At 37.9% G+C, this 288,358-nt stretch overlaps 1 protein-coding gene across 4 annotated transcripts; it reads left to right on the forward strand.

Annotated features, from left to right (window-relative positions):
* Nucleotides 1-23,978: 23,978 nt before the first annotated feature.
* On the forward strand, nt 23,979-197,076 carry RIT2 (Ras like without CAAX 2). Of its 4 annotated transcripts, XM_051803754.1 has the most exons (6): nt 23,979-24,307; nt 68,838-68,894; nt 89,297-89,370; nt 107,788-107,979; nt 166,980-167,028; nt 195,582-195,698. In XM_051803754.1, the coding sequence occupies exons 1-6, from the start codon at nt 24,007-24,009 to the stop codon at nt 195,590-195,592; spliced, it is 684 nt and encodes a 227-aa protein (XP_051659714.1). In that variant the 5' UTR covers nt 23,979-24,006; the 3' UTR covers nt 195,593-195,698. The 4 variants fall into 4 exon arrangements, with proteins under 4 accessions (XP_051659714.1, XP_051659712.1, XP_051659715.1 ...); XM_051803752.1 differs by lacking the exon at nt 166,980-167,028 and having other exon boundaries at nt 195,582-197,076; XM_051803755.1 differs by lacking the exons at nt 166,980-167,028; nt 195,582-195,698 and adding an exon at nt 176,011-176,058.
* Nucleotides 197,077-288,358: the final 91,282 nt, after the last annotated feature.

Raw genomic sequence — 288,358 nt, forward strand, 5'->3', positions numbered from 1 at the left:
ACCATAAGAAGGAAGAGATTAATCTGTGTTTAAGAGAAAAACCTGATAAGTGGAGGGAGTAGCATTTCGGTGTAAAGAAAGGTAGACATCCCATGATTTGCTATGAACCTCTGTACAGCAGATTAATCTATGTCCATCTCTCAGGAAGACTGATGGTGCTCTGCTCCTTGTTAACATCAAATCCTTTTTCATCCGGAGAGTTGTCTTTGTAATCCGTGTTTTATGGCTCTACAACTTTCCAAGGTTACTGTATTTATGATAGTTAATAATTTGCTAATTCTGCTCCTGTTGCTCAAAGTAACAGTCTTTCTACCCTAAAACTGCAAATTAATGTCTATCAATATCTACCAGGGGTACTTCAAACTCGTAGAAATAGACTAGCAGAAATAGAATTAGGAGCAGGGGGTTCTTCCAAAGGTAACCTTAATTTGGTAATTTGGTAGCAGTGGGATCTCATCCAGCTGACAAACACAAATGCGAAAAATATGCTTATCAGAGAAACAATTTCCAAATGATTGCAGAAGTTAGATGGAAAAATGAAAACAAAAACATGCCTCACAAAAATCAAGCCTTGCTTCCCCTCATTACTTTATTTAGCCTTGTGTGACAATGTGGTCTGTATCTTTGTCAGTGACCAGCTGCATCACATGTTGTAGCTAAATCTGGTTTCGACAACTGTGTGACCACGAGCCACTGAAGTCAGCAAGAAATTGTTCATTAACCTCATCCGTTTTCCAAGGTGGAAAGACTACATAGAAGACTAGAAGATAAAAGAGGCTAATGTTTATGTCTCAAACACCAATAGCCAGATAGCTGTGGAGGCAACTGTAGATTATTGGTAATAAAACTGCATCAGAAAGAACAGGATATGGCTGGAGAAGGGGCCATACAGAGGTAGGACATCACTTTTCTGGGACAAACATCCTTGTTCTGGCTCCTGGAGATAAGCACAACTCAGCACAGTGCCAGTGCAGGAATGAGATCAAGAAGTGGGCATGGACTGTAGGGATCAAGACCAGCAAAGATCCCCCAAACCCTCTGACCCATTTCTAGAAAACTCCGAGGAATGGACTGCACATGACAAAAAATTTTCATAGAAAGTGAGAAAATGATCTTCAGGACAGGCAAAACTTATCTATGAAAGATGCCCCCACTAAGCCCTGGTGCCCTGTGTGCCCTGGGACTCTGGATACCACATCAGCTGGAGCCAGGGCTAGTGATCTCTTCTCTCTGTCACCCCTCTTTAATCCATCCCCCTCTCTTTCCCCTTTCACTCTACCCCATTATCCAAAACTTACTTGAAGGGATTAACATACCGATTTCCATGCCAACTGTGGAATTTACTAATAAAACTTTGTAAGTTTTTGTGGACCCTCTGGCTTTTGTCATTCCTTTCAACCAAAAGCATCTACAAATCTTGGCTGCTTCATTCTGCTTAAGGGAGAGACACCAGAGATTATAAAGTCATCTGAATAAGTCAAAGTTTATAGTTGTCCTTCTCTGTTTCTGGGGTTCAACCTTACTTAATTCATGAAACACCACTTTGCATTTTAGAAGGCAGCAAATCTCACAAGTAGTCCAACTCCAACTTTTTGCTTTATAACTACCCAGTTAGATTTGTTTTCCCCAAGATTATTTTATCTATTTATTTATTTACAGTGATGCTGTGCCAGAACCCCTCACACAGTTCACCTACAGTGTGAAATACTTTAAAGTAGTTCAGCATTCAAGTTATTTTTTTTTTAATCCAAATTATGATAACTGTATTTTGGGTACAAGTAGTGCCAGTGACTTTTGTTCATCTCATTATGAGAGGATTTTGAGTCTAGGACAAAATTATTTTACGACTAGGGCTCTTATTTGCAAGATTAATATCCAGAGATTGCTTTTTCTAGCAAATTTTAAATAGCATATTACTAAAAAAACTCTTCCAAGTAGTAATTTTGTATAGGACATTAAGAAATTCTGTTCTGTAAATGTCCCACTTGCCATAAAAAATCTTTTTATATAAGTCTTAAGAGCAGAATGTAAATACCAGCTGACTTGTGAACCAGAACTTCTCTTTTGGAAGGGGAGGGGTAGGTGCTTGATTATCTAAGTTCAATCAGTATAACATAATTTTCTAATTATAAAACATTGCACAAAAATATTGGATACTTGAAGCAATGTTATTAAAGTTAATACCTAAGTTTTTATCCACTAAAGTAAAATAAGACTCTTTCCCCCCCAATACCAACCAGTAGGATCATTTAGGTTTTGATATGCAGCATGCTTTGAATTGATTCTTTATTTCCTTTTTATTTTTTTCCAAAAAAAGTCAAACCTGAAAAAAACACACAGAACTTTGGAATAAACAAATACTTGAGCACAAGGTAAGCAATAGAAGATAAGCAAATCATTGGTTTGGGCACTTATTCTTTCCACAGTTTTCCCTTTTCTGTTTGTTTGGTTGGTTGGTTTGTTTTGGTTTTTTGTTTAGTTGGTTTTTTGTATAGTTTTGAAATAAACTGAAAACACTTCACAAACTGTGATTTGTCCACTCTGTTACACTTAGAATATATTTATATATAAATTCTGTTTGTCAATGTTATCAGTGATGCACTTCAACACTTTGTAAGGATTTTTCTTCTATAACCAGCAGACACCCAAAACAACCCACATTTAAGTTTTATCAAAGTGTATTTTAAAGCAAAACTTAATGATGACCTCCCTAACAAAAAGCTAAACAAAAAACAACAAAAATTAAATCCATAACACCAGCTCCACTGATAATGGGATGAAGTCTTATAAGGTTATTGTAAAGATGTTAATTAAGGCTGAATACGTGACTTTGGGATGTATTTTGCCTCTGGTTGCCTAATAATGTTCATGACCGTGCCATTTATCATGGAAAAAAAATTAGTTGAAAACAGTCTGAAGATAGTTATGGTTCCAGACAGAATTCAGCTGTTCTTACATGAGTACTATTTTAAAAATGGTACAATTCTTGTGTTTTGATCACCAAACTAAAAAAAAAAAAAAAAAACCAAAAACCCACAACAATTATTTATGTGGACCTGCTTTCCAATGAATACTGCTGAGAGGTAGATGTTGTAACCTAAGGAAGCGCTGAAATTCCATATAGACTTTTCCTAATTTATTTTTTGTTTCTGGTAGTTTTATATTGAGAATAAATTTTACTGTGAATGAAACATAGCTTTCGTTCGGTGCCACAGCTTTCCATGTTGTAATTTTTGGGATGAATGGACCATGCTTCCTTTGCAGCATCCACTGCTGCTACACTTCAGTTTCTTCTGTGTTATTCATGTATGAGATTACTCTCCTGACAGTTTACATCATTATCAACATCTCTGTGAAGAACATACCTGTCCAACAGGGATCCTTCAAATATGACAATTATTCTGAATTCAAAATCTCCCAGATTTCAGAATTTTTAATGAACTGAATACAGGGGAAATTAGATCTTTTTTGTTATACTGTAGCCTATCTAGAGAAACAGTAAAAAAAAAAAATAATACTGAAATGATTTATTATTTCAAACTATAATAATTCTTACACAGTTGAAAAGAAATAGAATGTTTTCTCTCTGCTGTCCAGAACAACATAAAACTTGGGATTTCCTAAGTGCAGTTTACAGATGACTCTGGACTGAGGTTCAGCAAATACAGGTGCTTTGTCTGTGCAAAGGTTATCTTGCCTGAGTTCATTTCTTTGGAGCAAAGGAGGTTGTTGACATTTTTAAGAAAATCTATAGCAAGCTGAAGTCCATGAGGGAATCATAGCTTTAATTTGAAGCAACTAGGTAGCCTGAAAAAAATCTATTTGATTTAAGAAAACCAGAAAAATATGCTAATGCTAAGGCGTAAGCCTGGACATGGGGTGCTGAAATCCTACAGCAGTTTATAAACCAAGCCTGCTGCAAAAAAATCAATATCTTAGCCCTAAGTGTTCAAATCAGTGTATATGGGTATTAGTCATATGAATCTTAGCAGTCAATAAGATTTCCAAATATCTCCAAACCATGCTTTGAAAATACACTTCTTATCCCGAGCTATCTGAAACTGAAGGGGGAGAAGAAAATTCCTCTTGATTTCACTTTGCAGTGAATAGGCTATTTGTTAAGAGTGTATCCTTTCTAGTCAACATCCCTAAAAATACATTGTAGGACAGCCACTCAGATATTTTAGTAAGGAAGGGAAGATTAGAGAGTTTAAAAGTGTTGAGACAGGTGCTTTCCCATGACATACAGGGAAGAGTTTTGTAAGTGAAACTGTGTTCCTAGGCCAATACTAAAGTCATAATGAGTAACAAATGCAGTTCATAAGGCAAACTAATCATTACACATAAGGCAAACTAATCATTACAGATTAATTACTAGGTCATAAGAAACTTCCTATTTTATTGTACATCAAGAAAGGGAACTAATGATTTCCATTTATAACAACGTGGAATTCCTTTATGAAAGGGGATCTCTGCTTTGGCAAATGGAATACTGCGGTTTGTTTGTTTGTTTGTTTATTTTTTATTTCTATTGTTATTCTAGGAAAACAAACACCCATAAGTTCCTTAAAAAAAACAACAACAAAACACAAAAAAACCCCCCAAACAAACAACAAAACAAAACACACAGAAAGCTGACCTAAAACAAACAAACAATAACAACAAAAACCAAAAACAGCCACCCCCAGAAAACCAAACCAAACCAACCAAACAAAAAGAAAGAAAGAAAGAAACAAACAAAAAACCAAAAACCACAACTCCCCCCAAAACTTACGTGGAAACACTCTGCTCTTGCAGAGTTTAATGACTTTTGATTCTGTTTACACTACTGCAGTTGTTTCAAGGGATGATTTCTTGGGAGAGTTAGTAGGAAGGTAGTGTGAAGGATGTCTCTGTAAATATTGTTCAGAGAAGCTCACAAAACAGTAGATTTGCCAGATTTATGTGCTTGTCCTGTGTGCATCATGATTGCATCCAACCCCAGTTCTGTAAATTTGTGATGTGTAAGTCAATGTTCAAAAACAAAAATAAAAATCAACTGCCTCATCACTAAACACCTGAACACATAATTTAACAAATCTGGTTGATGTATTTTTCATTGATCAATTATTTCTCTGCTAAATGTCACCGGGGTTGTTTGACAAATTGAATACAACATCATCACTATATACTTTACAGTTTTCTCCCTTGTAGATTTATTCTTTCTGACGAAGCTGGCTACAGACTCCACTAAAATAGCAAAAAGCAATTTGAAAGTTAGGGACATTCCCAGTGAGTGCCTGTGGTTAACACCGATTAAATTCTCAAATCAGATTAAGAATTAACCACTACAGATATGTCGGGCTCCGTCTGGAAAAGTTGCATTTGCAGTCTCTGGGAAAACAAAAAATGACTGAGAATCTTAAAATAAGGCATAAGGATGCATTTTCTTTTTATTAACTGTTAATATCTATAGCAGTTATTTTCCTGATCTCCTTTTATAATCTAGAATAAGGTAAGAGTATTCATGCCTTGTGTTCTTAAAATCGTGTTTCAGGGCACTACCACCCATTTGACAACCAACTCTGGATTCTGTTGTAGCAAATAGTACAGAAGTGCCAAGTAGCTGCATGTCCTCTATTACTTCTCACCCTTGTTTTGTCTGCTTTGTCTCTTCTGGAAAGAAAGGCCATGAAACTGTCTCACCTCCAAATGAAATTAGACCTCTAAATCTGTGCTGTTATTGTTTATAATGGAAGCTGCTGTAAAGAAAATCAGTGTGTTTGTCAGGGGTTGAAAGATGCTGCTATGATAGTTTACAAGTCTGAACTCAAGATTCTGCTGGGCTTTTAGTTTGTGTTAATTAGGGATAAAGATTTACGGGAGAAAGTAAAGATCCATTTCCACTAACATTTAGTACCAGTCATGTCTCTTGGGCAATAACAGTCATTACTAGCTTTATGCACATATTGTTGTTCTTTGCCATGTAACATTTTTCTTCATCTGTCGCTTTGAAGCTAATTCTCTCCACAATTCCCATGGTAAACTGTCAACTTTCCACCTATGCAAGGAACAATGTTTTATTCTTGTCTTGCAAAAGACAAGAATGAAACATACATTCTTTATGCATTCCACACGTTTCCTCTAGATGTACTTCTCCAAGGAAATTAATCAAGTGTGAGTCGAATGTAACAATAGTAAGCACCCTCCTATAGGTCCTACAAAGTATTTTGTCTTCCATTTCTGCTGTTTAGATTTTTGGGTGGATAATCTAAAGGTTTTAAAATACCTGTGTTGTACTAAACTGGTAATTTTGCAATGATAACTTCCCTACATTCATTCTTTACTCTTTACAATTCTCTAAACATAATGTTAAAGCTAAAAAGAGATCTATGTTTTGAAGGATTGAGGAAGGGAAACATGTATACCCGTGCATCCTTATTAGAGTTTTATGGGTTATTTGTATCTCACTTTAAGGCAGAGTGGAATGAACATGTGTGGAATGAACACGCATGGAATAAGAAGAAAAAGGTATGACAAGAGCATGCAGGTGGATCTGGGAAGACAAAGACAGGAGCTACTCATCCTGTAAGTCTTCCTGCAGATAGTTTAGGTTGTGGTAATTGTGTTGTGTGGACATCCAGGCGAGAATCTGCTATACTGATATACTAACTCATGGCAGAGTAGATATGAGTAGGAGATGGAAGAAAAGCCTATTATGTTATTGACTCTGTTATTTGTCCAGAGCTGTAGTAAGAATTTACTGCTTAAGTATCTGCTGAACTGCATATTGTCTTGTTGTCTTGTTGTTTTAGATTCACACTACTAAAAATGATACATAGAGAACTGTAAGTCACAAGAGTGAATACTCACCCAGACATCAGTAGATATGAACAATTTGGGATGTTATGATTTTTTATGTTTTTAGTCTGAACTGAAAAATGAGTTTCTGAAAATCTTTCTGTACCGAAACCACAGACTCTCAGATGAGGGACAGTAAGCCATGGAGTATTCACTTTTTATTTCACAGAATCATAGAATGGGTTGAAAGGGACATTAAAGTTCATCCATTTCCAACTCCCATGCCATGGGAAGGGACACCTTCCACTAGACCAAGTTGCTCCAAAGCCCCATACAACCTGGCCAAAAACATGATTTATTCAGAAAAGAAGGAATGAAATTTTTTTGGGAACTAATTTTCTTAAGTAACTGCAGAGATTCAATAATCCTTGAAAAACCTGTTTCCTTCACGAGGGGGGAAATGCTCTCCCTCAGCTGGTTAAGTGCAATCCATTTATTCTGCTTGAATGCCAATCACTGAACAATTTTTGTGTCGATTTTTGTGCCTTCTATCATCACGTTATTTAATGTACATTATCTACACAAGGAAATGATGCCGAACATGATGTCCAGCTTATCACATCAGTATCATTCTTATCCATGCTACCAGTGATAATAAAAATCTAAACTTCCTGACAACTGTATGCTATCTCAGGAAAATAGGCAATGAGGAGCAGGATACCAGTATACACAGAGGATTTAAGAAGTGCAGTATCATTATGCTTATCTGAAATGGCTACAGTGAGCGTAAATGTGCTTTTTGATGCAATGCAGGTGGAAAGGCACAAATCTGTAGCTAGAGCTATGTAAACCCAGTGGAATAGTGTGTCAGGAGTGGTGATTATTTCTACAGAAGTTAATGGAAATATCCCATATGAGTGGGACATGATTATTGGGTGAAGTTTTGGAGGTTTGCTTGAATGAGAATGAATATACATGCTGCCAAGGTTAGAGGGCAGATGGGTGAAGTATTATTCAATTTAAGAAACATTCTCTCTCTGTTTTTGCCAGTTCATGGTAAAATACTTTAATGTCTAATATTACTAACATGAATTTTTGAGAAACCATCAGCTGGAGTCCAGGACTCGTCCTTAGCTGAAAGATGCAACAAGTTGAAGCTGTATTGCTTAACAATTCTGTTCTATTAATCCTGTTTGTCTACATAGTGGCAAAGTCACAGCAGGGCGAATGGAGCCCATCCTGGCAACCACTACTCAATGTTTTAAAATATTCTACAGCAAGATGTGAGTTACATGATTACATTCATGAATTCTTTAAAGAGAGCTGTGGAGCTGGAATAACACTCCTGGATTTTTTTTTCCTCCTGCATTTTTGATTGTATTGAATGTTGGCACCATAAGTGGAAGTGTCTCTCTGTTAACATGAATTGTATTTGGACTGAAAGTAAAAGGCTTCTTCTATGGCACAGTAAATGTGATTTCAGGAAGGTTCAGAATTGTAATGGGGGAAAAAAAAGGGGTTTTAGATAAAATGAGCTGTAACTGTGGTGACATTTTTCACTCTTTCTTGTGTTACAGGCCCGCTTTAAGTACGCAGATTATATGGAGAAACTGAAGAGAAATTCCTGGAGAGAAACAAATATGTGGAGGTTTCACAGTGCCTGGTTGTTCATACCACAGCATTTCTGGGCTTGAAAAGCAACACAGGAAACTTCTGGGCAGGCCATGGCAACAATTACTTTCCAGTTGCCCAGGGAAAGGTAGTGTTGGGTACCAGTGTTCAGTCATATATGCAACTGTGGCATTTAGATAATCTGGATTTTTAGCTAGGAAGGATCTGAATCAACCCTATCTTCATCCTACTCCCTGTATTTTTCTGTCTTTCCGTCCTTCTTTACTTTTTCTTCCTTTCTTCTTTGCTCCTTTTCTCTCTCTTACTTTCTTCTGTCTTCACCTATGTCTTTTCCTTAGTAAACCAAACCACCTATTCTGTCATGTAGAGCAGGAACTGTGTTGTTTCTGCTGCACTATTTAGAGAGATTTTTACCATTCATACTGCAGCAAGTTTGGAAATACAGTATTAATTCTAATATAACTTTACCATGGTGTTTCTACGGCAAGTAGCTCCCAAATTCCATTGCAAATTCTGTTTATTAGCACTACGGTTGTGTTGATTAAGACACATAAAAATAGACTTTTATGCCCAACCAGAGCACCAGTGAAACATTATAGGAGTGTTGCTATAAGGCCCTCTTTTCAGCCCTCAAGAGATGTTATTTTAAATCAGGGCTTGTCATACATTATGTTAGGCCATATGCTCTGACTGCTCTGTGGATACTGCTCAGCACTGGTGTATAGCCTCCAGTGTCAGAGGTAAAGTGGAACTCCAGTTTGAAATTTATACCTGTCATGTTCTCATATTTTTGGGTCCCTGAGCACTTCAGGTAATTCCAGAGACACCTGTTTGCCAGAAACCCTTAAAAACTCTTTCAGACTTTGAAGGGACTACATAAGCATATGATCTATGGGCTTGTCTGACTCTTGTCTTTATTAGAAGTTGTTAATTACCTGATGTAAACGTGTTGTAAATTTGGAACTGTGTGTGGACACTGAGGCATTTTTTTGTAAGACGAATCTGGCTGTGAAATGTTAATATTTTTTGCTTGTAATGGTCAATGGCTTGTATTGGCTTGTCTGGTCTTATTCCAGAACAAGATGAAAGGGTAAAAGAGTTTTTATGCTAACTCAAGAGTTAGAATTCTCAGAGCTTTTCTGTCTGGTTTCCTGAAGTAGGTTTCTACCGTGTGACAGTTTTACTAAAATACAAATACTTCCCAAAGACTTCTGACACAAGGTTGTAGAGCCGTGAATCAAAGAGAGAGTTAAGAAAACCTACATGATTTTTCCTCTCCTAGAAGCAAAATGACCACAGGTATTACTACAGGACTTACTAGCAATTTCTTGGTAAAATTTCATTGGTAAAACATTTCCCACTGGGTTGATTTTTGGCATTTGAGCAGCTTTGAATGAGCTATCCAGATATAAAAGCTGTGTTACAGGTTTAGTCTTTAAGCACATAACAAATGCTGTTACTGAAATAGGCCATGTGATATTTTTGTGAAGTGGAAAGAGTCTTTCATTTTGCACTCAACAAGGAACATGGGAAACCTGGTGTTAAAGCTTTAACTGGGGGCAAGAAGTAAGGGAATTTTTATTTTTTTTTTTTATTTTGCATTTGGTAGCATCAGATATCTCGCAGCTCTCTGTCCTTCTTCTTTCAGGAAGAATTTTCTTCTTAAAACTCCATATTTTAAACTAATATTACAGAAAGTATTTTTCCAATTCCTGTAGTTTTCCTTGATTTTTTCAAAGAATATTAAAGCCTTCTTTTTATGGACATAGAACTATACCCTTATCAACACTTTATAAAGCACTGACAAAGCTGTTGTACCCAAAATTGACATCTCTACACACAGAGTCAGTTTTATCTTATCACTTTTTCCAGTTTTGTTCCATATTTGGTAGTTCTTTGAAATTTATGGAGGCAGATAATCTGAAATTTGCAGTGAGGAAAAAAAAACAAAAACCAAACCAACAACAACAACAAAGCACAAACTTCCAATTATTAATTACTTTCAGAAAAGTCATTACACTTCCCTGACCTTCTCTACTCTTTGTTTCTCAGCAGTTAGAAGTGACACTAGGTAGTAACATTGCTAGTCAGTGTGTGTCCCTGAAGAGTGGATCTGTAGAGTGATCAGTGCTCTGGACCAAATACCCTCAGTAAATACACCCTTGCAGCCAGTCAAATAATTTTATTATATTAAAAAACATACTCCTAGTCCAGCCTAAAATGCTAATCTTGACTGACCTTTAAAGACTTCAGAATAGACTATTTCAGTTGAAAGGAACTTACAGAGATCACCTAGTCCAACTGCCTGACCAATTCAGGGCTTATCAAAAGTTAAAGCACGTTGTTAAAGGCATTGTTCAAACGCCCCTAAAACACTGACATTATTGGCACATTGAGCACCTCTCTGGGCAGCCTGTTCCAGGGTTTGATCACCATTTCGGTGAAGAAATCTTTTTCCTTATTCCCAGTTTGAATCATCCCTGGTGCAGCTTTAAGCTCTTGCCATGTATTGTGTCACTGGATACCAGGAAGAGGAGCTCAGCACCTCCCCCTCAGTTTCCCCTTCTCAGAAAGGTTGTAGGGAGCAAGCAGGTCACCCCTCATCCTCCTTTCCTCCTAATTAGACAAGCCCAGAGTCCTCAGCCGCTCCCCTCGCAGGACATTCCTTCCAGACCTTTCACCAGCTTTGTTGCCCTCCTTCTTCTCTTCATTCCAGCAATAGTTGCAAAGGGAAAAATAACAGAAATTCAGAGCAGTAGGATGCTTGTTATAAGGTGTCATTCAAACCAGACCATTACAGGCATAGAAGAATTTCAGTTTAAATAAAAATAAACATTCAGAGAAATTACGATTCTCAAAAGTACAGCACCTTTTCAGAAAACCTCTATTTAGCTTAAGTAAATACCTTGAGGACCCCCTCTCATCATTTCCCACACTAGGGATACATGCATGAACACGCTGGCACAAGCACACACACATCTCACATTGTAATGTTGTTATTGAAGGGTATATTGGAATAACATCAATGGAAAAGTCTCCTGTGAGTCTGAATGATTTTGAGGAGGCAATGTGATTGTTCTGAAACCTATTAATTCATCAGACATCTCTCTTTCATTATTCATCAATTTGAGCAAATGTAGGTAGATGGGAAAAGCCTGCATGGCTTGAAGAACTGCACAACTCGGACTTTAATCTGGTTTTACCTCACATAAACCAAATCCAAAGTCCAAGAAAAAGTAAGAAATTATTGACTTTTATAATTGAAATCTAATTGACCAACAAATCCTGCCAAGGATTTGAGAAAGTAACAAGCAACAGGCAAATTATCAGGTATTCTTCTACTACAAGTTTCAGCAAATCATGTGTAAACAAATAACAGGGTAGTAGGATAAATGAAGTTGTAATTTCAGTCATGAAATGTTACATATGTTATCTACATAAAGTATATTAGAAAAAGAAAATATTAATAGTTGAAACATTGCACATGAATGAAAAGAATAAGTCATAATGAACTACTCATATTGCCAGTGGGATAGGAAAGAAAATGAAAGCCCACCTTAAAAATAAAATGCAGCAAGAAAAATATCTATTTGACATTATAGTATTTGGTACAGCAGGATGTGGGGAAATCACTGTCTTGTATAGTGCATTGGTAAACAAATTGTGATTAATTGGACAGTTCTTGATGGTATCAGTCTTAATTGACTGCCTTTAATTTGAGGTTTCCAAAGATTCAAAACTCTAAAAAATCAAATCCCCTTAAGTTCCAGTGGGCTGTCAATTAAATTTGACTGATTATACTCACCATTATCCTATAAAAATGATCCACAATTAATTGCTGCAGTGTGCAAATTGCAGCAGGACAAGAATAGTTTACAGGCTTAGGGAAATGTATGGTAATGTACACCCATGCTCTCCAGACACCTGAATCTCAATTTTAATATTCCCAATGTCCTTCCAATGTCAGACTTAGTGATTTTTATGGGACTCATTATAGTGCATTTCTGCTGCAATTGGAAAATTCTTTTACATGGTTCATGGCCCATACCTGCCAGATGAATCACTATTACATATACATGAGAAGAAAAAGAAATTCAGGTTGGCAAATTCAGTATTCCAGAATTGCTTTGGGAATGTTTTCTTCAGGATTCTGCAGGCTCAGGGCAAGAACTTTCTCCGGAGGCCTTTCTGAATTCTGTATGCAAACTTGGCCATTAAAACTTTCTTTTCTTAGAATAAAGTTGTGTAACACCGTTTTTTATGAACAGGATTTTTAGGGAGATTTAAATGAGATAATCCTGTCAATTTTTTTCAGAGAAATGAATGCTGACATTGAGTAAAAATCATAATAATAAAAAAAACCTGGTGAACATTCAGCACTCAGTAGCTGTGACATTCTGCAATAGTAGTGCTGGAGAAAGTTCCACTGGAGGTAGCTGCAGATTCTAAGAAATGGGTCAGAGAAGTTTTCTTCTTCATGAAAAAGTTGGGAGAGCAAAGATGGTTAAAAAATTAGGACCAAATTTGTGGTGACAATTTTCTTGCTTAATGAAATTTGTGTTGAGAAAATTTTAGTGATGCTTCTTCATTACTGTGCGTTGAGATTAACAAAATATAAAAATAATCATCAAACATACTTTGACTCATTATTGTGTTTGATAATACAGCTATTGTCAGTGACACGTTCTACATGACTAAATAGATTTGTGTTACTAATAGCCAAATGAAAAAGATGTTCAAAGATAATTAAGAAATTGTTAAGCTATGCCACTAGTGATGTAGCAATAACCATAACTGTAGAGAAATAACGTCTTTCTTACTTACCTGAAAGTGTGTTTACAGTACCTGAAATCCATTTTACAGTCAATGAATCCTTATTATGGTCTTTTGCTTTCCTTTTCTATTTAGTTTTTGCTAACTTGTAGCATTTTTCCAAGTCAGTATTTCACAAAGAAATATCACTTAATACATGGAAGAATTTAACTGTATTTAATGAGGTGCATGATAAATCTAGATACCATTTACTTCAGGCAAACTTGGAACTAGGCTGCCTTCTGAAGGAATAGAAGATCTATTTCTTTATGTAAAAAAAGTAAGACATAACTGTGGTCTTTATCTCAAAAAAGGAGCTGATTTAATAAAGAATGTGAGAATAGGCTCTTCAGGGCAGAGTATAATCTGTTTTCAGGATAATCAGAGTGGTGTGTCATGAAAGAAGTTGCCTTTTTTACTGCTCTGTAAAAAAAAAAAAAAGGCACAAAAATGGGAAAAGAAGCAAACCTCTCATTTTAAATTTACATAATTGTGCAGAGTCTCCTATTAAAACCAATATATATCACAATCTTTCTGGAGCATGAGGGGCTGAAGTGCCATGAAGGATATTGACAGCTGTCAGGGACCAGATGCATGAAAGCAATAGTCTGCTGCTCGTCTGGTAGTTAAGGTGCCGAGAGAGATTTTTTGGCAACATTGATTCGATAATGGGTCTTTAGATGAGAGAAAGAGTGTACCGAGGTGTATATGCTCGTCTTGTGTTTGCATGACCGGATTTTGGCAGCAGGGGGGCTACAGGGGTGGCTTCTGTGAGAAGCTGCTGCAAAGTTCCCCTGTGTCCTGAAGAGCCAATTCCAGCCAACTCCAGGATGGACCCAGCGCTGGCCAAGGCTGAGACAATCAGGAATGATAATAATGCCTCTGTGACAGCATATTTAAGAAGAATTAAAAAAATGTTATCGTGCAAAGGTATTTGCAGCCAAAGGAGAGTGGAGTGAGAACATATGAACAACTCTGCAGACACCCAGGTCAGTGTAGAAGGAGGGGCAGGAGGAGCTCCAGGTGCTGGAGCAGAGATTCCCCTGCAGCCCGAGGTGCAGCCCACAGTGGGGCAGCTGTGCCCCTGCAGCCCATGGAAGTCCATCGGGGAGCAGAGATCCACCTGCACCCGTGGAGGAGCCCACACAGGAGCAGAATGCGAGGAAGAGTTTACATGAAAGGATGCAGGATGCATGAAAGAGGTTGTGACCCCATGAGAGGCCCATGCTTGAGTAGGGTTCTGGCAGGCATCTGTGCCCCTGTGGAGAGAGGAGCTTACACTGAAGCAGGTTTGTTGGCAGGATTTGTGACCCTACGGGGTCCCACGTTGGAGCAGCCTGTGCCTGAAGAACTGATCCCTGTGGAAGAGAGACTCACGCTGCAGCAGTTCGTGAAGAACTATTGCCCAAGGAATGGACTCACATTGGAGAAGTTCTTAGAGGACTGTATCCTGTGGGAGGGGCCTCACACTGGAGCAGGGGAAGGACTCTGACTCCTTTTCCTATGCAGCGGCAGAAACAATGTGTGATGAACTGACCACAATCCCCATTCTCTGTCTCCCTACTGGGAGGAGAAGAAAGAGCTGGGAAGGAGGTAGGGGTGGGAGGAAGGTGTTTTTAAGATTTATTTTACTTCTCATTATTCTGTTCTTCTTTTTTCAATAATGAATTCAATTAATGTCCCCAAATTGAGTCTGTTTTGCCCGTGATGGTATTTGGTGAGTGATCTCTTCCACTTCTTATCTAAAACCATTAACCTTTTCTCTTCTCTGTCCTGTTTTGAAGAGGAGTGATACAACAGCTTTGGTGGGTGCCTGCCATCCAGTCAGGGGTAACCTGCTAAGTGCTCTACTAAAACCTTAGGTAATATAATTATGTAAAAGAAAAAGCAATTTTTCAAGGAAAAAGAAAATCTCAGTATGCTTTTGAGGAACTTTCAGAAGAAAGGAAGGCATGTTGCAATGCAGAAAGAGAAGGCCCTTTCCGCACATGGTGGTGGAAACAGGCAGTTAATTCTAATACCATTAAAATGTAAGAATTTTAAAATCATTTAAGTGTGAATGAAGTTAAAACTTGAGGAGCTGAAAGATCTTTCCATAGGGAAAAAAAAAAAAGGTTTGATTTGAAATAGATCCAAAACTCTAATTAAAACCACATGGAAGTAAAAGGATGCCTTGAAAAACAGTGAAAGTGAGAATTAGGGTTTGATTTTCAAATCAAATTTTGTACACTTTTTGTCGCAAAGATTGGAGGATAATTATAAAAGACAGAAACACAATGAGGATATTACGAGGTCTGTCCTGAGATGGTGCTCAGCTAATAAAGGGCCCCTGAAATCCACTCAAGGTCCTGGAAGACCTGCATCTTTTATTAGATGTGTATCAGGGGCTTGGCTGGTTGCCAGTATTCATGACTTCTTTACAGTTTGTAGTTAATAGGAAGAACATAATTCATTTGATCTCTTTGTTGGCCTCTGTCTAACATGGTACTTGTGTACTCCTTCCCATTAAAGATCCATTATTGTCTCAGCCTTTTCCTTTTGTTATATTGTCAAGGTCCATCTATAGCAAGCAGCTACAGCAAAACTAAGAATAAATTCTGCAGTCTAGCTGTATTCATGTGCTTATGTCTTGCAGGTACATTGGTATCCACAGACAGCAAAAGTATCAAAAACTGTATTATAGCCACATACAAAATTATGTTTCTCTCCAAACTTCGGTCTAACACAGGTGTTCTGATCCTCAGGGCTTTTTGTGTCAGAACTCTGAACCTGATCTTAAGGAAGGAAAAAGTGTCTGGGACCTGAGATCCTACTAGACATGTCTACAGCTCAAGTTTGTGGTTTTAGGGTTTTTCTGTTTGCGTGGGGTTTTTTTGTTTTGGTTTTGTTTGGTTTTTTTGTTTGTTTTGGGTTGTTTTGTTTTTGTTTTGTTTTGTTTTTTCCCCCTTTTAAGAAGGAAATCATAAGATTTTCATAAGAAAGTTTGTTTTTCACTTTTTTTTTTTTCTTTTTTTTCTTGCAGGCAGCAAATTTATGCTTAAGGATAAGCATAAATTCTCATTCTCACCTCCAGGAGCCCTGGAATAACACAGTCTGTAAAAAATGAAAAAAAAGGCTTGTTTTAAAATGTGCTATTTATTTTGATATGTGTGTTATAATTTATGGGCTTACATATGTATGTATGCATACATTTGGTTTCAAATTTAAAGAACACCAGAAGTAAAATCTCTTAGCAGAGATCTGTGGACATAATAGAGTGATATTTGAGAGGTGGATGTATTTGTTAGCATTTTAATTGCACTTGTCATCAGAATTAGTACAGAAGTTACATTTATTTTGGACAGAGACATATGATTTTAATCTCAAAACTCTGAGCTTAAAAGAATTTTGGAGTTTCATTTCTTTTTAGAACAATGAATATCATACCTGATATGAAAACCAATATTGAAGCAAGGAAATACAAGATTACTCCATTGTAAAATATTGTCTCAAATGATTATCTAACAAATTTGACTCCAGTAAGGGATATTAAGCATTTCCAATGCAGGGAACCAGGATTCTGATTTTACACAATTTTCCTGAATGTTTTTGGTTTTTACTTTCTTTTTTTCCTTTTTTTTTTTTTTTTTTTTTTTTTCTTTTTCTAAAGCTGAGTTTGTTATAATCAAAGGGTTAGTGGTACAAAAAAAGCCACAGCAACGGATTTTTTCAGACATGCTTAACTATCAACATTATAAAATGACTGCACTGCTTTGCTTTTCATGTTATACATAGGTTAGATTAACACTTTTCCTAACACATAAGACTATTGATCTTACAATATTTTGTAAGAATAGCATCTTTAAACTGATTAACAGACTAACAAGTGACAGACTGCAGTGTCTAGTGTCTTTGGTAGAAGCAGATCTCAAATCGATTGCAGTAGGAGTCACAAGTGGGATATTTGTAATCTTTTGCAATACAGCTCTGTAAAAACTATCCAAATAAATGCACGTACATACTTACCTAGCTCATGATCCACTTCATAGGGTTTAAATGAGAGGGTTTATTTCAGATTTGTAAGACTTGGTGATATCTTTTATGCAGGTTTCCCAGTGTTTCCAGTGCTGTTTTTACATGTGAAACTGGTTACTTTAAACATATTGGAAGCTGTCAAAATAGGTAGGTTGATCAGAAATCAAGCACAGATATCCACAGAATGACAGCAGAAGCTTTTAGTCAAGTAGGGGTTGCACTACTGCTCTGAAAACAGCAGTATATATATTAATTTTTGCTTGGTTCTTGTAAGCCATTATTCAGCCCATTAGGTAGCTGTGTCCAAGCCTCTGTTACTCCAACATTGCTAAATGTTCCTCTGTTCAACGTGGGAAACAACATGTTCAGTGGGAGATTTAGCTAGCCCAAAGCCTAAATTTTCTTGAAGAACAATTTTACTGACAATTTTAACGGAACTGACTTTGTTTTTCTTACCATTGATACAGTTGTTGAGCTCAATTATGCACTGAGTTCTGATTACTGTTGATTGCAATGGATTTAAGAACTGCAAAAGTATTCACTTCTGTTAAACCAACAGAGTGTACCAATAAGCAATTTGATTTGTAGAAAAAATGTTTTTATCACAGTAAGAAAGTCTACGTCAGAGAAATTCAGATTTACTCTGTTTGGTGTTTCCCTGATGAAGCTGAAGTTATCTCCTCAGCTTTACTCAATATAGACAGTGAAGTGGAAAGCATTTAAATGACTGTAGACAGATGGAATTCAAGAGTCTGTCTACAGTTGTTGTTGGTGGGTTTTTTTTGTTTTGTTTTGTTTGGGGTTTGTTTGGTTGTTTGGTTGTTTGGGGTTTTTTTACTGATACACTATTTGACATAGTTCAGACTGAAAATTCACGTTCCTGAAGTGAAGTTTGGGAAACCGTTTTCAAGTGCAAGGACTTTGGGGATGTAGGCATTACCATCTTCTCTAAAATCTTTCAAGTTAACAGCCAAAATGAGAAAATTTTATTGCGGTTTGTTTTTTTTTTTCAGTCAAAACTGAAATTGAAATAATCAGCTTTTTCCAGAAATGACAAGGATGTCTTGTCATCCAGTATGACAAAAATGACTTGAAAAAGAACAGAATGGCAGAACCTTAAAAGTCAGAAACTCTCACCATCCCAGTAGGTTCTCCCTGAGGGCATTCAAACATGAATTAGAAAATAAAAGACAGAAATGTTTCTGCTATTGATGATTGACTGTGTTTATTGTAGCTATATTAAGTTTGACACACAGTGGTAGTAGGTGTAAATATATATTGTATGAAGTCTTGAAACGATGATGTGGCCAGATTTGGGAACAACACTTCAGGACAAGGAGTGGAGGGTCTTTGGCAACACAAGAAGCAGGTTAATAAATGACCTATGAAGCAGGATTGACAGAGTAACCTTTCTGGTGAAAAACAGGGAGTGTGAAAGAAGGAGGCAGGAATGCTGACAAGAACAACATTCTCCACATTTACAATGTTCATTTGATTTACTAGCCCACTATTTTAATATGTATTTGGTACGTTCACTATGCCTTTTCATAACTGCTGCAGCAGATAGAATGAAAAGTGATAATATTAGTGTGTAATAAAAGACATTTGGGTTTCAAAGACATTTCTAATGGGATAGTGAGGCAATTTATTTCAGAAACTGAGTAATTTCTCACTCTGGAAGACATTAATGCAAGGTTAAGCAAATATTGTTCAATTTACTTACATGTATTTGTGGCACGGGGTAGGGATGAAAAGGATGACCTCTTCAGAGCTCTTCTAGTGCTATTTATATGGTATTTCATATTATATTCATGCTTATAATTTTCCTTGCTAGCAAAAGCACTGGAAGGTGAATTAATTTAGAATAAACATACATTCATTCTCACAGAGAACATGTTCATGTGGTGTAACGCTTTAGGATCTCTAAGATTTTAATTTTCTGAATATCAGTGTTGCATTTGAAAGTGTAGAAATCTTATCTGTGGATGTAATTAAAATTCAACAGAAATCCATAAATGGCCCAGAATCATTAGTATTTCTTGACAGCAAGATCATAAATCATTTGTGAAACTTTACTGGAAACCAGAGAAAATGGCTTTTCTCTTTAACACAGGCTAGGACATGACCTTCAGTGTTTCTGTCTATAAGAAGTTAGAGTAGTCACTTGTAAGAATTTTAAAGTTAATATTATTTGAGTGTTCTCAAGAATGTGACAAACTGTCCCTATTTCTCAAACCTTTGTACAGTAGGTACAGTGTTAGTTGTGCTATTTGACCTCAGGGATAATCACAGGGAAGTTGTGGCTCATGACAAATCTTTCTTTGACAAGAAACCACAATGCTGCTTTACTCTATGGAATCTCAAGTTGTTTCACATTTTTTCTAAATAGTCAGGCTTGCATCTTTTCTCCTTCCATTAGCTTTTGCCACTTGACATGCTGATAAGGCTTAGTTTAAAATGCATTTCAGCGGAGGCAGGGGACATTGTGTTGTCTGACACCAGGAACAGCAACAAGAGCTTTAGAACAAAAAGCATATATTTAACAGCTGAGGAGCCAGTTTCAAGGTGTGAGGTTGTCAAGTGCCCAATCACCTACAGTATGTGTGACACATCAAGTCATCCTACAGACAACTAATTTGGAGAATAGAAAAAGGATGAGGATTATAGAAAGGAGTCAAGGTGCCTGTGGCAAGTGGGTGATTGAACCACTGGGTATTTATAGCTGGAATCTGAATTCCAAAAACACAGAGATGCTTCTGTAGTGTGTTGGAGGTCCCTTAGCAATGTGATTCAGAGGTGTTCAGCATATTTTGACTGAATATTTTAAATCCGCTAATGTAAAATTGAAGTCTGGAATTTTTTTGAAGTCCCCTAGCAATTGCTTTATTATGCTATCTTTACTCAGAATTGATCAAGTTAAGTTGGTGTGCCAAATGTATTTTTTCTCAGGAGCACATTCTCTGGTGCTGTGCAATGATTTCTGCATTAGCACTCTTGTCTTGTCACAGCAGCAATTCAGCAAGCTGGCCCTATATGCCTTTTTATGAAGATACTTTTTCACATTTCCCCTCTCTGTTGTGCCTAATATGTAAACATGAGGGACGAAAGATTGGTCAGTGTTTCCATAATGGCATGGACCCCAGAGGACTCATGCATATTCACTTATTATTAAATAGTTCATATGCCTTTAACCCATCACCAAATGAGTCAAGATTTGCATTTTGCTTGCTATTCAAGTTTTCAAACTCATGAGCTCCCTGCCTAATGAGAATAATATTTATCCAGGTTAATTGATAAAATCTCCTCAACATAAAGTGCTCTAGGAAACAATTTCAGAACACTTACATGTTATATTAACATCTAATTATTTTATTCAACAACCCCAGAGGAAGTGGGGAGGTAGGATGAATGAAATGTGTTTTCTATTGCATTTTCTCTAGAAAAGCTCATCTACTTCTCTTCTAACATATCTGTATGTTGTCTTTTGCTTAAGACCTAAACATCCTTAAGGATATGATCATAAAGCGATTTCAGTCTTAATCAAAAAAATAAGAATTCAAGCAAAACAGTTGCTAGATTTTGAATAATGAATAGTTTTGAATTGATTGCTGTATTCTACTGTGAGTTTGAATAAAAAAAATTTAAAAAATAGCAGAAAAAAATTAAGAGAACTGCCATAAATTCATAAGCAAGATGTAAACAGAAATAAAACCAAATTTCTTAAATAAATGATTCATTACAATCCAGTACTTCAAGCTTTTTTCCCCACCTTTGGAGTTACTCTTTTCTTTTTTTTTTACCTAAGGACAGCTTTCTATGAATTTACATCATGATAAATGTGTCCTTTAGGCAGAGAAGCAGAGATAAAACAGAGGGTTGAAATTTGTTATGGAATGTCACACACTGTAAAAATTCCAGTATTTCAGGTTCATTGTGTTTTGCACTGTTGCTTTCTGTTATCCGTAAAACGTTTACATTGGTGACTTTTTTCCCCCCATTAACACGTTTGAAGCTGAATAATTTCAAATCATCTCATTGTTCATTTTATTGACAGCAGACTGAAAGCAAACCTTTGTATTTTGCTGCTCAGGTGGGAGAAGGAAGTCTAGTTGATGTTATCGTAAATGGGAATAAATCTAAATGTTCTCCCCCACTACTGAATTGAATGAATTTAAGGTAGAGTAGGCTGCTTGTCAACAGGAAGTTATGATGAAAACCAATTAAAACAAGTCCTAGGTTGAATGGGAATGCAGTATTGTCTTTTCAAGCTGTGGACAAATCTCTGTGAAATTTAGGGGAATATGTTTGTCGAAGATGTTAGTTTATGTAATGTAATAAAACTCACTAAACTGCTGAGGTTAAATAAACATAAATCTGTCTTTAAAGCAGGTATTTTAAGTGATTAATCCTCAAACAACAGACATTTAATTCTGCTCTTTCAGCAAAAAAATGCTGTTTTGTTTTTTCTAGTTTTTGTTAATAGATGAGGAAGGGGCTTTCTATTTGGTTCTTACTCGTCTTCCTGTTCTAGCATAATTCCCTTTTGTAGCCTTTTCCATTTCATAAATTCCTTCCTTATGTTCCAGCTCTAAAGAAAAGAAAAAACACACTTGCCACTTTTCTCTGACAAACACTAACAGCTGGAAAAAAAAATCTGACTCATTCTTATCTATTATGCATGCATAATATTCACTAATATTTTTATATATAAATCTATTTTGCTAAGGTTGCCTTTTTGCTCCCAACCATTCGCTTTCCTGACATTTTAATGTCAGCCAAATGCTGCTGCTAGGTATGGGGATAAAAACTCCTCAGGAGAAGGTTGCTGCTTTGATGGGAGATTACCAGAAAAACCCAGCTGTTCTAAGCACTGGTTTTGATATCTTTATTAGCTGTATATAATGTGTCAATAACGAGCGCATGGGAATGATTTTAACGTGAATGGAATTCTAATTACAACAGGGATTAACCGACCTACCTGTCCCTTCCTGTTGAAGTTCAATATTTAGACACCACATTGCTACATTCAGATTTCCTGTTTAAGTCCTGCTTTATGCTCTGACGACCAAAGCCTTCCGAGGCTTCCATCCAGGCATCAATAGAGCCACCCAGCCCTGGCACTACAGAGCTTCTCACAGTGGGGTTAGCACAGAAATCCCTTAGGACAGCTGTAGCAGATCTTTGGAGGAGTTTCTCAGAACACAGTGGCTCTACCTCTGCTCTCTTTTTCTGTGTGGTTGAAAATGTACCATCAAACTTGGATTTTTCAGTGTTTTCCCAAGATCTCTTGGTGTGAAATGTAGGTCCTCCTTAAGCAGGAGATTTTAATAGTCCACAATGGATTTTACATTACTTTGTATTTCAGTTCTCATTCATTGCAAGTTTGTTTGTGCTGCCCAAAAATTCAAGTGTTAAAAGTTGTCCTAAATTAATCAAAATGTTTCTAAGTACTTTGCTTCTAAACTGGGTTACTTTCTGTTTCTTCTGCTGTTTCCTAATTTTTTATTAGGAGAGAAAATGAGTATTCACGTTCTGCTCACCTTCTCTATTCTAATAATTACTATCATATCTATGTATCTCTTTAATCCTATATTTTCCTAGACTATCAAACTATCTTTTATATACGTGCCCTTTGATACCCTTTCATGGCCTTCTTAATTTTCTTTAAATCATGTCCTTCACCAGTCTATAACTTTTTTTTCTTTTTCCTTCAACTTTTAATTCTCTATTCCTGTGTAATACTATATGCTTGCTCTCTGTGAAATAATCAGAAGAGTTGACAGACAAAGGTGTCTGGCTTCCAAGATTATTAGTTGCTTCTGCTGCTTCCATTTCCCTGTCTCCTTAACAGTTCCATCTGTCATGAAAGTCCAGCACTTTTCAAAGTTTTTTCTTTCCAGCCCTTTTGCAGTAGACTTTTTTTGGTCCTCAAAACCACTCTTATAACAGTTGAAACGGGGCAAGCATCTTACTACTGATTACATTCTTTAGATTGACTAGGTATGTTAAGAACAAAATGAGAAATCAATGAAGAGCTGTAGTGTTTTGCTGTAAGTTTTCAATGAATAATTCTAATGAGAGATTTTGCACACTGAATGTCATTCACCAGCTTTTTGCTTTATGGTTTTCTTATTTATTGGGGCTGATCTTCTTTGTAAGATAAATCACTTGATATTAAATACTTACAACAAGTTGTGTTTATTCTCACCCTGCCCCTTCAGTCCCCGTCTCCTGAAATTATGTGTGGGGAAAAAAGAGAAAACAAAAAGCAGAGCTTTTTTACTTTTTCCCCCCAAAATATCTGGTTTATTTTTACGAATAATTGATGTAAACTGTACTGAGAATTGATCTGGGGATGAACTCAGCCTTAGAAATCTTCTATGTTTGCAGTAAGCTTCATGAAGAATAAAGACTCTTGAAAGTTATTATTTCACCTCTAATAGCATTATGTGTGAATCTAGCAAACTTGATGATCATAGGATGAATATTTAACTCCAAGGTGATAAGAAGGTTGTCTGGTCTGTTTTATGATTAGGATTCGAGCAAGTGCTACATAGTATAACAAACATCATGATTAAGAAATTTGATCCTTTTTCTTTTTCTGGAAGCTCTTATCTATTTGATTTCAATGACACAGCAACCCCAGAGGTAACAGGGCTCTGGAGCCTCACAAAACTGCTGCTGTCCAGGAAGAGACACACAGAGAACGATACAGAGCTGGGAGGGGGCAGAGAGAGATTTTTATTGGAAGCTGTTAAAGTGGTTGCTATGAGACCTTCTCCAGCGAACACAGGCACAGCAGTGAGTGTGAGGCTGATAAATCACACCTCTTGCATTATACCTTTCCTTTCTGCTTTTTTTTTTTTTTTTTTCCCTAGCACAGCTTTTATAGTTGTTCAAGATCAGGGAAAGCACCTGCCAGTTGCTTTTTTCTTCGTTTTGCTCCCTTCTTCTGCCTCGTGCAAGATGGAGCTAGAAAACGAAATGATCAGCTCCTCCAGCAATTCTTCAGCAGGCTCCAGAGAGTACAAGGTGGTGATGCTGGGAGCAGGGGGAGTTGGCAAAAGCGGTAAGTTTCAGCAACAACATTTCTGGGGAGAAGGGGTGCATTGGGAGCGTAAAGTTCCCAGGACAAGGACGCTGTTTACCGACAGGTTTCTTGCACATGGCTTGGATAAAAGACTGTAGTTTGTGTCTGGGGTGATGAGTCAGCTGGATTTGTTGCAGGCTGAAGTGTTACAGGCATTTTAGTTCGGTGTTTGTGTAAAGCTGACCTTGGTTCTGCTGTGTCTGAGGGGAGAGCAGTCAGATTGCTGCTGTTGGTTTAACACCAAGTGGCACTTGGCGAGGGATGATGGTCTGCTGGACAGCGTGGATGTAACTTGTTGGCCTGACAGTCCCTGTGCTCAGACAGAAATGAAACTAACTGCAAAGTCAGCTGTAGGAGGATGCCTACAGTGACTCAATTTTCCTCCTCACATTTTTTTTTTTTCCTTTTTGTGTTGATTGTCATTGTGGTTCAGCTGCTGTGAGTCTCCTCTCCTGTCCGGACAGGTACAGAATGCCTGCCTGAGTCTCACTCCAGGTGATAAGGCAGATTTGCAGCATATTTTAATATCACTGTCCAGAGCTGGTAAGATATGCTGGTGTCTGACAATGATATCTCTTCAGAGGAGTCATTATTTTCCCCTGACATTGTTTTCTTTTTCCCAGATATTATCACTTTTGATTTATTCTCACTGAAACTAGCATTCTCTGTTCTTACAAAGACTTTGCTGAACATGCAGAGTTTGTCTAAGAAGTCAGTGTATTGAGCTGGCCACACAACAAGCATTTGATTACATCTTATGGAAATTTGAAAGAAAAACAGAAAGAGAAAAGAAAAAACAAAAAAGCAGAATAATAGAATATATCCAGGCTAGATTCCAAGGAAATTTCAGGATAAGTAAACTGTAACACCAAACTGTAATAATTGTGTAGGTCAAACAAGTTTTATTTATACTCAAACAATAAAATGAGGCATGGGTGCAAAAAAACTGAATATTGGGAGTAGATGTAATTTTGTCTCTCTATCCATAATTTTGTATTCTTGTTATGTTTGGCTTCAGCTTCAGTGGCACATCTTTCAGTGAAAGCTATTTCCCCATCAGTATTGCTTAACCAAGCAAACAATTCTTGCACAGATGTTACTCTATAATCACCACATAAAATGTCGAAGAAGAAAATATTGGTTGTCTCAGAGTAAGTTTTTGTAATTTCAAATTATCTTTTCCATGGTAAAACAGGTATCCAGCTGGAACTTTTAGTAAAATGTCACTTCTTGCTTTTTCTTTTTTTCCTTTTTTTTTTTTTTTCTGAGTGCATCCAAAAGATGGCAGTAAGTTTTGGGTTTTTTTTCCCAAACATATCTTTGTAAGAACAATGTAATTTTGAAAACTTATTTAACAAAAGATATTACAAACCATACTAAATTCTTAGTATGACTGAATCTTAACAGTCAAACTTTGTATATATATATTGAGGAAATTTCGGAGTTCACATTCACTATTAGATAAGAGTTTAAATGACAAAATTCGTTTATTGGATTCTCCTTATTTAGAAGACATTAGCTGTTAATATCATGAGAATAAAGCCTTCAAATCTGTGGATTGCACAAAACAATGATACATCTCCAAAGCTGAGAACCACATAATTAACAATTAGAATTGTGTGTCTGCATGGTCTAGAGAAATAAAGATAGCATTAAGTGGATAGTTATGACTGTTCATTGGGATAAATGAAAACTTTCCATTGTTTTCACAAAAGTTAAACTTTTAGGCGAAAAAAAAAGCCAAAACAAAACAACAACTGAGGATTATTAAGATAGGAGGTGGGTAGTCAACATTTACTGGCTTTGAAATGGACATAAAATATTTCAGTGGAATCCTGAGAGAGAATCCAAGTGATAGAATTCTCATAGAGATAAGGAAAAATTGTTGGTATTCCATAAGTCATTAATTCATTCTGACTGTTACATAAACAGGATTAATTTACACTGGATTACAAGCAGAAAAAGGCCTAAATGACTACTTTAATTCTACAAGATGAGCTCTTTACCCTAGTGACCTAGATTCATTTTGTTAAGGATGTTATGAGTTTAACCATAAAAATGGATCAGGGTTGCATAAAGATGAAAGACTAAAAAAGAAAAAAGAAAAAACAACAACAAAACAAACCCAAAAAATTCAGTTCCCAGTTTTGATTTTGACAAATAAGTGATATATGATTAGATGTACTGATAATATCCTGGCTTTTTTTTTTTTCCTTCTTTTTTCTCCCTCTTACTTTGCTTTTAAGTCATGATAAAAACAGTAACAGCTGGGGTTGAGTTATTGAGTGGGAAACAAGAGGAAACCTCTTTTGGATGAAAGACTTTTTCATTCCTCAATACGTTAAGTATTAAATAATTCAGGTTTTGAATGAATTTTCCACTGGAACCAAGATGCAGAAATGTTAGATTTCTTTTTACTTTAGATGTAGTTCACTTCTAGAGACCCCCTGGGAATTTTGATCTGCTGTTTCCCACTCTCTTACTGTGCCACTTCATCCTGTGTGTGTGGAGGTCTCTGCATTGAAAACTGCCTGCTCCTTGTGAGGGGCTGAGGGTTGTGATTGTGTTTGTTCACAGGGAGGAATTAGGAAGAGGAGACCAGCACCGGATGTCCTTTGGCATTGGTGTTTATAGAATATTTGCTTTGGGTTGTCAGGCTTGTCTCTTCAGTTGTTTACTCCAAGATGATGGACAGCCCAGGAGGACAGTCAGTGTCCTGTTATTTAAGCTATTCTGTTTGGTAGAAATTTCAAAGGAATTGGTAAAAAGAAGATAAAGCTCAGCACATCCAAGTCTGATACCCATCACATCCAGAGTAATGATGTGCAAACTGCAAATGATTTAAGAATTGTTACTTAACGGTCCTCACATTTCAAAATCAGTGCCACGATTTTGTAGGAGGAAAAAAAAAATCCACCCCAAACCCAGAGGAATAGTTGTGTTTAATTGAAATGTACAAAATTCTATGTAAATTTTCACAGGAGTTGATTTCTGTACTGTAATTATGGACTACAGATGCCCAAGAATAAGTTACCCTTTCTAAGACTTCTGAAAACAAAGCTGTTTTTGTTTTCAGAGCAACATGTTAATTTATTACTTTGCATAGGTTGTGTTTGTCGTCAAGAACATCAAGTACAGTCTGATGCAATTTCAGACCAAAATTTGGTTAGAACCAGGAATTAGACAGAAATTAAACTGAAATGAAGTAAAGTGAATTTTCTACTGACTCTCATTCAAGTATAGTCCATGCCAAAATTTCATATTTCCAATTATATGTAAGTTTCAATTAAAAAAGAGAACTTGACACTTGATCTTCTCAGACACCTCAGTATCGTTTAAACATACATTAAATTTCTTGACACGGGGTTTAAACCCTAAGCATCTTGGTGCTTTTGAAACCCATTTTCCTGAGAAATACCTTCAGAGATCAGTGAACAAGTTACTCTCATGGTCCCTGTCTGATGCAGCTCAGACCTCTGCGTTTATCTCTGTTTTTCAGTGTTCCAAGAAACACACACGAAAGAGCCTTTACATCCTGTGACCATCTACTGCTGGCTCATATTTAGCAAACCAATTACACTAATAACAATAATTGACTGCAGCACATTCTGCAAAACATTAGCAATGATTAACCTGGGGGTTGAACAGTGGCTAACAAAATCAACAAATTGATGTACCCTGTGCCACCAAACAAAATAAAAAACCTCTGCTAATGAAAAATTGTTACTACCTAAGCATTCTTCAAGTGCTGATCAGATTGTGCCATGACCTAACTTTTTGTGTATCTTCCTGACTGAATGAAAATGTTGTTCTGGTTTGTTTGTCTGTTCATTTTTCCCTAATGCTAGTTAACAGTGATATATTTAAAGCTGAAGATATTCTACAGTTATTCCAGGTAAATAGAATTGCATGTTTATGCATAGAATAAGTGCATCATAGACAAAAAGTTTCATACTAACTATCTTATGAAAGTTGTACTTCAGATGAGTACAGGAATTCTTAAAAAAGAAAAACAAAAACCTAATAAATATTTGTTGCAAATTAGTTAGATTTTTATTTAGGAGAAAGTTTACATTTTTCAATATTTATTTCTCAGACTGATTGCCAGTTGATTTGTTACCACTTTAAGAAATTTGTAGGGATTTAAAGTAGTTGCCCCAAGATATTTTGCAAAATTAATATATTTTTTAGTTTTATTATACATGGGAAAATATTTAGATATGTATTTTCAGGCTTCAACCTTAGAAAGAATAAAAAAGAGGAAGCAAAGAAATCAAGAAGGTATTATCTTAGGGTCGTTGCAGGAATAGTGTGAGGGAAGATATTTCTCAGCCTGATCTGGTTAGAGGTGGTATGCTTACCCCATTGATTTCCTTGCTTTTTTTTTTTTTTATGTTGCATAAAGACTGTGTTTCTACAGATGCAGGTGATTAATCCAATTAATTTCAAGATCATGCATACAGAATAAGTTCCAAAATGTGTGAAAACAATAATTTTTTTTTTGTGATATGGGAATTTCAGCACGAGGAATTAGATTAAACCTGCAAACTTCTTTTATTTATGTGATAAACTGCCCTTTTATTTTTTTGACCAGTTTTACCTCTTATTCTGTCCAGATAAAGCAAATTCTCTGTCTATTAATTTCAACTGTGTCCCCATAACAAGAGCCCCAGCAAGCAGAGGTAGCCATACAGAGTGTGTACTGGAGAACTGTCCCACTCCAGCTGTTTGTTAACTCTCTGGAGATAAATTAATACATGATCAAGTCTACACTGAAAAAGATGAAGGGCACAGATGGAGATTCCATCTGTATAAGAAGTCCTGAGCTTGAAAAGCACCATTTGGATCTGCTGGTGACGCTCTTACACGATCACAGGGCTCAATATCACACACCACAGTTCAGGCATTGATCAAACAACCTTCTCAGTAGGTGGGGTTTTTTTTGGAAGGGGTTTTGGTTTTGATTTGGTTTCTTATTTTCCCCAAGAGTGTTCTCAAAAACAGCTGTTCTTCCCTAAATGCCTGGTAAACCAATGAAGTGAAAGAGTCTGGCCTTCCATCATGTCCCGAGGCAAGGCAGTCACCAGGGTGAAGGTGTAGGATTAAGTTACTGCTCAGTATGAGTCAAGGTGAAAAAAAGTTCCCTTTCAAGTTCTTGGGTATGCTATGGATTGCAGTTAAGGTAAATCAAGTTGCTTTTTTTTCCCATGAAAGTCAATATAAGTATAGCTTTTGGTGTCTTAATTTGGATCTGCTTCTCCTGTGACTCCATTATTTTTTTAACTGGAGAAGAAATTGAGATAAGTAATTAAGAAAGACACATGTCTACTTGCCTCTGAAAAGAATTGTTTGTCCCTTCATCATTCTCTGTCTGAAAAAAAAAAAAGTAAAAGGTAATTTGGAATTTTAATTCCCTGGTAATTTCAGGGAAATGATTATACTCATTCAAATTAAAAAAAAAAAAAAGGAAGGAAGAAAGGTGAAAGAATATCTATTTGCTGACTATTTATTTTATTGGTCTTCCTTTATTGGTAACAGTTCTGAAAACATAAGGGTAATACTTCTTGAAAATTATGTATCCATGGAAAAAAAATTCTGACCAAACACTGTGAACCACCAGTTATGTTTGTTGCGTCTGGGATTCTGCAAACTGAACTGCAGTAATAGGTCTGATGAAGAATTACAAATGTTACTTGCAAATTGATGGTGGTCTCCTTGAAAAAGAAAACAAACACATTGTAGGGAAGGCCCACTGATGCCAGAGCACCTTGGCTATGGGTAACTTCCAGTCAGTTTTGCCATTAACCAGATTAAGCACTGGAGAATTTATAAATGCAGAGTTCTGATATATTTGTGATCTTTGTTAACAAAACTACTCGTACATTTCAGTTACCTTCACAGGTAGGTTACTGAATTAGTTTCAAGATTGATTTTGTATAATTCCAACTTCTAAGACATTTTATCTTATCTCTTTCTTAACATCTTTTAAAAAAATCCCTGTTTTCTTACTATCCTACCTCTTAATACCTGCAGACAATTAGTTCACACCATGATCTTCTATCTCTTCAATACACTGAGTATCTGAAACTTGTAGAACTCTTTTTTCCTGAACATCTTGTTCAGAACATCTTGTATCTTTAATTTAAGTGCCCTAATATTTCTACATTTTTTTTCTGAAGTCTCCAAATTCACATGCTATTTTATTAGTGGCCTTACCAGAAGAAAGATTGCCTGCTGGTTTCCTCTGGACAGTCATTTTTTGTTCCTCTGAGAATAATGAATTCTTTTGTCCAGCTGTAATTCACAAAGGTCACACACAGAGAAATACCTTCAGTAACCCTCAAGCTGCTTACTCTTTCCCCAGGATAGTCAGTTACCTGTGCTATCACATCTCTAGTGATGACCTAAATCCTGCATTTATTTATGTGTTATCTTATTTTAGACCATTGAAGTTGAGGATTCAGATAATTCTGGACCCCTTTCCAATATTCTTCATTTATCTTTAGTGCACACATTGTCCACTTAAAAGGATTAAGCACATTCCCTATTCATCACTTTTCTTGACTATGGGCAGACCCTTTTGGGCAGAATTATTTGCCTCAGGGAAATGAGTTAAAGATGTTTTCATTATTTTTCCAGTTTACACAATTTAATGGCTGGAGGGGTGGAGGATCCAATTATACCTTCCATGTTTGACAGGGGGGTTTCTGCATGTGAGATACCAATTTGCTACTGAGAAAGCTGTGTGGAGTTCTGGTTTCTTCAATACTAAGAGCTGTCTGATAAATAGGACAGAGTTCAAAGAAGATCAACAGAGATGATAAAAGTGGTGGCACAATATGATTTATGATGAAAAATTACTATGGCTATACTCAAATAGTTCTGTCAGACAGTAATCCATGATTCTTTATTATGCAATCTGCATATGTATACAGTGATTTAATGTGAGTGGGACTGGATGCAGCTCTAATTGTGAATGGGTTGATCTACCCAGGTTCTCCCATTAAAACATCCAGGTGATGAATACCCACTTGGATAAGGCTAGCAAGTGAGAGCTGGTCACTGTCCATGCCAGTTTGGAACAGGGAATGGAGAATTCATAATATTTGAAAGCAAAAATAACAAGAAAAGAATACACGTTTTCCAAAATTTGAAGAGGAAAGGGACCAGAATTGCTTAATGCAGAGTAACAAGTGAAGTGATAACTGGAATTAAATCACGTATAAGTAGTCATGTACGACATCTTCGGGCCTGTCTTCCTTTGGTCTACAAGAGTGTCACATAGCCTTAATGATTTGCTTAAAAGTAAGATGGAGCAGATTGTGGAATAGGCTTTAAAAGGAAGAGGTTTGTGAAAGTTGTGTGTCTAATTGGTTTGTGGTAATTTAAGGCAGAATACATTAAAGAGACTGAGCATTAAGGCACAAATATACCTGAATGGAAAACCTGTTTACAGTCTCCAAACATTCTTATAGAAGAGAAGGAACAGTTTTCATCCTTAAAATTTCATGATGTGTTAAAAGTCATCAGGACTTTTGGCTGATGTGGTGTTACTAATATAGATAGCCAACAGTTTTCTTTGTGTTCAGTCTGCTAAACAGAGATCTTTAGGCAGGTCTCAAGAGTTAGCCTCTTCCAATTCAGGATACTCTATGATTCTAAGCGATTAGAACTCACAGAAAATTATGTTAATGAACTTACTTTTCATGATGTGATTTGTTAAAAGAGTAATTTGCACTTACTGAAGATTTCAGTGAGTTGTGTTCTGCTCAGCTTTTCCCATTCATCCTGCTGGCTATAAAGAGGCAGAAAACAGGAATTGAACTATCAAGGACTCTCCTAGTTTCAACCACACACAGATCTGCCATTTGAAATGCCCAGACTGAAGACTCAAACAAGGGAACAAGCACTGTTTCATGACAATGACTGGGCACTGTCGGTATCTTTGCTGTAAACAATCTGTTGAGGCAGCCACAGGAACTGTTTGCCTTCCAAGCCATCCCTGCTGCTGAGCTGTGCCATCTGCAGCATTTTTGGCACATGCTATCTGCTACAATTTGGATGAGATGAATTCCATTTGGGACACTCTTGAAAGCACAATAAAGAAAGGTGTTTTTTTTTTTCCTTCTGTTTCTGCTTTCATCTCTTTTCTTTCCATACTTTCCATTTTATTTCCTTTCATTCCTCTGGTAATCCTTTTCAACTTTTAATTTCTTAATTGACTTTAATTAGCCTCCCTTTATGCCTGCAAGCCTGTCTTAATTTTCTTTCTTGGGAGCTAGAAGTCTCATCACCCTCACACAACTCCATTGACAGGAATTGTATGTCACCAGACAGGGTCCCAGTTTCAGAGGGAGAAGTGTCTTGGGAAACCACTTTGCTGCAAGATCAAGCACTAACCAGAGACCAGTGGAGATACTGGTTGAAATCACTTTGTTTCAGGTTGGGTGGTGAATATCCAAAAGAACAGCGTGTGCATGTGTGAATAAAAGACCATCTCAGGAGTTGCCAAGTTGGACTATCATGTATTTGGCCTCAAAAAGAGGTACATTTTTAACTCAGTTGCCTGTTGTAGTCAGTGTTTTATCTTTTCATTTGGATAAAACCCAAGAACCCAACTAGTTATTTCAGGGGACCCGAAGACAGGCTCAGAAATGGTTGTAAGTTTTAAAAATAAGTTCCATAAGCTTTTTCAAAGTAAAAACTGTAATCAGCTGAGAGACTGATACATATAGCTTTTCTTTAGCTTACACTGACTAGTTAAAGAGCTGCTGTGTAATTTCTTTCCTTAAAATCTCATTGAAGTGCTAATGTAATTTTGTAATTCTTGTGCATTTTTATATGCCCAAAATAAAGAAGCCCTAGCTGAAATTCATATTTTCTGTCAGATCTTGTGATTCCTTTAGTAACTTTACTAGCCCACTACCTGCATGACAGCTTGTTGTATTATACTGAACTTTTCACTGCTGAACAGCTTCTGCAGTATCTTTATAGAAATGTCTCTGGCAGCTTGCAAATTGTGTACTGTTGTTTCAAATTTTTATTCAGAATGTTCAAAACCAAACCAAAGCATTGTCAAATTGTCTATCATTTCAAATAAATAGCTTCTTAAACCATGCAGAATGCCTGGTGGGCTATAATATTTCCCCTTCTCTAAAATTTGTCTGGACTTTCTTAAATGGAAATTATGTTCCTTTCTCAATTGGATTAAAAAGTAATCATTAGACATTTCTCCACAGAAAATAATTTTACTTGGGTTGCCTGGTGACATGGTCATCTCATCACTCATCACACACAGTGTACCAGTGTATCTGCCACTGGGTACAGCCAAAGAATGTGTTCTTGGGCCTCTTGAGGTCCCCATTTGTTTATAGAAACTCTTTATTTCTCTCCTTGGAGTAGAGGAGAAGAAAGAACCATCTATTGCAGTAATCGAATAGCCCCCCAGGAGCTCCAGAAACCAGGTTCCTGTGCCTTTTTTTTAATTTACAATAGTTTCAAAGGTTTTCCCAATGTCTATGAAAAATGTGAATTTGCATTGGAGACTCTCACTCAGTGGGTGCTCTCTTTACTGGTCTGTTCTTATAAAATTGAAAGTCAAAAGATCCATTTTTCAAATCTTTCCCAAGATACTTAAAAGTTATTAAATGCCTGACATACCAAGGAGTAAATCACATAACCTTCTACTTTTTTTTTTTTTTTTTCAGGTAACATTCTCAAAATGACAATTGACTGTGATATTTGAAGGCAAGGAAGGGGTTAGGAAGAAGGCAAAATAGAAGACACAAAAGAAACAAATGAAGCAGTGGGAGGGGTGGAATGTAATAGAGGTGAACAAAAATAGAGACATAGGAAAAAGATTGAGAAAACAGAAAACTAGGCACAGATTAGTAAAGCAATGATAAGGGAATAAAGGGATAGAAGGAAAGGGTAGTTGTTTGTACTTCAAAGAGCATTGATTTCATTGTCATTATCCCAATAGATGCTAGTAGTCTGTGGCTGTATCCCAACATCTGCAGGTACTGGTGGCCAAAAAGTACGTGGAGGTCACGTTAGGGAGTCTTTCTCCTGCCTCTGTGACTTCTTATCCCATGTTTCTCACTCACTGGTCTTCTAGAATAGAAAGCTGGAGAGGGAGCAGCACAAAGTTGGCAGATGGGGGTCAATTCTTCTCCCAGGTAAGAAGCAACAGGACAAGAGAAAAAGGCCTCAAGTTGCTCCAGGGTTTAGATTTGATATGAGGAAACATTTTTACAATGAAAGGATGCTCAGACATTAGAAAAGGCTGTCCAGGGCCATGGTGGATTCACCATCCCTGGAAGTATTCAAAAACATTGTGCATGTGGAGCTTAGTTTAGTGGTAAACCTGTTGGTGCTGGGTTAATATCTGAACCTGATGGTCTGAGAGGTCTTTCCAAAACTTAATTTTTCTTTGATTCTAAATCTTCTTGGCATAGCCCTTTTTTGCTTTCCTCAGCCATGGACTAGGCTGGGTAAATCTAACATTAATATACATTTATGGGGTGCTAGGCAAAGTGATGCTTCTCCAGTGTGGTGTTCTGACAACCACCCAGAACAGAGAGGAGTCTGCGGGCCCCAGCCTTAGCAATACCTAACACATAGTGAAATCAGTGGGAGGCTCAGCATTTGTCAGACTCCTCTGTGTTCTTTGGAGAACTACATTCATCCACACATAAAAATCTTAAACAAAATAATGAGTCACAGTGCTGCTGTAAAATAAATACAAAGAAATAAAATTAAGTTTTGTTTTCCTCCAATCTGGGAAAAAATGACAAGATATAAACCAAATGTATATGCATTTCTATATGTTTTCTCTTATTCTTTGTGACTGAGCTGTTACCTTTTCTCTCATTCCCCAGCTTTTACTGTTTTTAATAATATTAACAAAACAGTACCTCACTATAACAACATTTGAACAAGTGGTGGTAGGAGGAAAAATCAAAACAAAATGCCAGTGACTATAAACAGATTTAAATACATGTATCGTTGAAACATGCTCATGTGAGATTTGTTTCAGTGCAAAGTAAAGTGTAAAAGCATTTTCACTCTTTAAGGAAAACAGTTGTTAGTGCCAATGTGTTATTCAAAGAATTTTATAGAAAGCTGTGCAAAACCCACTAAGATAACCACTTCTGCTCATTGACAGTGATGACATATCTGAAGAATAGGATTATTTGGTGACTGAAAACCTTTATTCCTCAATATCATTTACCTAAAAATAACTATGGATCAAACTGCTTTGTTAAGTTGCATCACATGTTTCTAAAGCATTGCTGCACATACTGGATGACTATTAGTATATTGAGTTTCAAGTAATATTCAAACCAATTTTGTGTGTTTGGATACTTTTGGGTGGTGGAGTTCAAATACATTTTTAAGCTTGTGAATAAGATGTATTTCTGGTTGGCAGAAAAAATGCAGAAATTAGAATTTTTATTCCAAGAAATTGCTAACTGTTCCCTTTCTGACTCTGAGTATCTCAAATGAAGTTGATAAAAATTGTAGACAGTGAACGCTTTACAAGGTTGGAACTCTTGGGAATATCTTTGGCACCACTGATGTTAATTTAGTCCCCAAAAAAAGCAGGATGTGGATTGGGAACAGATGAGATAGGCTGCAGTAGACGTGATTGCTCAGGAAATGACCTAGGTAGACAGAATACCAGTTTGTACTATGATGAAAGTTCCTGAGGGAATCAAATGTTTCCCTGGCTCACAGTCAAAGTTCAATGGCATAGACAAATACCATGAATAATTCTTTCCAGGTTTAGGGCATAACAAGCTGCTAAAAAATCATTAGGAGGTTGGTAATAGAATTACTTGCCTCTGAGTTCTAATTCCTTCCATCCACTTTTATCTCTTTTTTTCTTGCAGACTTTCCCTTTAAGCATATGGTAGAATTTATGAGGGATGTGGGAAATGTGAAATACCACCTGTTTATGTTAGTAAAGTGTGTGGAGACCATGCTATCTTTCAAAATTCTTTTTATCTTTCTCATAAAATTACTGCAAGTGTATTTTCTGCTAATAAAACATTTTACCAGAAATATGACAGTGTTGAAGGGCTTACATTGGTAATCTGCTGTGAAATAGTTTTTCTATTTCCATTTTATTTTTTTTTAAATTTCTAATCTATTTCTTTATCTATATTAATCTCAGGATGCTTAACATATGATGAATTTCCCACAACGGTACAGTGTTAAAAAATTACCTATCTTCAGAACCATCTCCAGCTAAACTGACAACCAAACACATATTTGTTACCTTACTGAAAAATCAAGATAGGATGGGCCTTATTTGTTCTGTCAGTGTCTTCTGTGTCATATCTGTTCAGCTCAGTGATTACTGTCAGTGTTGTGGCATTTAAAAGAAGAACTGAAGAGAGTGGAAACGCAATTTGTGTTCTGTGCTGCCTCACGTATCACAAAGAAAACTGGCAGTTTGACCTTAGCAGTAGAGCAGAAAGAATACAGCTCTTTTTTTTTTTTTTTTTTTTGTATACTGAGAGTTCCACCCAAATGAATGCATCTTAATGGGGAAGTCACTCACTCCAGAGTAGGTGGTGATGGGAGGGAAACAGGAAAATGCTGTGCAGCTGAAGAAAAAAATGTATATTTGTTCCTGACTATCTCTTTGAAATTACCAAAAAATGCCTTGACCCCAATTTTCTTCCCTACCCACTGAAATATCTGTATTAAAATGCTTAAAGCAGTGTATGGTTAAGTGGGGTGGAGCAGAGAGAGGGGAAGATGCAGGAATTGATGCCGTAATTTCTGCAGGTTTGGGGACAAGTATGAAGTAGTATTGTGACCAGCTAATATTAAAGCACAATTTATAACAGAATTCGAAGGACAATGAACCTGAGGAGTGGTTTTGTGTTTGGTACATTATAGAAGAGAATAGCTAACAGGACTAATATTTCTGGGCTAGAGAAAAGATAGATGTGAAAAAAAATTAAAATAAATTCTGTAAAGATGTTGCAACTAGACACAATGGCTCAAGGTAAAAGCATCTATCATGCACTTTGGTAAATTAATTAATCAGTGTAATCAGTATGTGTCTCTTCAAACGGAACAAGAACTGTGAATACTGTACACAGGTTTAGATTCGCTATTAGGAAGAAATTCTTTTCTGTGAGGGTGGTGAGGCTCTGGTACAGATTTTCCAGAGAGGTTGTGGGCTCCCCATCCCTGGAACTGTTCAAGGCCATGTTGGATGGGGCTTGGAGCAATGTGGTCTAGTGGAAGTTGTCCCTGCCCATGGTAGAGGGTTGGGAATTTCTAACTCAAACTATTCTGTCATTTTATTATAATATTTACTTGCTACAACTACTGGATTATTGAGCAAGTGTGGAGGCACAACCAGCTTCTTATTGTCTATGTTTTAGGCAGGACCCAGTATTATTCCTCTTCCCTAAGATTTGCTCCCAAACTGAAAACCCAGGAGATAAACCCCTGATGGACTTAAACGTGGCACACATAACTAGGTGTTCAAGATTCAGGTAGTTCTGAGATTTGCCAGAAAAAAAGCATTCAGGAAAATCTGTGGGAAGAAATGTAGGTGCTAATGCTAATTAATGTAGATAACTAATGCTGAAAATGTTATCTGAGTCTAGATTTGTAGGTATTCTCTGTAGTTCATGGAGTGAGGTGCACAGTATTAGATACTTGATGCTTTCCATTGTTTGAGAGAAACCTGGATGAGTAAGCAACTGGGATGAATAGTTGCCAAAGGGTAGGTGGGAATAACTATGACTAAAATGTTGGTAAATGTGATGTAATTGGTGTGGAGAACAAATTGTAACATTCAAGTTCTTATTGCAGAATTTATCGGTGTTTCCTCTTATATAAGATGCATATGATGGCTTCCCTCAAGTTTGTTTTGAAAATATTTTGCTTCTATGAAAACCACCTCAAATTTTGGTGGTAATAATGTCCTTATTTAAATTGAAAATTTATAGTGTGCTGCTCAGTGTAGTGTGTATCTTCCTCAGACCTTTATCCATTTAGTATGTGAGATTTTTTCAGTCCCCAATCTGAAGAGCTTGTTTCTTTTAGCTCCTGCAGTCTGATGAACTTATCTTTGGAGTTCCCTAAGCCTTCGACGTGCCCAAAGGTGAAGCTTCCAGTTGCATTTAACTTTTATTAAAACAAGTTGGATTTATGCTTTTTTTTTTTATTTTCAGTGAGGCAAACAGCAAGCACTTGCTGTCCTACAATCTTATTTTCATCCATTTTTCATCTGAAACAACTTAGCTTCTACACTGGACAAATCTGTGAACCAGTTATTATTTAAAGAACGTTAATTTTGTCTGCAGTATGTACCTTAGATTTTTGTAGATAGTTTTTGAAATGTATGTTATTACAAATCCCTTAAGGAAGAAGTATCATCACAGAGTACATCTTTGTTAGGAATATTTTCAATAATACAGTAGCTAAGTTTTCCAGGAATACAGGATTGAAGGTAGCTGACAGGTTGCAAGGCTTTGCTTTGCTGTCATTCAGGCAGACGGTTCTTACTGGATAGTTACTTGATATTCATAGTTTCACTGAAGCAAGTTAAGTCAACAGTTTCAAAATGGTATCACCATATTTAGAGTTTGGTGAAAAATGAGTCAGTGCTTTGTGGAGCAGACATGTCTTCTGACATCGATATCACTTTGTCTGCTGTGCTTCTCACTTTCACTGGCACTTGTTCTTGATTGATCTCTTGTTCTGCACCACTTGATTCATCACGGTCAGCGATCCACAGGCATGAAAAATTCATCCCAAGACAACAAATACTTTGTAGCTTATGATATTTCTTTCCCTTTGGGTTCAAGACAATTAATTCCTCCAGAGAGCAGAAAACTTACGGATAATAGAAATTCTGGCATTTCTGTGGTGAGAGCAAGTTCAATTGTGTGTCTCCATTCTCTCACACAAGAATAAAGATAATGTGTTACAAAGCTGAATTGTCTAAATAATCACAAAAATTAATTCATCTAGTGGATTGTGCAAAGGAATTTATTTCTGCCTTGATGCTAAGTACCACTTGTGTACTTAGCATGTGTTAGATTTCCAGAAAGATGTATAGATCTATATCAACAACAATTTTCTTTTCCAGGAAAGTTACCATTTTAAGCTACTTATCTTACTCAGATAAATAAATTCCATCATGTCTTGGTGTTGCTGTACCTTTGTTTATTATACCTACTCTTCTATGTTAAATTTGATCTTCCACAAGCATAATGGCCCTGCAATGTGTACTTCTCTCTAAACTTGCAGTTGAGATCCAGATTTTTCACCACTTTCCAACTAAAAGAACTGGGATGATGGTATGACTACAGATACTTTGAAGAATCTGAAATGAAAACTAAAAAAATCAGCCATTATTAGGTTCAAGAGATGAATATAGAGCTCTCAAGTCACAAAGTAGAATCTTGTCCCTGAGATTACCTTTCCTCTTTCAGAATAGGAGTCCAATTTACACATCATCAGACATAGAAAATATGATATTTGATAAATGCTGTCTAATGCCTTTTATGTTATCTCCTGTAAGACAAAGTGGCATCTAAAACAATCGAAGGGACAAATTAGGTGAGAACCTTGCATAAGAGACAGATGATATGTAATGTAAACTGTATAGTGACTGATGACAGTAATTGAGTTGAACAAATTACTTTCCTGGAAACAAGTGGTGGAGTCATTGGGTGCAATATGGGTAAATAGGTAGTGCAAATGTGACAGAGCTGAACATGAAGTGCATAACTGAAGTGATGGAGCCCAAAAAATCAAGCCCTTGCTTATGCCTAGGCTCACATAACTTCACATCCCTGTTCCTGATTCTCCCTGCCTCAATATGTTCAGGTTAAACAGATACCTCGTGTCATATTTTTTTCCTATTGTGCAAAGAAGAATAGGGATTTTCTCTTTACATTTCAAAAGCTATGTCATATCATGGTGTCTGTGCCACTGCAATATAGGACATCCCTTCTTATGTTCTTTTGCCTCATACTTTTTGCCTCCTACTACAGTACTAATACTTTCTGAGAACTAACACTGTCTGCTTATTTTCTTCATGTACATGTTCATGCAGACCTGACTGTGTTTTTAATTCACAAACACCAAAGTTACAATAAGTCTTATGAGAGTCACTTATTGGAAAATTATCTTTACATTTGCTTTGTGTGTGTTCAGGGACTCAGCAGTTCCCTTAGTGACAATACAGGTCAACTCAAGTTCGCCCTAATCAGGGTGGTGATTGTAATGAGCAGTATCCCACCAAAATTTCACAGACTTTGACAGACTTCTGCAGGGAGATAAGTTTAGATGTAACTGGATACTTAGAGGATTTTCAAAAGCAGGATAATATGATGTCATACCTGTCACTTTCTTATATATGGGAGCATCTATAAAAGGAATATCATGACAGCAAAATGGGTCATATAGATTCAGGTTTCTATTGAATGACCTATATTGGAAAATCTGCCTGTATCTGAACATACTCTTTGTCTGTTTGAGTTCTATCTCTATTAAATCGCTATTTAATACATTAATACTTTCAATTAAATTCAGACACTGTTTGATGCACCCCTGGACACAGTTTGTCCTCTTGGCTCCCGGGTCACACTGCAGGTTCATGTTGAGCCTGTTGTCAACCAGCACCCCAAATTCCCTTTCTGCTTGGCTACTTCCTGGCCACTCCTCCTCCAGTTTATACTTGTGGCCAGCATTACTCTGTCCCAGAAGCAGAATCTGGCATTTTTTCTCGTTAAATTCCATGGCAGTGATGTTTGCCCAGTGCACCAATCTATCTAGATCCCTCTGCAAGGCCTCTCATCTCCTAAGAAACTCAGCCAAGAGGGATCTTCTTATTGTGTGAACAATTCAGTCTCTATTGCTCCACTGGTCCCCATCTTAAAAGTAAATTATAAAAACTAAATGGATTTGAGTAGCAATTTACTGAATATCCTGCTCTCTATCAGCCATTGGGACCAATCACAGGGATTTTCTTGAGCTGTTTTCTATATCTATTCCTGACCAACCGCATCAGACCTCAACATCCAGTTCATAGCCAGACCTCAGGGATAAACAAGGAAGAGCTGAGGCCCTATAAAATGAAAATAATATTGAGAAAAGTATCAACAGCTTTTCTTGACCCTTGACACCAAGTAAAGCTACTTGGCAAAAACATGGCTGGAAGGAGGTCAGGGGTGTGTGTGTGTGTGCGTGTGTTCATCAGATTGATTTCATGGGCTCCAGAGAAGAGAAATGCAAACCACTGGGCCTTTGTCAGATTCAGAGGAGATGAAGCTTCCTCCAAGTCACATTTAGAGCTGCAAATCCCATTGATACAGCTACAAAGCTTGTGGAGAAGATTACAATGAAGAAAGTCCCTTTATGAGACGGAGATTACTCTTGTCAAGTCTCTTGAAATGTATAAAAATAAGCTAAAGCCCAGTTTCTGATAAATATTGTTTCAAAACTGATGCACAGTTGCTCCAAAATGAGCTTTTTACAAAAATCAATTCAGTAATTGCAAAATGCATAAAAACACACTGTGCACCTGCTTAGTCATTATCCACTTGAGAAATACAGTTTTTTCAAAGGAAGGTAAAAAAACCCCAAATTCTGGGAGTAATTTTATCCAATAATAGTCTAAAGAATCAATAATATGATACTCATTGTTAAAAAATAAATTGAAAAAGGTGACTCTGGTCTTCTGGATATTCTGAGTGCCTAGATCAGTCTGACTGAATGTTTGGTTGACTTTCCTTTCTATTGCACAAACTTGTGGTTAATATGTTGGTCTTCCAAAGCCAGCTGAAGAGAGTAACAAGGTTTATTTTGACTTCCCCATGTCGTGAAGAGAGATGTAATGCTCCCCTTTTCTGTATTTAACTGCACCAGAGGTTTTACTGTATATTTGTATACACAACTACTCTTAATTTTCCTCAGTTCTCAAGAGTTTTTCCCATACACTGATAAATACACTGCCAAAATATTACAGAATTTTGTTACTGTCCTTTCTACACTGACACCAGATAGAAAATGACTTTCATGTTTATGTGAAATTTAGTGATCTTCAAAAGACTTATTCCTATTTTCTTTCTTCATGAGTTATACAAAAATGTAGAAGAATCTCAGATTGGTAGAAGTACTTGGAAGCAATAAGAGTAAAATGTGTCCAGCCTGAGAAATACAACAAGACTGTAAAGTGACAATTCAGCCCCTGAGAATTAATTTTGGTTAATGTGATGGGAATGTGATATTGGGAATGGATGTTTCTCTGGGGAAGTCAGAGAGGGTTGTAATTTGGGGCACAACAGAAGTGACATTCAGGTCTAAATTTTCTGAAAATTAAGGTGATGCTTAAGTTTATGCCTAATGAGTACTTTATGGGAATAAAGACAGGAACCTTTGTGCTCTTCTAGAACCATTCCCTCCATGTTCCTACACAGCTTGTATATACACTGAGAACTAATAATCAGACCAAGGACTCAAAAAAGTACTCTAAAATAATAAATGATTTATAACACTTTTGATCTGCTGCTCGAAGAATAAATGGAGGTGATTCCACAGACTTTGTGGAGCACATGAATATGGAGTAGATCCTAAATTAGTGAAGGGCTTCAAACAGGGAAGACATAATTTAAAAGGATGAGATTGGTGAAATTTCCTCTGTTAAATCAGCTAAACACCTAAACTGAGAAAAAATGGAACTCTGTTTAAATATAGTGATAATCGCCCAAGCACATATGTCAGAAAGTAAACAGGTACCTTCTATAAATCATTCAGCTCAATAAATGGAAGTAAAATCAAACAAAAAAAACTTTTGCTTTGCTGGATGATAATCTCTTTTTCAGACTATTCCATGGAGTATTTGGCAGCTAATTTTGACTTTAATATTTTGCCTTTACATTGCAAGGTAATCACTGATACATTTAGCAGGTATTTATTAAAAAAATTGAATAATATTTCTATAAATTAAATGGTCAGTATTAGCTATTACTATGCTCAAGAACAGCTCATCTTTCTTATAAAATGAGACAGCTGCTTGTGAGCCAGGAGCAACCACTATTTTCAGCTGATTTTAAGCCTTTGTTAGAGAGAGAGAGACCTTTCAACAATCTATAGAGACTTAGCAGGAGAGAAGGCTTTAATTAACAATTAAAACTACAGCTAAACTCAAACTACATTAATTGACAGTGACCAACCTTTGAAACTTAGACAAAACAGTAATTTCTTTTCTTATGACTTACTCAAACTTTTCTTTCTAGACAGTTATGCCATGGTCACATTCTCTTCCTTTGATTCAGGTTTATCAGAGTTGCAAATGACTCCTGTAAAAATCAGGGATTGGCTAATTGCCTTTCCACAATGCCTTTTCTTTTTGACAAACATTTTAATAGTATGACAGAAGCTCAGACCCACTGTAAAACTTAGATTTTTCATTATGGAAGTGAAAACATTTTGGCTTTTTTTTTTTTTTTTCTTTTGGGAGCAAAGAGGGTGATATTGCACTTCCACTTGTTATTTTATCTTCTCATTGATAATTTAGCTTGCTGACAGGAATGTATTATCTTTTGGCACAAATAACTGGCACAGAGCTCATTAACCCTGTGACTGGTATCTGGGACCCTTTGGCCCAGACCATAACTGTGGACAGCTGGAAGCTCCTGGTGCCTGAAAGCAGCTTTACAGACTGTGTTCTTTGTTGCTGAAGGTTTCACTGATGTGTTTTCAGTGTACAGATCTATTGAAACAGTGCCTGAGCAGCATCTGTTGTCTTCAGGCGCCTAAATTATTTATATGTCTTTTTAATTACACTTTTTTTTTGAAATGTTCTAACTTTATGTATTGGGATGTAGATGTATACAGTAGTGATTATCTTTAATTGGAAACATTTAAATATTACTTTTGCTTTTCCAAAATCATTGCTTATCCAACTTTGTTTTCAACTATACCCTGTGTAACTGCAAATTAATTGTAACAGGAATTATCACAATAATTGTTAAAGGGACTCATCTATAAGAACAATGCTTGGGAACTAGACTGCATCATTTGTAATCAATTATCTATAAAATGAGCATAATTGTACAATGTCAGTGTTTTGAGCAGTATATTGAACTTTGCTTCTTTCTGAGACATCTTCCAAACAGAATGATTATGTGAATTCATAATTCCTAATATTCCCTGGATACGAACTACAGACAACATATCTAATATACCATGTCCAAAAATTGCCAATGAAACTTCTGGAATTGAGTTTTTCTTATCCAGTAGGTTTATGTTTAGATGATCCTAAAATCATAGAATCACAGAATGGTTTTGGTTGGAAGGGACCTTAAAGATCATCTAGTTCCAACCCCCTTGACGTGGTAAAGGACATCTACTAGACCAGGATGCTCTCTTTAGATATGCTTCTTAATATTCATAAAAAAACAAAAAACAAAACAAAACCAAACCAAAACAAAAAAAAAAAGTTACCTTGTTTGGGAGAAAGTAAAATGGATGTACAAAAACTTGTCTGTTGGTACAATACTTACTTATTTCAAATAAAATGTAGCTTATGTGAATTTTCTTAGTGGACTTATTTTTTGGAAGACATCTACATGGTTAAAATTTTCTGAAGTTGCAGATAAGTCAAAATCTCTATTTTCAATCATTTAACCTGTCACACTCATAATCAGGAATTTCTTTATTTATATTCTAGAAACTGGTCTTTCTTTGGCTTGTTATGGTGGTTTTAGCTGTCTTGTGAGGTGTATAGAGGTATCTAGTCTCATTTTCAAGTCTTGACTGCCTACAACTCTGCAATTATCCTCATCTTGTGTAGCTCAGTGGGCCTGAAGATTTTACATCTTTTGTGTCACATAGCTTGCCTTGTAATAAAAATGGTCATGTAGTTTCCAATAACATTGCATTTTGCAATAACAACATCGAAACCTAGAAGAATCAGGCAGGAATAATTTTGTAACATTGTTGTTCTCTGGGCTCATGAATCACTGACACTATTTTCTTCTTTATGAGATATTCCGAAGGAACATCGCTGAGCTAGACTAATAACGAGCTAAGACAGGGGCAAATTATAATTACACAGAAAATGTAAAGTAAATCAGCTAACAGAGAGTAGAGTTACTCTCTGAGCATAGAAGAAATGTATGTGTTTTGTTTACTCACAAAGGGGAAATGAATCCGTTCTTGAGGGAGAGGGAGGAAAGAAACCCCAGCTATGTTCAGCACACTGATCGGTGCAGTTATTCCCAAGCCCAATGCAGATTCCTCATCTAACAGCCAACAACGTTGTCTTGTAACCTTTCCCAAGCAGATAGCTGATCATCAGGAACAGTAACCATTATATATGCTGGTGTGCATTTGGACTGCATAACTCTTATTTCCTCATTTACTTCTTGCACTTCACTGCTTATGCTGCGAGAACTCCAGAGTGGCTTATTTTCAGCTTCGGCATTTATCCAAGACACATGCCATCCATCTTCGCATATGTTCAGCTGCTGATACACAGGGAAAGTATTTCCTTAGTTTGTTTCCTTAATTACTTTATTTTTTCAGTTTTTGTCTTCTCCGCCAAGTGTAGCACACTGAGTTCACTGTAATTCAGATAGCCACGGAATTCAATCACAGACAGCACACACAATGAAACTGACAGTCAGACAAATGCTGACCCATCAAACACAGCGTGGTCACTGTTACTATATAATGCCAATCAATGGGATCAATGTGAAATGGTTCTATATATCTTTTTTTCCTCCATTGACTGATGTGTTACATTATGACAGAGTAATGATAGAGGGTAAAATGAATCGGCATTGGCATATGTCATCTTGTAGTGCTGGTTTAAATATTGGGTATATTCATCAAAAGTCATGCCCTGTTGTCATACATTTTGTCATTTATTTATCACAGATGTTCTTAAAGACAAATCTGAGATTAGAACGCAATTTTCACAATGAGGTTTATGTCCCCAAGATCTTACATGAACTTTGATACAAAAAAAAACCAGGGACGCCCAGTTCCTGATGTATGATATAATATTGTTGACTTTAAAATTATGTTATTTCCTTATTATTTTTACCCTAAATCCAGCTTATTTCTTACAGTTCTCTCTATTTTATTTTATTATGGGTAATAGGCTCCTTGAAGAAGAAAGCAGGATTTTTGTTCTTTGTTTTTAAAATTCTAGTTAAAAGTAGTCATCGGAAAGATTTAGAGTTACCTTACTCCTTTCCTGGACAGAAAATGTTCTTAATAAAGAAGGATCATATAAATAATATGCACATTTTCGCATATGCACAACCATGAAATCAACAGGCAACGAAAAATATATATCCCACTGTACTGTTTGAGGAGCCCCCTGAAAAGATATCACTGGTGTCTGTATTGGCAGAATCATATGTATGTCTGTTCTGCATATGACCAGCTTTTAAAGATCCTCATATGTTTCTTGAATTGTGAGCAAACACCAGTCCAGCCATTCTATTGAAATGCTTAACTGCTGGGTGGTATTGAATAGTTAAATCATAACATTGGCAGAGATCTGTGTGCTTTGGAGTTTATTTCCTGCTAATATTAAGCCAACCCTCCAAGTTTACTGCTTGATCAAGTGGCCAGTAAACCAACAACATGTCTGTATTTTTCTTTACCTGTGAATTTGTAAACCTAATATTTCTGAAGATATTTTACTATGAAAATTATTACATACATGTAAAATATTAGTCTTATAAACATCCATGATTATGTTAGAAATAAAAACCTAATAGCATGTAGAAATACAATTTCTTAGTTCAGTGAGTTCTTTATTTTGAAATGTGATTCAGTGTTGAAGAGAGCATAAATAAACTGAAGTAGGAAAAGCAATCACTCCAAGGATCATGCACCCATCTTCTGTAAATGCTTCAAGAGGTACAGCGCTATCAGATCTGATGATGCCAAGTATGCTTTCTGAAATTATATCTTGTTATTTAATTTGTATGTCATGCTGAGTAAAATGGCATCATTTAGTAATGGGAGTTAAGGAAAGATTTATCTACAAAATAAGTGGATGTTGACTGAAAATGCTGCAGCAATGAAAGAGAATAATGTTTACCAGAAAAAAAACATTTTGAATACCAGATTCACCTGAAAAGAATGGATTATAATCTTCAAATTTTGTCCAGTCCTGTGTTCAGTACTTGAAAATAATGACCTTAAAATGAAAAGTGTGTTATGGTCTTTTCAGTGATTTAGAACTGTCTTGTAAATTTTCTTATGGGATGGAATCTCCATGACTCGGAGCAGAATCTCCAAAATACGTAAATGCACCATCAACTATAAGTGTATGTTTGAATCCTACTGAAAACAATTTCTTAAATACATGCTTGAACATTTTCATTAAAAAAATATTTAGCAGTTTTGCCGAATAACCTCTATAACAAGATTCTTAGTAGGATTAGTTCTTGCCAAGATGAAGAATTATTCCAAAATTCAGGAAATTTTAAATTTGTGCCACAGGTTTATGCCAGCTTTGCTAAGGTCTGATGTCTAGAGAACAAGTCATTTAAATCTTTCAACAAGAATTTGAAAGAAAATCATCTAATTTGTTTCCCAAAGTTTTGGTTTTGTGTTGACAGCTTTTAACTCATTTTCTCCGCCAAGGTTTTCTTCAGTTTTAACTGGTTTTCTCCTTTCCAGCTTGAACAGCTCCATTGATACTGCCAACAGTTGTAACTCTGTTTTGCAGAAAACAATTTGATAGAGTTAAAATGCTGTCTTGTTTCAATTGTATGAGCTCTAAAGCCTCCATCATAATGTATGACCCAGATACTTCTTATAAATTCATATTGATACTTGCATATATATATATATTTGTTTCTCCTTTTCCAATTTCCACTGACAAGAAATTATTTTAATGTATTTTAATGTATTTTACTGCAGCAGTAATTCATAGACATTCACACTCATGCTAGAGTCATTAAAAGCAGAAAATAAATAAAATAAATAAATAAAGAAAATAAATAAATTATATTTAGGAACAAGAGAGTTTTTGTTATCATCCCCAGCATTAATGTATATCTGCCAAAACAACTGTGTCAGAAAATGGAGCAAGAACCAAGCTGGAGATTATAGTCCAAAAAACATACAACAGCCTTTTTCATCTAGTTTATTCTCTTCCAGGTAACGTTTTGGTAAGCTGCTGTATATGGTAAATCAGAAACTTTTGTCTCCTCTAAGTCTGAGAAAATCTCTTCTGCCCGTCAGTCTTGTGTTATAAACTCACCAGAGATTTCCATAATGCTTCCTAGTTATTACTGATTAACCAAGGGGCTGGAGCATCTTGTGCTGTGGAGTCAGGCTGAGAGCTGGGGTTCTTCAGCCTGAAGAAGACAAGTCTCTGGGGAGGTCTTGAGGCCCTTCAGGGCCTCAAGGGATTTATAAGAAAGATGAAGAGAGAATTTTGACCAAGTCTGTCACAATAAGACAAGGACTAAACATTTTAAACTGAAATAACTGATTCATATTAGTTCTATCAAATAATTCTTTTATGATGAAGATGGTGAGGCCCTGGCACAGGTTGCCCAGAGAAGCTGTGGTGCCCCATCCCTGGAAGTGTCCAAGGCCAGGTTGGATGGAGCTTGGAGCAACCTGGGATAGTGGAAGGTGTTCCTGACCGTGGCAGGGGGGTGGAACAAGATGATCTTTAAGGTCTTTTCCAATCCAAACCATTCTGTGACACTATTATCCTGTGTAACCTAATGGTGCACAAACTGTGAAATCACTTCACAAGCTTCATTGTTCATAGCAGTTACTACCTTAACATATCACTCCAAGAAAATAAATCATGTTGACTTTAAAGCTCCGTATTATTAACTAGTAACACTGGCAAGCCCTGTAATTTCAGACTCAAAAAATGTACCTTATTCTTTGGTTGCCAGTTATGTTGGTGTGACTGTAATGACCATCAAAATAAAGCAGAATTAGAGATAATTTACCTGCACTGTGCCTGGGGCTGAAATATAACTTATACACCAGTTTTTCCAGGTCAGTAAAATATTAAAAATATGTCTAATTTAAAAACAAAATGTAGCTGTCTTGAAGTCTTTTCAATTATTTTCGTGAAGGACTCATGAAATAAGACTTCAAAGCATCTCTTGCATGAACAAATGGCAGTCTGTGGATTGTGCAGAAGATATTTCATGTCAGTAGATGATATTTGAACTACAAATTTGCATCCTTGTGTATCGCATGAAATTTTTGTGTTAATCCATATAATGTTCCAAACACAAGAAGCTTGAAGTAGATCTAGTTCGCCACATTATCAGGTTATATATTAGACTTTCCACTAGTCAGAGTGTTTCCCATATAAGTACTACCAGAGGTAAAAATGTAAATTTTGCATCTTCACAGTTGATCAGATAAAGTAGCATATTCCTATTTAATTTATCATGAAATGTAACTTCATTATCCCTGAATTTTTTCCTAATATTTTTTCCTCAAACCATGCCTTTTTCTATCAAGAATGGTAATAAGTAAATTAAAGCAATTACATGTGAGATGCATGCTGCCCTCTTAAGAGAAAAAGGTGGTGGTGTGCAGACTACAATGGGCTTCCTGGTTGGTTGCTTTTAGTTTACAATCTGTCCAAGTTCTACAGAATCCTAAAGGAAGATGTGTTTGTTTTACCTATAGTGTCCCATAAATTGTATTTTAGGTACACAGTATGGAGTTTCGTAGTAGTACTACCTTGAAGAAAGACAAGTTTGTTGGTTTTTTTCTGATTGTGCACTAAAATATTCTCATTTTATCCCTTTGATCCAGCCTGAATGCCTCAAGTTTCAGGAGGTTTTAAGTAGTTGGTAGTTCAAACAAAGCATTATGGTAGAATAGAAATAAATTATCTGTAGCTTCAGAATGTAAATTTATACATGTGTGTGAGTGTATGTGTATATATAACCTGTGCCTCTGTGTTATGTGCATGATTATGTATATATTTCAACCATACAAAAGTTTGTAAATCTGAGGAAACAAAGACAACACAAACCCATGCTAAGTATGTTAAATTCACCATATAGTTCATATGTCAAGATTAACAAGCCACAGTTGTCAATTCCAGAGCAAAAAGAAATGTGCAAGTACATGTGTCTGGATGTGCAAGTAGATCTACATATATACATATATATATATATGTATGTATGTATGTATGTATTTGTTTTCTCAATTACCTTTTGGACCACACGGTCTTTTCACTGCTACTTTTACAAGGTGACCAGAGCATAGAATTAAATTGTTATTTATCATAAGGATAATTTTTCACCCTGTGGTAAACTCCTCTTTATGAAATGGAAAATTGGGCAGGTAGAAGTATGATTTATTGTTGGATGATGCCACTAGCTACTTATTCAGTATTTATCATTTTAGATTTTTGCAGCATCCAGTGCAAATTCAACCACAAGATTAATGCTAAAGAAGAACATCAGATAACAAATGGAAAGCTTAGTTTTATCTGCATTTCTCAAATACACAAAAAGAATACACACAAGAGAAACAGTACTTCTTCTCTTTGAGTTACTAATATATAATGTTCCGCTCACATAATTGTTTTAGCAATAGTTATTTTAACAATGGTTAAAGTAAGTGACATTTTTTCATTTGATACCAGGAGAAACTCACACCCTCATTGCATAAAGTTCCATGGCAACTTCTAGGAAGTATGGAACTGTGGTAAGGGGTAAGAAATCAGAGCTCTCTGCTGCTTGTAATCTTCCTCACGTGTCTAATTAGATATTTTATATGCCTTGACAATTATATTGGTAAAATTGAAAAAAAATAGCTCTTCTGAATTGTGAGATAGTATTTATTCCTAGGTAAGTGTTTGAAATCCAGCTCCTTGTTGGTGCCTAGGACGAAGTTCATTTACAATTTCTTTAAGGCATTAAAGAAATCTTAAGCAATGTTCACACAAGGGAATGTTGTTAAACTGAAAGAGAATTGTGCTGAGATCGTTGAATAAAATGAGCTATAAAATTCTGAATTAAACTTTATCCATAGGAGAAGCTTGAACAGAATTTTGAGCAATTAGTTTGGTTTAAGGTGAGGATTAGCGTAGGATTAGTGGTTTAATGGTTTTGCAACCCCTGAGTCAGTGCACCTTCAGCATAAGTCTATTATAATGAGAGACATGAAGTTTATTAGTTGAGCTCAATCTGTAAATTGTTTCTTCACAGAAATGGCCCAGCCATTGGTTCTGGGCCAGATGATGATTCTCAGTTACTGGAAGTGCTCTGAGCTTCAGGGGGGCTGCTGTAATGTTTGTTGCACTCAGAGGTCTCATGCAACTAAATTCTGAATACTGGGTGTAAACTACTGCATCTGTTCTAAAGGTGAAATTACCTGTTGCAGATTCTCCAGTCAAAACCTGGTAGCTGGAAGGTATTTGGGATGTTCATTCTGCTCAACTTAGGAACAAACATCTACCGTCTTAAGCATGTGCACTTGAGCTGCCAGAATGAATGTTCACTTTAGGGCAGTGGGTATAACCCAATTATCACTTAAATTGATTTATTGACTTTAGTGAACATCAGATAGAAACCAGAAGACAGAAAGCAAAGTTAAAAGTCATTCAGCTCTAGGACTAAACATAGACATCTTTGTGAAGACAAAGGCTAGAATTGCAGAGTCTTTCCCTGGTATAAACATGAATTTCATCAGGGTCATAAATATTAAAAAAAAAGGATCATAAAGAACTCATAGAACTGTTCCAACTTACCCACTGAAATGTTTATATTCTTATTTGATAGATTCATATTGTCACACATCATTATGATGGTTTTGAATTGTTTTATGCAACCGGACCTCAAAAATCATCTGACATTTCCCCCTTAACAAAAAGAAATGTCAGCTTCAAACTTCTGTGCTGTGCATATTTGGCTGTACTGCATATATGGTTTGGTTCATTTTGCTGTTATTTACAGCTATTAATCAACTCAAGTTGTAATTTAAAAAGCAGGTAGGATGGCAGCAGAGATACACCCACCTACATAAATCCCCAGCTGGAGCTTGGAATACAATTGCTTCAGTATCCCAATGGCTTAAAAGTATTTAGGTAAGTGTTTAGTCAGATCCTATCCTCCAAAATTCAGGAGTTCTATCATTAATGCCAAAGAGTGCAGAATCCGAATCTCCCTTTAAAAGAAATAACTCCAAAATTCCTGATGGTTATTGTCTACCCTGCTGTTTATTAAGGAAACATGCCTTAGCTTGCTGCCCCGAAATGATTTTCTATCTGACTAATAGCACCTTCAGCATTTTAGAAAAAAAATTACTGCAGATGATAACAGAAAGTGTGTAGGTCTATTAGGAAGGAAAATCCTGGAGGTAAAGGTGACAGCTTTATGACATCAGTCCTTGCCTTATTTACAGTAACTCATTTTGTATCTAGTGTTTCATACTGGTGAAGCCAAGGGCTAGAGCTGTTTGTTATTTACGCCTGTCCATGAGGGGGATGGTAGTATCTAAGGGGGCAGAAAATAGGTCTGTTGATTAGAACAGTAAATTAGAGGAAGCCAGAAAGACAGAGAGGAATAACTGGGTTCCACAGACATGCATAAACATTTCATGTTGTTTGCTACTTGTTACTTGGCTTCCCCATAAACTCTGCTGCAGAAGTCTTTAAACTAATAATAAAGCTTTCCTCCTCATCCCACTCCTTGGATTATTTATCTCTTTGGTTAGTCAGACCTTCTGTTTGTCTGACCTCTGTTACTGTTAAAAAATAAGCAGTTGTTTAGTTTAAGACTGTTGAAATTGCCAAGAAGGCAAAACTATCCTCTGTGAAGCTGCACAAGTGCTTGATTTTGACATATGTGAAAAGGAACCCCATATGTGGGAGGTAGGTTTGTCTTTTCCTTCTATCATACTGGATTTAGCTCTTCAAATAGTGCCCTGAAGGTCCACTGGCCTCCATGTACCAGTTCAGAGACCATAATACAGGCATCTTCCTGAGCTGTAAGTTCTCATCTCGACAGGAGATTTTACGAAATTCAGTTTTCTTTCATGATATATTTTATCCAGGTTGCTTCAGTTACCATGAAAAAACAGTTAAAAAAAACCTACCACAATATTAGCCACTTATCAAGGTGATAAACAAGATTTGTAGCATATTCAGTTTCTTTAAAAGTTTAGATTCTCTAAATATTTGTATATTTCATATATAAATATTTTAAGATGCATAAGTATATTGCATAGATTTTACTACTTAATTTCTAAATACTAATTTTTTAGAACAATTTTTTCTAAGTATCTAAGTATTGGAATAACTCCAGAATGGTTTCTGGCTTGGTTTGATTTAATTTTCAACCATGTGCATTTCTGCTTATTCAAAGTAACAGTAGGAGAACTCACTGAGGATTGCTAAATTTTGCAAATTAGCAAATTACACTCAATTTTGGCAATTCACGTGAACATAATTTTATCTTTAAACATACAAAGACCCTCATTGCCTTTAAAGTAAATCAAGTGCTCCACTTTTGACTTCAAAAGCATATATGATTAGAGGTAGCAATGAACATGCATTATAAAATTATACATTGTGATATACAGATGATAACTAAAATTTTAATTCACTTCTACTATTTGTTCTTTTTGCATTATTTCTGCTTTCCCAAGTTTGTATCTTTTCCATACGTATTTGTCAACTCTAGAAGCATTTAAAGGTCTTAAATGAACTTATTGTTGTATCAGAGTAAGGAGAAAACTGTTACCAAATGCTTCTGACAAGGTAAGTTTATCAAATAGAAAATAAGATCCATTCACATTCATGGCCACTGGCTTTAGCGAGAGGACTCTATCCATCATAATTTCTATAAACACAAATTCAGACAAGCTGTATGAAATAAAAAAAAATAACAATATGGATTTCTTTTTCTGTAAAATTTAGTTTTTATAAAGTTATTTCTACCATGAAGCACAAAAGCCAGATTGCAAAAAAGACCAGTGCCACTGTGTTCATTTTATACTCAAGAAAAATACAGACTACAGAGTGGAAGTGATAAACCTAGAGTCAGTCATAAGACCAGCAGTCTCCTTGGCTCCAATATGGTGAGGCATCTAACAGATTAGATCACTGATGGAAACTGGAAAGTGAAGCCACTTTGTAGATTTCTTTCCCCCAGAAAATATTGGTATACATATATATATATATATATATATAAATAACCCCTTACTGTTAGAGAACTTCTGAAAAAAAAATACAATCTACTGAATAAAATAACTTAGCTGAGCACAAGGGCCTCCTGGCAGCTCTTGTTCTGTTTAGTCATTAAGTGAAATCAGTCAATTTGCAGTTCCAGCAAATATTTTTAGCATGGGCTATATACCCCATATTTGCTTGAGTTACACCTATGCACAGATTTGAAGAGCCTATATAATTGTCACTCTTTTTTTATGTCTTGGCTGAATGAATCTCTCATAGCCTAATTCACTGTTATCCTCATGCAGGATAGACAGCTGGGACAAAGAAACTTCCAGATGGAAATCTATAGCTCAGGTGTGGAATTTGAGTACAACGCTTTGGGCCAGGAGGGATTTGGGCTAGTTAAGAAGTGCACAAATCACTGAATAGTAGCAGCAGAAAAGTATGTACTGGGAATGATTACTTCATGCCTGCTGAGTTTCTTATACTCTCCTGCTTACCTTTTGCCAGAGATAAGGTGGTGCACCAAACAGACCTTTGGACTGAACCCACAGATTGAGATGTGGGTGGGTGGCAATATTCAAAAAGGATTTAAAATCCTATAACAAAAGACATTATTATATTTAGATTATATTTAGATTTTACACTATCTCTCCACAATTCATACAAAATTTGAATCCTTTCAATAACTCAGTTTCCCAGAGACAGCTGAGTTCTAGACCTGAGTGTTCATAAAATGTTCTTTCCTTTCAAGCAAAGATATTTTCCCATAAAAAATTATATTCATATTTTATTTGGTTTTTTATTAAAAATACAAAAAGAAGTTGAACTTTGTATTTCTATTGTTTTTCCCTTTAGAAAATAATCAGAATTTTGAGTTATGAAATTATATTTGCACCAAAGCAAAGCCATACATAATGAGTGTATTCACTTACACAAAGTAAGGGCAAATATTCACAGTCATACATTGATATAGGAGAAATTCCAACTGAGATAGAAAGAAAGGTTTGTCACTCATTTCAGAGGAGTCATAGTTCCACCCATTATAATTTCTTTTGAGTGGTATTTAAATACTCCTACTCAAGTACATTTTTCAAGTAAAACCTTAGTGAAACCCCTACTAATATGGAAAAGTTCTGGTTGATTTCTTTGTATCTTGGTTTGTGTCCTTCAAAAGTTTGAGGAAAGAATGTCTCAAAGGAACAGATTCCAAGCCCTATCATGCATGCCATGTAAAACTGAAGTAAAACCTCTGGTAAAATACTACAGAACAAAGAAATATTTTCACAAGGAAATGGATAGGGATGGTCCACTCAGGTGAATCCTGCAGAAAACCTATATTCTCTGAATAAGGAACAGATGGAAATACAAAACCCACATTGTACAGTGGGTTGGACTTGGACAGATAATGGTATTAAAATGGTGTTCAGGGTTATGGATGTAATGACCTCATAGCTGGATGTTAAAAAAACAGAGTTAACATCCAGACCTTTTTCTGCTTACTTCATTTTGAGTGCCTGCTTTTATTATCCAGTTATAAATACTTGCCATTGAGCCAAAGACTTTGCTGACTAAAATGCTGATGACAGATGAGTCATTCTGTCACATCTATATCATTGCAAGCACCTTCAAAAAAAACCTGATTCTCCTCTTTTCTGGTAACTGAGCTGACTCATTTCTGAATCAGCACAGCACAGTGTCAGCACAGTGTTGGCATGTGGAATACTTCAATATCGTCTTCCTCACTGAGCCCCTAAAAGTCCTCCTAAGTCCTTTTTTATATACACGAGGAAACACCTCCTGTTGTTATAACCTAAAAGTGTGTGTTTCTTTGTGTTTTAGGTAGTCATAAGCTTATTAGAGTCTTAAAATATTTCATCTGCTGTTTCCAGCTCCCAAATCCTTAGCTTTAGGGAGCTCAGTTATGATGGCATTTAACCACTAAGACAAAATTTCATTGTTATAATTACTGTACAGATTGGGAAAATATAAATCCTAGTCCTATGATGGAGGAGTAGAAGTAAATCTCCTGACCTTGGGGCAAAACTTTGTATTGTAAGGAGATCTGATTGTAGAACAAGTTTCTATAGTACCTAGGAAAAAAAACAGAAATGGCTATATATGTGCATGTCTTTTATGGGATTTTATGAATAAGTTCATTTTCATTCTAAGGATTTTTTTTCAGAGAACGGTTTTTATTCATCAGTCTTACTCCAATGTATTGTGTTATTAATTAAACTTCAGAAATCCCAAGACAAATTTAGAGGAAGATTTTGTGACTCATATAAGTACTTTGCGTAGTATTTCCTTACTTGTTTGGGGGATGAGGGATAGTTTTGGAAGATTGTGGGTTTTTTTGGTTTAGTTGATTGGGGTTTTTACCTGCTGCTGTTTTTTGGTGGAAAGGTCTAGGAAAGGTCTAGGGTCACCAACTATGGCTTCTGTCAGCCATCAAACTGAGGTGATACATAGCAGCATAAACCCCTGAGACAGCTGAGTTCACACCAGAATAAATGGCAAGTACATCAAGGGCAGAGAGTGCATTATGAAATACATGAAAGTAAGTTTCCCTCAGAAGAATGAAAGACTGAAACTCACCCTGTTCTGGGGGCCTAAGTGTTCCTGGGTCATGAGTCATCTCCTTCCAGCTGTAGGAAAAATGAAAAACAACCTTGTCAACTCTTTCCATGTTGGTAGCATTGAGAGCTTTAACATTTCATATTCACACTGAAGGTGCAAGCCTGAATAGGCTAATGCAGGTTTTCTCTGTGAAAATACAATCAGCCCTCTAGAACTTTCGTATGTGTTTTGTAGCTTTCTGACCTTTTCAGTGGTGCACTAATGCTATAATAAATCACTTCCTTTAGTGCCTGAAGTGCTACCTTTCACCCCCAAACATGTCTGGTAACTGTGCCCGCTGTCAATATATCACCATAACGTAGCGTGTACATGTGTCAAGCAATATGAATGTGCTTTTGGCAGATGTGAACTTCCAGTCAGGTTTGTACTGTGAGAGCAGGAAGGGGATGAGAGGACATGTAGCTATTTCACTTTATCCTCCTTGTACTTTGCAGTCTTTTCTTCTGCCCTCTATCAGTAACTCGTATGTCTTGTGAAGATGCTTGATCTCATGTCTTCTGCCTCCTCTCATCCAGATAACTTCACGGTGAAGCTATTTGTCGAGTCTCTTAAAAAAAATTTCATGCTTTTAGCAACTTGGTTTTAGGTGAACAGTAAATGAATGTATTCACAGCCAGTTCTTACACAGCAATCCTGTGAATCTCAGAGCTCTAGGTCCATGTTGCTGATTTGCCTTGGTTTTTCTTGCAGGTTTGGAAACTGAGGCAAAAAAAGATGTCAGTGAAAAATCAAAAGATAAAGTCCTGATAGCAGTCAAAAGCTAAAAACATTTCTCCCTAGAATGACACAATCACATAAGCCTTCTTCTTAGTTTTACAGTGATTACTGTCTATATAAAGTAAAAGTGACAAAAAGCATAGGGCCAATACTGTCCCCTGAGATAAGTCATTGTTCCCCATTGTTTTGTTTCCAAATCACATGTTGTTTTCTTGTTCTAGAATCTTTCTTCTTCTCAATTAACTCCATCTTCTGAAATATTTAGGTGCTAAGGTTATATAGAACTGTAGGATATCTATTCCAGGGTGTCTAAAATTTCTGGGCCAGGTTGGATGGGACTTGGAGCAACCTGGTCTGATGTTCTTGCCCATGGTGGGCATTGGAAAGAGATGGTATTTAAGGTCCCTTTAAACCCAAACCATTTTCTAATTCTATGAATATAACCATGTTTTAAATGGTGCTGAAGAACTTCTTCATCCAGAAGACCTTGTTTTCCCCAGTTCCAGGCTTTCTCAAAGGTTTGATTTGCTGTTTGGGTAACAGTTCATAAATAACAAGGCTTTTTGATTTGTATGTGTTCATGTGTGTGTGCAAAGAGAGTACACAGCCCCACCAACCAAAAAGCCTCAGCCTTTTCTAATCTTACAGAAATACTTTTAGTATAGCAGCAAAGACATTAAGAACCCATGTTGGTGTAAGAGATAACGTGGCAGATTTGACTTCATTGTGAAGTGTTGCCTAATTAGCAGAGAGAGAAAACGTCTCTGAGATATGACAAGGAAAATATGTTTAGTTCAAAGTCACATCAGTGGTGAAGAACACTTTTCAACTCATATAATGCAAATGATGTGGTATTTAGCTCCACTGGGATAAATAAATCCACTAAGATAAAAATAAATTTAAATATATGAGTAGGAAATAAATTGTTGAGGAAAGCATTCTGGGAACGATCAAATGTCTTTGATTAATTCAAATATTTTTTTTTATTTTAGCAACATTCCGGTGTGAGTTTTCTTCAGAAATGTTACATCCTTTCTTAGTCTGCTTCCTTTAAATATGATTTGAACGCCATTTTTATTACTGGAAAAAATATGTCAGATATTAAAAAAATGAATGAGGGAATTTCAGAGCAAAATACAATATTTTAGATTTTGTTTGGATTTTACATTGAAGTGGAAAACCAGAGTATTAAGCTACTTTAATGAATAGAAACTTAAAAAAAAAAAGTGATGAAAAATTACCTATAAGTGGTATAATCTATAGTAGAAATGAAAATATATGTTATTTATTATAAAATATTTAACAGTAATATTAGTAAATCAGTTTCATACTTAGAATAATTTTAAAACCATCAATCTAAACCAGTAAATTCACTCTTATTTGGTTTGGTATCCTCTCTTTAATTTCATCCTTACCAATTTTTTCTCGAATTATTTTCATTTCAATGAAAGTTCATTCAGCAGCAGGAAACAAGATCATTACTTTAGTCATCAACAATAATCATCAGTCTCTCCACAACCACCTGAAAGGAAGCTGTGGCTGGGTGTGTTTCAGTCTCTTCTTACAGGTAACAAGTTACAGGCTAGGAAGAAACAGCCTCATGTTGTGCTGGGGAAGATTTACAGTCATAGAATCATAGAATCAGCCAGGTTGGAAGGGACCTCTGAGATCATCAAGTCCAACCCTTGATCCACTACTGCCGTGGTTACTAGACCATGGCACTAAGTGCCACATCCAGTCTCATCTTAAAAACCTCCAGTGACGGTAAATCCACCACTTCCCTGGGCAGCCCATTCCAATGCCTGATTACCCTCTCTGTAAAGAATTTCTTCCTAATATCCAACCTAGACCTCCCCTGGCACAGCTTAAGACCATGCCCTCTTGTCTTACTGAGAGCTGCCTGGGAGAAGAGACCAACCCCCACCTGGCACAACCTCCTGTCAGGGAGTTGTAGAGAGTGATGAGGTCTCCCCTGAGCCTCCTCTTCTCCAGGCTGAACAACCCCAGCTCCCTCAGCCTCTCCTCACAGGACTCGTGCTCAAGTCCCTTCACCAGCCTTGTTGCTCTTCTCTGGCCCTGCTCCAGCCCCTCAATGTCCTTCCTGACCTGAGGGGCCCAGAACTGGACACAGCACTGCAGGTGTGGCCTCACCAGTGCTGAGTACAGGGGAAGAATCACTTCCCTGAACCTGCTGGCCACACTGTTCCTGATCCAGGCCAGGATCCATTGGCCTTCTTGGCCACCTGGGCACACTCTGGCTCATGTTCAGCTTCCTGTCCATCCAGACTCCCAGGTCCCTTCCTGCCTGGCTGCTCTCCAGCCACTCTGTCCCCAGCCTGTAGTGCTGTAGGGGGTTGTTGTGGCCAAAGTGCAGGACCTGGCACTTGACCTTGTTGAACCTCATCCTGTTGGAATCAGCCCAACTCTTCAGCCTGTCCAGGTCCCTCTGCAGAGCCCTCCTGCCTGCCAGCTGATTGATGCTTCCCCCCAGCTTGGTGTCATCTGCAAATTTGCTGATGATGGACTCAATCTCCTCATCTAAACCACCAATAAAGATATTAAAGAGAACTGGGCCCAACATTGATCCCTGGGGGACACCACTAGTGACTGGCAGCCAACTGGGTGCAGCACCATTCACCACCACTCTCTGGGCCCAGCACTCCAGTTGGTTCTTAGATTGGATATCAGGAAAAAATTCTTCACTGAAAGGGTTGTCCAGCCCTGGCACAGACTGCCTGGGGCAGTGGTGGAGTCACCATCTCTGGAGGAATTTGAAGGCACTTGGAGACACGGGTTAGTGGTGACCTTGGCAGTGAGGGGGAACAGATGGAGTCAATGAAGTAAGGTGGCTTTTCCAACTTAAATGACTACATGATTCTACAAAATTTCAAAAAGACATACGATTTTTTGAGAGAGAGACAAAAGGTTGTTGTTCAGATGAGCACAGACAGATAAGCACTTAAATCCTGTTTAGTGGAAGGGAACTGGGTGCCAACAGCATCTGTGAATCTGGATGTATCCTCTTTTCAGTGTAACTGACGTATTGAGAAAATGTAGCAGTGATAAGGCAAGAATAAATGAAAACTGGGCTCTATTTTAACCCTGAATAAGACTTCTGTGGGTGATTAAATGGAAGAGTTGTATCCTCCTCTTTTGATGTGTCATCAATTTTCCAGACCACAGGTTTGATGTACAGAAAGTTGGTACCACATTACAGAACAGCAACTATTCTCCCACTCACAAGAAAATACAGATGCTGTCACTGCCAATTCATCACTGCTTGATGTATGGGGTGTAATTTAACATGGAAGGTATCACAGGAGCTAACCACTAGTTTATGTTAGGAAACCCACAAACAATGTCAATTTACCACTACCTGAAACAGCAGTAAACCACATCTGAGCCTCTCAAGTTATCATTACATGGAAACATGTCAGCAGTTAAAAAAAGGGAGAGAAATAAATGTGGTTTCTGAGAGTTTTTTTTCCCATCGAACGAAACGACTTTATCCTTTCTTGAAAGTCTTTTTCTCAGTGAGCTAATGATACTTGAGGCTGGTAGCTGCAAGCCAGGGCCCACTTGTATTAAGAACTACCCTATATTTCTCTCCTGTTTGCTGTACTCCCTTTGTAAAATGAGGAGATTTATCCATTGACTTTAATTGAAACGTGCCTATTTGCAATGCTTCAAGATTGGCTCTATTCTTCTCCGCAATAATATGTGAAAATTGAATCTTTCTAGCTTTATTTAATGCATTCTGGTTTAAAATTCACATTATCTTGGAGCCTGGTTTAAAACCTTTTTATGTCATTACATTTTGGATTGCTCACTAATGGAAGGCTGAAGTTGCCATTGGATTTTCTAACTGAAGAGCCATAGAAGATACATTAAGTTTTCTCTCTGATTTTAACTTGATGGAAGAAACACAGTGGGTAAATGCACTAATGGCAGCATTTACCAGCAGTCATTTCTGTTTATTAATGCATCTTGTCATGGCACATAAGCTAAGAAGGATAGGGAATGTTCAGTATTTTTGTGGGAGATTTTCGGGAAGGGATCAGGGGTATACTACAGAAGAAATGATTCGTAAGTGGTAGCAATCTACCTTGTCATTATTGTTAATTTGTATCACATTATGATGATGTCTCTTATATGGGAAATAAATGCAACTCTCATCTACTTCCCTATTTCCTTAAATACCAAACGGATTTTTTAGCATAAATTTTACAACACACTCTGTTCTGCCTTCCAGTAGTGCACCAGGAGCTGAGTTTGGATGTAGATATTAATGGTAGACAGAAGTTTTTAGTACAGCCATTTTTCACTAGAACATGCTGATTCAGAATGAGTGAAACTTTTCTGCAGTGGGAGTACTTTTGCTGAACTAAGTTTTTCCTGAAAGTTTCTCAAGTCTAGGATGAATTTTTGCACAGTTTGTCTGTTCAAACTTCAGTCTATGCTGGAAAGATGTAACCAGTACCTACTAAATGCCCTTGTTTCACTAATGACTCCTTGAAGGGAAATAGTGAGAACTCATATCTTTACATCTAACACTTGTAAGAAAGAGCAGGTTGAGAGATTCTCTAAGATTAGTGATTTTTATTTGTTCATTCAAGATGAGTATTAAAACAAAAGATTTTCTTTTCTATCTTTTCTTTCTGAGGCTTTTATTCTACTCGTCTGCTTTTTTTTTACTCTTGGGGCACATATTGCCTCAACATATAGATTTCTGCATCAAGTCCTTTGTTTCATTCTGATGCAAGAAGAGGAATTATAAAACTGTGAATATTCCCCAAAGAAAGCTGTTTTCTGCTTTGCTCTGTCACCACTAACTCCACTTCAACCCATTTTGGTTACATTCTGCTCTTACTTTACAGTGATAAACATCACAAAATTATGTTAACAAGCCTTTCTCTAGTTCCAGAGTATGAAGAACAAAACTAGCTCCCTTATTTCAATTACTATAAATGTTAATATTTGGCTTAGCTTTGCTTTGTTTTTCTCTTGATACTTACATTAATATGTTTCCCCTGTGTTTTTATGTGCTATGCTTTTTAACAAGAAAATGAGAGATATGTTTGGGACTCTGGATGGAAAGACAGACTGTGCCCTTCCTGGCAAACAAGTGTGGATTCCCAGTGAGGAAATGGAATGTAAGACAGGGAAAGCCAGAACTAACAAAAGCAAATAGAAGATGGGTAGGCCTTGGAGGTGAAGGAAATAATTTTTCATGGAACCATGGAAGCCTGAGCAGTGCTTTCACATCATTATGGAAATACAAAATGGTTTGGGTTGGATGCAACCACAGTGTTCCATGTGGTGTCTCAGATGACCACAGTAGAGTGGGAGAATTCTCTCCTTTGCCCTGCTGGTCACACTGCTTTTGATACAGCTATGACCAAGTCAACCCAACCTAGTGGATGGATCCATTTGTAGTGATTCAGTGGACAAGGAAGAGTTTCCTGTTTCTGTTCTGGTTGTCCTAATAACTTGAGGGGTTTTTTTCTGGTTAAAATTTATATGTATTGGGGGTTTGTGTGTTGATTTTTGTTCTGGTCTTTGTTGTGGTCTTCAGCTTCAATAGATGAAAAAAACACCCACCACTATAGCAAAAAAAGTGGGTAAAAACTGTCCCAAACTATGCAGGAGATTGTGTTACAGAACATGTTTTGCTATTACAAGTTCTATTGGTAAAGATTCCGTGGGCAGAAGAATGATTGCAAATAACTTTTTATTTGAGGAGTCAATCTAAAAATTCAGAGTTAGTTATAAGGGTATTTGTAATTTTTTCCAAGCTAATGAAATAGAAATTTTTTTCCAAGCTAATGAAGCAGAAGTCAACATTCCAGTCTTCAGGTGTGAGCTTTTGAAAAGATCACGTTTTAGAAGATGGTACCTAAGATCTTGTGGGTATGAAACCATCGGAAAGACAAGAACTGTTCAAATGGTCCAGAATTTCAGAGATTAAACAGTAGCAATGTAATGCTTGTCTGGTTGCTGAAATAGATTATTATATCATAACATTTTTACATATTTAGTGGTATACAAACACTTCATGAAAATAATAAAATCAGCTATGTTCAACATGCCCTGACCACATTTTTAGAAAGTTTTATAAATAGATAGATAAAGGCAAGGTTACCTCTTAAATTTTTAAATAAAACATATTTATCCCTTCTTTTTCCATGCCAGTGCCTCTGGTTCATACTTTGTCAATAGGATCTACTCTTCTGTTTTAGTCTCTGTACTTTCTTTGCCACCTTCTTTATGCTAATAATACCTATATGCTCATGAATTTCAGGAACTAAACCTCAAAAACTTAATGAGCTATATGATCATGAACTTCATGATCAAATCTACTGACCTTACCATATTATATTTTTTTTTAAACCCATCTTCTCTGCCAGTCTCATTAAAACCCCAATATTTGCAAAAACACAAGTCAAAAATTCATTGGAAGAATGGATCTAAATTAAAATAGTATGAATCAACCATATGGAATCACTGACCCATGAGTTGCAGCTACAATGATAATTTTGTTAGACTATTTCAAGTGTAGGATTTTGTGATGGTGGTAAAGATTCTTTCGGAAATGGGTTTGTTATAGTATTGCAGCAGCACCCATAAGAACATGGATATGTGGAAGTTCTTGGGTCAGTAAAGAGGGATAAGAAGGTCAGGATGAGATATTCACATCAGGGATACAATTACCATAAAGAATATTGTGTAAGCTTGCAACATACTCTCCAACCTTGAAAAATAAGTATAGGATTGCTTTTAAAGTTGTTGGTATAAATCAAACTTAGAACAAATTAGAAGGACGTTGGGATTCTATTGTCTCTGCTCTCGCAGCTGCAGGAGTTTCAAAGCACTTTTGCTATTGTCTTGTGAGCCCACTCAAGCATATGTATTCTTCAAAGTTAGTACCTTCTTTACACAAAATTTAGTATTTTTGCACTGATCAAAAGCATGTTTCAGAATAAATAATACAGCATCAGCCTTTTTTTAAGCATGGCATTTCCTACTCAGGGGTAAATAAAATATTATTAGGAAGGATTTAGGAATTATATTGAAACTAGAAGACAAGACTAAGTTTATTATTCATAGAAAATACATATATTTCAGTGCCAACATAGGTATCATGTATACCTTTCAAGATAGTTAATGAACATTAGATAAGCAAGTATGGAAACAATAAAAATTGAATGCAGGACATGAATCCATTTCTTGTTTTAAAAACACAAGAGAACTTTAAAGTTGCATAGTTACTCATGCATATGAGGCTTATATTTATTCAGATGAGACAACCTGCACTTGCTTAGCCACAGATGGATATAAAGAAGACACTGTTCATCTGAAACAATGATCCTTTTACTTATCATAGCTGCTGTGTGATGTACATGTCCCATTTAAATGAAATGATTTTCACACTGTCATAAAATATTCATTAAAAATTTTCAGGCAACTTGCAATTCAAAATGTGTCACAATATCTGCTATGGATTAAAAGGGTTTGGTTTTTTTAACCATTTCTTACCTTACTTTGCTTTTACATTTATATACATTTATTCAAATATCAGTCTTATCAATTTATGCTGTTTTCATATCCTGCTTTAAAGACACATTTTGATACAGTGCTTTGTGTGTGGCATAAATTAGAGTTAAGAGTCCCTAATTTATAGGTCTGTACGAATTTGTTGCAGTATTATTTAGATTTTCAGAGGAAAATGGTCACAAAAATATCCAAATGGCAGCTTGGCTTTGTTCTGTGTGAGTGTTAATTTACATGGAAAAGAAGATGAGGAAAACCCAAGGAACCAAGGAGAGTGTTTTTATCAAGCACCATGAAATACTGATACCATTTTTGTATTAGTTTTCAAAATTAATTCACTCTGGAAAATTAATTTGGAGCTGATGTTAGTACCAGTGAAGAAACCAGCATATTCCAGCTGAGGCAGCTCTCCTGCTGGACAGCCCAGATAGGGCAGCTTATAAGCAGGTCTAATTCCCAAGGCTCCAGCTGAGCTGTGTGGTTTCATGCCAGTGGTGATTGAATGTTCTTTTCCTCTGGGAAGCATTCCACGAACTTCTGACCCTCACCCGGGACTAATTTCTGCCCATCCAGCAGCCAAGTCTGTGGAATACTAGGTACAACTGGACTCAACTGGTTTTGTACAACGGACCTGATGTTTTGAGACTTCTTTGTCCTCCATTCTCGTGGAATAAAGGGTTTGTTTGTAGCCAAAAACCAGTTGTTCTTTCCCTTAGAGGAGGTGTCCAGCTACAGCTCTCTGAAAATACTTGCTGCACTCTTATGCAGTAGGGTTTAACAGAAAATGCAAAGTTTTATTTTAAAGACTTTTGTGTGTTCTTATTTTAAAGAACACACAAGGGAAGATGGGTTGTAATTCCCACCGCTTATACCCCAGTTTCCTTATTTTACATTGTAATTAAATGATTGAAAAAAAAAAATCGGTGTCCCTCAATTCCTTCTGAATCCTTTTTCTGGGAAAGGGCGTTAAATCCCTGTGCAAGAGGTGATAAGGACTGAAGAGGCCAAAGAACTTCCTTTGGTTAGGAGGAGCCTTTGACAAAGGACTGTTGTGGAAGAAGTTGAGGGACAAAAGGTATGGAAAAGGAAGTTTTATTCACCATTGTCCTGGCCAGATGACTGTGAGGAGTTCTCATTTCATTACTTAGAATACTTTCCTGAAAACCTTTCTCAAATTCTATGCCTCTTCAGATTAAATTTATGTATAATCATAGAATCATAGAGCCATTTAGATTGGCAAGATCTCTAAGACCAAGTCCAACTATTAACCCAGCACTGCCAAGGCCTCCACTAAACCATGTCCCCAGGTGTCACATCCACATACCTTTTGAACTCTTCCACTTTTGCACATTGCAGTAGAAAATTTAGTGTTTAATACAATATCATGCTTTCAAATTATTTCAGTCCTCTCAGTTCCTGTGGATTTGATGAGGATATAAATGACATATTGATTTGGGGCTGCCTCAGGAGAGAGGAAAAATGTTTACTCTGAGTTCTGGCTTTCCTCTGTTTCAGTGGTAACAACAGATTTTGTGACACAGACACAGCTCCAAAAGAAAAGAGAAAGAGATTAGATATAGAGTAGTTTGGGGTTTTGTGTTGGTTTGTTGGTTTTTTTTTTGTTTTTTTTTTAAAAAAAAGAATGCTTGGCAAGAAAAAGCAGCTGGTAGTGAAACAAATTGAATTCATCTGTGGTACATGGCCTCAGAAAGCTGGAAAAGTGTAGGCATGAACCATATGAAGAGCATTTCTGCTAGCTGCCTCAGCTTCTAAGAGCAAAGTAGGCAGATTACATTAGACATAAATTTATTCTTCATGAACCACTAGCAGTAATCAGATGGAGGCGCCTAAAAATCTGTCATGACTAAAAAAAAAAAACAGGTGTCCTGGAAATAAAAGTGTCCAAACATGCACAGTACTTAAAAGTAATGCATCTGACAACAGATAATATAGAAGACATGAGTGTCACTGCACATAGATTTATTCCCCTATAATATGTATAGACTGAATGAGCTTTTTCTTACGCAGTTACCCTCTCTGGGTAACTATGAATTTATAATGCTACTTCTTAGCATTTATATTTGTCTACACTAAAGATGTAATAATTTATTAACATGGTAATAAATGTTTAATACTCCTTGTCTGTATCATTGCACAAAACTATCTCCTTAAGCCCTGTTTCTTAAAAATATGAGGAAGGCAAACATTAAAATAAAACAACACTGTCCAAAAAATGGGTGTATTTATGCACAGATTTTTTAAAATGTCTCATCTCTTGTTCAAAACTTCTGCTGTTGAAAGTAACTGAGATGGTCAAAGCGAAAGGCCAAATCTCATGTTGGATTTGATGTGTTTTGACTAATAATTATCTTTCAGGTGGAGCACTTTTTTAAGCTAATATCCATTTAGTAGCTATAGAGAAATTGTAATGTTGGTATAAAAAAAAAAAAGGAAAAAGAAAAGAATTGGCTTAAAAATCAAGCAATATTTTTAAAATTCTGTTTAACCCTTCCTATCCCCACATTTAATTAGAATTCACTGATTTCAATTTTGGAAATGTTTTATTCCCAGTTTTCTGTGTTTGGTAGATATATTTCTTTTTCCAATGGCCTGAAATTTAAACTCCTGAGAAAAAAAACAAAGATAACATAACCTCTCAGGTTGTTCTGATTACTGATGATATTACCGTGGTCACTGAGTACCCAAATTTCCTTTCATGGTTATTCAAAATCAATGAACTTCTAATGTCACGTTGTACAGGATATGGTGGAAAGGACATGATGAACAGGATATGAAAGTTTCTGTCTTTCTACATAAATTGGAACTTCACTTTCACCATGTCACCTTTTCAAAATGATAGAATGCAGTTTTCCTGAAGTCTCATGTAACTTTACTAAAATTTCTGAGAGCAGGTAATATTCAGGAATAAAAAATCTCTTCAGAAAAAAGGTGTTAAAAGAAGCCTTCATCTGTTGCATCAAGTGTAATGAATTCCTAAATAGAGCAGAAATGAAATGAGGCACTACAGTGAGTAGCATTTTGTAGCACTATGAAAAGTTTATAAATCAGCTTTGTAAATAATATTTTAGGGTTTCGTAATGGCAATTTTCATACATATGCAATATCCAATTATCAGTATTTACCAAGTACTGATAAGATTAAACATTTTAATACATAAACTGATATAATGAAGTTTAAAAAGGAAGAAATTAAGACAAATAAAAAAGTTTGATTCATATTTTTCTCCATTTATTAGTTCTCTGTCATCACTGTAATGCAGAAGTAGACATAAAACAAACTTTGGACTCACTTTCTGAGCTGATACTTGGATGAGTGAATTATCTGCTTGTTCATTCCCCTGTATCTATCTAAATATATCATTCTTTTTTCTTCCCTCTGTCTTTCTCTCTCCAGCAATGACAATGCAGTTCATAAGCCATCGGTTCCCTGACTATCATGACCCAACTATAGGTGAGTAGAGATGATTCTCTCCTTCACCCCTTTCAATCTCCCTGCCTATTTGAGATTGTCAGACAGTGAGAGGCTGCTCTTAAATAGCCCTTAGATAGAAACAAGATTTGCAAACTTTAGACTACAGATTAATTTTTTGATGACAATTAAACTGTGTCATGGTATTATCATAGGTATTTTGTACAAAATCTTTCAACAAGAGAGTTGTGGATTCATGTGCTGTAACTATTATTGTGTTACTTGTGCTACTGTAATCACAGAATATGAAAAAAAACACAGTAAGATAGAAAACAAACTTTCAAAATACTAAAATAATGTGAAAACCCCGGTCTGGAGGGCTTTGGTTTTTTAAGTTTTGTTATTTTAGTACTATTTTCCACAATAAAGTCTTAGTTGGACTTCTCTAGAGACATCAAGTGAGTACTCAATTCAACACACTACAGTTGTGCTCTGGGATTACATCCTCAGCTAAACTTCATTGAGTCTACCTATTTTATAAACTTTGGTAATAAAAATTATTCACATTAATCTATAATACACTGAAATATACTTTAAATGCTGACCAATTGTCAGAACTGCATGTTTATTCATTTAAATGTCTTTATTACTTAGCTTTACTTATAATAAAAAAGTCCTTGTATTTATGGGGACTATCCATGTGTAATATTTAGTTATAACAGGAAGAAGATGGCAAGAGTCTGGGCTCAATATGTGGGAAAGTCACTAAAAAACATCAGCATTTACAAAAATTGCATAAGGAAAAAAAAATAAAAATCTTCCAACCCTGTCATCCAAAACAAATTTTTATTTTCTTTGAACTTTTCAAATATTTCAAACTCAGATTTAACCCCTACAATATTACTGTGTTGCTAAGCAGATCATCTAATGGCAGTATTTATTTTTATTTTAACATCCGTTTTCCTGGATGTTAATTTTTATAGTGATCAAAAATGTATAAACTCTTCATGCCACCAGTAATTTTAAAACTGTCCAAAAAATTGTAAAATATGACGTTGTCAACTCTAAAGAAGGCAAAACTACTATAGAATTTCTTCAAATTCATTTACTTCACTCAGGAAAAAAATAATAATCATTAAATCTAATTGGAAAAGAAGAACATTATTAGTTACTGGCACCATTAAGCTACGTACTTACACCCATCTTTATTATATGACCTATCCACCTGCCATCAGTATTTATCCATATATTGTATCTTGTCATAATCTCAATTTATTGGTCTCTAGACACCACCACAATATGAATAATAGATAATCATAAAGAGAAGGAAAGCTTGTGATGCATTGTAAGTACCTACTGCGGGAATGCCTTGAGGACCTAATCAGGATGAAGGTCTCCTTGAGCAAGAGAGAGCTGCTACTCGGTAAAACCAACACTCTAAACAGGAGAAGAGAGGGAAATAGAGAACAGAGAAATGCAATGATGAATTCAAACTCACCCGGCTGGCTAGAGGCAGAACCAGAAGTGCAACTTTTTATCTGTTTGGCACTTCTGTCTCTCAGAACATGCTGAGGACATTCTGAGAAAGGCTTATTAATTTTCATGCTCTAAAACGTAGTAAACAGAAGAGTATAATCTTGGGCCAAGTATGTGTGTTTCATCTTGGATAAATTTGTGGTATGACTCCTCAAAATTGGACGCAAAATCAAAAAAATGAAAATAGAAGGTGTCATTTGTTATCACACCTGTAATAAAAAATTAGTAGATTTTAAAAAGTCAATATACTAAAAAAAATTATACTGTTGAGATTTTTTTTACTACTTTTGAGTCCCTGGTCTCAACAAACAGAATTAATCTCATGGGTTTTTGTACATCCAATGGTAGGCATATTTTTACTATTTAGACCATCTTGCTAAAAAAAAATAAGGTGGTCTGAAATGAGCACAGCCAGGGGGAAAACTATGCTGATGGCAGGAGTAACCAGAGGAAATGTTGTTCCTTGAAAGCCATGAGGAGCTAGGCACAAACAGATGCTTTGTGTCATGGGGAAGTTATCATCTTAGAGCAGAACAGTGATCTATTTAGTCAGAATTTTGTTTCTCACAGTAAACACAGCAGTAGATGGTGCAGAAAGAATGAAAAAAAAAAACCACCAGTCTACATATGAAATGTGCATTCATACTGGCTGAGTGGCAAAGCAGAAAATTAAACATAGCTTTTCAGCTCGGTCTGAGGTCACTGATCTCTCTGGATATCAATTTATTGCCTTTCCTTTGTGCCATACATTTTGGGCCACTTTCATTCCTCAGCAATTTGTATCTTGTTTATGGAACTCATGGACTGTCCTGAACATCAGTGGGCACACTGGTGCCACATTTTTCTGTTCTTCTTTGGAAATAACTGCTTCTGCCTACCTGTAGATTTATTTGTCTTTAGGCATCTTAAATCAATGAGGGTTTCTGTAGAAATCACTGAGAGGGTAATATTGTCTGGAAATAACAAAAAAAAAAAAGTTCCATGGTGTATTTAAATGGTAATCCACAGATTTCCAATGTTAACCAATCTACTGAGTTTACCGTTCTCCAGCTGAGCTTTAAGACAAGGTCTATTATTTCTTTTGTTTCATGTGGACATAATAATCTAATAAATACCTACCTATTTTTTTCTGATATTCCTGCACTACTTAGTCTATTCTCTATGTTTTTTATAGTGTGAAATTGTGGTGGCAGTGACTGTGATACTTAACTGTGCCAATTTACCCAAGTTATAAGAAGGTAGTGTTGACAGAATTAATGCTGTATCTCCTTGCCTTTGATGGAGCTTTTTCTAAAAGCTCTCCTAATACAAATGGATAGGGTGGGGGTTGTGAAATGGAGGGGTCTTTGCAAATAGCATCATTGTCTTTGTAATCCCAGAAGCCCATCACTTTCAGTATTATGGACAAGATGACAATGACCCAGGGGCTACCAAAATATTTATAATCTTTTTAACTTTTCGTTGCCCATTTTAAGCATAGGTATGGGAGTAGAATAATAATTTCAGCTGTTTTTCATTTCTGTAGATTCCTGTAAAATAGTTTTGTATCTATGTAAATATAGGGGGCAATAAACCATTTCCAAAGCACATAACCCTAACACCGATATAATCTACTTGATATTCTAGTTGAAAAGCAGAACCAAAAAAAATATTCAGCCCATGCAAAAGATCCATGAAACTGTCTTGTATAATCAGTTAGGAACACATAAAAAGCCTGAAACAAGGAATCTACAAAAGTTTTTTCTTTGATTTAAACAGATGGATGCCAATTGGGTTTCATATTTTATTTCATAAAAGCTCAAATCCTCTCAATCCTAAAAAATGTTCTGAATTTTGATTCTTTTTGTATAATAAATAAATTTTATGTCCTGACCTACACCATGCTTTATGGTTGCATATCCACAGACAGTTGGCTTCTTAATGTTTTTAGATGGTTTTGTTCTTCCTCCTTATTTTATTTGCATTTTATACTTCGTCCATAAACTGATAAGACATTGAGCTTTACAAAGGGATTAGAATAATTTGTTTGGTTGTTTGAGGGGTTTTTTTACTGTCTAATGTACCACGAGGCTATGGTAAAAAATGCTTAATGTTACTGACCAGAGAGTGTAGAGGAGTCCTTTCACTTTAACATGCTACCAAATGTGCTTCCCCTTCCAAATTCTACTTCTCCAAACACACCACTAGGGATTTCACCTAAACCTTCTGCAGTAATAATCATGTGGCTTTACAGATGCAGAGCATTATTTTTTACCTTTTTTGTGATAGTCCTCAGGAACATGGATTCACCCTATCATCCTTCTCCACTGTGTTTCAACCATTGTGTTACTTAAGCTTTAGAGTTTTCTTTTTCTACAGTGATTTGGATCTCTAAGTAATATAGTAGAAATATACAAAAAGGAATATAATGGCTCTTTGTACTTGTAACTTTTTTTTTTTCTGTTATCCACTGATATTTCTGAAATATTACAGAGGATCTTGATCAGAAGAAGCTGCTGTTACTGTGAGCTGATGCAGAATTTTTTGCTAAAAGGACATTTCAGTTTCTGCATTATGGGATACATATGCTTACTGGTTTTTATTTCATACATACGTACACTTCAAATGTGTTAATTTTGATTCTAAAAGAGATATATAAATAGATTTAGAATTATTTACACATTTTTCTTTCTGTATTTATAGTTTATAAAAGTACTTCCACTTTTGAAGAACTTACTGGATGTTGTGATGTCACAAAAGTGCAAGATTTTTAAAGATTACTATGGATTTATTTGAGGGATGTAGTTGGTTTTTGTTCTATAAAGGGTTTTTTGTGCCTTTATTTTTGCTTTGGTTTGGTTTTGTACGTACATAGGGCATTTTTGTTCTAGTAAGTGTCTATTCAGAGAAATCCTCTGTACAGTGTGGATCAGACATAAGGTATCCAGATAAATTATCATAATAAATGTTCCCTTCTAATGTAGGAAACGTTTTTTATTTTAGCTGTTTGTCTTAGTTTGGAAAAGCTGATAATATCTTGAGAAACTCAGACTGCAGACAATATATATAGACAGAAGTAAATGTGGATACACAAAAATACAGAAATAAGTGTATCAGTATTCATTTAAAATACAGATTAAACACTGACTAAAAAGTTAAATACTACCTGAAGTGCTAATTTTAATGCTGTCACTTTGAGTTTAACATTCCTTCAGGGTAATGTGGGAATAATGGCCATATTTTGGCTTGCTACAGACATTGCGGTTCAAAATTTTGAGACAGAAACATATTATTTTTGTAAGTAAATGAGGAGAGGAAGGACAAAATTAGTATTAGACTGTATGTGTGAAAATTTCAGAGGTTAGCACTTCATGAAAATGAAATTATTTCAGCACACATTTAATATTTAATTGTAGTCAACAATGGCAATAGATTCCAAGTGGCAGTGGATATGATAATTTTCTGGAACAAACGGCTAAGAGCAATTTGCACTCTGCACAGTCTTTGGCAATATCACAGAGAGTTAATGCAAGTAGAGTGTCAGGAAAAGAAGCATGACATAGTGCAGCAAACTGGACAGGCTCCAAGATGCTCATTAACCATGTGACTAATCTTAAAATGAATACATAATGCAAACGAGATGCGAAAGCAGCTTCCTGTTTTGGTGAGATATCACTGCATGAGACTGTGTCAAATGAGCAGTTGAGGGCATTAAGGCTGTGTCAATGTCAAACTCTAATTGAAATGGGTGTGGGATGGGAGGTACTCTAGCATTAAGCACATGAATTTCCATGAGGTTTCCTAACAAAGTAATGCATTCACCAATGCATCAAATAAAATACGTTTACTCATCTCTAATAAGATGCTGGAAACGTGTGGGTGAATTTCAGGAAAAAAAAAATAAAATGGGACTGAAAATATTCTGCAGTTATATAAGGAATAACAAAAAATGTTAGTGTTATAAAGAATTTTATGTCTGTTCTCAAGGTACAATAATGAAAAAGGATAAAACGAGGGAAATACAAACACATAAGAAAAGAAAGAAGACAAAGGGGGAACAAATCTACTAGATCAGAGAAGGGGCATCTTGGCACAAAAGTACTATTCATATTTTTATTTAGAGCACAAAAAGTTTCAAGAACATTTCTACTGTTACCTAAAACATGCATATACATATATTCCATCTTTAAATTAATTCTCATTCTCTTTTTTGTGTAGAAGATCAGATGTTCGTATTGGACTGAACAAGTCACAACTGGATTTGAGCCCCAAAATTGTTTTGGTTTTTTATTTGTTTGTTTGGATTTTTTCTGGTTTAATTCATCTAACCAATACCTAAATAGTTACAACCACCTTTCATTCATCATTCTCCACACATTTGTTAGCCTTATCTGAGATGGGATAAACAATTCACATAAAATAATCATTTTGCCTCAAAAATCTCTCTCACACTGATTGTGTAGACATAGTGAAATTGCCTGTGTTTGTGCTTCATATTCATCATTATTTAAAATGAGAAAAGGAGAATATATAAAAATACTGGTGTATGCATTTGAACCGTGTTCTTCAACCTGTGTTTTATTATTAGCTTTGGTTTTCCTGTCTGTTGATATTATTTGCATTATACATCACATTAAGAGATTAATAGTCACTTTTGGTACAAAGCATTTTGACTTACATATGTGAAGAAGAGTGGAGATTATGGTTACTTTTTAGGACTAAGGCTAACATTTAAACACATAAATTAAAATATGTGCACATGAATTACCACAGAACGGTCCAGTTCTGTGGGACTCGGGCAGGTTTAGGAGTGGAGATTTAGGTCTTTACTCAGTTCCTTTATCAAGAGTTGCAAGAGCCATTTCAGATGCTCTGGAACTTGTCCAGAGAAGGGCAACGGAGCTGGGGAAGGGTCTGGAGCACAAGTCTGATGAGGAGCAGCTGAGGGAGCTGAGGGGGCTCAGCCTGGATGAAAGGAGGTTCAGGAGGCACCTTCTTGCTCTCTACAACTCCTGAAAGGAGGCAGTAGCCAGGTGAGGGTCGGTATTTTCTTCCAAGTAACAAGTAACAGAACAAAAGGAAATGGACACAACTTGTTCCAGGGGAGGTTTAGATTGGATGTTAGGGAAAATTTCTTTCCTGAAAGGGTTGTTAAGAACAGGAACAAGTTGCCCAGGGAAATGGTGGAGTCTTCATCTCTGGAGGGATTTAAAACCTACATAGATGTGGCACTTAAGGACATGGTTAGTGGTTGGTTTGACAGTGCTGGGTTAACAGTTGGACTTGATGATATTAAGGGTCTTTTTCAAACTAAATTATTCTGTGAGTGATTCTGCATCTAACAGTATCCTGTTTTTGTTAGGATCATGATCCAGGAGGTTGTAGATCTTCCACAGGTCACGTGTTGTTGACATCTGTCACCCTGTGGGAGTGACATAGGACCTGTGGATCACCAGAGCCCTTCTAGTCCAGTAAATGAAAGCCAGACAAGGTACCCAAGAGCATATTAAACATCAAGACTTACGTACGGGTAACTGAATAGCGTCTGCTCTTCCTTTAAGTGTAAGAAAATTTTAACTACCTACCTTGCATGTAGACATGCATTTTGTAGCTTTCTAAATGTGGGTGCCTGAAGCTGAATTGTGGTGCCTCCCCTGACAGCTTGTCAGAATAAGGGCCTTCACAAATCATCAGGATACCACTCAGAGTATCTGGGGAGAAGTTCTGCAGTGAAGAGAGGAATAGGCAGAGTGAGACTGGTGGTTAAAGAAAGGAGAACATTGTCATGTGTCTGGTAGTGTGGGTTCCCCCACAGTAAAATAAGCCATGAATAGAAAAAGAGGGAGTAGTCCTAAGAAATTAAGAGTGTCGAAACTGCTCAGTTAGTTTAGATTTCAATGAGGCAAAAAAATACCTTTTGCTTAGTGTTGTTATTTTATCCTGCCATGAAAGGAAATAGAAATTGTTTGAAGCGACAGAGAAGATGGCACAGCAGATCTTTCCCTCTCTGATGGAAACAATTTGACTGAAAAAAGAATCCCATTTTTCTTTGAAATATTTTTTAAGAGGTGATATTTTTCCCTCTAATGAACACATTAATGATAGCTGGAAAATCTTTCAGTATTCCAGTCTGAGCTATTTCTTCTAACTTGGATGAAGTCTCAGATCATTATGAGCTTTGATTTTTCACTATTTTCCTTATTACTGAAATAAACTGGTCCTATTCTAAACATGCTTTGTTACTCAGATACATGATATTTACTCTATTGTTAAACTTTCTTTCTTTGGACTTTGCTTTTGTGAGAAAATTACTCAGTCCTAAATAATTTGCAGGCTTCATTTAAGAAATTACCAAAGTAAGCACTTGCATTTTCCTGTCTGTGCTCAAGATGAATCACCCTTAAAATCCTGGACATACACTTAATGTCAGCTACTGATTTGTCACATTCAGGTCTTCTCAAAAATTGCTCATATGCAATTATTTGAACGCTGTTTATATCAGGGGAAGCCTCTTTGTCACTTAGCATTTTCAAAAACTCAGGAAATAGTGCTTAATCTAGTAATTTTCCTTTACTAGTATCTCTGATATAAACAATAACAGAGAAGCAAATGCAGTCAATGTCTTTCGAGGGAGTAGATGGCCCAGAGTGATGTTATTCTAGTTCTCATTATCTCCCCTATCAAGTCACCAAACACCTGCTCAAAGGTTGGAGGTTGATCAGAGCATTTTGAGCTCCTCCTTGAGGAGCATTTTGACTGGTAGTTTAGTCTTGGCAATATTGTGTTTTTTCCATGTCCATCTCACATGCCCTTGGAAAACTTACCACAGCAGTAGATTCACTTCAGGCTGAGAAATACCAGACAGTAGGCACAGTTGTGAGTGTCTGCACTGTGCTGTGAGGTCTCAGAGGAGGAAGTAATGTATAAAGACCCAGTGTAGAGCTATCTGTCTAGAGCTATAAATATCTATTAATGTTATATTAATATACATAGATATTAATATCCTTACATAGCTATTAATACCTAGAGCTATTCTTTACCCTAAATCATGAACAAGGAATGATACATGAGCTATCACCTGCTAGGAACAGACACTGGGGGCTCTAAAATAGCCTGTAGTTTTGTGAGATTAGATGAACCAAATATAACAACTCATTCTGTGCTGACACTCTTCATCTCTGCCCTTTTCCCAGCCTCAATGGCTCTCTGGCATTCATCACACAGATTTTCAAGATAATTGAACAGTATTCCAGAAGAAAACCAAGTCACTCCAATGCATAATAATTGTCTACCAGGTTAGGGAATTTAATAACTTTGATAAAAACATTCCTCCAGGTTGAAAAAGTGGTAAAAGGTATATGGTAGAAACATGTATGGGGAAATGGAGGTATAAGAGGGAATGAAGGAGAAGGATAGAGATGATTTTACTTCTTGGACAGGTGATATATGAAAACTAAGTCAACCATCTTATGCAGAGTCTCTCTCAGGCACCAGCCCACGAGCTGAAATTCCTTTGGAAGTCTATCTCTGTTGTCAAAACTAATAGTGATAATTCCCTGTGCCATAGTGTGGGATTCCTTGGGCTATTGGTCAATCCCCAAAAAAGGAAAACAGATTCGACAGATTTTTTATTTTCTATAGTTCTCCTCTTTATATTCCCTTTTGGAGCATTTATCTAATCAGAATGACCTTATATCATAATTTGTCCAGTGATCTGACTTCCCTTTCTCCATTGTTCTAGGAAGTGAGAAAACAGATGAATGACTCTGTTTATTAGAGATAAGAGACTGGCAGATGGATGGGCCCAAAGAGTGGTGGTGAAGGACCTAAATCCAGTTGGCATCCGGCTATGAGTAGTGTTACAATTCTCTGAATCTATTTCTCAGACATCCCTGCCCAACAGCTGCTTACCATGTCTGGAAGAGAGAAAAGTGTTTCTCCCATGTGTTGTCGTCAGAGATCTATGCTTGCTTCATGTTCTCATGCAAAAGAAGTATCAATGTCCCTCAACTGTAAATACTTCATATTTGTTATTTCCTGTCCTCCATTAACTTTCTTTTTGTTAGAAGTAAGATGTATTCCTGCCTTGGCCATCTTGTCTTCTTTACTGGGTAAAGGGTCAATGGAACATCAGTCATATTTTACCATTCTATTTCTTCTAGAAACCTCTGAAGTTACCTGTGTGTCTGCTAAATATAGAGACAAGAAAAATAACCAAAACGTATATAGAAGTGTGACCTTTTGGTTGCTCTTCTTAAGCACTGATTAATCAGATTAACACTGAACAAGGAAGAAAAAAGACTTTTCTTATTAATGTGACAATATGATGTAATATTTTTTAATAATAGTAATAGTAACAATAATGATAATAATGAAACAGTTTTATTAAAATTATTTCATAATTATACCTACCACACGTAGGATGTAGATAGAGTCAGCCCAGAATAGAAACCATTGTTAAAATACTTTTGTCTGTTCTACACAAAATAGCCTATTTCTTTCTTCATATCAGTTTCATACAGGCAGAATACCTCTAGCTCAGCAATGGCTGGTTTTGGTTTGACTTCATCCCACAGTCTTCACTTCCCCCAGTGTTGATCCACCACATCTCTGACTTATCCATCTAATAGACAAAAGCATCAAAAGTGGTTGAAAGGTGTTTCTTCTGGCAGAAGAGTTTATTCTCAGGGCTGAGCTCTTCAATTCTCCTTTCAGGCCTCCAGGGACACCCTAACATTGACCCAACACAGAAAACTGAGACATTTCCGTCTTAGGTTCTTCTCTGCTCTCTTGTAGTAGAGTTTCATTGACACACTTTCATTGGGTTGAGCCTCTCATATAATCCGGGGAACTCATCTCCCAGTCTGTAGACCCTGACTCCTTTTGTGCATGAGTAGTGTTCACCTGGCTGGCAATGTTAAGAAAGGGAAGTTTATATGTTTAGCAAGAACTATAAACCACTGTGAAGTCACATGTACGTTGTGGTTTCTAATTCGTGACATAAGTGTACAAAGTTCTAGGGCACGATTATTCAACTCTAATATCTGCATCTCACATTAGTTAGATGAATAACACTCACAAATGTTCTTAGGGCTAAAGTGGTTATGTTATGTGGCAGCTGAGGAGATACAAAGGTCCTGGGAATTACATGACTGAAGGTGGAGTAAACAGCTAAGTCACTCGGTGGGCTTGGCCCAGTGGTTCTGCTATAAGTTTCAAAACCCACGTACAGTGATTATAATTATGATTAGAGACATGAACTATGAAGGAACTGAAGTGAGAGTTGAAGCTCATAAATAGGAAAAACCTGCTTACCTATACCTTGTGTATCATGATTAGTAAAAATATTCAATAAATGGGTTTTGAAATTGAAAGAGACACCCATGCCATGGTTTTCTAGAGGTGGATGATTTATCACACTCAATTCAAAATTCTTTGTCACAGGACAAATGTTTCCATTAACCTTTCTTTCATGGAAGCCGGCAGCCATCTACACCTTACTAAATCCAAGGCACCATCCAAGCTAATAGCCAAGTGGATGTAGTCAACTCGCTAATTACTTCCCCTGAAATGACAAGAAGTGAATTTGTAGCTGTCAGATCCTCCCACTCAGTAGCACAATCACGGACTTGAAAGAGTAGTGAAATTGCTACCTGCTATTCTTGTTCCCCAAGATAAGGGTACTTGGACTCCTGTTAATTATCATGTTTTGATTAAACAGGAGTACTTTGTTCGCTTTGTTCGTGTACAGCTTTGAATAAAATGACATTTTTCTGGAAGCAGAGAAAGTAATGATATGCCTTTATTAAATATTTAGTAGCATTATCTATATTGCAAGTGGTTTGCAACAGCAAGTGCAAAGGTTTGCCTGAATTATCTTTAGCCTTGACTTGCAAAACTGCCAACTTTTGTAGAGAAATTATAATTTCTCTGTAATAGCTGGTTCTGAGAAAAATAGTCTTATTCACATGGGTGGGGCACTTTACAAACAAAATTTAGCCTTTGTGAAGAATTGCACTACAAGGTCTGATGACGAGCTGATGGAGTTTTCTGGGAAACAAGTTATATCCTATATAGTAATTTATACAAATTTAGTCATATATCTGCTTATTTTCAGGTTAAAATAATGAATGAGAGCTTTGTTGGTAACAGCATTGGCATTGGGACCCATAACTGTTGCACAGGGACAAATTATTGAGATAAAATGTGTCAGTCGTTCATCCAAATCCCTGCTGTATCCCCGCCTTTAAGCCGTAGCCCATTATTTAAAGGATGTGACCTATACTACATCCAGAAGAATCTTATGTGATATGAGATTAGGCTATGAGAATGACCATCTCCATCCATATATTTACAGAAAAGAAGGGAGAGGGGTGCATTGTTTTCTAGACTTCATTTTGGTTTTACAAATTGTAATTTGACCTTGATCAGAATTTGTAACCGTTCTGCTTTTCATGGGGCCTTGTGAATATTTATTTTTCTTTAACTAATAAAAATTGTATTTTAAAGAGGGAAAATTCTTATCTGCAACTAGAAAATAAAATTTTGCAAACAGTAAAAATAAAATAAAAATATTTAGTGTAGAGTTATAAAAATAGCCTGAGTTTCTATAGCAGAAGATATTTGTGTTGGTGGTTTTTCATGTTTAATTTTCAATCTGTTTCTGATCCTAATATATTTTGCAGGACTAGATAAGCAGTTTTAGACATCATAGCTAATTGACATAGGAATTAATTTATGATACTCTCAGCCTTTAATGTCTCTCTGTGTTTGTATACACAGGTGCATACATACCACTGCACGAACACACAAAACTACAAACAGATGTCTTATATATGTGTATATATCTAATCTCTCTGTAATGAAATACCTCATGGGGATGGATAACTGTCAGTACTGAGTTTAGAAGGATTTGTTGCCCTGTTGCTTCAGAATATTGAGTTGGAATTGAACTCAAATCAAAAGTGCACAAGTCTTGACTGTATGGAGGGCAAGTAGTGCAGAGAGGGGTTTCGCTACCGTGAATACAGGCTAAAGATGTTGTGCTAACATACACTGTCATAAAACTTCGAGCCCTGGTGACAGACATATGACTGTGTGTAAGGTGCTGCATGACCAGACAAGGCAGCAATGACTTTGCTTTGCTGGCTACTGAGGTCTTATGTTTTTTTAACTCCATTGCCTGAAAGTGGGTATCTTACCTTGAATTTTCTGTTGTACATTATGCTTTGTATTCTTCTTGATTAGTGCATGTAGAAGAAAACCTCTCCCATGCAACATCGTTCAGGACAATCAGTCTTAATTTTGGTTCTTCTTGAAAGCCATGCCAGCCATTTTCTTCTTCTCAACAGTTTTGTTAATAAAAATCATGACCACAAGGACTCAAAGGTAGAAGAGAAACCAGATTTGACCAGCTCACAGTTCAATTCACTTGAAATTCTGAACACATAAAACATTTTAGAGCACAGATAATACTTTTAAGCCTTTTTTTTTTTTTTGTGCTTACCAAAGACTAATTGAGATTAAGCTGCTTTTGCTTCCCATGCTTTTCAGCAGAGAAAGAAAGCATACCGCAGTAATGAAACTGTAAGCTGATGCCAAAGAAAAGAAGAGCTGTTTGTACATACAGGTACAACTGAAAAAAAAAAATAGAAGAGGGAAAGTACAATGCATAACTCATTTCCCAATTTTCAGGGCACAGGGTGCATTTCAAGTCACCAAAAAGTCTGGCACATACACATCCAAAGCCGAAAATCAATCAGGCTCCTTCAGCAGCTCGGTGTTATCAGTCTTGCCCTGTAGAAGAGCACAGATCTGAAACATTAGGCAGCCCAACAAGAGGGAGGAAGATAATTTGAGAGCAGCTGTTTTAAGACAGATACATAATGGCATTAGGAGAGGAGCACTGCAGTGAGGTGAGAACTGAACAGAAATGCCCATTAGGCTGAGGAAGCTTTTAGTTGAATTATTGGAAGCAGATGCAGCCAGATACTAAGGTAAAGGAGTGAGACAAGAGTACAGTGAAGATGGCTCAGTTAAAAACTGCTGATAACAAATAGTCAGAGCTCCATGGGACTTACTGAGTCTAAACTAAGATTTTTATTCTGCAACAATTCTGGATGCTCAACAGGTTATCTGTGAAGATGTTCAAGGCCAGGTTGGATGGGGCTTTGAGCAACCTGGTCTAGGGGAAGGAGTCTTTACCTGTGGTAGGGGGGTTGGAACAAGATTCTTTAAGGTCTCTTAAACTCAAACCATTCTATGATTCTATAATTCTATGCCCCATGCCCTTCCAAGTATTTAGACACCACATTTCATTAATTAGGATTAAGTCCAGAGGTTTATTTGAGGATTGGGGCATAGTCTAGTTATGCTTCTGCTTTCCACTGAAGATATCAGCAGTGCTTATATTAGGAGGACAAAATCAACAAACATTTTTCAGCACTTTTGTTTTCAACCTTAGAGAACAGAAGCAATTTTTTTCCCCTTCTATTTACGTCTTTACTCCTTGAAATCATCAATTATCTTATGAATTGCAGAATCATAGAACGGTTTTCATTGGAAGGGACCTTAAAGCTCATCTCATTCCAATCCTCTTGAGATGGGCAGGGACACCTTCTACTGTTCCAGGTTGCTCCAAGCCCTGTCCAACCTGACCTCGAACACTTTCAGGGATGGGGCAGCCACAGCTTTTCTGGGCAACTTTGCCAGTGAGCACACAAGGATTAGTTTTTATGCACCATTGAAGACAGAGGAATTTCTAAAACAGAGCACAGTATTTAGTTAAGAGCATGACATGAAAATGAGCAAAGGCTAAAAAAAGGAAACAAAGAATTGTGTCTTCTATTGGAATTAAGGAGAACTGGAATGTGCAATAGTGATATGTATTTGAATTTAGCAAGGCCATTTGAAAACATCATTACAGAATATTTTCTGAAGACATATGTGGCCAAAACCTTGGTTTAGTATCTTATCTGAAAATATGTTTATGGTAATTTGAATGCTAAAATGAAAACTGAGACATAGAAAGTACTGTATTTTTCATCATGCAACTGAATATGTAATGAATAAATGTATGAATTCCTTTTACGATAAGCACTTAACGTGAATAATGTTTTGTTTTTTCTCACGCTATTTTAATTTCCTCAAGGCCTACACTAGTTTTTTTATAGTCTAGCAGAGAGGTAATATCTGCATTAAATGCTGTATTACTTACCTGTGTCTCTTTCATAGAAACAGCTGAGGTGTTCAAAGTGAGTGGTTAGTGAAGGAAGTGTTTCTGTCTTTGGGTTTGGGAAGGCAAATATCTTCTGCAAACCATCACCAAGATTCTTCTGCCTGGGATGATGTTGTCTGTCACTATTGCTTTTTTAGGTGAGAGAAGGCAATTTGTGCTGTTAACACAAAACTGAGCAAAACCTGAAGGATCTGGCAAAGACCTGACAAAGCTACAGAAGTGACAGCACAAAGGCAAATGCGGTTCAATGCTGAGAAATGAAAAACAGCATCCCTGGAAAGAATATTCTTAAGAAGTGTTCTTAATTGCAGATATAATGTAGAATGATGTAACAGAACTGGAATATTTACATATCCCAGTTTCTGGTCAAGTACTAATATTCCTACTTGCATTATTTTAAGGGATACTGTTATCTATGAGAGTATTTACAGAATACAAGGCAATCAAATCTGTCAGTTCTACTCTTCTAAACCATCCATTGCTTATCATGTGTGCATAGCTCATAGGAAGGCACCCTCTGTGACTTGGTGTCCTTGTCTGCAAAATGCTGATAGCAGTGTTCACCCAAATTATAAAACACCAATACTCCAGGAAAATAATTATGTGCTAAGGGAGGTTGTAATACCAATGTATTTTGATGGGTAATTCCTATGACATGCATATTCTTATCTCAAATAGAAGGAGCTTATGTGTAGTATTTGGTACAGTGGTTTACATCTCTGTTCATCCACTCTTTCTATTCAAAAATTCCTTGCTGCAAATAGAAACAGCACCCACCCAGCCAAAGACTCATGACCATCCTAAATTCAGGAGCATTGCTAAATTAAAATGCGTTTGTAGCAGATAATCTAAGCACAACAAGAGCTGTATCTCCTGCTGTTCCTTGGCACACAGTAAGAACAACAAAAGGCAGAATTCCAGGTGTGGCTGACTGAGCTTGGATTCCTTCTGCTGGTTTGATACCTCCTCAGCCAAATAAACCATCTTTTGGCTCATCTACATATATGAATCTGATTGGTTTTAACTGCAATTAATATTGTATAAGACAGAAGAGAGTATTTATTTAGAAGGCATGTAGGCAGAATTAACAAATGGAAGAAAGAAGCAGCTGACCTACATTTCAGGGACTGGAACTTGTCTGTAATGCAGATGAAAAGCCCATTCCAACTCCCCTTTAAACTGTACACCATCCAAATCTATTTGTCATGAAGCAGTTACCTGCTCATAGCTGAAAAAATGCTTTGATATATTTTTTATGAATTCAGCTTCTCCAGTGCTAAGATAACTGATTGAAACACAGCTTTGAATTAATTACTGTACCTCTGTCTCCAGAATGATGTCTTATAAAAAAAGGAAAGCTGAAAAAAGAGAATGTATTAATTTTATACACACATACACAAAAAAAAAAGCCAGATATCAAAAAGCTTAAAAATTGTAATGATTTTGTTTTTCCTTTCTGCCGTAGTACTGCAATAGGCAATCAAACAATTAAGAAAGAGAAGTTAGAAAAAAAACCTTTGAAGAAAACATTTTTTCATGGTTTAAATGAGATATAGGGGAAAAGGAACAAGTGCCATTCCAAAAACAATTGGTGCTCTGTTTGTTTTTCTCCCACCCTGCAAAACAGTAAATGGTCAGTAATAATGGAATCCAAATGGTATTGTCCTTTGTAATGAATTTTTTACCTATTTTCATTTTTATTTTTAATCTTCATAGGAAATAAGATTTTTTAAAAGTCCATATTACGTGTGGAAAAAAAATAAAAAAGAAATTCTCTTTAACTATACAGTTCATATATTCGCATATTATTCAGATTGAAAGGATGGAGGAGTTTTGTTTCATTTTTCTCTTTAGTACCCTAAAAAATGACCATTGTTTCAGTCAGTGTTTGAAACATTGTTAGATTTTACAGCAATATGAATAAACTCCATTCACAGTCTTTTTCTTATAATGCCCTATCTTTCTGCTACATATTACCTAAACCAAAAATAGAGACTTTACAGTTAACCTCACAGAAAAAGACTAATCTTGAACTTAATATGAAATACATAATTATAGTGTGATTTATTGCCTGATGTCTGTTTTGTATGTTGTCTTAATACTTTACTGAAGCAGCAGCTGTACTTTGGCCTTTTAATAAATAACCCTCCTTAGAACTGTGGGATGTAAAGTGGCTTACTAGCCCCCAAATTAACTTCAAAAGGAGCATTATACTCATATTATAAATTAATTAGGTGAAAGAAAATGTAAAGTACTCAAACATTGTGAGTAGTGTAAATACACAGGACATCATTTGTAATAATGTGAATAATTTTTAAAGAGAGGATATTGGAGAGTGATTTTGTTAGTATTCATGGTGAAGACTTTCCTGCTTTTTTTTTTTTTATATACACTCACATGTTATTTCAGGGGAACGTCTTCACTTCTCTGTCCACAGGCAAACAGCATGTTCCTGCTCTTTACAGCAGGGTCTCAGGGCTTCTCTTTCCTTAATGTGACCATAATTTGTACAATGCTGCCTAAAATTACAAGGTTATCCACACAGTATTCCCTTCTGAAATCCTGCGGGAAACATGCAAAGATACCCAGGGTTTGTACTTAACATTATAGCTACAAATAAACCAAAAACATATTAACTAGGTCCAGTATACAAACACACCCAACTTTTGATCTCTGGAAGGTGGTTTCTTTCTGGGTTGATGCCTCTGCCTCGTAGTCTAAATAAAATAAAGATGTTTGTCTGTGTAACAGACAGGAAAGAGAGCTGAGCCTCTATTTATACTACTTTCTGATATTAAATCCCAGTTTAAAAGTTCTAATTGTAGAACAGGACTAAATAGTACCCTTCCACTCTTGGCTTGTCTTGTTCCATATCACATGATATGTGAAATATAGTTTTCAATTTATGCATTTTCCTTCTACCTCCTACCTTAGAAGGTATACATTATCCTAATAACTCAAGGAATCAGTGAATCCACAGGATAAATGTAAAGATAGTGTCCTTCAAAGGAATGACTGGGTTTGAACATTAGGAAGGTATCAGCTCATAAGTGGCTGCTACAATGTGATCTCTGGTATGAGGGTGTTGGTTCAAAATAGTGATTTCTTTGGTAATTGTGGGCTTTAGAACTTCCCTTATATGTGCTTTAAATAAGAGTTAAAACTCTCATCTGTTTTCCATTCAAATGCTTGAGAATATCCCCAGCTTAGCACACCCCAACTAAGGACATACTTAAGCTTTTCTATATTATCTGTGTTATTGTGCTTTTTGCACATATGCAGAGAGAGAATGTTACAAGGGAAACTCATAACTCCTCTCAGTTTCATCTCTTCATTTCCCAGGGCAAAAGCAAATCCTGTAAGTGGAAAGCATTTTCCAAATCCATTTGCCTAGAAACCCATTTAGATTCATGTGCTTGGTCAATGCTTAACACGACATGTTTCTCCACCACCAACCGAAGACATTAGCATATATCAAAGATCAGACTGGGACAGGGATTCTGGCACTTCATTGTGAAATGCTTTAAGGTCAGTAGTTTGGGAAAACAAACTAAATGAAAATGACAAAATGTGCTTGTGCATTCAGCATTGTCTCTGCAAGGGAAAAGGTTTCAATTTTAGCAGTTGACAGTTCACTGACGACAGTGACGTGGTATCGGGGTACACCCGAAGTAGCTCAGTAGGGTAGATCTCTTACATTTACTTACTGAAAGCTGTAACTTATATTCAGAGGCCAGTGGGTCTTCTAGTTATAACTAACTCTGAATTCCTAATTCATTTCCTTAGCAAATAAGACAGGATTTATTTAGATTCATTTTTATCCAAGCTGAATTTATGTCTGCAAATCTCTCTCTGCGTTAACTGTTTTAAAGCTGCTGTATTAAAATTCACATTGGTCTAAGTGAAGGGAGAAGTAGGACCATTGGCTTCAGAGAATCCAGCTGCAGAGCCAAAAGTGCAAGCTAAATTTATGCAAGTCATATGTTAATTATGTACACAGTAATGTAATGCAAATGGGCACCCACCTGCATGGAAGTATATCAATAATACTTGATAGTGTTAATAGATTACATATGAAGGAAATACCATGATTGATTTTGCATACTTCCATATTTTGTTTTCACTTTTTAGTTAACAAGAAAATTATAAAAAAAGAAAGAAGAAGATAAATCTACTGTAGATACCACTGTGATAACAGATTACTTAAACTGCAAGTAGCCAGTTCCTTCTATATGACCACTCTTTGGCACAGAGTTTCTTATTCAGCAATCCCTACAAAAAGATCTATTAACCAAAACATCTGTTGGTTGGCTTGGTCTGGCTTTCTCAGCATGGCAACGTATCGTGCAATTAATTAAGTCTCTGAGCCATCCCAATATCAAGTGGATTAGGTATTTGTTTAAAGCAAGGCACATGCCTATTAATTTGCTGAGCTGAGGCCCAGAGTAAAGAGGAGAGTCGTGGAAAATATTGTATGTGATAATGTCATTAAAAATAGCAATTCTCTGGCTGCATATGAGGGGTCCTGAGTTAAGGTCATCCAGAACCATTTGCATCCAAATGCCTTAGTTTTTCTCTTGTGCAGGTCGAAAGCAGGTTTTCACATGCTTTTATAAAGTGCTATATGATGCAATACACATATTACGGCACAAACTGGAATGTCTTGAGAATTACATCCACCTGCAGTATAATCCCATATTATAATCCCAATATTATCTCAACATTTATCAAGAGCCCAGTCCTGAGGGTCTCTGGCAGGATTGACTGTTTGGATAGGCCTAGCTATATTCTGATGATGATTAATGACACCTCTCAGACACATCAAAAACACTTGTCTTCATGCCTCAGTGCACAGCCAATGCATAATGTCAGCCACAAAACCCACTCAGACTGCTCTACATTATTGTTTAATTAAACAACATAGATAAGTTCCGAGACAATTTCAAGTATAAACATGGAACAGTATCTAAGCTCCTTTTAATCTTATGAAGAAAATGCAAATGTTGAGAGGGGAATGAAATTGAAATGTGAGGAAAACATCTTGTACAAATGGGAATCCACCTTTTCTTTGTTTTTCTTCTTCTAAATTTAGGTTGACAAAATCACGAGCTAAGGGAACAGCCCATAAAAGAGAGTTTTTCCTTCTCCACCCCCAGCAATGAAAAGTGTGAGGACACTGATTACAGAATTTAGTTTTAAAAAAATCTATCCTCAGCCTCTCTTGGAGATATAAAGAAGTTTAAATAATTGTTCTGACATACCTGAGGCAGGAGCCCCCTTCAGCCATAAGGAGTCTATCCCAATAATTTAGACAATTCTTAAATTGAAATTATGTGCTAGAAAAGCTCTGTGGAAGGATCATTGTGGTAAGCAAAAACCTCTCTCCTGCATAGCACCAGCACAGTATCTCTGAATCTTTGTGGCTTAAACAGCACTTGTGGTCTGTGCTACCCTTTTAAAGAAAGATAAATTTAATTTTTATATTTTGAGGTATGTGATAGAAAGGACTCCCTTTTGCTAGTAGTTTGTAGTGATGATAGGATTTCAAAAAGGGACTTGTTGACTTGAAGTAAAGCAAAGTTAGGTCAGACTGAAGAGCTTTTGAAAAGCCTACTCCAAACTGGCAAAACTATTTCATTTTCCATTCTCTGAGCCACTCATATGCTTAATCAAACTGCACCGTGTCTTTCAGAGGATGCCTATAAAACTCAAGTCCGAATTGACGATGAACCAGCCTATTTGGACATTCTAGACACTGCTGGGCAGGTGAGTAATTTTTCAATGTGAATCATTCAATCAGAGATAAACTCAAAGATTTTAACCTCAGATTTACGGGTCACACAGCTAGAAAAGAAGTTCCCTATTCAAACATAAAAGTACCAGTGGCAGAATAACACCTAGAATTAACAAAGGAGAAGATTAAAGCAGTGCTGCAGTATAGCATAGTTTAACTTCCAAATTTTAGGAGAAGAGTTTAAATAAGCAAAGTTTAAATAAGCAAAAGACAAAAAACTGTTTGTTTCTTTTTCTTACAGGAATATCTATCACAATAATGGAATGAATAAATGCTGTTATTAGTTTGTCTTATGTCTTTCTCATTCCTGCTTTTCTGTGTATACTTCAGGAATTTTCTGGTCTTACTTGTAGATTACTTGTAGATCTCGTTACACCTCTTCTCCTCCCTACACTATATTTAAATATGAAATGCTGACCAAGAAGGAAAAGATCTTAATGCCAAAAGTAGCACACATACAGGTTGCCCAGAGAAGCTGTGGCTGCCCTATCCCTGGAAGTGTCCAAGGAGGGATTTTACGGGGCTTGGAGCAACCTGATCTAGTGGAAAGTGTCCCTGCCCATGGCAGGGTTTTGGAACGAGACAATCTTTAAGGTCCCTTCCAACAGAAACCATTCTCTGTTTCTGTGATTTCTATGACAACATGTATGTACTCATGTGAACATCAGTCAGGGAACTAATTTTCGCGTACAATAATGAAGACAAAAGAGTTAAATACAAGAATTTCTTCTACCTGACTCAGTTCATCCTCTTTCAGTCTCAACATATTTTTACTATTTAATCAAAGCAAACACTTGTTGCCAGTTGTTGATCTTTTCCTGAGATGTGTTATAGGTTCTGTCTGAAGGCTTCGAAAATTTTACCAGTTTCCATAATGTGTGTGAACCTTGTGCAGGAACAAGATAACCAATAAGGAGAACAGGTACTTAAAACAAATAAGCAAACAAAGACTTAGGAAGTAGAAGCCTGGAAGCCTTGATATCTACTCCTCAAGTGTCTGGGTGTACCTGATCTGGGCACTGCAAATGGTGGGGAATGCAGTCTGCTGCCAGGAATTTAAGGAAACTCATCTATTTTCAGGCATGTTCATATTTTGGGAAAAAAATCCCCCATAAAACTGTATAATTTTTGCATTTTTGTTTTATTTTTGATCATATAAAAAAACTAGAACTAAGCCTCATTCTTACTTTATGGGGTATGGATATGATTGCCCAGATTAAGAATTTTATCAGAACAGACAATTGTAAGGTAAGAAATGAAATGAGAATAATGCAGTCAGTGAAAGCTGCTAAGAGCAAAAGTAAAGATGGAGAGTTTTGAGATTTGTTTCTAGAAGGAGCCATAATTTTAGAGGTCCTTGGCATCTAATGATAGTAATAAAATACAGTGTAGGTATTTCATAGAATCATGGAATTTTTAAGGCTGGAAAAGATCTTTAAGATAATTGAGTCCAACTATTCCCCAGCCCTACCAAACCCACCACTAAACCATGTACCCAAGTGTCCCATCTACATGACTTTTCAATCCCTCTAGGGATGGTGACTCCACCACTGCCCTGGGAGGCCTGCACCAGTGATTGACAATCCTTTCAGTGAAGAAATTTTTTCTTAATATCCCATTTAAATCTCCCCTGTTCCCTCAGCCACTCTTCTTCATAGCAAGCGGAGAGCTGTGGCAGAAGCACCACACTCTGCAGATACATCATCCCAGGCCACTGTGCAGCCTGGCCGTAGCTATTCTACTTCAGTTGGATTGATTCCACTGAGCTGAATTGATATGAGAAAATCTCTGTTTTAAATTTCCCTGTTGTTCCAGTGGCAACTTTCATCACTGAAACACGTCCCAGTGTCACTGTGTTAGGAAGCCCTTCCCACTTTCCTTCCCTGCTATTTTTCAGGAACTGTCCATTCTAAGTGCCCTGGATTTAGCTGCTTGTCTTTGCAGATGTCTTTGGATTTGTTGCCTCTCTACTACACAGCTCCAGAATAAATCAAGACCTAATCCAACTCCCATTGAAGTCAACAGCTGAAATAGCCTCTTTCTTCACAGAGGACTTAATGTTGCTCTCACTGAAGCTCACCCTGAATTTCTGCTCTGACTTTGGTGACTCCAAGACACCCACTTATGCTGTCGATGGTGTGTGCTCTGATGCTGCCTTGCTGAGTTTTTTTACCTAAGTTTTGTGTTAAATTAGAGCTGGTGTTACAGCTTCTAAATCATGTAATGGAAATCTCATCTCTCTGGGTGCCCTCGCAGTCATAAATACTTCATCATTAGCTTTGAATAATGACTTTAATCACTTCAGAAGATAAAGGAGCTAAAATTGTAACTCATCCCTATTTGGGAAACACAAGAAGTCAATAGAGAAACCAACTGAAGTTAATGTACTTTGTTGTTATGCTCGAGGATATGTTTCAACAAATATCTTCTCCTTTCCTTGCTGTACCTATACGGTAATTGAAGACTTCAACGCTGACCAAATTAATTAATAATAATTCATATACTTTGTTATTAACAATCTAGAGCTAAAAATCCACATGAGATTTCATACCTGACACTAGATAAAAATCTTTGGTGTTTTAACTGGTAGATGCAGTTTGAGGCACTAAAAACACAGATGGTGGTTCAGGAATACATTTATGGTTCTCAAATTTCTGAAGTTAAAAAACATTCAAAGTGAAAAACAGGAACATTAGTAAACTATTTGTATGGTTCATCTAGTTACTGATCTTTATCTTCTTTTGCATATAGATAAACACTAATAAATGCAACCAACTGCTTCTCTCAGGAAGCAAACTGATGTTCCATAAACTCTGGATCCATGTTTTATGCATCTTCATTTGTCCTTTTGTGCTATTCCAATACCTTTTTTCCGCTGAAGGTACAACAAGAGGCATTTTGTTAATGAATGTAAGGGCCAGTGTAAGTAGTTAAGCTTCACTGAACTCACTGCACCTGCTTTCACCACCCTCTACACCTGCCAGCTGGGTAGCCTGTCTTTGCTCACCACAGTCAACTTCAGACAGAATCAGGTTATGTTTACCTCAGAGAGTTTCAAGAGCAGGTATTGCTGATGTAGCTCCTCTTAGCTGTATTGCCATAAACAGACCTTTCTTGAGCAATTCCTACCAAAAACCTGTTGTGCAGCAACAAAATGAACAAAAAATTGATGTTGTTTTTTCTTTTTCAATGGCATAGTGAATGTAGAAGAAGCTATCAGTAATTCCTTTAGTTAGCTATTGGTGATGCCTTTGGCTCTTTAAATAGAAGTAATCTCCTTAAACAAAAAGTTTTCTTTTTGCATTTACATTTCAACTAAAACAAACAAACAAAAAAGCAAATAAAACTGAACAGAGGGTAAATGTGAGATTGAGGTCACATTTACAAAATTGAGGAAGTTTATTTTGCTAGCTTTTAACTCTCAAAACTCTCAAGGCTATGTACAATGTGGCATGTGATGTGTATTGGAAAATCTTAGTGGAAACCAGGAAGCACAAATGATTATCTATAAAGATGGCCTGAACTTCCTTGTTCACCCATATCCATGAGACATTTGTTGAGGAACTCTCCCTTGAAATTCACGCATGTGCTTCTGTCTGTTGAGTTTGGAAGTGGTGTTTGGGGAGGTGGTTCTGGGATTTCTCCTTTCTTATCCAAGGTGTCGGAAAACTAATCTACTTTTACATACATTCGATTCAAATTGACATAAGCTCTTTGATTTCGAGGAAACTTGTAGGTGCAAATGAAAGGACATTCAGACCTCAAGCTCTTTATTCTGTATTCAGTTCCCTTCACAATTATTCTCAGAGAGCGACAACCCCCGGATGCTCCAACCGCGCACAAAAACCTTCCACACAGAGTTGTAGGAACCTTCTGTTCATTCGTTTGTGTTTTATCAGCCTCTCCTTTAACTTAAAAATATGTTGCTACTTCTGGAGCCCAGAAGTATGCTTTTCATGGAGCACACACAGCAGTTATCTCTCCTGCTGTATTTATAAACTGTTGACTGACACAGGAGCTTTTATTCCTGCCGCAGCTTTCCTCTCTATGACACATTACCCAATCTCTATGTTCAAACCTCACGCCGAACACTAAAAAAGCCGCAGAGTTCCCTTCACTGAAAACCAATCTGAGATGACTCTGTGACTCTATTAAAAAAGGCAAAATTGTTTTCAGACACAAAGCAGGCAAATCCACAGGAATATGGATTTCCATACCTGTCAGTGAGACAGTACATTTTGAGATTATTGCACCAATTTTTGTCTGCTAAAATGTGGGCTTTTTATGATAAACTTAGTGCACCAGTATATTTCCCAGGTGTGAGTCAGAGACTTGAAAAATTGGCCTTAAAATGTGATGGCATGCCATTTCAGGGAGATTTTCCTTTGTGTGCGCGTGAATTCATTTCCAGGCAGACACTTTTCAACCTGACAGCAACAGTGTGCTCTATACTGGAATCCATCTCTCAAATTGCTAGCAAATCACAGGACATGTTTATCCTGCCAACCTGCAGGACTATGATTCTTACCCCCTGCTTCAAGCTTTGAAGAGGAACCGTATTAGTCCCAAGAGCCCTTCAGATAAACACACTTTCTCAGACTAAACACTATGGTCCGATGATTCACTCAGGCTGTTATCTAAGATCCTTCTGCTTATTATCTAAACGTGCTGCTCTAATCCCGAATCAATGGAAGTCAAATATCAAAGTACACTACTGCAGCTTATCTCAAGGAAATGTAAGATTCCTTTTTGGCAGTAATTATGTCTTAATGGGCCTTTACAGCGTGTTCTTATGAGGGGAAAATAATTTTAGTGCACTTTCTGCTAGGTACTGAAGTGCGTAAATGAAATCCACTTTATTTTTAAAGCATAGGGGCAGTGAAGTAAGCAGCAACCATTAACACTGTATTAAGCGAAGAACATCAGTTTTATCTTCTTTGTATGCTGTTTTTTTCATAGGCTGTTGATGACAAACTTAGAAAGTCAAACCCTAGCATTGGAAATTATGTGGATTCTCAAGACAAATTGCTCTGTGCTTTCTGGGAAGAACTAAAATCTCTCCCTTGACCCAGTCATTTTATTTGTCAGTGGACAGATTTTGGAGACACACTTAATAGGCACAGATACTGAGTGAAAAAGAAAACAAAACTGTTACAATAAATCACAGATGAAATTGCAGACATGGCACCAATTTCCTTCAAATTATGGGTAAAATATTCTTCAGTAGGAAAAGATCTAGGCATATGCTGCCAAAAAAAAAGAGAAAAGAGTATATTAGTGAAGAAGGAACAGGCAACTGGCAACAGCCAAAATTCCCAGTTTCCTTTCTTATCCCTGCAATGAGTGAATCATGATGCAATAAAGGGTTGATCCGTTTGTGTTTCTAGGTCTGCATTTATCTTTCTGTGTAACAGATGCAATAACGTTGTGAGGGGCAAGGATTTAGGGTGAACATCAGCATTGATTGAGTCTGACAGCACTGATTTCCTGCCCCTTGCTACCATTCCACTTAAGGAAAGTCAGTGGTGCAGGTTCCATATTGCAGGTGGAAGAACACTTTCCAGTGTTTCCTGTTCTCTTTCAATAAAGTCTTCTTTTTGTTTTTTTCTTGAAATATTTCCTCTCGAAATGTTTTCTCTCTCACTGTTCTTTGTCTAACTAACAACTTAAAAAAACAGATAAATATACAGTGGTGTTGCTACTTGATTTATATTTTTTTAAGAAAATGAAAACATTTAAAAGCAGAAAATATTTTATTATAAATTTTGATAAAAATAGCAAAATCTTTTTTTCTTCTTTTCAAATTTTTCCTTGTAGTATTTCCTTGCTGATTTTTTTGGTTGTTTTGGGTTTTTTCTTTGTGTTTTGGTTCTTTATTATTATCAGTATCTTTAATTTTATTTTTTATTTATTTATTTGGGGTTTGAGGATTTTTTTTTTGTTTATTTTGTTCTGCTGTATATTGTATGGAAAACACCTATATAAACACATTCCATATGAGTAAACTTTATCCAGGTCCTCCACATTATCACATTGTGATAATGTAAATTTGCCTTTTCTTCCAGCATTAGAAACTATTCTGTATGTTTCCTTTCCACTGTAGAATGTCATTGAAGCACTTTGATGAGCCAGCAGGCACTGGACATACTCTGTGTCCTGATTTCTTTATGTATATGCGACTATCCTAGATAATCTCACTAGGAATTCTGTTTTACAGAGGTTTACTATCAAAAACTGCTTGTTATCAAGCAGATGTACACAAACCAGGGACTCCAGTGGGTAGAAGACTGTCTTTTCCCTCTATCAGTTTTCACGAAGCTGACATCATGAAGGTATTTCCAGGACTAAAAATTTGGCTTGAATGCTGAGAATACAAGCATGTATTACAGCACCAAATGGTGCCTTTTCACCTGACCAAGTGACCAAGAGAAGGATCTTTTTCAGAACAGGATGTTAAAGCTTCTCAGGAAATGTAGGTTGTCCCAAAAACTGGAATTTTCAAAAAGTGCCCTTTATACTGTTCTGTACCTGCTGGATTCTTTATCTAATACACTGAATGGTGGTGTCTCTGGACAAAGAGAATAGAAGCAAAAAGTTGTGTGGTGTTATCAAACCTTTACCTTGCAAAACTGCATGAGAAGAACTGCTGCAAGTAGTTTCTAAAAATGTCATTTTTATGTCACAGTACCAAGAGAGGAATGGAAAAACCTAAAAACAAAGGACATCTTTGTAGCTGAAGTTTCAATATCCTTGCCCCAGAACTCTGGAAGTGAAATTCACCACTACAAAAAAAACCCAAACAAACAAACCAAACCAAGCCAAACCAAACTGAACCAAACCAATACAAACAAACAAACAAAAACCCAAACAAAACCAAACTAACAACCAAAACCCCAAAACAAGCACAAAAACAAAACCAAGAACACCAACAAAACAGAAAAAGTGAACCATCTTGAACTCTATTTCTTATTACCTCTCTTTTATAATCTGAGAAATGTTATTGCATCTATCCAGATTTGCAAAAAAGAATTCAGGAGCAAAGTGGGAATTGAATAAAAGAGTGAAAATATGAAATATTTTCTGTTTTTTTCTTTTTTTTTTTTAATTTTTCTTTCCCCTCAGCATGTTATATTTTGAATATATATTTTCTCGCTTCCATAGGAGAGAGCTTGCATAGCTTGCATCGCTTGAAAGGTTTTTGTGCCTTCTTTTATTTTGTGCCCAATGGATGAGGAGAGTAAATTGTTGCCATGGGTGTTCCAGGTTGTTTCCAGAACCACAGGATGATGTGATATGGACCATGCCAGGGAACAATCTTTTCTTTTAAAAAGAAAAAAAAACCTCAAAAGTTTAGCAGTAACTCCGTTGACTGCACCTGTGTAAGAAATCAGTGGGGTACCTGAGTAACACCTGGAAGTAAGCTGAAGTCAGACTGCGCTCTTTTGGACTTGCAGATGAGCTCTGGACTTGTCTTTTGGCGTATCTCAGAAGCGACTGTGATCTTTCAGGATCACAGAATCATAGAATGCTTTGGTTTGGAAGTGACTGAACCCTCTACCATGGGCAGGGACACCTTCCACTAGACCGGGTTTCTCCAAGCCCTGTCCAACCTGGCCTTGGACACTTCCTGGGATGGGGCAGCCACTGCTTATCTGGGCAACCTATGCCAGGACCTCTGCACCCTCAGGGCCTAGAATTTCTTCCTAATATCCAATCTAACCCTGCCTTCTGTCAGTTTAAAGCCATTCCTCCTTATCCTATCACTCCAGGCCCTTGTCTGAACTCCCTCTTCAGCTCTCTTGGAGCTCCTTTAGGTGCTGGAAGCTTCTCTAAAGTCTCCCTGGAGCCTTCTCTTTCTCGACTGGATCTATTGATCTAACTTAGGTACCTCATGACTTACAGTTTTGGAGCTCTGCCTTTGTCTTTTTAGCATTATCCTGGAGCAATGAAAATATACCCCTGTTTTATAGGCATGCACAGAGGCTGTGGACCTGAAAACAAGTGTCATCTCCCCCACCAGAAGTGAATTAGGTTTAGTTTAACTATCCCTAATTTACTTTAAGGCCAAGATATCATAATAATGGATCTGGATTTAAACTTCAATGTATTTTGAATTCAGGAAGTGATGCTAACATTCTTAAAAAAGTTTGACAGAGAAGAGTTGGTCCCATTGAAATCTCTTAAAGCTGGATAGCTGCATGTCAGGTGAAGGGACCTTAGACATTTTGTGAACTGCTCACAGTGGATGTGACACACCATCCATGTCTCAGCATAGTCTCTGTTCCCACAAGTCCCTAGAATGTCACTGAGAGCAGTGATCCAGGACTACAGATAGATGCCAGCCCAATGACTATAACTGTCCACATAATGCTGCCTGACCATCCCAGTTGCTCCAGAAATATTTGCACAAATGGAAAGAAAAAAAAAACATTGAGATCTCCTTTGTGCTGGAGGTCACGGGGACAGGACAATTTGGTCCTTTCGTGTCACAGAGCTACATTGGATGTTAGTATTGTAAGCAATACAAAATCCATGCAGCTATAACACAGGTATTTCGCATTCATTTTGGTGGTGATCTATGTAGTCCCCAGGGAACGCATCCCTCATCTAAACATTGAGGTAAATTTGAGTTGCAGAAATGTGTGCACTATTGATTAAATTCTACAAAAGTCTAAAATAACCACTCTGCAGGTTTTTTTCTTCTTCCTTCCCCCCCCTTTTCAGATTCTTAGCTCAAATTATATCTCTACGGGGGCAGGGAGGGAAATACCAATGTGGTGGAATTTTTAAGGTAAACACACTTGTTACGGAAGTCATCATGAGAGAATATATATGCAAGCCAGAATATCATTTGCAGTCATTTGTCAGAGCAATGAGGTGTCTGACTCCACAGTCTCCTGGTTTACTTCTGCAAGGCTGTATAGGCCTCGCTGGGAAAGGTGGGAAGCCTGTGATGCCCACATAAGCTGACAAGAGCACGTTTGAATCCCTGGCAAGCCCTTGCTCATAGCTGCAGTCATTACCTCTTTACTACTGGGTTGTTTCTCTCTTTTTTTTTTTTCACCTATCTCTGCTGTTTACTAAAATGTACTTATCAAGCTGTTATTTTTTTTCCTTTTAACCATTTATGATGCATTTGTGATAAAAGGTGAAAACTGGCTTTATCCTTTCTTGCATATCAATGAGAAGGGGGAAAAAGTATTATGTGGTGCATGATAAACCAAATGCATTTGGGGGTTTTAGAGGCAGTTAACGATGAAGATTGCTTCAGTGCCTGCATTTAGGAGAAAATTACTAAGGTGTTTATCCCTAAGAGAGAGACTATTAGCATTAATATGAAAGAAAAAGACAGTTCTCTGAGTTAGGGAGTGTAGCATCAAGGCGTTTGCACTGGCATTGGGGAGAATTGATATGATGATTCCATCCATATTTTGGGGTGAATGAAAAGTAGATATCATCTCCCAGGTGACAGACTGTGTATTTCATTATTATGTATGACAAACCCTCTTGGCAAGAGTAGGATTAATAAAGTTAACAAAAGCACAGTTGCAGAAAACTGGCAAATATATTATCACCTGGAGGCAGGAGGGCAATTAGAGTGGGAACACTGGGAATCTCAGTGAAGAGAAGCTGTATCAGAAGGGAGGGTCTGAGTGCCAGTGCAGATTATTTAGTAGTTCCTCAGTAAGAAAGAAGGGTCACTGTATGATGCTATATTTTGCAATCTTGAGTTATTTTATTGGAAGTTACTCTCATATGTCTTTTGTTTCCCTTATTAATTCATCTTTACTTATTTTTTTTTTCTATCAGGCTAGTGTAGTTCAATCTTCCTGCATAAGCCAGTCATGATGCAGACATGCGAAAACAGAATAGTGAGTGCATATAAAATGCTCTGCAGTTAGTAAAGGGGCAGTGAAATAGTCATCCATCAATGTTCAGGATGGGAAGGAACATCTAGACCTGATTTTCATGAGACTTAATCCTGCAGGGTCTGTGACTGTGAGCAGTACCAGATATGATGGGAAGCAGTATCATAGCTGAAAAGAGAAGGGGAACCTGAATCTATAAGCCTACTTGTGGGAAACAACGTGATTTCAGTAGTGATGAAAATAGATTGTCTCTAATACAGATTTAAAGTCAACAACTAAACTACACCTCACAAATTTGTGACTTGCAGAAAGGGTGATAGTTTAGACGTATCAGTTCGAAGTCTCAGACTCATTTGGATGAAGACGAGACTTGTGTCATCATGAATTAATCTGATACAGTAATTTATATTAAGAAATTACCATATTTATTTTTAATTAATTTGTTCTTTATGTTCAGGACTTTAGTTTTCATAAAGCCTCTCCTGTAGTTGGAGTTTGAAAATGTATTAACCAGTGGGAAGGAATCCATCTCTTTCCTCACAAGTATATTACACTTCAGAAAGAATCCTTAACTGAGGACTAGTGTAATACCATCTCTTCTCTGAGCCTGAAGACCTGTTTCTAGAGTGAGCAGGTTCATGCTGAAGTACATAAGCGTGGGGAAGGGCGTCAGATGGAAACTAAAATTTTGTGAAAACTAGGGATGTAATCTGTGCTTGAATTTCATATTTGATGTGTTTCTAATTGTGTTTTTTAAGTTGTCAACCATCCATTCAGTTGACTCACTCAGCTTGGATCACCTTCTTGCCCTTAGGCAAGACCCTGATGTGCTCCCTGTTAATCAGCCTACCTAGGTGAGCTGACCTGGAAACCCTTGGAAATAGGCAGCTAAAAAGGAATGCTGCTATTTGTCACAGAAGTGAATACCTGTGTCTTCCAGAAAAGATCACCTGTTATGAATATTCTCTTTCTTCTTTTATTTCCCTTCCCAAGTAAATAAATTAGTTTAAACAGAGGGTTGCTGATTGTCCTCTAAATTACAGATTAATTTCCGGGCCTGTCTTACCTTTTTACATGTTCATTCACAGAGTTAAGAAAAAGCTACTGATTTTGTACAGTGTGGAGTTCATAATATTGCCTTGGAAGGCTGTCAGATTAGGTTCAAGAAGCCATTAGTCTGCTGAGAACATAGACTACATCTTTTTTGTTATCTTCATACTGTTCCCATCATCAGTGACGTGCAGTTTGTCCCTGGTACAAATTCACAGAAGGAAAGGGATATTGCTGTTTTGTAACAGAAGCAAGGATTCTTTCCTGTAATTATAAGGCGTGAGACACTGACTGATCATTAATCAAGAGACTGATTGTAATAATAATGCACTTCCACTTCAGGCTTATGGGCTAATTCTCATTTATACTAATCCCATTTTGAACTGCTCCTGGATCATTACTACAGCGGGCAAAAAGGGTCATGAGAGAGAGATTTGATGTACAACCAGAGCAGTGTAGAGACTCAACACAGAGAGAATCAATCCCTGTCTCCCATATTTAAGCCAGAGCCCCTGCATTTCCTTTGGTCTGTGTCAGAGCTGTTACTCAGCTCTCTTCCTTCCTCGCAGTGATGTGGCAGATGGTTTAGGCTGGCACAGGTGGCTGAAGTACCACCTGCTGCAAATTTTTCACTGTCTTTTGCTAGGTAACTCCTTTTGTTGTGGCTGTTTGCAAAGGAAGGCTGGAAATAGGAGAGAAAAAAGAAGAGAGTGTGAATTGATGTTGATATTGTTTTGTGATCTCTTGTTTTCTGTTGTGTCATTGCTGGGTACCTGTAGCTGGTACAGGCTGGAATCCTGAGAGCAAAGGTAGCAGGCTTGGAGCTTTGGCTTCTGTGATGGAAAAAAGTGTATCTTTATTATCTCCTGGTGTTACTTAACCCATGCTGGGGGACAGCATTTCCCACTGCTGAGTGCTGTGAAGGGAAAAATCCTCTGTTGGTTGTAGGCATTAGGTGCTATATTCTCTCGACCCTTTGAACTCCACTGGAAATAAAACAGCCTTGTAGAAGCCAAATGAAATGTTTAGAATTAAGAGGAGGACAAGAGTTATCATCCAAATGCATGAAGGATAGGACTGGGCAGAGGCTGTGGCTGATACTGTGGATCTCAGAGTCTGGGATTGGTGCTTAGTCTCTGTTGAGGTAGTGGGAGATGTATGAAAGTAAGTCACTCCTCATATCTTAATTACTCTCTGGAGCCAACCATCCCTCTCTACTGAGGGACAGAGAGACTTGAATACTAAATAAATCTATAATTCTATAGTGTAGAATAGATGACTACCTCTTCAGGGGTAGAAATCAGATAAAACAAGGCCCATCTTCTGCATCAAGATTAGTACAGGTATTAGAGTGTTTATAAAATATATTATCTAGCTAACATCCTCTTTGGATGTTTTCTTATTTGAAACATAATTGATGCAGATCTGTTGCTGCTTGATATTGCAAATAAACTTTAAAAAACTACTTGCTTTTATCCCTCCCCCAAAAAAGACTAAAAAATTTGTGAAAACCGTATAATGATCACAGAACTTCTCACCAGTGTACTTTTCTTTGCTAAATCTATTTCAAGTGGTAAAAGAAAAGCACACTTTATGACAAGCAGTGCCAGGTGGATGATATGTAATCCCAGTGAAGTCAACTGTGATGTTTGTTTGTGTAAGAGAATTTACTGAGATAGATATGGGAGGGCTGCACTTTTGCTTTAAAAAAGATTTGCTACTAAAAATTAGTCATTGACCATATTGCCAAAAGCTTTCCTGAGAGTCAAGAAATTTTCAACTTATTTAAATAAAAAATTCTGATTTTTTTCAAGTTTCATGTATTCCTTTTATTGCCTTTACTTTTGCTTCTATCAGTATTTGAAGATTTTTTTTTCCCCCTCCACTGAGTTTCCTGTGTCCTTTCTGCTCATTTTACCTTTGTTTGTTCATTGTCTTAGATGAACAATATCTTACCTGTTTGCAGGAACATATCCCACCCCTCATGTGTTCGCTATAAGTGTTTAAAAAAAACCCCACTCTTCATAATAAGAGTGACCCCTGTGGTAATCAGGGAGACAGTTTTGATTAAGAACATCTGTTAGCAGATTCCTGGTTCTAAAGTCAAGCAGAATATAAGACAAGAAGATATAGAAAGTGACATTCTTCAAACTGTGAGGCTGGCCTCCCTGGGGAGACTCTGACCTCTTCCAGATATACAAGCCAAGATCATAAAAAAAGAACAGACATCAAAATATGTGGAATGTGTGTGCAGTTTGAAAAACATGACACCTTTGTTTCCGAGGTGCCTCATCTCTAAATTTCTAGGCACCACACTTCTGAGGAGTGTGGAGAGGCGCTGCACTTCTGAGCATTGCATCATGTTTACTCCTCAAACACATCCCCACACAATGAAAAAGAAGGGATAGATATTCTGACCCTCTGCTCATTGTCTTGTCTCTTCTTTTTGGTTCTTCTCTTCTCCCTCTTTTATCCTTTAGGGGCTGACAAGGTTCTCTATTAACAATGCATAACACGGGGGTCTGAGAGAACTGGCTTCACTTTACGGTTCTACTGGTGTAAAATGGTGACGTGGATGACATTGCTTCCAAACAACTTGTATTCCTAGTTGAATAAAACCTTTTCCAGTCCAGCAATCTTTCTCCAGCACTGTCCAGGAGGAAATATTTAGGAAACAGTAAAGAAACATGCTTGGCTTAGGGGAACTTTGTGAAACACTTTCCTAGAGTCTTTCAGTCAGCAAGGTGGAATTGTCCTGAGGTGAACACGAGATCCAGGCTGTTATGTTTGATAGCAACCCATAAACCATACCTAGGTCTTCATAAAGATCTATGTATCTAAGTGTAGTCTGACTTTGCTGCTCTATGTCTTTGTTTCCTCTTCTGGAGGCATTAAGATACTGATCTTATTTGGAAAGAAGTCTCTAATGAAAAAAAAAACAAACAACATACAAGTTCTATTTATATTTCCATGACAGCAGTATGAATTTAAAAATTTATTAACAATATTGCTCTTTGAGAAAAGATTTCTCTTGCTCATTATGAAAGATGGGGTAAAAGAGGATAAGATGATGAAGAGAAAAGAGAGGTTAGATGTTTTCTCTTCACTAAGTTATTATATTAAAAGCTACTAGAAAAAGAAAGCATACTCAGAAAAATGAAATGTTGAAACAGGGTCAGTTTCCCAAGGATTGGTATGGAAGTATTTCTTGGTTGTGAATGAATCGGATTATGAAAGCCAAATTGTTTCTGGAGTTGAACATTCTGAGAAGTTAAAAGGCAATGAGATAGGTTTCTTATAGGTACACTGGCAACTCCGTGAAGACCAGGAAAAATGTGGGGCTGCTGCTGGAATAAGTGAATATTCAGTGATAAGGAACATGAGAAGTACTAACCCACTTCAGACTCTCTCTGGCCCAGACAGAGAGGCAAGTTCTGCTCTTACACCTCCCAGGTCTTTGTGCCTCCAAGGAAGGTTTAAATGAGATACAGCACCTTGAGTAGAGGGGGATAAACAAGGGTGAAGTGAGTCAAGCTGTGTGTGTGTGCAGTTCAGCACAACACAATGAGACACATCCAAGTATGTTGAGGGAGCTGCTCTGTGTTATTGTGAGGCTACTCTGATACCTTTAAAAAATCATGTGAGATGCCTGATAACTGATGAAAGGCAAATGTGGCATCTATTCAGGAGCAACCTATCCATTGAGAGATTTACTTGACAACAGTCTTCAACAACAGGTAGACATATACAGTCCTATGAGGATTAGCAACAGTTTTTTGCTGCATTCAATTACAATGGAAAAAGGAAAGTAAAAAGTTATGTTGACTTCTTTCAACTTTTAGAAAAGTTTTATTTTGTTTCTATCCAGGCTTGACGCTTGTTCTCAAGTATCATATCTCCTGAGAAGAATGATTTTGTTTCAGAAGAGTTTTTACCACACTTTTCAGTTAAGTCTTACTCATTATACACAAGAGAGTATTAGAGACTGATGTCAAGCTGCAAAGTGCTGTAAGCATGACAAATCTTCACTTTAATTCTCAGAATTGATTTCCTTTTGAGGGGGTGTGATTTCCTTCTGTCTCTTCCCTTTGGCATTTACTGACTTGGGAATGTTTCATATTTTTCCCTTATTGAGTAGAAATTGATATCCAGTACTATTTCTGAATAATTTTTAAAAGGTCCCTTGTACATCAGGAAACAATTAAAGAAGATATTAATGTGTCAGCTGCACAGATACACTGTTGTTCATTTTATAAAAAAAACAGACTTAATATAAAAATAAAACCACTGAAAAATCTGCAAAACCTTTGGATCTCTCTCTATCTACCCCTGGACATTCACAAAATCCAGGTGAACTTAAGTTTTGTTTTTTCTTGCTGTAAAGAAACAGGAAAAAATGTGAAATATAGAGTAGGACTTGAAATAAAAAATGAATAAAAATATTTAGTTGCATGTTAGTCCTTTGTCTTGTATATAATATGCATACAGTGTTGCAAGGGTTATATTATGTTTATTGACAATTATATTTAGTCTTTTTCTTGCTATGTATTATTATGTTGAGGTTCCTCATGAACAAAGAAAAAATCCACTTCTTTTGAAATCAAATAAAAGGCTTATTTAGGTTTGACCTTGGAGTCCTTGACTCTGTACTGTGCAATCATGCCAAGGGGAAAAAGCTGAGAAGTAAAAGTCAACATCAAAAAATTGGAATGGAAATGACTAGCTGAGTTAACAACGGAAAGCCAAGTGGATGTCCCCAGTCCAGTTTGCACAGAATACTTAATGCCTCTGAAAATTGATCACTGCAAACATGGCACTAAAGCATTTTGTCTGTTTAGTCTAGTATATCAACAGCAATAATATGCTATAATAAAAAATTGCATAGGTAAATTCATTCATATCCTTAAAGCCTTAAATATGCCCGACATGAACCGGAACGTGTAGGTAAATGATTCTGACTCAAGAGTGGCAGTCTCTAAAAGCTGAGGACTTTGTCCCTTTGGAATGATTCAGTGTGTAAAATTAGGAACCCAGGGTCTCCTGTCAGTCAAGGAAAGCCATTAAGCATCCCTGGGGAGTGATCCTGGTACTGTTCGCGCTGCAGAACGTCACTTACTGTGAGTAACTTAAACAGGGACCTGTGACCTAATTCCTTCTCAGTTTGCCATAAACGGCTATAAAGGAGTGTACAAAGTTCTGAGCACTTCCTAAAGGTGGATCACCTCACTTAAACAGAGCTCATTCTCTTTAAAAGTCTGTGCAGAGCAGTTATGCAGTGCTACAATGGTTGACTTATGAAATTTCTTATTCAGGAATGCAGGTCATCTGGGCTGGGCTCTATGTTCCATATGAAAACATGCACTTTTAACTAGAGTCTCTGTTCTGTTTTACCAATGCTCTAAAAATAAATAATAGATACAAGAAAATAATTAATTAGGTAACTAAAGAGATAACTATTTTTTCATCAGCAGAAGCAATCTGTAGTCCACTAATGGCATTGAATAGCTCACCATTTGTTATAACAAGAGCTCAGGTAGCTGACTGCAGCTACACAGACAACAAAATTCAGGAGTCTAATCCACAAGGTTAACTTCACAGAAGGTTGCCATTGTCTGCTAAGCTTGAAGAGATCCTAGTCTAGTTCAGTTCCTGGTGCAGAACAGTTCTGGGTGACTGATGTAAGGAGAAAACCAGGGGCATGAGGGACAGGGGTCTGCAGTGAGACTTTGTTCTGGCATAAAAGCCTGGAATCTGAGAACAAGGAATGCAGTCAATGACTGGGTTTTGTCATTAACACTCCCTGCTCTTAACTTGGAGACTCTTTGGTATTACATTGTCTATTATTCTAGTGACTGTCTAACATAGATGGCAAGGAAAGACCTGGCAACAGAGACACATCTCCATTCAGTGTCTTGTCCAAACCACAGAGTGTAGGAATACTTTTTATTTGATCTCTGCAGTGTTTCTCCCCACCACTGCCCTACTGTTTGCAGATCCAATTTCAAAAGGGTAGGCTAGAGTATGACTTGATCCACTCTGTGCTCTAGCTTGGTGGTTAATAAACTCTCCTGGGATGCCAGGGATGATAATGTAGAGATTTTGAAATTCTGAGTAAGTCCCAAAGCAGAATCCTACCCTTAAATTGCCTATTAGTCTGCCATTTTGAAGCTTAGTTCGATGAACTTTTTCCTCTAGCAGGTGAAATATTTTCAATGATATATAAAGCCTTTGGGTAAAAGACACATCATAAATAAATGATAATGGTCAACATGAAAGTCTATTCACAGGAAGCATTGTCAATCAACATGAATGACTATTGAGAGAGATTTAAGGCTGAGACTTTTAAAAGAACATAAGCAATCCATTTCCCTTTAATTTTCAGCAACGACTGAGGATATATATATGTAACCTAAACTGTTTAAAAAATCCTAGCATAAATTCTCAATAGACTAAAAAATACAGGATTTGATATTGCATCCTGCTTCTCATAGAAATGGTTCAATGTTGATATGTGTACTCTTTTTTTATCAGACCTCCCTGCATCTTAATATCTCTGGAGAACTGATTCTGTCAGGAGGATTCTGATCCTGACCGACTGTTGCCATGGTATTGGGTTATTCTGAGCTGTGATCAAGAAAAGCAAACAAACTTGAGAAAGAAACTGGCTTTAAAACATATTCTCAAGCCACAGTTCCTGAGACTAGTTTTTGAAAACTAAATCTCAATTTTTGTACAATGTGGCAGTTGTTAAGTACTTCTGAAAAAAGCATACCAGTAACCAGAAGTGTTGCTGTGACAATAAATACACACATAAAAAGAGAAAAATGCAGGAGCAGAAAATTGGACCAATTCTCTCACTATTCGAAATTGTTCATTCTCGTTTAATGGCACTATCCCACACTGAACTGAAACCCCTAGCATTTCTGAGAGCCTTCAAAAGAGCAGAACTTTTTGCAGATTTTACCCTTGTTTTGCTAGGCACTATTCCAAAGCCTGTGAGAGACAATGAATATTTTTTGATATTACTGAGCTTTTGAATTGAGGGCATAATAAGGAATTTGTACCTAGATATTATTATCCCTAGATAGTAATATAGCTTTTCTATTGCACCTGTTAATACTCATTCAAATGCACATCATCTCTTTGTACTGGCAGTACTGCAGAAGGTTCTGGTAATACATGAGGCAGTATTTTCTGTATACAGACACTGGTATAGTAAGTTCATATTCTTAAAGGATAGAGTTCCCTTGATAGGAAAAGGTAAAAAAAAAAAGTCCTCAGAGAAATCCTTTTTATTGTGGTGGATGAACCAAGAAGGATGCACAAGTTTCAGCAAGCAGCTTTCAAAAGAGTAAAAAACGAGCAGTGTGAAATTATATGGGGAATCGTGGAGGTTTTCAGCAAGTTTGTTATTTACAGATGGATAATTTTGTTTGCCAAATTAGTATATGTTTTCTGCCTATTCTGCAGGCAGAATTCACAGCCATGAGGGACCAATACATGCGAGGTGGAGAAGGCTTCATTATCTGCTACTCCATCACAGACCGCCAATCCTTCCAAGAAGCTGCTGAGTTCAAGGAGCTCATTTATCGTGTCCGGCACACCTATGACATCCCTGTGGTGCTGGTGGGAAACAAAATAGATCTTGAAGAGTTCAGACAGGTAAGTGACTTCTCCACTGTGTTTGGCTTGGTTTTCCTTGCCTGCCTCAGGGGTTTCCGTAGCATATGTTGTACAGTATCACTGAGAATTATTAATACAAGGTGAGGTTTAATCAAAGACCAGCAAACTAGGACTCATAATAAATTAAGGTGTTTGTTGTGCTTTTTATTCATGTGTTGTGGAACTTAAAGTAGCCTTGGTAAATCACAAACAAACCTTCTTTGTTTTTACTTGAAAAAGTTTTTCAATTTTTGTTGGAAGTTATATATATGTATTGAACACAGAAAAAGCTTCAGTCAGGACCTTTAGGGCAAAAATCCCCTATTTTCTTTGGAAGTTACCAATCATTAAAGATTTTCTTTTTTCCTAAGCATACTAGATTAATTAAAGGCTTATCAACCTCAAACTGAAAAGAACCCCCCCATAATTAGTTAAAATAAAGAAATATATATGAGATTATCTTTGCCTGAAGATGCAGTGACTATGTTATTAAAATGTTCAGGTAAGACGGGGACTTGAATTCACTTTGATTTGTATACAAGATTTAGCTACTATACCCCTAGAGCATCATATTTTTTTGACTACAAGGGCAATGACTGTGGGTCTCTCAATGCCTTTAATAATCTTTGCTCACCCTTTTCCTTTTTCTCCCTCTCTACTTCTCGCCTTGCTGTTTGTATTGATGTGTGTATGTGCAAGGGAGTGAGTTAGAGAGAGACCATGTTAGAATGGCTTGGTTGTGACCTGGTATTGAAAGGAAAATATCCTTAATCCTAAACAGAAGCTTTGAAAAGGAAGAAAAAAAAAAAGATATTTCACTATATGGAAATCTTAAGACACTCCACTCCTAATATACACTGTGATTGTTTTCAAATGCCTGACTCCTGTGCAGACATAAGTAACAGTTAAATAAAATGGTGGGTTTAGGTTCATTAATATCTGTCTGTGTTCACACAATTCTGTCTACTTTTTTCCGCTTATCCTGTCACTCTTCTTCCCATTTCTTTGTCTTCTTTCTTCTACCTGAAGGCAGAAAATCCAAGGCAGCGTCAAACCTGAAATTAGTCCTAAAGATCTGATTATGTACACTTAAAACTTCACATCTGTTTTCCAGATCATTGACTTCCTCCCTAAATTAGGCTATGACAAAACCCTAATGGAGACAATCCAGCTGCAGCTTAATGCACAGCTTGAGGCTTCAAACAGCAGTGCCTTGTGCTTATACACTAGACTGGGAGGGATGTAGATTCAGTTGTTCTGTCGAGAGAACAGGACACTGCACCTGACCCCACCAGGAATAGGATACGGCTGGTTATCTACAGTTACTCATAGATGAGATTTTCTGGAATGCTTTATTCACTGAGTGATACAAAGATACTCTTTCATTGATATTTGGCAGTACTTCTTTCTGACCTTACTTTTTGTTGAACTTTTATATTTTCATTATTGTCAGTGCATATAAAAGTATATATGCCTGATTTAAATGCTTTTACATGCTCCTTGATGATCATGTCTGATCTCATGAACAAGAAAATTTGTGTGCATGAATGTCTGGATTGGATTTGACCATTCAAGATTAAAGGGCATGGAGGGGGGAAGTTGGGAATGATATTAGAAATTATGACTGTGAGATGTGACAGGCACAATAAAAGCTGCTTTATGAGATCACCACTGAAGTTCATGACTGAATGTTTAAACAAGGAAATTCAAAATTGTTGTCCTACATTTTTTAAACCTTTCAATGAGCCAGGAATTAGGTCTTCAAAATGTTTTCCCCCATAAGCTCTCTAAAACCTACAGAGTTCAACAATGTTAGAAGGGCTTTCTCAAATACACTTCAATTCAGACTTTGACCCTTAAGTCAAAGACCAGTAAGATAAAGCAAAGCAGATCTGCTCATTTGAATAAAGCACTTGAATATGCCTATGTGTCCATAAGCTAGTGGTATGAACCAACACGAGCAGAGCTGTAGAAAAAAACAGTTTATTCTGAAGTCCACACCTTGGGAATTTATTTTTAACTTTGGACTTTCTATACTCGAGGTCTGTTGTGTCAATAATTAGCTGGTGCTGAGGTGAATAAGTTGTTCTCCTGGACTTAAAGTTCATCTGTTTTAGGTCATGTTCTCAGAGATTACAATTGGAAGCAAGTTGTGGTTAAGTGGAGGTGATGAGGAGGTACTGCTCAGAGTACCTTCCTGACCCTAACTAAAGCACCAGTGTGTGGCAGGACCCCTCTGTGCCCAGCTTCAAGCACATATTAAAGGACTGTGTCATCTCATTTTGTCAGAAGTGGGACATGAGGCTGTGCTGTGTGTTTGACAAACACTGAAATAAGTTATATGCATGCTCACTTGTTAGGTTAAGAAATATCTAAGTAACTCGCTGAACTGTGGGAAGGTAGATTTAAAGGGATCTTTTCAAGGTCATGCACTGTAGTTATGGCTTTTGGATGGACATTTAAGAGCATTTGGATGGACAAGAGTGACAGCTAACTAACTCTGGGGGGACAAACAGCAAAAAGCTGATGATGTAAGGCATTAACATATCAATGAACAAACAGTGAGGATTGTTCACAAACATACCAGATTCAAACTGAAAAATAGTAGATGTCAGAATACAATCAGCCAGACTGGAATTTGACCAGGGCACCAGGGCCAATATTGTGGCTTTGTTTAATGACATTTTTCTCCTATGGATTTCATTAAAACAACTGTAATGTTATTCATGTTATTTCAAAACATAACATTAAGTTCAATATTCCCAGGTATCATTTCCATTTAATGACAATTCTGCAACAATCAGACTGGCTGTAGTAGCTTGGCCAGACAAAGCTCTGTTTGAAATGTGATCCCCTACACAGTATAGTTAATGATGTATGTTGCTTGCCTAAAATGCATCAACAAGACCACAAGAACAAAACTAATCTACAATTAAAATTATGTCTTTGGAGAAACACTACTGAAAAACAAAACCAACCAGCTTATTATTTTTAGATAATATTCTTATTTTATGATGGCTTCAGTGAAGTGATAGTCTTTACATATGCCTGTGATTTTTAACATCTTAAGAAATGGGTTTGTCTGTAGTCCTTCTTAAAACAAATCATTACATTAATAATGCTTGTATGTCTTTTAATACCATCAGTTTTTCAGAAGCATGTAGGGCCAGCTGTTTGAAAGTACCACCAATACTTTCACTTCAGGTAAGCCTTGTCACTTTACTCTGGATGGACACTGGGTTCTTAATGAAATTTAAAACGTGTATGATAGATAAATATCTAATTAGGACTCATTCATCTTTAAAAAATACTTTAAAAACCTGATCCTATTTGACCTCATTTCATACTAATCCTAAAATTGAAGCTTTATATTAAAATATTTTGTAAGTAGGACCTGTGGCATTATTGAAGTATTATTTAAAAAAATATCCATAAGACTTTTCCTAAGGATCATTGTGATATATTTATTGCATTGAGCAATTCAGAGGGGAACTAACTACACAATCTCCTTTGAATAATGGACTGTGGGTCTAAGCTGTAAAACATGCTTCCTAGCAGCTTTTTTCAAAGTTTTAATGTGAATGTTAGAACCCCTTTGGGAAATTCTACCTGTGTAGAAAACCTCATAGCCTTCACTGAACAGTTTTTCCTCTATGGTTTTGTTTGACCTCACAGGAATAAGCTGTGGGCTCAATTGATGTCTATGGATAACATGCTGATGTCCATTCAGTCCGAGGTTAGGAGGGCAGCTCATGCTTCTTACTGACTGGCCTCTCTGGGAAGCCTGTCATCGAAGTTGTTAGCTTTTCCAGTACAGTTTTGGTCCTGAAAAGAATTATGTAGTTGTTTACCCTTCCACACAGGAGTTGTATTATTCACTTCAAGCAAAAATCTGAGAGGAGCAGCAGAAACTCTTTTGAAAGCATTTCCCTTTACAGCCTTCTCCTTCAGTAGGAAATACAAAATCAACATGAAATCTGTCTTTTCCATCCAGAGCTGTAGTGACAGGACAAAGGGAATGTCTTCAAACTGCAAGAAGGTAGGTTTAGATTAGATATTAGGAAGAAAATCTTTACTATGAAGGTGGGGAGGCCCTGGTATAGGTTGCTCAGAGAAGCTGTGATTACCCAATCCCTGGAATTGCCCAAGGCCAGGTTGGATGGAGCTTGAAGCAACTGAGATAGTGGAAGGTGTCCCTGCCCATGGCAAGGGGGTGGGACCAGGCAATCTTTAAGGTCCCTTCCAACCCAAATTGTTCTGTAATTCTATGATTCTATGATTTGACCTGGAAAATGTATTAGTTTAAGTGCAAATATATTACAGAGGCTTCATTAGATTTTTTCCTAAAGTTTTATTATACCATAAGATAATTTTCAAACCAGGATTAGAGTGGTTCAGTAAATTTTCATTATCAGAGCCAGTTGGTCACAGAATATTCTCACTTCAATGAGGTTTTACTCTGGAATTTGCTCAAGATGAGCTGACTGGTTATCAGACACTGTGAGCATCAACTTTTAGATTTCTCATTTTGACAGTTGCTCTATTTTCATGCTTCTCAAACCTTGAAGTATCTGTTGAGTCTGAGACAGCTAATGTTTGTTATTTTGTTTTTGTTTAGTTTTTTTTTAACTTGGTTTAGTTTGGTTTCTTTTGTATGAATAACTGCTCAGTATATACCAAACATTGTCAGTCTGTACCTTCTGGTAACTGGCTGAGACACTGAAAATACTTGAATGTGATACTATATTTTATTTTTGTATTTTTCAGTGCATGACTATGAAGCACTGTTTACTAGATGCTCTCTTACTCATATTATGAATCATGAAATTGCAGTATTCTGAATTTCTTACCTTGCCATCAGGCTGAATTTCTTTGCTTTTGGGATTAAAACTGCTTTGAAATGTGTAACTGTACTGTAACACCAGAAGTTTCATTTTCTCTCTTAAAGACATTTAGGTGGAATAGTCTGTACTTGTTTTCCACTATTCAGGCCAGTGGCCTACGCAAGGAATGAAAGGTTTCATTTTTTCTTCTGAACTTTTTTACTGCATTCTCTGCTGTTTATTGACAAAGAACAGTATACATTTGTGTTAATTATACACATTGCAAAGTGATTAAATTAAATGGCTTGGCCAGATTGCCTATAAAATCCATGCAGGAAACCAGGATTTATCACATATGATAGAAACATATCATAAAATGAGATATATCTGCCTGTGAAGATGTCTGTCTTGCTGCTGACAACAGAGGGAAGCCCAGACAACTACTTTTCTGGCCTTTTTACAGTGGTGCTTGGGTGAGCTGAAAACTAACAAAATTGTTTCTGACATCTTTTCAGCTTAGAACCTGAACTTACTGATTCATTCTGTTACTGCTGCTGCTAACTACAGACTAGAGTTCTGAACTGTGCACTCATCTTCAGTTTTTGAATGAATAAAATCTAATAAATTTTCATTCTTAAGTAGTGCTCACTTCTAAAAATAGTATGAGCTGTGATCTTAAAATATTTCAGATGTATTCAGGCCGACTTTCCCTAGATAATGGCTAGAAAAAGCACAGTGGGAATGGAAATTTATTGAAAAAAAATCCAGAGGAGAATATGGCACAGAAGAGCAAATTCTTCAAAACTATTTCATATCCAGAGAAGGAGAGCTGGGGAAGGGTCTGAATCACAGCCCTGATGAGGAACAGCTTAGTGAGCCAGGGGGAATCATCCCAGAGGAAAGGAGGGTCAGTGGGGACCTTCTCACTTTTTACAACTCCCTGATGGGAGGGTGGACCCCGCAGGGGCTTGGGCTTTTCTCCCAGGGAACAAGGGACAGGATGAGAAGAAATGGCCTCAAGCTGTGCCAGGAGAGGTTTAGGTTGGACATTAGGGAAAAATTCCTTCATGGAAAGGGTTATCCAGCCCTGTCACGGGCTGCTCAGGGCAGTGGTGGAATCATTATCCCTCGAGGGATTTTAAAGCCTTGTAGATGGGACACTTGGGGACACAGGCTAGTGGTGGCCTTGGAAGTGCTGCTTTAACAGTTGGACTTGATGATCTTAGAGGATTTTTCCAACCTTAATGATTCTAAGGTTCTGTTTATTTGCAATTTTTAATGAATTTTTAGATTAATTAATTCAACCATTTTGATATCATCTTGGCTGTTCATTTCCCATGGACAGTTCCATTTTGCTGGCATCAATATCTGATGAAAATAAATTACATTTGTAAGGAGTTGCCATCATTTATATCCGCTTGCCTACATATTGTCTTCCCACATGATATCACATCATAGTCTTTGTTTGCTCTTCAAATTCTGAACAATATAAACCACTTTTGCTGTTTTGATGGAGCTATGACAGTTGTCTGCATATTTGGAACTAAAACTACTGAAGTTGTCATTATGTTTTGTTATCTTAGAAATCTATCAGACCCTTGAATAATCACTTTCTTACATTATCAAAATGCATATCTGGATTCTGTCATGTTCCTCCGCACCTTTATTTTCTGTTTATTTTAATTGGCTTTGATTTTTCAGCATTTATTTCACAAAGTTCACTGTCCTATGAAGTCTTCCTCATATAGCTTAAAAAAAAATCTTTTTATTGTTTGCCCCCCACCAAAAAAAAAGTGTGTTTTCCTATGACAATGCAATTGTAGAAGCAAATTTGGGAGTTGCTGTCTTTCAGAAGGAAATTCCATTATTACCAACTTAGCTTCTCTAGTAAATGTTCATTTATACACAGTTTACCATCTTGTCATTACAATGTTTTTGTATTTTCACAATCTCCCCCAAACCACAGCTGCAATAAATGGAATCAGACACGCAGACAATTGTAGGGAAACTGTTGGCTCATTTCATTTATAATTGTGTTAACCTCCTGTGAACATCCAGTAAATCCTGTAATCCCTTCAGCTTGGAGCAGAAGACATTTGAAGGGGACTAAGATGCAGATAACAGGCTGCTCTGAAAGAGAAGAAACAACAGCAAAACAATAGCTGAACTGCAGATAATAACATCTTTATAGCACAAAACCTGTATATTCAGAGATAAAACCAAAGACAACTAATTTCTTGTAGCCAAAGGAAGACAATACAGGACATGTAGCCAGGGGTATACACTGGGGATGGTATTGCAAGGTCACTTCAGCACTAGGGATATTAAACAGCAGCATACTTTGTATTGTTTTAAAAGGCTCTTATCTCTACCTGCTTTATCTTCACCATCGACCTCAGAGATTTTTGTCCTCCTTGTGTACTGAATCCTGGCTTGGTGTGATCATGTGTGACTTCAGTGGGAGAACACCTCCAGGGAGAGGTGTGAAGGGACAGAGATGTGCTCTTGTCTCTTGTCTTCTTGATCTAGATTGCTCCTCATTGTGAACTTGGACTGAGATTTCCCTGTTCGGTCTGTAAATTGAGAGATTAACTCTGGCCAGGACTTTTCATTTGACAGTCATGACAGCAGGAGCTTTCTTCTTAATTAAAGTAAGTGAGAAATGTAAAACTTCCACACAAAACTGCTGCAGAGCAGCCTTGTGCTGGGCTTGTTTGCAAGCAAGTTCAGGATGCTGCTGCTTTCCTTAGAGTATCTCGTAGGGAAACCCCTTGGTTACACAGTGATCACATGAAGGAGTACAGCTTGCAAGGAAAAACACAGTGGTATAATTTTTTGGGTGACTAGTGCTTCGTTAGTAGCTTCTACAGGTGGATATCTGTTGTGGTTTAAACCCAGACAGCAACTAAGTACCATGTAGCCACTCACTCACTCTCCTCTGCTCCACAATGGAGAGGAAAGCTGAAAAACAAATAGAAGAGAGGGAGGAAGAAAGTCCAAGAGAAGCAAGTGATGTTCAACACCAATTGACAGATGTCCAGCACGTCCCCAAACAGAAATTATTTCCAGGAAACTTCCCCCCAGTTTGTATACTGGGCATGCCACTCTATGGTGTGGAGTATCATTTTGACCAGTTCCAGTCAGCTCTCCTGGCCATGCTTTCCCCTGACTTCTTGTGCACCTGGTCACTGTCAGAGCATGGTACACTGAAAAGTCCTTGATTAGAGTGAGCACTGCTGAATGACAACCAAAACTTCACTGTGTTATCAACATTCTTTTTCGTACTAGATCCAAACCACAGCACTGTAACAGCTCTTAAAAAGAAAATTATCCTACCTTAAACCAGGACAAAAGCAAAACTTGGAGGTAGCTAATTATCCCTGAAGGACTTTCATAGTTCATTTTTCGCTGGCATGGAAAGGTGTAAAGAAGGAGTTGTGTGTGACTCATTCCAGTTGCTGCCCTGATCCAGTTTCAAGAGACTGATTGCAACTTCCATTTTATTAATTTTGAGTTTATTTGCAGAAATCCTCTTTGCCTTCTCTGTGAATCTTGTTCTTGCACACTGTGTACAAGCCAGACATCAACCTGCTCGTAATGCAGAGAGGGAAGAGTCATGAACATACCACATCAGGCAGTGCTAATTGGGGCACAGTCCTGCCTCTCCACCATCCATGCCCGAAGTAAAATGACCTTCCATCTCTCCAGATTTATTCTGTCATTTTCTTCACAGGTGCACATACATGTGAAAGAGGATGGCATGCAATGGGAAGGTATCTTTTTATGTACATGTTGCTATTTTTGCATCTCAAGATCAAGATTTCAGCCTAACTCTTATATATTATTTACTACAGTTCCAGTTCAGGAAACTATTTAAGCACACGGTTAATTAGAGTGGAACTAATACATACTCTTCATGTTAATCTGCACTTGAGTGAAGATTCTGTCCTGAAAGTGAGACAGTAATGAGTAACTCTGTAAAAACAAAAGTACCTTAGCAAAGTAGCAGATTAATATAGGCAGCCACATTTACTGAGTGTAAATGTGAATACATTTACAAAAATGTGAATTCCTGATATCAAGGGTAGTTTCCTATGGCTTTTTGTAGTACTGGTTCAAATTACTTGAAAGTAGAAATTTTGCCAGAATTTAATTACAGCTCATTATGGTGTCACTCATAATAAGAGTGTGAACTAGCATTTAAAGAAAAGAAGATAAATCAGTTTAATCATCTTTGCTTTTTGAGGATTTGCTTATATTCTTGTCTTAATGACTCTTTTTTTTCCAAATGAATTAGGAAGTTAGAGAGTTTTGTTTTTAACCAGATCTAACAACTTGCCTAAGAATAGCAGCAGGTTATCTTCACACACTGTGGTGTTGTTTAAGCTGCATATGACAATCAAAGAAGAAAAAAAAAAGAGGCCTGAAAGCACTTACGCCCCAAAAAACAGTCTAAAAAAGTAAATGAATGGGAAAATATATCTGTAATTTAATAATATCCATTCTGGAACTTCCAATATCGCATCCATAGTGTCCAAATTTTATGGTATAAAATCTGTGTAAAATGGTAGCTTCTAAATCTCTGAGTAAATTGTTTGATATAGCATAGTTAATTCAAGAAGAACCAGGAAATTACCTGTTATAAAATGATATTAAAACACATTATGACACTTGAAGTTCAAGATATTAAATGTCTACAAAATATCAAAATTAGAGTTTCAGTGTTAGTCATTTGCATTATTAATCAGACAGTTGTACTCATCAACCCCCAAGCAGTCTGGGAGTTAGGGTTTGGTGTGTTGTTCATTTGAAATTAATATTTATTTTAGTTGATACAGTTTAGTATCTTCATCCACCTTCTCCGGATGGGTGTTATTTCTAAAAGAGTAAAAGGATGATCTTCCCTTCTGCCATTGCTGCATTTATTTCCTCTGTTACTCAGGAAATGTTCTTTCTCTCTATGTCATTTTTACCACCTACTGCAATTCAAAAAGGTTATTAAGGAGAAAAATAATATGTCTTGTCAAATTTTTTAAGTCACACGGTAGAAGGACTGACACAAATATGCAGGGTTTTGTGCGTACTTGTGCCTGTCTCCATGTCTTAACACCGTAATCTAACACCAGCATTGTGCTCAGTGTAGGATATTCATCAGCACCACAGGCCACCCTTTGGGTATTCCTGTCATATATGGTTAGTCATCAAAATTCTGAATTTGCTTTACATCTTCTCTGAGGTGGTGGTGAAGGCAGAGTCTTTACATCTAATGATGGTTTTCATTAGCCAAACCACGGGATAATTCTGTATCTTCTCTTTTTATTTTTAAAAAAGTGAAACTTGCCCTTGTTTCCTAGGCTCCATTCATTTCTGCAGCTCATAATTTCTTGGATTTTCAGATCTGAGGAAGCATGATATAGATATGTTTTGTTTGGTTTTTTTTCCCTGCTCCGAAATCTGAGAGATATTACCCCAGATGTGGTTAGTCTGAGCCCACTTAAACTGCAGAACGAGCCTAGTGACCTTCCTATCATCGTGTCAAACCTTCCTAATGACTAATTGAAACCACACACCAGCTACTACCACTGAGTCCTAGTCTGTTTTCCGCTGAAGTCAAACACAAGGATTATACTGGGTGCAGGTGATCAGGCTGAGAAGTATGTTCAGATTCTCAGAATTACCTGGGCGTTTTCACTTAATTCTGAAAAAATGCAGGAATGTGGGCTTCGTGTGTCATTCCCCTGATTTCTTTTGCTTTCTTTTCTAAGATATTGTATGAAGAAAATTGTGGGGATTTTCTCTATTTAAATATAAAGAGGGTGTTTTTTTTCTTAATAGTTTTTATTAATGTGTTATTTGTTGTAGGTTGGGAAGGGATTGTAGGTGGCTGCATGTTTGGTATACTCAAAGGAGAAGGTTGGAAGAAAGAGTACAGATGATCTATACTTTTCTTGGAGTAAAATATGCCTTGAACACTTATGAGACCTGGTGGCCTCTGACTTGATTTGGGATATGAACCTGTGTAGCTCACTTCCCAGTGCGACTCACTGAAGAAGTGTTCCTTATGGAGAAGTTGCATCCCCTTTTAATCCCATTTTCTTTCCCATCTGAAGTGAATGAGGTGATTTTACTGATGATTGCCTGTAACTACAAGATAACTGGTGATTCCAGTTAACCTTTTCAAGATTATAATGCTCTCAAAACCAAATGGGAGTGTTGCACTTGAGAATAGCTTGATTTGATTGTGAGGATCTGCAATGTGGAGAATCCCTGACATCTGTTAGGGAAAAAAAAAAAGAAAAAAGAGGAATAATAGAGTGGTAGAATTAAAGAGATCATAGATGGGTCAGTAACACTTTGTGAGCAGTGAGACCAAAGCCTGAAACTCCTTTGAGAAACATCAGACAGTTCTTCAGTCATGATGATGTTTATAAAGACTTCATACTTGAATCCCCGACTAATTGTTATATAAGAATTTTAAAGAATTTAATATTAATATACTTCCGTGTTTTGAAACAAACGGTACTTCACTGCTACATCTGATGTCTTTGCTCCTGCTAGGGTTTTGTAATTCATTTGATAAACATCTATGAGGAGAAAGAAGTGACACGTAGGGAGGACTTATAGGTCACAGTTCATTAATTACTGTTTTTCCTTGATTAAAGCATATGCCTCAGTCCTTTGTGTTTTATTGGGAAGGAACTAGTCTCAGACAATTGTATGTAAGGATAATTCCTAGATGAAAATTGTCCATCAAAATCAGTAAATTTCTGGGGAAGCATTTTGTTGTATTCAATGCTGTTTTGTTCTTCCATCTTCATGGAACCTGGACCATGAAGCCATGGCTGGATGGGACAATGGTAAAAGCGCCCTTGTGCACTCTTCTGAAAATATTTCTTGGCATTCTTATTAACAGGAGTTAATAAGAATTTTTCTCTGTGCCAAAATATGCCTATCTGAGGTGCAATTAGTTTTTTAGAACTAATTTTTCAGTAGATCTCCCACTGTTTGTACCATTGTTCTGTTAACATAAAGAGTGCTACCTTCTCTACTACTGTCAACCTAACCCCTTTTATTTCATTTAAATTTAGCACAGACACACATGCAAAATACTGATTTTGCTAATTTTGGAACCATAGCACATAAAAATAGTTTCATATTTGTCCCAATTGCCTGACATTTTCAATATGGAATGTCCGTAAAAGAGAAATTACTTTTTGTGGAGCACAGGTAAAAAGGCCATAAGGGAAACAGGAGATAATTAATGAAAAAAAAATCATAAAAAACAATGGAATAGTTCCAGCGGGAATTTTTTTCCATTCTCCCTGTGAACTAAATTTAAAGGCTTATTGTTATGCCAAAATTACACACTAGTGGAGACTTCTTCTTCCTTTTTATAACCAGCAAATTCCTTAACTGTGTGATTAAAAAACCTGCTGTTCTTTGGGAGTGTGTGTCAATAAAGCAAGATAGGATTGGATAGTCCATTTCCCCTCAGAAAGTGAAAACAGAAAGTAGTAGAAAAGTTTCATAGTATTGAAATCTCTGGCAGAAAATAATTCTGTGGAAAAGAAAGGTGATATTAAGACAGAAAATTAACACACTGCAGTAAAGAAAAAGACCTCTCATGTTACATGAAATTAAGTAATGAGCTGTTACTTAGAAACCCCTTAATGCTGTTATCCATTAAAATGTATTAAGCCTTCTTCTTCTTCAATGTATTGGTTTATTTGTCTAGACAGTGATTGAAAACAGACAGGTAATTTAGGATATCTCAATTTTTCTCTATTGATGGAAATATCAACAGTGCTTATATTGAATAATTTTTCCTCCTGTTTGTGTTTTCCATTGAAATTCTAACATCTGAGAAAAGTCAGTAATGTTCTGCCTTTACCTACCTCCATATCTGTGGCTTTATCTTGATGATTAATGTACCTAAATTATAGAATTTTGGGGTATTTGTATTCTGAACAATCATGGTAAAGATGGAGAATGTTGAGGTGATTTTGAATGATAGACATGTGGGTACCTAAAGCTGAAAAATGGGTTATGACATTAAGTTTAGTTATTATTTACATCAGGATAGGAGTGATTGGTACAAAAGATCTGCAGTCAGAACATAAGCTTCCCAAAATTTAGAATTAGGACCTAAGGTTTGAGAGCTTCTTTAGTAGGCTGTCTAAATTCAATACCTGGGCAGCTTATAAAAATGCTAGAAATAAGAGGTTTTAGAACTAACTTATAATATGTGTGGTATCAAATCACCAGGAACAGATGGTATTCACCCAAGAGTTCTAAAAGAGTTCGAGTATAAAACTGCTGAACTATTAACTATGCTTAAAATGGAATCAGCACTGGGGAAATGGAAGATGGCAAGTTCAGAGCAGTTCAGGGAGCTACAGACCAGTAAATCTGGGTTTTGCTGAGCAAATTCGTAGCTAGTATAAGAACAGAAATAACTAGAATACAAATAAATATGTTTCTACAGGAAAAAGTCATCTAGGTTTCCAGAGACATTACTGATGCCTAGCAAATCTTTCAGTTTCTTTGATTAAGTCAACAGACATACAAGGAACAGCATTCTGATTACAATCTTCTTAAATTTACAAAGAGTTTTATGTGAATAACGAAAACAAAATTGAAGGAAGATGCATCACATGTTAATAAGTATCAAAAGAGAGAAGAAACAAAGGCAAATCATCAAAAATGAAGAGAAATTATCCTTGTAACTCCAGGTAGATATAGAAATTCCTCTTTGAAATAGATCCATCAGTAACTGGACAATAAAGTGAGAAACTTTCAATGGTATTCAACTATTTTGGGTAGTAAAAATGACAGTTGACCTTGATGAGGTTTAAGATTAATTCTTAATATATTTCAAGCCTGGATGTTGCCATACAGGCTTTAAATATATTAAGATGAAATTCAATGCTGAAAATTGAAAAGTATCAAAGGGACAGACATGACAATAAATACATGGCAAAGTTCTGTAAACAAGCTATCACCACTGAAAAAAAGTCACATGAGAATTACTGTTGGCTGATTTCTGTCAGCTCAATGCTCTGTAGGAGCCAAAGGTGGCAAACTGGAATGCTAGGAGAGAAATAAAGACAGAGCAGAAAAAGACAAATGATGCATGTCATTAAGCATTCCCTAAATCCCATGACAAGTGGTGGTATCCTCCATTCTTCTCAAATGTGATAGAGAAGAATTTCAAAATGTAAAAGTAGGCAGACAAAGATAATCAAGGGTACTAAAGAGCTTCCAAATGTTGAAATTTTAGTTAGGGAACTGGGAGAATTTTTTTATGGTGAAAAAAAGTAATGGAAAACATGAATAAATAAAGATTATCCATTGTTTCTAAAAATACAAAAATGAGGGAGAATTAACTGATCAGATTATACGGTAAAAAGTGAAAATGCTCTCCTACACACTGCATAAATAAACTATGGGACTAATTACTGTAGGAATTACAAATGTAAAGGGTTTGTTATTTTTTTGATTAAAAAAGTAATTCAACCAGGTATGCACAGAGTTTGAAAGAAAGGAGCCTTAGATAACCCCAAAGCTGTGAGGTTACAGCAGAAGCATTTTCTGTTTCAACTACTTTCATGTCCTGTCCCTAATCAAGTTGCTGCTGATGATGATACCGTGGGGGGACAATACAGAACTGTGGGCTGATTTATTCAGTGTCACTGCTGTTTGTTATAACATGTGTGTGGTGGGGGGAAAACAGTTTTCCCCCTGCAGTTATAAAACCCCAGGGGGTGGTGACCCTGGAAGTTTGGAAGTTTTATCCAATGAGCTCTTCTGCAAAATATAAACACACCATAAGCAAACAGAAGAGAAGGTTAGTTGTAGTTTGGTAGAAGAAGTGACCGTGTTGTAGGAGCCATGAGGAGAGACAGCAGCAGCCCCACTGGGGGGCTGGGCCCCCCCAGTCCCCGGGTGGGGGCTGTGGGGACTTGGAACAGTGTAATGCTGGGCTAGGTACCTGTGGTTCAAAGCTAAAGAAGTCTTCTCCACCGTGAGTGTGTAGAGACAGAGCAGCAGTAGAAGCAGCGTCCAGAAACGGTGTCAGGGAGCCAGAAAAGATAAGAAGCGGCAGAGGCATTACAGCCAAGTAGGAGAGACACAGAGATGTCTAATGAGGAGAGAGAGAGAGAGCAGGACTAAACTCTACACAGAGTTTTGGGGGTAAGAACTGAACCAGACCCCCCAAAACCCCTTTGAGACCCCTCTTAAGTTGGGGTGGTGGACTCCTACTGGATGGAAGTCCTAAAATGCAACATGCAGCATCGGAGAGAGAGGAGCTAAAAAGCTCCAAGAGAATGCGGAGGGGGGTGACCTTGGCTCCCCTGCTGCTTGAGGCAGAGCACAGGAGCTCTGCCAAGGGGTTTAAATCCCCTGAAGATAAGGACTGCCACGGAGACCCCGGAGCTTCGTGATATGACGTAGTGAAGTGACCCTTGTCCTGGTGAACACAGCCTACGGAAGAAGACCCTCACTTGAAAGACGAGTGGCCGAGGGGGCTTGGATTTCCCCCTCGTGTGTGCTGGTAGAAGTCCAGCTATCAGCTGCTGCATGTGAAGAAGATAGATGACTGCTGCCTTAGAGAAACTGCTGCTCTGAGACTGGAAAGGATCTTTCCTTCTTCCCTCCTGGACTTTTATTTGGAGGGGAGAAGAGATCTGGTCCATTGTAAACTCTGATTTGTCATGGTAGAGATAGTTGAGATTGTGTGTATAATGTATTGCAATATTTATTTGTACAGTCATTGTAATATATTCCCTTTCCCCACTTTAAGTCTCGTGTGATTGTCTGGAAAAACAGATCTTATACTAGGTTGAATGTGGGAGAGGGTTTGAAGATAGAGGATTAAATTTTTGAAGCTCTCAAACCATGACAATGTGTTTATAAAATGAACCACAACAACTAATTTTGATAGGGTAAACGCATAGAAGTCTCATGAAAACATTCATTTACATAAATATTTACATTCCCATGCACTCATATATTATACATTAATGTTTACAGTAGTATTAACATAATGTTAATATAATCACTGTAGTTATGATCATATGATTATTATATAATCATTGATATAGGATAATTACTGCTAATGATGGTTGGTATTTGGTTTCCACTGGGACTCTTTGTTTTCTTCGCTTCTTTTTATCAGGTACTTTATTTTCCAAGCAAATGTTAGATTGAAGCAGATGTTCAGTCTGCACTGTAAAGCAGTCCAGAACAATGGTCCCAAGAGTCCTTTCTTTTCTAAATTTTGTAAATCTTTTAATACTCTTTTATTTTATCTTTAGTTGCAGGGAGATTCTAAACAGTGGTCACATTTACTAGAATAATTTCTGGAAAGTAAATAATAAAAATCATTAGATAGTGACACAAATTTCACTCAAACTAGTGGTTTCCAGAAATCTTTCCTACACGTGTGGTGGTGGTCTCTAATTTAATGTACATGATAAATATGTATCTAAGACGAGACTCAGGAATGGTGTTGGAGAAAACCCAGGAACCCTGATTTCTACTCATCAGATCAAACACCAGATAATGTTGTCTCCCTCACGCATGATTATATGCATTGTATCATTTCACAGCAGAAAATAGCAAGTAGTAAAGGGTGGAGAGATTCACTGATGCTAGCTCCAAAGCCTAAGGCTGACATTGCCTTTCAAAACAATTTTGGCTATGAGTACTTACAAACAGATGTCAGGCTGGGGAAAAACTGATCAGCAGTGCCACTAATTTGATGTCCTCAACGCTTCACTAGCTGGATGATTTCCCATCCTGGACTACTGGCCCATTAAACCTGTCTTTTATTGCATAGTCATAAAGCCGAATGACAGAAAATAAATAATTAAGACTAGTCAAATGGAAGGCAAAGGATTTGCCTGACCCCATTTGTCTAAGATAGTAAGGGACAAATTGGAATCCAAGGGCTAGTATAGGGGAACATAAAAGTGTTTGTTTTCTGTAACACAGAGTTGAGATCTTTATAGCAATGTAGGAGAAATTATAGGTGCATAGACAGAGCTATTATCCCAGTTGTCAGACATACTAGGAATAAAAAATCAAGCATGTTTCCTATGCTCTCTGAATTACATTCACCTTTCTCCCAGGAAGAGGATCTTTATCAGTGGCAAGGACAGTGGGACTGAGTGCCCCCTCAGGAAGATTGCTGATGACAATCTGGAGGGAAGGGATGGGCCATCCAGAAGGACCTGGACAGGCTTGAGAGGTGACACTGTGTGAACCTCATGAAGTTCAACAAGGCCGAGTGCCAGGTCCTGCAGCTGGATCAGGGCAACCCCAATCACAGGTACAGGTTGAGTGGAGAGTGGATTGAAAATAGCTCTGGGAAGAAGGACTTGGGGGTGTTGGTGGATGAGAAGTTCCACATGACCCATCAATGTGCATTTGTAGCCCAGAAATTCCCCATGTCCTGGACTACACCCAAAGCAGTGTGGGTAGCAGGTCAAGGGAGGGGATTCTGCCCTTCTGCTCTGGTCAGACCCCATCTGAAGAGTCTCATCCAGCTCTGGGTTCTCCAACATCAGAAGGATGAGAATCTGCTAGAGCCAGTCCAGAGGAGGCCACAGAGATGCCTTGAGAGTTGGAGAACCTCTGCTCTGGAGACAGGCTGGGAGAGCTGTGGCTGTTCACCTGGGGAGGAGAAGGGTCCAGAGAGGATTTACAGACCCTTCCAGAGCCTAAAGGGACTCCAAGAGTGTTGGAGAGGGACTTTGGACAAGGGCCTGGAGTGACAGGACAAGGTAGAATGCCTTCAAACTGAAGGAGGGGAGGTTCAGATTAGGTATTAGGAAGAAATTCTTGACTGTGAAGGCAGTGAGGCCCTGGCACAGGTTGTCCAGAGAAACTGTGGCTGCCCCATCCCTAAAAGTGTCCAAGGCCAGGCTGGATGGAGCTCAGAGAAACCTGGTCTAGTGGAAGGTGTTCCTGGCCATGGCAGGGGCTTGGAATGAGATGAGCTTTGTGGTCCCTGATTTCATCAAGTCAGAAGTTATTCAACTTATTTGCTACAACACTCTTGCTCCTTCATCAGGAGGTATAATGAATAAAATCAGTAGAACTGAATGTTCATTATGCACAGTAGATGTGGGCTGTACATAATTTCCCAATTAAAAGACACAAATATTTTATTGACTTTGAGCTGCCCTTTTGACTGCAGAGACATATTAGAGATGGTTAGCAATCGCCACTTCATTCTCATTTTCCAAAACTGCAAACACTACCACTGCTTTCAATCGTTCAGATGGAGTTTACAGTCATTATCTTGATGTAAAAAGCTGCATCTTTAAAAGCAAACTACTTTTACTGTATAGATAGTAATATTTCAGGCAAATTTTCAGATGCTTTTTCCACTCTGACTGCCTTCCTTTTTAATGCATTTTGTTTTCCTAATATTTGCCATCCTGTAAATTTGTTATCAGAAAAACCCCATATATATATTAGAGCATTCATTGGGTTTTTGAAATCTGGTGTAAATTACTGAAGTTCCTAGTCATACTAAATAATTTCAGGTATTCACAGGTTGTACTATCATGTATTATAATGTACTAGAATGTACTATATCTCATTATTCTTTGCTTTACAGTCTTGAAGAAAAGGCTGGAAGTCTGGATCAAGATTAATGACTTGGGCCTAAAAAATCAGTCTAATCTAATACCTTTGAATTTTAATGGCTTTTGAGTTTAATACAGCTGTTACCTGAGTCCTGTTTTACTCAGACATGTGGGTAGTGTGGCTTTTACCATGACTGATCCACAGGTTTTTCTTTTGTGGCCTCCATGATAATCAATTTTATTAAGAATCAGCAAATATCTGTGAGTGTTTCACTGAAAAAGATACGCTTAAACAGCCTTCAGCAACAATAGACCATTAATGTGGAAGCTTATAAACCTCGTCTGCAATTTCTATTAACACTTTCTAGTTCTTCCTTTCATTTCTTCTATTAATTCTTAATTCTTGAGCTTTCCCTTGTGTTTGCTTCACAGAAGCATCATTAACAGGCAAAGGCTGGTAAAAAAAAAAAAGATCAGATTACTTCTTTTTAATAGGAAAGAAGATTAATTTGTTGTGCTGAAGACAAAATAACATTTTAATGATGATTAGGGATGTATAAAGGGTTTTCAATAAGAAAGATTAATGCAGTTTTGATAACCATTATAGCAAAATATTGAGGGCAAACTGCAAATACACTGGCATCACTGATTTTATGAACCCATTTTATTTCAATTCCTGCTGTCATACAGTAAAGTATATTTGAATGTTGGAGAAGCATTTATAAATATAATTTTCTAAGCAAAATAGATTGGTTAGGAACATGCAGTGAAAAATATCTGAACAATTATGTAAATTGTTGTGATTCCTGGAAATCACAATCTAACTAGGCATTTAAGTTTTATTGTGATATTTTTATTATTATTACTTCACCTTTAATAGAGGCTATTTTGTGTGTGGATGAACCAGAAGATTATGTTGTAGCTAGCAAGAATGTTAACATAATTTTTGGTACACTGCGTTAATAAAACAAGTGTAATGAGCCATAGTGGTGTGCAATATCAGGTCAATGTGAGAATTAAGCTGCCGGTAATTATAATACTAAGATTGGTTGTATTCTAATTATCCTATGGCTAATAGTACAGAGACGATTGGCTTCAACCAAAATTATCTGGGCTGGAGTTTCTTTAGTATAGATGAATATTAGCTGTTGCATTGTCATTGAAACAATATTGTCATTTGTTTTTCAGTTAAAAAACATGTCCCTCAAAAAATCCCAGTTAGGATTTGATTCTAAATTGAAATGCAAAATGTTGCTAGATTGTGAGAAACAATGACACTAACTCCCTGCATTTATTCTGGATTTTATGGTGTAAGTAATGTTAAGCAAATTTGTATTACATGTATCTCATAATGCAGGAACATGACTGTAAAAATTATCTTTACAAACCAGTAATTACCAGAGAGAAGCAGTGGATGGATATAATTATATTCTGAGCACAAATTGGACACTAGTCTTGAGTGAAAACTTAGTTAATGCACAAGCTGGTTTGAATTCAAGCTTATTTTTAGCTGTGGGCTCTAGAAAAATTTCCAACCATACTGAAATTTGGTGGGAGGAGAGTTGGAGTTTGTTACGTTAGCACATCAACACCAACACAAAAGGTATCCTCATTGGGTAGGACTCCCTTCATCTGCCTAACCTAAGAAAGCTACGATTTAGTTGTCTAAATTTGATCTTGTCACCATCCCCTTCCTGTTCAAGAGCAAAAAATGTTCTGTGCAACCACAAAGTCATCTGTCCTCTTTAAGAATCATTCCTTGCTCTGTGGCAAATGCCTATCTGTAGTGACCGTTTCCTTTTGGTGATTATAAAACATCTATGACTGGTTCAGTCTTAGGGGCTTTTAGACACCACATAGTACGTCTGTCTGTAAGGAATACTGAATGTCTGAGGAGGTAGAAAGGTCAACCAACTGCTTCAACGCTGATATATACTAAAGTCTTGAGTACAGAAGATTCAAATAAGTTAGAACTAGGTCTCCTTCATGAGGCTCTTCAGATAAGAACATCTGGATTGCATCAAGCTGTAGCTGCTCTTCACTGGATATTCAGATATAGAGAAATGGGTCAGCAAATTCTCGTTCTGGTTTATGATTTTGGGAACAGGACAAACATAGTCAGTGCAGAGGAAATGAAATAGCAGAAGCCCAGAATGGGTAAGGTTGGAAGGGACCACAGTGGATCATCTGGCCCAACCTCCAAGCTCAAGCAGGGTCATCCCAGAGCACATGGTACAGGATTGCATCCAGGTGGTTCTGGAATATCAGCAGTGAGGGAAACTCCAAGCCATGTCTGGGCAATCTACCACCTGCACAGGAAAGGAGTTCTTCCTTATGTTTAAGTGGAACTTCCTGGGCATCAGTTCCTGCCTGTTGTCTCTTGTCCTATTACTCGGCTCCCCTGAGCAGAGCCTGGTCCATCCTCTGACACGTCCCTGCAGACACCGACATACTGATGGAGTCCCCTTTTGATGTCTCTTCCCAAGGCTGAACAGGTCCAACTCCCTCAGCCTTTCCTCATAAGAGATGATCCAGTCCCCCAGTTATCCTCACTATCCTCCACTGGACCCCCTCCAGGTGCTCTGTGTCCTTGTGCTGAGAAACCCAGAACAGGACACAGCACTTCAGGAAAGGCCTCCTCAGCGCAGAATAAAGTGGGTGGATCACCTCTTGTGACCTACTGGCAATGCTTTTCTAAATAAAATAGAATTCAAAACAAGTCTACCCTGGGACATATCGGAGGGACTGATATTTGATAATAATGTATGTACTGCAAATTACACAGGTTTAATAAAAAAAACCAGTTTGGTTAGGTGAAAATCTGCATAAAGAAAGTGGTTCCTAAAGGAAGAATTCCGCAGAGGTCCCTGCCCCATCCCCAAGAGCAACTGACAGAACCTGTCTTTCTAGTTTAATTATTGCTTCACCTCTGTATGTAAAATTATTTTACATAGAACTTTCACAACAAATAACATTCCCAAACAGTTTTAATCAACAGCAGAATTTTCAGCAAATTTATCCCTCTTTCTCATTGTGCTTGATCGGCGAGCACGTTTTTCCTTGCATGAATCTCTTCATTATTCAAAATCTCCATAAAGATAAGAATGCAGTTTATTTTAGAGATTGTTCATCAATTTGCTCCAAGACTATTACAAAGAACACTGGCTCATCCTATTTGCAATTCATGCCTCTCAATGGATTGCATCACTCACAGTTTCTGGTTCTGCTTCTTGTTGTTTCCCCATTTAGAGACCCATAAGCAGAAGCCTAAGCAGTAGCAGACATGCATGTCCTCACTTCTGGGATCTTGGGAGATACTGTCCTGCTAGGCTCCTCTCTCATTTTGAGAAGCCTCACAGTGGAGATTAAGAGTCAATTTCCCTCATTTTCTAAGCTGATGAGAATCCAGGTAATAAGTTTTCTACAAGCAAGGAAAGTATTCACCCATGAACAAATTCTTGTTATTGCAGTAAATGAAAGATCATTACATACATCAGTGACTTCAGTGTAAAAACCAGCACTGGGCTAGTTACTGTGAGAGAGCAGGAAAGGCTGATGCTCTGTAAGGGCAGGGAAACCAGGAATCAGGAACCAGAAGCTGCACATTATCCCAAGGCAGTGGCTTTCCCAGCTAGCAGCCAAGCCCTACGTAGGCACTTGCTCCCCCACCAGCAAGACTGGAGAGGGAATCTTAAGAATAAAAGCTGGAAAACTCATAAACTGGAGTAAAGACAGTTAATTATGGAAAGTAAAAGCCATGCACATGGCAAAGCAAAACAAGGAATTGATTCACTGCTTCCCATGGGTAGGCAGGTGTTCAGCCATCCCCAGGAGAGCAGAGCCCCATCACATATAAAGGTTACTCAGGAAGACAAACGCCATCACTTCAAGTATCCTCCCTTCATACTTCTTCCTTCCAGCTTTATATACTGAACATAATGTCATATGCTGTGGAATATCCCTTTGGGTCACCTATTCCAGCTGTGTCTCCTCCCAGCCTCCCATGCACCCCCAGCCTCCTTCCCAGCATGGCAGTACTAAAAAAGGCCTTGGTTCTGTGTAAACCCTGCTCAGCAACAACAAAAACATCTCTGTGTTATCAACACTGTTCAGCACAAATTGAAAACACAACCCCATACCAGCCACTGTGAAGAAAATTGACTATGCCCAGTCCCAAACCAGCATATCAATGCAAGGTAGTCCTGCTGCATCCGACTGAGGTGAGCACAGCACATCCTACCCTGGGAACCAGAGCTGCTGAGCCTAGATCCTTAGGTGACTCTGTGCTGAGGCAAATCTGAGAAGAAGCCAGGAGTAAGAGCTCCAAAAACAGGATCAGGATCGGGTCCTTTGACAGCAACCAGCATCAGCCACAGTCCAGGGATGATCATGCAAGTCTGTAGAGGTAAGGCCACTTTATGTGTGAAATTATCCAAGAGGAAACTGTGTGTCAAGATACTAAGGGTATTTTCAAGATAAAATCGTATTTTAAAGAGGGATATGCCAAATCCAATGTTATGATCAATGTTTCAAGTTATCCAGCTCTTTAAAGAGTCTAAAATTAGTAGTAGATGTTTTTACCATCTCAGCCTGTTTGGACCCAATTCATGGAGGTTTCTGATGTGCAGGTGGTGTCAGTGAGGAAACAGGACAGAGCACCATGTAACCAGCAGGATTACAGCTGTGTTTCAAAAAGGCTATTGAAGCTGAAAACAGGATCTTGGACTTTTAATGTCAAATCTTCTTTCTCTCCTCTGCTTTCAAACTCGTATACTGGAATGGGAATGATCCAAGTTGCCATAATAAACTATAATAATCAACCATCTAGACTGTGTGTGTTGGAATACTGAATTGAATCCTAAGCAGGTCTATGGTTATATTTTGCACATTTTTAGTGGTTTCGATTGCTTCATTTTTAGTGGCAAGTCATACATATGTCTGAATCAAAATCTTTATAAAGAACCTGTGGCTTATATTGTATATAGTAATTTTATTTTCACTCTGTATCATGTGAGAGTGATAGTATAACTTTGCTAGAATGATGAAAAAACATTCAGAAAGGATTTCTTAATTTCCTCTTTCCTTTATCCAATTTTCCTACACAATTCTGTCTTGTTGATTAATACAATACAGACAACATCAATACTTATATTTTAAAGACATCTATTGACGTCTATGTGTCTCTGGCTCAGTAATATGTAGATTCTGCAGGGCTTTTTTAGGACAGTAAAAATAGAATTTGGAAAGTGATGTGGTGAAATAACTAATAACTTAATAATTAGTTATTAATAACTAATAACACTGGCTACATAGTTTCATTGCTTTGCAATTACCTCGGAAGAGAGAGTCCATTAGTCCTGTAACTGCATCCTATTTAACACAGGCTCAGAGGAACATAGCTCTTCTCCAGAAGGAGAGTCACTGTGCATATCATTCAAGAATGAAAACAAAGGAAGAAAAATATAACGAAAATACAGCAGTATATATTGCAGATGAAGAGCTTTTCATCTCACTAAAACTAGCAGTTTGCCACATAAGACTCAATTCAGGTTAGTGAAATTAATATTTTAGAGCTTACATCAGGAAATTTGTAACAAAGAACCATTTGGTTTTATCACAGACACAAAAGACATTCATTTTTTCAGTAAGAGAGGTCTGGGTCTGACCTTTCTCTTGCCAACCTCTGTTTTATGTATCTTCTATAGCAGTAAAATAAGTAAGGTTGTGATCAGCTAGAGTAGCGTATTTATTCATGCATGCATTAAGCAATGAAATTTCTACTATTTCCTGAATTATTATTATAAAGGATTTCCCCTCTTTTATTTTGAATATCAACAAATTAGACACCATGGATAACTGCATGGTTTCAGTCAAACATAGCTGACTTTGCCTAGTTGCAAAATATCCAGGTAAAAGCTCTTGTCTGGAAATTGTATGGTTTCATTTATAAAACACCATGCCCTGCTCTGTTAACATCTGTATTTGGATTTCAGGTGAATCTTTATTCTTCCCTGAATATATGTCTCTGGCAGCACACAGAAGGAAGCTGATGTCTGCCTAAGCAGACATATCCCTTATACTGTGCTACAAGGTCAGATCTTAAATTCACAACCCTTAACATCATTAGGGTTGTGACAAATCTCTCTTCTCTTTGGAAATCCAAAATGTAGAGCTCTCCAGCAGGAAGAGTGGCACCCTAAAGGGGAACTCTGAATGAGCTATATGTGAAAATGTTGATTTCTCTTCACTGATAAAGAGAAAATGGAGTCAAGACGGCTAGCTCAGATGTAAGATTATTATGTTTTATCACAGTAGAAAATCATAGAATCACAGAGTACTTTGTGTTAGAAGGGACCTTCAAAAGCCATTTAGTTCAACTCCCCTACAGTGATCAGACACATCTTCAAACAGATCAGGTTGCTCAGAGTTGCATCCAACCCGACCTTGAATCTTTCAAGGGTTGGGGCACCCACCACCTCTCTGGGCAGCCTATTCTGGTGCTTTACCATTCCCATTGTAAAAAACTTCTTCCTTATATACAATCAAAATGGATCCTCCTTCATTGTTATACCAATACTTCTTTCCCTGTTGCTACAGGTCCTGCTAATAAGTTTGTCCCCATCTTTCTCGCAGGCCCCCTTCAGCTACTGAAAATCTTGTCTATCTTATCTATTTTTAAAAGCTAGGCTATATCCATTCAAAATCCCAGTGAAAATGAAATTCACAGTAGCCCATCTGTCAGGGCCTACAGGTAGGAACTGCTGTATTATTCCTCATGAGGTTTTGTGTTTGTATTTTTATATGGTATGTGTGGTGTGTTTAATGAAAAAACTGTAAGAGCACAGCACAATAGGTGCTTACTCAAGTACACCTTTAATAGACAGAGATAAATTACAGAGGCTCTAAACGAGTCTCAGAAACAATCTGTTAAATAGGATCAGAAATAATAAAACAATACAGTGGAAATCCTTTGTGGCTGATTTCAGGTGCACCTACAGTTTGAGAAGGACAGTGATGAAAAAGCTATTCATTAATTGCTTCCTGCGTAACTTCCTTGCAGAGTCAATCATCACCTGGAGACATAACTAGTGTTTAGGAAAAGTTCCACAAATGTGAATAATGGCAATAATAACAGTACTTACTTTCACTGAGTCTTACATTTGGGAATCACAAGAACTTCATAAATACAGTGAAAACTTCAAAACCACAGTGAGGAAGCTGCATAATAGAAGTGGGAAATCTTGTGGGTCAAACAGAAAAAACATTAAGTTCATCTGTTAATATTTAAAGTGACCCTTGAGCTGTCTGGGGTTTACATGGAGTTCTAATTAGAAGATTTTAACCAGTAAAACCTCCATTCTGAGGAACAGTTTGCTCTTCTCTGAACTGTTTGTGATGCCGTGCAGGAAACAACGGTGTTTTTTTATTCAGCATCCAAATTGAAAGTGAATAAATTATTTAGAATGATGTCAAACTAGTACTTTTTAAAAGATTATATCCAATCAAAAGTGTATATCAAAATAGACATTCCTACCAAAGTGAAAACTGTTTTACAGCACTTCCAAAAAAGTGCAAGATACAGAGTCATCAGTGTTGTATCAACCTTCCACTTATGTCCTTTGTTGCTAGTAGTCCTCATACTGTCAATGGATATGGATGATCTGTATACAGGTTCCTTTTTATACTTAATTCAGAAGAAGACCTCGAAATCTCACAGTTTTTATGGAGCAAAAAGGTTACAGGATTTTGTCTATCCCTAGGATATATTCTGAGCCTTGGGAAAAGCCTCATAATAACTATTTCAGGAATCTGAAGGAATTATTTAGGAATTAATATTGAATGTTCTTCAATAATAATAGGAAATGTGGGGTTTTTCCATAATAATGTACTTATTTATTTTATTAATTGATTTAATTTCATTCCTTTCCAAGTATGTACTTTTATGACTTTCACCGATGTATTGTCTGAGTGGTTTCCTGTAATACAATAAGCAAAATGTTCACCATCTGTCACATGTGGGTCATTCTCAGCATAAGAGGAGCAGTATATGATCAGTTAAATGTTTTGTTTTGTCAATGTTTGGTTTTATTTGATTTTTAAAATACATTCTGCTCTATATTTATATTGGAAAAAGTAGTTTAAAGAAAGATAATCTTGGTCTTGGAATGCAACAAGAGATTTCAATTTTAGATCCTCAAAAAAGTTATTCCTAGAGTTGGCTCTGAGGAATCTTTGGATAAGCTTTGTTGCATTTGGAGAGAAGCTTAATGGCGGTTTAAAAATCCTTGTTGCATTGGAGATTTGAAATTAACAACCATAATCCTTACTCAGACTTATTTCAGAAATTACAAATCTGGATCATTAGACTCTTTGGGTATAATATCAGAGATTGTGGAGATCTCTGACAAAGTGATGCCATTTGCTAGAAGACAGATCTAACACAATTTGTGCCGAAGAAGAGCTCATACATATAAGAGCATGATGTTTGATGACTTTGTGATAAATTTTACTTCATCATAAGCATGAAATGGCAACATGAGTTCTGGATCTAAAAGCTGGCTGGGTGAGGGAGGAGATTGTCCTACTCTCTCTGCCCTGGGGTGGTCTCACCTCAAATATTGGTACAGTTTGGGGCACCACAATATGAGGAAGATATTGAGCCATTAGAGAGTGTTCAAAGGAGGGCAACAAAGATGGTGAAGGTCCTTGATTTGAAGCCGTGTGAGAGCAGCTGAGGGCACTTGGTGGGTTCAGCTGGAGTAGAGGAGACTGAGGAGAGACCTCATTGCAGTTACAACTTCCTGGGGAGGGGAACAGGAGGGACAGGCACTGATCTCTGCTCTGTGTGACCAGTGACAGGACTCGAGGCAATGGGCTGAAGCTGTGTCAGGGGAGGTTTAGGTTGGATATTAGGAAAGCGTTCTTACCTCCCAGGGTGGCTGGGCACTGAACAGGCTCTGCAAGGAAGTGTTCACAGCACCAAGGCTGCCAGAGCTCAAGAAACATTTGTAAAGTGCTCTCAGGTATACAGTGGGATTCTTGGGCCTTTTCTGCACAGGGCCGGGAGTTGGACTTTGATGATCTTTATGGGTCCCTTCCAACTCAGAATATACCATGATTCTGTGAATCTGTGAAAATACAGTAACCATTTTACATATTAAGAAATGATGGTGTCTTTTCTGGTTTCCTTTTTCCTTTATTTGCATAAACCTCAATTAAATTACAGCATTAAACTGGTTGCACCAGGAGTCTATTAAATATGTAGTTACCTTCTGTAGTGAACATTAAGAAGTCATTACTCAAATTCTATTTAAACAGTTAAAAATAATTAAAATATATAGGGAAGATCATTATATATCATGAACTAATCTTCTAAGGAAAGCTGAGAACATGATAGATTGTTTAAGACTCTCAAAGGTTTTAGTTTTGGGCTCAATAATTCAGTGATGAGAGTGTGGTTATGTTGTTGTTTAATTTGTTGCTATAGGTTTTTCCCAGACAGAGAATGCTGCAGTACAGTACCTGGCCTCATTTTATGTTCTTTTTTTTATGTTCTTCGCATTTGAATCTTGGAATGAAAATAGTAACTAATCTCCAAAACTGACCCATGCCCCCAGCACAGCTGAGTTTTCTGCTCAAATCACCTAATAAAGGAAAACAGTGTTTTTTTTCTCATTCTGATTATTTCAGAATATGAATTTTGCACCCTCTGTAGCTGCTTTCATTCCACAATGAGCAACTGCTTTTTAGTTATCATTTCTTGTTGTCATTGTTGTCCTTTAGTGTTTTTTTTTAATTGACCTTTTATATCTGAAGAGTAGGTATTAATTTCTCTGCTGAAGGCGTTGTTGGGCCCATCTAGATGTGGGAAATCGATAATCTATATTTAAGGTTTGCCATAGTCTCACGAGTTTTTACCAAGAGTTGCCAAATTTTTGGAAAGTCTGATAGATCTTACTGAAAAATAAAAAAAAAAAAAGGTGACATATAGATTCACAAATAAAAATAATTCACAAATAAAAATAATTCACAAATAAAAAGTTCGTGAATCAAAACTTACAGAAAGAGAAACCATGTAGAATCTTACATGGATAAGGGTTCTGTGCTGGTATCTGGGTCATGTTATTTCATTATTCTTATTACTTCCATATCACAGTTAATGATATAAACCTCTAGGGGATTTTTGTTTGTTTATCTATAATCTGCACAAGAAGGGAGAGCCACTGGGAGATCAAGACCATGTCATATACTTCTGGCAAAGTAATTTCCTTATTTTTTCATGGGGTTTTAATTTTCACAAATAAATAGAATCTCATGATGTTTTAATCTAATATATTCAACACTCAGTTGGGCACTCTTACTGTTTTTAAATGTCAAGTATAGTTTCATTTTTTTATCAGACAACCCTATAAATAGGGTTTCATTTTAAAGTTTTCCCTCTTCCCTCGATCAGCTGGTGAAGTTAATATTTCTTAAAAAATAACTTTTTTTTAAAAACTATTTATGTTTATTTAGCCAGTCTTAATAAGATTATCTGCTTCGTGTGACCACTGTGAATGTTATTGTTCTAAAGATAGAACAATTCTTCCTGAACACACTAACTATGTTCACTGAATGGTGAAACATCAGGCAGCAGTCTCTGGGTGCAGGAATTCATGCTGGCACAACCAGAGACTTGGTCCAGCACTGGGCCCAGATAACCACCTGGGTTTTGCAGGTTTGTTGCGTGGTTGGTAAAGAATGACACAACTGAATCAGGTAGAGAACGTGGGGATGCAACTCCACTGTTCCTCGTTTTTGTGGAGGTAACTATACTCAGGGGTTTGCTGCATGCAGCAGGTGTTTCCACAATTTTCCATGAACAGTGTTGCTCATGTCACTGTGTAACAGTAATAAAATTAGCACCTTACCTCCTCTCTTTTATCATAGAATCACAGAATGGTTTTGGGTTGGAAGAGACTTTAAAGATCATCTCATTCCAACCGTGGACAGGGACTAGACCAGGTTGCTCCAAGCCCTGTCCAATCTGGCCTTGAACCTTTCAGGGATGGGGCAGCCACAGCTTCTCTGGGCAACCTGTGCCAGGGCCTCACCCCCCTCACAGTAAAGAATTTCTTCCTAAAATCTCATTCAAACCTGTGCTCTGTCACTGTGAAGCCATTCTCCCTGTCTTATCACTACATGCCCTGGTCCAAAGTCCCTCTCCAGCTCTCTTGGAGCCACTTTAAGCACTGGAAGGGGCTCTAAAGTCTTCTCAGAGGCTTTTCTTCTCCAGGCTAAACAACCCCAGCTCTCCCAGCCTACCTCCATAGCAGAAGTGCTGTTATATATATATAGCCTTTCCTATGTCTTGCTCATTTTACAACTTTTGCTTCATTGGTGGCTGCAGGACTCCCATGATAATGGAAGATGACTGTGCATAAATACGAGTAGCTAATAAAGATGCCAATTCAGAGAGCTCAGTAGTGTGGGATGAATCCATTGTTTCATGGAATAATCCGTTGCAAATGTGCTTTTTGAGTTCCTTTTTCACTTGTAGTTGTTTGCTTGTTCCAAACCTCCTGTGGAGTCAAGTCTAAGGGCCAACACATCTTTGGAAAGATGGGAAAGCACACCCTCCTGAGAAGCACCAGCATTTACTGACAGCCTTTGTCCTCTGACCCAGAGGATACCATCTCATTCATTCCCACTCTTTATCATATTTGGACAACCTTTAGCAACTGAAAAAGGCATATCAGTGCAAAAACCCCACTCTGGGACACTGCATTCCCTGATCCCCAGAAAGCAGGCAATAACATCATTTCTCCCGCCATATATCTGAATAACTGTTCTTTGGATGAATAGGCTGGACATTTTGCCTCATGGATAATGATATGGGCTAGCTGTTGTGAAATCTTCAGGCAGATTCCAACTATTATTCCTTCTGAGAAAAAAGAATAATGGAAAAGAACACAAAAAATATGAAATAAAGAGATTTTCTTCTTTCAGAAATGTAATCAGCATACACATTGCAAAAGAAATTCCAATTACTGCATCAATGATAACAGTAGAAAGACTTGAATAATTAAATGATTACTGTATACAGGGGCTTCGGTGGGATTTGTAATTCACAAAACTTTTTCAATTATTTAAATTCCCAAGGTAGAAAAAGCAAAAATTGAATAACAAATTGAAAATCCCATTAACCACTCCTGCTATCCTTGCACCTACACAGACACATGGATGGATCCCTTTGCAACTGCAGGTGTTTTAAGACAAAAGGACTTTTATGGAGAATGACTTGCAGAAAATCACTGTTCAGTTGGGAAGAAGTACTGCCAGTTCATGTGATGTAGGTCAGTGAATTAGTAAAAAGCCCAGGGATCATTGTAAATACTATCTAACCCCATAAATAATGTTCCCCTGACTATTAATAGTTCACCTGGGACCATGTTCTGCCAATATGTTTATTTGTTAGTTTATTACCTATTACAATGGGCAGGTACGTGTGGAATATTTCTACTTGAGCTGGATTTTTTTACATCCACTGAGGTTTCAACTAACTTTTTAAAAACTGTTAATTTCCTTTCACAATATTGACACTTACAAAATTTTCCATTAAGAAAGGGAAAATAATTCTATTTATAGTACTTTGTGAAACTGAATTTTCCGTTAATAACTTTTAACCAAAAAAAACCCCACGTTGCTTTGGAAATTTGTTTGGAAACAAAAGTAATATATTCTGGCCAGCTATAGTTATGACTGAATCATGCAATTTCAAATGCTGTAAATATTATGAACTTGACAGGGAGCTCATCAAAGTAAATGAAAGGAATTCCACTGACTTTCATCATACCCTGTGTCTGGTAGTAAACAACTTCACAGTCAAGCTCAAGGATGTGACAACAATCAGTTAATGATACCATGATCTATGGAGCCTATTGTGATTAGATGCTCTTTCCACCATTTCAGGTTTAGACTGAAATCTGTAATGTCCTTTTACAGATCTTTAATTTATGTAGCTCTTTTTAATGAATACATTTATGCTTATCAACTGCTGCAGTAACTGGGAATATTTCCTCTGCGTACAGGGGACGTGAGATGAGATCTCACCCATTTTGATGAGCTGATAACTGTACATAACTGTCCTGGTTTAATGCCAGCCAGCAGCTAAGTATCCTACAGCCACTCATTCACTCTCCCTCCTCCTACCCCAATGGAGAGGAGAATTGTAAGGAAAAGGTGAAACCTCGCAGGTTGAGATAAGAACAATTCAAGAATTGAGATGAATATATGAATAATATTAATATAAGACTAGAGGATGCTACTGCTACTAACATTAAAAATGATGACAATAGCAATAATAAAAAGAAACACTGTAATGAAAATGAGAGAGAGAGAGAGAGAGAGAGAGGAACAAAATCAAAAAGAAACAAGTAATGAACAGCATGCATGTATCCGTGTGGAACTGCAGCAAAAGGGAAAGAGGGTTTAAGAAAATGAAATTACATACCAGAAGAAAAATAAACAAATAAATAAATAAATAGAATAGGATGCTTTAAGTTTTCAGAAATCTGTAATACCACAGAGAAGATTTTGACTCTGTGTCACTAACCAACATGAAACAGGATGACAGCGCCATCCAAGTTGTAAGAGAGCGTCTTTCTGTATAGAAATCACCTTTTCTGGTGCACTTGTCCTCCGAGAATCTAAAAGGCCAGAGATTTGTAAGCAAAGAGAGGGATAAACAGCAAAGTTATAGCAGCCTAACCCACTGACTAACTTATAGCACGGAAACACAAAGACCTAAGGTAACAGGAGGAAATTTCACTGGATATGCCATGCTGGCACGAGAAATGAAGGCCACGATTCTTCCCTCAAAAGTTCATGGAAGCACTTCCACTGACTTTGGTGGAATGACTGCTTATGGGAGATTATTATGGAAAGAGGAAAATCAGATTCTGGGCTTGTCAACCTGACAACTTTCATCTTCACTTAATTTTTAAAATATACAAAAGAGGAATGTCTCTTTTAAAGAATAATTAAATGACCTCCTGAAAGCACCTAAAGTCTCTTACCAAGGTTTATCCAAACTCTTCATATTGAAGAAAAACAATCACCTATTTTGTAGTTTCACAAAAATGAGATTTGGATGATTGATTTTTGTGATGACTCGAGTTTGCTTTGTTCAGTTATAAGACTAATTACAGTGTGGACAGGGACATTGATTAGATAATGCCACCCTAGCACCAGTTCTTAACGATGCAAAACGGGAGCCTCAGAACTGAATTGTGTTTCCAAAAATCAGAGCCCACAGGGTCTGTATATCCCTACCCTATCAGTCCCATCTTTTGCAGCTTGAGGCAAACCATGATGTTGCTTTGTTATTGTAATGGGAGGAAAGAAGGAAGAGAAAAGCAGAGGGAACTATTCCTGCTATATTTAAAGGAAGAAGATGTAAAGTGACTTTGGTGAGGAAAAGCAGCAGAGATAAGTATTAATGCAAAAACCTGTTCAGTGAGACTGAGATATTTTGTTTAACTGTTGAGGGTTGTTATAGTCTCAATTCTACCTTCTCACCCGTGCAGCAGACATATTTAGGTTTTTTCCCATCCCTTTCTCAGAACTTCAAAAGTATGTATAATTGTTCTTTATTTCGCCATGTGTTAGACAACTTAATAAGGACTGTAATAATGTGCACAGCTTAACGTACTACATGTGCTTAAAGGGTCTAGTGTAATAAAATATCTGGGCTTGGGCTGGGGCCAGAAAATGCTATTGCAGTGCTGTTTCATTATCGAAAGTTTGATAGATTGGCTGTTCTCCAGTTATTCCATTCAGCATGGATTTATTTCTTTCTGCATGTTTTTAACTCAGTGTATTTTGTAAAAACATAATAGTCATCAGAGTGAATTCGTTCATGCTAAGAAAGAGCTGGTAATTATCATAGAATCCTGTAATGGTTCATGTTGGCAGAGACCTTCAAGATCTTCTCATTCTAACTCCCTGCCATGGCAGGGACACCTTCCACTATTCCAGGCTGTTCCAAGTCCCATGCAACCTGGCCTTGGACAATCCCAGGGATGGGGCAGCCACAGCTTCTCTGGGTAACCTCTGCCAGTGCCTCACCACCCTCATAGTAAAGATTTTCTTCCTAATATCTCATCTAACCCTGCTCTCTGTCAGTATAAATCCATTACATTAAAGCTGTTGAACCCAGGACCACTAGAGTCATGATTCCTCAATTTGAAAAGGAGAGCTGCAAGGAAAGTCTGCCTTTTTAAGGAAAAGCAGAGTGGAGATCTACCACACAGCTCAGGATATCTTTAGAAGTGATGGTGGTAAGGAGAGTTGAACTCACATAGAATAAATATGTTCTTTTCTCCTCCTATTCAGAACTATTTCCTTTTTCTTCAAAGTGAGAAGTTATAATAGTCCAAATCATCTTGCTTTTAAATGCAAAATAAAGGAACTTTGCTTTAAGGGAAAGTCACAGCAAAAGTGTGCTCTGCTTCTCAGTAGTATATTTTTTTAAGTGAACTGATATTTGTCCTTTTATCACCATCACTTATTCATATAGAGAAGATTGATTCACAAAACAAAAAATAGAATTATAGAACTACAGTTATAGCTTAACAAAAGACATGACCGAGTTTATTATAGTTTAACAGCATGTCTTTGTTTCCTTTTTGAAGAATTATGGAGTCCAGAAATTAAAGGTGAATATATTTTCAAATCATACTAATTCCATAATTGGAGGAGCAATGATTTTTAGCTCATGTCTGCCTTGGTCATATTAATTATTAACTAAATGATAATTAATTAATGAATAAAAAATCTTTCAGCAAAGAAAAAATATCACATGAATAAATCTATCACCTGAAACTGAACCTTAGTAGAAAACAATTTACAAAAAATCCATTTCCTAAAAATGATTACATGGGTTGCTCAGCCAGTGCATTAAAAAGAAATGAATGCCAATTCTGTTGACATGAAAGGGATCCATTCTTGATTTGATGAATAGTTTGACTCACGCTGCAAATATGAAAGAACATCTGAAAAATGTTTTATATATAAGGTGACAGTTTTAGTTAATGCAACTTGGAAAGTTGCCTGAAGAAGAATATACACAAGATAATGTTAAGGATACGTATAATGTAAAATATATAGATACACAATTTTAAATGAATTCCTTCTTCGTTTATTTTAAGCGCTGGTGGAAAAAAAATAAGAAAAATGTCATAGGGAGGATACTATGAAGGAGTATGTATGTATCTCTCCATGGCATAATATAGAGATCCCAGATCCCACATAAGATAAACAAGAATTGTGCAGATGAGGAATACAGAGACAGTTTGTAGACCCAAAACAGTTTAGTCTCTTCTGTAAGAAACTGCTCAAAGCACTAATTAATCTTGCTTAATTACACTGTGCTCCGAACCATGTGGATGAAGCCATACTGCTTCCAGTTCAAGAGATAACTCCAAGGCTCTGTGATGGGTGTTTCTGCTTTGCAAGACACGTGCCTTAATATTAAGCAACATCAGCTGCTCCTGCTCGTGACAGAACCCAGATGATGTGGCCTTGTGAGGGAGACCACACTCTGTCAGCCTTAAGTCTCCAACCAGGAGGTCAGGAAAACAGATAATGACCTTGTTTTTTCAGGACATATTCTAAGCTTCAGGCAACCTCTGATCTAACAGCTTCTTGAGTCAGAAGTGAATTTTGTGTGTCTACTAGTCCTCAGTGAAATTTTCTCATAGGGATCTTTTCAATCTCTCTCATTCATCTTGTTCCTACCACTCATATTTGTATAAATTTCTGTCTGCAACCACATTTAATAAACTTAACTGTTATAACAAGAAATGCAAACATAGATCAGATAGTAGAAGCTGTATCATTGCCTTAGCAAATGATCATGCTCTTCAGAAATGTCTTTTTTTAAGGTCATTTAAGAAACATGAAAAAATGTAGACTCCAAGATTCTCAGAATTAGAAAAATATAATGTTGGTGGTGTAATAAATAGTAATGTATGTAGTGTAAGATTAGAAATTTAAGGTAGCTAGCTGTATCTGAGGAAAGAAAGAAAAAAACACTACTGGTTTCTGGTGGATTGCATCAGGAAAATCTAGCAAAAAAACATCTAGTAATAAATAAAGATGACCAAATACTTTGTCCCAGTATTCTGTTTCATAGTCAAGAAACAGAGAAATTAAAAAGAATATGTTACTTGCTGTTGCAGAGGTGTGTTGAAGTGCAAGTAACAGTAGAAATATGAACCTCTGGGCTGCTTGAGTGCTTTTCCTTTAACCAGAGTCGTTTTTCTCTTTTGAATATTCCAGTCTTTCTGATTCCACTTGTTTTTCCACCTTTGTTTTTCACATCAGTATTTTTCTTTTAACTACCTGCTTCCAAGCACATTTTCCCTTGGTTTCTCACCTCCACCATATGCTCCTTTGTCATTCTTCATCATTCTTACTAATGAGTTTTCATATCTTTTTATTCTCCTTATTGCTGTTTATTCCCATCCTTCTTCTACCTTTTTTTTTTTTTTTTTTACTCATGTCCACACACCTTCCTAACTAAGGACACTCTATTGAAACTGGACAGGAAAGGCACAGAGGGGATTGCTCTGCTCCTTTGAGAACTCCAACTCTGCAGAGATTGGAAGACTTTTTCCTGTGGTTTCTCTTCAGAAGTTTCTTGTACACAGCACAGTGGATACTGAATCAATTCCATTCTCTCGTGAAAAGCTACCAGCCGGGGAATAGATCTCACTACTGACACCATACAAGAGGACAGAATGACATATATTGTGAGAGAAAATAATCCTCAGCGTAAGAGGATCTCACTTTCATTCAGAATAACAGGATACTGGGCCATTTCCTTGAAAACCCACTTTAACTCAAACCTGTGAACACATGTTCCCGTATAACAATGGAAGGTATTCATTCTAATCCCCCCAAGGAGATCGAAACGTTATCGGCTACTTGTATTATCGATGTTTTAATGCAATATGTGTCACAAAAGGTTAGCTTTTCATTTCTTATTGTCCTCCACATTATGTCAGGCCTCATCACGGAATGTGCTGTCAGTAGACATAGTAACAAAAGACAAGCTGATGTGGTGTGACAAGATGGGTAGAGGTTACTTTGATACTACAAGATGTAGCTTTCTAGGATGCACCAGCAATGCCTTAGTATATTTTAAGCTTTGTGTTGTCGTACAATTTTATGTAGCTGAGCCACCTCTTCATCCCCATACTTTTATGACTTGCTGTGTACTATTTCATTCCATTCTCATGAGATGTCTAAGGTATTTAGACCTTCTCATTTATAAAGATCAAGGTGCAAAAACCCTTCTAGTCATTTGAGAGCCCTCATGAGAGTCTTTTAATGTTGTATACAGCAAAGGTGTCAGAATCAACCTTGTTTCAACCGTATCTTGTATAACTCTTTGCAAATATATGGAGAATTTTTTATTATTCATGTCTATGATTTCCAACTTATTTATTTCCATCATCTACCCAGTCTTAGGATCTGGCTATAGACGCTTGGATTGTGGCACAATATTTTTGAAAAATGAGAGTAATTCATTCCTCTATTTTCTTATTACCTTGCAGTTCACTATTAAATGTATCATGTGTTCTGTACCTTTACTGTTTACATAAAATGGGGAAAAGATATCTGTTTTTGACAGCTAAGCATATATGAATTTAGTGAGTTATAAAGTCAAAAATAAGAAGTCAGGTTTCTTTAAAGGGGGAATAGCTGTCAGGCAGTGGTTCAATTACTAATCTAGATTCAATGAAAGTCTATATTGCTCTTCTGTTCCATGGAAATAGGCATGAGCTGGGCAAGACACTTTCAAACGTTTCTTTTTATTCATTTATAGTTACTGCTTTCTATTCATGCTGCTAGAGAGGTACTCAAGAGAAAAAAAGGTAAATAAAATCGAGAACCACCACTCAAGAAAGCAGCCAAGGAGAAAAATCTGTTTGCAGTTGTGTGGTTGTTGCAAGAATGGGTTAATTCCAGGATAGTTTTTCTCTTTCTAGTTACAATCCATGTCAAGTGAATAGATGAATTTTTCCCATTTTCACTTCTCATTACAGGGTTTGTCATGAAAAGTGAGTTATCACAGGATTTTATTGCCTGATATATTTGGTGAATTATAACTGTGCAGAGGACATTTAACCTCTTTTGAAACCCTGTGACTTGTCTGACTGACTGTTCCTGGGCATGCAAGGGGGTACACAGGAATTCAGTGCATTATTTCTTTGCCTACAAAACCAAAGCTGACTCTTTTCAACAGAGCAAATAACAAAGTTAGATCACATTTAAGTGCACCTCATGACTAAGCAATGTTATCCCTGTGCAGCAATCTTGCCAAATTAAAGGAAAAAACTAATGCTGCAAGTCATGATTGCAGGAGTGTTTAGCATAGCTAAAACATTTGGCCTGTAAAAGCATTTGCACCTTGCCTGAATTCTGACCCCCAGGATACTGTTTCTCTGCAAAATATTTGGTCCTTTACCTCTGTATTGAAAATACTTGCAAGTACAGGGGGTATTATTCCTTGTGTGAAACATTGTCATTTGATGGCTTTCTGATAATGTCAAATGTCACAAGGGCCATCACCTTCTCTTTTTCTCCTATTACTTGATTCTTCACAGAACATTATCCAGTCGCAATAATTAGGAAAGAAAGACAGCAGAAAGCAGATAGAATATTTTAATAGTCTGTATATTTTGATTTTCTCCTGTCATCCATCCACAGTTAGGCATATATTTAACATGTGGAGAGTGAAGAAGGCAGGGTTGATTTGACTTCACAGATGTTCAAGGAGTGCACACTTCCTCATGTCACATGTTACAGATATTGCCATATAACAATGCCTTTTCATGGTACTACCATTAATGATTGTAATAGCCATTATATTAAGGCTCTCAATTTAATATAAGTCATAAATACCTATTACATGTTGTTAATAACCAAGTTAGAGGACACATGGGAGGAATGCTGTCCCAGTATAAATGAAGACGCTGTGAAGTTACAGAGTCACAGAAGGGTGATGGATGCACACTGCACCAGTCTGTGCCAATGAAGGAGATCACAGCCATGTTGGCTCCTCAGTAAACCCACATCTGGAACTTTGTTGTCTATGTAGAATCTACCAATTCTTGGAGGAGGATAAGGTCATCTTTACCTGGCTTTGCAAGTCTTCAGTGAAAACATGCATAACCTCCTTGTCCCTCGGAGGAACTGCAAGCTGATACTCAAACACAAAGCACACGCACGTGTGGAGAGCAGGGTGAAAAAAATATGTGGGCATGCAATTTATTTTAACTAATAGATATAGTGAGGGTCAAGCTTTAATAACAGGAACAAACAGGGGACTTCAGTGCTACAAGAATGAACTTCCACAGTGAGGGATGAAGAACACAGCTGCATCAGGAAAGAAAAGGCCTCATGATCTGTTCTCTGACTCTGAGGCCAACTGCCATTGTTCAGGCAAATCTGTTCCTTTTAACCAAGAAGGGCTTTATCTGCAGAATTGACAAGTCCTCTCCATCAGCAGATCTGAATTAATGCACTGGAGAAATCTTCCAGGCTGTTTATCTCTGGTCTGTGTAGGAAACAAAGAGGAATATTTTGTTTAAGAGTTGCAGATCCTTTGATGAGCTACTTAAAGAATGTCACATGTGTATGTCACCCTCACACAAATCTTTGTCATTTTTTAACTGGAGAGAGCAAACTTGTGGATAAGCTGTCTCAGGATGCTCATGGGAGCAGTCCCATTGGTTTTACAGGACTAAATTCTGTTTTACTGAGCAAAAGTCACAAAACTGAAGTTCATAAACTGTGGTCAAACAGTTGCAGGAAGATGGTTGTTCCAAGGAGAACTACCAGTAATTATTCACACAGCACACCATAATTTCTTTAATCATAAGAAAGAAAGCACGCCATCACTTCTTTAATCAATCCCAAACAAGGGAAAAGCATAGGCAGAAAATTTAATGTGTTTTAATCAAAGGCCACAATCATCTAAATCTAATGTTATGAATATACTATCAGTCACCAACAATATCGCCTGCCAATCGCGCACTGTGTTGAGGTACAAACAAATCATGTGTAAAAGCTAACATATTTATCATGGAATGAGGTCTAAAAGCAGATTTATGTCTAGCCAAAACGTTATTCCTTACAATGCAATCCATTAGCTGTACATAAACATGTTCAAGCAATTTAGATAATGTGTGTAACGATGGAAGAGACGGTAGCACTACCCCAGGGTGAAATGATTCAGAGACTGGTGTCACTCTGAGCTCCACGTCCAGATGTAAACTGACTATTCATAATAACAAATTAATCATGGGAGAGCAAAAGCAGGGAGGAGATAGCAATCAAAAGTTTTGTCATACTCTGAAATCCAAATGCATCCGTTCTGACCAAACCTACTAATCAGTCCTACTGACTAGTAAAAAAATGTGTAGAAAAAAGACAGGAGGAAGAAGATAGCTTTATTTTGCTTTGTTTGATATTAGAACATTGTAAATCTTATTCCACAGCAGGCCACTAGTCCTGCTGAAGCTCTTGGAACCACACCAGTGGGTCAGTGGTCACCAACTTGAACATGGAATTTACTCACAGCACTAAAGAATCAGGGCAATATGCTCTGGGGATCCAGAGGAATGAGATCTAAAAGAAGTATTAGCAATGGAATTACAATTTTATTTACAGTACTATTTGTGGTTAGTATTAGAAGAATTAAAATTCTTTCAAAAAATAATTTTTGAGAGAATCCAGAAAGTGTACATCCTCTTGATTTAAAGCAAATTATCTACTTCAAAATAATTTAAGCTCCTTTTGAGACAGTGTATATGAACCGGTTTTAGAAAGCTCCATTGGTCAAACTGCTTTATTTCTACAACAGTAAGTCCATCATTTTTGTGCAAAAGAGTTATCTAATCCGATTCTAAACTGCCAAAATCATCGTCCTTTTATGTGATTATTTTTGGTTTCTATTTTTGATTCTGACAAACCAGACACTTAAGAGTGGATCCTAGCCAGATCACAAGGAACAGTTAAATATTGCCTGAACAAAAACTCATGTACTGTCTACAGAAAACATGTCCCAGGGATAATTTTCATCAATGTTCTCAGACTGTAGGAGGAGGAGTGTATATGTGTGAAGTTGTGGTAAATGTGTTTTATACGATATGCCTGACTGACTGCTGTCTCTCAGTGAATGTAAATTAGACTGTGAAAATTAAAAATCAGGAATATTTTCTGAAAGATTAAGTGCAACTCTGAATGTCTGCTCGTGATTGATTCACTAATAGTGATCAGGGAGTAATAGTAAATTATTTTTTACAATTGGGTCTTCGTCAAGGGCCAGATTCAAGATTGTTTGGATGTGGTATAAGAATTTCATCTTCTCCTTCATCAGATATTGCACTGCACTTTGGTTTAGGTCCCTGCCATTGTATATCTTCCATCAATTGGATTTTCAGCATCTCAACAAAAACTCTCAAGCTCAGGACCCTACTTCTTTCTTTTCTGCTGTCCTGTCAAAGAAACAATATTTTGATTTGATTCTCATCTCAAAATAGTTAAATGGAGCATATTTATTTTCACAAGCACCATGCAAAATATAGAAAATGTATAGAAAATGCAAAATTGCACCATGTAAAATATAGAAAAATGTGGAAAATCTTCTGGAATGTTGGTAATCCATATGCCAGTAAAATGGAATTGCACTGAAGCTGATCACTAAGCAGCCATGTTGTAACCAGGTCATTTAAGTTAGTTGTGTAGGAAGGATCTAAAACAGAATGGTGATGTAGTATATTGTGGAAACTGCTCAAATCCCAAACTTTGATGAATCCTCATTTGTATATTGGCAATCCAAAGTCAAAAAGTAATAACTTTCCCCCCACTTCTTAGACAATTGCATGCCAGACTGGAATGTTTATTGATCACCGTTCTTTATCACTTTCCATTGACCACTTATGTCCATAGTTATGCGTAAGGACTATTGATTGGGTAGTAATTACCCTCTAATGTAGGTCAGTAAGGTCACCAGCACCAACTTACCCTTCTTGATTTTTGTTAATTTAGCTTATTGGGATTTTGTTTTTCTCATTTTCAGTTTTGGAATTGATTTCCTTTTTTGCGCTTTTTTACATGCCATGCAATATTTAAGTTGTTTGTGAATTGCGAAGAAACTTCAACTTTATAAGGTTTTTTTTAAGGAATATTTATTTTTGGTGTAACTAAATGTTAGTCTTCAAGAGTACAATATACATTTTTCTGGGTAAAATCTAAAGTGGAAACAATTAGTGTAAAAAAATGCAACAAAGTGAGAAAGATTGTTTTTATATTTGTTTCCCTTTGGAACCAGTGATAGACTGTAACTCAGATTGCAGCTCCTCTTCAGAATACATAATGAATTCACCTTCTTGTAGAAGCTACTAAAATGTGAGTAGAGTGGTAGCGTGTTTGAAGACATAGCTCAGAACTTTTAATTCTGGTCTTATAGTCACAACAGCTGAGCCAGCATAAGGTGTGGGAGTATTAATTTATTACTGAAGTGTGGGTCCACGATGAATTATGGCACTCTGCAAGCAAATAATTAGAGATTAAACAGTGAGATGGCAATACTATTTGTTACTCTTGTCTGCTATGTCTGAAATTGAATCTTGAGTAGTTACAGGGGAAGGTCATATCTTCCAATTCACTTTCACAGAACCAAACATACCAGGGAGCTGATCCTCACTGAGTTTGTCTCTGAGATGACACTACCACAGAAAGTGTGATAAGCTGTAATAGGGTTTATTAAGTCATTGAATTGCAACAAAAGTGGATGGCATACAAGCAGACAATTTTGAAGGCAGGAAAGCTAATCAGATAGTATGTTGCTTTTTACAGACTTCTGTGTTTAAGTCAATTTTCATGACACATATACAAAGGACATCTGCTTTTCATGGCACACATATGTCTGAAAGATATCTAAAACTGCCCGAATCCTCCCCAAACTAATTTATTTCTTTGCATAAAGTACAAAACTTTTTCTTCTCTGCATTGTCTTTTATCTAACTCTAGGTAAAGAATATCTTCCCATATTCCATAGCAAATGGGATTCTAGTTGTCTCCTTCTCCAGGCAGTTTAGAGCAGTAACACTGGTGGTTAAAGCAGGTGGGGTATATTTGTGGGAACATTGAATCCATCTCTACTATCCATTGTAGAAGATATCTGACTGACACATAGGGAAGAATTAAGCATATAATTTTATCAGGAAGGATATTTTGACCTAAAATACCATAAGTGACGCAAACCCAAATAAAAGCTTGAAGAAAACATGTAGAAACACATTAGGCTCTTGAGTGTTTACTAAGTGTAAAACGAGTGTCATGAAGTGTTTTGTTCATTTCAGGCTCTACAGACTCCAGAACTACTGGTTGTACTGCTTTATCTTTGGAAGGTTGAAATTCCCCATGGCTGTTGTTCACACTGACCTTTACATTGGCTCATTGTCCATACTTGACATGGGTCAGGCAGACAAAAGCTGCTTTCCTCTTGTCAGTCAAGCTGAGTCCTTTCTAATTTGTCCTTTAAGGCCATGTCATGCCTTTTGTGAATCTTTTGGACACGACAAATCATACGAGAATGTGCTTCTTGAAGAAGGCCGAAATGTCATATTCTCTTTTATAAAAGCTGTGAAAACCGCTTCAAATATTTATGCCTGCTACTATGTACAAAAGGAGGCAAAAGAAATCATGGTGCATTAGAGGTTCCTATAGCTCAGTCCTAATATTAAACTGTGCCTTTTGATTTACCTAACTTAAGAAAGTTTTGCCATGAAACAACTATGAGTGACGAGTCATTTTCCTGATCCCTGGGTGGGTATCTGTAGAGTCAGACAGGGACAAATAATTTTAGCTGATAAAAAGCAACCAAACTCCTCTTTGAAGAGCACATTAACTTGAAATTTTGCCCACAGCTACATGTTTTTTGGACCAGAACTGATGCTAGTCTTGCTATTGCAGAGAAAGAACAGAATTAGTGCATGACTCTTTTCATTAGCTATCTAAATACGCCTTGTCTGCTGTTATGTAACAGCCTCCTGTGAAAACAAACTAAACATGCCTATGGGACATTTTGCAGAAAATAAAATGATTTCTGGTGTTAAATACATGGGCCAGAGGTAATACATTGTTCAGTGTGGCGTGGTAGAATCAGGCTTTTCCATTTTGTCCAACAGTCAGATGCTGCTACTTACAATTTAGTCTCAGGATTTGAGGAGCTCCAGTGAAAGTAATTAGCCCTCAAAAGGAAAAAAACAGGAAAAACTTTAGAAATGTAAGTAAAAAAAAGAGTAGAAAAGGCGTATAGATTAGTAAACACATGCAGCTATTTTCACTGCATTATCTGTATATTAAATTACCTTACAGTGCTGACGTATGAGGAAAGTAATATTAAAACACTCAAGGTGGAATTCATGCCACTACACTTAAGGTTAAAAATAAGTTTCTAAACAAATTTCTTCTTTGAAGATCCTTTCTGTAATCAATAAACACATTCAGAGAGCTACCCAATGATTTCAAAAGTAAAGATTCAAGGCAGGTGATGCACATGGTCTGAAGTATAAAAGGAACCCAGAAAATGTAATGGTCTCATAAAGCTAACACAATACCAGATATAGAGGCAAAAACTGGAATACCTTTATTGAACACACAAACCGCTATTTAAGGGTCTCAGGGGCATAACATGCTAAAGAGGAGGTAGAGTTATGCCAAATAGGGGATTCCACAATCTATTAGCATTTCCAGTAACAGAGGTGACATAAGGGAAAAAAGGGATTTACATTTCTCAGATCCAGTGTTTACATTTTGGAGAAAAAGTATTTGATATTTCCAGGAAGCAGGGTTATGTTGGGAAAGGGTGATCAGCTTTACCCAAAAGAAGGATTTACACAGAGATGGAGAAAACAATGGGATATCTGATAACATCATGCAAAGTCTCTCTACATCCTGCTGGGGGAGATCAAGACAATGGACCTTGTCTGGTCTTTTAGATGCTGTTTTTTTTCCCCAGCCTCTGTGGCCCAAGGTTTCCTGTTTAACCCTAAAGTTTAACCCTTTTCTGTTGGTATTCGAATTTTGGACTGCAACAAGAGAAGGAATCAAAAATTGGTTCTGAGCTTACAGGTGGACAGAATTAAGAGACATCATTCATCTTGTAGGGTGTTTTTAAAACATTCATTCTCATAACCCTTTTTTACCCATCTGAACTGATTCAGCCATCCTTTTACATAGGCCTTTACTGCAAGTGTGAAATGGAACTTTGCTCCTTTCAGGATTTTCTGTTGGATTTTCATGATCACACAGAATAACAGAATATTCTCAGTTGGAAGGGACCCACAAGGATCATCAAAGTCCAACTCCTGGCCCTGTGCAGGACTATCCCCAAAAGTCACACTGTGGTCCTGAGAGTATCATCGAAATTCTCCTTGGGCTCCATCAGCCTTGGTGCTGTGACCACTGCCCTGGGGAGCCTGTTCAGTGCCCAACAACCTTGGGGGGAAGAATCTTTTCCTAATATACAACCTAAACCTCCCCTGACACAATTTCAGTCCATTGCCTCGAGTCCTGTCACTGGTCACACAGAGCAGAGATCAGTGCCTGTCCCTCCTGTTTCCTTCCCCAGGAAGTTGTAACTGCAATGAGGTCTCTCCTCAGTCTCCTCCAGCTGAACACACCAAGTGCCCTCAGCTGCTCCTCACACGACTTCAAATCAAGGCCTTTCACCATCCTTGTGTCCCTCCTTTGGACACTCTCTAATGGCTCAATATCTTCCTTATATTGTGGTGCCCAAAACTGCCCCAATATTTGAGGTGAGGCCACCCCAGGGCAGAGCAGAGCAGGACAATCCCCTCCCTGGCCCGGCTGGTGATGCTGGGCCTGGTGCCCCCAGGACAGGGTTGGCCTCCTGGCTGCCAGGGCACTGCTGACTCATGGACAACTGGTCATTGACTTGAACCCCCAGGGCCCTTTCCTGGCACTGCTTTCCAGCCTCTTATTCCCAGTCTGTCCATACATCCAGGATTGCCCCATCCCAGGTGCAGAATCCAGCGCTTTCCCTTGTTGAACTTCCTATGTTTAGTGATTACCCAGCCCTCTCATTTGTCAAGGTCTCTCTGCAGGGTCACCTTTGCCTTTGAGGGAGTCAACAGCTCCTCTGAGTTTTGTGTTATCTGTAGACTTGTTCAGTGTCCCTTTCAGTCCTCTGTCCAAGTCATTTATGAATATTTTGAAGAACACAGAGCCTAAGATGTGAAACCCCACTAGTGACAGGTTGCCTGTCTGATGCCACCCCAGTCACTGTCACTCTCTGTGCTCGACCCACAAGCCAATTGCTCACCCACCACATGATATGTTTATCCAGCTCTGGGCTGGACATTTCATCCACAAGGATACATCCAAAAATGTAGAATTTGTGTAGTAAATATTTCAATACAACCTTAACTACGAGTTTCGTATAGTTAAGTGCTAAAGAGTGTGATAACTCCGATGTAGCCAAACCTGCCATTGATTTCAAGTACTTTCAAAAATAGAGTCACAGAATCATAGAATGGTTTGGGTTGGAAGGGACCTTAAAGATCATCTACTTCCAACCCCCCTGCCATGGGCAGGGACACCTTCCACTAGATCAAGTTGCCCTGACCCTGGCCTTGAACACTTCCAGGGATGGAGTAGCCACAGCTTTTTTGGGCAACCTGTACCACAGCCTCACCACACTCACAGTAAAGAATTTCTTCCTTATAATCTAAAACTACTGCCTTTCACTTTAAAGCTGATACTGCCTGTCCAAAATGAAGCACCAGACTCTGTATTGGGTACACTGAATTCTGCTGAGATGAAAGGTGTATTACATTTTTCCTGATGTGTCCCTATAATTCTTCTTCTAGTTGCATTTACTGATGGAATAAGGTCAGCTAGAGGACTTTTACCTGATCAACTCATTCAGCAATATTAAGTGAACTTCGTTTTATGTTCAGACAGTTTAGCAATGATGCCTTTTATATGACTAATTTGTGTCAAACATGTCAAGATTTTTTTTTCAGAAGTACTACATCCAGAATGACATCAGTTAGATGCCATTCATTACATAGCTGCATACCTAAATAAGCAATGTATTAAATGTATATCTCTTTTATTTATAAAATACACTAAAAGATACGGCAGAACCCCAATATATAAGTGGATTTTCTTGAGAACTTGCTCTAATTTCCTATCTTTGTGAGTCCCTTTTTTTGCAATATTCTTTTATAGTACAACAATGTATATCTTAATTTTTTTTTCCTACTCAGGTAAGAAGAAGAAAAAAACTGGTGAGAATTTTTAATGTATCAGAAAAAGAATGTGTACTAGGTTATAAAATATATGTCATATGGCATTTGAAATGTTGTTGTCATTATCATGAAGTTCAGTGTTGTATCGCACTAAGATGTTATGACTAAAATGTTAATTATTTCACTTGGAGTGTGGCCGGTTTTTTTGGTCATGGTTAATATTTGCAAAAATGTCGAAGTGACCTAAATGCTTCATCACCACTTGTTAAAAATTGTCATGGAGAAGATTCAGACTCCCAGTTGAAAGGGTTTTTCAAAGAATATAAGGTATTTAAAAGTATCCAAAAATGTATATATAAGCTTAAAGATATAATTTTTAAAAAGTATATGATTATGTTAGGTGCTCAATTCATGTTGAGATACCTCTCATCCATCATGGAAGGATCATTTCCCTAATGCCCATGAAATGGGCACAGGGGGCAAAGACGAAGAAATTTATTCCTTTTTAGCTATTCTGATGCCATCATGGAGCACCAGAGGGCTTAATTGTCACTGTAGTCCTGGGTACCAAAAAAAGGTAATAAAAGCAAGGCATTGAAAAAGGCCTGTGGAATAGTAGGTCAGTTTGTATTGCAATGCCTCTGAGACTTCCCTGATGTTTGAAGTACCACATCATTTTCCAAGAGCATCTCCTCTTCTAGCTGCCTCTGAATAGAACACAGATTGGGTAACCTCAACACTGGCTTCAAATTATGCCTTTGATTCTTTTCCCTTTAAGTCACTATATTCAATAAATATAACATTAAAAGAAGATACCTCACTTCAAAATTGAATAAAACATTTCTCTTCAGTGTGGCTTTGGCTGTTGCAATATTGAACAGAAGACATGGATGTAGACTATGTATTTCCTGCTGTCATGACTCCTTGAGGCTGGAAAGGTTTCAGATGCAAAAGGATTAAAATGAGACAGATGTTATCATGCGTTTGTGAGTCATGACAGGTATTATTGATCCTATTTACCTCCCTAATATTCAGTCACTAAATTAGGAACCCAATATTCTGAAACTGGTAATTTTTCTTCTTAAATAGTATATCAAGGAAAAAGAAATCTTTTGGAGGCGAATTGCAAGTCCCTTTGACGAAGTTTCCATAGCATATAAAGCGTTTATGTTAATTTGTCATAAAAGCAAGAGTTACTAACACAATCACAAAAATATGAAGAATTTAAAAACTTCTATGTCCTTTTCTTTTACTCTTGAACAATTTTTCTGACGCCAATGAAAATGTAGTTCTGTTTGCTTTCTTGCTTTGCATTTCCTTTTTTTTTTTTTTCTGAAATTAATATTTTGGTCCAATTCTTCATTTGGCTTTGAAGACATTGTATTCATTCTGTATATTTTTTGTGAAGTTAAGACAGTTACTGAATCAGAGGGGTATTTAAAACCAGTATCTACGGACTCAATATTTGGCCAAGGAACATATAAGAGAAAATACAGCAAAGCTCGAAAACCAGACTGAGCATTTTATTGGTCCAACAGTTTCAGTTCTGTGGATTTCAATCTAACTGCTTTCAGCAATGGTATTCAAAGAAAATGAAAACTAAGAAATTTAGTATGATCCCTTAAGCCCAAAGTTTGTTTAGAAATACCGTTTTCTCTCATCCCCTCCCTATTCCTGGGAAACATGCCTGGACAAAAGAAAAACAGGGTAAAAGGAGGCTGGAAGAAATGCTGAAAAGTTTTAGGAGGAAAAAAAAGCCCCCCAAATATTTTCAGTTTAAATTCCTACATAATGCTTAATGGTAAAAGTACTACACACTTCTAGCCTTGTTGGAGGAGACTGATCAGGCTACATGTCCCATTGTGACTTTCACTGAGAAAATAGCAGAAATTTCTTTTCAGTCTCTGTAACATAAAGCAGGTAGAACTCTCTTATTCCTTTCCCAGACAGCAAAAGGACTTATTTCCAGTTTCAAACTGGAAATAAGTTTCGAACTGGGCTGTGTCTCTACTGTTAAATGTAGAGAGAGAACTTGAGTTGCTAAGTGCATATGTAGGAAGGGTAAAACAATTTAATACTGTTGTAGATGACCGGCAGATTACAACCCCTGAAAGCAATGAAGAAATGGGAAAGATGTTATGTTTTAGATGTGTAATGATACTTCTTCGGGCTAATGCTGTCTAAATGTTTCTCATACATCAGCTCTTGCTCTTGGCTGTACATGAAGTCAAACCAAAAGATACTAAAAGCTGAATTCATGGATAAAAATCCTAGCCCCACTGAAGCCAGTGAAAAGAATCCCACTGTCCTAAACTGAACCTGTCTTTCACGCATGGCATTTGCACAGTGTGATGGGAAGTACCTGTTCCAAATATTTAATAGGCCTAAAGTAGCACAGACAGTCTAGCAAAGCAAGTGTGTACCATATTCACAGAAATTGCAACATTGTAGTTATGTGATGTTCTTAAGGACTATAATTTTTTTTTTTTAATTTTCTTGTGCAGTTTTCTCCCTTGTTAAAAAATTAAAAAAGCTTTAGTGTAACGTTAGCACGAGGTCAGGCTCAGAAAGTACTTTAATATGAATATCATTATTAAAATACTGCTGTTTCAAATGATTTTTTTCAGACTAATCAAGCTGTGGAGATATAAAATGATCTGATTTATAACTATGTATTAGTAGATCAAAAATGTCAGTTATTATCTCCCTGCTTAATACAGTGATTGTTATATAATTTCATGTAGCTTCTGAAATATGTTCAAAAGGAAGGGAAATAAGAATTTTCTGGCCACCATTTCAATTAGATTTCCAGACCAGAGAAGAACACTGACTTAAATTTTCTCTGATTAACATAATCTGAAATAAGACAGTAGTGTTAGTAATTGGCATTGTAAATAGTTTCATTTACAAGAGTAATTCCTTGTTTAATGGAAATCCAGGAACTGAGTACATTAGAAATAATTTACAGTACAATGACTTTGTTTCAGCAATATTCTTAGTCATCATGGTGCATAGTCTGCTAATAAATAAACTGAAAACAACATATTGTCCATAAAATAGTACAAATATATTAGTCCTAAAGGTTGTACATTAAGTAAAAATCCTTCGTGAATAAGAACAAAATCTTGAACTGATACTGGGCAGTGAGAAAAAAATGTCTGGCACTTTTTTTTTTTATATAAGCAGTGACTCACAGGGTTAGTAAATACTGAAGTTGCAGATCTCTTCATGCAACATGAAAGTCAGGAGCCTGTTTCTTACTGCTAGAGACCTTTTGACACTGAGAATGAGCAGAAAAAGCTCTGCTATGCTGGTTGAGTCATAATTTACAAAATTTGGAAACTGACTTCACTGGAGTCCTGAATTTATCCTATTCTTGACATAACCCTTTCTTTTAGACCTCATTTACTTCAGTGAAAGTTTTCTCATTCAGTACCTGTCCTGCTTTCCACTAAAATATAGTGCAATGGGAATGCAGACCTAGTGTAGAAAATGGATTAATTCCCGATAGAGTTTCTCTGTGCAAATTTATTAGAAAAGCAGAAAGTGGTTCTCCAAGCCGTGACTGTGTTCTTTGTTGAAAACTTATTTTCTTCTATTCCACTACCACTGGGGTTTCTACAACCAGTTTAAGCTGAATAAGGAGATACATAGCTTCTTTACCCTACAGTTTGTGATGACTTGGGACATCTCCCTGATGGAAAACACCCCAAAATGTGTTTGTAAAACTCTTCCTAAATTCACATACACACAGAGAAGTGGATCTACCTACTCCACACACACGCAAAGAAATAGGTTTACCTTTAAGGAAGAATTTTGATTTTGAAGAAAAAGCAAAAGAAAAAGCACAGCACAGGGAATAACAGAACAAGCCTACCCCTGGAAGAGAAGCTCACCCATACGGCTATTGCAGTTAGCAAAATTGGCTGTGGAGCTAGCAGGGACTCTCATTTAGTTGAGAAGCCAGCATCTGGCAATGACTGTTATAAAAAGCCTGTTTCTCAGTTTACCTCGTGTCAGTTGCTTTTTTTGGGTTACCGCATGATATTAGCACAGTTAAGAAAACATAAATCTCAGCACCGAATGTTACAAACCTCCCTCACTCCCTGTGCATCCCTGGAGTCAAACTGTGTAGAAGCTTTCCTGTAGCTGTTAAGGGCAAGGACAATAGCTAACTTTCAGAATTCAAATCACTGAGCCATCAGACAGAGGATCCACAAGTTTGAGGTTCAGGCTTAACATCAGATATTTAATTGGAAATGCTCTGTCAATGTACAGTTCATTTTACATCTTCCATAATAACACTAGAGAAAACATCTCTTCCACTTGTTTCAGGTATTGCTAGACCTATTCCTATTCTATTTTTATCACATCCATTTCACATTAATTCTCTGCTAGTCTCCAAAATCACTGGAAGGTGTTTTATATTTTCTCACATTACTCTGACTGCAACAGGCATGGGGTGCTGCATCTGAACTCCCAGGTCTCAGAGTTGTACCATAAAAAATTGTCTGGATGGTCAAGGCCAAGAAGTGATGACAAATGAAGATAAATTAGGTTGGTGGCTGGTCACCAGTGGAGTTCCCCAGGGCTCGGTGTTTGGGTCATCCCTGTTTAATATCTTTATCAATGTTCTGGAGAGGGAATTGAGTGCGCCTTCAGTCAGTTCACAGTTCCAAGTTGGGAGAGAGTGTTGATCTACTGGAGGGCAGGAAGGCTCTGCAGAGGGACCTGGACAGGCTGGATCGTGTGCTAAGGCCAGTTGTGTGAGGTTTGACAAGGCCAAGTGCCAGGTCCTGCACTTGGATCACAATGACCCTGGGTAGTGCTACAGGCTGGGACAAAGTACCTGGAAAGCTGCCCATTGGGAAGGGCCCTGTGGGTGCTGGTGGCAGTGGCTGGACACAAACCCAGGTGTGCCCAGGGGGGCAAGAGCCAATGGCACCGGGTCTGTCCCAGCTGTGCTGTGGCAGCAGGGCCAGGGCAGTGCCCTCCCTGTGCTGGCACTGCTGAGGCACCTCCAGTGCTGGGGCAGTTCTGGGCTCTCAGACAAGAAAGACATTGAGGGGCTGGAGCGTGTGCAGGGAAGGGAACGGAGCTGGGGAAGGGTCTGGAGCAGCAGGAGGGGCTGAGGGAGCTGGGGGGGCTCATCCTGGGGAAAAGGAGGCTCAGGGGGGACCTTCTGGCTCTGCAACTGCCTGACAGGAGGGTGGGGCCAGGTGGGCTTTGGTCTCTTCTCCCAAGTAACAAGTGACAGGATGAGAGGCAAAAGGATGAGAGGAGGTGGTCTCAAGTTGTACCAGGGAAGGTTTAGACTGGATAATAGGAAATGTTTTTTCACTTAAAGGACTGTCAATCATCAGAACAGACTGGCCAGGGCAGTGGTGGAGTCACCATCCCTGAAGGGATTTTAAAGACCTGTAGATGTTACACTTAGGGACAAAGTGTTTTGGTGAAACTGAAAGTGCTGGACTCAATGACCTTAGAGGTCTTTTTCATTAAAAATGATCCAGTGATTCTGTGTTTTTCGTATACACTGAAAGCCTTTTGGCTTTTTTTATCTTGCTTCACCCCAGTCTACCAAGAAATATTTGAATTAATCTTTTGAATGTTTAATGTAGAAATGAATCTCATATCTAAAAAAAATAATTTGGACTTTACCAAATAAAAAAGTAAACAAACTATGGAAAACCTCTAAAATTTTCAGTCCTATATTCTCATATATAACAGTCTTCAAACTACTAAAGACTTCTCCTCATGTAAGGATGCTGTTCATTAAACAAAAGTAATATTTAGAACAGCAAAAGAAAAATGTAAAAAATAATCGTTTTTGGTTTCCTAGGACTGGATCATTAGCAGCGCAGCTGGAAAATTCACAAAAAACTAGTTATGACTTATTATACCTAGGTTTTCAGTGCAGCAAAAGTTGTGTCATTTGAATAAAGCATTTACACTTCTCAACTGAGATTTAAAATCACTCCTAGCAGAATCAGAAGTGCTATTAAATGAGTACTGATATTGAAATTGGACAACAGGCTCCTGTTAATCTTCTCTAAAAAGCAGATGAAACATAATTCTTCACATAAACCTAATTCTGTGGTTTCCTGGTTCCTGTGGGCTGTGCTAGCAGATGGTATCAGCAGCATCCCTTCAGCTTTGGCTAAGACTCAGTTTTTCATTTCAATTTGTCTCTTTATAATTTCAACCATGGGCACTATATACAGTAACTGTTCGAGTTAGTCAAATAATTATTGCAAAATACCATTTGTGGTGAAATTTAATGTCTACCTACTGAACAAAAACTTGCAGATAACACTTTCTTTTTATTTGGCAGCCAGATTTAGAGACAATTCAAATAACTTTTTTCATAAGGTACTGAAGGCAGATCCGTGCATATGTCTTGGAGTGTCACAGGGCATTCATCCTTCCTAACATTTTGGCTCTCTTTTGCTGTGTTACCTTTAAAGTGCTTTTTTATATCCATCATCAACTGGTGATGCAAAGAACCTCAGACCCTTATTGGAGCCTTGGACAAAGGAAGAGCAGTTTGGAGCTGGTGTTGTGTCTCCTGCATTGGCAGAGTTGATTATCCAGGAGATGGAAGTCTCCATCCAACAGCCTAACTTCCCACAGTGCGGGCTCTATTTTCCTCAGCCCTAGAGAGCAATCTACCTGTCCTCAAAAGCAGAAAACATATCTCTGTCAACAGTGTTGGTGAATCTGTGGGGCACATGCCCTTTCCCAGCTTGCTCATAGTCGAAGGAGGAAGGGCAGAGAAGTCAAAATGAGTGGAGTGACATTTTCCTGGGCAGGTTTGTTTTCATCATACAAAATAAGGATCACTACCAGTAGGAAATCTATTAATTTTATAGGTAATTGGAGGGAGGATCAGACAAGTAAGGATGACATAGAGAAAGGTGAAATAACATGTATATGTGGCACTCGGGGACATACATGGGTTAGTGGTGGCTTGGGAGTGCTGACTTAATGGTTGGACTTGACAATCTTAAGGGGCTTTTCCCACATAAATAATTCTGTGACTCTGTGACCCTCCTTCTTGACTGTTAGCCAGAGAACCCCAACATCACAAGTGGCAGGACTACAACACTACCAGACAACTGATGGTATACCAGCACAGGCATCAATAAAGTGAAGTCAAGTACGCTTAGTAAAAATTTAGAAGGTAAGAAAGTATTAGTAATTTAGCTAAAAAAGTGTTGCTGATTTCGATTATGAGGTTGCAGAGATAGATGGACAGAAATAAGAATGCTTGGAAAATATATATAATTATATATAGAAGCAAACACATGAGAATAAGCATTTTATTAGTGGTAATTTTTTACATGAGAACGTGCATTACAAAATTCTTTGTATTACAGTCCTAAAATCAAACATAATTGATGGTCAGAGACTATGGAAAAAGTGATCATAACCATGGTGGGGTACCTGAATATGAGCTAAAACTTAAGGATAAAAATTTGTATATTTTAATTAATGTTATTGATCTTATATTGAGATTTTAAAGTTTATTCTGCATTAACTGCATCCACTCTTTTAACTTTTACTTTTGCTAATGGGATTATAATCTGTGATAGTTATTTTTAATTCTTTTTTTTCTACAGGTAATGAATACTTAATGAGTACAAAGGTCTGTTATTTAAATATCAAAGGCATATCTTATTTGCTGTAGAGGAAAAATTACAAAGAAAATTAAAAAGGTTTTTTGCTTTTACTACTTTTTCATCAGGACAATAAAAATATATTAGTAAAATTTTGCCTCTAGGATTATGATGAACATAATGCCATGCAAAACTTTTATCATGAGATTATGAAGAATATCTATTGCCTCAGTCATTTTAAACAGCATTCAAGTGTCCAGTGAGATTAAAATTAACAGCATTTTCCTTCCTAAAGTAACAGCATGGATTTTGTTCTGAGCAACTTGCTTTGTAAACATTCCTTAGGGTACCTCTTAAGAGTTCTTATTTAAGAGAAGATTGGTGTCTCAGAAAAAAAAAAAAAAGAAAGCCTACAACTTTCTTTTTTTAATTTAAATCTCTTAGAAATGTTACTCTGCCCTTGTCTTGATGACATTCATAAAATATTTACCAAATGTGTCCTTCCACATCATCTTAATATGTAACTGATGAAACATTTAAAAGCTGTCAACAGTGGTATATTTATAAGTTTGACTGCAAAATCATTACATTGCCTATAAATGATGCTACCATACACTAAACCTGTGCAGGAAAAAAAAAGAAGAGGATGGACAGGTATTGTGGGTTGATGAGTTAAAAGTTTAATTTCACAGGTGGCAGGTGTACTCTTCACCAATCAAAGTGTTCGGGGTGGTGCTGGGGAGTGCTGGATGGGAGGGTTGTTTGCATTGTGAGACTACTGACACTTGTTTTAGTACTTTAATGATGAGAGGCAGACAAAATTATGTCCTTAATTAATTGAATATAATTTATACATAAATGTACAGAACAAAACATCATAATACTGAATATCACCTTCTTATTAAAGAATGCAAGGAGTGTTCCTTAATATTTATCTGCCTTAATATTTATTAACCTTTTTCTTCTTTGTTGAATCAGAACTATAGTTGTTATATATGCACCTATTAGGAGAATAAGAAAGGAGTTTAGGTCAACAGGACAGGTGATGTGCAATGACCAACTATGAGAGATGATCAATTTAAAGCTGGCAGATAGACAAGAATAAAAAGAGTTAATAAATGAGAGGAGGAAATGGAGAAAAATAAAGATTAAACAGCACAAATAAAGTTCCTAGCACTGAAGTCTATTAGTGTATGAAATCATCTGCTCTAGGAAATGATAGATACTCTATTTTTTGACTCACTGCACACTGGATGGGATAAGGTATTCTAAACAGACAATAGTAGGGGGGAAAAATGCCCTATTCTTACAAGCAGAAAGGCAACAAAATAACCTTAACAAGGCATTCCAATTTTGTAATTTCCTTGGTGCTATTTACCTGACTTAGTGGCAGATACTGCAGAGCAGTCTGTCTTTCTGAGATTTTTAACAGGTTGTTTTAATAAGCCTTTCTTGTGATTTGTGTTTCTGATACGAACAGCAATTACCCAGCCAAGTAATGAGACTCTAATGAACATGTCTTTCCTAGATTACTTTAGAAGTTCATCAGAGAAGCCTAATAGCATTGTAAAACTAAAATCTCTTTTCTTCCCTGTCAAGACACATCTGATTGTTCTACTAAGTCCTTTCCACCCAAGCAACTGAGGGAAAATTAAGTATATATAGGTGTGCGTGTGTGAACATCAAATATACATTATTTTAATTTACTGGTATTTTTATTACAGTATGATATAGACCAAACAGAATAAATTTGTTTCTACATGGTCTGATCTGCATGTGTACATCGGTGTATCCATTTTTACCACAGGTCTTGTGTCAACGTGTATCTCTCCTGTGTACAGAAGGGAGGTTCCTAGTATTTTTGAAATTTTTGTCATTTAGTATTTCTAAAAAAAAAAAATAAAAAAAAAATAGAAGACCTAAACAAGGTTATGAACTGCAGTTCAACAGCGTCATAAAGGATGGCACTGTACAACGAGGAAAGGAAAAGAGGGGTGATGATTTAACTCTGCTTGTAAGAGGCACGAGCAGTAATCCTGACTTACTGGGTTAACACAACCAAGTGTTGCAAATCATGTACCTTACAACTTGGAGAGATGAAAGGCGAAAGGGAATTTTTAAAGTATTTGACTGGCAAAAAAAGGATACTGTTACACATCCATTTCTTTAACTGATTTAAACAATTATTGTATGATGGCATCAAACCCATCCTAGAAGGGCTGACTTCTCTCTCTCATTAGACATAGAATCTTGTAAAACTAACTGTAATGTTCAGGTCCCCATTAGATAAACATTTGATCAGAAGAATTCCACCACAAACATTAGTTCGTGAATGACATGACTCAAAAAATTTTCTTGGTAATAAATCCTAATTGAAGCTGTGAGACAACAGTTTCTTTTACAGGGTAATTAATGTGAGCAGTGACCTCATGACTTCAACTGCTCAAGGCTGACCTTGATAATACTGTGAATTGTTTTATTGGAATTAGATTTAATAGCAATTTCAAACGTTGATAAGATGGTGTGGTTGTTTTGGTTTGGTTCTCTTTCTGGTTCTCCCTCTTCAATTCCCCTTCCTCGCCCCCAGTGATTTGTTTTTAGTTACTGATTTTTTTGTTTTGGTACGTATTTTCCTCTCACAATGAGTCCTAAGAAGAATAGTGTTGATACCACTAATTGAAAATAATTGTTCCTTTATGGTGTCTAAATATTTCCCAGACAGATTTTCGTAGTAGCAAATTACTCGATAGCAATGTGCTTAGACTTTGGAAGTGTTTCAGTTACTTGAGTTGCTCATATTAAATGATGGCGTGAATTTCAGGTCCCTGTATTTCAGGTTTAGGAATTCAAAATCATTTAAAAGCTTAAAAGTTTTTAAGGTGTTGATTTTAAATGGTGATTATTTTTTTAATGTCAACAAGAAAAGATAAATGTTCAAAGCCTTGGAATTTTTATTTTCCTACAGGTAGTCAATAGATGTAGAAAAACAAGTACTGTTAATTTTCTTGGTGCTGCTAAAATAAAAATAGCTAGTAATTTTTCTCATAAAGGATTCAGTGAAAAAAAAAAATAATTCAGTCCTGCTGCTTTGACAAAGGAGGAATATGAATAGCAACAGTAAAAGCACTCTTTATCCCAGAGAGAGATCTGGGAAGCAGATTCCTACTCCAAGGACCCCAAAACTTTCCCTCCTGGAACTCAGTTTCTTTCCTGCAGGCTAGGAATTACACTCCTTGAATTCAAAGTATGTGATTGCTGAGATAAACCATCCAGGAGTAAACCTCACCTTGCGAATGGGTGGCTGCAGACTGACCGTGTACAATGACAGATGATGACTCTGCTCAGGGTGTGTTTGCAAGCAGGGAAATGGAGGACAGGCTACATGCACCAAACACTTAAATTGCATTGAATAATGTGACTGGTTGTAACAAACAGTAAGCGGAAAACAGTGGAAAAAGAAGTCAGTGTTTTCATAGGGTGGAAAGAACAGGACAGAGTCAGAGAAAGAAGGGCTGTAAGGTTTGGGAGTTATGTACAGAGAGAAAAGTTTGAAATATTAGCAGATTAACAAAAAGAGTAGAAGGAAAGATGCAACACAGGAGGTGGAAAGATGGTAACAACTATTAATTTTAATGAGAAGTTTCTCAGTCTGTATATTCATAAAAGTGGTGGTCTTGGAATGGGATAAGCCTGAGCATTTAAGTTCAGTAAATGGGTTTTGTTAGCAGAGACTTGCTGCCAGCAGATTAAATCCTGCAATAAAAGCATTTATTTGAAATTTACTCTTGCAACCACATAACTTATGTTAGTACTTTCCATCACCAAACATCTCCACCCATGAGTGTTCAGCCTCAAGCACCACCATGGAACCAGGCTGAACAGTGATAACAGCAATTTAAAAACTCTCAGGTAAACAGAAAATATAAAAGCAGGGAAATCATAAGAAAAAAATTGTTATAACAGCTAAATATTTATACATTTGGGTACTGACCAAAACATATTTTAACTTTTTTTTTTTCTTCTCTTTTGCTTTATTCTATTTGACAACTAAGTACACTTTACAGAGAATTCTAACAATAGTTTCCAAACTTTTATTATTATTTTTTTTATTTTATATCTACATCATGTAATACTGGGTATTTCATAAGTACTTACAAACATTAAACAGTGGCAATTTTACAAAATGAGATGATAATCCATTCTTGTAATATCCTGACAGTTTTGCTTTGCTTTGTGGAAAACAAATGGCAACAAAAGCCACATTGCTACAAAACAGTGCTGCAAAGTGCTGAGCTAATGTAAACCCCTCATTTATGTAAAATGAAGAGAGATTTAAAGAGTGAACTCAAAAGTCATACATAAAAGACAATAGATTTCAGAATTGACCTGAGCGAGATAAATAATGTCATAATCACAGAATGCACAGAGGGAAGTGGATTATCTAAGAGAAAAACAATAACAAAGATATTTTTATTGAGTAAACTTTTTTATTTTCATCTTAGCATTTTCTCTCTCAATGATAAAAATAAAAAGAACAGAAATCTTATGCCTTTGAAAATATCAGTGTCTTGCGCACAGTTAGTTCAGCATTTTCTTAAACTTACTTTCTGTTTCACTCCTCAGGGCATCACTTTGTGTAAATTCTCAAGGGAAGGGACCAGTCACTTACTTTGTAAGTACAGTGGCCAGCATAGAGTGGAAAACTCAAGCAAACTGTGCAGCTGAACATTGCTGTTAACTCACGTGTTTTACCTTGTCAGTAATCACAGCCATGAGAAAGCTACAAAAATACAAACATTTTAATTTCACAGACAACGTTTTTTGAGACATTCTTATCCTGTTATTTGAATTGAGGTCACCAGGATTTTCCCTGGGATGCTGCACGTACGCTCCTGAAAACCAGGTTATCTTCTATAATTTGTGTATTTTTGTGACTGCCATGTTTAACTTACTGTTTATACCTGAACCACTGTTTTGTTTTATGCAAGCAAATTTAACTAGATCTGTCAAAGGCATGCATCCCTGTAATCTCTGTAGAAACAAACCGAAATTCATGACACTTACTACTGCAGTAAATTAACAAGATTAATGGGAGATTTCCTTTTACCTTGTGAACCCAAAAATCCATCACTTCGTTCACACTAGATTAGTTTTACTGTTTGCAAGTGGCCCATTCCTAATTTTAAATTCTTCAAAGATTATGAATGATACCAGATTGTAAATTTCCAATGCTGCACTTCCACAGAATACACTCTGGGATTCTGATTTCAAGACTACCTTGAGACTTGAAAAGTTATCTTCATCTGAATGCGTACAGGTCTCTGGTTCTCTGTATATTTATCCTGTATCTTCAGATTCACAGCACATTTACTCTGAAAATCATCTCCATACAAATAAAACATGGGGACCACTGTAGCCCAGGAGGTTTGAATCTTGTTTCTCCTGTGGAAAAATCATGTGACTTCTCTGTGTTCAAAAACAACTGAAGCACGTTGTTCTCACCTGGAATAAGAAATAAAATATTATGAAGAACTTTATCCTTCAGCAAACTATCCTTGCATTGACTTACTACATTAGGTATGTGGAATTTTTTGTTCCAAACAGTATGAAGAGCTACTATAGGATGTGTTCCTTTTTAAAGAGGTGACTCGTTTCATTAAAAGAAGTTTTATTCTATTCATAGAACAAAAGAAACACAGAATCACAGAATCACTACTTAAAGCTTGGATGGACCTCTAAAAATTATCAAGGCCAATATCCATGTTCAGAGTCAGCTAGAGCAGGTTCACCAGCACTGTGTCCTGTTTTGAATATCTCCAAGGGCATAGAATCCACAAGTTCTCTGGGCAATTTTTTCTGCTTTCTGACCACCTGCACAGTAAAAAAATCGTAGGATCGCAGAATTATTAAGGTTGAAAAAGACCTCCAGGATGATCAAGTCTGTTTCATCCTGCCCTTAAGCAGAATTGATTTAGATTCAGATAAATAAATAATTTGTTCAGATTCAGATCGAGGTGTAAGAAAGCCAGTTTTTCAGGGATCAGTGCATTTTCTTTGAGGCAGCAACCTTGGTAACTTTCTTCCATCACTCTAGACAATACTGTAATTCCAATTTGTTTTAGAATGATATTGCAAAAGTTATGAGATAAGAGAATATATTGATTCTATATGTAAAACCCATGCCAATTCCTCAATCAAGTTTAGGTTTTACACTTGTTACAGGATAATCCATGTCAGAAACACTTGAAATTTAGTAACAGTTCTGATACATGTGAAAACTATGATTGTGTGTGGCAAAAGTATAAATATGAGCAGATCAATAAGAATCTAACTTCAAAGGGGCAAGAAAGACACATTTGTGCTATTTTATGGATGTAGAACTGCATCACCATAAAAGTTCATCCCACAACATCAGTAGAATAAATTTAAAACCTGTTTCATTGCAACAAGGATCTTCAGTAAAACTGCAAAGTACATTTCTAGTAAACTTCTATTCTAATATATTCTAATACAGGTCAGGATCATTGCATATATTATTTTCACTTCTTCCATTATTTAAATAGCCCCAGAAGCATATTTGTGTTTCTTTTTTCACAAATAATTCAAGATCTATTCCCTCTTTCCTAGAGGCTAGATGTCAGATGAAGCATACTGAGTGATAATTATAAATTAAAAGGGAGGATTGGAACTATAAAAGCAAAGAAAATCATACACTTGAGAATATGAATTTCTGGACTGAGTAGACATAAGGACACTAAAAATAGTGGCAGTATAAAATCCCCAAAACTAACCTTTTTAAAAAAGCTTTTGTATTTTCTTTTTTTCCCTTCCCTTCCCTAACCTTCCCTAACCTTCCCAAACCTTCCAAACCTTCCCAAACCTTCCCTTCCCAAACCTTCCCAAATCTTCCCAAACCTTCCCTTCGCAAACCTTCCCTTCCCTAACCTTCCCAAACCTTCCCAAATCTTCCCAAACCTTTCCTTCCCAAATGTTCTCAAGCCTTCCCAAACCTTTCCTTCCCTTCCCAAACCTTTTCTTCCCTTTCCAAACTTTCCCTTCCCTTCCCAAACCTTCCCAAAACTTCCCTTCCCAAACCTTCCCTTCCCAAACCTTTCCAAACCTTCTATTTCCCATTTATCTAATTAGATATAGTCCAGAAAGATAAGTGAAATTCCTCTTTTCAGATAAAATAACCTGAGATGTGCAAAGCCACTTATTTATGAACTAGATGAAGAAATTTGATTTGGTATTTCCTGGTATTATGACAGTATTTTTGTGAGTGTTCATAAAGGTATAAATAGAGATGAACTTCAGCCGAGATTAGGTCATTTTCTTAGATAATTATATGTAATTAAGTCTGAAGTCACTGTGGCTTTCTCACCAGTACCAGGAGCAGTTCAGATGTGAGGTGAACTGACTGTCACCTGTTGTTAACTCTACAGGCAGCAGAAAGTGAGTATACTGTTATCCCTGAAGTCTGTGGGTTGAGAACAGACCTTTGCATTCTGTAGGTACTCTGGATCAAGGATATTCTCAATTCTTTGTCCCTAGTTGAGATTTAATATAAATATTCTCTACTTTAAAAGTTCTCTGAGGTTCAATTTGTCGTCAGCTCTAAGCCACAGAAATAACCTGCCATGTGTGAGGCAAAAATATGGAAGTTTAAATGTAAAATGAAAATGAGATGTTCAGAAAGAAAGAGAAAAACAAAGTAATAGCAACAACTGAAATTAAAACACTTAAATACCAGGGTGAGAATCCAGAAATTGGAATTGGTTGGTTTTGTTTTCTTCATCATCTAAGCACTTTTTACTTAATATACTAAATTACTGGTAATGAAACCTACATGAATTCTTACTTTCTATCAAGGCTTTAGCCACAATTTTGCTGGTTTGGGTTTTTATTCTGCTTTCTGCTGTAGTGCAATTTTGAAGACAACAGATAATATTTTCTTAGTTCACTGTTATCCTGCAGAGAAGAGAATTTATATAATAGTATTACACCCCAAACTGGTCCCAAGCCTATAATAAGATTCTAATTTTGTTGTTGTGCTTTCAGGTCATAGAGCTTTTTTGTAAGGGTAAAGCATCAGGATCATCTTGTGCTTTGGGAAACTCAAGTTATCCTCAGTGTGGTTTGAAAATTACCACTAAATAAGGTAGAAGAGGAGCTATTTCTTATACTCTGCTTGGATACTGTGGAAGCAATGAACAGATACAAACCACAACCTCCAACATTTCAGCAAGTCCCAAATTGCTCTCTCTTTAGTTATTTTTTCATTGCCTCACTTTTCGACTCGTGTCTCTCTCTCCCTCTCTCCTCCTGAAAGTGTGTGTTTGTATCCCTGTATGTAAGCATGTTTGAAAAATTCCAGGAGAATGCATCTTTGTAATAAAAATGTAAGAATTTTTAGGGTCCTTTTGGTATTGTGATCTGCATAGAACTTCTGCTAACTGAATCTTGTCCAGATAATCCAAAACACAACCTAAATGTATGTTTTTATTGACATTCTTCATGTTTCATTTATTTTAATAATTTTCTTAATTATTTTTCATTATTAAGGCAAAAAACCTTGTGCAATTTTTTTAGGTGTTCAGAATAAGGTTCTCTCTCTGTCTCCTCTAGGTAAAAGTAGGGATGGACACGTTCAAAGTCCTGTAATCTGGGGTGGAGAAAATATTTTTATTTTTTTTATTCTGATGTAGAGGAAAAGTTCTGATATTGCTTCCCAAGCACTGTGTGCTGGGTAAGCATCACTTTTCCAGTGCAAAATGCACTGAGATGAGAGGCAGTTTCATGGCACGCAACTGGGTCTGGGGTGGCCTCTGCATGCTGAAGCCTTCAAAAATCTTTAGACTACAAAGGTGCCCAATGCTGCCAAAAGCCATATCCTGACTCATCTCTGCACAACTTTTCTTGGCTGCCTGGCTCAAGCAGGTACCTATGCTTGATGCTGTGATTTTAGCATCGTGTTTGACATTAGGCTCATGAGCCATAGTGAGGCCACATCTGGAGCGCTGTGCCAGTTCTGGGCTCCTCAGGACAAGAGAGACATGGAGCTGCTGGGGCAGATCCAGTGGAGAGCTACAAAGATAATTAAGGAACTGGAGCATTTTTGCAATGAGGAAAGGCTGAGGGAGCTGGACCTGTTAAGTCTCAAGAAGAGATGAATGAGAGGGGACTCAGTGTCTGCAGGGAGGGCCCAGAGAATGGGTCAGGCTGTGCTCGGTGGTGCTAAGCAGTAGGGCAAGAGGCAACAGGCAGAAACTGATGCCCAGGAAGTTCCACTTGAATTTGAGGAAGAACTTCTTTCATGTGCAGTGACTCAACAGAGAAGCAGATTGCCCAGAGAGGGTGAAGAGTCTCCTCACTGGAGACATTCAGGAACCTTCTGGACTCAATCCATGTGCCATGTGCTCTGGGGTGATCCTGCTTGTGCAGGGAGGTTAAATCTGATGACCCACTGTGGTTCCTTCCAACCTCACCCATTCTGTGATTCTGTGATTCTATGAACTTGAGCTTTAAGCTGATATTTGTCCACACACGATCGTTTTATCCCCAGTAAGCAAAGCACCTTCTGAATCATGGTATTGCTGCAGCATATGTCTTCCTAGCAGAAACTATCAAGGTGCCATATTTTCACAACATATCATTTGTAAATTGCTTGACAGTTATTTCTCCCATTATTATTTATCATGTTTCACTCCTCGTAAACTGGGGAAAAAAAAGGTTTATTTTCTGGTTAACAGGGTCTAATAAGAAGATGTCTCTTGATAAATGACAGGATATGAATCAGGTTATATTGCACATTGTGAAACATTTTCCCGTAGTAAAAGTGCAACAAATAATAATTCTATCAGCTTTATTGAATATTGGTTGCTCAGACTCATATGTTAAATGGATCTCTTACAGCACCCATCAAATCTAGTGTAGCTGTAAAATACACATCCCTAAGCCTTCAGTACCTGTTTTTATATGAAGAGGTAAGGATAAGACAAAAATACTTTGTAAGAAGGCTGTATCAAGCAGGGGTAAAAGCTGATACTGTGTACCAGGAGTGAGGAAAAATGCTGTAGACTCAAAGCAATTGTATGCTTCATAGTTGCAAGTACCAGGAACAGAAACTTCCTTGGTAAAAACAAAGGTAGTGTCTACAGTCGCTTCCACAGAAGTTACTGCCTCTGCTTTTAATTAAGTAAATTATTATATTAAATAGTGATAACAACAGAGCTAGTAATAATAAAAAATAACAATCATACTAGAACTAGGTCTCCTGAGTGGAAGACACACCGTTCAGAGACCTCTGCCTGGACTAATGAGTGAGTCTGCACATCACCATGAATCATCCCGGTGTCTGCAGCTCTTGTTTGTCCCTTCTCCCTGATAGCAGACCTGAGCAGCAGGTATAGTAACAAACTACAGTAAATCCACCCAAAATCCAAGGCATTCCACGGCACACATCAGACTTGGACAACAATATATCTTATTTGTAATGAGGTCATTGAGGCAGGGAGGCAACCTGTCTCTCAACCTCTTCTACAACTGGGGAAGGCAATTCCTGAGAGTGGTTTAACTGCATGTCTACTAATTATAGCACAACCCAAGAGTGAGTGGGTCTACATCATAGGTATCTCTGGAGGTAAGTTTGTGTGACTGCACTCTGGTAGACACAGCTTATTTCAGATAATTATAAATTCATAGAATCACAGAATGTTTTTAATTGGAAGAGACCTTAAAGACAGTCTGGGCGTCATGTTCCAGTTCATCACAACCATTACATTAAAGAATTTCTTATTAAATCTAATCTAAACCTCCTCTGAGGCCATTCCTCCTTTTTCTGTTACTACACACTCTTGTAAATAGTCTCTCTCCATCTTTCTTGCAGTCTCCCCTCACGTACTGGAATGACACAATTATGTCACTCCAAAACCTTCTTTTTTACAAGTTGAACAGCTCCAATTCTCTCAGCCTCTTCTCATAGCAGTTCCAATTCTCTCAACTCCTCCTCACAGGAGAGTTGCTCCATCCCTCTGATCAGCTTGGTGTCCCACCTCTGCGCTCACTCCAACAGGTCAGTGTCCTTCCTGTAAAAGCCTAATGACACAGAGACTGGTCCAAGATCTCTTCTGACATCCATTAATGGTTAGAGCCAAGGAAAAGGCTCAAGCACTGATCCATACATAGTTATGCTATTTAACAGTGAGTATGATCACTGAGAAACATTGATGCCTTGGAATAACAACTCCCAGTATGATGTCAATAGGTGATTTGGAGGAAGGTAAGGCTACAGGCTATGTCAGCTAGGTATTATAGACAGGGAACCTTTCTTTGGGGTACAGACAGAGTTTAGCTATATAAATTCAGGGTTAGAGAGAGGTCTCTCTTCTATTTTATTTATTGAGATAGATTTAGACTGCGTAACTTCTAAAAAAAAACAACTTACCTAACAGACAGCCTACGTAAGACAATAAATGTCCAAAGCATTTTGTTCCCTGCCTCAGGGACTGCCTGACATAGTCACTGGATGCAATATCTGTGGTCAGGCATTAACAAAAAGTGGTTGCCATCCTTGTCATTTGAAAGGTTTTGATAACGAGTATACTGCGGAGTACAAGCCATCTCATGAAATCCTCTCCATCTACTTCCTAACCATGGAGTGTGTTGACAGGTATTTTACAAAACAATTATTACTTTAAGTATGTTTGCTGGATGAAAGTGAATTACTCTTCTACCTAAAGGCTCTTTTCCCACATAGTAGGGAACTCTCATGCAGTAGGGGATAATTTGGGCAGCAGACTAAAGGCAGAAAATCTCCTGTGCACTCATCAGGGGAAATCTGTATATTGCACACTATATAGAAAAATGAACAAACACATCACCTATAAAAGTGTGTTTTAATACATCCTGTGTTTTTTAATGTGGAGTTTCCAGGTCTTCTTCTGATATCAGCTGGTTACTGCTGCAGAGAAGATGCTGCCCTTGGTGAAGAAGGAGAGTCAATCAGACCTCCCTTTCTGTGCTCTCCTCATTTAGGCTTCAGGGACATGCAGGGAATGTGTCCAAGATCAGACAAAGACAGCAGCTCTGACACCAAAATCAGACATAGACACTAGAAAAACACAAAGGACCATGCTCCAGCACAGTGACTGAGCTAAAGAGGTCTTGATCCCAGGCATCAGTGTTCACAGAACAGACTTACAAACTAATTTAAAGCAACATAGAAACAGGAGGGACAATCCACAAGGAGTCAGAAAAACTATTTTATTTTATTCTCAGTCTTCATATAGACCTTTTCCTGTGAGTTAAGTTGGGCGTTTTTCCTCTTTGTATCTTGTTCTAGCTCGCCTTTTTTTTTCTTGGCCTGTGTAGACTCTTGGCCAATCTCTATGCTGCGTTTGATTATAGAGTATAAAATATAGCCCAGCACTGGTACAGTCTCCAGACACTGCTCCAATAAAAAATCTACCTATTTTCACATTGTGCTTTGCTTTAGAATCAAGTTGTCTGTACTCCAGTTTTCCAGTACTACTCTGTGCCTGTTTTTTGTTTGTTTGTTTGTTTGTTTTTGTCTGCTAGAACAGCTTCTATATTACACTGCATGGAACCAGAATGGGTGGGGGAAAAAAAAGAAGTTGTTTTTTTTGGTTTTTTCTTTTCATAAAATAAATATCACTCCAGGGATAGGGCCTGAAGGACACACATTACCACGAGAGACTTAAAAGACTTCAGCCTGTTTGCCTTATTAAACAGAAGGCTGGGAGGTGGGTTGCTTCCAGAGTTTAAATACCCCAGGGGGAATAGAGATGAAGGCAAAATTCATGTTCATCTTTACTACAGCCAGCATTGAAACAAGCAGCAATGCCTGGGAGCTGATTTAAATTGCAGTTGAAACCCATTCATATTTGAGAAGAGGTTCAGCCCTTTCATCATTGCTTGACCACTGCAGCAAGCCACCACAGAAACTTCAACTCTTCCCCACTTCCTTCCTTGCAGGTGGTTTTTAACACAAGGTACCGAGACTAATGAAACTGTACAGCATTTGTGTTACTCTGGAGGAGGTCTAAATAGTTAATTTTATTTTAAAGTCTATGAATAGTATATATTATTAAGTCTACATACTATGTGCATTTGAGACTCTCGTAATGAGAAAGATACTGAGGGAGATTATAAGTGTGTTGGAAACTCTATTTCTTATCTACGAATAGAGGCACACATAGTAAATGAATAGGTTCTATCTGAGGCCTAATGAGTCTAAAATAGCAAAGTGTGGCAATGGAAAGAGCTACTTTCTGGGATCATTATTGTTGTAGCTGCAAGCACGGTCACAGAGGTCCAAATTCACCACATTTTCCTTTTTTTTGCTTTGAGGGGGATAGCTGCAAGTCTTCGAAAGCAGATCTACAGACTGTGAAGAAACTTGCTATCACTGGCTATATAAAATAGATAATTCAGATTTTTTTCAGTGACAAAGCAGCAGCTTGCTTTCCATAAGCACAATGGTTCATAAAACACCTTTTGATGACTGCTTTATCTGATAAGCACAATTACTTGCAATGGGAAATGGAGGGCGACATGCTTCTATGTTAGAACTCACCAGAGCCAGATATGATCTACACTACCTCTAAAATACTCTACTTCTCTTTTTTTTTCCTAGTGCTGCATGCCTACAAAGATCTGAAAAGGGGAGTGGGGGGAAGAACAGCCCCATAAAAACACTTCTACTTAATGAAGTCTTGCACTCTTGCACAAAATAAAAAGAAAGCAAGTTAAAGATTAAACCTTTCCTGAAAAAAGACTTAATACTGCTACCTAATTGCTTAATTTTGTTGGGTTTTTCAACAATATGTGTGACACCACATGGCCAAATAAATCTGGGTGTCTTTTTGACCTTTGGTTGGTTGATTAGGTTTTCTGTGGGTGACTGATGACTGTCATTGATTTTAAAGTGACTCTGATGATGATGTATGTGTGATATGCAGGTTGATTTTCAAAAGCACCTCTTGTTGGCCTCGCTCTAAGTATTACAGGTCAATAATACAATTGTAGTACGAGTAAAAAGTCACTGATGAGTAAATGAGAGGAAAAAAATCCATGTACAATAGATTTTGAGATCTTTTTTTTTCATGGAATATTTAGAAACCAGCTTGTATGTAGGAAAGGCTGCGGCACCTGAGCTTTGAAAATTAGGATCTGTCAGATGTTTGCCAGCCAAACAATTGAGATACCCAGAATTGTCAATTTTGAAAGTATTGACCAGACACGGAAATGAAAAAAAAAAAAAAAAAAAGAAAAAAGGGAATATAACACTCTCAAACATATGTTAAATTTTCCTTCAATAATAAGCAGGAACTGCAGTGATATCCTCACAGAGCTGAATTCATCTCGCATAAATTTGAGGGAAACTACATTATTCAGAGGCCCTGGTGTTCAGAAGAATTGCTAGACTTGGTAATTATTTTAACAACCTACTACTTTGTAGCACAAAATGAAAGAAATTACATTACTGGGACTATTTTAGGCAGAGTGGTCAGTCAGTACACTTTTGAATCTCTGGGCACCATGGAACAGCACTGTATAGCAAGGGCTACCAGAGAGATCACTTCCTGGGTGATTGTTTTTAAACTTACCCTTCGGAAGCTGCGAGTACAAGTAGGCATTGTGGAAGTGCTGAAACCCACGGAATCATCTGTACTCAAGCATAATTTGTAGAAATGCTGTGAAAACATCCTGACACAGAGCCTTGCCAGTACATTTCAGCCCTGACCTTATTATAATGCTTAGATTCCCTCCAACAAAAACTGCCCAGCTCTGCCAAATTCTGCCAGCACGTGGTGGTTTCGTTGCACGGACTCAGATGAAATGCCAAATTTGTTCCTGTGGGTGACCCACGTAAAGTGAGGTTTGAATGAAAAGAAAACAGCCCCCTTAGAATGTGGTAGGGTAGATAGGATGTCGATCCCAAAGGCTAAATACAGAATGGGGAATCTGTTAACTATGTATAGCATTGTACTGTGCTTTTGTATGGTGGTCACCATTGCACCTGGAATGCTTAATTAATTTTTTTTTTAAAAATGACAGTGTAGATCAAAAAAATATTTTATTTCCTTCTATCGAATCCTCTAATAATTTTATAAATATGCTTTGGATTCTTATCAGTGGATTTGACAAGCATTATAATACTACACCATATAAGAGGTTGATATAAAACTTAATTGGATGTCTATAGAGCACCTTGAACTCGAAAGGAGATGTGCTATACAGCATATTCTGTGTGGCACGTGGAAGTGTTATAGAACAAAAAATTTTGTCTCTTCAAGGACAGTCTATGCAAACTTACATATACCTTTAAAAAATTAACTCAGCACTTAGTTTATAAAAAAAACACATACACAATTTACCTGTCTCACCACTTAACAGAAACAAAGTATAGCCAAACAACGGCCCAAATATGGTCGACAATGTCAAATATGGATAAATAATATATTTAAATGACTTAAATCATAATTGTTGGATTTATCTGTTGGTTTGTTCTTCCATTTTTTATATCATTTATTGTATAATGGAATTCGGTGTAGTCTCATGAGGATGACATTACAACTGTGTTGCCAGAGGCAAACAAACACAGTACAGATGCTTTAGGGAGATAAAAAAAATAAATGCTAATATTTTACTGATGTTAAAAAAAAATAAAAAAAAAATGTCAGGACAGGAGCCGTGTTCAGGGCTTTCTTTTCTCTGTTAAAAGAGTACTTCACTCATATATGGGGCAGTAAGAGTCTTAAACACATAGATTTTATTTCTGTGGGTTTTAGTGCTGGGGAATGTGACAGAGTAGTTTCTGACAGATCGCCCTGAGCGTACATCTGATCTTTCCTACTGCTGCCTCTACGGTTCACTGAGAGGAGATCAGAAGGCCTGGGGTTGGCAGGTGGCAACACAAAGCACACGAACCAAAGGGTTGTATTTCATGGAGCTTTTTCTCCTTTTTTTTCTTTCCTCTTCTTTTTTACTTTCCTCTTTCCTCCCCCCCCGCTTACGACTGACTTTCAACAGTTTGGCCTGTACAAGTCCCCATCTGCTCTATTCCCATCTCCAAAAAATGGCAAGCCTGTGCAGTTAATTCATATAGGATGCTCAAGGCATTGGATTATTGGAATTAAAGCTGTGCTGCCCACCAGTGTGGGTCATGAACCACAGCCCCCCATCGTGCTGGGAGCCAAATGCAGGGTTGTTCACAGGGTGGGGTGTCTGGAGCAGCACAGCTTTATGGCTCCTTTCCATCGAGCATTTAGTCTCTGTCAAGTCAGTATTTTCACATGGTAAGTAATGCCATTAGTCTATTTTCACTCGATGTAGCTGGGAAGTTATAATCACACATTAATAAAAATAGGGACAATCATCCAGCATTTCATAAATCAGCCTTTTCTCCACCTTGTTCTGTACAACCGTAACAGATGGGTTAGTTGAGATGGGCCAACGGAGAAGGGTGATTTACTGGCAAAAAAATTATGACAACTGGATTGCACACATACAAAACCACACACACTCTTAAATTTAAGTAACGTTTAAAAAGGGAGGATTTGGTTCTGACCCCACCAGTTAGAACTGGATCTACCACCTAAGAATATTAGGTATTACCCTTCGGTTTGCTGATCTTTAACATTTTCATTAATGACCCAGGCATAAAAATGCAGGAGCGTACTGACACAATTTGCTGATAGCACAAAGTGGAAGCATTTTCTATCTAGAAGAGACAGGATTATTGTAAAGGAAAAGCTGTGTGACCCAGAGGAGTGATAGAAGTGGAATTAAATGCAATTGTAAAAAGTGCAAGGTCATGTCCTTAAGGACTAATAGCAAGGCTGTTTGCTATAACACATCAGCTAGAAGGCAGGAAAGAAATCTTGGATATATCAGGTACTTGCAGGGTGATTATAAACTACAAACGTCATGCAATTGTGTATAAAATAAATGTCACTTCAAGAGGTATTTGAAGTGATTTGTTTATCAGGGCCATGGAAGCACTGAAGGTATTATAGAAGACACAAGTGAAATATAAGCTAAGATTAGCTGTAGTTGCTTATGGGTGATGATGACAAGTTCAAATTGGAACAGATGTAGAGCGTGTGTATCAGGCTGGTCCTATCAGGGAAAATTAGAGACAATTTAATTTCTTCAGCGTAAATGAAAGCAGAGTTGTGATAAAAGCGCATGCATATGCTGATAAGAAACCAAGGAACATAACGAATTGCAAGGAAGAACCATTTAAAATAAAGGACAATGAGGGAAAAACATCTAATGGGAATTTCCTGGCAAGGAACACACTCTGCCTAGAAGTTAGGTGATGATTACTGATTAACTCCTGACAGTACAGAGGCTCCAGGACTCCACTCCTACCCTGTCCTGTCCTGTCCTGTCCTCTCCACTCCTCTCCTCTCCATCCATGCGCTCACACAAAGACCAAGCACACTTAGGCAGGTGAAATGTTACTAAGATACATCTCTCAGTCTCCTGTTATCAGTGCATTGAACCTGCTGACAACCAGCTCAGAAAACTTTTTTTTTTGGTTGTACCCAAGAAACCTGAAAGCAAAGAGATCCTTACGCAAGACCAGAGAACTTGTACAACTGATGGGTAGAGTTAAATATTTGTATTTTCTATGTGTAGCCTTATTGATTTCAGAGGACTATCTGGCTTACAAATACAGAGAACACTAATAAAAGAACAGAAAGTGAGTCAACATTGGATACCTGATCCCTGGAAGACTAAAGAAATTGAAAACTGTTAAATCCCATTGCAGATGAGCAGTAGTGTAATTTTCATTTAAGCTGTTTACTGATCCCACAGCTACAGCTTTCCTGCAGTCTGCAGTGTGTTCCACCATCAGATTATGGAGTGCAAAGTTCAGTGTATGTTTTGGAATGAAAGCAGTATTGAGTATAGATCGAAACAGTTCACCTTTCACTAGAGACACTGGAGAGAAACAGCCATTGTTGTAAATGTCACATCTACATAGGGAAGCAACATCAAACCACATCTTTTTCATGGGTAGGTCTCAGTGTCTAGAGCTGTCGTGTGGAAAGGTGCAGTCATTCTGGATTAAAACCAAATATTCTCTTGCATTATTTGAAGCCATCTGTGGTCTAAGCTGTTCCCTTCTTTTCCTGCCCCCCTCCTCCTACCACTTTATTTGGTATATTCAGGTACAACACCTGTTCAGAGACGGATGGCTGCTTGTCATCAGACTGTTTCTTTGAGGTCTGAACTGAGATGCAGCAGAAAATTTTCCATTTCCTTTGGTAATTTTACTTTATTTGCTCATGCCCATATGGCATGAAAGTTGAGTGCTTCTCTTTTTCATTGTCTCAGATTGTGAGGCCTTCTCTTTCATATTATCAAGGCCTGTCCTCCTTGACAATATGTGGTCTACTTTGGATTTGCACTCTTTTTGATAAAATACTATTAAGAAAAAGGGTTGGAAGTAGCTAGTCAAGCTTTTCAACCATGAAAAATGGTGAAAAAAGAAAACAAACAAAAAACAAACAGAAAGAGGTAAAGCAGAAGTCTAGCAGGTGGAAAAATTCAAATTATGACCCAAAGGCTTTAATTTTAAAAAAATTCTACCTGTTTACTTACATAAGACAGTGTTATCTCTTGTTATGTTCATCTTGACTCATCAGCTACATTTTCACGTACATTCTTTGAGCAACCTTGAAAGAAGTTTCAGTGAGGTTGAAGTGATAGGGCTCAGCTGGGGAGTGTACACTCAGTTTACCTGAGATAACCAGTTTAAAGCTAAATCGATTATGTTGGTAAATGTTTTCAGTACCAGTTGCCTTTAGAAGATATGGATGATGTGTTCATGAAGCAACTCTCCCAAAATTCCGCGTCCAGGCACACAATGGATAAGAAAGTGCCTGGGAACAGTTGGCATGGATTTACTAAGGGTAAATCATGCCTGAGAAGCTGAATTCTGTGATGGTCTTCAGACAAGTGACTCTGTAGATGAAAGAAGTGGGTTATGTTTACCTTGAACTCTGACAAGGCTTTCAACTCAGTCTCACACAGTGCCCTTGCAGCCAAACAGGTGAGGTAGGGTTTGGAAAGGTAGACTAAGGGTGAGTGGGAATTAATTAGCTGGATGACCACGCTGAAAGGGTTGCGATGAGTAGTAGAAGGTCCAGAGAGCAGTGACTTACTAGTGGCATTCCTCAGAGGTCAATTTCAAGGCAGTATTTTGAATATAAATATTAACAACTGAATGCTGAGATGGGAAATACCTTCATAAGTGGGACCTAACTGAGAGAGGTGGTTGATGCATTGGTGGGTAGAATGTATAAAGGAATATAAACAAGAGGACATTGTCAGGCTGGAGAAATGGTCTGACAGGAGCTGCACCTAACTCAGCAAAAGCAATGCTGAATATGCAACTGGGATGGACACCATTATGCAGAAGTAGCCCTTGAGTACTGCAGAAGACAAAATTTGCAGAAGAGGACGTGAAAGTCCTGCTGGATGAGCTGACCATGAACACCTTACGACAAAGGTTCAGGTGCTTCTGGGTGGTATTGGTAAAATTTTAGCCAGCAGGTCCAAGGAAATGATCCTCAGATCCTTATAAAAAAAACCCACATTTGCAGCACAAGAAAACATGTAATTTTGAGGGGTTTGGGTTTTTTTTCACTATGAGAGTGGCCAAACAGCGGAAGAAGCACCCAGAAAGGCTGGGAGATTTCCTTCCTTGCAGGTGTTCAAAACTTGGCTGAATATGTCATGAGTGATCTGCTCCAGGTGGGCCCACTATGAGCAGGAGTTTACTCTAGATAACCTAGAGAGATCTCTTCCATCCCAAACCACGCAACGATTCTCTGATTTCTATACAGCTTTCAGTAGAAAATATTTAATTCCACCTTGAAAAATGTGTGTCAACCATAGCAACTGCCTCTTCTTTCTGACATGGGATCTACGTTTACTTTTCCACATTTTTTCTCAAAGATATCATACCTATCCTCTTATTAATATTCCTTCCATCTCACACAGTGAAACTTTACCACAGGCAGTTGTCATTTCCTAAAGCATTTAATAACACTTATTTTATTTCTACAGGTAAAAAATAATGGGGTGATAACATGTCCTGAATTGCTAGTGACAGTAACTGCTGAGGCGTTAAGCACTTACTGTTTTTCACCAGCTGTTGCTTTTAGTACCAGCAATTTTATTCCCCCAAATGTAGACTTATTTATGTATTTAAGAAAATAAAAAATAGCCATTAGGAAATAGTAAGCAAGCTTCCTGAGAGAAATCAAATGAGTTATTTTCTACCTTTGTCACTGTTACACCTGTGCAGATGGGTAAGGATGTTTCAAGTTTGCCAGTGATACTGAGCTGTGTGGTGCAGTCACGTGTTGGAGGGAGGGGATGGGCCATCCAGGGGGATCTTGAAGGGTTTGAGAGATGGGCCTGTGTGAACCTCGTGAAGTTTAGCAAGGCCAAGTACAAGGTTCTGCACTTGGGTTGGGGTCATCCCAAGCACAAGTACAGGCTGGGCAGTGAATGGATGGACAGCATCTCTGTGGAGAAGGACTTGTGGGTGTTGGTTGCTAAGAAGCTCCACACGACCCAGCAATGTGTGCTGGTAGGCCAGAAACATCCCGTGCTCTGGGCTGCATCCGAAGTAGTGTGATCAGAAGGTTGAAGAAGGTGATTCTCCCCCTCTATTCCACTCTGGGAAGAAGCCATCCAGTGAAGTGTATCCAGCATAAGAAGGATGTGCAGCTGCTGGATGCCCTGAGAAACTGTGGCTGCCCCATCCCTGAAAATGTTCAAGGACAGGCTGGACAGGGCTCTGAGCAGCCTGGTCTAGTGGAAGGTGTCCATGCCCATGGGAGGGGGGTTGAATGATATGATCTTTGAGGTCCTTTCCAATCCAAACCATTCCATGATGACCCTGTGCATTCCACTCCGCAGTCTGAGCTGTGGTGTTGCTTATTCAGGAATGGGTGTCAATCTGCAAAAGTTCCAGATTTACATACCAGCCACTGTCACAAACAGTGATGAAATAGTGTTAATATTTAATAAGCCAGATAAGTTACCCCTGAGAAACCATACCTTGAGAAACCATACCTTTCTTCTCCCCGGCCCTTAATACTCTTCATGTTCTAATGTATTATTTTCCCCACACAGTGTTATTAATATATTTATCATCAGTTATATGTTATCTGTTTCCTGTCTTTCATTTTCAGTCTTTTCTGTTGTTTATAATCTTTTGTCTGGAAGGACGTAGAAGCAGCAGTCCACCTGGTTGCTTATCCCCAAGGTTATGACACATCACTTTTTTCCTCCAAAAAAATTCTGAAAACCTTTGGAAAAGACAGGATAACCGAGCCTGTGGCATCTATACTGCATGTGCTGTATTTTCACCTTTTCACTGCCGTTTCCAAAGTCTGACCAGACCGCAGGTTCCACTGAGGTATCTGACTGAAACATGGCAAATAAATAAATGCCAGAAACCATTTCTAAACTGTAGAGGAGCTGATGCTGAATGCCTCCCAGTACCGAAGGGCCTCTTTAGAGCAGTGTTTTGTCAGCACCCACATCCAAGTTTTGCTGTAAGGCCAAACTTTCTGCCGGGTGCATTGGAGAGGCTCAACCTGGTCCCAGCAGTGTTTGCTGTGTGTGTGTATTTGTGTCTGTAGATGTACTTTCACACGTGCTGCTGGGTAAACTGAGCTGCAGCTTTATCAGTGGTGGACAGAAGAGTCTATTGCTCTGGATAAGAATATGATTTGGGTTCTCAGGGTATATTAATACAGCAGCTTTTATACATCAAGAGTATCTGCATAATTGGAAGGATACATCATGGATAGAAGAGGTTAAACAGATGCTTCTAGCAAGGGATTTCTTCCATTCTGTTTGTTAAGAGTCTGTTTACTCGTTCTACCCCTAAGCTAGCATAATAAAGATATAATCTGTCTTTCCCCCTCTACCATCCTTCCACCTTCACTCTTCTGCTTCTCTCTTCTCTCTTTACTGTATCCTTTTCTTTGTGGCTAAAATAAGAAAAGGCACCCCTTTCTGGCTTCAGTAAAAAAAAAAATATATAGAAAAAACCCCTTCTGATTACACCCTCAAGCATCGCCATTGGTTAAGTTTCTGTTAGTGAAGTATCCAACATGTCTTGGGGATGTAGAGTAGAAAGTTTAGGGCTATATTATAAAAAGTTAAGATTCTGCCAGCTGTTAGTTCTCACTTTGCTTACTTTAAGGTGCTCAGTCTTTTGACTACAAATCAAAGCCCATGGGCAGCAAACATGGAAGGATTATCCAAAGAAAGTGCTCCCCAAAAAAGGAGCTTGCCAACAGGACAAGTTAACCAGAAATATATGAACAGGTTACCATGGAAACCATCCAGGTCCATGTTCTCAGCCTGCAGTAAAAGTGAGGTAATTTGAGCAAGGTTAGCAGGCGATAAGAGAGCTTGTTATGTCTAATTAGCTAAATGTCTTCCTACAGCTTTTCCTACCCACTGGCCATTTAGGATTTTTAATTTTTCTCCCTCCACACATTCATTTCTTGTTGTTATCCCCTTCATACACAGTTCTTCAGACTCAAGTTTCTATTATACACTGTCCACGGTGGTGGACCACATGATGGAGCCAAATGGGTGCTCATTATGCAGCTGTCACTCCTGTTTTAAGGTTCCTGTGTCATGGGCCTCTCGCTTCCAATATTCCTGTGACAAAGAAAAGAAGAGCTCTCCTTTTGTCACGTCAGAAAGGAGATGAAAAGGAAGTTTCCATAAAGCTACCATGACATTTTCAATCAATTCATATTCTACAAAAGTGTAATATTTTGCCTGAATTAATATTGACATGGGGATGATCAATGTCATTAGTTTGATAAAGATACTCTGCAATATTTCCTGTAATGAGGTCGTTTGACAAACATTTTTAATAAACTTCAACATTACTAAACTCTCAAAATTAATTACATGTTCCAGAAAAAACAAATGCAACAGTTCACCACTCCCATTTTCTGACATAACATCCTCTTCTCATTTCATCCAGTAATGTTTTCTTTAAAAAGCAACTCAAGATAAAAAAGTAAAAGATGAAAAGTTGAAAAATTATTCTTCATATTGTGCATAAGACACTTTGAGAACTTATATTTTTCAACATGTGCTTACTTCGGGAAATGACTTCTGAAAAAAAAAATCCATTGCAGTCCAAAACTTTATAAATACATCATAAATTCTTCCTCTTCTTCCCTTCTGTCAAACATTCACTATAGCAGCCTAGACAGAATCCCTGCATTCCAGCAGATGACTATTGCATGAAGATGTAAAGAGGAAGGAGAGATTTCTTGCAATTTTCTTTTCACTGTCAGAAACTTATGATGGTGTTCCCTGTCTGCCTGCAATCTGAGTCTGGGAGTATGTTTAGATGTGAAAACTGTACACCAGGATGATATATGTGTGCTGCACTCCACGTGGTGTGAAACACTGTGTGGTGTCAGAACAAACAATGCTATTTGCTGCATTTGGAACATTTTTTTCGTGAGCTTTTTATTCCAGTGTTGGAAACTCATATTCAGCTGAAGCAAAACAGATCTTTCAAAGCTTAATTCTAGTAGTCTGTTCATATGTCTGAAAATGAGACAATTAACTAAACAAAAGCATTGGTTACTTTGGCTCAAAAGATTATTTCAGGTCTGTGTACCACTAATATTTTTGTTGGGTTGTGGGATGGTTTTTTTGCTTTATCTACAGTTCTTGCTTGAAGCCATATGTGCAAAAATGCACAAATAAATACACACCTGTTTCTACCTCTTTCTTGTTTTGTATTTAGCTCTCTAGATTTCTTTGTGGTTTCCTTTGAATTTCTTGAACTGCATTTCCCAATCTTCAGCAGGTAACTGAGGAAAATAGAACCAGAGTCTTGGTCTTCCCTCCTTACTGTCTCCTGGTTTATTGTCTTATCTTCTCATGTCAATCGAGTGTTTTCAGGACAAAATATTGCTGTTAGAGACTGTATTACTCCCCTCTTCAAAGTAATGTAATATCAGGGAAATTTGTGTATGTTACTGGGAGTTATTTACTCAGTCCTTGGTCTGCTTAATGCCTGTGTTCTGATGAAGAAATTCAATTGACTAGTGGAAATTTAGTGTGTAACAGATGGCTGAAAGTAGCCTATACCAGTCTATAGATAAAAGTCTATAAGTCTACAAATAGATAAAAGAAATAATAGAAATCACTGGCAGTGTTAAATAAGCATTCTATACTACTTCAATATTACATTCAGTACTTCAATACTACTAACTTTCTACTTGCTTAAAAAGAAGCATAATATGTACATTTTCAGCTTCTTTTAAACATAATTTTTTTTAAATAACCATCTACTGATATCAGAAGAGAATTGATTTGTTCGTTGTTGCTTACAAAAATTGAAAAGGTTTTCCTTTTTTTGTGAACATAAAGCTGCAATTCCTAGATTTTTTTCCCCCTTACAAAAGCCTGATCTCCTCCAACAGATGTCCAAGTGAAACTGATGTAGGAACGTCTGATTTGCAGCCATCTTATGGTCGTCTATGTCTTCAGCTGAGCGTTGCAATCAAAGAACCTTTAAAGATGATGGACAATTTAGAAAATTGTCAGATCTCTGAAAAATGCTTTGAGCAATTGACCTGAACTTATTCATCTTGAAGACTGATGCTAAGGATTTAACACTTCCACATTCTCTCCAAATTAGACCCAGAGCTATTGCTGACTGATGCAGGATCATGTGGTTTTGAGTATCCAATTCAGTCAGATCCTGAGGCCATCTCTCCAGAAACATTTCCTGATGTAAAGATGCTTTAACCCACTCATCAGTCTTGCTTTTGACAAGATAAAGTCAAAGGAGTGCAGTTTGTAGTAAAGAAGAACAGCTTCAAAGTCTAAGCAGCAGTCAGAACCCTGATTTCGTAGTGATTCTTAAATGAAATGAGATGTTCATTAGTTATTTAACATTATGCCTGTGTAACAATGAAGTAGCATTATCACAAATTAGGAACAACAGACCTTAGTTGCTTTGCAACTAAGCAACTGCATGGAGGATGTTTTTGTTTTTATTCCAAACATTTGCCCAAAACAGGAACGAAATTACCTGGAGGAACAACTCCCATGTTGCAAGATTATTGTGGATCCAAAGTGGGGGAAAATAATAAAATTCCAAAAAGGGGAGAAAGACTAGACAGATATTAGTTCTGAGCAGTAATCTGCATCACAAAAGATGCTAAAAATCTCCAGAAATTATTCAAGCATGAATTAGCATTGAATCTAGAGTTTTTCATATGAAAAAATCATGAGACAGATGTATTTAACAAAATAGCTAGTATTAGCTTAGAGTTTTCCTGAAAGAGTACAGAAATTGCTGCAGCAGTCAGAGAAAATGTCTGTCCATCTAATCTAACAGTGGTCAGTAGTGAAGTGCATAAGAACAACTGATCACTGATGCTTCATCAGATAACTCTCACAACCCCCAACAATTTGCAGTTCCCTTGGACCAAATGAGAGCATGTTTCTTCCTCGCTCAGAACAGACTTTAAACTGTATTCCATGTCACATCATAGTGACTAACCGAGTGAGAAGTACATCATTTTGGACAGATCACTCTCCCTGATTGTGTCTAGAAATTTAATTTTTACCAAGACCATTAAATAATTTCCCTTTAAAAAATGAGCAAATTAATTTTGCAATCCCATGCACTCCACTCTCTATCTCCTAAAAATAAGACACAAAGCTCTTCACAGAAGCGTCAGACAATCCTATTATTTTCTTCATTGCTAGAACTACATTTCCCTTCCTGTCTGTTCCTTCCTTCCTAAGGCAAAGTCCAGGTTATGAGGGGAAGGGGAGGAATATCTGAGCCTCTGTAATGTAAATTCCTTCAGAGACTGGAGTAGCTGAGGACATGAGATGTGTATTGCTGTGCCACGTGCTACTTCCACAGTATCCAGTCCCTCCAGGGCATAAATTCACACAGCAAAACTTTATCTTCTTATCTCAGCCTGCTAGTCCTGCCTACACCCCTGGCCATTCATGCTAGATCCCATTCTGGTCACCAAAAATGTAAGAAACCAGTAAAAAAGAGTGACAGAGTGGCAAGACCAGAAGGAAAACATGAAAAACTCTTCTGAGGTATGTAACTCGGCGATGGGAGAAGGAGGAACAGAACTAATTGCAATACCTTCAAGATAATGATTAATTCTGTGTCAGCTTTTATCTTGTCTGGGCTAGAAAGCCAACAAAGCTGAACCTGCAGAATTGTGTGCCATGAAGTCAGAGTGAGGTTTGTTCAACTAATTACTTCTGAAGAGTTCCAAATGGATTTAAGAGTAATGGTGTTGACATGAAATTGTCCTTCCACGTTTCTGCAGCACATGTTACTCCTTAACTGCTCTGGCTGCTGAAAAGAGGTGTACTTCCACAGGGACTGAGGGAAAAAGTAAGGTGCACTTGTTTGGTTCAATGAAAAATGCTGGTTAGTATCAGTGGAAACTAGTTGTGAATTCTAGTGGAATTCTGGCCAAATCAAATCTGTAATTGCAGTGCATAAGTTCGGGAGTAGAATCATACAAGGTTAAAGTGTTCGTGTCTGCAGAAAGAAAAGTTTCAACATTACATTTTCAAGCGATGATTCACATTAAAATTAACTTCAAACTGTAACAATGCAGAATGTTTGATTTTGAGGGAGATAGAAACTGGAGGTTTTAACAACAAGGATTTTTGTTTAACTTTTGTTTTTACTGTGCATTTGTTTGGACTGAAACAGAGTCATATTGAATCTCTGGCCACAAAAGGTCACCCTGGTTCCTCACAAACTCTAGTCTTCAACATTTTTTCAGGCTAAGTTGAGTTGATATTGTTTTTTCCCCTTCTTTCAGAAATGTCATTGTTCAGTGGCAAGAATATGATAGGTAGTTTATAAGTGTAAAGATCTGAAGAAAGCAAAAAGAGTATAAGGCCTTGAAACATTTCTTTTTCTTTTTAAAAATATTCTATGACATGTATTATGAGAACAAATAACAACAGTGTTGCTTGTCTCAGGAAGACAGAAAGATTGATTTTTCCTGTTTTATCTGGTTCTGCTTGTGTTTTCAACCCCAGCCACTACCGTAATAGCCAAGTGCTTGAGCTTTGACCTGAATAATAGCGTTTCACACTTGGAAAGATCCTTACACCGGCCTGTAGGAAGTCTCTGCCACCATGCCTGTTGACACAACACTTGTCCAAGGGAAAAATTAATAACTGTCAAAAATGACATAGGTATAACGGATCTGCTCTCGGGTTGGTGGTTTGGGCTGTGTGTTTCTCAGAACAGAATTCAGACATTTACAGTGAAAGCCTTTGACTCTGAAAAAAGTCAGGTGGTAACACAGGAACATTCAGCTCAGCCTTTGCTGGACACAGTCCTATCTATCAAAATGCAGAGCTTTTCCTGTCCAGGGTAGGTCTCCTACCAGTGGACACCTGCCAGTGCTGGGTGTCCAGGAACCACCTAATTTCTTCCTGTGACCTTAGATATATAGTTATGAACTGAGACTAGTGAAAATTGGTCAGTCTTGGTCGTTATTAGTATTCTCTATGGCTACCTGAAAGGAAGTTGTAATGAGGTGAAGGTCTGTCTCTTTTCCAGAGTAACGAGAGATAGAGCAGGAGGAAAAGGCTTCAAGTTGCACCAGAGAGGGTTTGGATTGAGCTATTACTAAAAATGTCTTCACTGAAAGGATGCTCAGGTGCTGGAACAGGCTGCACAGGACAGAAATAGAGTCACTGTTCCTGGAAATGTTCAAAGAACATGTGGATGTAGCACTTGGGGACATGGTTTAGTGACGGGTTTGGCAGTGCTGGGTTAATGGATGGACTTGATGATTGCAGAGGCCTCTTCCAACCTAAATGATTTTGTGATTCTGTGATTAATGAGAAAACTCACAGTTACTCTGCAAGAGAGTCTTAAGTACAAACTAAGTGGTCAGTGTTGGGATTAAAAAAATTACTGCTCATGTCAAATTGGCAACACTCATTATTATTTATTTTGTTGTCCAGAATTGCATTCAATTTCTAGACCCATGATATTACTTTTTTTCTTTTGCCAAGTTTACTTATTAGAAACTGAGAAAATTATGAATACTTTCGATCTCCACAGTTTTTCCTCTAATATTATGGATTTACACCTCTACCAAAAGCTTATTATGTTTGTCCTGATATGCTGAGGAAATGGGCTGTAATGAGAAGAGTCCCAAACATGTACGTACACTCTTATTGATTGCTTACCTGTCTCTAAACTGATATCTAGGTGTTAACACACAATCTGGCATCTGGTTCTTTTTTTCTGGACTGGGACTTGTTGAGAAACAGAAAAAAATCCGCCAGAGATGAAAGGAAAGGGCATGGATCTTTCCAGGACATTATTCAGAGTACTCATGGCTTATCCTGCTCCTTTTGTTATTTACTGTATTGGAAACAAGGCTACTCAATATGTTGCTTCCCTCTCTATGCTCTTAAATAGTTATCTTTTGCATACAACTCTCATAAATTATTGTCTTTCGAAAATGCAAAGCACAATCAAAACTAACTGGAATTCCTCCTTTTAGCCTCAATGGGATTTAGATGAGCACTCTGCTGAGCAACATGTTTACCTTTCTGTCTCTGGTAAAAACTAATGGCTTTCAGGAAAAAAATAAATAAAAAAAAATCATAGATAAAGGATTTTGGATATGGAATTATCCAAAATTATACAATTTTAATGTTGACTGTCAGGGTAGGAGACTGTAAGAAAAAATTAGGAGAATTCTTGCAACCCTTAGCACTTCACAGCACTCCACCTGCAGCCTCCAGATGTCTCCACGGCAAGCTGGATGTCCCAGTCACAAGAGGAAAACTGCAAAAGCCATCTCAAGTAGAACACGCTGTTGCAGGGATGAGATGCACAGGAGGAAATGCATTTCTTTCCTACCTGAAGACCACCATTAAATCACCCAAGACAATATTGTTGACTCTGCTAACACAGCCCCCATCAATGAAATCTGCTTTGGGATCCTCTGCTGAGCACAAAAAGGGTGTGATCCTGATGGAGATTTTCCAGCTAATGGCAGTCCAAGGGCAGAAGCAGACTATTGATCTGTTTAGTTTCTTTGCACTTTCTTTCTCAGACACAGGTATTCAGGTATTTTTATGCTCTCCCCACGGGGGCCAATGATTGTCAGTGCCTCCCCACCCACCACCCAGCCCAGGTGTTTTTGTGCAGGAGCTGACCTTAGTGGGGAACTGGCTGTCTTAAAGATGGCAGTTCATCCATCATGGCTTTCACAGGCTGTCAGCATCGCATTTAATCTCACTTGCAATTTTCCAAGGAAGGTTTGCAAAAGCTACAAATGGAATCTTAATGCTATGTAACGTGGTTTGTAGCCCATTAAATACTTCCTCTGAGGAGGAGGCTATGCTGTGTTCTAGCTGCTCTCAGCTATTCAGAGATGGAAAACTCCCAAATTCAGCCTGTAGTTCCATGTGCTGTTGTAACAGGTATATCTTTGTTAGACATAATTCAGAGTTATATGTTGTCACATGTATATCTTCCCTCCCAACTCGCCTGTGCACAAATGGGCACTCAGAATCATGTACTTTGCAAGGCAGACCTGAGAAGACTCTTTTCCAGGGTGGAACATCATGTTCATGATGTTTCATTTTATGGACTTGTCCTAGGGGGATCCTGCTCTTTGGTTGTCCTGCAAGCTTCATGACCTTCTTCTGTAAATCATGATCCAAACCCCGCCCAGACTATCACAGTTTTTAAAAGTTTGAATCAAAATTGGGAATCCTCTGCCAGCTCTTAAGTTTTCATTTTTCATTATATTCACTACACCAGTCTTCTACCTTCATTGCCTCCCAAAGGTTTACCAGCACAGAAACAAGCTAAATTAGAATCAATATAACCAGAATTATACTCTTGGAAACAATGCCAGATTCAATCAAGGGGGTTTACTCTAAAGAAGAGATATAAAGCTCTGCTTCCCAGATATATATTCAATAGAATGACCTCGGTCCCTGACCTGTCTGTCCGTGTCAAGCTTACAGATCATATCTGCCACTGATACAGACCCTCAGAACTGCAATTTGTCAACAAGTCCCTGGGCTGTGCAGATCTGGGATGGATTTCTATGATATAGTTTCTCTTCTAGCAATAAGATGGGGACAAGGTAAATCCCTGGAATTATGCGGGCGTCAGTCACCTTATCAAGGGCTTCATCCCCTGTTTCTCATTCCATAGGTGTCTGGCCTCTTGACCGAAATATGAACTGAAAGAAAAAATGTGTATTTTTGCTCTAGACATCTCTTTATATTTACAGGTTCTTCAGCAAACAGATTAATTAAGCTACTATAGCTGCATTCATTGGTGCTGGAAGCAGTAGTGGTAATTATTCGACCATTATATTTCAAAAAATTGTGTTTTCAGCCTTGAAGCTGAAAAACATCAGCTAATTGTCCTGAAATTGTTTGTGCCAGGTGTCCTCCTCATGCTGAATTAGCTCGTAAAATTTTGCCGAAGCAGTTAATCAGTTCCTGAGGGCGAGATCTAAGAAAAATACCTTGCTTTGAAATTAACTATCGTCATTAATAATTTTAATGTCGTCTCTGTAATTTGGCAGGAAAGCGGAGTCCAAAACCAAACTTTTGTTGCTTTTTGTAGAAACACAGCCAAATCTGCCCAAGTTGCAAACCTCCAGCCACACAGAGACTGGGAGGAAGTTTTTCTGCACGATTTAATTCTCCTGAGTATTCCCCATTTCTCACAACCCTTAGCAGTCTTGTTTCATTACAGAGAATAGTGTGTCTTCCCTGCAGTTGTTCTTCCTTGCAGGGGGGAAAAAAATATAGTTTTGATCCTAGAAAAGACAAAAAAAAAAGGGGGGGGGGGAAGAGAATGGAACAAAGGAGTAGCTAGATGGGTAAGGATTAGGAAATCACAGAACAAGAGGGCAATTTTTATACTTGAGTGTTATTATGCTTGTACCCTAATTATCTTTACAACCTTACCATGTTTTTAACATAAGGATGTTTCAGTTTATGTGAAATTTTATCTTCCTTTTAGGTAATAAATGTATGAAATCTTCATTGATACTGTAGCTCTGTGTAATCATTTGCTCAGAACTGCAGCATCTTTAACAAAATAAAATAAAAAAATAATTTCTCCTTCAGTTCAAACAAGGCGTAGCAAGGAAAAAAAATCATTATAAAGTCCAAAATAAACCAAAATAGTCTTCTATCCAGACAATCAATTCCTCAATGGTGCCCAATAGACATATTGAATCATGCATTTTGCTTACACAGCTGCCCAGAGAAAAACAAAGACCATATTGTTACCCATCGCCTTTTGCTAAAGGTTGGCAATTATAGCAGTTGGAAAGCAGTAACCATCTTTCATTGTGTCAGTAAATATTATTCAGGTTGGCATACAGCCTCTCCACTTACCCTCACAATATTCTTAATTAAATTAAGATTATACCTGCAGCACAGAGGAATGATCCTTACTAATGTCACAAAGTTTGTGACTTCATGTGAAGGTGACAGTGAGTAATTCTGTGGTCTATGTTATGCAGGTACATGCTTGGTGAAGATTTACCCCCAGGCTGGAATGAACTGATTTTCTGTTTCATGCCAAATCCTCTTTCTCACCATGTCCAGCTTTACAGATAGACAGAATAAATGCAATGAGGTGAGGTCATTATTTAGTCATAAAGGTCATTTTCTTTATGGTAGGTATGAGATAGTGTGTTTGCATCTTGAGTCATAGGGATTTACTTCCCTAATAAATATAAATGACACTTTGGGTGCAATGAAGGTAGAAATAAGAAAAACAAAACAAAACGAAAACAAAACAAAAAGAAACAAAATAAAACAAAAAAACCTGCCCCACACACACACCAAAAAAAAAAAAAAAAGAAAGAAAAAAAGAAAAAAAAGCACTGAGATGAGTCTTGTGACAGACAGTAGCAATTGTGACTTTTCAGGGCCTATTATGTAGCCTTTCACAAAGCTGTCTTAAAGTACTGTTTTGACTTTTTATGAGGATGTTTGGAAAGTTACTTGAATAAATCATGATATTCAAATGCAAATAAAAACAAAGGCTGGGATTTCTGACCTAGAATTTAAATATACACCATACACGTCATTCATACAGTTCATTTATTCATATTTATGTTCAAACACTGAAAATTAAGGCTGATCTGTTGGCTGGGAAGCTGGCTTCGCATTCAAGAAGCTCATAGACTTTACTCTGTGTCTTTCTGTGAACTTGCATGGTATTGGATCAACTCCCAAAGTGTAAAAAGCACCTTAAGTGATAGGCACTGGCAGTCCTTATGAAAAGCATTTGAGCTCTATTTGAACCACACACTAATCAAAATGCTGATTTAGCAGGCTGGCAGGGCAAATGCTGAGAGGTAACCACCATGAAAATTTTAGGAATAAGATCCCTGTTTCAAAATTCAGGCAAGTTAAATGAGCTTCCTTTCCTCTGGTCTCATGGTGATTCCCCCCCTTACAATTCCTCAAAATACAAAGATGCATTTCCCACATGTTCTCTGAGATTGAGGACACTTAGGAAACATGACCTGAAAAACAAATAGATTTTGGATCTTCATACAGCTCAGGTATGAGCTCAATGATAGGATTACAGGCCTATCAAGACCAAAACACTCAAAGACACTCTCAAAAATTAATGTGACTGAAAAATAATAAGGTATGAAGGTTGGTGTGCTTAAAGAGTCAAGTTGCCTCCAGGACTAGATTAATCCTGAACAAGGATTTTCTAGGGCCTTAATTCTGTGTAAGTCTTTCTCGTTATCCATTCCAGCCTATAGAATAAAGGTACCAGCACTGCCAAACTACAGGATTACTGCACTAAAGAGAGGAAATGCATGGAAAAAATGATCCATCAGAATTGGGGACATAATATGCCTGAGCACATGAATACTACCAGACTGCTCTATTCAAATAACTCATGAATTCAGTCTGATCCTTTCGTCTTTGAATCTTCTCTGTTGGGTGCTGTTAGGTTATTTTCTTGTAAAATTAAAGGTCAGTGATTTGCTGGGTCAAAAAATTCAGATTATATATAGTGTAATGCTCTCATGCTGATTAGTGCTCTGTGCATTAGGGTATATTTATGGACTTTTCTTTTCTTTGTAGGTCTCAACTGAAGAAGGAATGAGTTTAGCCAGGGAATACTCCTGCTCTTTTTTTGAGACTTCAGCTGCCCTCCGCTTCTACATCGATGATGTCTTTCATGGACTAGTGAGGGAAATTCGAAGGAAAGAGTCCTCACTGTCCATGGTAGAGAAGAAGATGAAGAGGAGGGATAGCCTGTGGAAGAAACTGAAAGGATCCCTGAAGAAAAAAAAGGAAAATACAACCTGATGGCAGTCCTCCAGGAGCCACCCCTCAGGAGCTGACCAGAGTAACCTGTAATTGCTCAAAGAGGCAGCACTGGGACAGCATCTTCCAGAGCAGGTTCTGGAGTTCCTTCCCTTCAGCCCTCATGCAGGAGTAGCTCCTTGAAGGACCAGTTCATGGTTGCCCTGTGGCTCTTCTGTACTATAAATAAAGTCATTTATCATACCCTCTCATCCCTTTTCTGCAAGTCCAAATGGATAAAATACTGTGGTTTTTAATGTGTGTTCCCTGACTGGTCTTCAAATGCTACAAGTTACACCAGCATCCAAGGCAAAACGAGCTTCTACCAGCTCTAAGACCATAGATGCACTTATTGCCTCCTCTCTGCATGCATGGATAATTTCAATGTCGCAGAAATGAATAATGTAGATTTCAATGGGCATTTTGACTGTCTAAGGACTTTTGGATTTGACCTCCAGCTTTACATTCACATGTGGGTTTAGGGTTAGACTGTGCTCAGCCTGCAACCACGTGCCTGTGTGCAAATGTGTGTGTGAATGAGGCCCAAAGGGAATGATGGGGACTCACAATTTTGACCCTGTCCTCATTGTGTCCTTTCCAGTTAGTAGGAAAGGTTTTGCAAGCAGAGTGTGAGCCGTGCACCAGCTGTCCAGAGGCTGCAGGGATACTGCTCTGTCTCCTGTGATCTTCTCTCACCAGGGCTTGGTAGCAGAGAAGCCACGTCCTACAGACATGCAGTGCATTCAAATCATAGAATAGTCTATGTTGAAAGGGAACTTTTAAAGGTCACTTACTCCAAACTCCTGCACTGAGCAGGGATATCTTCCACTGGATCAGGTTGCTCAAAGCCCAGTTCAACCCAACCTCGAATGTTTCCAGGGGTGGGACACTCACCACTTCGCTGAGTAACCTGTGCCAGTGTGCCACCATCAGCCACACTTCCCTGTTCCAGCAAGGAGCACACAAATGCACTGTTTGTCTGATGCCTCCCAGAGCCCTCCCTAGAGCAGTGCAGCTCTGTCCCAGCATGTAACAGCACCTGTCCATGTAGTATCCAGCCCTCAACTTAAAAGAATTGCGTCAGATCATTCACCATTGTTCACAGTCCTTGACCATCCAGCCGAATCACTTGATCAATTAGTTGTACAGGTCTTTTGAATATTCCTTTCTAAAGGTGGCATGAAGTACAGTATATTCTCACAAACTTTTTTTTTTTTGTTCCCTCAGACTTCTTTTAATATTGTTGTTATTTATAAATCTTACAAATAAAATAGGCGTAAGTTTTGTCAAAAATAAAGATTGAGATTTCCATGAAACCATACTAGTAGTCAATGTCATTTGTGTCTGTCCTGGAGTGATAATTGATATAATTAAAGTATATATTAGTAAATATTCATTTTTTCACTCTTCTCTGACTATTTTGCAGGGCTTCAATCAGTTATATTTTGTGTGGGTTGGGGGGTAGTAGATTTGTTTTCCTCTGTTAAAACTGAAAAAGCTATGTTTTCATGAAGAATTTTAGTTAATTTCTGATTATTAAATTCTGATGTTTTGTTCTTTACCTTCCCTTCCTTTCAAGGGAATCCAGTGATATTTTTTTGACCTGTCAAAAATTCTTCATTGCTGTAAGAAGTTAGATAATATGTGGCTATATATCCACTTCAGAAAGATTGTTTCGGAGGAATATAAACACGTGCACACATTTTAAGTGGATTTTCTGTTTCCTACCTCCAAAAGCTGAAGTCTGCATTTATACTATTGTAATTACTATTATTATTTTTTCTGTATTTCCACTGAGATTTCAGGTCAAGCATCCTAGAGATGAAAAGATGCACTTGTCCAAAGAGTTTATGAGCTGAGTATTGGTGGAGGGACAACAGGAGGCTGCACTGAACAGATGGCAGCTATGAGACAGTAAATAGCAAGGGGAAACATCTGTGACTGTTACAATACTGCACATGCATAGAGGGGAATGAAGCAGTTATTCCCTGTGTAAGAGAGCATAGAAATTACTATCCTGAGAAAACGTGAAGGATGCTCTTTGGGTTTTTTTGAGGCAGATGCCTAAGCTTTGAGTCAATTGAAAATCATTTAGTGTTGGTTATGTCATTTCACCCACCCTAGTGAGTGACATGCTATATCAGCACAGGCTTGGCTCGTAGTTTTAGGGGTGCCTTGCTCTTAGTCAGTTTGCAATACAAAAGAAAGGTTGCAGAAGAAGGCATAAATACAGTCTAAGATTAAGCTTTAAATGGATTAATGTAATCAAATATGCTCAGTCACTGACATTAAGGTCATCTGGCATGGAACAGCATCTCTCCATACTGTTAAACTCTCTTAGCCTTCACAGCAGGGTTACCACACACAAGCTGCTGTTGGAAGTGATCCCTGGATTCTGCTGGGTTCTGCGCCATGCTCAGCAACCCGTTACAAAAGTACTGGTCTTCTGTGGTCTGAAACCAAGCTAGTCATCATTTTAACAGTTTGACAGTATAGATGTGCTCAAGTGTCTCCTGGGATATGTTCCAATTAGTAGAACAGATGCAGCTTGTGTAGTCATATTTTAAGGTGTACCAAATCCACGAAATCTCCAGGTTCTTAAAGTCTTTACAACCAGCCCCAACATGCCCCATTTCGGAAGGTATTTGGCCCTGGCTCAGTCTCTGCAAGAAGAGTGAGATGTCATACCCTCTGAGAATCTTCTACTACGTCTCCCATGAACAATGTCAGTCATTTGAGTACGTCTCAGGCAGAAAAGTCTGTATTTATCTCAATCCACTTTGATCATTTAAAACCTGAAGATGACATCTAGTCATTTAGAGTCACCCTTTGGTTAATATGGAGGGAGAGATTCCTCTGGTTGGCTATTTGTACTGTCTGGCTTGGATGGTGAATCACCCCCACAAACAGGCTGACTTGTTCCAGTGACTATATTTCACTTCACAAAAACCGGTCTAACATTTTGATGGCTAAATTCAGACAGGATAAACCTCATCTTTAAAGATTTGTCCATCCAGTAGCTACAGCAGAGAACAGTTCTGCAAATTCTTGGCATTGAGCCTTGTCTCTGAAACACTTGACCATCTTTTATTTTTAAATTGGGAAAGTCATTCTGATTTACCATGGCCCAATTCATCAATAATCTATAATGCTTAACCTCAGTTAATTGAGCAGAGCTGATGGAGGTTATAGTCACTGAGGGTAGCATAAGTCATTACTACACAAGAGCCTGGGTGCAGTCCCTTTACCTAATTAATAATTATGATTCCACCACAGAAGATTGTATTTAGCTGTCAAACCTAGTTGACAGAATTAAAAAAACAGCAGCTCTGCGTCTAAAGACTTTTCTGTCTCTGGCTAGTCTCTCATCTAATCACATCTGGAAGATCCGAAGAAGGAAACAGATCGCTCTATTTTGCAGTGTTGTCTATAGTCCCATGAAGGTGGTTTCTATAACTTATTCCACTGTCAGACTGTGTTGCAGTTGGACCATAACTCAGGTTCTTCCAGGAATATAATTAAAGCCAGCTAATAAATAAAATAAAATAATAACAGTTTGCAAATGTGTCCGCAGTGTCTCTCGCAAATACATAATATATGGTAGTTAATTACCCTTCTTCACTGCTGTGGCAGATCACATGTTGTCTCTAGTCGAGAAGCAATCCGGGGAAGGCTGTAAGTCAAGGTGGGATATTGCAGTACTTAACTTTTCATTTTTCATGGGTTTTGCAACACAGGCTTTAGGGCTTAAGCGCCGAATCCTTCTGTGTCGCCTCAGATTAGCACTTCATGAACTACGTTAAAGATCTGATGTCTTTACAAGTGATTGAAAATAATTTCTTTACACACAAAAAAAAGGTATATTTTGAGGCTGAGATGTAAGAATGAAAAGAAACTAGAATAAAAAGAATGAATTATCCTTATTTTGTCCACTATATACATGTATATAAAATAGATACACAATATATGTCTCAGCAGTGTCTCATATTGTTGATTTACAGTCCACAGCTGTGTCAAATTCTTTGCCTGAGTTGACCATTGCTCTCGGTTGCTCAGATTGTGATATTTGTGACAAAACGAAATAGCTGCAGGTGGGTCTTCCTGTAGAAACAGTAAACAAAGGCACCTGCTGCAGCTACCTCAGAAGGTGATACTGAGAAAATTATACCAACTGTCAAAAATTAAACCCAAAACATTCAATGCATTTCATATAAATCACAAAAATTTTATAGCTAACTCCTATAGCAAGCTATATGCACTAGTGTTGGCCTGAATCCATCAAAAGGTGGATGTCTAATGAGGACAATTACTCCAATATGCTTCAATTAAGTGTACTTACAGTAGTTACCATATTTAGACATCCCCCTTCAGGGACTCTTATTTATGCAAGTGTGCATCATGCACACACATTGTTTATGACTGAAAAAAATCCCTGAACATTACTAGAATGACAAAATTATAGAATGAGACTTTAATACGAAGCTAAAATCACTGTTCTCTTAACATTAAATGGTAGTTGAACAGAATATCGTCTTAGACCAGTTCTGATCAGTCTCCCCTTTAGCACTATTTCCAGTTTGATCTGTCTATTCAAGTATGTGGAGCTCCTTAGGATGTCTGCCTGGCAAAATGATTTGTAATGGGGATGGCATTGTCTCACAGATGCTGTGAAAGTCACCCCAAGAGGCATTGCCCTGCACCTCTAGCCTGATTTATCACTCCCTGATGCTCTTGGTTCTAAGCCTCCTCATTTTGAGCTCTCCAATTTTGTTACATCGTGCTGAATTATGGGGTTGTTTTGCGATGAGGACAAATGTCCACTCAAGAGCACCAAACTCATTTCATGATCTGAACTCTGTCCCCAAGAGGTAATAAAGACAAGAATATCCAAAGCCATTACATCACCTACTGTATATCTTCTGTCAATAGATAATTAATGTGACAATGAGATTTTCCCATTCTCACATTGTCATGCATCATTTTTTTACAGTATTTTTAGACCCACAACTGCTTCAAAAGCTCCATGACCAAGCTCGAAAGTCATTAATTTTCAGGGTGCAGTTAGAACAGAATTTCAGCAAAATAACAATTTTAGGGAGGCAAAGTAAAACAAGTCTTATAATAATATTGTAATGCCTTTAATTGTGTAAAAAAACCCCATATCATTTTACCCTTCTAGTTTAAGTATAATTAATAGAAGAAAAATGCAGCCTATTTCACATCTGTGAAATTCAGCAGAGAAAAGCCTTATATATTTATTCTCTTCATACACTCTGCAAACAAGATAGTTGGAAATTCCTGGTCCTAGAAAGAGTAAATCAAGATAGAACTAATAGATTAAGGAACTCTATCATAGCTGATGGTTGTGACTTCATTTGGCCCATAGATTATATCAGAAATTAGGTAAAAAATCTTTACTGTGAGGGTGGTGAGGCACAGGTTGCCCAGAGAAACCATGATTACCCCATCCCTGGAAGAGTTCAAGGCCAGGTTGGAACAACCTGTTCTAGTGGAAGGCATCCCTGCCCATGGCAGGGGGTTTGGAACAAGATGGTCTTTAAGGTTCCTTCCAATCCAAACCATTCTTTGACTTTATTTATTTATTCTATTGCATCAATCTCAGCTACATAAAAGACTGTTTCAGGTGCTTTTGACAAACTAAAGACATTGCATCTTCTGCCTTTTTCATAAATTTCTCATTAATTTAAGGTTCACACTGAGAAGAATGAGTAATGTTTTTAATTATAAGTTTTTACAAAGTCACTCAGCTTTCTGAATAAGAAACTGGTAGTTCCTGCAAACTGAGTTTGCCTCCACTGCTAGACACTGCTGACTAATCACAGATACCTCTTTATGTAGGACATTTGACTGAATAAGATGAACACTTAAGATATTCAGTCAGTGTAAGTGGGCAGTTCGTCTGAAAGCAATGGAAAATCTTATGGTTGATTCACATCCGTCTCCAAAAGAGAATTGCACATTGTGGCATGATGATGAATACCCTTCAATCACACAGGGGAAGATGATGTTTCTGTCACTAAAAACTTACAAAACCCACACCTTACGCAAAAGACAATTTAAGGCAGACAGAATAAACAGATTATTAGTAATGAGAAGGATAGACAGAAGCTGTAGAGAAGAATATGGTATGAGTAAACGTATGAAAATCATAGAACTGTAGAATGGTTTGGATCGGAAGGGACCTTTAAACGTCAACTAATCAGGCCCCCTCTGCTATAAACAGAGACAACTTCAACTAGATCAGGTTTCTCAGAGGCCCATGCAACCTGATCTTGAATGTTTCTGGGGATGTGGTATCTACCACCTCTCTGGACAGTCTCTTCTAGTGTGTCAGTTGAACTTGGAATGCCTTACACTATTCCCCACTCTGGTTGAGACTTAATGCCCTCTAGAAAAGGAATGAGAACAGATATAATGAGAAAAAGACACAGGACAAACTTCAGAGGTTTTCTTCAAGTGCACACACCACAGAAGTTTGGTGGAGGATATTGAGATGAGTGATACTAAGAACAAGAGAAAATGATGATGGTTTGATTGGCCTAGAAAATGAAGGGAAAAGGTCAGAGAAATTACTACTGCTGTGAATAGGGAACACAGTTTTGGAACATATTTTAATTCAAATTAAATACAAAGAACACAGCACAGAATGGGAAATTGAGCAAGAAGAAACAATACCAAAACTCTGTAAAGCGAACGGGAAGTTTGGATTGCCTTCCCTGCAGTATGCAACAGGTTTCTAATGAGAATGTTATTGAAGTTGACTGTGGAATAAGTTGCTCCCTCATTGAAACTTCTTTAGATACTCAAGAGAACAAAACCCTTTGTAGTCTCTGCTGGCTCCCTGTACCGTGTATGCTTCAGAAACTGAAAGCAACTGCTTTCAGCTGAATGGCTGGGAAAAAAGTAGTATGCTCAGCTCTGTAATTTTTTTAAGGATAGTAGCAAACCCCTCATTTATATGCCTCATAACTAATATAAAAGATGGTATGATAGCTCCCTGCTGAAGGTTTTAAATGATACTTCAAATATGTGGTTTCATCTGGAAGAGCAGCTACCTGTTTGCAACCAGTGCATACAGATCATTCGCTGCTGGCTTTTTCCCTCCCACTGTGCTCAGACCAGATGTTAGTGAAAAATGTAGGAACCTGTTTTTTCTCTCCTGTTTAGTTAATAGGGTGTTCACTGAGTACTCCTAAGTCTTTATCTAGCAAAACTGGATGGGATCCAAGTTATCAGAGAATACAGCAGGGATGGTTTTAAGGAGGCAGATGTTCAAAGGAGTACTTTGAAGAGTTTTTTGACCTGTGAGAAGTTGATTACTATGATGTGGATGAAAGATGAGAAGAAAAATAGATGAAACCACAAAGCCTAAGAGAATATGTTATACGTGCCAAAAAAACTTCAGGAAAACTTAGCTTAAGGAAGCTGAAAAATACTGCTGTGATAAAAGTTCTGAGCCAGGATAGACCTTCAGGGACTGCTGAGGGATTTGAGAACAGTCATCATCATCTCAGTTCTTTCACCTGACAGAGTTTTCAATCCACTTACCACTGAGTGATAAAAATTCTTACAGGGAATTGCAGTGACTCAAATAGTTGGGAGAGGAAAAGACATACTGTGACACAAGAGGACCTTCACTCCTAATGCATATGGAGGTCTGACAAGCTTGAATATTGCCCATTATGTGTCATAGTTTGCAAACTAAGAACAAGTTTGAAGACCACTGTTAAAAGCCTTGAAGGTAAATGAGTGTCAATAATTTCACTGATACATAAGTGTCTGTGCTGATTGTCAGCCTGGTGCTGAAGCAGACTCTCCTCCTTGACCAACCCCTTCCAACACCACACAGAACCTACAGCCCCACATACTCCTTTGTTGTCAAATGTTTCACCAGCACCAGCATTGCACTGATGCTGAGTGCTAAACCTCAGACTCTGCCTCACAAACCTGCTGTTGGGTCCACAGTCACCGGTGGGTCTCTCTTAGGTGGTGGATGCTACCAAAGGGCCTAGAAGAGGAATTCCTTGTTTCACCCACTACAGCCATCAGGGCTGCAGCAGGTCTTTTCCCCTGGGGTGGGTAGGACCAGGAGCAGGAGCACCAGCACTGCTGGGAAGGCATCTGAAGGCAGATTCCCTTTCCCAACCATCCCTTAACTGCACTGATCAAATAGGGAATGACAACTCTTCACACCACAGTTCTTTTTCTGGCAAAAAGTGCTAGAGTCAAATAAAGTGTTTTTTTACTATTTTGGAACTGCATGTATTCTTTTCATCTTGTAAAGCAGGGCAGGCACAACAGGACTGCTTTCTCACTGGAAAACATATACTCTACATATCCCAAATATTCTCAGAGGCACACACTGTATATTGATACAAACACACACTGTGCTCAAACCCCAGAATCTGTGCCCATCTATCTTACAGCCTGTATCTGAAGCAAAACTAGGGTGAAATTATTTTTTTTTCTCCACATTTTTGTACCATCAGAGGAAATAAGAGAGATCATACACTTCATAATTTTACTGATAACACCCACAACATCCATGGGCCTCATTAGGTATCTTTCAGTCACAGTTCTCCTAAACATAAAAACCCTAATAGCCTTGTTTTCCCTTCAAAGAAATCCAGGAAAACTAACTTTAATATATAACTTTAATGTGACCATATTTGCCTAAAAAAATGCTAAACATGTGCATCAAATTTGGGTTGCAATAATTCATGGTGAGGATGAGTGGGCTATTGGCACTTGGTGGAGTGCTTGTATGTGACTTATCTTAGGTATTTCTAATCTCTATAATAAAAGTGGGCCAGTGAGAGAGCAGAGTCTGCTGGGATGACTTTGGGTATGTACATTAATCAGCAGTAATAGAAAAAAGTAAATAGAAGTTCAATATTTGGATAAATTCCAACTGTTGAGACACATTAGATGGTAGGCAAGGCTTCTGAGGGAACTGGTAAAGGCCTTTACATTTAGGTCACCTATATTTAGACAAGATAAAGCACTATGTCTTGTCCTACTAAGAGCTGTCCCAGATTAATAGATCATTTCTCTCTCCAGCTTTCACATTTCTGCAGGGGACTGCTGTGCTGCTCTTTACAAAACAATGTCTGGATTTGAAATAAATTTGAGCATGATTTAACTAAAAATAAATTACATTTATATTTGGAAAATAATAAGTTTAAAGGAATAGCGATCTACTTCACTTTGACCAATTCATAGTACATTTTCTGGAATATATTTTTGCTTAGGTGTGTGAGTTTAAGCACTTGCAGTGACTACTATCTATCATGAGTTTCCCTGTTACAGGATGAAAGTCTCTCAGTAGATTCTTGTTTTGGTATACTTCCTACTACTTTACCTTAATTAAAGATTTACAATCCAAAAGTAGGTATTTTTTATACTGTAGCTAACCAAACACCTGTTTACTGCTGATGATAAAGCAGAATCCTCAGAAAAGGGAATAAAACATGTTCAGAAATGTTCTATATTCTCTTTCAGACACCATTCACTAGAAACTACCTGAGTTAGAAGTTATTTCTGTGAAATCAGTGATCCCCAATTGAGCCTCTTTCATGAATTTATTCTGGAAACCTTTTTGAATCTCTAAACTTTTGCATCCATAACATTCAGTTTAAGTCACATGAGACCTTCCCGGGAAACCTGGAGAAACACAAATGATTTTCCTTTTCTTATCCAATTGTAGAATAGCTGTAAGTGTCAAATAAGTTCATATAATTTTCTGTATACAATCTGCAGAAAACAACATTTGGACTGCTAGAAGTTGATTTCAATAGTTAAATGTGGGCTTTTCTAGCCTCTTGAGGTGTCCAAAGTCATTTCCCTTTCCATAGCAGCAGCGGAAAGCTCTGTAGAACACCTGAGACAACTCAATAGAGTTCTTAAGCAGGTAGCTATTGGTGAGAGCAGAGAAAACAAAAACAACCCCACCACAAGTAGGTGTTTCATTGTGAACTACTTGCATAGGATGACTTCTGATCCACACCAATGTCCAAACAGTGCCAAGGCACTGCTTCTGGGAAGTTGGGTGTGCCCTGAAGGAATATGGAGCCAGGTGACATCCTCACTACTCTGAGATGTGTTAGATCAGAGAATCCTATAATGGTTTGGGTTGGAAGAGACCTTAAAGATGATGCATCTGATTGCAAATCCCCCTGCCATGGGCAGGGACATCTTCCACTGGATCAGGTTGCTCCAAGCCCCATCCAGTGTGGTCTTGAACATTCCAGGGATGTGGCAGCCTCAGTTTCTCTGGGCAACCTGTGCCAGGGCCTCACCACCCTCACAGGGAAGGCCCCACTCTGTAGCTTTGGGCCATATACTCTTCTCCAGAACAGAATTACAAGATTGCCCTCTAAAGAAACCACTATAGAAAATCCTGTTGTTTTTCCCATTGCAAGGGGAACAAGATATCTCACATTTTTCAAAGCAGTTCCCTGAATGAACTTTGAGTGCTGTGTGTGACACAGCAAAGTACCCAGGAACAGTACAGCCACAAAATCATTACTGACATATTTTCAAGTGACTACACTATGCCAGAGATGTTTATGTGTCTTTTGTTGCCTTGTAAATACAAAATAAGTTTGAGAGAATTGTGGCAGCTGCTCTAAGATGTGATAGAAGTTCAGCTTCTATGGGCCATCAGGAAGAAATATGAGTAGCCTTTGAGCTTGCAGTGAAAACAAGTGCTACAGAGTCTAGAAGAAGCAATACATTGAGCAAGCTCATTTTTTTAAAAAAGTACCATCTCCAAAAGAGAAAAATGCTTAAAATATTTATTCATTTACTTGAATGGATGTTCCATGCTGGCTCTGGGTCACTCTGCATGCTTTTCTCCAGCTGTGTTTATTTTACCTTAGTTCTATTTGCCTCATCTGAGCATTGAAATGAAAAATGTAGCATTTCCTGGGTGGGTTGTATAATTTAATGTTTCTGAAGGAATGTTTCTGAAATCCTCTCCAAACTATTTTTTGGGCCTTTTTCAAATTCAGTTATAAAATTATCAGGAAATTGATAGCAATAATTACTTTCTATAGAATCACAGAACCTTAGAATTCTTTGGGTTGGAAGGGGCCTTAAAGGGCATCTAGTTTCAACCCCCCCTGCCATGGGCAGGGACACCTTCCACTAGACCAGGCTACTAGTGGAAGGTGACTTTTTCTTAGAAGTTAAGCCAGTAGTCTAATAAGGTCACCTCCCAAGATATTTTGGTAAGAATGCTCTCTGCTATTATCACCCCACATCCCTCAAAATCCCTAAAAAATGTCAAGAACATAAATGCACAACAGTATCATAACACAGCAAGAAAGACTTGTGTTTTTTTACTAAATAAGAAAGAAGCTGGAATATTCAGGTTTAATAAATTCTTAATGACTTCAGAATCACTTCTATTAGACAACTCTGGGAAAAAAAAGTGAAGATACAAAAATTATTTTTATAAGCAGGAAATTGTTTTCTTGAAGGTTTCCCATGGCTACACCATGTTCAGTGAGGTTTTTCCTTTGTTTAAGTACAGCCTTAGAGTGCATTATTTTTGCATCTGACATACATGAATTTAAGAACATGATTTTTGCAGATCAGGCATAAAAATTTCAAACATCTGGTTATTTATATATGGAATCAACATATTAACCAGAAATCTGGAACTTCTTGACTGAAAATTTATTATTATTATTATTATTATTATTATTATTATTATTATTATTATTATTATTATTATAAGAAATACTTTGCATGTTTTCCTTGTTTGCAATTCAAGTTTTATCTAGTAAGCACTGAAGAAATGTTTTGTTGTTCTATTGAAGGTAGGTTGTTGTTTTTTTTTTTTTTAATGGGCTGTTTTATAGCTGCCAGGAAACAGCTCTATCTTACTAGAAGAGCTTTGTCCAGACAGTCTTTCTTCATGATTGTGACATTCCCTATGTTCCTACATGACCAGGTAGGATTTTAAAGCAATAGTACTGCCTTTTGCTTTGTGCAAAACTAATACCCAGTGACCCTCTGTGTGAGCTGGTCCACATCAGCTAAGCCTGTGGAGCAGAAACGTCACTCAGAAAAACAAGAGCAGCAAAATGAAGAATTTTCTGCCAGTTTAGCCCTCAAAATCCGGCAGCACAAGGAGGAGGGCAGAGCTGCAGCAGTTTTAACTTGATTGTCTCCAGCTGTCTTAGAAATGCAGCCTCTAACCCTAAGTAATACTGTGCATGAAAAGTGTACTTAAACATTAAAGAAAATTAAGAAATTATATAGGAGTTTTTGGGTCTTTTTGTTTGTTTGTTTTTACTTTGGTTTGGTTTTGTTTCAATAGATTTTTTTGTTTTTTTTTTTTTTTTAAAGGAATAACGATCTCTGCTAATTAGGGTCGTTAAAAGTCCAGCTTCAAATATGATTAAATGACAGTTTGAGATTCAAGGGAACAGTGAAAGCTATTATTAAGCTCTTTTTTCCATCTCTGATGTTACTTAGATTTTTATGTCATTGTCCAGAAGGACATCATCACTTCAGTTACATACCACACTATTTTTTCACACCAACATTCAGCTATAAAATCTGAAGTATAATTGAGTTTAAAGTGTATCTTCCAGTGCTATAGGTGCATTTTCAGCTTGATACATTAAAGATAAAAAGAAACAGTAAAGCTCCAGGTAAAAAGAAACTCTAAAGCTTTTGTTCAAAATATGTATGGCAGTATTCAAATTACTCAAGCTGTAACAAAGTCTTTCATATTTGGAGAAACCCTCCACAGGATTAGTTGAGTCAGCTGCATTGAGATGGATAATATAACATTTATAGGGACTCCCACTATTTCCAGAAAGACAGGTTTACTCCTGAACCAAATCAGACAACCCCAGCCCCACATCCCACGATATCTCTTTGGGAGAACAAGATAATTCATAAGTACTAAGAGAAAGATGATATCTGTAGAAACTTTGGTTGTTCATGCTGAAAACGTCTTTAGAAGCCTCCTACAACAACAGGTAGGTATAAACTGGATACTAGGAAGAAATTCTTCCTTGTGAGGGTGGTGAGGCCCTGACAGTGTTCGAGGCCAGGCTGGATGGGGGTTGGAGAAACCTGGTCCAGTAGAAGGTTTCCTTGCCCACGGTAGGGGTGTTGGAACTGGATGATCTTTAAGGTCCCTTCCAACCCAAACCATTCTATGATTCTATGAAATGTTTTCATGTTAGTACAAGCAAAACAAAATCTGCATAAATTCTTTTTTTTTCCTGCTTGTTTTCCACCACATCTCATACCTAGTAAAAAATGAATAAATAGATAAATAAATACACAATAAATACAGCAACAACAGCAAACCAACCCAACAAACAAAAAACACTATGGTTGTGTTGACACCCAAGTTCTACAATTTCTGCCAGTTGATGGAGGTAAGTAATGCAAAAAAAAAGCACAGGTGCAGACTCACATCCATGAACACCTCACAGCACTTCTCTCCTCAGCACGCAGCACTGAAGGCTGAAGAACAAACTATATTTCATGTGAGGTTTCACTCCAAGTCTGCTAAATCAGGTGTTCAATGTGGGTTTCTAAATTCTTTGATCAAATTACAAACAGTGGGATTTAAAGGCCAGCCCTGACAAATAATTGAGGCAGTCAGCAGAAAGCAGTGTTCAAGAAGAGTGCACGAGATCTTGCTTATTTCATGAGTTAGTGGATTGCTTAAAACTCTGAGCTAAACACCTGTCGGTCTTGTGTATTCTTCTGTATTTAAGCAGCTAAAAGCCTTTATTCTTTCTCAAAGTGTACTGAGAAGAGCAGACTAGGACAACAAGCGAAGATCATTCTTCATTCAGGTCTATGAGGCAGAGAGTTCATCCACCTACGGGCCCGAGTTTAAGCCTCTGAGATGAGTCCAGATCAACCTTATATTCACATTCTGGGCATACACCACACTAAGACAACTATGAAAGTTATTGAAATGTAACGTGCAACAGAGGAGCTGGGCAAGGGTTTTGGTACCTGGGTTTGGATTTCCAAATTTCAAGGTAAATGCAGAATATTCTTATCCTCCTGTTCGCACCCCTTGACTTTGAGCATGGTAATTCTACTGCACAGTTTCTGTCAAAGTTTCAAAATATATTACCTGGCTGAGAATGCTCCTAAAGAGAAAACCATAAACAGTTAGATTAGAAAATGAAGATTAGGAGTGTTTTGTAAGGATCCTGCTGTCTGCCACAAAAATGTGCTCCATTTTTATCATGTCTCTGCTGCAATTAAGGGACTGACCAGTACTAGCAGTTACATAAAACCACTATCTCACTGGAGCAGTAGAAATAATGTTGCCAAGGTGATTCTGTTTTCTGTGATATTCTAAACATATGGTGAGACAAAAACACTGTAATACAAAGGTTTAAATCTTGCTGGGCACAAAGACTACATTTCAACTCTCAGCTGAGAATCTGGGACTTTCATTACTATGGTAATTCCAGGTAAAAGGGCCAAAAATAGTTGATTTTTCTACAGACTTAAAAATGAAAATTCTTGAGCAGTCTGGAATATCTTAGTGCAGCAGCAGGTTTTTATGAAGATAGTGTTAGTTAACATATTTGCATTACTGTATGTTTCAGTTAAAAAAAGGATAAAAATTCCAAGTTACGTTGGATTCAGATCAAATCATCCAGGCAAGCTTCCAGAGAGTGGGCTGTTTCCCAAATGACAGTAATTTCATTAGTATACTTCCTGCAGCTCATGCAACATGCTAAACCAAGCACTTGGTAGTAGATGATGTTGTCTAAATATTTTCTGCTCCTATACTAAGGGTTTGACAAGTGGTTTAACTCTGTTTTCACTAAACTAAATAGGTGATTTACTATTAATATCAGTAGGAAAGGAATCAAGGCAGGTGTTTTATGCAACTGCAGTTTATGAAGCTTCATTTGGCTGTGAATACTTTGAGGTTGTTTTCTGTTAATCACCTGTTTTTGAAGTGGAGAAAATTGGCCAAAAGTGGGCACTCGACGGGGTGACACAGCTTTTTTTTATTTCTGGGGCACAGGAAATAAGGACTATATTAAGGAAACTTGACATGGGAATATATTAAGTGAAGAGGATTCACCAGGATATTGGCATGTTTTCACATCCTGTTTCAACATGTGGAGCTTTGTGCCTGAAAAGGTCAGAAAGCTGTGCAAAGAGCTCTGTATAGAAAATCCATCATTTTTTGATCTATTTCAGGTTAAAATCTTTACTAGAAATTCTGACTTTTTTCTAAATGTACCAGTTCTGTCCTCAAGTCTTCCTTGTTACTTTTCCTCTTCTGAGTAAAACAGGAGTGAACCCTGAGCAAGAACCACTGTTATCAATGACATTATTGCCATTATTTCCTTATATTCTTCATGATGTTACAATTATTGCTTTATATTCTTTTTGGTGGTGGTGGTAAAAAACATTATTTACAAACCCTGCCTCCTTCTCCACCAGATAACTAAGGAACTGTTTCAGTATGGGGCTGTTGCATGATGGATTTCAGTTGTGCACCCATATGTGCCTGTCTGTGTACCTCTGTTGAGTGCTTTAATGTGAGAACATGTAAGAGGGTTTTGGGAACAAAAGAGATGAGTTTCAGCATTGCTTTTTTTCATGGTAGACAGCCCTTCACAAGTGATCTATGTGTTTTATAGTCCTTAGCTGTTAAATACCCCCAGCTAAATCTGCCCTTATGTATTGTCAAATCTGGGAGCAGAAAGGCAAAATACTAATGATCTTAAGTCATAGATGCTACACCATGAGAAGTGCAATAAATCTTGTCTAAATAGTTTTATTATTTTGCTCTGTGCAGCACTTCTGCACATTTTCTAATAAATTATTACAGAAAATTGGAGTCCATTTGGAAATTCAGAGTGTCAATACGATTTATTAGAGCAAAACTTCATAGTAATTAACAATAAATCGAAAAATGCAGAGAAAATTCAGCTCTCTCATCAGCTTATCCAAGCAGACTATGGTGCTGTAGTCCAAAAACACTGTAATACATATTTTATTATCTTCAATGCTGATACAAATAATTATATAGAGTCAGATCTGTTGGGACTTCCAAATTTCATCCTCATTTTGTTGAGTCCAAAGTGTTCAATAACGTTGATTAAATGCCAGCAAGGGATCTGAGTCTGAGACATCACATAATAAAGCTGAGTCAAATATTAGTTCTGCACAATCCTGGCTCACTTTACACTACCTTTGGGAATGCTTTAAACTGTTACTACCCAGTGATTTCAACAGCGTTGTTAAGACCACTCTGTTAGCATATTCCCAAAACTGGATTCCTAGGATTGTGGAGAATGTGCAAAAGTTCCTGATTTACATTTTATTTTCAGGAGGCCAGTTCAGCTCTGTTCGCACAGAGTTTATATTCTGAGTGTGTCTGGTCACAATCCATTATAGTTATTTTTTTCCCATCAGCAAAACCAGGCTTCAAAGGAGGGGAAGGAAATGCAATCACATTGCCAATGAAGGATTGTCGTGGTGGTGGCAGGAATGTCAAAATCTTTCTTGCTTTCCAAACACCTGTTGTTTTTTTTTTTTTTTCTATCCTCCTTTTTTACTCTTTTTCATTATAGCTAACAAAACCCATCAGAAGCAAGCAAAATGCCATCAAGATAAGTAAATGTTAGGTTAAGTTAAAAGTATTTTAATATGCAGTGTCTTTGTCTGTAACAGAAATTGAAATGAGATGGGAAATATTCATAGGCACTGGAATGTGATCTTATATACTGCTAATCTGACAGAACATTTAGCAGCATGTTCCAAACATCACTTTACCTAAATAATTCTCAGACATAATTTGGAAATTAGAAGAGTTGAAAGACCTTTACTTGTGGATGGATTACATGCAGCCTTCCTGTTTTTAAAGTATGTTTAATTTCTTGACATAGGATGGGGTTTTTGCCTGTGTCGACCTCCACATTCTAGAAAATTCTCATTTCTTCATTCTCAATTTATGGTATTGAATTCACCCGAAATTCCTTTATTCTGGATCCTTCTTGACTTCAATTTTTCACATCCATTTACAAAGCAAAACAAAACATATATCTCTGAGGAAGGATCAGAAGTAAGGAGCGTGACTGTCTTGTAGATTACTTTCTGACATTGTTTGATGTTGGCAATTAATCTCATAATTTCTTCCAATCAAAAAATGAATGCATGAATGAAAATATTTCATTGCATACAGATAATTTTTTTAGGGTTGTTTCTTGTGTGCAATCTCAATGTCAATGAAAAGCAGAGTTTACAGTGCAGCCTGAACCTCAGCTGGAATATTGGCAGGTTTTCTCTCTCCTCCCTTCCCACTTGTTCTGATGAACCTTGTTAAAATTTTCTGTGTCTAAGGTACCCACATTTTTGTCAAATATGGTTACAATTTGTCAAATTGATTTGTAAGTTATTAGAGCAGCAGGTAAAGCAACAAAGACGTGTGCAGCAGTGCAGAGCTGTTCAAGACTTGTTTTAATTAGAAAATCCAACCAATGACAATTCCTTTATTTCTATTATCTAGCCTATTCAGAATATTTTATTCCAAGATGATAACACTAGCAATTTCATTAGTTATTTAAAAAAAAAAAATTAGCACGTTACTGGTGAATTATGATCACTTCTTTTAACTTATGGTTCATAAGGCAAAAAAATAAAAGAAAAGAAATAAAAGGAAAAGTTACAAGCAGAATTAAAAACATAGTGAAAATCCCTTGTTCTGTCATTTATTCTTCTTTGGAGGTGCACAAGTGAAGGTCACAAACGTCTTCAAATTCTAGTCTGGGATAGAATCTATGAAGCTTAATCATGTAAAATATAGTGTAGTATACAAATAGCTTCAATATTCTGTCACACTGTTCACATCCTATCACAGATCTTTATAAAGTTTTGTCTTGTTTTGGGAATGCAGTGTTAACATGTGTCATTTTGACTTTTTGGAATTACATCTATTTTTCTCATGCTTCCCTAACTCTGATGAAATCTTATGTAAAGATGACAAAACCGGGTAATGCACCAACATTTCAGTTTGAAAATAAAATTTCAGAAGTTTTTTGGGATCAGATACAAAGGGCAGCAGTAGTAAATTCATAAGAGTAATCTACATCATCACCTGAATTTATTTATAGTATAGCTCTGGAAATCCAAGGATTGTAAAGTATTTTATAAATATTAATTAATCACATCTCACTGCAACAACTCTGTGGAGAAAGGTTTACACATGGATGGACAGGCACTTCACTTTAATTTCTCCCCTCCATGGCAAATTATACTTGTGTTCCAGTACATTCTGAATAATCTGGAAGGCTTCAAATAATTATATGTGTGTTCTTTCTCTCCCTCTTTCTTTTCTTTCTTTACCTTTTTTACCCTTTTCTTTACCTTAGCCATTCAGTTACATGTCTCTGATGGAGTTTAATGGGGGTGGTGTTTGTCTATCCCTATCTGTGGGCTAACTACGTAAGGTAGAAAACGGTCTATGAAATAATTGTAAAAGTTTTTCTTTTTTTTTTTTTTTTTTAAATAGGGATAAAGTAAACCACATAGAGGAAGATGAAAGCAAGTAATATAATTACAAGACAAAGGTTAACACAACATTTACTTCTTCGACTGCATTGGAAAATAAAGTTTGGCATTATTGCTTGGTTGATTAACAGTTGTGTTTTTTTTAATTTTTGAGTGAGATGAAAACTTTTAGCTTTAAAATACTAAGAAACGCTGCTCAAGACATTCTAGTTTCTGACCTACTTCCATCTTGGTAAGTAAATCAGAAAAAATAAATTTACTTCTTATTAATTTCATTTTCTTATAATTTTTAAGGGGAAAGTTAGTTTTGGGGTTTTTTTATTAGAAAAAATAAAATAGATATCTACTCTTTGCTAATTGTTTTGCTGGTTTATATTAATAATAACTTCTCCTACCTCAATCCTATGCAATATCACTGTCACAGGGGACAAATCCTTTGAGGTCACCGTGCTATGGCAGTAGATAAACAGTTAAGGACAGGAAGAAGTAGCCTAAAGGAGAGTAAAAGTCAGAAGGATCTGGATGAAGCTGTGTTTGTGCTGAGTCAGGATCTTGGATATATCCTGTCTGGGGACTGCTCATCCAAATGTCATGCACCCGATTTAATCCCAGGAAGAAATGTGTCCTTGTTCATGGGAGGCTCAGTGAGTCCAGTGAGTTGTCCAACTGCAGGACACTCACTACCTGTATCTTCTCTTTGTGTTCAGCCACCCCAAGACATCCATGATGCACAGATTATTTGTTCTGTGAGTCTGACATTTCCCGGATGTGTCAGGCTAGCTGTGAAGTGTAGAGCTCCTTTCCACACACTCCGTGCATGTGTCCCAGATTCCTACATATCTGGCAGCCTTATTGAATAAATTTTTCCTCACAGGGAAAAAAATTCTAACCAAATAGGAGAATCTCCATTTATGCCCAGTCAAGTTTTTCAGGCAGAGAAAAGGATAGCTCAGGCATGAGGGCATGCTGCTGAAAATTTCCCATCCCTGCTCCCTACCTGCTCCTCCCCTTCTAGAGATCCTAAAAAACTGGAGATCATTGGTCAACACTGCTGTTTAGGAAAGCATGCTCCTGTTTTCCTTTCTCCTCTGTCTTACATTTGGCACAGGCAGGATGAACAACTGCCTTATTTTTTTTTAGTTTTTGCTGGAACATATTACAAAAGGACAGTCTTTAAAAGGAGAGGAGAGCAATTAATGTCAGTCTGTCCTTTTTCCCAGATGTAGATGAGCTGATATGTTCCAGGACTAATCATTAATATGTCCTGGACAAATGAACAAGAGATGCCAAACTGTGTGTAAAACCAAGTAGGTCTGTTCATACCATCCAGCCATACCAGCTGCTGGTGGGTATTAATCATTGAAATGATACACAAAATCCTGGCCAAGGCACCTTGGGGAACTTGTGACAATAATTGATATTTTTGGCTGACCTCCATCTGTTCCTTTAAACTTGAAATTTGAAAGACTTTCCTTCAACCTTGCTTACTAGCAGTTGATGTCATCCACACACAATGGTGATTTCTTGTACTGATGGACCAAAAATCTTGTGACATAACAGTGTACTTACCACTTCTGCTAGGTAGCTTCTATCCAAAGTCCTAATGTGTCTCCCCTTTGTCATTTTCTGCTACTGGGTCAAATTTGAGCAATATTCAAACCCCAATGGGATGATCACAATGAAGAGTGCTGCCTATTTGATTATGCATTTTCTGGCACACACACTGTGCCAGCATTAAACAATTCTAGAAAATATGCACTATAGACTTGACAATTATTGTATCTCAGCATGTGGCTGTCTGTGGTTTTGATGGCTTCCAAACAATGGTATGTGAGCCAGATTGCATGAATAACCTCGTGTTGTTGAGCAGCAGTAATGAGAATGTCAGTTGAGAGCATTAAATAAGCTTTCCTTAGTCATTTAAAGGATTTATGTAAGTATCTGGTCATTTGTCAACTTCATATTACAGGCGATGAGTGTCCTATATTTTAGTATCAATGGGTTATACTGGCATGTTCAAACAGGAGAGGCAGCAGAAAACAGCACCGAGTTCCAATTGTGCTCTCCTTAAAGTCAGTGTTGCAAAAAATATAGGGAAGCAATATAGAGACTCACTTATGGATAAGGGAATATCTGTAACTAATACTACCTGGTTCCCATTCATAATTATCTAAATTTCAGGTAGTATGTGCTCCACTGCTGCTGCTCCAGTAACCATAAAACAATAAAACTCCACATGTAGCTTCTAATCACATACACCACAAGCCATGCTGATGCATATTTACACATGAAGTAAGTACTGAGTCCAAAATACAAACACATAGCACTTTACCTTTGGAAAGGATGTTTGTTTAGGGTTTCTTACTTATTCAGCCAAATTAGATGTCGCTGAGTGCAAAACGCTCCATATAGTGACAAGCCAAAGACATGTTTGTTAATGTTTTCATATCATCTCACACCTGCAGCTGGTAAACCTGCAGAGCCAGAGCCCAGCAATCAGAAAAATCCAGGATCAGAAGCAGGGGGAACAGCAATATGAACACATCTTTAACCACTTGATTCTCTGAACACACTACAGTACTGAACAGGTTTCAGTGAAACACTTTTTGGTGAGCCACCAGGAAGCAAAAAAAATCCCAAAGTGTATTATTTACTCTTTTGATTGTAAAAGTAACTTTAGAACAGGTTATTTGCTTATCATAAAATCACAGAATAATTTGGGTTCAGAAGGACCTTAAAGACCATCTGGTTCCACCCCCACTGCCATGGGCAGGGACACCTCCCACTCTCCCAGGTTATTGCAACCTGGCCTTGGACACTTCCAGGGATGAGACAGACACAGCTTCTCTGGGCAACCTGTGCCAGGGCCTCACCACCCTCTCAGTAAAAAATTTCTTCTGTATATCTTTTTTCTATCACTACAGTTCCTGACAAACACTCCTTCTGCCTTCCCTGTAGGCCCCATTCAGACACTGGACGGCTGCTATGAGGTCTCCACACGACCTTTCTCTTCTCCAGGCTGCACAGCCCTAAATTTCTGACCTGCCTGGTGCAGGAGGTGCTCCAGTCCCCTTATCATCTTCATGGCCTCCTCTGGACTTGCTCCAGCAGGTCCATGTTCCTTTGTTGGGGGCTGCAGAGCTGGAGGCAGCACTGCAAGTGGAGTCTCACCAGAGTGGAGCAGAGGGGCAGAATCACCTTCCTTGACTGGCTGCTCACACTGCTTTTGATACAGCCCTGGACATGGTAGGTTTTCTGGGCTACCAGTGCACATTTTTGGGTCATACTGAGTTTTTCATCCATGAACGCTCCCAAGTCCAGCTCCACAGGGCTGTTCTCCATCACTGCTCCACCCAACCAGTGGGTGTAACTGGGATCATTGCAATCCAGATGCAGGATCTGGCACTTGGCCTTGTTGAACTTCACGAGGTTCACACAGTCCCACCTCCCAAGCCTGTCCAGGTCCCTCTGGGTGGCATACCTTCCCTCCAGTGCGTCACTGCACCTCACGGCTTGGTGTCCTCTATTACAGTTTTCACAGTCAGATACTGTGTGTGGTGGTCTGTATTCTGCATCATGAGAGTCTGAGAGGCTTGGATTTCAGGATGTCTTTTCCAGACTTTGCATGCTCCAGAGGATTCAAGCTCTGCTCTGTGAGTTTAGACCCTCTTGGAAGAATGATGACTCATCTCTAAAACCTTTATTTCTTACTTTAGTGCTGGGATCTAACCACCGTCTGGTAAAAGGTACATAGGGAGAGTTATAGTAAAAACCCATGAAAGACAAGTAAGAGAGATTATCAAAAAGCACCTCTGGCACATAAAATATTCTTTAATTTTATTTTCTCGTTCTTAAGGGGAAGAAGCAGGGAAAGGAGGTTTTCTGATAAAGAAAAATGTATTTCAAAATTTCTTTGAATATCAGGTGATCTCTAAAAACAAGTTCATTATTTTCTTCTCATTCTAAGAAAAAAAATTAAATCCATATTTCCCCACATGATATAGTTATCACCAACTTCTGATGCAAAAATACAGCACAGAGAGATTATATATCTAGCTCAATGTCACAATGAGGATTTCTTTCTTAGCAAATGCTCTCTCAGAAAAAGATTGCAAAGACCTTCACTGTGGCCAGAATACATCAGACAACCTTCTGATGGCTTTGTTCTTGTTTGTCTCTCTTTCTTGATATAAAAAATGGGGTCAGTCTGGCATGTGGATCTTAAAATGCCTCCAGTATATTTCCCCACCTGCAGGTATTATGGGGTCAGGAGACTGAGGCTATATTTATCACTATTTCTGGAAACTTGCATTATTCACTTTAAATATTTTAGGAATGATCTCATTGGAATGTGAATATCATAGTGAAGTGACTTTCTCCTTAAATATTAATGAAAAAGAAAGCTGAAGCTAACAATGCTGCATAAAAATCCTAAGCTATGTAAAAGGGATTCTTTATTAATATGCACCTGTTCTCCCATGGCTGGTATAGAAATAATCCTGTGTTTAGAAAACATTAAAATAACACCCTCTCCAGCAAGCAGCTGGGTTACAAAAGGACTGATTTGATAGCCAGATCACAAACTTGACTTTGGTCAACTTTGAGTTTGTTTAAAACAGATTTTGTTTCAGTTTTTATAGCTAACACTGCATTTAATATAGTGACTTAGTTTTTGGTTTTTGTTTTCTCTGTCCGTTATGGTATAAATCCAGTCGCTGTAAGTGAAGTTTTCTGATGAGTTCTAAGTTCAGTATGTGGAAAATAATGAGCTGGATATAAATAAAGCAAGTATTAAAAATATATTTGAGGGAAAAAAATGTGTTAATAGGCTTGAAATGCTTTCTGTTCTGCAATTGAAATACCAAAAATCATTTGGAAGAGTTATGAGGAAACCAATTCTGATTCAGTGATTTTCCTCCCCTCTACCCCCAGTCTGTCCCAGGATTGTTACAAGAACTGTCAAATTTGCTATGAGAAATGAGGGTTAGAGACCTGAATCTATCCATAGCAGCCAATAGCCCAACCATCAACTGCCATATGAGAGAGCTATTTTACATTTCTTTTATTCTTTTACAGATCAAAGCCTTGAACCTTCTGATTTGTAGTTTCAACTCCTAAATACAATCTACCACAGAAAGATGTTTCTAACTCTCTTATATGGAACATTCCAGTTTGTCCAAACACTTAAAACTAATTAAAGATGAAAACTAAGTCATATCTAACTGTAAAATAAGATTTAGAAATTATTCCAGGGCAATCTTTTGTATTTTTTAGCTCAATTCCATTCAGGACACAAAATTTCAAACCATAAGACATAATCCCTAAATGTACCTGGTGGTTTGTAACCTGTAGTTCTGACCTTTTCATGTGTGTGTGAGCCTGTGTCTGAATGAGTAAACCTCCCAAAAATGTATTTTCGTTACTTAGATACTCATGTTCTGCCCATTTTGACTCAGTTAAAATTATCACTGCCCTGTTGATCCCAATGTCCCAAAGTGAAGTACTCTCCTGGAAATCCAGCTTCGGTGATGTTCAGACACTGAGAACCATCTGACTCAACTCTCTGAGGCTCGGCACAAAGAATTAAAATAGAACATGGGGTATCAGGAGACAGGAATTCGGAGGACAGCCCTTTGAGAATCCATATTTTAACAGGCAAACTGAGTCATTTCCACATGATTAATTTTTGCACGAGCCTTTTCATAGGTGGAGGTCTGAGAATGTGTTGTGTACGGAGGGGTTTTTATGAGGTTACATTTCCATCTGGAGCCATAAAAAGGCAATCCTAATCTAACACAGGGGTTACAACATGGAACAAATGGTGCTTTAATGCCTTTTTTTATTGAGACTCAACCTGTCCCCTTTATTCTGATTTTGTTTTCTTTAACCTAAAAACACCAGCAGTAGAAAAGGCAGCACCTCCCAGCACGTGGGGGCGGCTAATCTCAACCTCCTTCTGTGCAAAAAATGGCTTAGATTGACTTAATTATTTAATATCCCCTCGATGACACAGGCTAGTAAAAAAGATCAGCATGTTAATGCTCCTTTCTAACACTTTCTTCCCAAAAGCCTTTAAGAAACTCATGAATATTTAATGCCTCTCAGTCAGTGCTTCAGAGATGGCACCATTAAGGGTGAAACCAAATGCCAGTTGTTGTGTGTGCATCCCAGAGCTGCCCGAACCTTGCAGCAAAACCTCCCGGAATGGCTCTGCTCTCCCAGCTCAGCTTTTATGACCAAGCACTAAAGGACAGGGTTTTCCTCGCTTTCTCTTTTCCTCTTTTCCCTGCTTTGTTTTTTTTCCTCACTGGAGAAGGGAGCGAATCACTCAATGGAAAAATCAACTCGTGGCCGTGTGTGTTATTTTTAAGTCTGACATCTGTTCAAAATCGTGTAAATGGGCCCGTGATAATGCATAAAAAGTACAAAAAGTATTCAATCTTAAACATGGGGAAATTATGTTCACTCACCAGGGAACAGCAAGTCTGTCTGAGTTTTTTTTTTCCCTAGAAACATTAGCAAAATACCCATCTTTTCGCTTGGCATTCTGTATGAATTTGCTAAAGTAGGAGTGGCTGACTTTTGATGTGTCTGTGGTTAATGCACACTGAATTGTAGGTGCTTTAAATTTTGCTTTTTTTTGTCTGTTGCTTAAAATAAACAATAAGAATAATCCACCATACTCATGAGCTTAAATGGATCGATGTTTGCTGTAAAGTAGTAAGACTTCACATTAGGTTCTGTAAAAAAGCCCACACCTATAACTATGTTTTTAGATGGAAAATTATCTTTCCATTAATGTTTTAATCCTTTTTAGTATTTTTGCATTTCAAATATCCATGATTAAAAAAATAATTTTGTTAATGAACTTGTTTTGTTTTAAATAAGCACCAAATAAACTGGCTGAAGACTGAAAGTGGCAAGTCTATTAAAATTTTTCATTACATTATGGAAATGGTGATTTTCTTGGTTCCTGTCTTTCCAGATCTTCTGAGACTACAGTCTGTGGGGAAGTACATGCTCAAGGAAACACATTGGCTAATCTACTGCTTTTCTCACTTCTCTAACAGGGTAAAATAATGGAAATTATTTTTTGATAACACAGTCTGGCTCATAATTGTGATATAAGCTTAAGGAATTCAAACTACATCAAGTTGCACTACAGACCTTGAAAAATTAAGATAGAAGCATTTTCAAGTATCAGACCAACTCCATTATTTGTTTAAAAGTTAATCTTAAACCTATTTGAAGATTCAACATTATTGTGAGTTTCTTTATTTTTTCATTAAAATACTAAGGCTTTTTTAATCTGTAAATCCAGGTGTTAATTAAAAAACTGTTGTCAAAAGGATAGATTTTTTTTTTTAATCTTTACTTTCAATTCTAAGTAATCCTCATAGGAGATAGGATCCAGGTGAGTTAATTTTTTTCAAGAAAATAACAAAGACTGAAGCTTGAAAAATGTCAGCTGTAAAAATGGAAAAGGCAATCTCACATCTAATGAGGCTCCCATAAAGACACTGTTTTGGCTTTGCTTTTGATTTTAACAGACAAGCAACAGTATAATAATATATTTATTTGACAGACACAAATAATGTGGTAGTACATTGATAGACAAATTGGTTTCATAGAAAACTACTATTTGGTAGACAGATAGGCATATAAACAACAATCTCTAAAGTTCAGTACTTGTGAAAGATTCCCCACGAACTTTAAGATATAGCAGACATTTAAACTCTATCTTGAGCCACATCAGAAATGCTGAGGCCACCCCAGTGGAGATCAGCACTATCTGGAACAGAGAGGCATTACTTGTAGGGCCCCAATCACAGTGCTGGAGAGTGGACACTGCTGCCTTTTAGAAAAGAGCACTCAAGTTACCTGATGTGCTGCATGATTCACTTTCCCCTCTGAATTGTTGACAGAACTGTTAAGTTTTGTGTTGACATTGAACGAATAGAAGACTGTGAGAAGTTTAGATTCAGCAGAACACACGAAGCTAAAATAGCCCATCTACTTCCTCCTTTTCAACAAACAACAGTAAAATGCAGTGAAATAGATGGGTAACAAGTTAAAAGAGGACATGATTCAAAAATGTTCTGCTGTGGTCTGAAGACCAGCACAAAAGAACGTGGTCCTAGAAGATTTTTCTTTATTTCTGACGGCTTTGTGCAGCTGACAGTGCTTTCATAATCCATGTGAACAGGACTACTGGCGCTGCCTCCCAGGTCCTGGGGGATGCTTTTGATCTAACGAGGCAGTGCCATTATTAGAAAGGCTGTGGTGTAACTACAACATCATTGCACACTGTCAATTTAGTTTTGCATGAGCTGCTTGGCTCACGACACTCTAAATTTAATACTGTGCTGCAGATAAACCAGAATAAACATTGTAAGAACAAAGCTGTCACAGAAACACACTCGGAGTGCTTCGACCCCATTCAAAGGCCCTTCAGTATAATTGTCTCTGACAGAAGGCTCCTGTACAGTAAGTACTTTAGTTGCCAATGACCTTAAACGCGATTATCATTAGCCTTCTTGTAATACTGCCTCTCCCTTGAACTCAAATTACTGTGCTCCTCAGATGGCTTTGTAAAGAGAGTTCAGAGTTGTAGTTAGCATAATTCAAGCTGTTTTAATCAATGCTGTGTCCTTTGTAAATAAAGCTGCGTTCTGAAACACACACCATAATAATTACATCCATAATTTGTTAGAGTTATTGAAATACTTTTTGACTGTACTAATTTGAATTACAGCTTCAAACAAGCAGCAAGGAAATAGGAAGATAATAATACATATATTAGCATCAAGTCTGAAGTTGGCTTTTGTTTAAGCCAAGGATTTGAACAATTTAACCAAGTTTCAGAGGGGGGAAATCTGTCTTCATTAAAAGTGAAACTCACCAGTGATTTCTAAACTTTCTAATCTCAAAAGAAAATGAAAGCATGTGCATTTTTCCTGGCTCCACTGAAAGTACCCAAAGATGATGTCTTGCCAAAGGCTGACCAGCACACAGCAAAAGAGCAGAGGTCCCATCAGCCATAGGATGCCTTTGTGGAAACTAATTCCAGCAGTGGCTGAAGCAAGTTAATTACTATAAAAATTTCTCATGGTGTAAATCAGTAAGTAAAAATCCTCTAGAACAAGCCTCTTCAGACACATTTTAGATTTCAGTAATTGTGAGATACAGAGGCACTAAAAATAAGGAGAGACAAGCAAGGATTTTCTCAAAAACAATTTTCCAACAGCCATCTCATATAATCCTTTATGTAATCCAACCGTCTCTTAAAAGGAGTATATTTCTCTTCTTCTTATCCAAAATGAACAATGATTTCCTGAATCTCACTGGTTTTATTACTAGAAAAATTGTAATTTTTAACCTAGATATGTTCATTTATTATTATTTATTTTCAACTTACAACTGTCATTTTTGCATGAACCTTCTTCTCCCTTCCTGATTTGTTCAAGGGTACATTTTTAAGGCCCAGAATTCACAGGTCATAAAGGCTATAATTAAGAACAGTAAGAATTTCATTAAATTATTTACTTGGAGAATTAGTTGTTATTAATGAATTATTACATATTATTGAAAATAATTAAAAAGATATAACATCCAGAGTGTACACTTATGTGCTACTAGAAAGTAATTGTGTAGTATTTACCTCTGTTTCACTAAACATAGTCATATATTGTTAATTTGATTGATTTCATACCATATTAATTTATAAAAATAAAACAAACGAATAAATAAAAAACACCAGCAATGCCTGTCCTGACTAGTCTTGGAGAAACATCATTAATAAATCTTCTCCAGTAATACAATTCAACTTTCAAAAAGATAATGGGTGCCTAGGTAGCCAGCATCTTATCCGTTGTGCAATTATAACATTCATCCTTTTCTTCTCAAATGTCACTGGCATTTCCTATGTGCACCATATCAAATGTTTCACTGAAGTCCAAACAAATGAGATCTAACGTCTTCCCCCAGAGGAAATCAATTATCTTCTCGGTGAAAGATGCCCAGATAGTTCAGCTTGGCTCAAATCTGATGTTAAATATTATAATAAGGCTTCTTTCTATGCTCTTATTTGTTAAATCTCTGAGGGCAAGCTACCAGGCCTGTGGCCCATTGTAAAAAGTGGAACTGTTTCCTTTATCCTCAGATATCATGCTCCATATTCTGTGCAAGATATACTTTACCATCTCTATGTTAGTAGGGCATTGTATTTTTCTCTTATTTGTGCTGACATATGTATGTGTGTATATATATATTTATATATATATGCAAAAGATTTTCTACTGCAAATCTCACTTGCACACTGATTTAGTATCTCAGAGTCGATCACCAACAATTTCAATGGAGATTTGATCTATGTTTGTTTTGTATTGTTTATTTTTCCTCCCTAAAAATTAAAGCCTAATTCACACAGGAGTAAATTCAGGGAAAGGCTGTAGCCCTTGTCAATACAGGGAGGGTTGAACCAGATAGTTATAATTTTCTGTATCTATAGCTTGTTAACATGGCATTTTTGTTTTTTCTGTAACCATCAAGTTTTTGCTTGTATTATAATGCAACATCCAATGTTAATGAATTATACCTGAAATTACTTTCAAGTTAGACATCTAAGGGATGAATATTCAAAGCTTGTTGAGTTCTGGTTTGTTGAGTTTATTTTTAAGGGTTTTTTCAGATTTTTTTCTTTTGTTTCTTTGGTTGAGTTTTTGATTTTGTTGTTTTTTCTTTTTTTAAGAACTTGCTGATAAACTTCATGGTCAATTGTTTCAAAATACAATGGTAACACAATTTCCAGATATTATTCTTAGTGCTACAACATCATTAAGGTCAAAACCTGCCCTTTTTTTTTTATCTTTTTTTTTTTTCCTTCATCTCCTTTCCTGCTACTTCCTAAATTCAGAAGAAAATTTGGATAAAATATTATTTCCAGAAAAAAAAAAAAAACAACACAAAAAACCCAAACACCCAACCCAAGAAAAAACTCAACAAACAAAACCAAACATCCAAATATTATTTATAGAAGACAAACTTCAGATTTCAGACCTTTGCTATCTAAACACGTGCATGAGACACTAATGATAGAAGCCCCAATGCCATGTGGTCCACTAAAGCATCCAATTTACATCAAGCCAGCAAAAAGTGCTAAAATTGTTGAGCAGCAACTCTGTTTTATTAGCCAGCTGTGATCTCATCCCGGGTCTCACTGGAATGACTTAAAGTCTTCTCTCCATGAAGTTGATAGGTGATACTTACCTCCTAAAGGGAACAGTGAGGAGAATTTGCTTATAACGAGGTTTGTGATGGAAACAAAAGAACAATCACCAACAGCTATAACACAGCAGGCACTAAAATTTATGATGTCTGGACTTGTAATTTCACTCACTCACCCTCAGGGAATGTTCCCTCCCTCCCTTACAGTCTCTCAGGTGTTCAGTCTCCTGGTTTTGCTCCCTGAAGTGACAGAGGAGCCACAACTTTTCTCAACAGTGTGAGAATCTGTGTCAAAGCTCTTCATGTATGGAAAAAAAGAGGATCGTAAAAGTTTGTCAGAGCAGGGAGTTCTAAATTCTTTCATTACATCTCTCTCAAACCGAAAAATACCACAGAGAAACAGAGAAAGTTTAAGTCATGGTCACTTCTTGTGATCCAGTTACTATAATTCTGTGCCTTTCCAGCAATGATTTATGACCACGTGGATTTACAAAAAGTGAGGAAGAGAAAATAATCTTTAAAAACAGGGTAGTACACATACACTTCCTAACATAAAATATAGAATACCTAAAATAAGGTACAAAAACCTCTTTTGCCTACGGGTAGTGCACAAATGCCTTGCATAAAAACAACCATGGCAGGGACTAGGACGGGATGGTCTTTAAGGTCCCTTCCAACCCAAGCCATTAAGTGATTTTGTGATAAAGCTTCTTAGATTGTGTCTCTGACAATTACAGGAACCTCTAGAAGTCAAAAAAGGAGGAAAAAAGTGCCGGAAAGAAAACTGTGTAGCAAATATACCCCTGCTGGGTGCAGAGGAAGATGAAAGAGCTGTGTAAGTCTAAGGTGACAAGAGAAATAGGTCGGGGGATGCACAATGGAGTATGGAGAACAATTAGAAGGGCTCATTCATACCAAATATTTGCATTTTTTTTGACTGTTACCTTCTTAGAAGTTAATGGCAGTGGCTTCAAATAGTATACTTCAAATGATACAAGGCAGAGTTGCAGAAAAATCTATTCTTATGTTTATTATTATGAAGATTATTGTAAATACCATTGCCTAAAATGTGGAAAAAGTGAGGGTAATCCACCCCAAAGTCCTAAATGACACCCACTGAGCAAAAAGACACCACTAGTAGGGGTTACTTTGCGCTGCTCAAGAAAATTACAGCAGTCAACTCAGCACACAGCTGTTGAAATCTCAGTTCTCTACATCAGAGTGAGTTTTAAGATGGTTTCAAGAAGGTTAATGAAGTGTCCCAACAAATATTCATTATGTTGAGCTTTTCCTATGTGTGCAAGGCAGCGTGAGAAATCCAACCCCCAAATTGCTTATTTAAAACATCTGAGACCACAAATGTACCATTGAAGGGGAAATTTTATTGAAAGCTGAAATTATTTCCTTATTATTTTTCTCTTTAGTACCAGAATTCTTTAGAAATACACTAGGCATATCAGAAAAAACTGTGAACATAAAGCATATATTCTATCTATCTTTAACTAATAGTCTCACTGAGGAGGACCCTTACTCCTATGGTTTTCTGTAGCAGCTCTATAGACAGCAAATTGATGGTTCTTTTCAACTTGCTGCTCACAAGAACCCTGAAGTCCTTCACTGCAGAGAAAATTCCCAGGTGTAGGACTTGGCAATTCCCTTCGTTGAACTTCACAAGATTCCCTGGTTCCATTTTTCCAGGTTGTTAGGCGTCTCCAAAGGGAGGTGAAATCATTTGATGTATCAGCCACTCCTCCCAGCCTTGCACCAACACTGCATCATCATGCCCATGTGCTTCATCTCTGGAAGAATTCCTCAGTTGCCCAGAAAAACCAGGTCTTGCATTTCTAAGCGACAGATTTTATCCTGATTTCCAAAAGGAAAAGGATTCCTGCAGTTATAATCTCATTCTGCCTGTCCAACTGTCAGTAAACTTAACTCCTCTAATATCCTTTAATATTCTTGTCAGATTCAATGAAATTGTAAAGAAAGACTTTATTCTGAAAGACATCAAGTTCCTACACATCTGGGTGAAGGAAAGAAATATTAAATGCTACTATTTAAGAAAAGGTAGAGAACTCCCAGTATTTATCTATTCAAATTTGGATGTTAATAGGAGATGGAAAATCAACATATATATATTTGCAGCTTCCCTGGATTATATTCCAAATCTTTCCCAGGTACAATCTGAAAAATATATGGACAAAGAAGAGTTTAGGCATTGGGAAGATAAATTAGTTATGACCAAAGAGTATTATACAGACTCAAAGAGGGGTGTGGGGAAGAGATGTGCATAAAATCACATGAGAAGAACCTGATAGTACTCACTTATGAATAAGTTTAGTAGTACTGAGGGAAGTGGGAAACTGGGAATCACTGAAAACAGTGGAAGGGTTCAGGGTTATTGCCAGAAAAGTGGCAAAGGAGACAAATTACATAAATCACTACCTACTTTCAGTAGATCCTTTATTCACTAATCAACTTGTAATTATTATAGAGCCTGTTTGACAAATAAGAATTTCTGCTTCCTTGTAAGTTCCTCCTTTCTTGCCAGTCAGACAAATTATGGCATAAGTATGTAATTTAGTTTGATGGAAGAGGGGGTGAAGAGAAGAAGTAGAAAGATTGAAACAAAAGAGAAAAAATAACAAGTTGAAAATATGTGAGAAATTGTTAACATTCACTGTAGAGGTAAACAGGTGGTATAAACAACAGTATGCTAAAGACTGATTTTGTGTTAGTGGGAAAAGGCCTCTGAATAAGAGAGTTTACTACTGTACCTGTGATTTTGACTCACTTGCTTTATTTCAGGAGTCAAGAATTTGTCCTCGTGCTGAGTATAACTGTTGAGCTGAAGCATTTTATTTGCAAATACATATTTTGTATCGGATTTTTGCTGTTATAATTACAAATAATACAATTAAGCATAATGATCTTTTGGTGGGGAAATTGAGTTAGTGCAATGTTAAATGCAGGGGATAGTTTTGTCAAGATGGCCATGCAGTTATATGTAATAGATGGGGGGAAATACTGCTATTACCTACCAGGATGTGTCATTTGCTTCCACACTTAAAGGGAGAAGCTGTCAGAAGCAGATTAATGCTACTGGGTTCTTCGCTGGAGTCCAAATCAAATTGCTATATATCAGCTGGAGAAAGCTGAGGAGTATTTGGCTGTGGCAGCTTCTTTTGGGTACCTTTTTTATTTTTTCTCTTCCAAAACTGTTTCCACTTCTTGGGAAGTATCATAGAAACCAGTTACACCATTTTTATTTCTTGTTATGTTCCCCCATGCGAGAGATGGTTGCTGTTATGAGAAGACCACTTTCCTTTTCACTCTGACTCCGGATCATTATGGAAAGGCAGTGCTACACAGACATGTTTTTTGCTGTGATGTGAACATCATTGTCATTTTCTGGTCTCCTCTACTGAGTTGTTCCTGCTATTTATTGTATCACATCCTTCATAGAACTCTACAACACGCATTACTCACCTTTTCTACTGTTTGGTGTTTTTCCCCTGCTAGAAAATGAGATCGTTTCTATCAATGTCCAGCCCGAAATGCCTCCCCTGGGCCTTGAACCAGTCTTTTTTGACTAGCAAAAGGTAGCTGCTGGTTCTCTCTGTAAACATCCTGCCTTTTACAGCTCAGACATTTCCTCTCTCCATTTACAATGACCTCAAATGCAGTACCTTTTATACACCTGCTACTGATTGAACATCTATCATTTTCTTTCCTTACGTCTTTTACCCATTACACAAGCAGTGGTGTGGGCTGCATCAAAACGAACTCGTTTCCTGAGAACTGATCAAACTTTTAATGACACGCAGAACACAATGCTTTCCTAATGTTTCTCTCCTCTACACCCACATTTTTTATTCCTTTCAATTCTCTAATGCCCTTCTCTTGTCTCTTTCTACCCAGTTCACTGTTTACAGCATCTGCAGCATCTTTTATCTCTTTGCCACTTCTTTTTCTGCTTCTCTCTTCTTGTAGAAATCTCACTGGCATAGCTTCTTTGTCTTTTCAAGGCATTGATATGATTATTTTTTAAAAAGTCAGATGCATATCCATTTTTTAACACATTTTTCTTGACAATTTACAGTATCTCTTCCTCTGGGCTGTGTGTGGTGCCAGTACAACGGAACTATCTGCTCTGATATGTTCCTTTTTTTAGTATTTATATAATTTGTGGTTTTGTTTCACCATTCCTCACTTGTCTTTATTCTATGGGCAATTTTACTTAATAAATAAAAAAATGCATGGACAAGTATATATATTTCCACTCTGACATGCATCTGGATTGCCAACCATTTGGCTTACCTTATAGAGAATGAATTTTTCTTTTTCCCTCTTTTTTTTTTTTTTGATGCAGCTTGTATGCCTGATGGAGCCAGCTGCTGGTCCAATCCAATTTCTTCTCTACTGCAAAATTTTGTTTTGCAAAAAGATGAAAAACATATCCCATAAATCTTCAGCGACTGCATAGCAGGTCTGAAGGATTTGAAGGATTTTCTTATCTTTTGGAAGCATTCACCAGCTGATAGTTCTTGGAGGCCGCTCTATTGCAACAAATGGTCTGCTGTGCTCAATATCAGCCCTGCAGTTTCTTGGTCCTGAGCTGAACTGTGAGCCATTAACTTTATTGTGCCAAAAGTTTTTCCATATCTCATATGTATCTCAGACAAAGTTTGAGCAGTTGGAGGACTAAATCCATACAAAATTACTGGACCTAGCTTCAATCAATAATCACACTGTGGAAAATCAGGCTCATTAATCATGTCATGAAATCACAGACAATCACCACTTTGTAATTAGTGCTGTTCTGTCTTGGAGGGTCAGTGCATTCTGTAAGGAGCTCCTGGTACGGCACGTTGAGTGAGTAAATTAGGCATATTTATTTATGCAGCTTATACATAAAATCATAAAATGATTTGGGTTGGAATGGACCTTAAAGACCACGTTGTTCCAAAACCCCTGCCCTGGGCAGGGACACCTTCCACTATCCCAGGTTGCTCCAAACACCATCCAATCTGACCTTGGACACTTCCAGGGACAGGGCAGCCACAGGTTCTCTGGGCAACCTGTGACAGGGCCTCACCACCTTCCCAGGGAAGAATTCCTTCCCAATATCCCATCTAACCCTGCCCTCTGCCAGTGGGAAGCCATTCCTCCTGTCCTGCCACTCCAGGTCCATGTCCAAAATCTCTCTTCAGCTCTCTTGGAGCCCCTTTAGGCACCAAAGGGGCTCTGAGGGATTCCCGGAGTCTTCTGCTCTCCAGACTGAGCACCCCCAGCTTTCTCAGCCCATCTTCACAAGAATATATGTTAAATGTGTATGTCAATATTGAGCCTTGGTTTAGACATCTCTTAGGGGTTAGAGTCAAAGTCAGGTTAATTTGTACCAAATCCAGCAATCAGGTTGCTCTCATCTTTTATCCTTGAATATTTTTCATCTATAATGGTTCTAAACCACTTGTTTATGTTAACCAAACCCAAAGTTGCTTTACAGTTCTAATTAAGAAGGCGTTTCAGCAAGGAAAAAGGGAAATTTTCTATTTGCATTTTGTATTTCCATATATGAAATCAAAGTCAAGAGAATAATAGCTGTTTTCTAATGTAAGAGTAGTCTAAGACAAGATATAGAAGCCGTAGATGACTTACAGATGTAGAATTTGTGACTGACTGTGCTTTTGGTTAGGACTTTTAAATTATTATGGATGATTCTGGTGATTTAAAAGAGGTTAGGAGATTTTTCAGCCACATAGAGTTTTACCCGTGAAATACTTTCTGACCATATACATATTGAAATTATTAAATACATTAAAAATAAATTGAAAATTTTTCTTCTTTTATACAAGACAATGTGAAAGTTTCAGTCTATAATTTCTATAGTCTTTTATTGTTTTTTTTTTAAAAAAAAACCTATTTGGACAGTTGACACTTTTCAGAAGAGTTTGCACTTAGTTGTCAAAATCTCTTTAAAAAGAAAAAAAAAAAAGCTTTTCTGTAATATTCCCATTTACCATGTGCTTTATTCAGTGTAAACCAGGATGACTCTATCAGTCTCCTTTTTTCCTGCAAAGCCAGGGTGATGTCTGTCTCCTGCTGATTTAAGTACAATAAGAAAGTTTTATACAGTTTTACATAGTCTGCTCAGCAATCACACAGCTACTGCACTGCCTTCCACTACATAAGAATATGTTGTATTTGATAAGCTCTTGGTGCCTGCTGCCAAACAGAATGCAGTGTGCTTTATTATCGATTCCAGCCAAGTATACACATTTCATCTTTCCAGTTCACTCAACAGCACCTTTCCCTTCAGTTTTGGTTCAGCAGCACTGCAGTTCCCCAGCCTGCCCTGCCACTTTGCATTCAGCTGCGTTTTCTGGCTAATAACTGTCACAAAACATCCCAAAAGCCTCCAGTGAGAAGCAGCTCCTTACTCCCCTCGGTCCCATCGTGGTCCCTCCACGTCCCAGGTCACTGATTTCTCATCTGAAAGGAAACCTCTCCGCAAAGGCTCAGGGTTTGGTCTGCTATCTGTCTGAGAGTTATTCTCATTCACTTGCTGTGCTTTACTGGGGATGACGAACGATCCCTACTTTCCATGCCCAAAGATGACTAGTCTGAGGAAAACAAACAGATGGGAGCAGTGATAATTGCAGCAGAACTGTTGAGTCTTTATTCAAATATAGGCTCAGATTTCCTGGGAAGCCTTTGCTAGCACAACAAAAAGACAGGCTCTATTTCTTATAATTTGCCTTCTAAAGCTTACACAGGAGTAAAAAAGGAGGAAAAAAGAATTGGAAAAGGAGGAAAAAAATAGTCAGAGTAGAGGATGAATAAACAACAAATAATGAAAATAAATCTATTACATGGACCAACTGGTAGTAGTAGTATGGCCAGTCTTCGCGACCCTTCGAGCCTGTGCAGTGGATTTTTTAGGTGAGACACAGTGTGCGCTGAACTGAGCCCACCCTTTAATCCTGAGGTTCATCTGCTGGGGCCGAGCGAAGCTGGGATGGTGGCAGTGAGGTCCTCAGGACATAGGTTTGCTTAGAGTGAGCTTCTCTTAGATGGATGGCTTTACAGGGCTGATGAGCTCCATCTACCCAGAGGAGTTCCCTGACCGCGAACTGAACCTGGGCCGTGGTGAGTGCTGGATGCAGCCTGGAGAGTGCTGCATCCTAACCACTAGACCACCAGGGGTCCCACTGAAAACGTATCTATGGGTATCCCTACATCACCAGAGGTATCATCTATTGGTGGGTCACTTTGTGATGACCTGAAAAGCTCATCAACCCATCAATTGCAGGGGGTTTGGAACTAGATGATCTTTAAGATCCCTTCTAACCTAAACCATTCTATGGTTCTATAAGCCCAGGATTTGGGGTAGAGAAGAGAGGCGATTGAGTTGCTTTGCAGAAGGATAAGGAGATCTTGTATCTCACTTCGAGTGTGGTTCAACTCTGCCAAACATAAATATCTTAAACGTTCTTTAGGCAAACTTCTCTTTTTCAGCTAATATATTCAGCAGGTGCATCTGCCAAATATTAAGTTTTTAGTTTGAAGCAAGTGCTTTGGTTCTCTCTGCAGTCAGCCATGCTGTCTGCATGATCTGATTTTAAGAAGACTAAAGTTAAGAGAGAAAATCTTGTCAGTTTTACAGAATCAGCCTGAAAATTTTTTCAGAAATCCTTAGAGAGAGAGCTGGATGGATATTCTTTCAATTTAGAGCATACTGGATTAATTTTGACTATTTTTTTTAACTTTTCCCCTGTCTATTTTTGAAAGACATTAAGGAACTAAAAAATTCTTAGAACTAAGATTAAAAGTTGGTCCCTGATTCCCAAAATGTGACCAAGGGCAAATGCCCTCTGCCTCCTTCTCCAAGTGGCACAGGAGCACTTTCTGGAGTTTTCATGGTCTAATCCACAGCCAACAGAAATCAACTTGACACTACTAAAGTTAATGGAAATGTTGCTTTGTAGCAACATTAAAGACCTGGGCCTCCAGTCATGAGCATTTATTGTAGGTTTATTGGCCAGTAAATGGAGCCTGAGGATTTTTTCCTTCCTGACTGTGTGGGCTGCTTTGTGTTTTAGAAAGTTATTGGGGCATTAGGTTTAATTGAATGTACAACTTAATTACTGGGAGCCTCTCAGACCAGAGCATGTGCTGTGCACTTGCAGTTTGATGCATCTGCAACCACACAACTTTGTAGGGATGTTGCTACTCAAGGATGAGTGTTCCTCCCTGCTGAGACAGGCAATTCTTTCACCTCCTTCCATCCTCTCCCAGTAAATCTGCTCTTTGGACATCTGAGTTATGACTCTCTGGGTGGGATGTTCTTATTTTCCTACTGATATTCATATTTCTCATGCAGAACCTGTGCCAAATTTATACTGGATCACCTCTGTCAAGATATTTCCAAGTAGGAAATAAGAGTAGCTGCAGTTGAGCTTGTTTTTGGCACAGAGAAATTGCAAAATCTGCTTAAATTTTTTTTTGCTGTATAATGTGGATACCTGCCTAAGGAAGAGGAAAGTGCTATTGCATCTAAAAATCCCCTCCTGGACTTGCTGAAATTGGAGGAAGGAAGTGATAATTTTTCATCCCAGAAATATAATGAGAAAGGTGTCAGTATATTCCGTTCTTTGAAAACAGAGGAAAAACGTGGAAAGAAGAAAAGGAACGGAAAATTTGACACACATAAAATACATCTGTAGCTTGCACAGTTACGCAGAGCATCCATAAAGTCACACAATCCAATTGCAACTGCATTTATTAAGGCATGTTTCCTACTGTGTCTTCAAACCTGATTCAGTTCTTTCATCAGGATGACAGACATCAGTGGAGCAACGAAGGCTCAGCCTTAATGCAGGGAACCATTACTCTCTTGCACATGCAGAAGACACTTAAGACTCTGCTAGAGCCCGGTTTAACATTTTCAAATGTATTTTTTCCTGTTGTGTTTTCTGCTTCCCCCCTCTCTCCTTCACACATCCTGCGCTGCCAGTGACCTTTCCAGTCACAAGAAAATATGACATTCTAGCCAGGAAAACATGGTGTCTGCATTAATTTATTCTCCTCTCTGCATGGGAATTAAGATGAGCTGAAGGGTTTTCAACAGCCTCTCTCCCTCCCTTTCTTGTCTTTTTTTTTTTTCCCCTTGTTTCTTCCAGACAGTGAATCTACAGAAACAGCTCAAAAAAGCAAAGGCTGAAAGGTTCCCAGAGCTGAACCCATTACTGCCAACAGATCGTATTCACCTGAACAGGAGCCATAACACTGATATATGGTGTCAGCAATAAATATGTTAAGAACAAAAAGAGTGTTGAAGAAAAAGGTTTAACACGGCTTGAAATTTTTTCTGCCATCTGTCCACTGTGATAAGGTCACGTCCCTTAGAGCCGGTTGGCTCCACGTCACAGAGGCTGTGATTAACATTAAATGAACAGTTTGAGACTGTGGTGGCTGCACACTTGTGATTGTGGGGATTTAAGGTTCTTCAAGCAAACTCTGTGTTCAACCAGAATATGTTTATCTTGTGGGTCAATGAATTTAAAAAATACGCCAAAATCCATCGTAATTAGACAAATAATTTTCAAGTCTTCAATATTATAACAGACATGCAATTAAAAATATGTTCTCCCCAGAGTCATATTTTTTTGATTTCATGGTTGTTGAAAACATTCTTGTCACGGTGGATATTTTGCTTATTACAAGAAAAATCAAGAGATGTTCAAATATCGTTCTTTGAAATTAAAATAATGGAAACATTTTTGGAACTTCAATAAGTCCTGACTTGAATTCTAAGCAAACGAAATAACCACTTCTCTTATCATTTCACGTATTCAATCTTTTTTAAAAAAAAAATTTCTGGATTTCTTGGCAGAATTAAATATTATCAATTAGAAAAGATTCAGGTGAAAATTTGAAGTCACCAGAAGAATAACAGATGCAATGCCTTTACCTTTTTGAGGAGATGATATTTAGGAGCACTGACCAACAAAAATGCTTTTCTTTTCCAGTAACTGAATAAATATATGTACATATATACTGTTGCATGAGAATTATTTTGGGGTTTGGTGCTTATGCTTGCATCTTGATTTTGCCCTGTACAGTTCTCTGTACCCTACAAGTTATATATTAAAGCCATTGGCAGGCAGACTTTCATCTTCTTTGCCAAGCTACATCCATTCTCAAGAAAGCCTCCCCTTCTTGGTAATTAATGCCTTATCTAATAAAGGCCAGTAAAGTTACAAAATTTTGTGCCCTTGTCCACGATCATAATAGAAATAATCTTGGGAGCTTTAGGAAAACACAACTTTATTTTTCTCTGTGCCCAAATGTAGCATAAAGGGAGATTTATCTGTATGCTAATGATGTCTATTATGTGCTTTAGGAAAGGGACCAGAGAAAGCAAGCTGTTCATTCAGTGAGACTTTATCGCTACTGGCATTATGACACATTCAATAAAAAAGCATCAGCAGCATCACTTTAAAATCTTCTTTAAAATCATCAAGTTTCTATCAGCAGTTAGCAGGAGAAAGCCATAGACATTCATCTTGCAAGACCTTGCTGGCACTCCTGATTTCCTGGGAAAGGTTTTAATTGAGGTCATCAAGTGCCATGAAATTTAGCATAAATACAGTTTAGAAGAATTCCACTCTGTCTAAGAATTACTCAGTTAGCAGAATTGACTGGGACCCTTTTGGCCCTGCCAGACCTTTGCTTCATGCAGGGTCCCAGAAAAGTTAGACACAGTAATGTTGCTCTGTAATTGATGGCAAACTCTGCTTCATCCTACATCTACTCCTCAATTAAATGTGACTTCTACACTCCTTAGAAAGGTCTGCAAGCCTTGGGTCTGTGCATCTGACATTTCTCTATTCTCTGCCACTACCTCTGCAGCTTCAGATTAGCTCCTGAACTTCGTGCTGTCCCAATTTCCTCAGAAATAATCAGGCTTTGCTTGTCCATCCATATCATACATTGATTTTTGAGTCAATATCACTCACTGCATTAATTTCCAGTGTTTAGAACAAGTAGGTAACAATGGAGGCAGGCACATAAGAGTGGTGGGGATCGGACAGGGACAAGCACTGTTCCCATGGACTGTCACTTCTGGACTGTGAAATGTAGAGCGATGTTCCCTGCTTGAAGGACTTCAAAGTGAATAAAACATGAACAGGAGTCAACCATACTCAGGGTTGTAGCCTTGGATGCCTTGTTGCCAGGTGAAGTGCTCACCTGGAAAGCTCAAAACCTCTTACAAATTCTGTGTGTTTCAAGTAAATTCTGGAGCCTGAAGCTGGTTGAGTTGTGATCCAGATCACAGAACCATAGAATACCCTGAGTTGGAAGGGACCCACAAGGATCATTGAATCCGGCTGTCGGTCTTGCACAGGACACCCCAAAATCCCAGTGTGTGCCTGAGAGCATTGTCACAGCTCTTCTGGAACTCTGTCAGGCTTGGGGCCATGACCACTGCCCTGGGCAGCCTGTTCCAATGCACAAAGCCCTGGGTGAACAACTTTTTCCTAATATTTAACCTAGATGATAACAGAGGATACAAAGTCAATTCTTTGAGAGAGTTTTATTTCTTTATTTTAAAATTGGAGCTTTCTTCTCTGAACTGGAAATGCTAATAAAATATTCCCAAAATCATAAACTACTCCAAAACATCTTGGTAAACTATAATATTCTAACAATCTAGGAGCAAATTCTCAATATACCAAGACATAAAATTCATTATGCCTGCAAATGACTGTGGGAGGGATTCCTGTAATTCCCTGGGCTGGGAAGGGAAAGGGGGGAGAGTTTTTCTCTGCAGCTAAGAAATTCTCAACTGCAATAAATTATCTTGTGCAACAAAAAAGTCCAGCCTTTATTAGTTTACGGGATATTGATAAGGACAAGACTATAACCAGGACTTTGAAATATAAATTGGGAAACAAGTGCTTCAAGTCTGCTTTTAATATTCTATTTGGGTATCATCTTGACTTTCCTTAATTACCGTCTGTTGGGAGAAACTTAAAACCTAACCCAGCCTTGTGAATTTCAAAGGTGTTGTGATTCATAAAATCACAGAATAGTTTGGGTTGGAAGGGACAATAAGGATCATCTAGTTACAACTTCTCTGCTATGGGCAGGGACACCTTCCACCAGATCAGGTTGCTCCAAGCCCGTTCAACCTGGCCTTGAACCCTGCCATGAATTGGGCGCCTACAGCATCTCTGGGTGACCTATTCCAGTGCCTGATGCAACTGAAATGCAACTCAATTCACAGCAGAATTAAAAATACCATTAACTTCTCTAAACTGGGTATCTGAAAACAGCAGAGAAAGGCTGAAGCTGCATTTTCTGCATTACAGCTAAGTAGAAACATCACAGAACACCTTATAGTTTTCACATCATATTGGCGATTACAGAAGTCACAGACTGGAGAGGGGGATTGAAGTATTGCAGCAATGTAGTTTATTTTATTTCAAAAATATAAGTTCCTTAGAGTCTCATTCCAGGTTGATATCATGTTGTATGCATTTTGCCAATTCCTTCCCCTCTCTTTAACTGAAAACCACATCCTAAATCACATATTTGTCACATTTCAGAGCTGCTGCTTCACAGAGCGAACAGTCACAGCAAGTGACTGAAGTGAGTGAACTTCACAGCAAGTCCTAATATTATGTGATATAATACTACCTATATCCTAACCTGTGACTGAGACTACCCACTGGTTTTCCAGCTCTGAACCTAACTCTTCTGTATAAAAAGGTGAATTTTATGAAAAATTACGAAGTTCTTGGCCTGTGAGTAACCAACATGATGGTGTGGAAATCAGGAGCTGCCCATCAAGTTACACAAGGCTATGAGTCTTGCAGCTCTCCACAAAGCATAATTCTTGATTAGACCTGTAACATGTCCAGCCTCAAATAGTTTTTAACATCTTGAGAGGGAACCTTACCACAACTTTCCTTTGCTAAACACAGCTCTTAAATTTCATGAGGCACACCTCACCTGTTGTGTTAAGCCCAATTTAACTTTTCACATGCCTTTTAAATTTCCAAAGTACAAGGATTGCAGTATCTGACCAGGTCTGATTTTATTTCTTGAAGGCTCATAGTCCAATCTCTCAAAGTTATCATGCAACTGAATAAAAAAATTCTTGCAAAAGATGAAAACCTATGTGAATTCCAGAATGCTGTGACATGTCTCCTCTCACTTTCGTGGGCAGAAGATCTGTGTTACACCCCAGGCCTTGGAGGATGATTCACCCAGGTGAGTTACTGATGCACATGGAGGCTGGTTACAGACATTCCTTCTTCTGTCATTATATTTTTCAGAGGATACTGCCCTGGTACAGTTGTTCACATGCAGATCCCCCTGAATGAAGAGGTATTACTTTTTCAATCATAAATCCACTTTGTATTGTAGCTTTCCTTTACTGAACTCCTTTAGGCCATTGTAACACATGTTTTGAGAATGGCTTTATTTACAGTTGTATTTATACACTCTTCATTTGAGAAAAAAATGCTCAAAATCTAGCTCTTAACTTTTTTCACGCTGAGGTTTTAAATTTTTTTTTTACTTTTTTCTTCCAGTGAATAAAGTGAAAATATACTTTTACCTGCAAAAAGGAAAGACAGAAAAGACTTGACTTCTATCAGCAGCTAATGGATATTTTAAATAAGATTCTTTTGAGTTAATAGCTTTATGTTAAAGGTCCAAAAAATGACAAACTTATTTCTTTTTTTTTTTTAAATTTCAATATGCTTTCTCATGTTAAATTGAAGTGCAATTTTTCTGACAACAGTTTATCTTTTAATACTTCTAAGTTAAATTCCTCGTCCTCCTTTCTTAATGATAAAGGAGAATTTATTCTCAGAAGATCTGGTCGAAAACCTCTTCTAAACCTCCTATCCACAAAATTATCAAAGTTTCGATAAAAGAAGAATAAAAATATACATCTCTTTTTTCCTACGAATATATATGTATTTAAGTATGTATGTATATAAGTATTTATGTGTATACTGGATGCCTTTAAAATAGGAGATCTCTGCCAGGGTTTGTCTCACTCTCTATCTACTGATATCAGACATACTGAATTAACTAAAACTTATCTTCCATGCAGTCCTAAAAAAAAAAATCTCAATTTACACAAAATAACTCCCCCTCCATCCCCAAGTATAGCAGACTCTGAATTTGGGGCCTGGGAATATACAGGAGTAGGCACAGCTCTGGTGTGAGTGTTCCTGTTGTATACCAGGTCTGAAAGGAGAAAAAAATCCAGGATCCATAAATGAAGTTTATTTAACCAAATCCAAAAAAATCAGAGAAGACTGCAACCTTCCTCTGGAATAAATAACAAATTTATATTAAATTGCCATCTATTTGCAAGATGGCAATAAACGGAACGGGAACATACAATTGCACACCACAATAAAAATAAATACAATTCAATATGCAATATATCAGAAGAGATAATTACACATACCCACAAGGCAAGCAGGATTTAGCAAAAAGACTATTTGATACTATTCATAGCACTGCTTGGTGGGCTCTGTGAAATACCCATAAATCCTCTGTTTTCCTGGCGGATGGAAATAAAGCCAAAGTGATGCATCAGTTAGCCTCAAAATAAGTCCACTGATATTCAGCAAAAATGTGAGATAACGACCCCAAATTCCATATTCACCAGGGAAATTCAGTGTGCTCTGTGCTTAGCTTTCAATGCTTAGTTATGTAGTCTTCCTTGTGCTATCTACAGCCATTGTTAGTCTGACATGATGAATTGCCTCCTCAGGTCTCAGTAAGGATAATTATTCTCTGAGCAGCTCACACCACCGCCCTCGTCGCACACATAGAGAATACAAAAGTCAGAAGAGTCTGGCAAATTAAAAAAAAATAAAAAAAAAATTAAAAGAAAGGAAAGAAAAAAAGAGGGAAAAAAAAAGACAGAAAGGTAAAAAGAAAAACAACAATGTCAGACTGCTTCAGCTCAACAGGTAACTGAAGTTCCAGGGAGCAGATAAACCCAGGGGGGTTGGAATGAGACAAGCTTTAAGGTCCCTTCCAACCCAGACCTTTCTGTGATTTCCATGAACTCTTCCCTAGAACGGCACAAAGCCCAAGGTGTAGGTGTTGGTTGGTTGTCCTCTTCCTGTAGAGGTGAGGACTCCTTCCCTCTGGTAGGATTCAGACCTGTTGCACCAGCAGGTGGGGATCTCCCATCCACCAAGACCGACGCGGGCAGGGAAGGCAGAGTTTTGCACCTGTAGGAATGAGGCCTATGGACATGAGATACACTGCACGTGGGGAAGGGATTTCGTAGAGATATACAATGAGATATGTGGTGATGGGACTTCTGTGGGCATTTTGTCGTGCTGAGGGAGAGGTAAGTTATCAGGAAGAGGTCAGATGACCCTTATGACTGAAATAAGCCAGGTGGAAGAGGGAGTGATGCCAAGGAGTCACGGTTCTGTCCCACCTTTGCACAAGACCCACAGCTTTTCTAATCTTTACAACTTTCAATATCTCTCAACCATAATGTGGTCCATCCCCACCCACTTTATGATGGCAGTAACAAGATGTTTGACTACAGTCTTACCTCCACTCCTCCCATAAGTATGAATTTGACATTTTAAATCCTTCATGGCAGGGGCTGAGAACACGGCCGCCTTACAGACTAGTTGACAGGTTTGCTTCTCCCTCCTCCCCAGAGCAGTGATGACATTTTGGTAACATTTGCATTTCTGACAGCATCAAAGCATACCTGGGAACACTTTTATGTAGCACCATACACTTATATTTTGCAGGTCTAGGGAATTTATCACAGAAATCTAACGAGATTCTAACTTGTTGCTCCAATAAGCTGCACGACTTGTGAATCTGTGTTCAAGAAAGTTCCTATTGAACTCAACCAGACTTCCACTGTCAAATTGGTAAACTGTACCATTTGAGAATCTGTGGTCGTGAATGTGACTAGACTAACAGTGTAACACACACTATTGGTATACCTGGGATCTTATTGAACATAAAACATACTTACAGTGCTGAATTGGTTCTGATCAGAAATTAAGCCCAGCCTGCACCCAGCCCCTCTGCTCTCTGAGGAGCAGCTGTAAAGCAAGGGTGCTTATTTTGTGCCAAATTTCTATACTCTTAACACAACAACATCTCAGCAGGGCATGCTGTGGTTGTGATAAAAAGGGCAAATCACACTTGCTGTGCACCTTGATGTCAGGTGAAATGGGTTCCCTTACTCAGCTGAACAGCGTTGGTGTTCACAGCGTGGAGGAGATGAACTCGAAGCCTGGCTGAGAAAAGGAGTGAAAAGGAGAAAAGCCAGCAAGGGCAGGGAGAGATAACACCATTGTTATTGATTTTTTGTGTGAAAACTGTTCAGATATTGTGATAGGACAGTAATGTAAAAAAAAAAAAACCTGCACAGATGAACAGGTAGATACATTAAAACAGATTGATTTTTCACTTTTATTTTCTTTAAGTGTATGAATGGGCTTTAAGGGAACAAAAAAATACCTAGAAACTCCCCAGTTAGGCAGCTTCTGAATTTCTGAGGGCTGGTATGTGCCAAATATCCCTCTTCACCTCACCCTTCACTAATAACAGTACTGCAGTTCACCAGGGACCTCTGACACTGGACTTGGCCCCATTTACAAAATACTATTTTATCACTGATAAGAAACTCAGCCTAAGAACTTATATAAACATGATATGGGCAAGAAAAAGTGTGGAAGTAATGATAGATTTTATCTCCATTTTTGGGGTGAAGAGGCATAGAAAGGCTAAGTGATTTTCTAAGTCTGTAGAACTGAGACCCAAACACATCAACATCTTCCCTCTGCACCAGCAGGGTTCATGCCATGTGCTAATTGGAAGAGATAGAGATATGGACTGAGAGGGATGGACACACTAGACATCTTGAAGGCATGGGGCTTGGCATGTGAAAGGATTATGTTGATTTTTTTTGTTTGCCATTCTGAGAGAGAGTTGGCTCTCTGGAACCTTTGAGAGTTTAAAGCCAAGAAGGTTATAAACCTGCTCCTTCCTGAAGGGTAAGTGGATTGGGTCAATAAGAAGGTATCAGCTGAAATCTTGCTTTGCAGAGTAAATGATTTGCAGGCACATTTCTTTAGAAACCTATATGAATCTCTGCTCTTCAAAATGTTTTAATCAAAAACCAAATGCCCCAAGCCTTTCCCTTCTCACTTCTCCACTCACCGCCTCCTCAAAATCAATTTTACAGGAGTCCTTTGTATTTTTCTTTGTATTTTTGTTCATTTACCTCAATTTTTGACAATTCTGTGTTCTCAGTACTCACAGAGCAGCTGCATCATAATTGTTTGGAATAAATATGATGCAACCTGTTCCTCTGCTGTTTTTCTGCGTGTAATATGAAACTGAAACATATGCAACACCTTTAAAATGGCTAATTATTTATAAGGACCTGCAAAAGATAATGATGCCAAAGTAATAGTGGGTCAATGCCCCAGCCTACGCATTTATGCTACCAAAAAATTGATAGCAGCAATTTTGGCAGAGCCAGGTCTCCAATAACTGTCTTTTAAAGTACATAAGTACAACAGGATTAAATACTTGCTCTTTGCCCACTAGAAAAGAGTAAGCACCATAGAACACACACAAAATATTCAAGGAGATAATATTAATTTACCTATTTATGTTCTCCAGTCTAGTTTTTTGTTGTTTAATTGGGGGCCTTGTTGTTGTTTTTGTTTGTTTGTTTGTTTGTTCACACTGAGACATATTCCCACTGAAACATATTCTCTATATCCTTTCAGGTCTAAGAGCCCTCCAGTCTTTGTGTTGTCTACAAAAGATTTGGCTTCTCAGAGGTCTATTAATCTAGCACTTGTTTTGATCTCCTTTCCTTATTTTACTCCCAGCACTTCCCTTACTCTCTTTTTGCATCCACTACAGAAAATACCTTTGTCATAGGCCACAGGAAAATGTGATGATAAGCCTTTGATTATTGACTTCTCTCTGCAATAATGCATTTAGTGTGAAGTGTTTATTAGAAGGAAATGAAAGATCTAGGCTTTTGGGGGAATGGTAGTCAGCTTTCAAGATTAACTGACAAGAAAATATATTGTACACTACTAATAGGAGATGTGTCCCATATTGCTGCTATCGAAGCTGCCACACAACATAATGAAATATTCTACAAAACATGTCTACAAGGTAATTTATACAGAACCAACACTTGTCATACTGTTGGAAGTGAGTGACCTATGCTGTTCTGTTTTGCTCCACAACCTCATTACTTATAGTGGCTGTGGGGAGCTCTATGGACAGGTGTCCTGGGACTCTGTGATGGAGAGGAAAAGGATCATAAAACCAGACTCGTTCTGACTGCTGTCTAAGGTTATTATAGGGCACATTTTTAAAGTTCCAGTGGAAGTTCCTATAGAGAATTGTCATAGTTAACACACAACCCCTATTTCAAATGCTGCCCTCAGCTAGGATGCTGGGGAATGACCTGTGTCACATCTCACCAGCTGATCCCCTCCTTGACTGCAGTGAGGGGAGGACAAAGCCAGAGCTACTTACACTCATGGGATTTGATGGTGTATCATTCCCCTTCCTCTTCCAACTAGGAATTGAATGGCTGCAGCCATGCCTCTCTTTAGACTATATCTTTATTTCAGTAGCAATACTAGCCTAAAAAGGGCTCACTCCAGCAAAACATTTGAGATAAAGGATCTTGTCTCTTTCGTAGAAGAATTTTTCCACTCTCTTTTCTCTCTCTTTTATGTTGAGTGGTAAAAGAGGGGTATGATAAGCTGAGGAGAGGGATAGACATCCTGTCTGTATGACAGGCACTATGTCATTTCTCAAGAGTCTGTCCATAGCACCAGATACCATCAACAGTCAACATCTGAGCACTAACCAGAAGGTTTCTAAATCTAATTCTAACTTTTCCAGTTACTCGCCATTTATTTATCTCTCCAGACCCTGTGCTCATCATCTTGAAAAGCATGTTGCTTACCAGTGGCTTGAGATCAAGGACATGGAAATACAAAAATTCTACCAGGAAGAAAACTTTGATGATATGGAAATAGACTCAAGTCCAAATCACCTTTAATTTATCATTAAGGAAGTACAGGGCTAAATGTAGAGATTACGGAAACACTTGTGAGAATGTACTTGACTGAAGAATTGTCATAAATGAAGCCCTCTCTGCCTTCTCTTAGCGCTTTGGCAAACAACTTGAAAAAGAAAAATGTAATACTGATCAAAGTACATGTGTAACTAATTACCTGATTTTCCATCCTTCCTCCCCTCTGCGCGGGCATTAATGATGAACGGGAAATACGGGAGTGAGAGAAGATCAAAAGAACATTACCTGAATGTGCACGAATCTTCTGTAACCCCCCTTTCCTCTCAAGACTACACTTCTCATCTCTTTTCTGATTTTGGATGCTATTTCACATCTGCTATTCTTTTTTGTCTGCTTTTGGTTTGACAGGACTGCATTGCTCATATTGGGTACGTGAACCAATGATTATTTCAGTGTGACACATTCACTCGATTTTAGCTATCCAAGCTTGCAAAATTTGACCACTGAGTCTAAATTTGATTCAAAATGTGGACTAAGTTTTCTGTTAGATTGCAAATCAAGACCTCTATCTCAGTTTGAATCTGGCAGCCTAGTGAGCTTAGGAGGTATTGGAATGACTTTCTGATCCTGTGTGGGGTTTTTTTCTTTGCTTTGTGCACGCAGCAGAACTCTCATGAGAATATCCATGTTTATGACAATATTTTCTATTTTTTCTTGGAATGCTGTGAAAGAATGGCTTTTCTTGTGGGATTTCAGTTACATTCAAACTGTAATCGACAGTCTGATTCTCCATGAAAACCCCTCATAAACCATACAATGGGGAAAAGAGTGTGCATATTCTTTAATGTTATGATAGAAATCACATAAAAGCTCTAATACCACCCAACATCAGCATATGCTCACCCAGTTAATTTTTTTATTTTTTATTGGTATTTTTCCTTCTGTGCCCTCATGGTAGATCAGACAGTCTTTTAGGTAGCATATTATACACAAGCCAAGGACCATTCAGCTAAGCATTTAAAACACTTGGGCAGTCTGCAAGAGCCTGTAACTCCTCTTTTCCAAGTTACCTACACATTTTTTCAGTCCACATAGCATCGTTTCCAAAATCTTCCTAGTGCTACTGCTGCTTTGTGGATTTAGCTTTTAGAAACACACATCTGTGCTTTGGTTCCTGCACAGTACCTCTTTGTTTCTGTTATTCCCAGCACAATTGCTCTAATACATTTGTTTTAACCACTGAACTTCCCTGTAACAGAAGACCCTGGTTGGGTTGCCTCTATTAACTAAGAATAACTGTCGATGAAATTACATCCTAAAGGCCTCTTTCATTAGTTTCTTTTGAACTTCTGAATGCTTTCCCAGAGATTTGATTGCTTTTAGACTGGCACTTCCTAACAAGGCTTTTGATGTAAACTTTCCTACCACTGTTACTATGACAATAGTGCAATGCTGCAGCAGCATTAATTGGAATTTTGATTATTTCCTTGGCTCAGAACACTCTGTGTTTTAATAACTGGTTCAACTGTGCTTCAGATCTGTGCTGCAAGGCAAAACTGAAATCTTTATTTCCAGTAAATTTCAAATTCACAGAGCTCCTGAAGAGGAAGAAATGGAAGATGGAAGTGACATCATAACAGCAACACACCCAATATTCCTCACTACTATTTGTGAGATTCATGAAAATTAATCATTATATAGAAAAGATGCACATTTTCTTCCATGCTAGGACACTATTACATAATCTTCCTTAGTCTTCGACCCCAATTAATTTTCTTTCAGATGGTCATCATGGCTCGGCTTCGCGAATGAAGATTTGGGAAGGTTCTATCCACATTTGTTACAGGCACGCTGGTGGCTTATGAGGCCAATATGTGACAGACATATCTGATTGCAAAAGGCACAGCAGAAAGACTCCTTAGGTGGTGTATTCTGTAATACACGGTTCTTTCTGCGTTGCCTTTTCTCCTCGAGAGTGATCCTGCGTGTGTTCTCGAAGGAAGCAGAAGTGTTATAGATGGTGTGTCTCCAGGCCTCCCGACTGGAGGCCAGAGTAGACCAGTTATGATGATCAATATGGCCAAGGCTGAGATGTTGTTTCAGGGAGTCCTTGTATCTTTTTTTCGGGGCTCCTCTCTTGCGGCAGCCAGTGGCAAGTTCACCATAGAGCAGGATCTTAGGGAGGTGGTGGTTGGTCCTTCATCCCTGAGATGTGCCCTGCCCATCGCAGCTGTGTTCTCATCAACATGGCCTCAATACTTGTGACTGCTGCTTGCTCTAGAACAGATGTATTGGTCACATAATCTGATCAGTGGATGTTTAGGATTGTACGGAGGCAGCGTTGATGGAAGCGTTCTAGGAGACGCAGGTGGTGGCAGTAGATGACCCATGATTCGGAACCATATAAGAGAGTAGACAGCACTATGGCTTTGTAAACACTGATCTTGGTGCTTTTCTTCAAGTGTTTATTACGCCATACTCTTTTGCGGAGTTTTCCAAAAGCACTGTATGCCTTTGCTAACCTGTTGTCTATCTCTCCGTCAATCTTACCATCTGAGGAGATGAGGCTACCTAGGTAATTAAACTGCTGGACTGATTTGAGCTCTGACTGGCCAATGGTGATGTGGGGATGATGGGGGACTTCCTGAGGTGCAGGTTGATGGAGGACCTCTGTCTTCTTTAAACTGACTTCCAGCCCAAAGAGCTCAGCAGCGTCTACAAAGCAGGATGTTAAACGCTGCAGAGCTGCTTCTGTGTGGGTGACAAGGGTGGTGTCATCAGCATAAAGCAGCTCCTGGACAAGATGGTTTAAGGTCTTAGTGTGGGCCTTCAGTCGCCTTAGATTAAATAGACTTCCATCAGTACGATATCGAGTGTAGATACCGTCCTGATCATCGAGGTCTGCTGTGGCCCTCTGGAACATCATGCTGAAAAAGATTGTGAATAGAGTTGGTGCGAGAACGCAGCCTTGTTTCACACCATTAGTTATTAGAAAGGGCTCAGAAAATACATCGCCATATCTGACTTGGCCACACTGATCCTCATGAAGTGAGATGATTATTTTAAGGAACTTGGGGGACATCCTAAATGTTCCAAAATCTGCCATAGACTTTTTCTGCTCACAATATCGAAAGCCTTGGTGAGATCAACAAAGGTTACATAGAGACCTTTGTTCTGTTCCCTTCACTTCTCTTGCAGTTGTCTGAGAGCAAATACCATGTCTGTGGTACTTCTGTTGGCTCTGAAACCACATTGACTTTCAGGTAGGATTCCTTCTGCTATAGTGGGTATTAGTCTGTTCAAGGGTATTCTTGCCAGGATTTTGCCGGCAATGGAGAGCAGAGTAATACCACGGTAGTTTGAGCAATCTGATTTAATTCCTTTCTTCTTATACAAGGTGATGATGACTGAATCTTGAAGGTCTGATGGGAGTTTGCCGAGCTCCCAACAGCGCACCACAAACTCGTGAAATTTGGTGTGGAGTGCAAGGCCCCCATGTTTCCAGACTTCAGGTGGAATTCCATCAACCCCAACTGCCTTGCTGATTTTCACCTGCTGTATGGTCTTGAGGGTTTCTCCTAAAGTGGGGGTAGTATCCAATACATACTTCACTGGTTGTTGTGTGATGGACTGAATTACTGAGTCTTGGACTACACGGTTGATATTGAAAAGGGTCTGAAAGTGTTCAGACCATCGATTCAGAATGGAGGTTTTATCTGTTAGAAGCGTTCGACCATCTACACTGAGTAGAGGGTTTTGTACCTGGTATGTAGGCCCATATGCTGTTTTCAAGGCCTCGTAGAAACCTTTGTGATCACCCATATCTGTACATAATTGAGTTTTTTCAGCTAGATCGATCCATCACTTGTTCTGGACATCATGGATTTTCTGTTGGAGCCTGCTGCATGCAAGATGAAAGGCTGTTTTTCTTGTGTGACAGGATGGCAGTGCAAGGTGTGCTTGGTGGGCAGTTCTCTTCTTCCTCAACAAGTCCTGGATTTCTTGATTGTTTTCGTCAAACCAGTCCTTGTTCTTCTTGAGGGAGAACCCTAAGGATTCTTCAGAGGATTGCAGGATGCCATTTTTAATATGGTGCCAAATTGTTTCAGGAGAGGAATCTGCAGAATCTGTGGAATGGTTTTCAAGCCTAGTTTGAAGGTTTACCTGGAATCTGTCTCTTACTGTGGCTGATTGGAGATTGTTAACTTGGAGTCTTCTCCTTGGGATATTGCCCCTTTTAGGTTTGAATTTGAGATTGAAGTTGAGTTTACAGCACACAAGCTGATGGTCTGTTCGGCATTCTGCACTGGACATCATGCGGATATGGTGGACATCACGAACATCTCTCTGTCACACCAGGACATAATTGATGAGGTGCCAATGCTTAGATCTAGGATGTATCCAGGTTGTCTTCAGACTGTCTTTCTGCTGAAAGATAGTATTAGTGATGGTGAGCTGTTGCTCTGCACAGAATTCTAGCAGAAGTCGACCATTATCGTTGCAGTTTCCAACACCACGCTTGCCTAATATTCCTTTCCAGGCTTCAAAATTCTTACCTACTCTGGCATTGAAATCACCAAGGGTAATGATCTTATCATCTGCAGGCACCTTTTGGGTAAGGAGGTGCAGGTCAGCATAAAATTTATCTTTTTCGGCAGGGTCAGCTTGGAGAGTTGGGGCATATATACTAAAGACGACAACATGTTGGTTGTTGTGGAGTGGGAGGCGTAGGGAGATAATGCTGTCGGAGTGACCTGTCGGCAGATTTTCGAGTTTTGGAACAATAGAGTTTTTGATCATGAAGCCAGCTCCTGAGAGATGTTTTTCTGTTCTGGGCTTACCTGACCAAAAGAGTGTGTAACCGGTACCATGTTCTCTGAGGCTTCCTTCCTCGTGAAGGCGAACTTCACTGAGAGCGGCAATGTCGATGTTGAGACGAGCCAGCTCATGGGCGATTAGGGCAGAACGATGCTCAGGATGTCCGCTATCCGCAGAATCGAGCATGGTTCTGATATTCCAGCATGCTAGAGTTAATTTGGGTACACCTTTGGAGGCAGGTGCGTGCCTTTGTCTTTTGATCTTTGTGCGACCGCATTGGAAGAAGATGCCCATTGGCCTGTGGTTAACCAACCGGGTGAAGGTGGAGATGAGCTTTGTTTAGGCCACCTTTTCTAGGCCCCTCTCTGAGTGGAGCAAGCAGTGCTGTCCTTGAAAAGGTTGCTTGGTCGTTCAGGGTGCTGCCCCAAGAGACTGTCATCTCCAGTCAATCTCAAATGACCAATACCCTGAACCGCCTGCATGCAGGGTTGGGGCTGCGGCTCCCAGTGCACCTTTCACCTGCGGTTTTGACCCTCACCCGTCGCTACAGGACTTTTTGCATGTGGGTAAAGCCTTCAAGCCTGCACAATGGATTTTTTTAGGTGAGATGCAGTATGCGCAGAACTGAACCCACCCTTTAATCCTAAGGTTCATCTGCCAGGGCCGAGCGAGCTTGGACTGTGGCAGCGAGGTCCTCGGGACACTGGTTTAATTAGAGTAACCTTCTCTTAGATGGATGGCCTTACAGGGTTAAACGAGCTCCATCTGCCCGGGTTTGGGATTAGAGTTGCTCTTCTCCTAGGATGACTGCCAGAAGGCTAACAAACTCATCCTACCCAAGGATGTATTGTATCTGGCCCTACGTTTTTGACCTGTCTGGCATGGGTGACCCTACCGAAGGCATGTACCATCACCAGCATAGCTCGCAACGGCATAGGATTACACAGGCTACGCTCCTACTATTAAAACGACTAGGGCAAGTCTTACACTTCCAACTTTTCTGCCACCTGTCTATATTCAATCACAGAGAAACATCCAGGGAAACACCCAGGAAAACACCCTTTGTCCTAACCACCCTTTCAGGGTATAACAAATATATCCAGAACATACTGAACCTGAGCAGTAGCAGTAGGTGAGCCAAAAACAAACGAACAAAACTGTCCTGGCCACCGTACCCACCTAGGGCTCAAGTACCTCTCCAGGCCCTAGCCCGACCGAGATCCTCAACGCCTGGAGGAAACCATTATCCACCCTGACCTTATCCTCCCCCCACCGTGTTACCACATATCTTCCCACACGCCGCTTACCTGCCCAGCCTCCAGTCTGAGGACACCCACAGCCTGCCTGGTACCCTTTCCTTCCCCCACCCCCTCCTCCCCACCCAAACCAGACTGGCAAACCTCTGTGTGCTCAGAGGCTTTCACTCTCCTCTCTCTCTCCTTTCTCACGAGGGCACGAAGCCACGCTGGCGAAGTTCCCTCTCCCCATTCCCCACTGGGGGTGAGGGGCCTGGGGGCAGGCCGGCCCCCTGGGCCCGACAGGGGGGCAGCCCCAAGGAGCCACGCGGGCTTCCGGGGGGCTTTCAGATGGTAGAATTTATGAAAAAGCATAAATGCAAATTCCCTAAAAGAAAGTGTAATATTTTCGTGTTTGACCTGGAGTGGAGAGGAGGAACTTTGTAAAGGCCCCAGTTACTGTCACTACCAATTATTAATATATTTCATTCCTCAGAATTTGAAGGTGCAGCATATAACTAGGGAAGTTGTTTGATGAGAAATATTTAACTTTTCCTGTCCCAGCTTTGTATCAAATCCAATTAGATACTCTTAGGAGACAGAAGTTAACTGTATCACAAAAATCATTAATCTTATTCAATGTTTTCTTCCACCAAAATTAATCTCCAGTCTCAAATCTCAATAATTCATTGTATTATGACCATAGGTGTGAATGCGTGTGTGTGTGTGTATCTATATACTCTTACATCCGTCTCTACTGAAAGCAACTGGACATCTTGTAAGCCAAATCCTATAACTTTTTAAGTCATTGCATAGCCCTTTTCAATTCCTTCTATTTTTTTCATTTATCTTCCCAGATTTCAGGCAACATTCTGTTACAAAACTCTATTTTCAGAAAGAAGTGATTTCCCCTCAGAGGCTTCCAGCTACATCATTCAGACTGTTTGTTTGTTTGTTTGTGAAGGTAATGGTTGCAGAACCTCCCAGAAAAATTCTTAAACTTTTGAGATTTTTCATCCCTGGTGAAGGGAACAGGTTGTCAGGGGCAGAGACTGATGAGTTATTTAGCCTGTTTGCCCTATTCAAATCAACCTTGCACCATTAAAATAAAATGCTGGTCTTTGGAGGCTTCTTCTCAGAGACATAAAAACAATCATCTACATTCTCCAGCTATGAAACCTATAGTCACTAATCTTTTCAGTAATTTTTTATCCACAATTAAAAAGCTCATAGTATTCTAGTCCCCTGAACTTACTGATGTTAGTGTCACCAATGAAACAAACCACAATACACATGTATAATGTTATAAAATCTTTTACCCCCAAAGTAAAATCGAAGCGCATGTGGTTTTATGTTTTTGGTGTTTGGTTTTTTGGTTTTTTTTGTAATGCAAAGCACATTTCCATACTATTGCAGCCATGTAGGGAAGCATATCTTCAGGAAATCGATGGGAACTGTCTCGAGCAGTTTGATCAATGACTGCCCCCGCCCATTTCAGCCTGGACATTCGTCTCCTGTTGTTCCTCAGACAGTTTACAGATTAATAATGAAGCATAAAACCAAGTTAGTGGTAACATATGAGCGGGGGAGATGCAAAGCTGAACATCTCACATTAAGGGCACTCTACACTAGCAATCCATCAGACTGGTTTGCACTGCGACATTTGTGTAGTTTCTTGTGTCTCCTCACAAACACCCACAAATAAAGAAATACAGCTGGTTCTTAGGAATCCCTCTATTTTACTTATGAAAATGAAACCAGTGGCCTTTTAAAGTGCAAATGCAATTGGCCTGATTCTCCCATCAATCAGGAAAAGTAAATCAGAAGTCACTATATTGAATCAAGAATCTATGATGATTTACATTGGTTATTAAAAGTAATTATTCTATGTCAAGTCCAAGAGAACTTTATTTTTTTTTTCTTTGTTTTTTTTTCTTCTAATTTTTGAGGCTTTTTCCAAGATTCAGGATCAATAATACTACTAGGAAGAAGGTGGATTATTCAGGGTGGTAAGGTAAGTAGTCTGCTAGCATCACCTGCATCAGTTCAATGAATTTGATATCACCTCAGCTGGAACAATAAATTTAAAATTTATCCTGTGGACTCTCAGGTCATTCTAGCTAGTTAGCCATCTATTTTGTTGTATTCATTGATTGTGAATAATTTCAATGTCTTTTCTTCCTCATTTGAATCCTTAAAGGAATATCTAGAAACTGTAAGAGTAGACCTACTTCTTTTTCTCCTTGAAATAAAGATAGAGAGACGCTACCAATCTGTGACTCCTTATCTTCCATATTATCTTCGTGTTCACATATCAGCTGTTCATTTTGGCTATCAAGTTTACAAGTTTTTCAAGCAAGGTCACGTGCATCAAGCCTTTCTCTAAAGCAACTGACACCCTATAGCTGCACAGCAGATGATAGTGAAGACAAGAATAAACATTTAAAAATTCATAATTTCACCTCCAATATCAAAATTAGAAATAGGAAAACACAGAGGGTCACTAACAACTACCATTTACTTTAAAAAGTTTTCCAGAAGACCTACACATTCTTTTTTGTATGCCTAATTTATACAAAGTCTTTAGAAAAAAGGAAAAAAATCAGTCCAGTGGCACATGAGAATAAAAGAGTTAGAGATGGCCATTTTTGCATATTCCATCACCTGCTAAGGCTGCATTTTTGCTGAACATGTAATGGTTGTCAGAGTAAGGATATTCCAGGTAAAATTAACAGGGATAGATTTCTAACCATTTCCAAATTCTAGATTATTCTAAATTATTTATAAATACTTTACCCTTATTTCCCTAAGACTTCCTAAAATCTATGTTTTTTTTACAAGTAAGAGAGGGTAAAAAAAGGCAACAGGCATTTTCTTTTAAAAAACATTCACATCTGCTTGAATGAATTTACTGTGCATTTTCATCTTCCTGGCAGAGCTAACAAACTGCAGTAAGAATTCACAAGTGAATCAGACTTTGCTAAACATATGCAAACAACCAGGCAAAGCAGGCATCAAGAACCCTTGTGATATTTGGCTCACACAATGCTGTGGATGTAGCCAGAACAAACCACAGCAGCCCACACTGTACAACCCAACAAAGACTTAATCCACTCAAAACAGTGAATTAATACCTCTTAAAAAGACTGAAATGCAAATTGTGATTATTTAGGGGATTACATACGGATTTTGGTTCACTGTTTGTGCTACCCTCCTTATTTCAATAATGCAGGGTGAATGTCATCAGCAAAATTAGCAAATACAGAGATAATCTTAATAATTGCAAAGAAGCTTTTTTTTTTTTTTTTGGCAAGATTAGTTGCCTTACATGACCTCTGTGAGAGATTCACCATCACATTGGTTGGACTTGATGGCCTCAAATGTCTTTTCAAATCTAAATTGTTCTATCTTCTCACTGTTTTCATTGGTCTTTTGGTTTCTGGTCGACTACTGTAACCCCACAACATTCAATAACACCTCACCTCAATGTCTTGGCTTGCCTGGTAGATGAAATGCTGCCAAACTGCGTGATTGCTTCCTATATGAACTGATTTTTCCACAAAGGTTTAGTAACCATTGCTAAATAAAAAATCAAAATTATCTTATGAGGCTTTCGGAAAACGTAAGAAGTAAGTGGAAAGATGAACGAGGGTTTCTTTTTTCACATGACCTTTGCAGCTTCTCCTTATGGTGGAAATTCTGGTTGTCTCTGAGCCTCCTTTTCTCCAGGCTAGAAGACCCCAGCTCCCTTTGCTGCTGCTCGTAGAGTCTTCAGACCCTTCATTAGCTTTTTTGTCCTTCTCTGTTCACATGTAGCACCCCGTGACAATTCAGCCCTGATTTGTTTTGAATTTTATCTGCTGCCATACAAAAGTCTGTGCTGTCTCTGTATTGGGCTGGAGGACTTCAAGTTTAAAAAAAAAAACCCAAACATATAAAGAGGAAGAAAAAAACCCAAACGGTCCATTCCAAAAGGGATAGAAGAAAAGTATGCCAAACTGAATAGGGGAAGCAGATGGCAAGTTTTCAACTTGTTATGAAGTACACAGTCACAGAAAAGTTGACTAGCTAACTCTCTCTTTTGTGAAGATTAAACAATTTCTTTTTGTCATTTTCATTAAGTGTCTTGAGTTACTGGTACTGCATCCTGTAATGGATGTTGTAAATGGTTCCAGATTGATTAACGATTACTGAACAGCTACAGCAGAGCGAGGACTTAGCTCAGAGCTGTGTCTTTCCAGAGCATGGTGCTCAAGCCATTCTTCACACCAGTTCGGGGTGGTTTTGTAGCACAAAGACATCACTTTTGCTGTTGCTTAACAGCAACAGTGTTTAAACCACCATTATTGAAATCAAATGCAACTGAAAGCAAACAGCTCTCAGTTCAAAACCTTTGAAATGGTGATATATAAATCATAGTGTTTTGGCTTTTCTTGTCAGCCACGCGTCCCAATATGAGGGGAAAAAAAGGAAGTAAAATAATAATTAAATAAATAATTAAGAGTGATGATTTTACAGTTATACAAGGTGATGTGAATATGTCAAAACAAATAGAATCTGCTTCCTATCTTGGGTAAGGTTAGCATGAAAGATACCACAATAAAGAGAAATTCTGCATCCCTGAACCTTAACAATTCTGTGAAATATCATGGAAAAGAATTGTGAGAATTCTGTTTTCTGTCATTTAGACTTGCAGACAAAAGAGAAGAAATTAATCTTCTTGGCGTTTTATCCTTTCTTTTAACTGAATTAAATAAAAATGTAGCCCCATCTTCCTGCAGCCAAGTCTGTGACCCCCCAGTAAGTCCCACCATACTCTATATTAACCTTTTCCTATTTTGCTTATAGGTATCCTCAGTAATATTATGCTGAGCGCTGATGAGAGACACTTCAAAGAGATTAATGGACTATGAAGGAAATAGCTGCCTTGTGAGTCTAACCTTAGCTAAATGAAAGATGTAGGAATCACCAGTAAGAGAAGATAGTACAAACCATCCAGAAATATTTAAAGGCAGTCAAAGCTTTACTTGTGTGTCAGATGAATCACTGTTAGTACTTTGCTTACTTGTCAGTATGTTGGAAATGTAAGGTAAATACCTGAGGTGCCAGTACCTTGTCAGGAGAAAATTCCACTGAATCACAAAGTCCCAGTTCCAATACTTGCCAGCTCTTGGTGTTGATCTCTGTGATTATCTGGTTTGGAGTCTAAATATAGTGTTCTTGTTCCCTCAGATTTAATTGATGGAAAAGAAAACAAACTTTTTGACATCTTTCTCCCTTTTTTTGGTTTATTAGTATCATAAAGGATGAGTTATTATGGAAATAGTTCTGAAAGACTCTGACTTCTCCAAATTGTTACTTCTTCATCTATTTTTTTTCAGTAGTTATTATTTGGCTTGATTTGCACAACTGGAAATGTAAATCACTCCTTGGGTTGTGGTGGGATAGGAAAATCTTTCCATGTTGCTCCCTGGAAACTCAAATAAATGGTAGGGACTACTTGTAGCAGGCAATCATGGCTTTTTTCTTATCTATTATCATGGTTTACACTGTATCAGGCTATAGATTATTGCAACTATTTACTAGGGTAGATAGTAAGTTTGACTCTAATAGCACCTGACTTACATTACATCACATGAATTGGTTCCTATTATCTGATGTTTTTTATTTATGGAGGACATAAAGGAGAAGAGATGTCCAACTCCAAGATTTTTCTGTGTATATTGTACTACATATATATTTTTTTTTTATTCTTATGGTTTCTTGATGGAAAAAACCCCAGATGTTTTCATGGAAATATAATCAAACGTTTCAACACTAAATAAGAGCTAAATAATTCAAAATGTGTTTGGAACTTCTTACCAGTGTCTAGTCTGACACCCTTTCTGAACTTATTTTAAGCAAAAATACAGCTGAGTTTTGTTAACAGAGTTTCTCAATTCATCATAATTTATTAAGAAGCCCAATAAACTTGGTTCTGTTCTTGATTATCTGTCTGAAAATGCTAGCTTAAATTTAGCCTTGTTTAAATAACACTAAATCAATGGAAGATCAATGTTGAATATAGCACTGCCTCTTGGAGAGACTTTGATCAATGGAGCATTTGGTGGGTTTTATCTGATTGAGACTTGGTCTGAGACCAGACAATTACAGGAAAATAGCTCCTTGAAAGTTAATATATTTTCCATTTCCTTTACTATGTGCTCTGACTACAGTACAAGGGACTTGCAATAAATGCTGTATGACATATGTTATAAATCCTTGCACAATATATGATTTTTGATCGTTTCCATAGGTGGAAATGTACTTCTTTTCCAGGGCCCACACCAATACATCTGTGTGTGTAAGGAGGGGGAAATCTGGGAATGCTAATGCTATCCCTGTCACTATTTTTTGCCGCATCTTTTGCCTAGGGGATCTCTGTCAGCTATTGCCCTGTGGGCCCCAAATGCTAGCATATGAAACTACTAATTCGTAATTCTAAAAGAATTATATTCACAGATAACTGAATACGCCCTTATAAGCTGCATATTCTGTAAAATCAGCTCTATCCCTGGATATTTACAAATATATTGATCTCCCTGTAAGTTCATGTGTCTACAGGGCCACTTTAGGGTCACAGGCAAAGGAAGACAGGTGCTGTCAGAGAACAGGGCTTTGTAGACAACAGAGGTGGGGAAGGGTCTAGAGGGTAAGTTTGGTGAGCAGTAGTGGAGGAAGCTGGGATTGTTTAACCTGGGGAAAAGGAGGCTCAGTAGGGACTTTACTGCACCCTGAAACTCCCTGACAGGAGGTTGTAGCCAGGTGGGAGTCAGGCTCTGCTCCCAGGCAACCAGTGAAAGGACAAGAAGACATAGCCTTGAGCTGCTACAGGTTCAGGCTGGACATCATAGAAGAGGATGGTTAAACGTTGGAAGGGACTGTCCAGTGGAGTCACCATCCCTGGAAGTTTTCAAGAATTTACTGGATGTGGCACTTAGTGTTTTGGTCTGGTTGACAAGGTGAAAGGTTTGACTTGATGATCTTGGAGGTCTTTCCAAACCTAAGTGATTCAGTGATTCAGTATTGCCAGAAAGCATCTTCTTCACTGGAGATTTTAACTTCTATGGTTCATGTAAAGATAAGCACCCAATCTACAATCACTGCAGCACACAGCACAAGGATATCTCACTTGATACAAAGCTTTTATTTAAACTGTGTCTTTTTCAATAATTTTTTTTTTACACACCGTATCCCCTGTGCTCCTAATCCCTTATGTGGCTGCATTTAAGACACAGTTAATTGCAATTTATAGAAGGAGGTTTAGAAATATTTCTTCAGGCCAGTCTGTAGTTACACAGACTTCAGATTAACCAGTACTCAGAACAAGCGTCCCACTGGACCTCAGAAGGGTAAATCTTGCTTACCCCACTTTCCCATCACACTAGTGATAACATTGCTCAAGAGGATCATAGAAATATTAAGGTTGGAAAAGTCCTTTAATATCACTGAGTCCAACCATTAACCCAGCACTGCCAAGGCCATGACTAACCCATATCCCCAAATGCCACATCTGCATGCCTTTTAAAACCCTCCAGGAATGGGGACTCCACCACTTCCATGGACAACCTGTTCCAATGTTTGATCACCCTTTCAGTGAAAAAAAATTTACTAATACCAATCTTCCATGGTGCAGCTTGAAACTCTTTTCTCTTGTCCTGTTTCTTGTTACCTGGGTGAAGAGAATGACCTCCACCTTGTTACAACCTCCTTTCAGGTAGTTGAAGAGAGCAAGAAGGTCCTCCCTGAGCCTCCTTTTCTCCAGGATAGACAGTCCCAGCTCCCTCAGCTGTTCCTCATCAGATTCTTCCCCAGCTCCATTTGACTTCTCTGGACATACTCCAAGACCTCAGTGGGTTTTTTTTTGTAGTGAATGGCCCAAAACTGAACACAGGATTCAAGAAGTGATTGGGTTTTTTTACTCACCACACAGAGAAAGATGTACTAATCTGATTTCCACACTGCAGCTTTGCAGGATTGCATCATACACCCCACCAGAGTGGTGAGCTGTTCAGCTTACTGCCTGCAGCAACCTCAGAGTTCCCATAAAATCACTGAGTTCCCTTTCTGGAAATAGCCCCTATATTTTTGTACTTGTCTGTGAAATAACTTCTAGACTTTTAGAATTTTCTTACAACTTCAGACTCTCTTTGCACACTCAACGATCATTTTATCCCTTCTGAAATTATGGTATCTTCATTATCTATGCAACATTTTCAGAAATTAATTTTGGAAGTCAATAGTCCTTGTACCTGCATCTGCATTTTTGCAGTTCCATCTCAACAACTATAGTATTAGATCATTACAATGTAAACACTTCTCTTAATTTTTGTGTGCTCAATTTTAGATACTTTGAGGACATTTCCTGTATAAAATAATATTTAAAAAGTAATCTAGATAACCTTTATTGTATTTTTAAAAATAGAAATACAGTCAAAATCACAAAAAAGTCCCAAAAGGAAAAGTCTGGAAGTTGGTATTCTGAGAATAGATTTCCTGGTTTAATTGACAGCAAGAAAATTTAAGGTTCTTTAATAAGCTTCATCCTTCAAGTCTTGTTCAGCCCAGAAGTTAATGCAGACTTCTTTGTTTGCAAACATCAATAAAGGGTCTGTAGATAACACTTGGAGTCCGTAGTGTATTGCACTGCCCTAAAATGCTCCACTTTCCTCTATTGACTATCTGTTATATCCCAGTGCCACCACCAGCTGGTAGGTAATTTTCCTGTGGAAGACTTTTCCTCCCAGTTAAGTGCTGTCATGATAATATTCAACCCCAGCAATGTAGTTAAAGGAAATTGAAAGGGATACACATTTCCCAAGGGTGTCCCAACCCATCCAGAGACAAGCGTGCAAGGTGGGATAAATTGCATTTGGAGGTTCTTTCATCTCTTTGCCAATTAGAAATTCGACTACACAACAGGATTTTATGGGCATAAAGCTTGTTGGGATAAATCTTACTTGAAACATTTGACTTCTGTGACAGGTAATTCTAGTAACAATAACTATAAGGTTTTCTGAGATAGAGATATACTGGAAACAACATAGTGTTGCTCACTGTATTATGGGAAAAGGAAGAGAGGAACATGGTCAGATTTAACTTCACGTATAATGAACTTATAGAAGGAAAGACAGGAGAATCAAAGTCTCATAGGCAAGATTAAAGAAGAAAGACACAGTTTGAATCTCCAGAATATGTTCCAGACAAAGTGTAACGTTACTGATCAAACAAGTCTTGTAGCTGGCCATGGGTATTTAGGGTAAATCCCCAAATGTCAGCATCCCACCTTGGAGACTAACCTAGTTGGGATCTAGCAGAAGGCATTATCCGTGGGTTTAATTTTACTCCTGCATCAGGAGCTTTTGAAAAATATGCTTTTAATATCCCTCCAAGTCATTGTAGATCATGAAAGGAAAAGAAAAAAAAAAAAAGAAAGACACTTCAAATGAAAAAACAGGACAGACTGTAGCAAAAAATAGGAATGAATTCTCCTCTGCACAAAGGAAAAAAAAAATTAATGCTTCATGAAATGCTTTGTGGTAAAATACCTAACATTACCAATAGTGAGTAAATGCTAACCTTTGCCTTGTCCTAGTTTTACCCATAGAGTATTTGGATGTCAATCCACATACGTGGGAACGATATCAGGCAGCATTTCCTTTCCTGTGACTATTTTCAGGCACAGTGTGTTCCACTTTCAATATTGTTAGAAATTTCCAAACTTTGTGGTAAGCATAAAAAATCTCACTCCCCAGCTATCTCTGGCATTTCTCTTCAACCCAGACTTAATGCTGAAAGACCATTCAGTAGAGGTTAAGAAAGGAATTTAGTTTACATTTTAAACAGCTCATTTAATTTTGCTTTATTTTTTAGTTTTGACATTTGTTCAGAGAAAAGCCAGAGATGTTTGGTATGTATTATTTATTCAGACTTTTGAATTAAATTGGTAATTTTTTAAAATAAGGTGGAATAGTATTTCTTGTAGACTCTCCTATTTAAATCAGGTTCAAGTTTTGTCTTCAACTCTTATCTGTATTCCAATGCAATTGATATATTTTTCTCCCTAGGCTTCATACCTGCTGTCATTAAATGTGCTGTCACTCAGTTCTTAGCCACCCTTGTCTGTCTATCTGGCTTCTGATTCCAGGCTTTTTGCCAATCTTTTGGGGGTTTTGCATCCTCCTGTGTAATTCATTGTTTCAGATCAGTGAATTCTCTATTGCCTGCTATGCAAAAAACAATTAACATTGCAAAAAGTTACTTTACTGAACCTAGTCAGGCCAACACCAAGAGCAACAGACACCCACATCCAAAATGAGATGTCTAATTCTCAGGCAGCCTCAACTCCTTCTGCTGCCTTCTAGAGCAGAGAGAAATAGGCATCTCCAGGGAGTGATTTCCCTTTCCTAATTCCTGTGGTAAAAGGAACTAAACGCAACAAACACAACTTAAACAAGCCCAAAGGTAGACAAAAAATTAACTGGAGTGAGAGTCATCAGATTAGATGATGAGTTTGATCGTGCCACATGAAAAGAAGAGTTGGACACAAATTCTAGTCATAAAAAGTGAAAGAAGTTTCTCTGCCTCATCTGTTTGAATAGTAGATCATGGATACAGTGATATATAGAATCTACTTTTTGTTTATTGTTTAGAAAAATGCTTATGTGAACCTCAGTTTTTAGCAATTAGGCATGAAAAATTCATTTTTATAATACATTAAACTGGCCTAATAGAAGAGATGGAGTAGGTGACTCCTTTTAAAGTTTTGATAGACTTATCACTAATTTTCTAGGAGAAATTAGCCAGAGAGGCTGGCAGAGATATGAAACAAAATAGAATCAAACACTAATGAAATCCCTTACTTAAGGTTTAAATGCAGTTATATATATCATAATATCATAGAATCATAGAATCATAGAATCATAGAATCATAGAATCAGCCAGGTTGGAAGGGACCTCTGAGATCATCAAGTCCAACCCTTGATCCACTACCACCATGGCTACTAGACTATGACACTGATGCCACATCCAGTCTCATCTTAAAAACCTCCAGGGACAGAAAATCCACCACTTCCCTGGGCAGCCCATTCCAATGCCTGATTACCCTCTTTGCAAAGAATTTCTTCCTAATATCCAACCTAAACCTCCCCTGGCACAGCTTAAGATCGTGCCGTCTTGTCTTACTGAGAGCTGCCTGGGAGAAGAGACCAACCCCCACCTGGCACAACCTCCTGTCAGGGAGTTGCAGAGAGTGATGAGGTCTCCCCTGAGCCTCCTCTTCTCCAGGCTGAACAACCCCAGCTCCCTCAGCCTCTCCTCACAGGACTTGTGTTCAAGTCCCTTCACCAGCCTCATTGCTCTTCCCTGGACCTGCTCCAGCCCCTCAATGTCCTTCCTGAACTGAGGGGCCCGGAACTGGACACAGCACTCGAGGTGTGGCCTCACCAATGCTGAGTACAGGGGAAGAATCACTTCCCTGGACCCGTTGGCCACACTGTTCCTGATCCAGGCCAGGATCCATTGGTCTTCTTGGCCACCTGGGTACACTCTGGCTCATGTTCAGCTTCCTGTCCATCCAAACTCCCAGATCCCTTTCTACCTGGCTGCTCTTCAGCCACTCTGTCCCAGCCTGTAGCGCTGCAGGGGGTTGTTGTGGCCAAAGTGCAGGACCCGGCACTTGACCTTGTTGAACCTCATCCCGTTGGAATCAACCCAACTCTCCAGCCTGTCCAGGTCCCTCTGCAGAGCCCTCCTGCCTTCCAGCTGATCGACACTCCCCTGCAACTTAGTGTCATCTGCAAATTTGCTGATGGTGGACTCAATCCCCTCGTCTAAATCATCAATAAAGATATTAAACAGAACTGGGCCCAACACTGATCCCTGGGGGACACCACAAGTGACTGGATCCCAACTGGATGCAACCCCATTCTTCACCACTCTGGGCCCACCCTCCAACCAGTTCCTGACCCAGCACAGAGTGCCCCTGTCCAAGCCATGGGTTGCAGCTTTTCCAGAGTGTGCCATGGGAGACGGTGTCAAAGGCTTTGCTGAAGTCCAGGTAGACACATCCACAGCCTTCCTCTCCTCCACCAGGCAGGTCACCTGATCATAAAAGGAGATCAGGTTGGTGAGACAGGACCTGGCCTTCCTAAACCCGTGCTGGCTGGGTCTGATCCCTTGTCCATCCTGTAGGTGCTGTGTGATTGCACTTAGGATGATCTGCTCCATAACCTTGCCAGGCACTGAGGTCAGGCTGATGGGCCTGTAGTTTCCCGGGTCCTCCTTCCAGCTCTTTTTGTGGATGGGTGTGACATTTGCCAACTTCCAATCATCTGGGACCTCCCCAGTGAACCAGGACTGTTGGTAGATGATGGAGAGTGGCTTGGTGAGCTCTTCTGCCAGCTCTTTCATCACCCTGGGGTAGATCCCATTTGGTCCCATAGACTTGTGGGGATCCAAGTGGCTCAGCAGGTCACTAACTGTTTCCTCCTGGATTACAGAGAACTATTCAGATTCTTATCTCTTTCTACAAGCTCCAGAAGCCAGCTGTCCTCAGGACAACCTGTCTTACTGTTGAAGACTGAGGTAAAGAAGGTGTTAAATACCTCAGACTTTTCCTCATCTTTGATAGTTACATTCCTGCCCATGTTCAATAAAGAATGGAGATTTTCCTTGCCCCTCCTTTTGCTATTGATGTATCTGTAGAAGGACTTTTTGTTACCCTTCACAGAAGTGGCATATATTTATATATATATAGTTACAACATAAAAGGTTATATATAAGTCTGTTTTGGTTTGAAATTCAGATTCTATGATTAATTATTCATGTTATTTCACTTTGTAGGTCCTAATTTTGTTTGTTCCATTTCCTAAACTTTGCTCTTATCATCCACAGATGATATTGCTTATTCACCAACTGGACTACTGTTGAACTCCTTAAGAGGGAACTCTCCCCCAAAGCTTACCTAGTTGTTAGTCATCTTTGAAACTGATTATAACTTTGGCACGTTCTATCAAGGTCAAAACACAATTCTTACTTGGCACCAACTCAAGAGCAAATGATGAATATGTCTGAGGAAAATAAGGATTAGTCTCAAATTACTATTGCATACAATGAATGCTGCTTCCAGACAGCATCATTAGTTCACACAAGGAGTGGGAAAGACGTATCTGACAAACAAACACATTTATCTGCCTTAGTTATAAGATTACCTTTCTTTTTTTTAATTAGTATAAGACCTATATCTTTGCAGTTCATCAAGGTGCACTGTGGTAACAGTAGGTAGATTCATTGGTTTTGTCCTTTCTCACACTAAAGATTATAATTCATAATGACTTTGCATTTGATTTACAAGGATCGTGAAAGTCCGACTGAGTATTGACTGTACCAAGACAGTTTTATGCTGCCAAGGTGTTCACATTTGCTCATATGCCAACATTTTCATTGGCAATATTATTTATATGAAATATAAATAGCATTTTTGCGGTTTTCATTTTCTAGTCCTTCTCACCTCTCCTCTGAGCAAAAGGAAAAAGTAATTAATAATTTTAGTGAATAAATATAAAGTTCTAAACTTTGCAACATTAACATTGCTGGAAATGTTGGAAATGTCTTACTCTACCAAAAGAATTTTTCTCAAGATACTAAAGGAGATGATGCACCACATACTCAGTGAAACTCATTAAATGTCACATACTTTGCTGCAGAAGTCCATTCATTAAAATACCTTGGTTTAGATACTAGATTTAATAGAATTTCTCTATAAGCCACAGCTTCATTATCTTTTCTCTGTCAGTGTCTAATGTGCTTCACTGTCAGCTAGAAAAAGGTAAATACATAAGGAATGATGTGACAATTCCAGGATAATGCACCGAGTTTATTATCAGAGTTTTGAGGAAGTCTACTTTGAGGGTAGGACAAAGAAACCACTTTTGTTTCATTCACAACAGAGAAAATACAAAACTTACAGAATATAAAAGCTTTAGATGCTGATAAGCAACAAGACTAAGACAGCGTGAAAAGTGTGAGGACAAAAATAAAAAAAAAGTGGGATTAATTGCATTATTCTGAAATAGGTGCTGTGCATTCAAATGCTGTTCTCACAGCTGGGTCTTGTTCTCACTGAGTTATCCGTAATTTGGCCTAAGCACTGAAGGCTTTTATATTAACCATTGCCACTTCCTCATATAGTCAGTCAGCAAAGACAAATCACTGTCTTCCTGTCAAGTATATTGGGAAAAAAAGGATTAAGAGCTATAGTTTAAATGATAAGATTGAAATAGTCTTGCAAATGCAAACATTTGCTGGTAGAACGGCAGATATAAAGCAAACAGTACATGATCTCCATCTGATTTAAGAGATTTTACATGTTGTAGAAGTGAAGAACTCCATTCATCATGTAACGTCTCAATAATTTCTGCTTTGTTTTTTCTTCTTAATAGACTTGTTTAACACTGTATTAGTTGCTACCCTAAAGCCCACAAAGTTTTAGGTAAACTTTCTTCAGCTTTGATTCACAGATCTTTGAAAATATTTCTCTTGGAATTATGGTTTTGACTGGGAACAGAACACAAACATGAGATGAAAACTGCATGCTTAATTTTCACCTTGATTACAATTTCAGTCTTAAACAGTTTTTGACTACTATTTTGAATGATGGAAGAAGGACAAATTGACCCAAAGTTAATGCTCATGTGCCATTGAATATACAAAATATAATATGTATTTGATATGAATTCCCATGGAAATATGAAACTCTCATTAATTTATTAGGAAAATAATATTCCACTCCTGTTTCTCATACTGTCATTGCAGAAGATAACTCCTTTTGGAGTGCCATTAGTCAGCAAAGTCCTTTATCTAAAAAAAAATAATAAAAAGAAAGAGAAAGAATATCCAACAGCATCAACCTGAAAGCAAAAACAAAGTCACTGAGTAAACTTTGAAAGTCTGACTGAGTTAGTACACACCATTTTTATACTTTACTTCAGACTGACTAGGGTATATATCTTGGGAATGCACAAAATTAAAGCCTTGTTCTAGTAGTCTTATTTGGGCAAAATTACCTTTGAAACTGGGGAAACAGGGAGAGATCTAAGATTTACAGGGACCAGACTTGAAAAAAAGGAATTAACTGCGTAAGACTTGATTTATAGTATCCATATCTTACAGTATTATCTCATCAACAGATACCAAAAGCAGTTACAGCAGGGAATGTATAAGAACTCAAGGGGAAAAACTGGAATAATTGATCCCATCTGCTACCATCCCAATCACTGGAATGATCAGCTTAAGGTTCTTGAACAAATCAAATAGATTTTCAAAGAGTGACTATTAACAGCAATATGTTTAGATAGATGTAAAAAATTATTTCCATTGGAGATATCTTATACTTCCAGCATTTTATAAAACCAGAACAAAAGAACAAAATGTTTAAAACTTATCTCAGTACTTCCACATATGACTTACATTGCACTCCAGAACTTGAGAGCTGCAGTGCATGAAAACACAAGTGTTAAATCATATTTAAGCAAAAATAACTAGTTTCTAATAATAATACTGGAAAAAATTAGTCTTGGAGAATATGGAAAAAAATATTAGTTCGCATAAAGAGACTATATGAGTTTACCAGATAATCTGTCTACACGTGCTTGTTTATTTGTTTTTTTTAAGCAGGACATTTAAGAATCACAGACTCACAGAATGGGTAAAGTTGGCAGAGACCACACTGGGTCATCTGTCTTTAACTTCCTGCTCAAGCAAGGTCATCCCAGAACGCATGTGTCCAGACAATTCTGGAATATCTGCAAGTAAGGAAGACTCCACACTCTCTCTGGGCAATCTGTTCCAGTGCTCAGTAACTGCACAGGAAAGAAGTTCTTCCTCATGTTCAGGTGGAACCGTCTGTGCATCAGTTCCTGCCTGTGGCCTCTTGTCCCATTGCTGGGCACCCCCGGGCACAGCCTGCTCCATTCTCAGACCCCTCCCTGCAGACACTGGCAGAAATTCATGGGGTCCCCTCTCAGTTGTCTCTTCTCAAGACTGAACAGACTCAGTTCCCTCAGGTTGTGCTACTAAGAAGATGATTCAGTCCCTTAATCGTCTTTGTAGCCCTCTGGACCCACTCCAGAAGCTCCATGTCCCTCCTGTTCTGAGGAGCCCAGAACTGGACACAGCATTCCAGGTGAGGCCTCACCAGGGCTGAGTAGAGGGGCAGGATGACCTCTCTTGACCTACTGGCAATGTTCTTCCTAACACAGCCCAGTATACCATCATGCTTCTTGGCCTCCAGGACACACTGCTGGCTCAGGGACAGTGTTGTTCACCAGGATTCCCAGGTCCTTCTCTGCAGAGCTGCTCTCCAGCAGGTCACCCCCAGCCTGTGCTGGTGCCCAGGGTTATTCCTCCCCAGGTGCAGGACCCTGCAATTGTTCTTGTTGAATTTCAGGCAGCCCTTCTCTGCCCATCTCTCCAACCTGTCAGTATCGGCCACTCCTCCCAGTTTTGTATCATCAGAGAACTTGCTGAAGAGGCATCTACCCCTTCATCCAAGTCATTGATGAACAAGTTAAACCATATTGGGACCTGTATATAACCTTGGGGGACACCCCTGGTGACAGGCCTCCAACCAGACTTTGTGCCTCTGGAATCTGCCATTCCACCAGTTCTTAACCCATCTGAAACATCTAACACACACTTCTTGAGTTTGCCTATGAGAATGTTGTGAGAGACAGCGTTGAATGCCTTTCTGAAGTCGAGGTAGACAATATCCACTGGTCTGCCCTCACCCATCCAGGCAGTTGTTTCACTGTAGAAGGCAATCAGGTTGATCAGAAATGACTTGCTGATCAGAATCCATGCTGAGTACTCCTGATCACCTTCTTGACCTCCACGTGGGTAGAGATGGCCTCCAGGATGAGGTGCTCCAGCCCCTTTCCAGGAATTGAGATTAGGTTGATTGATCTGTAGTTCCAAGTCCTCCTTCTTGACCTTTTTGAAGACTGGGGTGACATTTGCTTTCTTCCAGTCCTCAGGGACCTTTCCTTGCATCCATGACCTCTCAAAGACAATTATAAGAGGCCTTGATATCATGTCTGCCAGCTCTCTCAGGACTCGTGGCTCCATCCCATCAGGGCCCACGGACTTGTGGATGTCAGGTTTGTTCAGGTTTTCTTTCATCCAAGGCTCCTTGACCAAGGGAAGGTCTCCCTTTCAACATTCATTTACCCTGGTCTCAGGGTCAGAGATCCCTGAGATCAGGGATCAGAGATCTGATCAGAGATCAGAGGTGAAGACTGATGGAAAGAAAGCATTCAATAACTGCCTTCTCTGTGTCCTCTGTTACCAGGGGCCCCTCTCCATTTACTGATATCTTAAATGGGACTCTGACAAAGAGTTAACTTTAACCTGAATGACAGCATCCTCACGCTCCTTTTTTTGAACAGGGGATAAAAGAAGCCTCTGGGGAAGGATAAATGAAGATGAAGGTGCAGGGAGATCACAGAATCATAGAGTCATTTAGGTTGGAATAGTCCTCTAAGATCATCAGGTACAACTATTAACCCAGCACCACTGTGTTGACCTCTAAACTGTATCTCTGGGTGTCACATCTACGCGTCTTTAAATATCCCAGGGATGGTGAATTTGTCATTGTCCCAGGCAGTCTCTGCTTGACAACCCTTTCCATGAAGAATTTTTTCTGAATATCCAATTTAAACCTCCCCTGGCACACCATGAGACCATTTCCTCTTATACTTATTAGCCAGATTCAGGGAAAACAAATTTTTTTGGCATAAATACCTCTTCTGTGCTGTAGTTAATATTGCTATTTTTTAGCAACTAAAACCCCACCTAAAAGTCTAAAATCCACGTTACATGCAGGATTAAACTCTCTTGAAGACATACAATAGTTTATGCTTCTATACGCCTTTGTCTATTTGTAAGTAAAGTTATAAATGTTAAATAACCAGCTGCCCCATTAGAAGAGTAAAACTACCAATCATTAGAATTCCTCCTGGCTTCAGTGTCTCCTCCCCAGCTCCATGAAGCTGAGGACACCAGTGTTATGTGTGCTCCCTGAGGAGTTAAGGAACATCCTATTCACATCATGAAAGTAGAACTCTTGCTCATTAGATTACACATCTGTCACAAGGGACTTATCAATCTTTCAGTCTCACACCTCCAGCCCACACAGGACAAAGAATACAAATGCCATCAAAACACAACACAGAGCAGCAAAAAGCTTTGTGTGGGTAAAAACACACACAAAGTGACCAAAAAAACCCCAAGAACCAGAACAGAGATCCATTAGTGCCATTCCCTCCTCTACCCCTCTCTCTTCTTCTTCTGATGTTCACACACCCAGAGACAAGCACACACAACTGGAGCACCACTTGCCATAAAGAATTGACACTGGTCTTCACCATATTTTTGAAATGCAACCAGAGTGCTGTTTAAATTTTAATGTATGATAAACTCAGACATGCTTGAAGGTATATTTTGGCCAGATTTGCTCTCCCAAAATTCCCAGTGCTAGTGACTATACTTGGTTATGACTTTCCACAGGATAACTCCCCTGTAGAGGAGAGGCTTGCTGTAGCTTTCCTTAGGGTATATGAACTCTCTGTGAACACTCAGTGAAATCCTCTTACTTGAATAAAACCCAAGCACAGAACAGGAAGAGTCTAACGCTGTGTTATCTTATGCAGATCTTCCAAATTTATGTTTCTGCTAAGAAGTTTTTAGTTCTTACCTTCATTTTTTCACTCCCTTGCTTATCTGACGTTTACAAGAACATATAACATATATATATATAAATATTCTATAGAATATATAACGTATTCTTCTAAATGTGTTGATTTTGACCAACCTAATTAAAGAACAAATTGGACCACTAGCATCACTGAGCTGCACCAGCTGCACCAAAGCTCAGGAAGGTCTAGTTCTGTAAGGGCAGAGGCACTTTGTCCCTATCTTCCTGTTGGGGCCCCGGCCAAGGCCAGGGCTGCCCACCCTGCCATTTATCCATTCCACCTTTCCCTACCAATTTGCAGGAGATGACCGCGCACTAAGCAAGCTCCCTTTCTGGAATACTCCCTTTAGGGCAATTCACAGCACAGGAATCCTAGGATGGGATTTATCTTATCTCATTTGAGATATCTAAAGGTTAGAGATCTAAATCTGACCTTGTCACCCTAGGCTCTATTTTTTTTTTTCTTTGTCAATGGAGAGAAATAGGACAAAGGGATGAGTCTCTGGAGATGTTTATCTCCTAATAGTGTGAATCTCCCTTTGTATAAAGCTCTTTCTATGATGTTAGAGATTGGTTTTGCTTGTTACAGTTAATCCTCATACTAAGGTACCTAATATGTCTCAGACATGACCATGTTATAACTACAGTTCTGTACTTTATTCAAATTGGGTCCTTATAGTTTCTTTTGATAGAAATTTCCTGTGTTTTTAACTTTAGTTTGACTCTGAGATGGAGAAAGATTCACTATTTATATTTCAAATAGTATTTTCTAAGGCTTATTTATACAAAAGTCTTTTTAAACCTTTCGGAATCCGACATATCCCCACAAACGTCACATATACAAAAACATTGAGACATTCTAGGCAGTGAAAAGAAATAATTTTAAAATAAAAACCAGAACTCATCAGTAAAATGTATCATATTCCTGTGTGCTTTACTTTTCTAGGCAGTGCTTCAATACAAATATTTCTTCCACAATGTGCTAAATGGAATAAAAGAGATTAAAAGCCAAAGTAAAGTAAAATCTCACAACGCTAAATTCTAATGAATGCAAAGACCTTGAAAACATCAGTGATTCTGCAAGCCAAGTGCTGATCCCTTTGATAGAATTTTCAGGAATAAAATGGTTAGCAGTTGAGATGCTGAGGCACAGTAATAATTACTTTGCACCTGTAATTCCATCTCTCATTTCCCTATTTACTGTTTGATGCTTTTGTTTTTATTCCAGTCTCTTCATTTGTAGTCTATTTCTGGAAAATAAGTTATGCTGAACACTGAAAGACACAAAAGACCATGATGATAAATTAAACAATATTTCTTTCTCACACTATTATTTTTTTCCTATATAGGAAAGCATTTTCTCTTCTTTGTCTTTCTTTTTTTTCTTTCAAATAATTAATTCCTATGTGGAATCTTAGGATTTGTTCCCATCTAATTAATATAAAAACATTGACAACTTCTGGTAATTGTTAACATTATTATTTTACCATCACCATTATTGTTATGGCTCAAATCAAATTTTGTAAATTAATAAGCTTTATGGAACTTATCTAAATGGAAACAAAATATAATTAACATTTAGAAAATTTACATTTGTGCTCTGAATGGCAGGAAGGGCACTTTCTCTTCACAAGTCATGAACAGAAGTTGTTCTGGAGACAAAGGGAGACATCAGTTACTGTTTCTAGTGAGGATTAAATTTTGACTGAACAAGGACTCATGGAGGCATGAAAAATTAAGAACTGAAAGAAATTTAAAGACGTAAAGGGGGAAAATTAATTTCTCCAGAATAAGCATAGATTAAGTTTTTTACATACAGATGAAATCCAGACTTAAATGCAGACATCAGAGCTTACTGTCCTGGAAGCTTATAGTCTTTGCTGGATAGTGTAACTCACACTCAGAAGTTATACATGTTTTCATGACACCGTCAAGAGCCCTTCAGGGGGTACTAATCAGGAACTGGGCACAGGTTTCCACTGGAGGCAGAGTTGTTCACCAAAAAGACAAGAGAAATGAAGGAAACGTTGGACAAAACAACAAAATGAGAAAGAAGAAACAATTTGGAAATGCTTAAGCCTGCAGTTGTCCCATGTGCTGCTGACACTGCCCTTGGGGAGGAGGAAGGAGGGCACAGGGTCGGTACAGAGTGTGTGGCTTCCGCAGACCAAGGAAGAAGTCTTTGCGTGTGAACCTCCTGGCAGCAGAGCAGCAGTGGGATGGCTGTTCAGTTTCTGCATTCTCAGTCACAGACTGAGAATGTCAATTAGGGACCACTTGATGATTGTTTATTGTATAATGATGACACACAGAAGCAGTAATGAGAGTTTAGGGTGCATCTTGAATGAAAGATGGCACATGTTGCTTTCCTGAAGAAGAAAGAAAAAAAAGTTCTCAGCCTTCTCCTCACCAGATATATTTTCCAATTATATATACTTTGCACACTTTTTTGTTGATAGTTAATTTCCTGTCTTTAAAGTCTTGAAAATGTTTCTATGTGATTAGCACCGGTTAAGCAAACTATAAGTGTACTTTTTTTGCATCCAATATTTCAGGCACCCAAGCCTACACTGTTTTCTCTAGTCTTTCTTCCATTTACCCCTATTTTTCAGCTAACTTCTTCACTGTAATCTGTTATTTTTATGGCTTGTTCTATCTTCCACCAGAATATAACATTGATAGATCAGCATCCCCAAATCATTTAGAGCCATCAGTGTCACTTCTAAAGTGGTTGCAAGAGTTATTGAAAAGTTTTCTCCCTCAGTAACAATAGGGCTTCCATCTGAATTTTCAGCTGCTGACTGAAAGAATTAAATTTTAGTTTCTTCCATTCCTGAATTCAGTACCAAGCTGTGTCACACAATAAGACATTATGGGCTACACAGCAATCTTCAGGAAGAAATAGAGGCTTAATTGTTCGTAGCATATGTACACACTCAAAGAAGCAGAGAAAACAAGCATAGAGAAAGGACCCAAGAAAGAAGAGGGCTTATATAGAAGGGTAACCAACCTAAGACAAGGAGAAAGAGCATGTGAACTAGTGACTTAAGTAAAACAAACAAACAAAAAAAAAAGGGTAAAGTATAAGAGACAAGGTCCAGCAGAAATATTTTTGAGCATTGCTGCAACCATGTTCTGAAACTATAAGACCATAAGAAAAAGCTACTGCAATTCTCATATATATACACAGAGCAGGTCAAGCACCCAATACACTCTCGGGCCACCTTTAGCTGGTGAAGGTTGTTAGCACTAAGTAATGGATCCACCTTCCAGGAGACTCTCTGTTGGTGTTCTAACACCTAAGTATGGTACCACTATGTCAATTTAATTTATCTCCAGAAGGAGATATACATTTTTTTCAGAAATATCTGACACTTTAGAATTTTTCTAGACTCTCGTCTTTTCTCTTCTTGCCTTTGTACACCTGAATGTTAAAATCAATAATTGACTCCACAACAGAGAACAAAGTTAAGCAATTTGTGCCTAACTTTTGTAAATAAGGGCAGGATTGCTATAGTAACAGCAGAAAGCACTCAGTCACTGTGACAAAAATGTGGCAAGCTGATAGCAAAGGCTAATGAGGGAATTCAATTTTAGCTGAAAGCCATTAAACTCGGCTTCTCCCCACTGCAAAGAGGGGAGGAGGGAAGGGGTGGAGTGGCCAGTCAGGCAAAGACTAACTTAATATTTACACTAATTTGGAAGTGAAATTTGTCTGAAAGAGGTGAGAAAGCCTATAAAACAGCAGAGGAAAACAGATGACAATAACAAAACCAAAACAGCATTTCTGTATTGCAGCTTTCTGTTTAAATCCCATGCCTAAAGTATCGGTTTCCCTCAATTCCTCTCTCTTCTTTCTGTTGAAATGGCTGGGATTTGTTATGGTCAGAAATGGGCTGTTAGTTCAGAAAAAGATTGGGAGGACTGAGTATGGAGTCTAGAATTATTAATGATAACACTGCTGAGGTAAAGAGACCCCGATACACCTCAGAGAATGAGTAGTTGGATGTGCAACATGCAGCACTTGGTAGTCACGTGGAGTCTTGGACACCTTGGAGACACCTTTGAAGCTGTTCCCCTGACAGTGCCTTGGAAGTCCCTCTGAAAATCAGGTTGATCTGCAAATAATTATGGGTACAGGTTTAGGTGTGTGAGTTGGAGCACAGACGTTCAACGCTTTGGGCATAAAAAGCTTTAGAGGAGGGTTATATACAAAACCTGTCAGAAGTGCTTTGTTGTCTCTGGCTATAAAACACTTAGAAGAAACAAAGTGTTTCCATTAAGAATGCATTTTCTTTGACCAGTGTTGAAATAGAGGAAAAGAAATAACAGTCCAAATCACACTGTTGCAATTACTTGGGGAATGTGCTTTAAAACCCACTGCAAGTGTGTCCTGTTCCTAGAGCTGCTGAAAGTGGGAGGTTGTCACCTGGATTTATGAGCCTGCCTATTACAAAACCTTTATGGGCAACTATAACTGATGGCCCCTAAAGCAAGTTAAAACTGATATTTAGCTTAAGTAGTCTGTCCCCTGCTCTCTGTTGAAATGCAAGCATTGCTTTGTAGCTTCAGGCCATGAAAGAATAGAAATACATGACATGAAAAGTTCCTATACACTTTTTTTATCTTCTTTCTTTGTCTTTTTCTTTTTTTCTGTTCCCAGGAGAATTTATCTTTCAGTCATGCTCAGTGTCATTTTTCAAAACTGAGTAGCTTTAGCTTAGTTATAAGAAAGGCTCTTTCTGGCTATAAAAATGAATAATACTTTAGGGATTCTTTTTTTTCCTCTGTAAAGGTGGGAATAGAATCCAACCCCTTGCCACCACCAAGGGCAGGAGGTCATGTGTAATTTGTACATTTTAGATTTCTAACCAAATAGAAGTCGGTTTTCCAAGAAGGTGCCCCTTGAAAATGAAAAATTAGAAGAAAGCAATTGCTGTATTGAAAGACACAAGTCCAGAAATAAGCTTGGGTGGGGGGAGGGAATCTTCTATACTTAGGCAGGCTTTGTTTCTATCTTGGAAACTATTGATAAAAAACATATGAACTACTAAAAGAAAAAAACATATTTTGAATTCTAATTTAGACTACCAAATAATGTCGTATTTTAAAATATAGGCAAGTGTGACATTAGAGGGTGAGGCAACAGAAATCCTACAGAGTTTTTCTAAAATTGAAATGAGCACTTCTGCATATTGACAGCTTGTATATACTCCCTTAATTAAAAATCCTTGAAAATTTGGGGGTTTGCTGTCCAGCACATGGCAACAAGACGTAAATTTTCTGTTCCTGACACACTTGTTCTTGAGTGCTTGGAAAGCATTATCAGCCCTGCCTAATAGATGAGGGACTGACTTTCTTGTAGTGATAAATGAAGACTGTAAGAAATACAACTGACAAAGTAATATGCAGGTTTTCCTAGTAGAGTTAATTAAAGATTACTTACTTAATAGTGCATTTGGTTTACTAGCACCATTTATTTGATTGTTACAACTACCAAAACCAAAAAGGACCTTTTTTTGAAAGAAGAAAAAAAGTGTCTCACTTTAGCAGTGAAAAAAATCTGAACTTCATATTATCTGCTTATTATTTTTTATCCATTTTGAAATGGTGCTTATTTTGAAGTGTCTCAATGTCTAATGTAATAAAATATTTTTTAAGCACTGAGGCTCTGAAAATTATTTGAAGTATTATCTTTGACTCAGAAACAAAGTGCAAAATGCACCATCACAGTAAACTCTTCCTTGTTCACCAATTCTTCTCACTGTCGTTTTAAGCCCCCAAACATTGTCAGACACAAACAGAATTAATTTTTAAGGTCATATCCTTGTCTGAGGATTTAGTTTTCTTCACAGTGGCTGGTGTGGGTCTGTGTTTTGGATTTGTGCTGAAGAGGGCTGATAACAAAGATTGTTGTTGTTGCTGAGCAGGACTTACACAGAGCCAAGGCCTTTTGTGCTTTTTGTACTGCCACACTGGTGAGGAGGGTGGGGGTCCATGGGAGGCTGGGAGGAGACACAGCAGGGACAGGTGACCCCAGCTGACCAAAGGGATATTCCAGACCATGTGACATCATGTTCAGTATATGAAGTGGGAGGAAGAAGGAGGAAAGGGAAGGATGTTTGGAGTGATGGTCTAACTCTTCCCAAGTAACAGCTGTGTATAATGGAGCCTCCTGGGGGTGGCTGAACACCTGCCTGCCCATGGAAAGCAGTGAATTAATTCCTTGTTTTGCTTTGCTTGTGTACACAGTTTTTGCTTTCCTTATAAACTGTCTTTATCTCAACTTACGACTTTTCCAGCTTTCACCCCTCTGATTCTCCCCTCAATCCTGCTGATGTGGGAGTGAGTGAGTGGCTGCCTGGGGCTTGGCTGCTGCCCGGGGGTTAAACTACAACACCTTTTTTTCCTAGAATTATGAGAAATCATATTTAATTAGGGCTATGTATAATACTTCAGTTTCTCATTCCAGTGTATCTCTCCATTCACTTCAGCCTAAGAAGAAAAACAACATATGTTTTCACAGAGGATCATTAATGGGTAAGGAAACATTTGAGTTATATTGTTTTAGCCTTGTAATATTGTCAGTCACATCACAGAGTTAAGTAAATGACAAAACTGCTCACTTTAGACTGCTTTGGCAATATATGAGGATCATTGACTTGGTCTGAAAATGATTCAGATGTTTTAAGATCTGGAAGCATTCCTCTCTTACATCAACTGTAAAGAGTCTTTTGCGTGACTGAAGTTGAAGCATTAAAGTTAAGGAAAATCACTCATGATTGAGCTAATATTGATTTTAAATTGGTTTCTTTGACAAAATGGAAAACACAGAGTGTTTGCACAGCTTTTCCTGCTTAGGGGCTGGTTTGTGATGTTCAGATTGACACCTTGTTTGGGTTCGGGTTTTTATTTCCCCCTTCAGGATTTTTTGTTTGTTTCATTTTAATGAGCACAAAGGAAATTCAAGACTCTTGATTTCTGGATACTCCCTTTATCCTGGGGAGCCATCATATGAATGAGGAAATTCATTATTGCTAAAAGGATTGCTGTTGGAAGCCCTCAGTCACCATAAGGAGGGATGCAGAGCCTCCTCCCCAGCACTTCCTACAACAGTTTAGACAGCACTAAATATGTATTTATGGTAGTTAGTATAATGCAAGGGAGAAAGTGGTGCTTCATCTTACGAAGTGAGGTCAGGTGGCCCTAGTGACCTTGGCTGGGTACCTTGAGAGTTGGTACTACCTTTTTGGCAGAGACCAAGCTAGTGCTCTGGGTTGCAGCTCAGGTGGAAAACAAAAACAAAAGGTCACACCCAGGTACAAAAGGCATGTGCACCCAGATCTGCAGCAAGGTAGAATACTGATACTTCAATATGCCTGTACATACCACCTCTTATTAGTAAGATACAATTTGAGGGAAAAGTTCTATGTCTGCTGTTGGAGTACCTTTGGTGTGCAACAATGTGTTTGTAAAACACAACTTGCCCCATTCAAAGTCTGTATTTCATGGAATCATAGAGTCATTAAGGTGGAAAAAGACCTTTAAGATAATCAAGTACAACCATTAACCCAGCCCTGCCAAGCTCACCACTAAACCATGTCCCCATGTATAACATCTACACAGCCTTGAACATTTCCAGGGATGATGATTCCACCACTACCCTGGGCAACTTGTTCCATCCAAGTGAAGAAATTTTCCCTAATAGTCCATCTAAACCTCTCTGGTGTAACTTGAGGCCATTTCCTCTTGTCCTACCACTTGTTATCCAGCAGAAGAGCCCGATCCCCCCCTGGCTCCCCCCTCCTGTCAGGGACTTGCAGAGCCAGAAGGTCCCCCCTGAGCCTCCTTTTCTCCAGGATGAGCCCCCCCAGCTTCCTCAGCCCCTCCTGCTGCTCCAGACCCTTCCCCAGCTCCGTTCCCTTCCCTGCACACGCTCCAGCCCCTCTTGTCTCTCTTGTCTGAGGGCCCAGAACTGCCCCAGCACTGGAGGTGCCTCAGCAGTGCCAGCACAGGGAGGGCACTGCCCTGGCCCTGCTGCCACACCACGGCTGGGACAGCCCCGGGGCCATTGGCCTCTTGCCCCCCCTGGGCACACCTGGGCTCATGTTTTGTGGTTGCCAACCAGCTTCCTCAGGTCAAGTGGTTGCGCACAGACTCAACCATGAGGAAGATGACAATCCAAAGCACCTCTTCTCTCTCAGGGATCAAGGAGAGAGATTTTTATTTTATTTTACTATTACTGTCTTTGCCTTCCTTTAGCTTAACTTGGCCAGTGTCTAACTTCCTCTGTGCTTTCAGTTATCAACACAGACTATTCCACCCAAGGAAGTGAGATTGTCTCTATCTTACTCACAGTTACAAAAAGATGTTACAAGCCCTGGAAAGGAACGCTCTCAGGAACAGTAGTTTCAACAGCCACAGAGATGCCTTCTTGATAACATTGTAAGCAAGAGCGATAAGATCTCTTGATGAACAGTAAAGGAAAAAGAAGATGAAGAAATAGCAGGGAGTTTATAGAAACAGTGTTAAATGCAAACACTTGGTTTTACTTCCAACAGAAAAGGATTACTCTTCTCTTCTTGTTTTCAGATCTGATGATAATGACTGTCACTATTATGCAGTGTCCCTTTTTCTTTTAATAACTGCAAAAACATAATGAGATTTACTTTACAGCACTGATAAATTCTCTAGAAAATGAAAACACAATTAACCTGAGCTGGTTAATCTCTTATACATCTTAATTTAGTATATTTTCCTTTCTCAGAATGAGCTTGACCCTCAGATAATAGCCAGTGATTGCAAGGCCTGTGATGAAGAGATAGACAGATACTTTCAGAGAGAGATAAGTGAATCCTGGAGAGCTGGAGGATTTGTAAATTCAGTTTGACGCTGAACCTTTCACCTAGTGCTCAAAAAATCCCTCCTGTTAATGCAAAAAATTGTTCTCACAAACAAATGAGAACGCACACCCCTAAAAAAAATTCAGTATATTTTTAGCTAGAAATAAACAGAAGCACAGCCTGTTTTCAGTTCTCATTCACAGCTTCTTTATTCTGCCTTAATGTAAATGACAATCAGGTCTTTGGTATTTATCTTCCATGCAGCTCATGCTGTGTCTGTCTATTTTTTTTCCCTCTTACCCTCTTTTTAAACTTGTTTTTAATGGATTTTCTTTACCCTTTTATGATTTGGTGGAGATAAATCAGGAATGAACTTGGATCTGTTCTTCTTCTGTATAGATAATGATTTGTATCATGCAAACTGGACAAAACTGGAGAAATAAGTAATGTCAGTCAGGAATATAAATAGGAAATTTTCGCAGAAGGTGACTGGACTAAGACTATAATTTTCTATATAATGTGCTTGTCCTGAAACACAATATGTATAATCATATCATGAAACATAATAGCTTTTATAAGATTTTTTAATGGCTTTTTGTTTGTATGACTTGAGATGTTTATTCCTATAAACAACTCTGAGAAAAGAAATAATGAAAAGTATTAGGAATGTATTGCTGCAAGTGCTTCCTTCAAGATATGTCCAGATAATGTATTTTATAAACCCATGCAATTTAGTAGTACTTCAGTAGTGCTAATCAAAATTAACCGGATAGCAATGTGAAAGTGTGTATCACACAGAATCTCACACAGAATGGGTAAGGTTGGAGAGGACCACAGTGGGTCACTCGGTCCAACCTCCCTGCTCAAGCAGGGTCATCCTCTTACTGAGGTGGAATATCCTTTTTAAAAGGTGTTTAAACTTGTGTTTGTTCCTGAAACAAGTACAAAAATGCCTTTGCAGAGTCACAAAAATCTGACTGTTGGGTCTTCTCTCCAGTCTGTCCCACAGCTTTCCAGCTTCCCTTTATTGCTCATTGTGTCTGCAATTCAATATATATCATACTTCGAAAATATTTCAGTTGATGCAGTTTGAATGTCTACTGCAGTGTTTGTCCAGAACAAAACTTCAGCACTCAAATCCTACAGTAAAATAGAGGATTGCTTAGACAGACTAAAATGCATGACAGGAGAGCCTCAGACAGAGCCCCAGACAGATTTCCAGTCCCACTGTAGTGTGGGACCTTCTTACCAGCTTGAACTGGGCTTTTGGGAGAGGCTGGAGAAAATGCAGGTGTAAGTGCTTAAATATATACATATATATCTGTGCTGGTTTAAAAGTTAACCAGCAGGGAAAATGAACTCAACTCAAAAGAGAGATTATAAGTCAGAATAACAATTTAATAAAATAATACAATAAGTACAATTACACAGACAAGCAATTTGATTTTAACCCACAAAACCCAAATGTACAACCCAGCACCCTGGGGCATGAAGAAAGTGGTGTTTCTTGCCCCCCCCCCCCGAGTTCAAAGTAAAGGGAGAGGGGAAAAAACCTGCTGGTGGGAGAGCTGTTGCAGTCTGGTCAAAAGTGGTGATTGCAGTCCAGCTGAGGGTGATGAGCTGCAGTCTGGTTGAGAGCAATGAGCTGCAGTCTTCCTCTGGATCCCACAAGTGGTAAAAAGGTTCCAAAACTCCAAGTTTATATATTCTCCAGTTCAGGCAGGAATGCTCAGTCCTTCCCTCAGAGCCTGGAATTCCATAAAAGGGTATGAGGATGTTCAGTCCTTCCCTCAGAGCGGAGAATTCCATAAAAGGGTATGAGGACAGGAACATCTACAGGCCTCTACTGCTAACAATTTCTGGGAAATGGCATAGAAGGCTATAGAATACACAGTTTTGGGTTACACCCATGCCATGATAAACTGGTCTCAGCTGTCCTAACTAGGACAATATCATAGAATATCCTGAGTTGAAAGGGACCCACATGGACCATTGAAGTCCAGCTCCTGGTCCTGCACAGGACCACCACAGGAATATATATGTGTGTATATCTATATCATCTATGTCTGTATCTATACCTGTCTCTATTTCTATCTCTATAATCTCTATCTCTATATATATCTATATCTAATCCATATCTATCTCTATGTCTGTCATCTCTATCTCTATCTATATCTACGTCTATCGTCTCTATCTCTATATCTAATCCATATCTGTATCTATATCTATCTATATCTATATCTATCTATTTATTTCAGGTTTCAGATGGGACAACTGGTAATTTGAGAGGAACTTTCTCCTCTCAGACCTCCTCAGCCTCCTGTGGGTTGACTTACAGATGCAGTATACTACATCTACTGACTCTAAGCTACAGTAACAGGTACATCCTACAAAATATTTGCTGCAACTTTTGGTTATTTGCAGGAAGTTCTCCCTATGGCTATTTCCTTATTCCTTTTTGTCTGGTCTCGACTTCTTCATCTCCGTAAATCTGAGGTGCAGACATTGCCTTAATCCTTGTTTCTCCCTCAGAATAATCGATTCTGAAACCTTGTGTTGTAGAGACCCAGACCTTAGAAACACTTGAGATCTTACATGAAATCTTATGTATTTCTTGTCAAGCCTGAGCATTACCTTGATCAATTCTCTTCTGATTCAGGCACTGGATCAGGAGGTGACATGGGAAAAAAAATTAAACCAGAGAAGGATTTAACCACCAATGTGGTGGAGAGATGCCTCTATTCATTGGAGACCCACCTCTAGTGGGGAGGAAGCTCCTGGTGGTTCACCTGCCTCTCCACTGACACCCCATGTTTCTGCCAAAAAGGTAATCCCAGCACCAGCCCAGCTGCTGTAAAGCACGATGAAATCCTGGCTTATGCTCTGGACAGACACTGTCATTGACTCAAAAGGACGGTTCCACCTGAGTGACGGGTGTCAGTGGGGGGTCTGCACTGGGTCCCCAAGGCTGGGACTGCCTGTCACTCTACCGTGCACAATGGGCAGAGTGACAGGCCCTTAACAAGAATAGCTGAAGCAGACAGCAGTCTAATAAAAGTAATCCTATTTACAGCCAGCCTTGAGATGTTCCTGCAAGTTGAAAAGTTCACCTCTGGCAGTTTCCTGGGCTTGTCACCTTTTCTGCCATTTCCCTTGCATGTAGCTCAAAGATACAGGGTTTTATTAGATGGGAAATAGAAATAATAAAGGAAATAAAAATACAAACTAAAGCATGTTGTTGAATATGGCAGGAGTCCCATCTCTTGGAGTTTAGCGGCAGCACATTTTTGTCTCCCTGTCAGAGAGACAAAGCAGTTCTTATAAACCTAATCTACAATATCGCATATCCTTTGTACGTGGCTGATATTATTATCTCCTATCCATGGGCATTCAATCCTAACTTAATTAACCTGGCAAGCAGAAGTATTGTGCTGTCGCACAGTCAGTGTCTGTTACGCTCACAAACCATCCTACCCAGCTGGGTATCAAGACTCTCTACCTGCCTACACTTACTTTTGATCTGTGTGACATACAATAAATCCAGTCAGCAACCCCATAGAGCTTGGCTCTGTATCACCACTTTGAGGAATGGACAGACTGCTTTTTTTTTCTTTTTTTTTTTTTTTCTCCTTTTCTGTAAAATTAAAAGCCTTCTGTGCTCACCAGATGAACTGAAATAAAGTCTTATTTTTTCACTGTTTGATTAAACCCTTTCTAAAAAAATCAAAACTTAGGGACTATGAATAACTGCTGGAATGGTACATTAATATTCACACAGCCGTAGATTCGGGTTTCAATTATGGAGTTGTAAAGGCAGAGAAGAATCTGGTCTGACGTAGTTTGGCACTTTAATGTGAATGAGAGAGACACTGGGATGGATTGATGAGATTTTTAATTAAGGAAATGGGCACCCTGAACCTGACCCTTTTTTGAGGTTTGAATGATTTCCAGGAAACAGCATCTCCTCTGTTCCTTTTCCATCAGTGTTTGTTCATCCTTGTCAGATTTTGATCTGTCACATTTTAAGTGGAGAGAGAGAGAAGTGTTAAAATATGACAAATATCTTACAGTATGTTTGGACGACTAAACTCATAAAAATAACATCCTACTGTAGTCTTCTAGGCTATAGCAAATGAAGGAAAGACTTGTTAGATTACCAGACCTCTTTACTATATCATCTTATTTAAAAAAAAAAAAAAAAAAGTATTTTTTGATATTTAGGAAAAACCTTAATGAAAATGTTTTCATTAAAAAAAAAATTCTTTGCAAAAGTCACTTTAGCAACCAAAATTCGACAATGGTCATTTAAAGTAAACATTTTCAATTGCAATCTCTGCCACCACATATACAGGCAAATTATAGCAAAGATAAAGAGTATGTAAGACTCAGATGTTGTTGGTTTAGAAAAGTCCAGCATTTTTGCTATAAAATCAAGAATAGTAATAAAAAATTGTAAACATTTTTTCATTAATAATGTGTTTGTATCTTTATATGTATATCTCAAAATGCCTGTCATCAGATTCACTTGAATAGCAGCACTGAGAATCAATGACATTGGATTCTTTGTGGTATATCTGTTGAATAGTCACTATTAAATCTTAAGGTCTTATTCTAGAAAGAGGAAAGAGTGGAGAAATCTGAATAGCTATCAGGGGGAAGGGTAGAATTTATTTCAAAATCTTCTGTAGGACTTTGTTATGGGACGAATTAAAATCAATACTTCTCATTCTCTGTGGGTGATGATAGCTGTGCATCATAGGTTAACTAAAGTTAAAACCAAGAGCAATTTTTCTATTTAGACATTTTTATAGGAAAAATATATTTCACTTTAAGTGAAAGTGAAAGTGAGTGGCTATGTTTAGATACAGAGCTACTTTGAGATGTTAAGCTCTGGTAAATCCACATTGAAATGTTGGAAGCAGAAGAGAAAAGTTAGTCTGTCTTTGTGTTATTAAAAAAAGTTGCTCTTTAAACTTTTGACAACACAGCAGTTTTACAAGGTAATATTTTTAACAGAATTTTTATGTGTTCAAATTTGACTAGAGGATGTATATATAACCTTATTTCAAACTAAAATCACCAATTCCTGTGATAAAATCGTCTGATTTGTAAAAGTCAACTGTAATTTCAAACATTGTAACACCTACCTGGTGTTTCTTAAAGCTGCTTCTGGTGTCCGTCTGATCTACAAGGGCTTCTAAATATTAAAAACAGCAATGGTATTGGAAATAGAGAACTCACACATTGTTGAATGATCAAAACAGGGAATATACGTGTTAAAAGCAGAAAAAAAAAAGGTGATTAAAATAGTGCATTCAAAATCAAGGTATTCTATTTAGAAATGGATTTGAACCGAAATCCAGGCAAAAAAACATTCACACATCTGTCACTTGGGAATTTATGCATAAGAATGCAGTGGATCAAACTTTCCTAATAGCAACAAATTTATGTAAATACATACTTAGAAACTTCTAAGACACAATTATCTTTACTTTGTTACAGCATCTGCCAGCTGTAAACTACAGATTAGGATGTGTGTTGGGAGTTCACTGGGGACATTGCCACTCAAACATTCCACCAAAACTGGGGTAAATTGGGAATAACTGTGATTACCCAGAGGTAATAATGATGTTAAAAATGAAGCAGATCAAGGCAGTCTTTTTAATTTTACTCTTTTTTTTTCTTTCCAAAATTCATTATTTCAGAAGCATATTCACTTAAAATATTTTTTTTTTAAAACTCTATGAAACCAAAACACTGGGGATAGATTCATCTTGGTCATATTTACCTGAAGGCATCCAACCAAAGTAGTTGTTTAAGTTTCTTTCAATAGTGGATACTGAAATATAAATGTTGCCAAACTCACTTCATCCTCTTCTAATACACGTGTCTGAGGCCACAAATAACACCGTGAAGGTCTCAATATCTCTCATTTTAGGACACAGTGAACCCAAATAATGACCCTAGGTCAAATTTAAGGGGTGATTCAGTGCATGTCTATTAACAGTGCATTCTGTTGAGTTTCCATTTCCCTCTCCAAGTGTTTTTTTCCGTAATACCCGTGTTGTATCTGCCAGCTATGTGTCAATCAGAAGGTGTTTCTGATGGTACTAAATAAGTATCTGCTCTTACAGTGGGACACAGATGCTCCATTGCAAACTTCAGATGGAAGGTGTTTGAAGCTACAGTTGAAACCTCCTCCTTCCTCTAACCTTCAGGTGAGATGCCTCTCAGATGCACAAGTTAGATGAGGAAGGCAATAATCTGAAAGAGCTTTTAGTTGGAATCCTTCATGTGTGCTTCATTTTGAGAATGGCAGCATGACTCAGAGGCTCCTCTAGTCAGATGAATGAAGGATTTTTATTTTCTTTCCACTTAAATCTCTCAGCTGGAGAAAGTTTCCTTCTCAGCTAACTTCTAAAGGTTTAACTTATAGCCTGAAGAGGTATGAAGACAGGTATTGATATTAAACTGGTCCTTTCTATTCAGCCGAGCTAAAAACCAATCTCACACTCATTTGCTGTTTCTCCATAAATTTGTCTCGGATTTGGGATATTACACTGCCTCAGTTCATATCTGCAACAGGTACAGGGGCAACTGGGGCTGGACTGGGTCAGAATGAACCTGAAACTAGAGGTTGTTTCCCAGCATAATAGCAAACACATCACACTTTCTGCTCTAAGTCAGTTGTATATGAACTGCTGGGGATGCGCAAGTTGTACAGTTGTAAGATGCTTCCTTCTCTTTCGTACAGGTCCTCTTTGATTTACTCTGCCAGTGATAAAGATCCACCCCAGGGATACTGGAAATGTTCCTCACACCACAACTCACTATGTTCCATACACCTGAGAAGCTCAGTGAGTGTTGGATTAGGACCAAGCAGTCACCAGGAAAACACTTAATTTGACTGTCATTCCCTCATAGAAGTGGAGATACACCAAGTTTGACAGCTGACTTCCTGCAGGATTCGATATTTCATTTTTTCCCAGCAAGAAACAAAGATAAAAATACTCTCTAGTTGTTCACATTCCCCCAGACAATAGCTGGTACAGTTTTCTTTGGCTCACAGGTTTGTCCTTACAGCCACAGTTCTCACCCACAAAACTTAAGAAGTAAAAAGAAGGAAATGCAAAGAAAACCCAACTCTGCTGCATCTAATACAGTAATGATCTAGTATCTCCTTCGCTGCACTGGAGAAAATTAGTGTCATGGTGATGAAATCCAGCTATATCACAATTTCAAGTGATGCACTAGTAGCCATGGCAACAAGGTATTCCCTTCCAGTAAATGCCTGTAATGGTGCTTTTAAGATTGTACATCAAAACCAAAGCATGGCATTGAATCACCCTGGAGCAAGTACTGACTTCAAAGCAAAGAGGTCAGAACAATAGGTTATTCATAAACAGAAAATAATTCTCTTCCAATTTGCAAGTTTTTCTTTACGAGGTGCCCTGAAATAAAAGCGGGAGCAATATAGTGGATCTTGCACCACAGTTGTGTTCTTTGGATTACTACAGCAGCTCCTACAGTCTCCTGTCTTCCCACACAGCTTCTGCTACTCTCCATGGGCTGGTGCTCACTGCTGTGCCTTAGAGTTCTGTAACGTGATTTAGTCTGAAAAGGGGGAAGGGGGGTGTACAAAACTTATGGGAATAGATGGTTGAAGTATTCCAGTCTGGTTAGGTATTGTACTACGCTTATTGTGAAATTAAAAATCTAGATGATGAAAAACCTGAAGAAGGGAAAAATAGTTCTTTAGCTTCATCAGACTTGTGCTCCAGACCTTTCTCCAGCTTTCTTAGCCTTCTCTGGACATGGTCCAGCAAAATCCATGGAGCTAAAAAGAGTGAGTTAAAGAAAAATCCTTACTACTCAGGAATTTTTTTACATCATTCATGCACGAGTGAGGCCGTCTACCTTTCCTGAAAACTGAAGCTCCATGTTTTTCTTTTTAAAATTATGTCTGTTACATACCATCTCAAGAGTTAATCTATTTTCTCTGAAATATCATATTTTCACCCCTATATGTTTACAATGTAATATCCTTTACCATGTGGTGAGTGTTATGACCAGGTCAGGGCACTGATGCTTCAGAGGATTCTAATTAACAGTAACTACGGAGAATATAATGAGCTCACATTTAGTAACATTTGGCTGAATATCTGAAATGGCTTACTAAGAAGTCAAAGGGTTTTTTTGGGATTGAATTCCTTATGTGGCAGATACTGCAAATACGGAGATTTTCCTTTAGCTCCATGCATATTTCTGTGTGCATGTACGTGTGCAGAAGAAAACCTGCCACAATCCAGATTTAGGGACACATGACTAATTGGAGGATTTAATAACTTTATCTTAAAGCCTGGAGCATGAATTTTAAAATTTCTTTCAGCATTGGTAAATGTTATGTCAACTCTCTAGAAACTAAATAAATTTGGAAAACCTACAAATATTTAGAAATAGAGGCTACTAGAATATTGGCTTACTTATGTTTCTTATCAATCTGCTGAAGGAAGCAATTTTTAACTAGCCATGCCTTGGTAAAGAGTATTTTCTTTCTTTGACTAGATCATCACACTATTAAGACGAATAAAGGGATGAAATTGTACACACAAAAAAAAAAAAAAAAAGGCAAGCCAGTAGCAACAATAAACCTGAACATAAATCTGAAACTGTATAAGTTTTAGATGATGAAATAATTTAAGTTAGAATAGTGTATCCCTTGTTGATGAATATGAGATAGAACCTTCAAACAGGTACATCTTGTACAATGTCAGAAGGTCTCAAAAGTCAGTGTACTCAAATAAAATGAAATGAGAAACCTGCAGCTCAAAATATATGAGGAAAAAGTGCTGATTATCATCTACTCTTTGGTCACTGCAAACAGCTGAAATCCTTCCCTTCAGCTTTTCATTGACATTCTTTTCTTACTCAGCCCCGCTCTCTAAACTCTTCTTGCCATAGTCCGTCCACTGCATCACACCAATGCCAAAAGCTTAGTTTAGAGTGAGGTTTGTGTTTACTGCTGACTAATTCTATCAGGATTCTGTGGACTTTTTCTTGCATGTGTGTGTTTTTCTTAACTAGATGAGATGAGATGGCAATTGATTTTTTCCGAAGGTTAATACTTCTCACTGCTAAGTCGCCAAACCTGCTTAAACAAAAATAAAAATAATGTACCATTTGAACCATTGAACCAATCTTTTTCTAGATGGTAAATTGTATATTGGGGATACAGAAATTCTTCTTTGTAAAGCTTTCATTCAAAGCATATCATGTGCCATTCAGTGCTACTCAAAATTGCAGTTGTTTTGACCATATGAAGGCTGATAACTATAGTCCAGTAATTGTATACTTATGCTGCTGTTTGTCTGCTTCACATTTGAGAAACACAGCTAAATTAGAATTCCAATTTGCTCCACAGAAAAAGCTGCCAAGCACAAGATCTGACATTCAAAACAAAATCAATACTTCTGTAGAACATTTAAACATCTTGGGTAATATCACAGGACTGAAGTAATTTGTGTCATGTAGTAAAGCTCTAATTAAAGACGCGTCAGGAGTAAGAATTGTATTTCTTCATTATTTAGCCTGTGCTTTACTGTTTGTTTCATACAAGGGTATTGATCAAATGTTCATGTTTATTATGGCTCCCCCCTCCAATCATGAGTGTGAGAAATGAGAGTTAGGGTAGATGAAAAATATTCATTCCTTGTCAGGTATAAGAAACACTCAAGGTCAGATGCAGATAAGGAGAAGCAAGGAAATAGAAAGATTTTGTTTAGTTAGTGGTGAGCTATAGATTAATCTGTAATTTATTTTTTTTCTCCAAGAAATACACCTGAATGTCTGTCAAGGGAATAAAGTAACAGCACGGCTCTTATCTGTTTAAAAAGTGTTAGATTTGATGAGCTCATAATATCTAGATCTAAAAGTTTCTCTAGCCTATGAACTGACTTATTAAGGACAAATAATGAAAGCTCATA

This window comes from Manacus candei, unplaced genomic scaffold (genome assembly GCF_025592945.1).
Source record: "Manacus candei isolate 608988 ecotype Guabito, Panama unplaced genomic scaffold, ASM2559294v1 h1tg000059l, whole genome shotgun sequence".
In the NCBI taxonomy this organism is placed as follows: domain Eukaryota; kingdom Metazoa; phylum Chordata; class Aves; order Passeriformes; family Pipridae; genus Manacus; species Manacus candei.

What these genes read in the sequence shown, in the direction of transcription:
- RIT2 (XM_051803752.1), top strand. Translation starts at nt 24,007, where the DNA reads ATGAGACCTTCTCCAGCGAACACAGGCACAGCAGTGAGTGTGAGGCTG. An exon ending in CTATCATGACCCAACTATAG is followed by an intron (nt 68,895 to 89,296) that starts GTGAGTAGAGAT and finishes CGTGTCTTTCAG; the next exon opens with AGGATGCCTATAAAACTCAA. An exon ending in TTCTAGACACTGCTGGGCAG is followed by an intron (nt 89,371 to 107,787) that starts GTGAGTAATTTT and finishes CCTATTCTGCAG; the next exon opens with GCAGAATTCACAGCCATGAG.